This window comes from Taudactylus pleione, unplaced genomic scaffold (assembly GCF_031769625.1).
Source record: "Taudactylus pleione unplaced genomic scaffold, aTauple2 ptg000259l, whole genome shotgun sequence".
NCBI lineage: Eukaryota > Metazoa > Chordata > Amphibia > Anura > Myobatrachidae > Taudactylus > Taudactylus pleione.
This window is the reverse complement of record NW_028284661.1, coordinates 5734-294091: the sequence shown is the minus strand read 5'-3', so window position 1 is coordinate 294091 and position 288358 is coordinate 5734. Positions and strand designations below refer to the sequence as shown.

Genomic DNA, 288358 nt, shown 5'->3' with positions numbered 1-288358 from the left:
CGCAGCACCAGTGTGTGTGTGTCTTTACTGGACCTGGACTGTGGCTGGCGGTGCCCAGGGAACGAGCCCCGGCCAACCCGCCCTGGTTATGCCATTGCTTTCATGAATTCAGATGATGTTAGAGGCGTGTTCTGCAAGTTACATCACCAGCAGTTTGTTCATGCTTGTGAAAGACTTCTCTGGGGGGAGCTGGCACTGCGCGTGAGCACAGTGGGCCTGATTCAGAGACGGACGCGTTGTTTGTTTTTTTGGTGCGTCCTCCTGGACGCTTGCATAGCTGTGGGTTACCACCCACAGCTTATGCGAGCATCCATGATGATGGTCGCGATGGTCAAGACATCGCGACCATCGGGCTTGCGACGAGACCCTGTGGTAGGGTCTCGCTGCCGCAAGCCCTGGAGTGATTTTGGCTCTATCAGAGCCAAAATCACTCCCACTGACATCACTAGTGATGTCAGTGGGGCCGGACCCAGACGGTAGGCGTTCCCATGGGAACGCCTCCGTCTGGGCAGCCACGCCCCGGCACGCCCATCAAAGGGGGCGTGCTGTCACTCACCATTGACAGCACGCCCCCTTTGGTGCGAGACCCCGAGCGACGGCTTCCCCGTCGCTCGCTGGGTCTCGCGCATGCGCACGATGGAGCAGCCTCAGTCATGCGCATGCGCAATTGGGTACCATCGACCCACTTGCGAGCATCCTGCGCTCGCAAGCGGGTCTGAATGAGACCCAGTGTCAGCTTCTGCCGCCAGCCATAGCCTCCATAGGCTTAAAGCAATTTACATAATTTGCTTTTTGGAGTTTTGTACATAGGGATCATAACGCAGTCCCTATTATTAATAATGTGGCTGCCATCTGCAGTGTTAATTTGTAGAGATGTGAGGCAAACCATTTTTGCTAGTTTTGGATCTGTTTCTCCTTGATGTTTAGATCTGGATTTGGTTTTGTAAAACGCCCTTGCGTGTTTTGTTTTGGTTTTGGATCTGTCTTTTTATTTTTATTTTTTAAATGATAAAAACAGCTAAATACACATAATTTGGGCCTGTTTTTGTTCCTACAGTAATATTAACCTTAATAACAATTATGTTCAGGTATTTCCAGTCAATTTTAACCACCTCTCAGCTCACAATATTGTTTTTACAACTTTTCACCAATATAGGCCAAAGGCTGCAGCGAGCTGGCTGGCTAAAATAAGCGGCAGAGCAGCGGCACAACCGCTCGGCAGTTTAAAAAAAATATAGGACATCTATGAAGCATTACCACACAGAAAAGAGGTGCAAGATGGAATTATCCTTGGGCCCTCACACCCACTCTTATGTGAGATATTAAAAAGGACATGCACACCTTAACAAACCAAGCGCTTTAGCGCCAAGGACTGATACTTTTGTGGCTGAAGTGATTGGTTTGTTTGGGCCCCCACAAAACAATTTTTTGGAAGGACTGCCTCCAATTATTAAGGAGGAGGTTGATGATGAGGGTGTTGGCAGTGGAGATTGCATGTGCTGGTCTAAACTGCTAGTAGCTGATACTGGACTGCTTGTTATTAATTTACAAATTAATATAATTTTGTTAAATACATTTCAAATGATGTAGATGGTTAACATCCCTACCTCTACTAACTTTGGCTTCACAAATGCTACAGATGCATTCACAACTATTGTCAGGATTTGTGTTTAAATAATTCCATACCCGATACGTGGCTTTCTGGTCTTATGTTTATGCATGACAATTGCTTTATTTTTACCAGGAGCAAGAACTGCTGCCACTGGTGGCTGATTTACACAAACAACATCCTCATTAACATCCTCATTAGCATCAGATAGGACACAAATATCCCCCTCGTCCTTCTTTTGTACTTCCTCCACACTATCATCCTCAATTTCTATTATTTCACTATCTGATACTAGCACAGCCGTCATGGCGTCAGTGATCCACTGTGCAACTGGTCGATAGCTTTCATACTTGCTTCCTCTATCAAAGGACTGTTTAATAGTCAATTGTTTTTTTAAACTACTACTAGTAGTAGTCTTCGTGGTCCCTTTGTGGGATGAAGATCCATCTCCAGCAGCAGCAGGCCTAGAGCTCACTGATTTTTCTGAGGAATCCTGGATAAGGGAAGAGTCACCTAGCCTTATCCTGTATGCAGAACTACCTCAGATCATTAGTGAGGATATTGATGATGAAGGTGTTGGCAGTGGAGATTGCAGGTGCTAGGATCTAGTTGAGGAAAGGAAGCTAACTAATGCTGGACTGTCTGTTGTTATTTTTTTAGCACCAGTTTCTGATTTTCTCAAAAATCTTCCATGAACTCGCTGAAAATTACATAATAGGGAGGAGGTTCCTAGATGGTTAAGGCCCCTACCTCTACTTACTCTGGCTTTACAAAGGATACAGATGGCTTGACAATTGTGGTCCGGATTTGGGTAGAAATAATTCCACACATAAGAAGTGTATTTTTTTGTCTTATGCCCAGGCATGACAATGGGCTTTTTCTCATCATGGGCAACAACTGTTTCCACTGGTGCCTGATTTACACAAACAACATCCTCATCAACAACATCCTTATTAGTGTCAGCTACACAAATATCCTCCTCACCCTGGTGCGAAGTGCATCCTCAATTTCTATGTCAGCATGTTGACTTGTGCTGCTCATCACCACATTTGCAGAGGGTGCACAAATGGTGGAAGGAGGCTCTTCTTCAAGTACAGTATTGGAAAGGTCAGGCTCTCACATGGCACCCGCGGACACACTTAGACTCTTCTCAGGAATTTATAACGTTTTTGAGTACACAGTTGGTTCCTGTGCCTTAACGATTTTCATTTTTTTTTAAACTTCTACAGGGAGAAGGGCTTACATCATCATAGGAGGCAGAACCATCAGTCATATATAAAGACCAAGGCCTTAGCCTTTCCTTGCCACTTTGTGTGGTGAATGGCATATTGCCAATTTTATGTCTTTCTGCAGTTTTCTTTCCCTTTGATGTTTTTTTCTTTACCACTGTAAAAGATTGGTTCATTAAATTTAGATGCCCTGACTTAAGCCCTCTATGCCCTTGAGCATCGGCTATAGTAGATGATGTTGACGGACTAGTATCATCATGACTTGTGGTAGTAGCTCTAGCATGTGGTTCCTGCTCTCCTCTCAACTGATCGTTCTCTATATCAACAAACAATGTGGGGTACAGCACACACCACAATTTGTACCATTTATTTATTTTTTTTAACTTTATTTTAAACATTGTTCACAAATGACACTGCGGAGTCACACCGCTTATGTGAATGCCCTGGGGTAGAACCTACAGTGTCACAATACTTGTATGAATATTACACTGCGGTATGATGAACCTACAGTGTCACAATACTTGTATGAATTTTACATTGTGGCATGATGAACCTGCAGCGTCACAATACTTGTATGAATATTACACTGCAGTATGATGAAACTACAGCGTCACAACTTGTATGAATATTACACTGCATTTTGAACCAACAGTGTCACAATACTTGTATGAATATTACACTGCGGTATGATGAACCTACTGCGTCACAGTACTTGTATGAATATTACACTGTGGTATGATGAACCTACAGCATCACAATACTTGAATGCATATTACACTGCTGTATGATGAAACTACAGCGTCACAATACGTGTATGAATATTACACTGCGGTATGGCCAGCAGCGTCACAGTGCTTTTATGGATACACTGGGTGGGTACGGTCTACAGCGTCACAGTGCATATATGGATACACTGGGGTACAGCACAAAAAAAAATATTTTACCTTTTTTTTTTTAACGTACTATTTTTTACTATTGACTTTTTTTTTTCAGCCCGTGGACGGACAGCACACCCCTGGATGGACAGCATACCCCTGGACAGCGCACTGGATGGACAGCACAACCCTGGGCAGTACAACCCTGTGATGGACATTACAGCACACCCCTGGATTGTACAGCACAGCTCACTAACTGGAGCACAGCACACCCCTGGACAGTATAACTCTTGATGGACAGCAAAGCACACCCCTGGATTGGACAACACAGCCCCCTAGACTGAGCACAGCACACCTTTGGATGGACAATACAGCCTTCTGGACAGAGCACAGCACACCCTTGGATTGGACAACAGCCCCCTGGACACGGAGCACAGTACACCCCTGGATTGGAGAACACAGTCCGCCCTGGATGGAGCACAGCACAGCCCGGAACTCAGCAAGGAAATGGCGAGAATCACCATGGGGAAGGACATATATACAATCCAAATCCCGAGAGGATGACGTTTTGCCTCGTTTTGGATTCCGAGTCAGGTGGGAAAACCCGAGCCTGACTCGGCTCCTACTCGAATCAGTTATGTTCGGCTAAAAACTGGACCTGCTCATCTCTACTAATCAGCACTCTGGCATAGATTTCTGTGAAATCTCCTGCATTGTGCTATTAGTACATAGCAACAGTTCATAAAATTATGCAGAAACTGCAGTTTCCACATAATATTATGTAAAAGCTTGATAAATAGGCCCATTAATCATATAAAATGGTGTGCAACCATGTCAGGTAACGCACAGCCTGGTTTGTTTGCAAACGAAGCGACCACACCAGGCAGGTGGTTAATAAAGTCACCTTTTACAGTGACACTTATTTTGCTTTATGTGATAGCTTTCTTGCAACTAAGAGCTTTTCAGTCTCACTTTATTTGTCCTTTTTGCAGTAATTTGTGGCTCGTGGTTTGATCATGTCAGGGGCTGGCACACCCACAAGGAGGAATTTAATTGTCTATTTTTATCATATGAGGAGATGATCAAGGTAAGCACAGTGTATTACTGCATTAAAGTGATATAATTGGTATTGTCATTCAGAGTGATTCTTCCAAAGTATTGCATATATTTATTCTCATATGGTGCAAGATGCTGCAAGCTTCTAAATATAACGCTTGTGAGACAACCTCAGAAGCAGGTACATTTATCAATTTCACAATTACATAGGAAATCATTATCTTAATTTTATGAAAAAAAAGCTTGATAAATATGCCCCTTTATCATATAAAATGGTCTGCAACCATGTCAGGTAACGCATAGCCTGGTGTGGTCGCAAATTGTACCTAGCATGGAGGTGTTCGGGAGATTGCAGTGTTGTTTTTGTATCCATGGAAATGCCACACTTCAATGTATTGGAAAATATACACAAATCTTGAAAAGACTAGTAAAAGAACTGTCAGTTATTTGTATTTCTTTCCTTCTATGTCATGTAAGATATTGTTCTCATCTAGGCATAATTTCATTATAAGAGCCCAAAATCCTAAATCACCTCAGCGCTCGAGAACCAATTGATCAATTCAAACAAGTCCACCTGCTGCAATTCACTAATAAGGAAAAATTAGCAAAAATAATATATAACAATATACCAAGAAAAAGAATGTGAATGCGCTGGTAAACATATATCATGGGCCGCAATTGATATTCAACATTAATGCACAATATTTATTCGAAATGCAATAAAAAACATGAATCTTAGCATGTAAAAGAGAGTATCTCAATAATATCTTAATTGTATACACTGGTATATATTACTCATTCAAGTAACATTGGATACATTTAAACATATAGATACATTTATAGACACAGTTAAAAATAACAATGCATCAGTATTGCATTTAGCTTCAGCATTGTTGATATCAAAATGCACATCCAGTTGTTGTAATGTCAGTTCTCATATAGAGGAAGGTCAGTTTATAGATGGAAAAGACCATGGGCGTTATCTTCCTATTGGCCTGGATGGCCCAGGCCTTGCCAGGGGCACGGGCTGACATCACTAGCACATGATCTCCTGTCTCCTCTGCTCTTAGCACTGTCCCACAGTCAGCTGCAGCAAATATCCCTGGTCTCTTCTGCTCTTGCCAGTGTTCCCAATTGATTGCAAGTATGTATTAGCCTTCTTATATGTCCCTTTATATCAGAAACATTTAAAATTAGGGAGAGTAAATTTTTTTCCCTAAATTTTTATTCCTAATATATCTCTTCCCCCACAATACCTAACACATATCAATCACCACTCACAAATTCCAATATGTCAACTGTGCAGGAAAAGAGCGTAAGCACCACATCAATCACAAAGCTCTATTCGCAAGGTAATTTGCATATATGCAAATTATCTTGTCCACAATGCATCTTGTTTTTTATAGATGCCCTCTTTTCCTGTGTTGTTGACATATATAAATTAATAAACAGTGCTTTTCATGTAGTAAGTGTTATAACTGAAAAAGAAAATTATATATATATATATATATATAGTCTCCCTATTTCTACAGGCATGTAAATTGAACTACCCCCAGTGTAAGTTTGTTAAATTTGTATTTTCTTCATTTGGGGGAACTGGCTGTGATCTTTATAGGTTGTGGTTAACCCTGTGTTTTGGGAATCAGACACGATCCATATGGACTGTCTTCATTCTTATGTGGGATAATACAAAAGATTCATGCGAGTTATCGTCCCAGTAAATTAATGGTGGAGTGAAGGTATCAGTTGTTAAAAAGCATAATGCTGTATAGATAGCCCAATTTGAATATATGTAAATTATGTTACCCAGAATGCATTTTGCTTGTTTTTGGTTCACTGTTTTTAAGCTTTTCCTGTGTTTTTTTTGCATAAAAAAATTTATATATAGTGGTTTGCAATAGAGTAAGTTCTATAAAAGATATATATATATAAAAAAGAGAAATAAAAATTATGCTCTCCCTATTTCTTCACGTGTGTGAATTAAACTACCCCCAGTGTGGGTTTTTTTTTTAAGTAGAAGCAGTCATTGGAGGGGGGTGCCAGTCCCTTAGTTTGCCAGGGGCGCTTGGACCCCTAGATACACCCCTGGAAAAGACTACTGATTTTTTTTTTCCTCCAGTGGGTTAGATCTGTATTTATTGCAAAAACTTTTGCAATACAGAGCAGAAACCTCCCGTTTGTTGGAATAGCAGCATATAGATTTAGTTTTGTAGTCCCTCTTTCCTTGCCGTCCTACAGCCTGAATAAGCCGGCCGTAAGCTGTTAGGTACGGTACAGTGTAAGGATCCAGTGTGACTGGTAACTTTATACTCAGTCTCTTATTCTCCTGGGCGGTCCAGCAGTCTGCTCGTGAGGCGCCAATCGCCGGCTGCTGGGTGAGGCACTATTCATAATCTGGAGTGAGCAAAAGGTAGTTACTGTCCAGTTCTTAGTTGGTATGCAGGGGACACGCTCTCTCAGCCTCACCTATTAAGCCGTATTACAGGGGCTGTAGACACGGGCCAGCAAACAATGTAGTTGTAGTTACCAGTTCTTAGTTGGTCAGTGAATAACATACAGTCCAATTGCAATAGGTTACAATCCAAAGGCACACAGCAACGCATTTCGGCCAGCTCTCTGGACTTTTTCAAGCTGAATAGCCTCTCCTTTGGATCCTCACTTTATGGGGCAGATTCAAGTAGCCGCAGAATTTCCCACGCGGCTAATTGCCGCGCTGGACTTATTCAATTAGCGGGGATTCCTCGCGCGGGTCCCCACAGTTGTAATTTACCTCGCACCTCATGTAGGTGCGAGGTAAAATCCGTGTCAAAATGACCAAATCTGCATCCTGATTTTACGGCACGGGAAAAAGGCTATTTAATTGAATAGCTCTTCCCTGTACCGCGGGAATTTAGGCCGGCAATTAGTTGCGGGGCAAATCCCGCGGCTAATTGAATCTGCCCCTATATAGGGAGAACCTCATTTCCATTGGTTTTCAGATAATTGGGAATTTTTAACCCTTACTATTCCATTTTTTCCAATGCTCTGAATAGAAATGTAATAGCAGCCATTGTAGACTTATATAATTAAAATATATTAAATACATAGTTACATATACCAATATTATTACAATCATTTCTCTGAATACGGTCCAGTCACTGTTCATATAAATGTAAAAAAAAATTATGAACAAATAGATCATATTTTGAAAATGAATTATTATTAGGAAACATTTCACACATTCTAATAAAAAATATATATATATATATATATCTATACATAAATAAATGAGAGAGAGAGAGACAAAAACTATATATAATATAATACACCTTCAATTATCTCAAATTATAAACAGTCTTATATATATATATATATATATATATATATATATATATATATATTACACACACATATTAATCCTTTTAAAATGGGATGCTTTTGTTTTCTCATTGGTAGAAGCTAGTTAAAGTATCTACTATAGCATAATTTATTCCTTATTTTATTTAACACTTCAGACAATATAATGTAATATCAGATCCATATCTTTAGACACGTACATATACACATATGTCGACCATACCGATGTGCATACTTAATGAAAAACAGCTAGCATTCAGACAGTCACATGTTCGCAAATGCTAATAGACCTCCATTATAATAATTATAGGTATAATATATACCATTATGAGAGTGTAACTATATATATATATATATATATATATATATAAAGAAAAACGAGTCTGCACATTGATAATAATCCATAGAAAATAGTATATTGTTCATAAAGAAGAGGTGCATATCCATACAATGTCAAGGTAAGAGAGGGGCTTGTAAATCAAATAGCAGCAAAAAAGCATCATAGACAAGTACTCATCCCAAGCCGACCCTCTGGTGTATCCCGCCCGTCAGCCGTTTCGGTGTCAATGTAACACCTTCATCATGGTGTTGGTTCCAAAACTAGATGGCAATGTTGATGGTCTATCGCTTTCCCCCTTGCCCCCAAAGTAAGGAGGACAATGGAAGAGACCCACTTGAAGTGTATCACAATATGTTAATAGAACAGCTACTTATTACCAATGGTGTGATCATATGGTAAATAAGACCCGGTGCTATCTAAAGTAATGGACTTAACTCTCAAAGGTTGGCCTTAATATGGCATTGCTCAAAATTCAGATTTTCAGCCATGAAAGATCAACTTTCTGTCTATCAAGGAAAACTCTATTGTGTGGGTCCAGAGTGGTAATACTACCTAAACTGCAAAACAGAGTTTTAGAAAATTTACACGTGGGTCATCTGGGCACAGTGAAAAGTAAGAATCTTGCTAGAAGTTACGTATGGTGACCAGGAATCGATCGTCAAATCGAAACACTGACAAAAGGATGTGAAGGATGTCAGAGTTCAAAATTCATCACCCTTAGTTCCGTTACACCCCTGGGAACGGCCATCATCTCATTGGTACATATTGACTTTGCTGGTGCATTCATGGATTGTATGTTTCATATTGCAGTGGACGCTCATTCAACATGGCCAGAGGTATTAAAGATGAAATCTACCTCATGTGAGAAAACAATTGCTGTTCTGTGAAGCATCTTTGCCAGAAATGGTCTACAAGAGCAAGTATGCTGTGACAATGGCCCACAATTTGTGTCCACGGAAATTTAAAAAGTTCCTGCGAGACAATGGCATTAAATATTTTACATCAGCTCCACACCATTGTACAAACATTCAATAAAGCTATCAAGTTCATGCACCATGAACATCTGCCTTTGGAACACAAGATTGACAACTTTCTGCTTACATATTGTAGAACTGGGCACTCCACTACCAGTCAGCCACCTGCTGTGCTCTTTAAGCAACAGAACTTGTGGTCTTAATGGGACTTAATAAAACTATGTGAGAAGAAAGGTACATGACAAACAGTTTTAAACGGTTTATCAGAAACCTATTCGGACCTTCGAAGTGTAGTGATATGTATAACCCTCTGGGTCTGCTACAGAGATTGTTCCTGACACTGTAGAGAATCTATACCCCTCTGGGTCTGCAACAGAGACTGTTCCAAAGCCTGTTACAGAGTCACCTGAGCATGAAGTTCCCTTAGTGACAACAACTGATCCTGAACCTTCTAGTGTGAAGTTTGGTGGAGCAGCTTGTCACTCTGGGATTTAAACATAGTTACACAGACAGAGTTCGTAAGGCACCCCAAAGGCTAGATTTGTAGCCTTCTAGGGTAACATATACATTGCACAGTGCCAGGGCTGCCATCAGAAATAGTGGGGCCCGGGACTGACTTTAATAGGCAGGGCCCCCCCCCCTCCCTTCCCACATAATGCAGCCGCACACCTCTCCTTATGGCCCTATATAGCGATATGCAAAGTTGCACGCACTTTGAGATGCACATGCAGCATATGTGCCAATGATATGCCTCCAGATTTTATATATATATATATATATATACACACATACATACATAGTGATATAATGGAACAGCACTATTTTAGCATTATATAGTAATTTCTAGATTAAAAGTGACATTTAATTTTACAGAAAAGCCAGGTTGGTTGCTCCAGTGTCTGCAAATAGCAGGCTATTACATTGGGGCCCATGTATGTTCAGTAGCAAGCTGCTGAAATGTGTTTGGTGCTACAGGTATTTGTTGCTCTGGCAAGATTTGAACAAAAGTTCTGCCAGTATGTAGGAAAGCAGGGACAGACCTGTACACTAAAGTGAAAACTGAAAAGGGGTGCTGGAACTGGAAGGGGTAATAGAGGGATTGCTGCACATGAGGAACATCTGTAAAACAGGCTGTTGTTAGATAGATATTGGTTCTAATAGGTCTATGTGAGTAATAAAGTTATGTTATGTTATGTTCTGTCTCTCCATCACTCTGATGTTTCCAGCCCCCTTCTGCCTATGAATCTTCTTCTGTGCCTGACTGCTGCTCCTCAGTTCATGCCGCGGCTCCGCCTTCAGTGGCGCCCGGTGACGTCATGACGTCACGCACGCCAACTAAACTTTATTGTACATCGGCAATTCGGCAGAGGGCGAGGGGAGTCGGGGACAGTCAGCAGGGACGGAACCTGTTTGACAGCGGGCTCCTTTCACCACGAAGGCGTAGCAGTAGCGGCTCCGGCAGACGGGAGGATCCTTTAACATTAAAATAGAAGCCCCTTTCACTAGATCCTAAGTAGTGACGGCGGACGGGAGGTAGGAGCGGGCCGGGCCCCCCTTTTCTGTCGAAGTGACTGGGCCCGGGACAGTAGTCCCGACTGTCCCCCCCCTGATGGCGGCCCTGCACAGTGCTAACCTCTTTCAAGTCCGCATTTATCTAAGTTGGGAGGAGTGTGGTGTATATCGTTCCCATTGCTGTATATGTATTCCAATGTTACGGATCTTATTTTTATGTTAGTTGGTGTATGAATTTCTATTCTGTGCCTTTGTTTTCCTGCAGTTTCACAGTAAAGAAGCATGCAACACTCACTGTGTCTAGGTTACTAAGAAAATCTTTATTGAAATATAAGTCACGGACTTAACAGGGATCGGACCCATTCCAGCACCCCCTGCGGCGCGCGTGTCCTTCTGCGCATGCGCAGGACGTCATAGGGACTTCTGGGTCATAGACCCGGAAGTCCCTCACTCGCAAAGGACAGCTCTTACAGAGGGAGCTGTCCTTTGAATTTCTCTTCATGCATAATCAACACGCGAAGAGTTACGGGATGCATTGCATTGTGTCATGTATCCTGCCCAATATCTACTGTTGCTAAAAGATTAGATGTTCTTCTTTGAAATTAGGGTACTCACATGTTTATTGGAGACAATTTTAGTGAGATAAAGACTCTTTTCGGCCCTCTCCCCATCCCTGGGCTATTTCTTCTAATTATCTATTGATGGTCTATAGCAGTGCACCCCTAACAGTGCATGTTTTCCAGATCTCCTAGTTGGTGCACAGGTGTATTTATTACTGGCTGACATGTTAGAAGATCCACAGGTGGTGCTGATTGTTTAATTTGTAATACTGAGAAGAACAGACAGCACTAGTAAAATGCTATTACGGTATATTACTATCACTATTGTGGTCGCAGTGTGGGTTGGTGAGGGGGGTTTCCAGACAAAAGGCCCCCCCCCCCTGCATTTGCCTATGATCATTTAAACCCTACACCTGTTCAATTATTGCTAAACTACAAGTACTGTACTAATGATAAAACGGATAGTGTGCCACCACAAAAGTGAGTTTACATAAGAGGAACACTGACACCGTCCTCTTTCAGCATTGGACTATTGCAGCCATTGGGGACTCAGGCAGATTTGGTAAACAATCCCAGGAAGGTAATCCTGCTTTTCACTTTTGCTTTTATTTTAGGATTTGTTAGAACATGAAATGGCATTATACAATTGTACTTTTCACGTAGGGCTGCTATTTATATTTAGAAAAAAGTATTACAACAAACTAAAGATAAATTATTATTCTAGGATCTACGATCTGCAGTTCTGAAAATATGCCAATTTGTGGACATGAAGCTTGATGACCAAGCAGTGAGCAGAATTGTGGAGAAAGCAACATTTAAAAACATGAAACAAGACCCACTAGCTAATTATAAATTTCTTTCAAAGGAATTATTAGACCACAGTAAAGGAGACTTTCTCCGCAAAGGTGAAGTATAAATGAGACTAAAGACTAACGTTTTAACATATGTACAATAATTTACTTTTGGATTTAAACTTGAAGAAGTATTCATTTTTGAATGAAACATAAATGTCTGCCCATAGCCAGCATATGCAGTATATGTTACTGCGTACTGTATGCCTCTGTGTCTACATCTGCAAGTAATGTGTTTAAGTCCCCAGGCAAAATATAATAGAGTCCGGAGTTTTCTATGTGAGACAAACTCGGATCTTCAAGGCTATTACATTATGCAAGTCTGTGAGAGCTTTCTCCTATCAAAATATACAGAAGCCTTCACAGATCAGTGAAGGTTTCTGTATTTAAAAAAATAGTAAACTGTAAAAAATACAGTTTGCCTCGCATGCTGGTACTTGTGGTTTTACAAGTACCAGCATGCAGGGGAGACTTGCTGGAAACTAAAAGACAATATTATTCATCGTTTTTTCATACACAATCAACCCGTCCCCCACCCCCCCGGGCAATCGTCTTCAGTTTAAATCAGCACCTGCACAGTCACAGATTTCTTTAGTGCATACGCAGTATTCCAAAATCCGTGACACTTGTCAGCGTTGCAACTTTAGTCTGACTCAGAATCAGCCCCATTGTGGGTAAATCAATCACTAGTATATTTCTTTTCTGTTTCACAACTTTACCTAAGATTATCCTGGCTGCTTACAATAACAGCTATACAAGTCTTTATGATGCAGCTCACAAACCAGCTTTTGTCTAGATCAGGGGTGGCCAAACTCGGTCCTCGAGAGCTACCAACAGTTCACGTTTTCCAGGTCACCCAGCAGGTGCACAGGTGTAGCCATTACTCACTGACACATTTGAAAGATCCACAGGTGGAGCTAATTCTAATTCTTTCACTTGTGATTCTATGAGGAGACCTGGAAAACATGTTGGTAGCGCTCGAGGACAGAGTTTGGCCACCCCTGTTCTAGATATTAGTGGCAGTCTCTGTATCTGAGAGGTGAGTACATTTTAGATGCAAGATATTGGTGTTTGAAGCATATAACAGTGTTGGAGCTTGCTGTAATGAGGATCTCTGGGCTGCAAGCTTAAATGTTTTGATAAAAAATAAGCAAATTATGCCAATTTTCTAGATACACACAGATCTGCATTGCTGTTTGCAGGAGCCAACAACAATTATCTTTATGTCCTGTATTCATATATGATATTGATATTGGCACGCAACTGGTATGATGTATAATATGGTCATATTTCTTTTCAGTTTGTGTCCATGTCATGTATCCCATTCAATTCATTATCAAAAGCAAATCGATATCAAAAACAAAGATTAGGCTTAAAATTAGGAGAATGAAAACAATACAATTCCTACACTATGCTTTAAATATGTAACAAAGTGCAGTTTATACCAAGTCCAAGATTGTACCAGTAATGCTGCTGACCTTTGCATATCCACTCCTTAGTGCTAAATCAAGCACTGGGCAGCAACCTGCCTGTTTCCTAACTGCACAACTAATAGTTTTATCAAATGAGTGAATATACAGTATTACTATAGTAAAGCGAAACATGATAGATATGTATCTCATATTGCAGGTGTTGTTGGGGACTGGAAAAATCTAATGACTGTGGCCCAAAGTGAGAAGATGGATAAGATACTGAAAGAGAAGTTGGGAGATCTGCCAATCACATTTATCTGGGACAGCAATGAGGAAAGCCAGACACTGGCTGACAAATGAGGAGAGAAATGTGCTACTCTCACATTAATTCTAGGCGCCTGTTTATGAAGTTGGTGTGTAGAAAAGAAAATATATACAGGGGTAAATATATCTGCCTTTACAAACAGTGTTTCCACAGCAGCTATCCCAATAGAGAGATGTGGACTCTCTTTGAGCATATAACAAGGGTAAAGCAAATAGAAAAGTGCTGCAGATTCGTCTGTTAGTGTAAAGGCAGGTATACAAATAAATATACTGTATATGAAGAAAATTTATATAAAAAATACAATTTATTATATGGTATTAAAATCTATATATAATCAGATACAATATCACTTCAGCTAATCAATGAGATGTTATGTTTGTTGCGGATTCGCATCTAGTGAACCATATAGTAACAAAATATCAGAAAATGTATTATGCCGATGTCAGATTAGCAGCACCTAGGAATGATTGCTATTACACAAGACATTTGTTAGAGTTCCATAAATCCCTGCATAGACAGATGGTTATCTTGAAAAAAAATGATTAATCCAGTAAATTGGATGATTGTTAATTTTAAAAAAAAAATTAATTGTTACAGATCTATATACAATAATAAAACAATAATATATTCTCACCACTTATGGTAAAGCTCATTCTGTTTGGGACCTGGGTATATCACTCGGTTGTATTGTCCATATGAAGATGTTTGTCTGTGATTTCCAGGTTTAATGTGTGTCCTCCGTGTGTCCCAATGATTCCTCCTCTCCAGCTGTGAGTTTTTTTCCAGAAGCCTGTGTTGATTCAGTGCCGCTGCTGGAATGAGATTGTGGCGTGGCAGTGTGTCACAGAGTGCCCAGTGCTGGAAGGTTGTAGCTGAAGCCCAGGTAGAGCTCAGTCTGGTAGTGGGCTTCCTCCAGAATGTAGTGTGATCACAGAACGGGTCCTTTGCTGTCCATGCATCATGAAGTGGTGACCGGGTATCTCTGTGAGATCTGGCACAGGTCCACTGCCTTGATGTGTTTCTCCGCCTTCTGGCAGGTTCCTCAGAAAGGTGGATTGAGATAGAGTACCAACCAATCAACTGTAATTTTTTTTAAAAACAGACTTTAAAGTTACAGGAGCTGATTGGTTGGTACTTTATCTCTCTCCAAGGCTTAGTACATAGACCCCTAATTATTATGGTTGTGGCTGCTGGGTGGCATCCCATATTTATTTATTTATTAACAGTTTCTTATATAGCGCAGCATATTCCGTTGCGCTTTACAATTGGAAACATTGATAGAACAAAACAGGGTAATAACAGACAGACATAGAGGTAAGAGGGCCCTGCTTGCAAGCTTACAATCTATAGGGAAACAGGCATTGATACACAAGGATAGGTGCTATATATATTGCAATTTGGTCTGGCCAGAATGCAGAGTTTCTTGGTGGGCTGCATGATCCAGTCACACAGGAATGTCGGAAAAATGTCAGGAGTATGTGAAAGAAAGACAATATGTGAGGTTATGTGTGGACTGTGAGAGGGGATGTGATAAGACATGGAAGCTATGAAGGTTATGTGGTCGGTTCTGGAATCTGATAAGCTTGTCTGAAGAGGTGAGTTTTCAGGGAACGCTTGAAGGATTGAAGAGTAGAGGTAAGTCTTATTGTGTGTGGTAAGGCATTCCATAGAGTGGGTGCAGCCCGAAGAAAGTCCTGTAACCGTAAATGGGAGCAAGTAATGCGTGGGGATGAGAGACGCAGTTCTTGTGCTGAGCGGAGAGGTCGGGTTGGGAGATATTTTGAGATGAGTGAAGAGATGTATGTTGGTGTAATTCGGTTAATGGCCTTATGTGTAAGTAACAGTATTTTGTATTGAATACGGTAGAAAACCGGCAACCAATGGAGGGACTGACAGAGCGGGGCAGCAGACGATGAACGTTTGGCAAGGAAGATAAGCCTCGCAGCTGCATTCATAATGGATTGTAATGGCGATAGCCTGTTTTTGGGAAGACCAGTAAGGAGACTATTGCAATAGTCAATGCGGGAAATAATGAGTGCATGGATTAGAGTTTTTGCAGTGTCTTGTGTGAGATATGGTCGAATTTTGTATATGTTTTTTAGATGTATGTAACATGATTTTGAGACAGATTGAATGTGGGGAACAAAGGACAATTCAGAATCAAGGATGACACCAAGGCAGCGAGCTTGTGGGGTGGGGTGGATTGTTGAGTTATCAACAGTGATAAAGAGATCAGATTGGTAACTGTTATTGGCCGGTGGAAATATAATTAATTCTGTTTTAGAAATATTAAGTTTCAGGTAGCGAGATGACATCCAAGATGAAATGGCAGAAATACATTCAGTGACACGGACCAATACAGATGGTGATAAATCTGGAAAGGATAGGTAGATTTGAGTATCATCCGCATACAGATGGTACTGAAATCCAAAAGAGCGGATTAGTTTGCCAAGAGAGGTGGTATAGATTGAGAATAGCAAAGGACCTAAGACAGAGCCTTGCGGTACTGATAGAGGTAGCGAAGAGGAGGCAGAATCAGAAAAACGAACAGAAAAAGAGCGATCAGATAGGTAGGAAGAGAACCAAGAAAGGGCTGTGTCCTTAAGACCTAGGGATTGTAATGTTTGTACGAGAAGAGAGTGGTCAACAGTGTCAAAAGCAGCAGAGAGATCTAGAAGAATTAGAAGTGAGTAATGGCCTTTAGCCTTGGCAGTGACCAAATCATTTACTACCTTAGTCAGTGCTGCCTCTGTGGAGTGCTGGGAACGGAAGCCAGACTGAAGTGGGTCCAATAAGTTGTGGGTGTTAAGAAAGTGTGTGAGGCGGGTGTAGACAAGTCTCTCCAGTAGCTTGGAGGGGCATGGGAGCTGGGAGATAGGACGGTAATTAGAGAGAGTGTTAGGGTCAGAATTTTTGTTTTTTCAGAATGGGAGTAATCACTGCATGCTTGAACAGTGATGGAAAGATGCCAGTAGAAAGAGAGAGATTACAGATTTTAGTTAGGGTTGGGATGAGCACAGGAGACAGAGCTTTACTAATATGTGAGGATATAGGATCTAGAGGAGAGGTAATAGAGTAGGAGGATGAGAAGCGTGTAGATACTTCATCTTCATTTGTGGGGTCAAATGAAGAGAATGTGCCAGAGGGTTCAGGTAGGGAATTGAGTAGGTCACTAGCTGAGGAAGAGAATAACATTTCATTTCGGATATTATCAATCTTGTCCTTGAAATAGGAAGCAAGATCTTGTGCACAGATAGTAGCAGGTGGCTTGGGTGAGGGAGGGGTAAGAAGCAGTTTAAATGTATTAAAAAGTCGCTTGGGGTTAGAGGCTTGAGCAGAGATTGGAAATATATTTGCTTGGCAGTGTCCAGAGCAGTACGATAAGAGTTGTAGATAGACTTATATGTGAGGAAGTCACTTGGAGTGCGAGACTTTCGCCACTGACGTTCTACTTTACGTGAGAGTTTTTGTAGATGCCTTATTAAGTTAGAATGCCACGGTTGACGTCTGAGTCTACGCGGAGTGTGATGGGTAGCTGGAGCTACTTCATCGAGGGCTTTTACTAAAATCTGGTTTAGCTGTGATGCAGCAGTCTCAGGAGAAGTGAGTGCAGAAATTGGTGAGAGTTGTTGTTGTAGAGAGGTAGATAGTTGTTGAAAGTTAATCACATTAATATTTCTGCGGGTTTCAGGAGGTTTGGTTGATTTCACTGACATTGAGGTTGATGTAATGGAGGAAAGTGTGCAGGTGATAAGATTGTGATCTGAGAGAGGGAAAGGAGCATTAGTGAAATCAGAAACTGAGCATAGTCTGGTAAATACAAGATCAAGGCAGTGGCCCTCCTTATGAGTAGAGGAGTCAGTCAATTGGGAGAGGCCAAGAGAGGAGGTTAGAGAGAATAGTTTGGAGGCATGAGGAGATTGTGGACTGTCAATGGGGATATTGAAATCACCCATAATGATGGTGGAGATGTCTGAGGATAGGAAGTGAGGGAGCCAGGCTGAAAAATGTTCCAGAAATTGGTGCGGTGGCCCAGGCGGGCGATAGATAACAGCAACTCGCAGAGAGAAAGGGGTGAAAGTCCTGATAGAATGTACTTCAAATGATGTGAAGGTACCTGTGGGAGAACTGTGAATGTGAAAGATTGGGAGAGTAATATTCCTACCCCACCTCCTTTACAATTGCCAGGCCTGGAGGTGTGTGAGAAGTGTAGGTTACCATGTGAAAGTGCAGCAGGGGAGACAGTGTCTGATTGTGTTAGCCATGTTTCTGTTATTGCCAGAAGGTTGAGGTTGGTTGAAATAAAGAGGTCATGGATGGATGTTAGTTTGTTGCAGACAGAGCGTGCATTCCATAATGCACATTTTAGTGACTTGGATGGTGAAGGGAGGCATGCAATATTTATGAGGTTAGCTGGATTTATAGTTCGTTGTGGGTGTGGCATGTGGGTTGGGCCTGGATTTGGAGATATGTCACCAGCTAATAGAAGCAACAGGAGCGAGATATAAATATATTTGTGGGATTTGACTGAATGTTTGTTATGGCGAGAGGTTGTGGATGTTATTGTCAATGTGTTTAGATAAGTTAAAAGCTCATATGTGTTTGTAAGAGAAGAGGAAAGTACTGAGGCAGCAATATGTAGAAAAGGATGAGCTGCAGGGAGAGTAAAGGATGTAGTAGTCTTAGAGATGATTCCATGGAGTGAGATCATTAATAGAAGTTTCTGATACATTTTTGCAATACATTCAATAATGCACAACACACAAACTACTGGTAAGGAATGATATTGTAATTACCTTGTTGTAGATGTTGTTCCATATGCAAACGTATTGATGTTTGGCATACATGGGTGGATTTCCGCAATAGCATAAGCTAGTAAGTAGGCTGCCATGGCCATATGGTAAAAAGCGGCTGCAGATGCGTAAGCCTAAGTATCAGCCCCAAATGTTTATATTAAGATTTACATTGTTATAGCAGATAAAAAAAAACTTAATCATGAAAAAGTGGTTGAAAGAGTAAAGCAGGGGTGGCCAACCAGTCCGAGGCAAAGAGACCAAAAATATCTGCAAAGCACAGTATGTCAAAGAGCCGAGATCATATGCACGCTGAAGGCGCACATGCAAAAAGGGGAGTGACAAACTAGGCCACATCCTGGTATGATGTTTGTAGGAGCATGTAAGAGTGCATTCACACAATCACCGTAGAGGTGACTATAAAAAGGAAAGAAAAAGCCAGAATATAAAAAAAAACATTGAAAAAAAACAGATCCCCATAAAATATACTGAAACAAACCAGATGCACATAAAATACACTGAAAAAGACACATCCACAAAAAAAAAAAAAAAAAAAAAAGGACATTGAAAAAAAACAAAACACAGATTCACCTAATACAATACAACCCCCCTGGTGTCACACCAGTCCCCCTCATTTGTCACTCCAGCAGACCCTCATGTGTCACAGCAGCAGACCTTCTTGTGCCAGCCCCCTTCTCTCCCCGGGCCACTCCAGTCCAGCCACCTTCCCCCCATACTCCCTCACACTGCACGAGCCACATCAGCCCCCCACATATCACAAATAAAATGAAGAGACAAATAAAACCCCTCTCACCTCTTACTTTGTTGCGCCTGTCTGCATCACATAGGTAGGCTCCGGCATCTGCAAGTTCAGTCACAACTTGAGCTCCATCTCCTGTTTGCGCTGTGACATCACCCATACATGCCTCCAGAGCAGAGCACACTGCTGTAACAAAGGATGAGTCTCCTCTGTACCAGAGGAGGCAGTCAGTGTCAGTCAGGGGAACCGGTAGGGCAGCTGCATCAGAACAATGGAAGAGTCACAAGTTGGCCCCGACTGGAGTAAAGGGTTTTTACTTTAAACTAATAAGAACTTTTAGAGCAGTGGTTCTCAAACTCGGTCCTCAGGACGCCACACAGGTCACGTTTTCTAGGTCACCCAGTATGTGCACAGATGTATTCATTACTCATTGACACATTTTAAAAGATCGACAATTGCAGCTAACTATTTTACTAGTAATTATGTGAGGAGACCTGCAAACCATGCACTGTTTGGGGTCCTAAGGACCGAGTTTGAGAACCTGTGTTTTAGAGGAATGGAGAGAATTCATAGTTTTTAAGTTGAATCCTCTATGTGGTAATGCAGTGATTCCCAACCTCGGTCCTCCAGGTACACTAACAGTCCTGGTTTTAGTGATATCCATGATTGTGATCAGATGGTTAGATCAAAATAACTGAGGTACTAATTAAGTCACTTGTGCTCAAGTATGGCTATCCCTAAAACCTGGACTGTTCGTGTGCCTTGAGGACCGTGGTTGGAAACCCCTGTGGTAATGAGTTAAATCCTTAACATGTCTTCTTAAGATGATGTGTTCTGAATGTCGCTACCTTTTACATCCAGTCCAACATGTATGCATTGAAAGTGGGCACTCTTCTTTGAAAGTGAGGTTCTCTGTATTTGAATTGTTATACTCGAGGAAATGCTTGGAAATCAAATTAATGACTTTCCATCTTATGCTTTATATTTCTAACATGCTTTTGCATTCTTAATTTTAGACTACGTTTTCCCATGTATTTTTATTCATATGTGGACTCAAATGAATAAATCACTGAAGTGGTAGAAAATTGCTTCTCTCGGAACGTTCTAAAGTTGTAATAGTTGAATTGCTTCTGGTGTACAGATTTGCAAACTTTGCAATGACTGCATTTATAACATCCTACACATTTAAATGTAAACAACTAAAGGTCGATTTTAATCGCTTAAAAAACCCAATCTAATCTAAATAGATCAACATTGATGTTGTGTTTCAGGGGCTAAATCACACATTAACAAACTAATTCTATTTTTACTGATTTCTAAGTGTTAATTCATGTGTTTCAGGGGCTAAATCTCACATTTACTATGATTGATTTCTAATCGATTAAAATCGGCCTTTAGTAAATTTACCCCCCAGTGTTAAATTTAGAGATACTAGTATTTTTTGACTGTTAACATGCTTGGGACAAGTATAGCTTTGATGTTACACTGCATGCCTTAAATTAATGGCACTTCTGATTTTTTTTTTTTCTTTTTCTCTGACATTTTTTTTGATTGAGAAAAAGTGTATCCCTTTTACTAGTCTTCTTTTGTTTATATATTCAAAGATCTCTATTAAATTCTAGAGTTTTAGTTAAGGTTACTACAATTCTACTTAATACTGTGAAATCAAGACTATGGGACATTACTTTTCCACCTCTTGATCAATGTCCAATTTTGAAATGAAGATAACGCTAATTTAATGTATTGTTTCATGGTTATTTTATCTTTTGTTCCCATGGAAACCAAACCTAAAAATAAAATGTGGGATCTAGTAGATTATAAGTGAAACCCAGAGTGTAATTATTAGTATTGATAAAATGTAAAAAATTTCCGTATCACTACCCCCAGAAATCGATGAGGTCATCGATGTAGCATTTATACAGACTGATGCAATTTTTGTGGTATTGGACCCATGACCTCAGAGCTGTAAGACAGCAATGCTATTTACTGTGCAGCATTGCCACCTGGCAGCCAACAATGGCAATAAGAAAAAGAAATATATACTGTATCAGCATATGTAGTATTACACTGATTTCATCAGAGCATGACCATATATGTATAGGAGAAATACAATACATATTTAAAAAAAAAAAAAAAAAAAATTGTCCTGAGTAAAATGTTTAAGAGATCAGATCAAAGATTTGAGTCCCAGTTAAGGGACTCACACGCACCTGGCCATCCATATGATGTAAATGAAAATTTGATTCATGAGACCAGGCCACCTTTTTCCATTGCTCAGTTCTGACAATAACATGCCTATTGTGGGCACTTTTGTTGGTGGACAGCATTGGCAGTCTGACCATTCTGCGTCTACGCAGCAAGCTGAGATGCACTTTGTGTTCTGACACCTTGCTATCATAGCCAGCATTAACTTTTTCAGCAATTTATGCTACAGTAGCTTTTCTGGGGGATCGGACCAGGTGGGCTAACCTTTGTTCCCCACGGACATAAATGAGTCTTGGGCGCCATGACCCTGTCACCGGTTGTCCTTCCTTGGACCACTTTTGGTAGGTACTAACCACTACATACCAGGAACACCCCCACAAGACCTACTGTTTTGAAGATGCTCTGAGCCAGTCATCTAGCCACCACAATTTGGCCCTTGTCAAAATTGTAATCCTTATGCTTGCCTATTTTTCCTGCTTCCAACATATCACCCCATTGACAGGTGCCAAGGTAACAAGATAATCAATGTTATTCACTTCACCTGCCAGTGTTTTAATTTTATGGCTGATTGGTGTACAGCACACAAGCAAACAGTTGATCTTTATGCCAAGGAAAGTGTATAATGCAACACAAAGGAGATCACAAAATGCAAAAAAAAAAATGTACATAAGTCTCACATTCTCCTGAATGTCACATATTTCATTGTTAGTGCCAGCGGCAAGTATAAAATTACAATAGTGTCTCTAATCTAAAAGTGCAAATTAACAATTAAAAGCTTCTCAAGTTACAGATTTTAAATCAATTTATTTAGCTCAACTTTGAAAGTGATCAGAAGAATATTCTCCTGATAATTAAAATAGAACTTAAAAAAAAAAAAAAAAAATAATAATAATAATAGCAGTGCGTGTATGCTTATAACAGTCACAGATACTGTGACCATTTTATTACAGGACTTTTAGTCACTTTCTAGATCAATTGGGTTGAAGTCTGGATCATCTTCATCATCAAGTTCTAAATCATCCAAATCTTGGAATAGAGATTCATCCACTTCAACACTGTTTCCAGCTGTAAAGTAAAAGATAATGTAAAGCATTATTTGTTATGTGCAGATGAGCACATTTTTATCAGTGCAGTTTCCCATTTCACTGTCTTATAAAATAATTGGTATCACAGTATTATACAAAATAAAGCAAACATTTACAGTGCCAAACTCTATATGTAAACAACCAGGAAATGACAATTGCTGTATTAGGGAGATGTATCAAACATACGAGAGCGATAAAGTGGAGAAGTTGCCATAGCAATCAGCTTCTAATGCTGGGTACACACTAGACGATATGTCGTCTGTTCCCACGGATCGGACAACATATCGTCCACATCGGCCAGTGTGTACCAGCTATGTCACTGACGATGCGCGCCCCCACACAGTCAGAAACATCTATCGGGCCTGCATGCATAGTCAGCGGGTGCCCCCAGCTGTCGCGCTGTGGCTCCAGGCATCGGCAGGTGTGTATGCACCCATTGTTAACAAGGTCGATACACACTAGACATCTAGTAATGTACCGGCCTTAAAAGGTGGGTACACACTAGGATGATATCGGGACGATTTGTCACATTTGAACGACAAATAGTCTACATTGTCTAGTGTGTACCCTCTATTACGACATACAAGATAGTTTGATTGACCGTGCTGCACGGTCGATCAAATTATATTGCCTGCATTAGTGCATTTCAATGAAGGATGGAACGAGCTATCGTTACTTAGTACATTAAATAGTATAGTGTGTACCAGCAATTTGTGATTGTCAAGGGGAAGGGAAAACACCCCGACCATCTGTGCCAGAAGTAATAGAATCCCAAAACTAACAAACCATTAAGAAATATTGCACATGATCCTGGACAATTTTAATTTGAGTGTAACAAGTATGAAAATGAAAGAATGATTTAAATGTATAGAGGACAGGACTGAACAGGAAATTTTGGTAGTGGAACGAACTTTCAATACAGACTAAAGTGAACAGAAGAAGTTTTAGCTAGATTTATGTGATTTTTCAAGACAGCTCTCAAGACTCATAAGCCACCTAGTGGCTGCACCTTCCTGTTTCACAACAGAATGGAGGTGTGAATAATGATCATCCTGGTATAAATATACTATAAAATGAAATCCAAACCCCAGTAACTTAATTGCACAATATTTTGAAGGCTTGAATATATACAGTATACACTTCAATGGTAGACATAACAAATGTGGTACTCAAAAGATATAAAAAAACAATTGATGTACATTACAAGATAGGGTGAAGATCATGATGGCACAGAGGTGGATTTAGTGGCTGACAATAGATTGTATGATATATGTAAGAATTTATGTGATTATTTTGTGTGTGTACTGTGTGTGCGGGTGTATAATTTTTTAAAAATAAATGGACACAACCATAATATCATTAAAGAGTTAAGATTCTTTTACATAGTTTACTCACATTTACGGGTTCACAAAGTTGTAATTTTGTATTGAACACTGACATATTAGGAAATGACTCATATATTTGGCATACAACATATACAGTATCTAATATTAAACTGAACCAGCCATTCCTAATTAAACCCATTAACGCAGGTAATTAATTTACTTGGTGGTATTGACTTTGTACCGATCTATTCACAGTTCTGAGGCTACAGTGGCAAGGGAAAGCTTACTTTATAAAGAATGGCAATGCCTTTCGCCTCCTTATAAGCATTTTAGTCGCAAAGGAGTTGGGTACACAAAAGTTAAAAGGTGTCATTATAAAAAAGGCAAATATATAGGGGAATATCAATGGCCCTTTCCTCAGTATATCATGTTGCACTGAGGAAGGGACCATTGTTTTGCACCAAAACATTTGCCTTTTTTATGATATGTGCCTGTACAATTTGCTGCATTAATGAAAAGCTCATATAAACACTGAAAAAAAAATTATTGGCAAGCAGCCTTGCCCTTCACTTATTTTGGACAATAGGAAGTCTTGGGGAGACCAAAATTTAGAAGAGTACGATCCCACCACAAATGCGATTCAAGCAAAGTTCATACTACACCAGACCTGCTTTAGACACAAAAGCTGGCATTTACTGAATAAATGCTTAACATGAGATAAAAAGCAATATGTTATTAACTGCTGATTAATGAAAAAGAAATAAATCTAGTGTATTGTAATCAGTCAATTTTGCAAAAATACTTTTTCTAAATATGTGTTCTATGGTGCTAGATCTAAATATTATGGTACAAATAAAGCAGACAGGATAATAACCTGCTCACTACAAAGAAAGCGCCATAACAAACCTTCTTCCAGGAACTTAATGTCGGAGGTATCCAAGTTATGATCTCTTTCAAATAACTGCTTTCCTGGATAAACAAAGACAAATATTTATTAAAGATCAATTAAATCTTGTAAAGCCATCGCCTATAAAGAAAAAAAAAAGTAGCATATGTTAAATAAAAAGCCAGCAAAAATTAATGGTAGTACTTTTATACAAAATCCATGATTTTACATACCAAAGAAAATGTATACAGGTTAATAACTGTAGCATAAAGTACATCCTAGCATCATTATCATAGGATAGGCAGTTTAGGAAGAATGTTTTAAATAAAACCGCTCTAAATGGTGTTAGTTGTGCTTAAATGAAGGTACAATAAAAGGAACATAAGTTAATAACATAAAAAAAAAAAATAATAATTTTTTAGTTAACACTTGTTGCATTTTTAACAGAAGCATGGAAGGAATATGAACACATGAGTAAAGGTGCCACTAGACAATCTATGTGAGCAATAACGATATCATTCATTCATAAATAGTTTGCAAATCGCTTGTAAAAAGGTCTTAATCGACCAGCGATGCGCGTGCCCGCTGGTCGTTTAGACATCTATCATCGTGCAAACATGCTGGACAATCTGACAGTATCATCAGGTTCAGCATGTTTGCTGATAATTGATGAGCCTGCACTGAACGACTGCTTGTTCAGTACAGGCTCATCACAGACTGACAAACGACTGCACGATTACAATGTCGTAATTGTGAAGTCGTTTTCAGCTCGTCTAGTGGATGGGCACCTTTAGCGTAGTAAAGCCGCATTCAATGTGATCAATTGCACAATTTAGTGAAGGCTACATGGTTGAAAGAACTTACACAATACACTGCTGCCTACAAAATGTACCATTGAAAGCCGTGAGATAGCTCATGCCAAGTTGATAATCAAAATCGAACAGAACATCTTGCCTACTCTAGCGCAGGATGGGTATGTAATATCGGCAGTCGGGATGCCTCCTGTCAAAATATCGACAAGCTGCACCCTGATGGTCGGTATCCCGACAGGGGCAAGGAAAATATACTTACACCCCTCCCTTCTGCCCATAAGCCTTCTTTTTGTAGCCCAACCCTCCCCACCCTGCACCCTAACACTCCCAGTTAGTGCCTAAACCTAAATTTCCTCCCTTCGTGCCTAACCCTTCCAAAACCTAACGCTAGCCAAGCTATGCTGCCTAAACCCAACGCTCTCCTCCTTCCCATCCCCACCGCGAGGTTAACACCTAAGAGACCTCCGACTTACCTCATTCGGGCTGGCATCTGTCTGTATTCCCGCGTCAGGATTAAGATAGGAGTCAGTATTTCGACGCCTATCTTAAGTCACGTGTCGGGCTTTCACAGTCAGGATTCATACTGGTCTGCTAACTACTTCCCCTCTATCTCAGCACTGAAGAACAAGTGGGACCATGCTATAGTGGAATGAATAACATGCAAGCTATGAAAGACTTACCAGTTAATTTACTTTTCCCTGATTGCTCCTCTTCCTTCTGTTTTTTTTTTCTAATTTCTGCTATATCAGCTTCAAAGTTCGCTTTCCAATTCAGAAAGCTTTCTATGGACACAGGAGTTCCATGGAACACAACCTAAAAGAATTAGCAGTTAGTGATGCTGAAATATTCCTGCTAATCTGTAAGAATTGTGCACTACACTATTTATTGTACAGAAAACTGTTACATCAGTTATAAAATTATTACAACTTATAAGGTCTACTACACTCATAGCGTGCCAAAGACACCACGCATAACAGGAACATTGAGAAATATCCAACAACGTGATCACTTCTTCTTTCAGCACAAATGTGCCCACAGCTCCCATGGATGTACAGTATGCAGACTGGGTGTAAATTCTTGAGAACATGGTATATACAGACATGTACAATTGTTGCCCGTTCGATACATAAAAAAATCTTCCATAAAGAGGAGTAAAGTAAATTCACTAGAGTATTGTTTCTACCATTGGTGTTGGATCAGGCATAGAGGGACAAGGAAAAACAACTAAGTAAAAAGATATTACAGATAGAAATATCAGCAATGTTACTCCAAATAACAAGACCCGATCATATACACAAATAGTTGAAAACGCACCCATATAATAAACGGCAAACAATTCTGTTAGATCTGAATCCAAGTTAAATGAACACATACGCACGGAGCAATCTAGTACATTGACAGTCCGGTCATATGAATACATTTGGATTTTTAGAAAGCATACCAAAAGAGAATTCCCTAATTACAGCACACTACTGGGAGTATTGGATAAATTTAGGCCTTCCAGCTTTACCCATTCCCATGCAGAGTGTAACTTCAGCATAACTGAACACAAGTAGCATGCTGTACATACAGGGAATGGCTTCAGACTGCACACATTGTTTAATGTAATCTTGCATAATCTAAATCTCATTTGGATTTACAGTCCTGTTAGCAATAGGGAACTAGCTACAGCACTACCACTGTTATAAACTGTAAAGCATATCTACTTCTGGAAGAAATAATGTTACTATAACCTTTCACAATCCAGCATCATCATCTTGCAAGAGAAACACTTACCTTTTCTGCTTCCTCTGCTTCTTTTTCCTTCTTTACTTTTTCCTCTTCTATTCTAGATTTTATTTGGTCTACAATTTCATTTAGTCTGTCTTGGACTGCAGACACTAGTGTAAAAATCATCACCATTCCCAAGTTCTCCTGAGCCTAGAAAAGATTGGAACAAGCATTTAACAACCCATCACGCTGATATTTCTGGATTTAACAACACCCTTTTGGCCTGCTCATTACTACCTTAGGCATGTGTAGAAAACATATTTAGTTCAATTCCCTTATTTTTTTTTAGACATTCTTACAGAAATCTCCACATTTCATTATTGTGCTCAAGACTTGTACTTACTGGCACTTTTACATATCAGGGAAAAATGGGTACTCCATGCCATTACAGAAGACTGGACAGATTTTAAGACCCATTATATACTGTACATCAATGACAAGATTTCTAGAATGGCTGCAAAAGTAGCTTTTGGTTTCAATTCAGAGCATTATTTGTTTTGCTATGTCCTCAGTGGGGTATTGTGTTAATAGGATAGCAGTACATACAGTCAGGTCCATAAATATTGGGACATTGACAGAATTTTTGTATTTTGGCCTCTATTCACCACCACAATGGCTTTGAAAAGAAACAAACAAGATGTGCTTTAACTGCAGACTTTTAGATTTAATTTGAGGGTAATTACATCCAAATCAGGTGAACGGTGTAGGAATTACAATAGTTTCTATATATGTGCCTCCCACTTTTTAAGGGGCCAAAAGTAATGGGACTATCAACTCAAAAGCTATTTCATGGACAGGTGTGGGCTATTCCCTCATTATTTCATTATCAATTAAGCAGGTAAAAGGTCTGGAGTTGATTCTAGGTGTGACATTTGCATTTGGAATCAGTTGCTGTCGACTCTCAATATGAGATACAAAGAGCTGTCACTATCAGTGAAGCAAGCCATCATTAGGCTGGAAAATCCAAACAAACCCATCAGAGAGATAGCAGAAACATTAGGTGTGGCCAAATCAACTGTTTGGAACATTCTTAAAAAGAAAGAACGCACCGGAGAGCTCAGCAACACCAAAAGACCCAGAAGACCACGGAAAACAACGGTGGTGGATGACAAAATAATTATTTCCCTGGTGAAGAAAAACCCCTTCACAACAGTTGGCCAAATCAAGAACACTCTCCAGGAGGTAGGTGTATATGTGTCAAAGTCAACAATCAAGAGAAGACTTCATAAGAGTGAATATAGAGGGTTCACCATTGGTGAGCCACAAAAACAGGAAGACCAGATTAGAGTTTGCCAAACAACATCTAAAAAAGCCATTACAGTTCTGGAACAACATCCTATGGACAGATGAGACAAAGATCAACTTGTACCAGAGTGATGGGAAGAGAAGAGTATGGAGAAGGAAAGGAACTGCTCATGATCCAAAACATACCACCTCATCAGTGAAGCATGGTGGTGGTAGTGTCATGGTGTGGGCATGTATGGCTGCCAATGGAACTGGTTCCCTTGTATTTATTGATGATGTGACTACTGACAAAAGCGGCAGAATGAATTCTGAAGTGTTTCAGGCAATATTATATGCTCATATTCAGTCAACTGCTGCAGAACTCATTGGACGGTGCTTTACAGTGCAGATGGACAATGACCCGAAGCATACTGCAAAAGCAACCAAAGAGTTTTTTAAGGCTAAAAAGTGGAATATTATGCAATGGCCAAGTCAATCCCCTGACCTGAATAAGATTGAGCATGCATTTCACTTGATGAAGACAAAACTGAAGGGAAAATGCCCCAAGAACAAGCAGGAACTGAAGACATTTGCAGTAGAGGCCTGGCAGAGCATCACCAGGGATGAAACCCAGCATCTGGTGATGACTATGCATTCCAGACTGTACTTGCCTGCAAAGGTTTTGCAACAAAGTATTAAAAAGTGAAAGTTAGATTTAGGATTGTTTAGTTTGTTCCATTACTTTAGGCCCCTTAAAAAGTGGGAAGCACATATAGAAACCGTTGTAATTCCTACACCGTTCACCTGATTTGGATGTAATTACCCTCAAATTAAATGTGAAAGTCTGCAGTTAAAGCATATCTTGTTTGTTTCATTTCAAAGCCATTGTGGTGGTGAATAGAGGCCAAAATATGAAAATTCTGTCAATGTCCCAATATTTATGGACCTGACTGTATATTCTAAACACAGCCAAACATTAAAAAATGCAGTCACATCTGTAAACACTGGCAATTATTTAGTAATGGTGAACATCGAATAGGCTGAGCAGCAGCAACAGCTGCTGCTCAGACATCAGTACAGAGGTCTTTTCTCATTTATGCATCAGACCAAACGTTCTGCTTTTATATAGCACTATATGGTTATTATATAATGCTAAATACTATATAGCACTATACAGCTACTACATAAAGCATTATATAGCTACTATATATAGTACTAAACTACTCCTAGTTTTCCCTTTACATTTCTCCATCCGCAGACATGTCGAACAGGAGCAAGAGCTTTTAGATCTAACATAAGAATATGCAGATCTAGAAAATTGGTGAAGACCTTGTATATTCCCAATAGGCTTTCCATCAGTAGCACACAGTCTGCACAGAACATTACAGAAAAGTCTAGGACATTGCACACTGTCTTTGAAGAGGACGACATTTTCTTTCTTCACATTATCAAAAGGCTTCTAGCAGTAGTACACAGGCTTAGCAGTCCTTTAAATAAAAGTCTAGGACTTACCTGTTCCTCTAATAAGGTCAGTATACCAGATGCATCAGCATCTTCAAGGTTCTCTTGAGAAACTATTTCATAAAGAGGAGCTTGGTCTGGATACGACCCCACATAAGTAAACTTTAGTGTTACTTGTACATCTGTAAAATAACATAGCGGAAAAACATTATCATAATTTTGGTCTTAAAAAGCAGCAGTTTCACAATGATTTAGTCAGAGCGACACTGATAATTGTTCACCTTACATGCCGATAGACTTCACCTGAAATTTTGTCTTTCACAAGCAGAGAATGTAGCAGAATAATTACATGAATCTTGTATGATTGCAAATTTATTGAAAAATTACAGAAAGTTATAAAGCTACTAAAGCAAACTTACTAGTTTACACAAGTTCTACAGACTACTTTAAGTCTTAGTATTTTACTATATAAATACCATTGTGACCTTTTACTTAAACAGAAATCCAAAGCAGGTCTTCTAAATGAAAGTAATTAGTTACCTAAAGCCATTAGTTAAATACAAGCTAGAAGAGCAGAGGCCAAGCCCGCACGATTCTGGCGAGATAGAAGCCAGATTTAAAAGTATCAATTAGTTTAGAGGCAAAACCAGTTGGTTTGGCCTTTAAACTAATTCCTGCTTTAAATCTAGCGACTATAGCTGGCTCCAGCAAATTGTGGGTTATTGCGTTTGGCCACTGTACTCCAAATTTATGTTCCAAAGAAAGGTGCAATTTCAGAAAATGTGTGATAAATTTATCATGCCCCTCTTGTTTTATTGGAGTTTGGCAACATATATTACTTATTCACAAATGCATTAGTCAAAATATTCAACTAGAATAGGAAAGATCACTGCTGCTTCTTATAACCATGGTGCATCAGTACAAATTATGTCAGTAACAGATGTGTCAGCACACATTGACAAGGGACAGTGCACAAATATGTCTGTGCATTCAAGGAGCGGAATTCAATTGATTACGCGGTCCGGATCTCCCGTCTAAAGTGACAGGAGATCGCGGGCCGCCATTCAGTTGCTGCCGTTCTTCGCGCTGATCGCGCCCATAGAGGTCAGGTTTAGCCGCGTAAAGCAGCTAAACCCGACCAAAGTGCTGGGCGCGATCGCGAAAAGTGATGTTTGGGCGCCCAAACATGTCACTTTTCGCACATTACAGCTCTCATCCCCCAGGGGCTGCGAGCTGAAATGTAGCGCTTGGCAGCTGATCGCGCCCGACAGGAGCAAAAATAGAATAGCTCCTTCGGGCGCGATAGGGGATGAAAACAATTGAATTCCGCCCAAGAAACGGGTTCTACACACGTACTTTCTTCTTCTTCTGCTGCTGCTTCAGATGTCACAGTGATAGAGAAACTTGATGGAGATGTAGACAACACTGAAACAAAATAAGAAATAAGAATTGTGCATGAAAATCAGGTCATGAGCAGTTCACATCAGTGTAGCACAAAGGTTGCATACATGTTAGCAAAAGGGCAACATGGTTGATGGAAACATTTCCACACATTTTCACGGATCTCAACATGAGAGATCCCCCCCTCAAAGGCTGCAGATGCAACAGCCCGTTCTACAATACAAATTGTTATAGCTATCCCACTTAAAAGTTCACTATACCTAAAAATACCTAAATATGAGAAGAATCTTGTAATAAATGTGTAAATGTTCTCATACCAAGCAGGACATGTATGCTTCAAATTGTAGTTACCAAGTAACAGACATTTTATTGGACAGTCTGACAAACAGCAGATATCGTGGCCATACACTAAAATGTGATCAGTGTATGATCACCTGATATCCGCGTTCCTACCCTGTGAAGGAACAGGTGAAGTGTTAGTAGCACTGTCTGGGCCAGCACATACATTGCCCGATGCGACCAACTTGCAGCTCACAAATTATCGGATTTGTCGGGCCATTCGGAATGTTCGACAATATGTAGTCAGTTGCGAAAATGTTCTGTAAAATTAACTGTCCAATCCGCCAAATTGTGGTATAATGGGTCATTTTATGTCAAGAGGATCAGGAGTCCCCACCTGACCATCTCCAATTTTGAGCTGCAGCCACCCCCACTTTGAGGGCTATAGTTTTGCTACGATTGCATATTGTGAACTAAATTTTTCCCAAAGTTAGTCTGACATAGATGCCACCCGCATTGTAAAATGTTATAAAAAAAAAATGGAGATGGTCAGGTGGAGAGGATCTTCAAAATTGGTCCACTTGAAATGGAATGACCCACATGTATGCACGGCATTACTAATCTGTACACGAGTAGAGTTGGAATTTTTGTTTTCGCTGCACAGGATTCAAGAGAGTCTTGTTTGTTAGTTAATATTTAAAAAGAACAAACCTAGTCTTCATTCTAGCACCCTGCGTCTGTCACAACCCTTATAGATCTTCTTTCCTGCCTGGGGTGTTTCTCTCTGCTCTGGTGCAATAAACTGCATAGATACAGACCAGAGTGTGCACCAGAGCAGAGAGCGACACCCCAGGCAGGAAAGGGGAACTGCACGGGTAGTAACAGGTGCAGGGTGCTAGAATGAACACTAAATACCATTTAGTTAACATGTAATTCAAAAAAATATATATTACTAGTGTGAAGTTAAAATATAATATGATACAAATTAAGATTAGCAAACAGATAAAGTACTTCCTCAATCACTATTATAGTTCTGAAATATTAATTGTTAGCGTTAATCATAAATCTATATCCTTTAGTACTAGAATACCACGTCTTGTCACCCCTTGATAATGCAATTCATATGGTTCAACCAACAATCTCAACCAAATGAGCAGATGTAAGTTCTGACTCCATACATGCATTGCACATGCCAGCATACACTGATTTCTGTGATGCTCCCACTTATAGGGGTATAAGACATTAGACCCGGGAAATACACAGATCTGTCAACCTAGGAATTTCATGGGTCTTAGTCTAACTCTGGTACAGAGCAAGGTTGTGGACCCGGGACTTCGACACAAGGCTACTATTCATAGCGTTCCCGCTAGGCTGTTTTAGCGGGGCGCGGCGCCCTGCCCTCCTTCTGGAGCGCCCAAGCGCCATGCCCTTAGCGCGCAGCGCCCCGCTAAAACAGCAGTCTCCACCCGCAGGTCGCAGTGTCCTGCGCGTGGGGAAATGTGCGGTGACCCGGTCACCGCCAGTAAATAGACGCCGGGTGCATGCGCCAGGCATCTATTCTTCCTTTCAGCAGCGCTTGGGGACTGCCCAGCGTGTCCGTAAGTGCCGGGCACGCCCCCAGGAGCGACGAAAAGGGGATGCGTCTTATAGACATGCCCCCTTTTCAATGGCCACACCCCCTTTTCGGGAGTGCATGCATGCCCTCTCAAGCTCCGGCGCCCTGCCAGCCGCCGGAGCTGGAGTGAACACTACTATTCATATATAGCATAAACTGGATTAAAGCGTGTTTATGGGACGAAAAAAAAAGGTTTTGGCTGTATGTGTGAAAGGTATCAGTGGTGGATTTGAGTACACAGTGGGAAGAATGCCCAGCTTAGCTATAGATGCTGTCTAGGATAACTGCCTCCCTACAGTGCTTTGTATTCTAACTTTGTCCATGGAATAACAGCTGTGGTATGTTTTGCGCTATAAATAACTAAATTTGTGCTATAAAAGCATAGGGTGCAATTCAATTCAGTGCGATTTGAATAGCGCCAGGAAGGAGTTCCCAGAGCTATTCAATTATCCCCATCGCGCTCTGCACTTAAGTCGGGAGATGCAGTTTATTGTGCCTTAAGCCGGGTGTTTAGTCACTGTAACGTGCATTCCCCAACATAAGTTCCAGCCACGATGCTGTTAATGCATGCGCCAAGCCCAAAAACAGCATAACGGCCCTGGTTTAGTCGAATTTCTACTCACACCTCAGAAGGGTGCAAGCAGAAATCCTCTAGTCGTGGTTGACAGCACGGCCAACTGAATAGCTCCAGGAACTCATTCCAGGCACTATTCAACATCGCATGGAGCTTCCCCCATAGTGGTGGTAAAGCAAATGAAGTAATTCCAACAATGTTGAATTATTACATATGCATACTGTTCAACTAGAATCTGGATAAAGGATATTTCAGTGACATTTCATTTATTAATAGTGTTAACAGTCCAACATGTAATTAGAATAGGTGCATTCCCATGTCATAAAAAGTCTGAAGTCCGATAAAAATAAAGCACTAAGAAGCCTCAACTTTAAATGTTGGGGCTGGTTGGTTAATAGCCTGGCAGCTGCTTTTTGTACCATCTGCATGATTTGTCAGATTTTCCTTCAGATATGAATATAATTTTTAAAATCGTTATTGTGCAGATCTGAAGGAATATCTGACCGTGTGTATGCACCATAAAACGCACTGAGTGGAGCAAAAAAAAAAAAAAGTTTTGAAAACCATAACAATAAAAACAAAGGCAAATTAATACCCGAGCAAGTCCACAGATATTGGAAACAATCTGACTAGTTTACATGCCTTGTACAAGTGATAAAATAATAGCACACACGTGTAACACTAGTGACTATGAGACAAGTTTACTTTTGTTTTCTGAAGTGATATAACAATTCCTGAACAGAAATTAAATGAAGCTTAAATTACTCCACTAGATGTAGCATCAGCCTAAATGTTGTAATGAAATACGGTCAGCTGTGAGTCCCCAGGGGATTTAGTCCAAATCCCAGCAAATGGGATGCCGGCGCTTAGAATACCAAAAGGTAAGTACAGGGAGGTTTAGACACTAAGGAAGGAGGATAGGTTTAGGCAGCAGAGAGGGAGGGTTAGGATACTTACCTGCAGGTGTCGGTATCTTAACCATGTCAGGATGCCGGCATCAGGATTTTGACAGCGGGATCCCGTACCCAACCCAAGAACAAATTAAATGATTTATGCTAAAATTAGTCACTGCAATTAAGTGTGCCATACTGACTGATGATCTACTGATAATGTCCAGAAACAAATGACAAAGCATAGAATGTCCTATATTATTCTGTTCTGGTCCATCTATTTTAAGCCAATATTGAGCACTAGATACTGGTTATTTAGTTGAATCCTAACATTATCAAAACGCAGAATAATGTTCATTTTAGCACCCTGCGCCTGTCACAACCAATGCAGTTCCTCTTTGCAATCTGGGGTGTCGCTCTCTACTCTGGTGCTTCTAGCTCACTGATGCAACAAACTTCTAATATACAGACCAGTGTGTGCTAGAAGCACCAGAGCAGAGAGTGACATCCCAGGCAGGACTCATTTTCTCATTTTAAAATATCCACAGGTGGAGTAATTATGCCACTTGTAATTCTGTGAGGATACCTGGAAAACATGCACTATTGGGGTCCTGAGGACCCAGTTTTAGAACCTGTGATTTAGATGATGGGAGAACTTTTGCATATGAAAGACTAAGACAATAACAGTGATTTTTTTACTTAGTTGTTCCAGTTTTTTGTTTAAGTGCATAAATAATGCCATCAATGTGTGTAATGATGAGCTATGATGTTGCTGCACTCCTATCAATGAATGCAGAGGACTCATCGGGGAATACAGCAGCTGCCAGCTACGGTGCAAAGGGAGGAAACACGTATTATTACACGCGGCACCCGCGTTACCCTTATCCGCACTGTCGGGGTATATCAGGTGAGCAGCACAGGGGGTGACAGCCACACTATACAAAACATCAGGGTCCCAGGTCCCCGGACGCAGTGATAGATGCCGGCAGCGAGTCAGTGGCCCGAAATAGAGCGGAGGTGGCCCCACATCACACCGCTCCCTGCAGGGGAGCAGGCAGCACCGGGAACGGTGTATATGGGGAGGCAGCGGAGCTGCTCACCTGTGAAGGAGTCGGCGTAAATAGACTCCAGAGCCTCTAGCTCGTTGCGCTGTTCCTCTGCGTAGTCCGTCATGGCTGGCCGGCCATGGAGCGGGCACACGGGCTGCTGCTCGGCGTGGTGCGGCCTCCCCGGTGCCGGGTCCTGGCTGTGACTGTACAGCTGCCGGCCACGCTTAGAGAAAGGGCGACCGCTCTGTCATTGATTACTCTTGCCTAGTCCTCCGCCTCCTCACGCCCCGGCTGCACGCAGCGCCGTGTAGATCGTTACAGCTGCGAGCGTGGGCTGTGTCACACTGGCGACTGCCTGCTAACAGTACCACCACCGCTCATTACCATCCTCCTCCGTTGTACGTGATGTAGTAGACAAAAAAGTACAGGGCAGGCGTGCTATTGATTAGTTAAGTCTTAAACGGCGCTCCTGATGATGTCATAATAAAGCACCGCATCGCATGTGCTACAGCAGTGGATAGATCCCCTTCAGTTTTTGTACCCTGACGTCATCAGTTACTGCTGCCTAGTAATGGTAGTGAATATATCCCCTTCAATAGATGTACCCTGACATCATCAGTAATGGTAGCGAATATATCCCCTTCAGTATTTGTACCCTGACGTCATCAGTTACTGTACGTCATTAGTTACTATCCACCTGGCTATAGAGGAGGAATAGAGTAATAGCTAGAGTGTACAAAATGATTTCAAAACAGTGATGGTGACCACCTGATGTTATCTAGTTATGACATTGATGGCAGAGAACCAATAGTTACCCACCATTGATGGATGAGTGGGAGACAATTTTTTTTCCCTTAGCAGGATAGAGCTTAGCCCCACCCCCTGGTGGCCACTTAGGCTGCCCCCATTTTTTATTGACCCGTCGTCAGGGCCGGTGCAAAGTTTCTTGGCACCCTACGCATTTCTTCAGCCTTACGCCCCCACGCCCACCCCCACCCTCGATAGCTACACAAGCCCTTATACAGTGCCCCATTGCATAAAAGGCACTACTACTGTGAACACTGCATAAGGGGCACTACTATTGTGGGCATTTTATCAGGGGCACTACTACTGTGGGCATGGGATGAGGGGCACTACTACTGTGGGCATTACATGAGGAGCACTACTACTGCAGTCATTGCATAAGGAGCATTTCTACTGTGAGCATTATGTGTAAGGGGCACTACTACTATGGGCATTATGTGTAAGGGGCACTACTGTTGGTATTGCATAAAAGTCACTACTACAGGCATTGTATGAGGGGCACTACTACTGTGGGTATTTTGAGGGGCACTATTACTGTGGGCATTTATTAAGGGGCACTACTACTATGGGCATTGTATCAGGGGAATTACTACTGTCAGCATTGTATAAGGGGCACTACTACTGTGGGCACTGAATAAGGGAAACTACTACTTGCATGAGTGGTACTACTACTGCTGTGGGCATTGTATGAGGAGCACTACTGCTGTGGCCAGTATATGAGGGGAACTACTACTGTGGCCATTGCATAAAAGGCACTACTACTGTGGCCATTGCATAAAAGGCACTACTACTGTGAGCATTGCATAAGGGGCACTACTACTATGAGCATGCATAAGGGACACTACTACTGTGGGCATGGCATGAGGGGCACTACTACTGCGGGCATGGCATGAGGGGCACAACTACTGTGGGCATTGCAATAAAAGCACTACTACTGTGAGCTTTATGTGTAAGGGGCACTACTACTGTGGGCATTATGTGTAAGGGGCACTACTACTGTTGGCATTGCATAAAAGGCACTACTACTGTGGGCAGTATGAGGGGCACAGCAGATATTGAATAGGGGCACTGCTGTGGGCTTTTTGTTTATGGGGCACTACTGTGAGCATTATGTGTAAGGGGCATTATCACTGTGAGCATTGTATAAGGGGTACTACTACTGTGGGCTTTGTATAAGGGGAACTACCACTGTGGGCATTGTATAAGGGGTACTATTACTAAGGGCATTGCATGAGGGTATTACTACTGTGGGCATTGTATGAGGGGCACTACTACTGTGGGTATTACATAAAGGGCACAACTAATGTGTGCATTTTATCAGGAGCACTACTAATGCGGGCATTTCATGAGGGGCACTACTACTGTGGGCATTGCATAAGGGACACTACTAGCATGAAAGGCAGTACTACTGTGAGCATTGCATGTGGTGCGCCTACTACTGTGGGCATTATATGAGGGGCACTACTACTGTGGCCATTCCATAAGAGTCACTACTACTGTGAGCATTTCATAAGGGGCACTACTACTATGGGCATGCATAAGGGGCACTAGTACTGTGGGCATTTTATCAGGGGCACTACCATTGTGGGCATTATATGAGGTGCACTACTACTGTGAGCATTATGTGTAAGGGGCACTACTACTATGGACATTGCATGAGGGCAGTACTACTGTGGGCATTGTATGAAGGGCACTACTACTGTTGGTATTGCATAAAGGGCACTACTAATGTGGGCATTTTATCAGGGGCACTACTAATGTAGGCATTGCATGAGGGGCAGTACTACTGTGGGCATTGCATAAGGGACACTACTACTTGCATGAAAGGCAGTACTACTGTGAGCATTGTATGTGGTGCGCCTACTACTGTGGGCATTATATGAGGAGCACTACTACTGTGGCCATTCCATAAGAGTCACTACTACTGTGAGCATTTCATAAGGGGCACTACTACTATGGGCATGCATAAGGGGCACTAGTACTGTGGGCATTTTATCAGGGGCACTACTATTGTGGGCATTATATGAGTTGCACTGCTACTGTGGGCATTATATGAGGAGCACTACTACTGTGGGCATTGCATAAGGAGCATTACTACTGTAAGCATTATGTTTAAGGGGCACTACTAGTGTGGGCATTATGTGTAAGGGGCATGACTACTCTGGGCATTGCATGAGGGGCACTACCACTGTGGGCATTATGAGGGGCACTACTATAGCAGGAATTGAATAAGGGGATCTACTACTGTGAGGAAGACCTACCGGTCGAAAAGCATTGGTGGAGGGGATCCCTATGTATCCATTGGACAGAGAGAATTACACATGTTTCGGAGGCGAATGCGACTCACCCGGATTCACCACTCTGCCCTTCATACCTTCAAGTGTGCCTTTCTCTATAAAGGGCACTACTACTGTGGGCATTGCATAAGGGACACTACTACTGTGGGCATTATATCAGAGGCACTACTAATGTGGGTATGGCATAAGGAGCACTACTACTGTGAGCATTATGTGTAGGGGGCACTACTACTGTGGGCATGTGTTGGGGGCACTACTACTGTTGGCATTGCATAAAAGGCACTACTACTGTGGGCATTGCATGAGGGGCATTACTATTGGGGGCATTATATGAGGGGCACTACTACTGTAAACATTGCATAAGAGGCACTACTTCTGTGGGCATTGCATAAGGGGCACTACTACTGTGGGCCTTTTATCAGGGGCAATAGTACTGTGGGCATTGCATGAGAGGCACTACTACTATGGACACTACATGAGGAGCACTACTACTGCGGTCATTGCATAAGGAGCACTACTGTGAGCATTATGTGTATGGTGCACTACTACTGTGATCATTATGTGTAAAGGGCACTACTACTGTGGGCAGGCGCGCCAAGAGCAACGCGGGGTCCGAGTGAAGGGGGCATGGCCTAATCTTGGGAGGCATGGCCACGCCCCCTTAAGGGAAAAAATAATAAAAATAATATTTTTGCAGTTGCCCTGGGGAGGGGGGCGCTATGAGCTCCCTGAGCCCAGCGCATAGCCAGTGGGGGGCATGATCAGTGTCATCACTCCTCCCACAGAAATAAGAGACTGCTGCGGCAGCTACTTAGCAGCCATGAGTAGTCTGTGTGTAGCGTGTGCTGGGCTGTACACACTCCTTCCCCCCTCTCAGCACCCCTGACTGTGGGCATTGCATAAGGAGCACTACTACTGTGGGCATTGCATAAGGGGCACTACTGTGGGCATTGCATGAGGGGCACTGCTACTGCAAGGGTTGAATAAGGGGCACTACTACTGTGAGCATTGTATAAGGGGCACTACTACTGGGCATTGCATAAGGGGCATTACTACTGTAGGCATTGCATGAGAAGCAATACTACTGTGGGCATTGTATAAGGGGAAGCCACCGACACTTGGCAGAGGTGGAGAAACGTGTTTTATTGCTATTTGAAAAGACCAGCTGGCTTTATATACATGTCCTTGATAATCCCTAGTACTTTTGGTCCTTTTCCGGCAATCTAGCTGTCAAAACTCCGGAGATAGCTGCATAACAAACGGAGGACACAGAGCCGCTAATAGGGAGAAGGGAGAGAGAACCTTCTATTTTACCAGATAGAGGACGTGGTAACTATATATTCCCTTGTGGACTTAATCAATTTTATTGCAAGCATGCAAGCACTTTTTATTTTTTGAGTACTAGAGATTCGTGTTGTGGAACTTGGAGCAGTTCCTAGTTTTACTGTGTGAATATTTTTGTCCTTATTGGAATATATTCCAAAGACTGTGTGGCAATTGAATAGGGAAAACCGTGTAGACAACTTGTTGTTATAATATTATTGGAATCAGCTGGAGATTCTCTTTGCTTGTGGGGACTTAAGCTGCCCATCCTCAAGGCGTTCAAATCTAGCGATGGAGCGATAACGATGGTCGTTATCACTCCATCGCTTGGTAATCGCCCGCAAATCGGGCAGCAAAAGATGAAAAATGACCAGCGATGCGCGCGCCTGCTGGTCGTTTTTAACAGCAATCATCGCCCGAATATGACGGTCAACCTGACAACCGCCGTCAGGTGGCCATGTTCGGGGATGATTGAGCTGCATACACTGAACGTCTGAACGTTCAGTGTATGCAGTTCACCCCGCGGGAGACGACGCCATTGTAATCGTGCCGTCGTCCCCCGCATCGCTAAGTGGATGGGCAGCATTAAACTGCTGCATAAGGTTCAAATGGCTTATTTACAGTATCTAGACCGATTTAATACAGACAGCTGGATAATATCATTGTCAAAATCAACAGATCTTTGTGCTGTCGGAACAGTAATTGTTACATAAGAATTTACTACCCCAGGATATCTAAAGAACAGCTACTTTGTGCTGCTAAAATAACAATTAATGGGAAACAAGGTTGCAACGTGAACTTTTGCTATTTCCAAGATTGAAACACAGCTGTCGTTATTACTCACTTATAGGAATACAGTCTTCTTGTGGTTTTATACAAATTAGGATTTTTTAACATCTAAGTATTACTTTAAATTAATGTATATTATTAAATACAACACTTAGATTAGTAATTTTTAGATCTGTTAAATATGTATAAGTCTGGAAATTTTGGGCACAATGATGTGTGTTAAATAGCTGGTATTATCCTTTCACTAAAGAAAGGAAGGAATAAATTCTTCATTTTCTAAATATAAAGAACTGTGTGCTAGCGCTTTCTACCCCCTGTTTTTTTGTGATTGTATAAGGGGCACTACTTCTGTGGGCACTGCATAAGGGGCACTACTACTTGCATGAGGGGCACTACTACTGTGGGCATTGTATCAATGAATTTATTACCATGTGATTGTGCTATGTATTGAAAGCATCCATTGCATTTATATCAATGAAATAGCAGTGATTTTTTTTTTATATTATAAATGATCAAAGTGTTAACTGAATACAGTTAAATCAAAACTTCCAAATCTCTACAGATGTGGAAAATCCCATTAGCACAGATGGGAAAAATTGAGGATCAAACCCTTATAAAATTGACAACTTACTAAGGGTTTAAACTCAAATACTACTCTATAACTAGATTATCACTACTATTGTGGGCATTGTATGAGGGGCACTACTACTGTCAGCATTGTATAAGGAGTACTACTACTGTGGGCATTGCAGAAGGGGCACTACTACTGTGGGTATTTTATCAGTGGCACTACTGTGGGAATTGCATGAGGGGCACTGCTACTGTGGGCATTATATCAGGAGCACTACTACTGAAATCATTGTATAAGGAGCACTACTACTGTGGGTATTATGTGTAAGGGGACTACTGTGGGCATTGCATAAGGGGCACTACTACTGTGGGCATTGTATAAGAAACACTACTACTGTGGGTACTGTATGTGGAGCACTACTATTGTGGGCATTTCATAAGGGGTACTACTGTGCGAATTATGGGTAATGGGCACTACTACTGTGGGCATTGCATAAGGGGCACTAATACTCTGGGCATTGTAATAGGGGCACTACTACTGTGGGGACTGCATGAGGGGTACAACTACTGTGGACATTGCATGAGGGACACTACTACTGTGTGACATTGTTTGAGGAGCATTGTATAAGGGACACTCCTACTGTGGGTATTGCACAAGGGGCAGTACTATAGTGAGCATTTCATAAGGGGTACTACTACTGTGGGAATTATGGGTAATGGGCACTACTACTGTGGGAATTGCACAAGGCAGTGATTTTCAACCTTTTAACTCAAGGCACACTGTGCAAGATTTTAAAATTGCCTAGGCACACTATCCGGCAATACGGCATGCGCGACATATGAAAAAAACATACATATTGGCACCCACAGGAACAAAACACAATACATTGGCCTCCTCAGGATTAAAACACACTACACTGGCTTCCACGTGAACAAAACACAATACATTGTCCTCCACAGGAATAACACACACTACAGCCATGGCCAAAAGTTTTGAGAATGACACAAGTATTGGTTTTCACAAAGTTTGCTGCTTCAGTGTTTTTAGACCTTTTTGTCAGATGTTACTATGGTATACTGAAGTAAAATTACAAGCATTTCATAAGTGTCAAAGGCTTTTATTGACAATTACATTAAGTTTATGCAAAGAGTCAATATTTGCAGTGTTGACCCTTCTTTTTCAAGACCTCTCCAATTCGCCCTGGCATGCTGTCAATCAACTTCTGGGCCACATACTGACTGATGGCTGCCCATTCTTGCCTAATCAATGCTTGGAGTTTGTCAGAATTTGTGGGTTTTTGTTTGTTCATCCACCTCTTGAGGATTGACCACAAGTTCTCAATGGGATTAAGGTCTGGGGAGTTTCCTGGCCATGGACCCAAAATTTCGATGTTTTGTTCACTAAGCCACTTAGTTATCACTTTAGCCTTATGGCAATGTGCTCCATCATGCTGGAAAAGGCATTGTTCATCACCAAACTGTTCTTGGATGGTTGTGAGAAGTTGCTCTTTGTGAGTGATCCCACTCCCTTGGCTGAGAAGCAACCCCACACATGAATGGTCTCATGATGCTTTACTGTTGGCGGGGGGCATCAGATGCGGCTACACCAGGCAGGGCTTACCCTGACATGGTAGCATCTGATGCCAACATGTCAAAAATGCCCACTGGGTCCCTCCCAGTCCCTCGGCACCCTTGGATCCTCCCCTAGTGTGTCCCGATCACTGTGGCCAGCAGTGATCAGGCAGCCCGTTGACACCCCCTCCCGGTTGCTGCAGAGAGGAGCAGCTGCCGGTAAAACCAGCCCTGCCCCGATTTTATACTCCGCAGCTGCAGAGAGCAGCAGCCACGAGGAAGCATGTCCCCCTTGAAGTTAACCAGCAGATGCAGAGAGGAGCAACCATCAGTAGAACCAGCTCTGCCCCCACTATACCCGTCGGTTGCAAAGAAAAGCAGCTGCCGGGGAAGTGTCCTCATTGAAGTTAGCCGGCGGCTGCAGAGAGGAGCAGCCACCAGTAGAACCAGCATTGCCACCACTATGCTCAGCGGCTGCAAAGAGCAGCAGTCGCCGAGGGAGCCAGGGATAGGCAGCCTGTGGCACTCCAGCTGTTGTGGAACTACCTCTACCTCCCAGCATGCTCTGTCACTGTTTTGCTGTTAGGGCATGCTGGGATTTGTATTTGCACAGCAGCCTGAGTCATAAGTTGTCTACCTCTGCCTTGGAGAGAAAATAAAGTGGAGAAGTTGCCCAAAACAACCAATCAGTTTCTGTCATTTATCTAGTACAGTCTTTGAAATGACAGAAGCTGATTTGTTACTTTGGGCAACTTTTCCACTTTATATCTCAGGCTTGATACATCTCCCTGTAAGAGATTGTTGTAGAGCTGGACACAAGTCTATTGTATTTATGTAAAATGTAATTTCCTGCTGCGAATGTATATGAAAAAAGGGTAAGCATAAGTCCCTATGAAGACTCATCTTACACTTAGGGGTAAATTTACTAAAGGTCGATTTGATGGTCGATTTGAAGTGTGATTTAGCTCACCTCAAACCAACTCAAATCGAATTGTGACCACCCCGTTTTTTTTCCAGATTTACTAATGGTCGATTTTTTTATTTATTTATTTTAAGAAGACCATGGATGCCTACTGGACAAGGGGACCACTCCAGGTAATGTATGTGTGAATGTGTATGGATGGATTAAAACTTTACTGTGTACGGTGTGTGACTGTGTTTCTATCAACATTTCTTTACAGGTGAACTACAGGTCCCAGTGGGCCCTTAATGCCCCACATGCTGGTACTTGTGGTTCTCCAAATACCAGCATGCGGGGGAGGCTTGCTGGGACCTGCAGTTCTACTGTAAAGACAATGTTAAACATATTCTTCTTTTACACTACATTAACACAATCAACCTGCCACCCACCGCCCAGGGGTGGTGGGGATAACCCTGGGCTATCAGCCTAGGCTAGGGGTGCCCTGGAGAGGGGGACCCCTTTATGGGAGGGGTCCCTAACTCCCCAGGGATCCCTGGCCTGGGCTGACTAGCGGTCATGGCTGATGCTGTGGCAGGGGGGGCCGGTGATAGGGCTCCCCTGGCTGTGGCATCAGTCCCCCGCTAGAAAGAGTCCAGGGCTGGTTCTGTGAATTACAGGGAGACGCTACGCAATTTTTTCCCTGTACTTAGTCAGCCAGGACTGGGTTTGAAAAGTCCGGGGCTGGTTGTGTTTTGGGGGTGGACCTCACGTCAGTTTTTTTTTACATTTAACTCTTTATTTGCTTGTTACAGTCAGATAATGCAGGCATCTCACTGATGTCTGCATGTATCTGTGTCAATCCGACCTGCTCATGCTCAAATCGAAAGCATGAAGCAGGTCTATTCATTTGGTGATTTGAAGTTCGATTTGAAGTCCGATTTTGAGGTCGATTTCAAATCGAATGATAGTAAATAAGGGTTTTGTGTGTTGGGCTATGTAAAAGTACCAATGTTTTCCTGATGTTCGATTTGAGGTCGATTTTACTAAAATTCGATTTGAAATTCGGTTTTTCCATTCGATTTGGCCTTTAGCAAATACCCAAATACAAAATCGAATGAAAATCGCACCTCAGATCACTCAAAATGCCGAAATCGACCTTTAGTAAATTTACCCAAGCTGGGTACACACCTATACAATCATCGGGCCATTCAGAGAACGGCTGTTGGATTGTATAGGTGTGTACGCTGTCCCGATGCAGGAGCGTTAGCCGATAAACGGCTTATATCGCTCCTGGAACGGCCAGGATCTGGTGGTCGAATCTCATGTGCTGCCTAATATTCATCGGGCCGACCTCCCGATCTTATAGAGGCCCGTACACACTGTGCTATGTCTGCACAGTGTATACGCGGCTCACAGGCAGCTGACCGGGGGTAACACTGGGGACACATTGCACGGCTGATCGGCTTTATCTGATGGAATCGGTATGAAATGCCCCCATCTCTCTGGCCGGCAGTTCGAATCCCGGGCGCGACACTCTGACAGAAGCAGTGATCCCGGCAGCAGAAGCCCGACAGCGCTGGAAATCCTGATCGTCCGCAGGTAAGTAAAAACTAACCTAACCCTCCTTAGGAGTGCCTAACCCTAACCTCCCCCCCAAGTGCCTAAACCTAATCTCCCCTGTAAGTGCCTAACCCCCCCCTTCCCCGCTGCCTCAACCTATGTCCCCCGGGGGGTGCCTAACCCTAAGTCCCCCACGGGGGTGCCTAACCCTCCCTCCCCTAGCCTAACCCTCCCCAGGGGGTGCCTTACCCTAAGTCCCCCCCGGTTTCCCTAAACCTAACCCTCCCCCCCGCGGCTGTCCGCTCGCGGCGCCCGGCATCTCTTCAATCGGGATGCCGGGCGCCTGTCTCGGGTCGGGATTAAGACAGCCGGTTTCCCGATTGCATCCCTTATCTGATCTGCCGCTGATTGCATAGGTGTGTGCCCAGCTTTACTCTATGCTTAGAGAAGTAGAATGGTAGATGGAATAGTGTTTCACATCAGTTTTGTAGCATGTAGAGGTGAAAGCACCAGCAAATAGGCCTGTCAGTAGGTGCATCAGTTGGGAGTGATTGACCTCTGGTGTAAGATACATGCTTATGACCTTGTAAAAATAAATTATAATAATAATGTAAAAAAAAAAATGTGTCCACCAATTACAAGAACCACAACACATATTTGCTAATCAGAGCATGGGAAAGCCTATATGATTTGTTTGATGTAGCTAAACATTTAGCCACAAGTAAGTAAATGTATATAATGTACTTCATTCATACAATTTATGAATGAAGTATACTGTATTATAAATGACAACAGATGCAAACTATGCTGTTGTCCAGTTTTGAAGACCTACCCCCACCCAATCTTTCTGTCCTAGCCCCATGTAAGAAATGTGGAGCCTCATGCAGGGGCCTGAACCATGAGCTGAACTGAGCTGTAGTGTGCTACAGCTAACGATGCAGGGAGACTCAACCATCTACTCCTTTTCAATACAGATGCATAAAACCACACAATGCAGTTCTCTTGTAGTGAATTAGATGCAGAGCCGTAACTAGACTTTCTGGTGCCCTGTGCCAGAGAGAGCTTTGCCCCCCCAAAATCCCTCCCCCCCAGTGTTTAAATAGGGACATAACATTGTGCACCTTAATTAGGGCCATGGCCTCATGGGGAAGGGCCAGGGAAGAGATAGGGGAGGCCGGGAGATGGTGGGAATAAAAGAAGAGGAAGCTACAAGTGAGAATGATAATAAACAGGAAAATTTACAGGCCCAAACAGCGCTCCCCTGCCCTGCGGTGACCTGTGCCATGGCACTGGTCGAACTACCCTAGTTATGACCCTGATTAGAGAATACATGCTCATTCACTGTGAGCTGCAGCACAATACAGCTTTCACCTTTAGGTAAAGGGCTAGCTACAGTGTATTATTTGTGGCCACACATCAATGTTTGCAAATCTACAGACAAAGCTATAGTTTGTGTAATTTCCTGTACAGTATATGAAGAGATTACAATTAATTTGCAGTTACAGTTAGTAGATACCTGTATGTGCTAAAAAAAAAAAACAGGCATACAGTACCTTCCATTGAATAAGTGAAAAAGACACAAGCTTGCAAGCTTTTGGGATCCTGGGGCTACTTAATCAGGTATGAGCAGATGCATCAGTTTTTTATTTTTTGTTGATACAAATACAAAAATATCTAATACCTTTTATGTATTTTGTTGGCTGATCCAGGTGTTTTTAATTGTTGCACCTTTGACACTAGGGTATGAGAACATGTTATAGGATATTTGTCATTATTAATCTATTATATATTATTATAAAGCATTCACTCTAAAACTCACAATCTGAAACACACACCTAGAAACTAGTTTTCTCTGTCAGGCTCAATCACAGACCATGGGCCCGGACACACCTTAAAGCATGACTAAGTATCTCTTCTGTTTGGTAACCCACACATGGGCAGATAAAGGATCTTGGATTACATAGTTAATGTGAGAAATAGGAGGTTGTCATCAGGGGCGCAGACAGGGCGATGGGAGCCGGTATCAATTACTTTGGCCCGGGATTGTTGGGGGGGCCCGGGTCACCCGCCGCCACCTCCCCCTCCCTCTTACCTGTCAGCAGCCCAGCACACGCTGCTGTGTGTTGGGCTGCAGTGGGAGACATCTCGCAGCAGCAGTCTCCTCTCCTCTGCCTGTAGGGGGAAGCGATTGCACCGAATTGAATTTGCACTTTTTATTCTCGAAGGAGACGTAGCCACACCTCCCACAATTAGGCCACTCTCCCGGGCCAAGTCTCTATGGCCCTGGTTTTGATGCTGGTGGCTATTGTATAATTATGTAGTATTTAGTTATGTGGTAGTTTGTGTGATATAGGCCGCATGACATGCTGTTTGCTGTCATTTCTATCTCTCTAAATCATACATGCATAGACACGCGCATATTGTCACGGGATGTAGTTAATAGACCGGCGGACGCGATGCCCCTGGTCTAAATCCCGACATGTCCTGCCCGACAAAGGATTTAAGATAGGCGTCTAAATGCCGATGCCTATCTTAATCCCAACACCGTAAGTATAAGTATAACACCTGGGGATGGGGTTAGGCACCCCCATGGGGAAGGTTAGGGTTAGGCTAGGGGAAGTGGGGGGTTAGGTTAGGTTTAGGGTGCGGGGAGGGGGGGTTAGGGTTAGGCACTAAGGGGGGAGGTTATGGTTAGGCACCCCTAAGAAAGGGTTAGGGGGGGGGAGAGCTATGTTACTTACCTTTACCTGCATTACATACCGATTCCATTGTCACAGCTGGGACTAGGATGGCTTGTGTTCCCGGTCGAGGTGCTGAGTGGGAGTGGAACTACGTATAGAAAGCTGGGCAGTTTGATGAAAGTCCTGCGCATGAGCAGTGTGGAGACCTGAACAAATATTAGACTAGGACTAGGTTCACGGGTAGCTGCGGAATGGATTGGAATTTAGGAATTGGTCACAATAGTAGCTGAGGTTCAGTTACTAGTTTCTGGACTGGGTCTAGTGGTACTGGGCTGTGGTAGCAGGGGATCTGTAACTGGTCAAGGGCAGGTATTGATGGTTCTGGCCGCTGTAGGGACAGCGGTTCGGTGGCTGGACACTGGCTGGTATCGGTGGTTTTAGATGCTATAGGAGCAATGGCCCTGAGGCTGGACACCAGACTGGTACCAGTGGTTCTGGATGCTGCAGGGACAGTGGTACTGATGCTGGACACCGGGCTGGTACTGGTGATTCTGGACGCTAATGGAGCAGCAGTTCTGCAGCTGGACACTGGGCTGTAACAGTGGTTATGGATGCTGTACGAACAGCGGTACTGAGGCTGACATTGGGCTGGTACCGGTGGTTCTGAGCGCTAATGGAGCAGCGGTACTACAGTTGCACACTGGGCTGGTAACGATGGTATTGGACGCTGTAGGGACAGCGGTTCTGCAATTAGGCTCTGTGATGGAACAAGAGTTTTGGTGACTGGAATGCGGGATTTCTGGAGAAAACACAGTGTTAGGACACTGGGGAGCACAGGACTTCACCTCTGACAAGCAGCATAGAGGGACGTTGCACTGGCAGCTTGCCAGGATTACAGGAAGCCCTTTTATACTACTGGCTGGGAGGCCAGGAAATCAGAAAGGAACTTGCCATTGATGATAAAGTGGTCTGCTGTACATAGCGGCGTCCATTCACCAGAATTGGCGGGAGATCCTCCACGTGGGTCGCCGAAGCAGCCTACACAGACAGCATGCAGGCGCTGACGGGAACAAGAAGAGCTAGCGGCCCCGGCCGGAGATATCTGAAGTGGAGCCGTGATGTAGGACGGCGGCCGGTGGATCAGTGAGACACAGTGCTGACAGCCTGCCAGCACACGTAGGTCTCTAGAGCTGGTCGTGACACTTATAGTATTAAAACATATTGAAATATTGAACGGGACTGGAATGAAAGGATGAGCTTTTCCTGGAATCTGAAAAATATCCACCTGAACCTCACCAATCCTGTCGGTGACCCTATTTTCAGAAGTGGTAATGAACTGAAGAATCTGGGTTAGTGAAGGAAAAGGGTCACCCTCTAGATCTGAAGACGAGGTAGGAGAGCACAGGGCGGGCTAGTAGCTGGAGATGGGGTTGCCATAGTGCGGGAAAATCATTCCAATTTAGAAGCAGCCCCAGACGTATGGCCTGTTTTCTTCACATTCAATGATAAAGGCACAGGTGCACCTTGAAATGAAGAAAGGTACAGGGGTCAGCAGGAGCAATCCGTGGAAGCAAATAGGAAATCACCAAACTGAAGATACTGGAATGGAGACAATGACAGGAGACACCTGCCAGCCACCACAACAAGGAAGCAGGAGATGGGTCCACACCACACCAGAAGAGTGCAGAATATCTGCAGAGATCACAGGAACCACCCCAGATGGCAGCACTAATCTTTACAGGATCGAAGTGGGTACTACCAGGAAAATGCAGCTCCCTAAGACCCAGTCAGCATATCCAAGATGGTGGCCTCCCCTCAGGAGCGCATCAGGAGGACCCGGACCAGCCACGAGACCCTTGTTGGGACAGGGACCAAACAGGAAGAGGCTGTCACACCGAGGACTGCAGGAGTACATAAACCGGAGACTGTGCAGCGCAGCAAACAAGCTGCAGCTGGAGATACAGGGATCTAAAATGGCCGCCGCCACTTGGGCCCACGTTGTGGAGCAGAGTACAGAAGACAGTAGGGCAGCGGTCTGGACCCACCATGCTAATCAGAGGAGAATCCTGTGCAAGCAGCAGCCAGTAGGAATAACCCCCCAGGAGAGACGCTGGGGCCCACCGTCAGCCAAGTGAGCAGCTACGAGTAAGAACGGCCGGGACCATCGCCAGGGTTAAGCCAAACTGGTTCAGGGGGCAGCAGGGGTAGTTCACCTGCACCCTGACACTGGAAACAGACAGTGATCACCACTTTTAACAGGATAATTTGTCGGATAAGTACAGGAGAAAAGGCACCTAGCATCCTACTCCAAACTGCACCAGGACATGCCCCTCTCATTTTAATTTTTATTTAAGGTATCCATACCATTAATCACTAGATAATTCTCTCAAGATATGCAATTTGTTTCAGTGGTCTGTTAGGCATAAATATTACAGAGGCCAATGTGTGCTACTACTAAAGGGACCTGGCATATGCCTGGTCACCTCAGTCTGCTCCTGTACCTGCCCCCTCTCCATCCGCTGTGTCGCAATCCCTGCCCCATGATCCAAGTCATGAACAATCTTGCCCTATCAACACCTCAATTAACTGAAAAAACAAAGTGATATTTATGTGTTTTGTTATGTTTACTCTTTGCAGAAAAATGTATGGGTATGACATTTTAACTCCCTGAGCCATCATTTAGCATATACAGTAATTAATAGAACATAATTTACACAGATACAAGTGGAGTTACATTTACAGGGACTTGTTCTATATCTATAGGAATAAATTTTCCATCTGTTGGATCCTCATCAACCCATGCATGAAGAAGACTGTAATGACAATAATCCTGATTGACCACCTTTAACAAGTCAAGTCCAGAGATTGTCTTCCAATCCAAGCGTGATGGGATGCGGATTTCAGAAATGTTTTTGCTCCCAGGCGAGAACCCAAAAAACTTCTTGATGTTCTGCATAGCATAAACCTTTGAGTGTTGATCTGCTGCTTGCTCAAAGAGGGTCTGCTCATTATTGACATAGCTGGTCCAGTATCTCAGATGAAGGTAAGTGAGAGGAGAACAGCACCTTGCCACACACAGGACTATGAAGAATATGATGGCCACCAGTGCTATCAAAAGCCATCCACTGACCTGAAAGGAATAACATTGCAGAATTAGTAAAGTGTAATTTCCTTCTCAGTTCTATACTACTTGTAACTTGTTCTGCGTATTTATATTTAAGGCAGCAAATGATTATTTTTAAAGTTCAGAAATAAATAGAAACATACTAAACTATATCTCCTCTGTTTCTGGGCCTGATGCCGAGATGTGCACTAATACAATCGCAACTGCATTCTCTCACGGATTAAACCCTACTCTATAAAATACTAGGGGAAATATCCAGTTCAGCCACTATGCTGCTGTAGAGTCCTCCTGGTTGAAATAAACTAAAATTTCCAACTAGTATATCACAACATAAACATTTATTATAATGTAATATATTAAAATGTATAGAGTATAAAAACAGAAAAAGCCCCATAAATGTATTGATATAATTGCAATAAGGTCCAGATAAAGGAAAAGGGCGCCTCTAACATACGATACCCATCCAGTGGTAGAAATCAGGGGTCGATTCAGACCCGGACGCTAAGCTGCGCTCTTGCTGCCAAAAGGGGTCGGGTATGCAAATTCCGCGATTGCACTGTCTGGTGTAAGGACGCCCTCTATGTCTTAGAGAGTGACGGCAGAGTGAGCGCACGCCAGTATAAAGATACCCACTTTTCTTTCTTAGCACACGTCATCTCCAGGAAGTGTATGAGTAATCAGAACCAACGAGAGCCATCGGAGCTGCACGCAGCGCTTGAGGTAGACCTTACTCCACCGCAAGCACTGCGATCACTGCAGGCTGAAGTACAGCCAAGTGACGTGTACAATGATGCTTCCGTGCTAATTATGCACAACCATAAAACTACATTTTGACGCCCAGACACCCCTGCGTTCGCAATCCACTCCCCTGTTCACAAGCACCTTCCCCTGTTACCACCCACAAACGGCATTATCTGTCACTCAGTCTTTGTGTTAAGAGCACACGATTCCCGATCGCAATGACTGGTTCGCACATGCGCACTGCGATGCATATGCAGACGGGCAACAATCGCCCAATGCGTGCGTCCGCGGCTTTGCGTCCGGGTCTGAATCGGGCCCTCAGTCCCTTGTGTTCCTAATTGTCCTAGTGGTCCGCTGGTGACAAGGGTATTCCACAGGGTAAGATGTTATAATCCAACTATGGAGGGTGTATCCTGATGTTAGAGGGCCTGATTCACTACGGAACGCAAATGCAATAGCAATTAAGCACACAGTTTAACTGCAATAGTATGCTAATCAATTGCGATCACCATGCCCTCGCAGCATAATGTAAGGACTCCCACTTTACTTACCATACATCAGTAAAGTTTAGCAAGACTGCGAAACCATCGGTACAATCACAGCATCAGTCACACTTGCACAAGCCATGACCTTACTCAGAAATTGCTAACTTCAGTGCACGCTATCAGGTCTCAGGCTGCATATGCCATCGCAGTGGATAATTTATGCACACCCCTGCAACGGCGTTGAAACGCACTGGCACGCTTGCATTCGCCCGACCCCCCCCCCCGTTACCACCCACAAATGGCACTTCCTGTCAATCACTCTGCGATGGGTCTGCATAGTCATTGTGATCGCAGTCCCGATCGCAATGGCCAGTTCACGCACACGCACTGCATGTATGCACAATACGCAACAGTCAACCGATTGTGTGCGGAATCACAGTTGCTTGTGGTAGTGAATCAGGCCCAGGGTCCGCAGATAATGTATCAAAAGGACCAGTATAACATGTAACAAGTAGCAATGTTCCACGTATAATTAATGTAGCAGTTCTCTGGAGCCTCCGACACAGTGAGCTAGTTCACTAAATGGAATTATAAATCAAGGACACCTGCCATGTCCATCTAGGTATGCTGCGGGAACAGCTCCTGAGCAAGGATGTGGCTTCAATAAGCGGCTGCTGTGCTGTTGGGTTGTAGTATATGAGACCTGCAAGCCGTAGCCCCTCTGGCCGCAGTCTCCGCTAAAGGTAATGGCGCTGCTGACTGCCGCTAGTCTCACTGCACCGTGCTGCCTTCTGGAGGTGTGAGCGGTGTCAGTCGGTGTAACAATATCCAATGCGGCTAAACTGTGGGTTTGCCGTCCGGGTGAAATCGGCAATATCAGTGGGAGACACAGTAGCCAAATAAAGATATCCTTAATAGATGGACGTATATGAGAACTTAGGGCCTGATTCAGACCCACTCGCGAGCGGCTGTCCGCTCGCAAGTGGGTCGATGTTCTGCACTGAGCATGCGCACGACGGAGGGAGCTCCGTCGTGCGCATGCGCCAGACGCGACGAGCGAAGGACTTTCCTTCGCTCGTTGTGTCTGATCAAAGGGGGTGTGCTGTCGATGTTGATTGACAGCACGCCCCCTTCGGTGGGCGTGCCGGGGGCGTGCCTCCCTGATGGGGGCGTTCCTAAGGAAACGCCTACCGTCAGAAGCCGGCCCACTGACATCACTAGTGATGTCAGTGGGAGTGATTTTGGCTCTGATAGAGCCAAAATCACTCCGGGCCTTGCGGTTGAAAACCTCAACCGCAGGCCCCGGCTCGCAGTTTCGATGGTCGCGATGGTCAAGACCATCGCGGCCATCAAACTGCACGCTCGTATAGGCTATGTGTGGTGACCCACAGCTATACGAGCGTCCAGGAGGACGCTCCATAGTTATGGAGGACGGCCCTCATTCAGAGCGTGCGCTCTGCTCAGAGCGTACGGCTCTGAATGAGGGCCTTAACCTGGCTCAATTACACAGCACAGTGCAGTGAGACTAGCATCAGAGGGGCTATGGATGGCGGGTCTCATATACTACAAACCAACAGCACGGCAGCTACTTATTGAAGCCGTATACTTGGTCAGGAGCAGCATTCCTACATGGACATAGCAAGTGTCCTTGGGGCTATGATTTATATTTCCATTTAGTGAACTATCTCACTATGGGGCCCATTTATTATTGATCGCTTTTGCAATGCGATCAGGACATGCCAGTAACTGCAAAAAGCGATCTGTCCCTGCGATGTCTCCAGAGAGCGGCCGGCCACTACAGGGACTGCATATGCACATCCGCCATAGCCGGGGAGGGTTCCAGTGGATCCCTTCACCGGCTAATAGTGCGCGGTGTAGCCCATAGGCTACAGCGGCTAACGCCACCTTCAGATGGCGTTAGCTGCGGGGGTCAATATCTGGAATGCATCGCATTCCAGATATTGGTACATTTGGCAACATCACATCCTCCATAGAATCCTATGGGGGAGGCGGCTGCCAGCGATAATGGGGGGATCACAGCAGGTATCGGAGGTACCTGCTGTGGTCCCTACTTCATACATATGGTCAGGCAATACTACGTTTCTCTAACCACCCCCCTGTTACCACCCAAATCGGTGACTACATGTCACTAACTTTGCAAGTGGTTCCACTTTACAAGTGTAATCGCAATGCAATTGCTGCGCATGCAGTGCGGCTTTAGCACATGCGCAATGTTAAACAATTGCTCGATCTGCATAAATATCGACGTTGCAATAATCTCTGAATCTGACCCTCTGATCGCATATTTTGAAGTCCAGAACTAAGTGAACCCCTGCAAAATAGCAATGAATCAATGAAATGCTCAGTGGATCATGAGTTATGTCTAAATCTTGAAATGTTGGCTCAGGCATGTTTTTAATCTACAAGATTTCTGCATTTACCACTTGATATAAGGTTTACTTAATTGAACACCACTTCTGGACAGAAAACTATTTTTCCCGATCTAAAGACACCCTAACAGTCCAGGTTTTAAGGCTATCCATGGTTGAGCACTTATGGTTAAATTACATTGACTGAGGTACTACTTAAGTCACCTATGCCCAAGCATGGATATCCTTAAAACCTTGACTATCAGGGTACTTTGAGGACTCAGGGCCTCATTCAGCAGCGTATGCAATTGCGATCGCAGCTACAATTTTGTACGGAATGCAGCTTCGAAAATATGCTAATGCTTGGCAAAGCACAGCCGGAATAGAGTATCTGTCCAACCTCGCTTTTCTGCGTAAACATCGCTACTATCGACGCACATCGGCCTGTCACGCAGCATTTACAGCAGGTCTGGCCAGCTGCAGAAACTGCAAGACTCGTTGCACACAGTGGGTACTCATGCTGCGTATGCAATCGCAGTGGCTAATTTATGTATGTCCATAAAACGGCGTTCAAACGGACAGGCACGCCTGCATTTTTCTGACCACTCCCCCTTCACCACCCGCAAATGCTGACAGCCTGTCACTCACTCAGCGATGGATTCTTTTGTGCGTCCATGATCGCAATGTGATTGCTGTAGATGCGCAGTGCGGCTTGTACGCATGCGCAATGGCAAATAATCGTTCAACTGCGTTCGATACGCCTATTGCGTACGCTGCTGAATCAGGCCCTGAGTTTAGGAATCTCTGCTGTAGGCGATTACGGAAGCCATTTGTTACATTCCAACGGAACATATATGTTGATTGTTAGAATGGCTTTTTTCTATTTTCTATAAAACACACTCACATTACTACAGTTAAGGTTTTTGTAAGCAACACTTTTTGCTTTTAGTTGGAACCTAAAGCAAAGGTCGGTCGCTGTGTACAACTTTTTTTTTTGGCACCCTATGTAATAAGAGCATTGATGTTATTATAGTTTTTTGTAGTTTAACAAATTATGTGCTGATAATCAGAAATGATGGAAAGATTTTAATGTTGGGGGTATTTTTTTATTATTATTTATTAGGATTATTATATGAAAGAACAGAAATGTCACTGCAGCAAAATACATAAACTATAATACCAAGGTTCTGAAGCAAAGCATGCTGCTATTTCAAACCAGCTTACTAACTACTTTGACTTTACTCCCACAAGCCACAGAAAGTCAGCTTTAGTTGCTGAAACCACTGCTGCTATGCAGCCGCTGAGACGTCACTACCTGCCCTGAATATCCTCCCATTATTTACCTTGCTACACTTTCTGCTCAGGGAAGGAAATATCTCTTACCCCACTCTGAACTTCATTAAATGATGGTGTCCTAGAATGACAGCTTGTATACATGGCATTCTGTGGCTCAAATATCTTTCAATGTTGGTGGTCACATATCAGAGAGTTCATAAGTTTCCCTCCCGATTACAGAGCTTTCTGTAATCTCCTCTGATCCCTGTGTACAGGGAGATGGCAGAGGGAAGAAACTCCTTGGAAAAACACTTCTGGTAGCACCCTCACAGCTGAGGAAGCCTCTTAAAACTGCTATCCCGCTATCCCGGTAGTCACGTCCATGACTACAATGTACATAAGACTGTTACGCTGTATACAAAGCTAAATGTGGTGGACTGAAGTCTGAATCAGCCACTATGTTTCTGCTCTGCATGCTGAGATAGGTCTTCCGTACCCAAAATGTTGAACATTACCGCTCTGCATTCACACATTTGAAATATTTAATAGAAAGAAATATTACAATTATAACCTCACCAAATGTAAATATTCCTTTTCAGTGGGACACTATTAATGTAGTTTATGGTGTGCAAATACTATGGGAATCTTAAGAAGTAGCCATAAGTTAAGAAAGCTGTCTGTGTTTGTTGCACTTCATGTTAGTCACATTACTCAGCGAAAGTAATTTCTCTTTAGTCTATTCATAGGGGGCAATTCAATTTAGCGCGCTGTTGATAGCATCATGATGGGGCTCCAGGAGCTATTCAATTCAGCGCGCTGTTAGGGCAACTAGATGATTTCTTCTCGCACCCTCTTGAGGGTGTAAGGAGAAATCCGACTAAAGAGTCGGACGCAAGGCTGTTTTCCAGGATTAGCGCGGCGCCAACAACCTCACGGCTGGCACTTTTGTCGGAAAGTGCGGTTCTCCCGATTAAACACCCTGCTTTAGTCGCGAAAACCCGGCATTCTCCGACTTAAGTGATTATAGTCGGACTACAATTCAATAGCTCCGGTACCAACATCAACAACAGAAGTAACCTCGACCACTGCATATCATCTCGCCAAATCTCTCGACCTCAGTTAAGTGAGTATGGGATTAGTGGACCCAATAGGGTCTATCCACAGGCCCAGCCAAAACTCCTGACCTCAGATGCAAGTGAGTATGGGACTAATGGTCCCAATAGGATCTATCCATTGGCCCAGCCAAATCTGGTGAACTCATATGCAAGTGAGTATGTGACTAATGGTCCCAATAGGATCTATCCATTGGCCCAGCCAAATCTGGTGAACTCAGACGTACGTGAGTTTGGGATTAGTGGACCCAACTGGGTCTATCCCCGGGTTGGGCCCAGACTTGTTTAAATGCTTGAAGTAGAAATAAAGAATTCTAGTAAAAGCACAATATTTAATGCCAGTAGAAAAAGGACATTAATTGGTACAAAGATAAAACAGAGGTCAGGACTATTAAATCTGTTGTAATATACAGAACAAAGTAAAGATTTTAAACCATTCTCAATTAGGCTCACAACAGAAATAGCTTTCAGCATTGTTATTTAACAAGGAAAAACAACTGTAATCAAATGTATACGGCAGACTTGGCCGATAAAACATATTTCATTTAAATAAACTGGCAAACATCCCAGATAAGGTTAGACAGTGAACAAGAATCACACGCTCTATAAACTTGAACTTTTGATGTGTGGTTATGACCAGAAGGATTACCACTTACTTTTAAAAGGAGTTATAGCCATGTAAATAACTTATTATTTTCCATTAAAGTTCTTCAAAGTTGAAATCAAATATATTTACTACATATATACGAGAAAGCATGTTCCTAGTTAATTTATTACCATGTTGTTTGACAAACACCTACATACCAATGCCTACATCGTGGTCAGTTTAAAACTGTGAGAACAAAGTATTACTAGTTATTAATTATTTCAGTGGATGTTTTATTTAGACCAACAAGTTTTGGACAACAGTTTTTTCTTGTTCAAAATATTATCAAATGTGCTGTTCTATTCCTGTTCTACTCCTGTTGAAAGCTGCAGCCCCAGTTTGAAAAAAATAGTTTTGCACTATGAAGCCATTATTCTATGGCAACTTTAGTAAGTGACGCGTTATAAAAAGTGACATTTGGGGGTAAATTTACTAAGCGTTGCTTTATAATGGGTTTTGAAACGCCTGCACATTGCCGGGAAATTGAAGCACCAAAGCAGTGTACTTATTATTCAGCGGTTATTGTAAACCACCGTTGATGTGCATCTGTTTTATGTCGGTTTTGTGGGGTGTATATAATGGGAGTACGACCAAACCGACATAAAATCGCCATAAAACCGATGTTAAAGCAACGTATAACTGATGCATCTATATGGCCAATCAGAGGGAGAGGAATCACCATAATCAAGGCAATTATATATTGCAAAAGAAGTATGAAACTATTAGTGATATTTCTTTTATGAGGGAAATACTATTTTATTAATATTTGTAGAAAAATGATTGTTTCATTTTATTAATAGAATAATATTATTTTTTACTTATATTAAAGGGACAATAATAAGTAATTATTAATTGGTGTTTAAAAACGTATTTTAATGATGGGGGAAGCATTTATTATTTAATGGCTATATAAATGGTATCCACATCATTAAATGGGTTGTGTATGAAATGCCGACGGCTTAAAAGCCGCCGGTTCAAATCCCGACCTTGGAAGCCCTACAGCATAAAATCCCCACGCCGGCTGGCTCCCCTCTCCCCATGCCGGGCTTTCAGTGTCGTGATTCCGGCGGTCGGCATTACGGCCGCCAGCATCCTGACTACATCCCCATTAGAAACATAATGCTTCCCCCATCATTAAAAGCATTTTTTAACACCAATTAATAATGATTTAATACTGCCCCTTTAATATAATTAATAAATAATACTGCTGCAATAGTTTCTGACTTCTTTTGCAATATATAATAACTGTCTTCAAAAAGTGTATGGTTTTCCTCTCCTTCTCACTGGCAAAATAGCACAAACAGAAATTGCAAGTAATACCACAGTACGGTTGAGACAAAAGCGCGCTGCAGTGCATATGTATGCGCAGTGTGCAACAATCAGCCGATCTTTTTTGAGTACTTTTTTGAGTATATATGCAGTTGCAATTGCGATCCATGCTGAATCAGGCCCAACATGCGCTTTTGAAGCCATCTTGCCTGTCAAAATCACTTCTTTTATTAGGGCGGGTTTGTTGGTGGTTCCTTGTTGGTTTCTAGAGACAACACTTACTAAATACAGGGTTTCTATACTTGCAATGTTAAAAACATGAATTGTGTGCCAATGTTCTATTCTATTCTAAAGTGTGTTTTTTTGTCGGTTTCCCGTCTGTTTGACCATTAGCAATTAGTATTGCAGGTCTGCAGGAAACCCCATGCTGAAGCAGTAGAGTACCATCTGTTACAATCCCCTCACTAAATAAGCCTCAAAAATACTCAGTACCATTTCTCCTGCCCACCTTCCTTATTAATAACAAACTACTAATGTTAACCTTGTTTTGTATACTGTATTCCCAAAACAAGTACAGGTCGAGTCTCCCATATCCAAATATTCCGAAATACAGAATATTCTGAAATACAGAATTTTTTTAGCATGACTGAAATAGTGAAACCTTTGATTTTTGATGATTCAAAGTACACAAACTTTATATAAGGCACAAAATCATTAAAAATATTGTATAAAATTACCTTCAGGCTGTGTGTATAAGGTGTATATCAAGGCTCGACAAATCCCGGGGGCCAGGTCGCCATGGCTACCAGATTTTGCTGCCTGGCTACTAGATTTTGCAGTGAGGGAGGAAGCAGATCCTCATCAGAGATTCGTGCCTATAGTATTGCGGTGTTCATATCATGCTGTGCCTCTGTCCGGTCTGCACAAACGACTCCTCTCCATCCTGGCCTGATCTGATCCCTGCTGTCTGTCCCAGTCTACACTGATCCTCCTGTACATCCAGCTGTCTACTGTCTCCTATCTCTGGCTGCATAGAGCCCTCTGGTAATAGGGTCTATGCGTGGCTAGGGATTGCAGAGCGGCTTCAGAGGGATAGTGGTGTGACCACGAAGGGAGTGGGGTTTTGTTGTACTTTCTGCACCATTATTTTAGTGAAATGTGGTCCGTTATTACTGGAGGGTGGGGGGTGGAGCAGGGGAGCTGTGCAGAGCAGTGAGGGGGCCTCCATTTTACTGTATCCATTCTACTGTGACCATTTTGTGGACTAGTATAGTGTGTATAACAGTTGCATAACACACAGAGCTGTGCTCCTCACTCACTCCTGTAATTTTTTTGGGGGGACAGTGGTCTGGCTCCTATACTTTCATCCTGGCTCCTAGATTTTAGAAAAATTTGTCAAGCCCTGGTGTATATGAAACGCATGTATATGAAATGCATTCTGGACCTGATTCAGACCCACTCGATTGGATGCGTTCGCTCGTAGCTGGCCGATTTTTGCATTGTGTGCATGCATACGCATCGCAGTGCGCGCACCAGTGCGAAAGATCGGGAAGCATTCACTCACTGTGCATACACAGCCCAGCAGAGTGAGTGACAGGAGAAGCCGTTTGTGGGTGGTAACAGGGGCTGGCCATTTAAAAATGGGGGAGTGGAGGTGCGAACGCAGGCGTGCCTAAGCGTCTCAATGCCATTTCAGAGGCGTGCATAATTAAGAGGCAGCATCATAGTACACGTCACCTGGCTGCGATGGCATCCGATGGTACCCGATGTACCGATGGTTGCATACACTTCCTGGAGATGACGTGTGCAAGTGGGTGTCTTAAGTGGGCATTTGCATACACAAAGTGATCACACGCCAAGACACAGTGGGCGTGCTAATGCCATGCTGTGCGATCGCCTGCCTTCTGAAATTTGCATACGCATCGAGAGAGCGAACGCATCTAGCGAGCGGGTCTGAATCAGATCCTCTGTGTTTATATTTTGGTCCCATTCCCATGATATCTCATTATGGTATGCAAATATTCCAAAATACGGGATATTCCGATATCCAAAATGCCCCTGATCCCAAGCATTTTGGATATGGAAGACTCAACCTGTATAGTTAAAGACTGAACATATTTTTGGAACATACTGTTATAAACTGTATATTGATGATGATGATTATTATTACATGCAGTATCAATAAATGCTGCTGGACATTTTATTGCTCATATAAGGGCTAATTCTGAGTGGAACACAGCGACTTTTGCCGATCGCATATTTGCAACTTTATGCGAACACTGCTGCAAGCCCTTCTCTGGTGTACATCCATATGGCCTCCTATATAAATGGCCTCCTATATAAATGATTCTGCGTCTGTGTATGCAGCCACTATCAGCGACACACCTGCGACACGCCCATGAGATGGACCATCTCCGTGCGTCGCTTATGCACCTCCATCACCGTCCACGGAAGGAAGTAGTCGGTATCCCGACAGTCAGAATCCTGATGCACACTAAACATTTCTGAGACTGTGCATCACTAGTGCCCCTCAATTGAAACTGCGACTCTTCACGCACTGACTCTGCACACATGCACAGCGCAACTTAGACGCATGCACAGAGGGAAATAATTTCTCCACTGCATCCGACTCGGAATTAGTCTCACATTGCAAATTCACATGAGCAAAATGTAAAACAATCAAGGTTCTTCCTTTTTTTTTTTTTTTAGTGCCACATGCATTAATTCATGATTGTGCACCCAGACTAAAGTGCATTGGTTTGCAGAGAGCGAGGCACATGCTATAAATGTAGAAGTCTGTACTGGCTAAGGCAAGACGTTGGACTATGTGAGAAAGTAAGATGTCAGTGCACTACTGTGTTTAGGGCCTGATTAAGCTTGGATTGCAATTTTATCTGCGAATCCTGACGGAACGCAGCTGCTAATATATGCAGACGCAGCCACACCTTATCCGTGCATAGAGACGCCACTGCTGCCTTCTCTTTTGCGAGCACACACGCAGACCCGTGTACACATCGGCCACCATTGAATTCTTGCAGCTACTCTAACCTGTCTCTGATTCTGCGAGCCTCTGCAAACGGTGATCGCACTGGCGAAATTATAGACGCCCATTAAACTGTGGGCCTGATTCAGAGCTGCTCGTAAGCGGCCGCTCGTTCGCTCCGAGCGATGTTCGCACATCTGCACATGCGTATGGGTTATGCGCCAACCAGTCAGTGCAGTCGGAAATCGTGTGCTCGCAAAATAGCGAATGCCTGCTAATTTGAGTGACAGAATGAGGCGTTTGTGGGTGGTAACAGGGGAAGGTGCTTGAAAACGGGGAGTGGAGATCCGAACGCAGGCGTGCCAACCGGTCAAAACGGGCGTTTTAAGGGTGTGCATAATTAACAAAGCAGCGTCATCGACCACGTCACTTGGTTGTTTCTTAGCCTGAACTGCTCACATGATTGCGGTAGGAAAATGCTACCACAAGAATAGCGAGCAGTTCATATGCCTTTCGATGTACTCGATTAATCTAATAAATAGCGGAGATGACGTATGATGCGAGCGGCCAAGGGGTGGGTTTACAAAATAGCGAGCGCATGTTTCGTTCGCTCGTTCAGACATAGAGGCGTCAACAGACCGCAAAGAGCGAGCGCTCAATTTAAATAGCCAGCCCCTTTTTCTGAACGAGCGTCCGCAAATAGCGTCCGGCTCTGAATCAGGCACTGTGTCCAAATGGTAAGACACTGTCCTGATGTTTGCAATTGCGATCCAAGCTGAATCAGGCCCTTAGTACTGCAGAGCAGTGCAATGATTAGCTTTTATTTTTCACAGCAAAAGTATTCAAATTAAACATGCAGGTGAAGTTTTAAAAAATCTCACATCAATGGTGATTCCCACAGGCGCAAGATTTATGATAATCAATTGGGTGTGTGATTTTTATTTTTTCACACGGTGCTCAATTTTTTTTGAGCACCTTAGCAAGTCCAATTCCAATTTTTCCTAAAATCTTTATTGAAAGGAAAAACTGTCGGAACTTGCTTCAGAACCCCGTGGACACTCCCCCTAAGTTTCCAATTAACTTAATTAGTCCATAATACTCACCTCGTGGCAGTGCTTTCTTCCTCCTCCCATTCCCTGACATGCAGGTCATATTCCACCGTCTACTAGAGCACCCCTGTCAGAGTGTGAGACCCCGTCATGGTGTTAGACCCCTGTCATGGTGTGTGTCCCCTGTGTGTGTGAGACCCCTCACGTCAGTTTGAGCATACGACAGCCGGGCACAGTAGAGAGAGGGGCAGCCGCAACACTGAAAAACGTTTGGCAACAAAAACTTTGCAACCATTTTTGTTTATTGAATTCCACAGGAATCAGAGCGCATACTCGCGGTAATTCAAGACTGGTTGCTATGCCCGTGTAATTTTTTGTGGCCAAAATTACGAGGGTAATTGAATATGGCCCATTGTGTTGATAAGGTGTATTTTTAAGGGTATATTTTACAGCAAAGCAAATGGCAGAGATCAGGTCTCATTGAGTGCTTTTAATTGAATGCACCTTGCACACTCTGGTTGCACTTTGGCAAAGAAACATATCTGTAGATCAGTGGTCTCCAACCAGTAGCTCGCGGCCATAATTTGGGTAGCTTGCCTAGGTGCATTACTGCTGAGTCAACTAGAAGGAAGTGACCTCTGACAAAGCCATGGGTGGAGCGACGGGGAAGCGCGTCAGGTGATTGCCGTAGGGGGGCACAATACGTGAAGGACACCATCTGGACATCACAGGAGTCGACTGCATTTGGGGCGAGGGACTCTCGCCTAGCCCTGCCGAAAAATCACACAGCAGCCCTGCTTATGTCTTTTGCTCCTCTACTGTACTTACATCTTTGGAGCCGATAATTAAAAGTGAAATGTGCAACAATATCACTGTATTAATGAAATGCATTGTTGTTATCAATTAAATATTTTTTTCATCTTCATTAAATTATCTTTAATTTTTCGGTTGTTAATCAGAAATTTTTTTTTCAAAAATGTTACTAGCTCTCAGGAGGTTTCATTTTTCTCGAGTAGCTCACACCCCAATTAAGGTTGGCGACCACTGCTGTAGATGAAATGTGCCCAGTATACAAACACAAAAGCATCAAACACACAAAAGTGTTAAATGTAATTAACAATTCTAATAAGAGCTAGATTTAGAGAGGGGGGATCACAGAGGGTACAGAGACTGGTCCTGGTCTACCAATGGCCAGTCTCATCAGTTGTCTGCACCCTGGTGGCTAGCCCCTCCCCATGTACCAACCACCATACTACAGCTAGTAGTCAGCAGCAGCAGGGGCTTCTCAGAGGACACAGCATGGAAACTGCTCACAGGGGCAGGGAGCTGTGATGCTCCCTTCCTCTCAAAGCAGGAAGTGCAGAGTGATCCCAGCTGCATGGAACACAGCTGGAGAAGGCCTGCACTTCCTGCTCAGAGAGGAAGGGAGCAAGGTTTATGCAGGACCATAACTGGGAAATTAGCGCCCTGGTCACTCTCATATCTGTCTGCATGGTGGCACCCACACTGACATCCCTCTTCCCACTGATTTGAGCAAGGCCTATCTTCCCATACTAGATGACGCCACTTTCACAATATTTTGTTTTTAGCTACTGCATATTTCAATGCTATGTGTTTTAATGTTTCACTATTACCGTAATAAACAAGGGCACATTTCTATATTCTCATGCAGCACAGGTCATTGTGGCATAGGAATTAAATTTAGACCAAATGATCCCACTATATGTTTCAGTAGTTCCCACCCGCTGATGATTTCGCGATATATCGCTCGTTAATCGAATGGAACGATTATTAACAAGTATATATACGCATTTGGCTCTATGCATATCTGAGGTGTGCGTAGGAGTAATGGAAACCTGTTTCTGACCGATCTCATGCACCTAGGAAGTGTTGATACTAAAGCTGGGTACACACTAAACGACGTGACGCAATGCGAGTGATAATCCCCTCTGCGCCTACGAGTTGACATATCAGATAGCCGGTACCCATTAGACGATTCAGTACCCGACATGTTGGCCGCATCCTGCTGCATGGGGTCGTTGAACGCATCGTCATGGTTGAGTTACATGTAGGACCGACCTGACGATGCGGCTGATGACCCCACGGAAGCGCGCACCACTCAACACAGTGGGTTATCACTGCGCGATTTGTCATTCCTATCCGTCGGAACCGGGCAAATTGTTCAAAATATCGCTGTGTTCCCAACTTAAGATGATGGTTGCAATGGCTGGTGTAAAATCAGTGGGCGTCGCTGTTTTGCTTGCAGGCGCACTAACCCCCGCATTACCACTACAGAATCTTGCATTACCATAAGGTAGACAGGGATCTATGTACTAAGCCTTGGAGAGAGATAAGGTGGTCAGAAATAAAGTACCAACCAATCAGCTCCTGTCATTTTTCAAACACAGTCTGTAAAGTGACACGAGCTGATTGGTTAGTACTTTATCCCCAAGGCTTAGTACATAGGCCCCTAAATCCGGTTTCCACAGCTGCCCGCAACTACAGCTACTTTGTGCGCGACTCAGAATCAGGTCCTACGGATTCAGGTCCTGTACATCTCTAGCTTGCAGAGGCGTTTCCAAAGATCAGATAATAGACTTGCACTTTGAAGTGAGCTAGGCAGATGATATGGAGCATTGGTGCAAAACCAAATGATTTGCAATGCTCCTACAGAACGCATCATAAATTAGTCTCACTATGTACAAAAGCTTTTAAAGAAAAACAATACATAACTAATGTTTTCCTGAAGTGTACACAACTATATAATTCTCAAACTGCAAAACAAACCGTCTTCCTATTTGTGGAAGTGTCCTAACTTCTGCATCATTATGTAATCCTTACGTAGTGCCTACTGGTGTCCATGCCACTTCATCTGTTTCCTTTATTGCACTTTTTTTTAATTCCCTGCAGTTATTTATACTATATTAATTAGAGACATTTGCATTTCAAGCTGCATTAACTATATTTGTATTTCATAAAGTTAAATAATAAACTCAGTTATTAAGGGCTGCCACAGGTAGGGAAAAAAATCACATTGTTGTAATTTAAACTGAGCATTTGGTAGACTCCAAATAATCTGTAAAATGCTAGCTATTCCTTTCATGTACCTGAGACTGGTATTTGAGCTCCAGGACCACTTCATCCTTCACCCTGGTAAGATTATTTGGAACCAGCTGGGGACAGGGGAACTGAGCCAGAGTGCGCCTCCTGACATCAGCACTCAGGTTCCTGAGTACATCATAGTGCTCCACACTGGCATACTCAATGACAGCGCACGTATAGTAGGTGCCATTCAGCAGGGTGACCGCCAGCCATGTGATGGGGGCCACAAGGGCTCTGCCAATGATGTTCCCAAGCACAAAGCAGATGAGCTTATACCTCATGAGGATGTTCTGTGTGCTCCTCTCCTGGATGGAGCCGTACGTGGAGCCTGTGAACAGCCTCCATGTATTGTCATTGAACACGAACCCCACGATGAGCAGGATCAAGGCAGGTACTCCCAGAAAAGCGAGTCCGTACCTCAGGTTCTCCGTGGGGCTACATGGGCAGCTGAAAGCAAAAAAAGAAAATAGTTGCTGTCCTCCCACAGTCAGTAATGCTATTACCGCATTGAAAATTATAGATTCCTTGCTTTTGAGGAAAGAAATCAGAGCAGCTAAGGACATTTTAGCTGTGTTTCCCTGCACCCTGCTCCTGTGTGTCTTCCTCCTTAAAGTTTCCTTAATGAAATAACAGTGTCCCTACTCCCTATGTGTACTGTAGTAATACTCCCACTGTCTGTCTCTGTCTGATGTGGTCTTTCTGGTTTTACTGGGTGTGCCCGAATATACGCCCTGCCTCCCACACCACGCCCCATTCCTGTACCCCTCGTCCTGTGTGAGGTCTGGGAGCAGCATCAGACAGCATATAGCATATATCCTGCCATCCTCAGTAATTCTACATACACTTTCATGTGACTGCTCCGCTTATGCTATGTGTTCTGGTGAGGGTCATTCTAAAGATACCTACACTGAATAAAGAGAAGTGCTTTTTACACTGGCTGACTACAAATATTTTCAAGCATGTTATATATTCTCCCTCACAATTTTGTTTAGAACTGATTAGTATTTAGTTTTCTGAAGTGCTAATGTCTTGTTATCTTGTTATCATGAACCTGTGAAAATGATGGTTTCTTATCTATTTGAATTCATTTACATTCCTGAGCTGCAAATTTCATAGATAATCATGAAAGAATATACAATATTTATTTTATCTAATATATAATTTGCTTATTCCCTTTGTCCGGAACACTCTATTAATCTGAATACCTGAAAGACTAATTGAGATATTCATTTGATTCTTTGGCGACGGATTTCAATCAGCAATATATTGCAGAATTTCGAATAAAACTGTATAAAATTTGATGTAAATAAAAAAATTGCCAAAAACCATAATAAATGCTTTAGTTTAGCTAACCTCAAAATGTGAAGAAAACTACACAGAGCCGGCACTCTGACCCTGGGGAAGCGTCATAGGGGTCACCGCCGCTGGTTGCTGTTAACCCGCACTACTGGTGGTCTGTGCTCTCACATGGACCTGACGCTCTAGCAATGTGCGGACACTGTTTACATTCTGCCCAGTACGGCTCCTCATTGACCGCCTGGCTGCGTGACGTAGCTATTACATAATGAAGGAGGGCACACGGCCAGCACAACATGTGAGACTGCTACCGTATGGGGCGCTCTGCCCTGATCTACTTTCTTCAACACATGGACTCCAGGCTCGCAACTCCCAGCCAATCAGCACCGGGTTGGTGCCTCGAAAGCAGAACCTCTTTTCTCTGCTTTTCACGACAGCTGCCGGCAGCCACTGATTGGCGGGAGGCTGGGAGACAGAGTGTGGTGTGTACTGTGCGCACATGTGTTACACAGCCTTGTGCCTGGTGGGGGTGCCACTGAGCTGACTGATCAGATGTGACACATGGCTCTTATTATTACTGTTGGGAGTAGTTGTGTAAGGAACTGTCACAGTAGGGGACGCTCTTCCCTGACCTACTTTCTCCAACAGGTCGATTCCAGGCTCGCAACTCCCAGCCAATCAGCGTTGGGTTTGCGCCTCAAAAGCAACTGTACTTTTCTCTGCTTTCCACGAGAGCCGCTGGCAGCCGCTGATTGGTGGGAGGCTGGGAGACGATGAGGCGGAGTAACAGTGCATTATCATTTGCATCTATAGGGTTTCAGCTTGCAATACCCCCAGGAAAAGGTCCATTTTGCTTCAGAGTCCATGGCCAAATATATCATCGCACGTACAAATTGGCGAAATGTTACAATAAAAAAATCCCCCAAAATGATAAAAGGGTGTGGCTTAGCCGGTTATGTTTCACACACATCTTTTATTACCTGATTCCGTCGTATTAATATATGATCTAGCCATTATCTATCAAAGCATTTTCCGTACGTATGTTCTGGGTTCAAATTAGCGAAATGTTCGCCACGGGCATACTAGTTAAGGAATTATAAGCAAAAAATTAAGGTTGCATTGTGTAAATCAGTTGGTATTTGTACAGTGCCTGCTTAACCATTAGGCTGATTAGATTGCAGGCTAGGGCAGTTGGTGAAGTATGTCTGTTCATTGGTGGTCTCCATACCAATTAAAAGTGTGATAGGAGGGGAAACCAGAGGCAGATAAGGGGCATTTTTCTACGCTAGACACGGTCATAACATGCTACTTCTATTATGCTGTCACACGCCCTGTTCCAAAGTGTTCACCGCCAATATTGGGAGGGAAGGGTGTGTCACAGAGGGGTTGTGTCATTAGGGGGCTGCCCCTTATCCCCTTCCAATTGTCCTCCTATCTCCCTTTAGTGTACAAAAATGCCTTTAGAATTGCATGGCAATCAGGACAACACAATCCCGATCTAGAAGCAGAACAGAGCCCTCAAATCGGTACCGTGACAAGGCTCCGGGCACCCTGTGTTAGCCTTACCTAATCACATGACGTTATTACGTCGCACCAAGGGGGCCGGGCTGCCAACACTGTTCAGTGCAGCACTTCTCAGAGCGTCCTGAGGATGGGCCAAGAGGCTGTACAGATGGCAGGGTGCTTTTCCGGAACGTCCATGTCGGCCACATGCTGATTTTGTGTTGGCGATGTCTTCAGCTCCCTATAGGGACAGATGGGCGGTACTTGCTCTGGTTTATATCTGAGATCATGTAGCCCCTGACATCATGGGGCGGGAAATTCTGTCCTATGCATAATAACCAAATCCATGGGCGTAACTACCATAGGTGCAAGGAGTGTAGCTGAGGGGCCCATCTTACTTGTCAAAGTTACATGTATTATATACATTTTCGACCATTGGGTGGTACATAGAGGACCTTACTAGCTTTTGCTATGGGGCCTTCAAATACCTAGTTATGCCCTTACCCAAATCCTAGTATGATATACTAATCCAATCTCATTGTCACCACTCAGCCTCTTCAGGACACTGAGGCTTAGAGGCTAGCGCAAGTCTGCGTTAATAATTAATATATCTCTAAAGTCAATAATTATTACAGCCATACAGATATAAGATTTCAAATAGCATGTATGGTCTATTTCTCCTCAGCGACTACAGTTTTTGGAGTGATTAGAACAGGGTAATTGGAGAAAAAAGGCCAAGAGAAAATTCTAGCAGCACTATGACAGTCAGAAAAAGTTATGGATGGTAAAGTATATGTAATCCAATTTTAATACATAAGCTACAGTAATACAATAAAAAAAGGCAATTAATTCCCCCAAAGACTATAAAAAAAAACACTGTACAGACGAAGACAATAGTAATCAAAAAATAGTTTATTATTATATATCCATAGTCATATTGTCTCTCGAACCTGGAAAAATAAAACAATATTTTAAGATAGAAGCAACAAATATCACTTTTCAAACTGTACTTTTCAATAAGATAAAATAACTACAGTTCGTTACAGGAAAACTGACAATAAAAATGTTACACAAGATTTACATAAACATATATAAAAATTATCAAAATAATGAATTTGTTTTAGAAAACTTAAATAATCACCTTATGTCTGAAGGAATTAATTTTGTTACTTTGGGGTTAGCATAGAAAGATGTGGACAATGCCAGTCGGACTGGACCCCATTTAGGCTGGGTACACACCTGAGCTATATCTGCATGATATTTGTCAATTCCAGGCAAATTGTAAAATCATATCGTGTGGATCGCACAGTGAGTAGCTACAATTGCGCGCTCCTGCGGGTTGTCTGCAGCACAGCCAATCAGAAGATATTGTGTACAATGCCATGCTGCTAAATCCAGCAAGTTATTGTATATTGCACCATCATACCATTGCATCATGCAGTGTGTACGCACGGTGCTATGTGTCGGCTGGCGCATCGGCCAGGAACAGATCATTGTGATGTGTACCCGGCCTTAGGCAAGTGAGTAGAAATTTGTATTCCTCTTCTCCCCTCCTTTGACCTCTAGCCCCATGACCGCAGCAGGAGCTGTGAACTCTTGTGGATCAAAAGAAAACCTTTCATTTTCCTCTGATACCTACCAAAGACATTGAGTATTAGTTTCTGCACATTTTTGTACCTTTATGCTTTTTTTGCTTTGAAATCTAACCTGGCCACTAATTTCCTCAAATCCTGAAATACGAAGGAAACATTCATAGCTGAATACAATGACTGCAATTTGTGTTAAACTGGGCCACAAGCACTTTCACATTCTATCATTGCAGACTAGGGACAAATTGCTTTGAAATGCACAGGCCTGGGACTGTATGGTTAGTTGTCAAATTAGGCTAAAATGATCACTTGTTCCTCTTTTGAAATGCCTAGTGAAGTACAGGACAAGAGGACAACATGCTCTGTGATCTCATGTTGATTGTTAGTTACACTCGGTTTCCTACCACTACAGAGGAGTTTTGGAGATTAATTAGCACTACCGTTTTTCTGGGTTTGGTGGAAGACAGCTCAAGAACAGCTACGTGGGGAATATTTAATCGACATGCCTACATGCTAGGAAGGAATTATTTAATACTGGTTATATTTTTAATATGAATTTCTTAATTGAACTACTTGTCACAACATATATAATAAAGGAATCATTCTGGCGACTTAAAAAATAGACTGCTGTTGTTTTTCTACCACAAATATCAAGGGGCCCTTGTACTAATAATATCGTAACTGCCACGATTATTAAATATCCATATCACAAGGGATATTTTCATTTTTAAGTGAAAGACTTCTCCTGTGGAAGCTGACACAGCGCATGCGCACAGTGTCAGCCTCTGGACCCGGCCAGAGGCTGCTGGTGAAATATCGAAAAGATCTCTCTCCTGCACCTGGAGCCTCCATAGGCTTAAAGCAATTTACACCATCTGAAGACATTGTAAACTACCGGGACCAAACTCAGGAAAGCTTCTCTTTTTGGAGTTTGGTACAAACTTCCTGACTTTATGGCTGGTCCCTCCGATATTACAGGCACTATAAAGTGCGCAAGGGGGCTACGATGACAGTTCAGCACTAAATCACGTCTTTCGGCTCTCCCCAGACTGCCCACTTTTGCTCAGTAAGTGGCGGCCACGGGAGGGGTGCAGGCATCTACGAAGGGGGGTGGGTGTTGCGGGCATCTACGGGGAAGTGCGGGAAGGTGAGCAACCCCTGATATTCAGGAGCCTCCTGACCATTTCCGGGTCAGTAGGCAAGTATGGTTTGGTACATATGGGTCAGATCGTAGTCCCCATTGATAATAATGGGGACTGCAATCTGCAGTACTAATTAGCACTTTGGGAAAGATTTCTGGACCGCAGAACCTGAATGGGAGGTGCTACTTGATGAGACTTATTGCAGGCACAGAAACAGACAAATCTCAGGTGCACAACTCCAAATTATTTATAATATATAAATGCAATAAAATTTTGCAATCAATAGAGGTTTTTAGCATAATCATGGCCAAGGTTATGGGCCTACCCACCATATCCAGATAACCTCTTTAGGGTATGTCCCTAACATACTAGGGTTCAAATCCAGAGCACAGGACCCCACAAAACTGGCCCAACCAAGCTGTCCCAGGGCACCACCATAGTAAGAAAAAAAAAGCAAAAATTTTATTGCATTTATATATATTATTAATAATTTGGAGTTGTGCACCTGAGATTTGTCTGTTTCTGTGCCTGCAATTAGTCTCATCAGGTAGCACCTCCCATTATATATATAGTCAGGTTGTGCAGTCCAGAAATCTTTCCCATATACTCCATTTAATGTGTTTTATTGCACTTCTGAGGGAAAGGAACCGCCCCCAGTCTGGATTAGCACCCTTCCTTATTGGTTTAAAAGCACGGAGTATGGTAATGTATATGCACACTGGTATTAGGCACAATTTTAGGTAAGTCCTACAAATTATATACTGTAGTGCAACTTTGGTTCATTTTTGGGGCATGGGTACCCCTGGATTGCATTGGTTGATCTGTTTCAGGGCACTGCATTATAACACATTTTCCTTTATAACACATTTTAACCCTTCACTGTGTGTTTAATATATATGTACTTCACTTTTTTATTTTCATTCTTTATATGCAGCTGTAGCTGCTCTTAGCTATCTTTTTACACTGCACTTTTCTTACTATGGTGGTGCCCTGGGGCAGCTTGGCTGGGCCAGGTTTGTGAGGTCCTGTGCTCTGGATTTGAACCCTAGTATGTTAGGGATCTACCCTAATGAGGTTACCTGGATATGGTGGGTAGGCCCATAACCTTGGCCATGATTATGCTAAAAACCTCGAATGATTGCAAAATTTTATTGCATTTATATATTATTAATGATTTGGAGTTGTGCACCTGCTAATTAGCACTTTGCCTGAGATTTCTGTGAAATCTCCTGCATTGTGCCATTAGTACATAGCTACAATACATACAATTATACAGTAACTATAGTTTCTACATAATTGTTTGTACAAAACAGCTTGATACATAGGACCCCAATACCTGAATACACATGGCTGGTGAAATATGCCCCTAAATCTGCAGTGCTGTCACCTATAGATGTGTTTATTTAAGAATAATGAACCCCTGCTATAGTGTGTAGAAGCCACCTAATAGTTTGAATATGCTGTGCAACCCTTATGCTATGGGGCAGATTGAATAAAGCACTAGGCTCTGTTGGAACCAAGGGCCTGATTCAGAGCCGAATGCTCTGACCAGAGCGCTCGCTCTGAATCAGGGCCCTCCTCCATGAAAATGGAGTGGCCTCCTAGCCGCTGGCATAGCTGTGGGTGACCACCCACAGCTTATGCGAGCATCCATGATGATGGTCGCGATGGTCTTGACCATCGTGACCATCGGGCTTGCGACGGAGACCCTGCGGTAGGGTCTCGCTGCCGCAAGCCCAGGAGTGATTTTGGCTCTATCAGAGCCAAAATCATTCCCACTGACATCACTAGTGATGTCAGTGGGGCCGGCTTCAGACGGTAGGCGTTCCCATGGGAACGCCTCCGTCTGGCAGGAACGCCCCCGGCACGCCCACCAAAGGGGGCGTGCTGTCAATCAACATCGACAGCACGTCCCCTTTGGTGCGAGACCCGGAGCGATTGAGAGCCCGTCGCTCGCCGGGTCTCGCGCATGCGCACGACGGAGCTCCCTCCATCGTGCGCATGCGCAGTGGGGGAACATCGACTCGCTTGCGAGCGTCCTGCGCTCGCGAGCGAGTCTGAATGACCCCCCAGGTGTGATGTGCAATTGCTCAAATTGCAGCTAAATACAAGGGAAAACCTTGCTCATATCTCCTCGCACCTCTATGGGATGCAAGCTAAAAAAGGAACAAGGTTATCCTACCCAAATACACATTATAGTAGCGCAAGAGGTTTAGTTGATAGCAAAGAAAAGTAATTTGTCAGCCTCCAGCATTTTTTCCCCCTCTGTATAATTGTTTAAAGTACCAGAGGTTCTTCCATGCACATTTCTCAGCACAAACAGTCACTGTGGGGTCTATGTACTAATAATTGCGGAACTGCAGCGATTATTATCCATATCGCAGGGGATATTTTCTTTTTTAATGAAAATATCCCCGTTGCCATGTACGAAGGGGAATTCGCAGGGACAGCGGTTGCGATAACCTCTGTCACTGCTAGTTATATCCCCAGGAAATTGTAGCAGTTTTTCATGTTTGTGAAAGACTTATCCTGTGGAAGGTAACACTGCTCATGCACACAGTGTCAGCTTCCAGAGCCATCCGGAGGCTGTGGGAGAGAGATCGAAAAATCCTTAATAGGCTTAAAGCAGTTTACATCATCTGAAGATCTTATAAGCTACTGGGGCCAAACTCTGAAAATCTTTGCTTTTTGGAGTTTGGTATATAGGGTCAGATCGTAGTCCCCATTGATAATAATGGCGACTGCAGTCTGCAGTGCTAATTAGCACTCTGCTGGAGATTTCTGTGAAATCTCTTGCATTGTGCCATTAGTACATAGCTACTGTACAACAGATAAAATTATGCAGAAACTGCAGTTTCTACTAATTTTATGTAAAAAAAAAAACAGCTTGATACATAGGCCCCTGACTTTTATTCTGCTTTGCTGTCTCACTTGAAAATTAAGAGTAAAGGTGCATACACACACAACGATTTTTTGAACGATTATCATTAAACGATATAGTTTAATGATAATCATTTGAAAAAATTGTTCACTTTCTGAGTCAAACGATGAACGATTATTGTTCATGCGTGTTCACGTTTGTAGTTTGTAGTTCAGTCAGACTTGTCAACTCAACGATTTTCATTAAGTTAATATGCAAAAATCGTTTGTAGTTCATAAAAATCGTTCATTACATTTAAATGAACATAGTAAATGAACAACTTTAGTAAACGATTTTAGTTAATTTTTTCAAGGTAGAAAATCGTTTACTAAAATCGTTCATTAACTCAATCGTTGTGTGTGTATGCAGCTTTATACTGACTTTATTAGATTCACTTTCTATTATTGGTATTTCAGAGAGCTCATTCAAATTACTTATTGCTGATGAACATTCACTGAATCCTGCCACTTCATCAAAGTTTCTATGTATACCCTGCCTAGTCACAATTTACTCTTGCATCTGCTAAGATTATATGTACATAATCCTAGGGGAGGTATATAATGTCTCAGTCCTTGAGTCTATCCCATTCAAGTTGAGTTTCTGCTTACTCTGGGCCCTGTACATTATGAAGAAAGGACTCTCATGGTTGGCCAACACAGGCTCGCAGTGCTGTATAAGGATGAAACCTACTGTATGTAGTCATTGATTGCAAAACTAAGGCTGCATTTTCCTTAATAAATTCTTGAGTCCACAATAAGTAGTGTTTTATCACCAATGACAGCACTAACATGCATCGTTCAGTCGTTCAATTTATCTGCTAATGGATAGGCCCTGAACGATGACAGATGCACACTCCCGCGGCCGATAAAATGTGTCTTTCGTCTCTGCAACATGTTGGTCAGTTATCGCTTGTCGCTGCCAGATATTAGAAATATCTGGCAGTTTATAAGCGGTAAACGATGAACGAAGAACGACGACCGATATTTTGAATGAAAATTCATAGAAACATTAAAAAAAATCCACTCCCTGAATGATGTCATGCAATATCGTTCGTCGTTTACAAAAATCTGTCATGTACACAGGGGCGCCGAGAGGGGGGGGAGCGGGTACAGATTACCTGGGCTCGGGGCATGGCAGGGGGCCCGGGCCCGGGGCATGGCTGGGGGCTTAGGGGGGGGGTTGTCCAGTCATAATCATAACGCATACTGTGTGTCACTGCTGCTTTCACGCTGCAGCCGCGCCGCTGTGGAGCACTCGCGAGTTGATGACGTCATCATCTCGCGAGGCTCTCATCACCAGAAGGCAGCGCGGCTCCGTGCCGCAGCGGTGGGCGGGGTCTGTGGGGATTACGCAACCATAAGAGGTGACCGTGGGGCGCGGTGCAGCCGGGGCCGGGCATCCATGTTTGTGTGGTGCAGGGAGGCAGCTGACAAGGGAGAGGGACGGGTGACTGGTGTGATTGACAGTGACTCCGTGTTAGACTGCCTGGCTGCACTGAAGGGAGTTATATATATATATATATGTGTGTATTTATATATATATATATATATATATATGTACACACACACATATATATATATATATATATATATATAATGTGTGTGTACATATATATATGTGCATTTATATATATATATATATAAACTTTGACACCCTGATGACAAGGCCTGATTGGTATTGAAACAATGGTTATTAAAGTCGTTCTTCTCACTTACCAAGTCTGTGGAGTGCCGCCTGCTGCTGTTTTTTACAGCCTTCGCATAGCAACATTATTCTAAGGAGGGCACTCCGGCATTACTATTAAGGAATTGTGAGTGCCCCTCTACATGGCGTATATATATATATATATATATATATATATAAATTAAATATATATATTTTACACACATATTACATATATACTTATATAAATATATATACGAGTATATATATAATAAGTATAATTGATATATCACATATACATATCTAGAATATATCACTTCTATATAATAAGTATTTATCTAAACGTGTGTAAAATATGTGTATAATATATATTACACATATATATATATATATATATATAGATATATATATATATATAGATATATATGTGTGCAAGGTCCAGTGCATGCTGCTGAAATAGTTAAATACAGTGGGATGGCGGCACAGATTAATACTGCTGTTTCTCATAAAGACGCAATAAAGGCCTAAACATATCTTGTAATGTTGCAATGAGTCTATTTCTAATCTGGAGTGCCGCCATCTTACTGTATTGATATATATGTGGGTGGGTGCTTCTAACATGCTAGACACCCCCTCAAAGATGTGCAGCCCTGCCCCTAACATGATGTGACCACACCCCCTCCAAGGGGGGGCTGTGAAGTTACTGTACCGAGGCCCAGGATTTCTCTTGGCAGCCTAATGTACATGACAGATATCAGTCACCGCAGCCCCAGGGATTTTCAAGGGATAATCTTTTGTCTTTCATCGTTAGAGAAAGATCTGCTAATGGATAGGCCCCTCTAACCAGTGCCAGCATCCCACACTTTTTTGGAATACTCTATGATCATAAGACAATGGACCACTGGAGGTAGGATGCAAGCTTTAACCTTTATTTGACACAATTCTGGTATTTTGTTCAACGTCTTCCATGATTACTTATAAGTAGGAAGGCATAACCAAACATTCATTAAACGTGTTACTGGTAATTCATATGCTGCTATTGTGTCATATATGCTTGGTTCCATAGTAAGCCCTCACTACTACCACAACTACCTTTTATCACCCTCTGTACTTGGTCACCCTCTGCTGGAATGAGACCAGCTTATTATTGTGACCTAGGCCTAGCCATGCAGGTACTTCTTACAGAAATACCACTTTGGATGGAGAGAATTGCATTACTTACAGCTCTGGACCCGTGGTGTGTTGCACTATAAATATCTTTATTAATTCCACACAAGCACTGATACCACTTGTGATAGTATTCTATATTTTAGTTCTATAATATAACCTATTATATCATTGTAAAAGTGCTAGTTTACAAAGTGCAGTTGAAATAAACATACTCTGGAACAACATTTTGGAGCACATTAATATAATAATAAGACAATTTTTATTTATTTCAGGATCCATTAGGCTCCTTTTGGGTTTACAACAATATATCATAAAATAACTACAGGAAACTGGATGCACAGAGGTAATTTAGACATTGTTTTCTATCCATTTGGCTAAATGGAACAACCACATTATTTAATCTGAGTCAGGTTATTGTGCTTTCAAACTGTGCTGCTGGCAATCAATTTGCTTTCCAATGCTAAATGCATGCACATCATAGGAGGAGCAGCAAAGTGTACAGCATCGCAGAGACAAGACGAAAGAGAGGATCAATGGATTGAACTACGAACAAGCTAAGGAGAAAGACAAACAAAATATAGCTGAAAGGAGCTATCACCGTTTATTTATCTGATTCTAAGATCATTGACATGGCAAGGTCATCAAACCGAAAGCAAGAGATCTTCAAAATAGTAAGATCATTTACTGCTAACATTTTGTTACTGAATATTGTGACTATATGTGCTATAAATAAATTGTGTAATGGGAAGATGGAGAAATGCTTTTATTATTAACGGTAACTATCCTGGACATGCTACAAAGAAAGAGAGTTACAGCAGTCTGCTTACATGACATAAAGACACCTTTCTATATTAATGGAAGCTATTTATAACAAATTGCTAGTGTATGTTTTGCTGATGAATATTATACCTTAAAAACAAACTTTACTTGTTGTAGCTGTTAGATGATCTTTAGAAAAAAAAAATATTGTAGTGCTGCTGTGACCTTTTTATATTGCCCACTACATAACATGGGAATCAGTATGTAATACCGCCATCCGCATGGCTGTGTTATATTCTTTTAGCTTTCTAAATAAGAATTTTATCCAACAACATTTATTTTTCCAGTACCCCTAGCTAAGAAAGCTGTGGTGGTACCCTGCATCAGACATCACATTGTTTGGTAAATTGACCACGGGGTACCACTCAGATCCGAGACATAGGGACCCCATTATTCTGCTAGTTGAGGGAAATTAGTTTAATGTTGAAATATAAAGTTTGTATTGTATTATTTAAGATTGTGTTATTACATTATAGTTTGCTCATGCACTGTATATCATATACTTTGAGGTACCCAACTGTAATTTCAAAGCTTTGTACGTGTTTGTTTGTTTTTGTGTTTGTGCAGACTTTACACCATAGTGGTATAAACATTGGCTTTACTTAAACAGCACTATACTGGACTTTATTTAAATTGTAACTATATTGTTTGCACTGGGATGTTTCAGCAGAAAATTCAAGCATGACCTCCTGCTACCTGGTAGTGTTAAAGCTGCACAGGTTGTAAATGTGTCGCTTATGTAACTCTTAGCTTTTTTTATTGCTTGCATAAAATGTGTATTAATTTTAAAATAGCAATGTTAATTTGCACATTTTACCTTATATTGCAAAACACAAGCAATTTCTACAGCACCACTGGCTTTGTAAAGAATGCTGAAAACGTGGTGCAAAACTATGAGTGCCTCTAGGTGGCAGCACTAAGCCCTAAAGTGCAGTATTCTTGCTGTCCTCCTGTTACTAATATCACCTCCTATTATTATTATCCTTTATTTATATGGTGCCTAAAGTACATAAACAGTGTTAATACAACAAGAAACCAAATACTTACTGGTTGTTTACCTACTGGTTTTTCTTATTTTGCTTTAAATCCGGTCTTAGGGGTCAATTCAGTTACGTGTTGGGTCCTGCGATCCGTTCTCATTGTGAGCTTGCACTGCCAATTGCATTTGGTATTTAATTCTAAACTGAGGAAATTAGCATTTTGTTTGTGCACATCCCCTAGAGCTGGTGAAACGCTAGGAAAAATCTTTATACTAAGGTAGAAATGTCAGAACATAGTGCAGAACGTCTGGTACATCCCTCCTAATGAGGGGTTGATATAGCAAAATCTGGCCAATAAAGTTTTCAGATGAATATCTCTAAAAACCTCATTAAAGGGTTAAACGATGTGGGACAGGTATGTGGAAGTGTAAATGATGTGTGACTGGTACGTGGAGGTGTAAATGATGTGGGACTGGTACGTGGAGGTGTAAATTATGTGGGACAGGTATGTGGAGGTGTAAATGATGTGGGGTAGGTATGTGGAGGTGTAAATGATGTAGGACAGGTATGTGGAGGTGTAAATGATGTGGGGTAGGTATGTGGAGGTGTAAATGATGTGGAACAGGTGTGGAGCTGTTGTATTGATGGGAGAGGGATTTTTGAACCTGCAGTTGAGAGGTAAAAGCATTTATTCCGATTTCTTACAAACCTGTTTAAAACACTGCAAAATCACTGAAGCATTTTCCTGTACCATAAAATTATGGAACGAATGTAATTGGATGAAAAACACTTGCTAGCTATCATTATTCAACCATTAATAAAAAGTGCCAAATAAACAGATATTTCACACCTTTTAGTGTTCCTTATGGCCACTAACATTCTTCTATATGGTCCTGAAACCAGGATGATGTCCCCCTTTTTCATGCTTTTTTCCCCAGTTAGCTTTTTCAGGGCTGGAGTAACAATGGGACGGATGGTGCTGCAGCTCCAGGCCACCCATCAAAATAAGTCCACAGGATCTGCTGTGCTGCTGCAAACAGGAAATTTTACTTCGTGCTAAAGCAGCCTGCTAGCAGTCGTCTGTCCGAGGCTCCACCCACAGACACCCTGGCGGATCACCCCCGACCGCCCATGGTTTAAACACTGGGCCTACTGTTACCAATTCCTCTGATGGACTACCCATCATAGGCAAAGTGCAATATTACATATCAGGAGAGAACATAGAGCGTGGGTGAGTTGGTTTCAATACCAGCACCGGAGCAGGACCTTGGGTAGGTCACCCTGCTTATATTTACAGTTTTTTGCCAGACTTTTTTTTTTTTTTTTTTTGCTGAAAACATTGATGTGTTTTACTGCTGCAGGAAGCTCAGATCTGGGCTCTCATTTTCAATAAATGATGTGGGTCTAAGATCTGGGTCTAATTTTAAACCATGGGAATGTTAGATAGGGGTTTTGATGATTGAGTTTGGGGGGGGGAGATTTGGGTTCTTATTTTCAATGATTGGGGAGGTCAGATCTAGGATCTGAATTTATTACAGTTACAGATATTTTGCATATGGGGAATTGTTTGTTGGGCGGCAATAATTAATGGGCGTCCGATGGAACAATAAAAATTTTTTGGAGTGCCCATTAATTATTGCGCTTGTCATGCCCAAAAGACCATGTTTAGAGTGCCCAAACTGTGGTGTTTATGCACATGTCTGCTTGTCACCTCAGGAGGCTGCAAGCAGAAATGACAGTGCTGGCAGCTCTTGTGCCTGAACACAGTGGCGTCAGAAGGGGGGTGCGGGGGGAGCGGCCCGCATCGGGTGTCACCCTTCAAGGGGGTGACACCAAAAACAGCAGCATACAGACCCGCGGGCCGCACCTGCTGCCAGCACACCCCCTTCCTCCGAGGTCCTGCACTCTGCCGCCGCCGGGAGTGACTTTGTTCTCTCTCCGCGGCCGGCGTCCAGAGCCACAGACAGGCACAGAGCATTTCTATGTGCCTGTGTGTGGCTCTGGACGCCGGCGCGGTGACGTCATCACTTGCGCGGCATGAGGAAGAAGGAGGTGCGCGCCCGGAACCCTCCTGGTGGAAGCCAGCCTGGAGTGGACATCCTGAAGATAGGTAAGTAAGTATTGCACAGGGGAGGGGGCACAGCATAAGGGGCATTACTGGGGGTGTTCTGGGGGCACTACTGGGGGTACTGTATAGGGGGCACAGTATAAGGGCATTATGGAAGGCACAGCATATGGGGCACTACTGTCTGGGGGCACTGCATAAGGGGAGCTCCTGCAGGGTACTGTATAAGGGCACTACTGGGGTACTGTATAAGGGCACTATAGGGGCACTGTATAAGGGGTGCTACTGGGGTACTGTATAAGGGCACTATAGGGGCACTGTATAAGGGGTGCTACTGGGGGTACTGTGTAAGGGCACTACTGGGGTACTGTATAAGGGCACTATAGGGGGCACTGTATAAGGGGTGCTACTGGGGTACTGTATAAGGGCACTATAGGGGGCACTGTATAAGGGGCGCTACTGGGGGTACTGTATAAGGGCACTACTGGGGTACTGTATAAGGGCACTATAGGGGGCACTGCATAAGGGGAGCTACTGGGGGCACAGCATCAGGGGCTCTAATACAGGAAGCATTGCATAATGGGCTTTACTATAGGAGGCATTGCATAATGGGTTCTAATACAGGAAGCACTGCATATTGGGCACAACTACAGGGGGAATTGCATAAAGGGGTATTACTAAAGGGGAAACTGCATAATGGACACTATTACTGGGGGCATTGAATAAGGGGCACTACTACTGTGGGCATTGTGTATAAGTGTCAATAACGTGGTCATTGTGTGAAATGGGCACTCCTGTGTGTCAGAACATAAATAAGGGACACTACTTTATGGTGTAATGTGAATCTCTAGCACTATGTGCGGTGTAATGTGGATAAGATTGTGCTACTGTGTGGCGTAATTTGAATTAGGGATAGTATTGTATGGCCATGTCCCTTTCTTTCAAGATCACGCCCCTTTTTGCGCTACATGCCTTAGGCGCACGCTGTCCTTTTATTGATAAATCGCCGGGGGGAGGGGGGGGTCGTTCCACCACATCTCTAGGACCACTTTAAGCATTGCTACCCAGAATATCGGGCGTGGCATCGACACGCCTGCCGGGTGCGCCTGGCATTCCGTGAGGAGCACAGTGTGACTGCTGGACTGGTAAGGGGGAAGAGTTTGTGGAGCTGCGCTCCATGGTCCCGATTTTTTTTTTGTGGGGGGGGGGTGTCACCATGCATTACAGTACCGGGTGACACCGACCCTAGTGACGCCTCTGCCCGAACAGAGCAACAATTGAATTGCTCCGTCTGATGCCCACTAGTAACAGCCGCCAGGGAATACAATTTAATCACCCCCATAGAGTAAGACTTTACCAAGTACATTTATTAAGAATACGTTTTATGACATATCGGGCCAAATGTAATAGGGTAAGAGTTTAGAAAATGTGAGTTTTCTCACACTTTTTAAACTCGGCCAATGTAATAGAGTCCGAGAACAAAGTAACAGAGCAAACTCGTATGTTTTGTCAAAGCTGGATAATTGGCTGAGACAAGATCAGTTTAAAATTGAAGCGTGCGCGACGCCATCTTGCAAATGGCAGCTAGACTCCATTTTAGAAACAAGAATCAGCAAGACGCCATTTTGCGACCAGCATCACTTTAAGTTACAACTCACGAGCTAAGAACAGATGGCAATGTTTTTGATAATCTAAATAGAATAGACAATGCACCAGAAACTGTGAGTGATTTACATACAAATTGGGAATCCCTGTTGGCAATTGTAATATAATCCAGGCATTGATCTACACAATTGGATTTGTCTGAATCCAAACAGGTTTTAGTTTCATACCCAGACAGGGTGGTTTAGTTTCACAGTGAAACTGTGAGTGAGGAATGATGTGTGTGTGCATGTGTATATATATATATATTAGGGATGTGCAGGCTCGGTTCTACTCGGTTCCGTTCGGATTTTTTTCCCGAATCTTATTGGGTAGAACCGAGCCTGCACATCCCTAATATATATATATATATATATATATATATACATATATATATATATATATATATATATTGTTGAATTGTAAATAAACCTTTAATACATTCCTGCCTATAAACCTCTAAGATTCACCTGCCTAGAACCTCTAAGACAAAACCTGCCTATACCTCCTAAAACCACAAGATGTCGCTAATTAGCGCTGTGTTTAATTATACCATTAATGAAACTCTAAGACAGTTGAATAGCGGTCCAACACGCTAAAGATTATTATTCAGGTAAAAGTACAGATGTTACCACGCTATGATCTAACAATGAGCGCAAAAATAAATTGTACAAACATTAGGTCATAAGGTACAGTCAATACATACGCGTGTGCTCTGGGACCAGATACCAGCATCAATAATGAGACCTCCGTCGAACAGCATAACAGGAACACCGCAGACTGGCATCTTGTTTCAGAGCACTCACAAATATACACGTACTGGGATAAGCAATACAATAGAATACGTTGGCAGGTTCTCATTGGTTCCTCTTCTTGCTTCTTCCGTTACGGTACAGTTCATAGGTCAGTGCAAAGACACAACCCAGCCTCTAACAGTCTGATTGTGTTCACCTTCCCGCTGCATAATAAATCTAATCTAACTATGGCATACAACATTTCAAGAAGTCATTCTCTCTAACATTCATATTTCATAGCCGCATGTTCTGATCTTCTCACCGATGCCACCGGAACGCTGTGGGAACAGAGTAGATCAGTACGGCACCAAACACGGTCCCATTGTCATTTACTAAGCCATAGTTACAGAAAACATTCATTTCTTTATATGATGACATTGCGATTAAACCAAGTAATAATCATTCCTTTTGCGCTGTGGGACCATTGCTTTTAAATGTGTATGCGGGGAGAAATGACACTAAATTGCATTGTGCGTTTGAGGGTCTGTGGGGCACTTAGCGACCAGCACTAAGTTGGAAAGGCTTCTGTGTATGTGTGTGAGCATGCCAGTATGGGTTTGGGAAAGGTCACTAAAAAGCTGGCTCTGCGTCTAAATCGCTATTTTGCGTTGTCCTATTTTTAACATGAAGTGCAGGGAAAACACCACTAATTTGCTACTTTTTGCTACATCGCGTTTGTGTTAATGTGAATGCAGGGAAAACACCACTACTTTGCTACTGCTCAAATATAAGTCTGTGGTGATTTTAATGTTTTGGAAAGTTATTTTATGTCTGCTAAACACCGTCGGTAGGTGTCAGGGGAAGATTGTTAAAAAGCTGTTCGTGCTACTTTTTAGCAACTTTGCATTGTGAGTAGCAAAATTGCTACTTTTATCAATTTTGCACTATGGATTGTGTACTATGTATTTTTTGACAAAATGGTGCTTGTGTAAGCTTTCTTTTCTAAAATGGAGTCTTGCTGCCATTCACAAGATGGCGTCGTGCAGGTTTTCCTGATTGCCAAACAGATTCTGTCTTACCCAATTATTCGGTTTCGACAATATAGATATGGATATGTTAAGTCCATCATAGACGGAATCTCATGCATAAACACCGCACATTACGCACAATTGAGCTGCTAACATGATGCCCAGTAGCGAATGCACAATTATTAGCATCATGCGATTGCATCTTTCACCATTTTACATACACACATTGGACCTTATTCAGTTTCTGAGCGACCGCTTGCATCCACCGACCGCCTCTGAATGAGGCCCATTATAGAGAAACAAATGTGAAAAAATGCGCTCTATACCCCTTACAGAGTACAGGGTACGTATGAATGAATATGGTGCATCCAAAAATGACCCAAATGACTAAAAATATTTACTGAAAGAAAAACATACATAAATAAATGAGCAAACAATATTAGCAAAGTAATGTGATAGATGGTGCATGAATCACCAGGATATACACATGCAGGTATATATGCAGTGTACAGCTGTATGAGGCAAGTCTCAAGGTACGTGCCTCTCTGTAAGAGAATCAGTCCCCCACTGTGGGAGAGTGGGATAATGATATGACAAAACACCACACTGTTGGAATCTGGAGATAATTCGGCTGGGAAGAGTTAATGAGTGAGGGGGGAATAGGTTGGTGCGGCGTCCCGCACAGCAAAGTCAGTGGACAGCGACGTGTATGAAGAGTATAGATGCCCGGGGTGATGTTCTGGGGTAAGCAGTACGGGTGAAAACCTGGATAGCAGTGGGAGGCGTAAGACACTAGCACCGAGTCTGACCCGTGGACCTCGCCGGAGAGCAACGGGCTGACCCCGTGACCACCGGCGCGTCTCGTCGGGCAGGACTGTGTGGTGTAGCAGAGACGGATGAACGGAGACGGCTCTATTGGGAACAGTCCCCGTTCTCCAGACCCGCTAAGGAACTCACCTCCTCCTGCCTCGACAGGACTCCGCTCTTACCCCTGCCGGCTCGATGATCTCTGGGATCCTCCTCTCTGGTCTGGTGTCCCTTGTTACGTGTCCTAGCGGTTCGTGTCAATTGACACTGTGGAAATGGTGTTTTGCCCATTATGCTTAAGACCCCAAATGAAAATACCATTTAGTAGAAAAATGCGCACGCACCTGTCCCCAGTTAACTAACGTCTTTATATCAAACCCCGAATACTCACACATTACATATTCACACATAAGGTTTAATAAGCTTTAAAGTGTATGATTTAAGTTGGTTCAGTTCGTTTAAATGCTAAAAAATAAAGATATTTGATAACTAAGGTATTATACATGCTAAACAAGTCGTGTTTGGTTTTGTACTGATGCGTACTCTTTTTACAGTATTCCGGTGTTATCGGTGGGGAGATCGCATCATGCATTCTCGAGTTATGGATCGCAGAGCCTACAAGCAACAAAATGTATATTTCATGAACAACTGTTAGGATGTTGCAGGGGGCGGGAAGGGAAAGATCCCCAGCTGTTAGAGGCAGGGAGAGTCTATTTGAACCAGCCTGTTAAATGCTTTGTAACAGATGCTTCTCCCCTGGGAACCAATGACATCAGCAGCCAACTAATCTATTGTCCTGTCTATTCTGGGGAGGTATAAATATGTGTGCTCCAATGCTGGGTTCTTAGTCTTCGTGCTGAATTCTGTATGATGAGGGGTCTCTTGCTGATGCCTATCTTCGGGTCCGGAAGCGCTGCGTATGTGTACTTGGGTCCGTATAATTTTCTTTTGCGCCTAAATTGTGTCTGGATCAATTGCGTGTAACTTTCTGAACTTTTACTTGAATAACACTTGTGCTTTGGAACCACAGATTCCAGGTCTAAGTCTTTATTTACTATATGACTGCGTACGCAAATTAGCATCATCCTTAGAGGTTTATATGAAGGATTTTAGAAGGTGCAGGCAGGGGTATATAGAGGTTCATTTTAATATCGTCAGATGGGGGCTCATCGAGTGAAGTCACTTACCTACTCACACGGCACATACGGCTATCGATGTCTCAGCAAAGGGTGGAGTGGCCACATGCAGGGTTTTCCTGCAACTGCTTTGTGCTGAAAAATCGCTATCTGTTTTCGTGTGAGCAAAGGAAGCTGACTAGAATCCAGGGACAAGAAAGGAAAAAGTTTGTTTTCCTTTGTTGATAGAACCTAGCGTTTAAAGGGGTGCCGCAGTATTGAGTATGCGGCTGATTCGCAGTTTTGCGCACAGAAAAGATGCACTTTTGCATACGCAGTTAAAAAGTCATTATACGGTTGTGTGGTAGTCGCATTATTGTTTTTATGTGGCTGGTCGCACAATAGCGTATACGTACTTCCGGTTGTGCTGCCATGGTGTTTAAACAAAGCCGTTGAGGTTTACATGTTTTAATTATTACCAATATCTGGGTTAACGTGTATTTTTCTGCACAGGAAAAAGTGTGTAACAGTGAGTATTTGTTGGACAGTTAAGGGTATCGTATGATCCTTAAGGGCTAGGTGCACGAGTTAGTCTAGCCACTCGGTAAGTAGCTTTACCGTTCTATACACAGTAGCAGGTGTACATGTTGTCTTTGTTGTAGAGAGGTGTGTGAGAGTAGCCGACATATAAACTCTCATAGGTGTGGAAGTTGCCTTACTAAATCTTATCCGGGTGTGGAAGTTGCCTTTCTCAAATCTTATCCAGGTGTGGAAGTTGCCTTACTAAATCTTATCCAGGTGTGTGGGCACCGCCGACTTAAATCGTCCACAGGTAAGTGAAAGTATCTTGATTGTCTTTCACCAGTTTAAATCTTTATTGAAAAGCGTAGGAGTTGTCTCAGAATGGGAGCCACGCAAACAGTAGAGATGTTAGACAATGATGTGCTGCTAATGGAGGCGCCGATCGGATCGGCCCGTCGTATCATGCATACTAAGTACGGTACTTATGCAATAAGGTATTGTGATTTATGGTTTAATATGACGAGGAACAGTGTTAGACCGTTTCCCAGAATTGGTAGTTTTGATAGCATCGTGAGCACTTTGCCAGAAAATACATCCGCGGCGCTAAATTGCAATACAGACGAGCTGCAAAATGGCGCACTCGTGCAGCAAGGTAGCATTGTGGAGAGTATTGCCAGCAGTTCACGCTCACCTCCCTCACCTTATGTGGATGGAGGTGCAAGTACAGTTACCAAAAATACCCATAAAAATGTAACAAGCAACTTGTACCCTCTCTTAAGCAACTATAAAGAACATGTTCATGATGTGGATGATGAGCCTATTGTAATGTCTGCCATTTCTCATGCTGTACAAATGATAGATGCGGCATCACCACAATCACGAGTGGTGCCGCCATCTCCATCGGTAACAGCAAGGGAAGTGTTAATGCCCTCTGCACCCGTAGAGGAAGTTGTTTATACCATATGCAGCAGCAGCAGATTAAACCCCCAGCCAGGTAACCAGGTCAAATGTAGCAGCGCTACCGGTCTGCATCCCATTCGGACAATAACTGTTCCAAATGGAAATGCAGATGCAAACGGTATAGTGCCCACGAGGGAAGTAGTAATGCATTGTCCTTGGACAAGAGCAGAACTAAATTCCATCATAAATGATTTCCCCGATCCCAAAAAGGAATTAGCCAAATGTCAAAGATTTTTGAGAAATTTGGGTAGTTCACATGAACCCACTAATAAAGATTGGCGTGTGGTGTTAAGGGCCTGTCTACCACGCAATACCGACGTGTTTATCACGGATTATGTATTGGATAGTGACGTTCCCTTAACAGACCAAGTAAACCAAGGTAACATTTCCCGCATTGTAACTCAATTGGGTATATATTTTTCAGTAGTAGTTAACTGGAACAAAATTTTCACCATTAAGCAGAAGGAGAGTGAAACTGCAGAAGATTATTGCGATCGGGCTCTGCAGGCTATCACCCAGTACACTGGGATAGAGGATATTAAAGATAGCACTCACCACAGGGGAATGATAGTCACGATACTCGTGGACGGTCTGAAGGAGAGTTTAAAAATCCCGGGTTCAGACCTCACAGCCTGGCTGGCGGGGACTCACAATAGATACCCTCATAGAAACCGCCATTGAACATGATAAAAACATCTCCAAGAATAGAGCGAGAGACCCAGAGTGAAAAACTAATGGCTGTCAGTATCCAAGCTCTGGAAGGAATGACAATAACATCACAGCCAACCTACACACCTGCACCCACACACACACCTGCACCTGAACAGTTACACGTCCTCACCAATCCCACACCACAGCAAACACATCCTTACCCCACATATCATACACAACCACAGGCCTCATACTACCTACAAACTTCATACCTCCCACCATACCCTTATCCTCCATATCCTTACCCATACCCACCACCTTTTCCTCTTGCTCAACTCTCACAACAATGCTTTCATCCAACCTGTTCAAAAACATGTTTTAACTGCAACCAAGCGGGACACATAAGTAAATACTGCAAAGTAAAGAACACCACACATGAACACGGGTTTCCCATGGGTTCATAGGCAACCCCAGTATCTTCTCCCAGGCCTTATATGACTGTTTACAATCTTTTCAACCTATCAATGGATCTGTTCTAATGTAAAATGTGGATGATTTATTGTTGTATTTAGGGCATGTTTAAATGATATTAAACTGTTGTGCTTTGTCTCCCACTCACAGGACACAAGGTTGATAAGGATAAATGGCAGCCATGCCAAGCTAAGGTCAACTACTCGGAATATTATCCAACCCAGTTGCCCAGGCATTATTTAGAGCAGTAGCTATTAATAACAAAATGTAATTGCAGGAACCTGTATGCAGATACTATGGCCCTCATTCAGAGCCGCTCGTTAGCGGCAGTACGCTCGTTCCGAGCGATGTTCGCACATCTGCGCATGCGTACGGTTTTTAGTACGCATGCGCGAACCAGTCAGTGCGGCCGAAAATCGTTTGTACGCTATATAGCGAGTGCCTGCTATTTTGAGTGACAGAATGAGGCGTATGTGGGTGGTAACAGGGGAAGGTGCTTGAAAACTGGGGAGTGGAATTCGAATGCAGGCGTGCTTAAAGGTCAAAACGGGCGTTTTAAGGGTGTGCATAATTAATCCAGCAGCGTCATTGACCACGTCACTTGGTTTTTTTAAACTCAGAACTGCTCGCAAAATAGCGGTTGAAAAAACCAACCACAAGAATAGCGAGCAGTTCATACGCTGTACGATGTACTCGATTAATCAAATAAATAGCGGACATGACGTATGGTGCGAGCGGCCAGGGGGCGTTTTTATCAAATAAACGAGCGTATGTTTTGCTCGCTCGTTCAGACTTAGAGGTGTGAACAGACTGCAATTTTCGAACGGATCATTTGAATAGCCACCCCTTGTTTTTGAACGAACGACCGCAAATAGCGAACGGCTCTGAATGAGGGCCTATATCCCTAGAATTATTAAAAATGATAGGGGGACTTATTTTACAGGTGACGTTTCCAAGAACATGTGTAAGGTGATGGGTAACAACACTAAGATTATCCCAGACTGTCTTTTCCTTTATTTGCCCCACTTTGAGATACTGTTCAAACAGGCAGCCTCATGTGAACATATGATAATGAGGTTACTGTAAAGGGTTTCACGAAGATGAATGCGAATAACAGAAATTGAAAGTGTTATTAACTAACATATTTAATGCAAACTGTCATGATGTGAAATTTGGAGAATTTGTTATGATCCAAATTTTTTTAGCTCAGGTTGTTTGACTGATCAGTGGAAAGGTCCGTATCTGATGATACTACATCCACATAGGGTGGCCGAGGAAGATATGTGGGTCCATTCCACTCACTATAGGGAGGTTAACCAACCGGTGGAGATACAAGGCAGAGACAAGGCCGATAACGTGGACCTGTCGATTGCGAGCTTGTGTCGGAAGGATTAAAAAGGTGACGGTGTGATATCTGAGCTAAAGAAATGTTTAGATCAGTGCTTCCAGCAATGGAGTGGTCTGCTGTGGTCATCCTAGTTCTTTTTTTTCCCAGAGTTTTTGTCATGATGATCTGTTTGGGGATACTCAGTGTCTGTGATGGAGGACCGATAAAGGAAATGTGAGCTGATGGCAGAGCTGATGGAGTGGAGTCAGGAGGAGGAGTGCAATGCCAATCAGGGGAGTGTCTGACCAATCTTAGTACTGTTATTGTTAATAGAGCTGTCATTCCGGATACTCAGGGAAGGTGTGAAGGTTTATCGTCTGAAGATTCCTGTATTTGTGAGCTTTGTGGGTCCCTAGTTGATGAGAACTGTATCCAATGGTGCCAACCTAAATATAATCCGTACTGGGGTGGGTATCCTCTAGAGGATTATCATAGCATGGTAGGCAAACTGTTAAATCTAACTGATTGCTGGGTGTGTTCACATGTGCCACAGGGACAGCATAACGTAGGGTTGGTGCCATTTCCGCTGAATATCACGGAAATTTTAGAATTACAAAAAGGGAAAACATTGGATGGAAAATTCCTCTCATCCAAACCACCTCATTTCAAACTCTATCAATTCCAAGTAGATAGATCACTTTTGTGTTTAAACATAACCAACCCCAATAAACTCGGGAGTTGGGAAGTGACGGGGAATAATCAGACGATGACCTTCTCACAAAGAGCTGATAATGAGTCCATAAAGCATGATCTGCTGCGCTCCATTAAGTCTGGTGGGAAACATTTTAGGTATCGGTATACATTGAGTTCCACCAAAGAAATTATTGGTAAGGTGCCAAATGGTTATTGTGCTAAAATAATACAGCCAGAAACTTGCATGTACCAGATGGAAGAACCAGAAATAGGATTGTTTGCAAGGGAAATGTGCTTAATGATAATGATGCATACCATTCCTTATGTTCTCCCTGATAATGTATATTTCACCTGTGGAAGAAAAGCGTATAAATGGCTCTCCCCGAGTTCCGAAGGTTTGTGTTACCTGGGAAGAGTAGTCCCAGAAGTTATGACCCTCACACATGTTGAAATGCTGGGTATACATAAAAACACACTGTCACCATATCTTCACACACAATATGAACACAGAGGCAAAAGAAATATGATACCTGGTGATGTACATAAAGCCACTCAGTTAATCAGTGAGACAACTGGCTTTCAAGTTCTAGTCGCATTGGACCCCAACAGGATCGCTCGGGGTCCATTCAATTTTAGATATATCCAGGATCTTGCCAAATTGATAGATAATATCACCGAGATGTACGATGACACATTCAGGTATACAGGGAGAGAATTGCAAGCGTACAAGAAAGAACTGGTGCAACACAGGCTAGTGTTGAATTATTTAACTGCTGTTACTGGAGGGTATTGCGTAACATTGGCCACCCAATTTGGAGTAAAATGTTGCACCTATGTCACCAATGATACCAGCGACCCTAAGGAGGTGATAGACCGGAAGATGGATGAAATTCTGCAGCTAAAATGGGAATTTCGTAAGAACCATAATGCTTCAGTGGCTGAAGTAGGGGAAAAGATAGAAGGATGGGTGTCATGGCTGAACCCAGTGAAATGGTTCTCAGGTCTAGGGGAATGGGTCCAGGAAGTGATCGCCAGCATAGACAAATTCTTAATCCTTATACTAATTGTCATCATAATAATTGGCATATGTGTCCGGTGTGTTCCTATTGTGTTGAAGTGTGGAAAATGTAAAAATAGAGTAAAACGAAAGAATGAAATCATGATGGTGGCCAGTATGAATACTGAGGTAAATACAGAACTGCATTACAACCCTGAGCTAGGAAACACCATTATTTAATGTATTATATTTAGACATGCATAGAATGTATTATTGAAATGTTATTTATAAGAACACCTCAGATAATGTAAAGTCTCAATTCCCCTTCAAGACTGCTTTTATAAGACTGGTGCATTCCCACACCTTTCACATGATCTTCCAAGATCCGCGGTGTGCGTATAATAGTAGTTTTATGTCCCCACCCAGAGACACATTATTGATGAATTAAGAACCACCTTGTGCCATCCCATAATAACACTAAATAATATGTAAATGTAAGCCTAAATTAAATTCTAATAGCAGATTGTGATAGCATGTTGTTCGCTATCAAAGGGTGGACTGTCAAAGCTGGATAATTGGCTGAGACAAGATCAGTTTAAAATTGAAGCATGCGCGACGCCATCTTGCGAATGGCAGCTAGACTCCATTTTAGAAACAAGAATCTGCAAGACGCCATTTTGCGACCAGCGTCACTTTAAGTTACAACTCACGAGCTAAGAACAGATGGCAATGTTTTTGATAATCTAAACAGAATAGACAATGCACCAGAAACTGTGAGTGATTTACGTACAAATTGGGAATCCCTGTTGGTAATTGTAATATAATCCAGGCATTGATCTACACAATTGGATTTGTCTGAATCCAAACAGGTTTTAGTTTCATACCCAGACAGGATGGTTTAGTTTCACAGTGAAACTGTGAGTGAGGCATGATGTGTGTATGTATGTGTGTATATATATAGAGAGAGAGAGAGAGAGAGATAGATATGTTAAGTCCATCATAGATGGAATCTCATGCATAAACACCGCACATTACGCACAATTGAGCTGCTAACATGACGCCCAGTAGCGAATGCACAATTATTAGCATCATGCGATTGCATCTTTCACCATTTTACATACACACATTATGCTTAAGACCCCGAATGAAAATACCATTTAGTAGCTAAATGCGCACGCATCTGTCCCCAGTTAACTAACGTCTTTATATCAAACCCCGAATACTCACACATTACATATTCACACATAAGGTTTAATAAGCTTTAAAGTGTATGATTTAAGTTGGTTCAGTTAGTTTAAATGCTGAAAAATAAAGATATTTGATAACTAAGGTATTATACATGCTAAACAAGTCGTGTTTGGTTTTGTACTGATGCGTACTCTTTTTACAGTATTCCGGTGTTATCGGTGGGGAGATCACATCATGCATTCTCGAGTTATGGATCGCAGAGCCTACAAGCAACAAAATGTATATTTCATGAACAACTATTAGGATGTTGCAGGGGGTGGGAAGGGAAAGATCCCCAGCTGTTAGAGGCAGGGAGAGTCTATTTGAACCAGCCTGTTAAATGCTTTGTAACAGATGCTTCTCCCCTGGGAACCAAGGACATCAGCAGCAAACTTCTCTATTGTCCTGTCTATTCTGAGGGGGTATAAATATTTGTGCTCCCACGCTGGGTTCTTAGTCTTTGTGCTGAATGCTGTATGACGAGGGGTCTCTTGCTGATGCCTATCTTCGGGTCCGGAAGCGCTGCGTATGTATACTGTACTTGGGTCCGTATAATTTTCTTTTGCGCCTAAATTGTGTCTGGATCAATTGCGTGTAACTGTCTGAACTTTTACTTGAATAACACTTGTGCTTTGGAACCACAGATTCCAGGTCTAAGTCTTTATTTACTGTATGACTGCGTACGCAAATTAGCGTCATCCTTAGAGGTTTTTAGGAAGGATTTTAGAAGGTACAGGCAGGGGTATATAGAGGTTAATTTTAATATCGTCAGTTTACCAGACTCATAAGACTCTCACGATTTAATATCTCATCCAGATGTTTTCCCATTTTGAAGATAAAATTCGACCAATGAGAGAGTTCACTGCTAAACTCCACACATTTTCTAAACGCTCACCCTATTACATTTGGCCCATCATGTCCGTTAGAATTGTCCCAGCATTGCAATATTGGTCACTAGAATGGTCCCTGTATTGTATTGGGGTCACTGCTGGGACTTTTGTCATGCCCTTTGTTCCATTGCATTTATTGTCCGCCAGAGTCATTGTAACTGCGTATACAGACGCAGTCACAGGCCCAGACTCGCCCCCCAAAACGGTTGCAAAATTCCTGTGTTTCACTTGCTTTCATCCGGTACCTCCCACAAATGCTCCCTGTCTGTCAGCTACACTGCGTCCAAGTCCTCATTGTGACCACCGTAGGTAATCTAAGTTGGCGTGTGCAAAGTGCGACTCTAATGCATGCAAATCTAAAAGAAAAACACTCAGTTCCGCAAACATTGGCATTGCCTCCACCTTTGTATCATGCCTCAAGAACCATTTTTATTTTTTGTCATATTATGGTCACATTAACAATTTCCCTTTGTTCAAAGACTTTAACATTAATATACTCCCTGCACAACACTGGTCACACCTCCCACATCACTAGTAATATCCCTATGGCACTGGTCACACCCCCTGCAGCACAAAATAGGCCCTTCATTAATTTCAGCTCTAGGCCCAAGTGGACCTTTATCTGGCACTACGCTTCTTGTACAAAATTTGCACACCCTCGTCGCAAGTAGCGTAAATTGGCATCTCTAATTGGATTGCTCATTTCTCGGGAGCGCGCATTAATGCAAAATGCGTGAGTTTCATGAAACCAACTTGCATTTGAATAGTCGCACCTTATTGGATCGAGCCCTTTGTTTATCAAAAAGCACACTACATCCCATTCAGCGGTTATATCTGCAAAAAGTATTTACGTTCAATTTTGTTAAACAAACTGATTCTATAAATACATTTTTATCTCCAATTGTTTATTTGATATATGTTTTAATTTCAGAGTATATTGAGACATTTAACTGTGTAAGTTCAATAATAAATTAACAAATATATACATGTGTATAATCATGCAAAAACAATAATACTAACTGGAGGGATCTTCATTAAATGTAATAAATTAATTAAATGTAAATTCCTAGGGAATATGAGGGTGAATACATCTGACGAGCTATATAGTCTCTTTACTGTATTACATCACTTTTTAATTAATATTTGTTTTTTTGTCTACATATACATATGTAGCAAGTTTCTCACTTGGAGCACAGTAGTGTACATGTTATATGCCAGAGGTTCCCAAACATGGTCCTCAAGGCTCCCCAACAGTTCAGGTTTTTGAGATATCTATGGTTGAACAAAGGTGACTTAGGGCCTGATTCAGCAAGGAATGCTCAGGAGAGAACGCACGCACTTGGCCGATGTTTTTGCTCTGCGCATGCATATGCATCACACTGCGCATGCACAAACTTTCCAGTGCGAATAGATTATGGTTCGCAGATTACAGGCAGTGTGTATGCAGACCCTTCCGAAAATGATTGACAGGAAGTGCCATTTGTGGGTGGTGATGGGGGGTGGTCAGGCGAACGCAGGCGTTATATCGCCGTTATAGGGGCGTGCATAATTAAGGCAGTGCGACGGCATATGCAGCCTTACTGTAAACAGGAAGTGGCCAAAATCCTGCGGCAGGTCAGGTCAAGCACTATTATGCTAATGGGCCTGATGGTTCTCGATGTTACCGATGTTTACGCTATCTTGCGTACTGATCAGGCTGTGAGTAAATGGAGATGGGCGGCTTAATATGGGACTGGGTATCTGCATCTTGTGCTGCGGTCTCCGTGCGTATGCCTTGATTAGCATATTCTCGCAGCAGACGGGTGCGTGCGTCTGCTTGCGGTGTTCCTTGTTGAATCAGGCCCTTAATTAGTACCTCAGTCAAATTGATTTAACCCATACTTGCCTACTTTTGAAAAGGCATTTCAGGGAGATTGTGAGAACAACACCCATGAGTGCGCGTTACAGTGGGCGTGTACTGCTACAACTGGGAGACGTGTCATAACATTGCCTTACATACAAATGTAAACGAGCCCAAAAGCAGTTAGTATAATCTATTTGTTGATGAAAACACACTGATCCTTTTCAGAAAATGCATTTAGCCATAGGGATCATTGTGCCTTCTAATAACCAATGCAGGGAAATTATACTAATGATCCCATTTGAATGTATATATCTCTTGTTTTTTTATATAACAGCTTCATAACGGGGGTAAGGTGCAATCAGGGCGATTGCTAGACTCTTCAGGGAGACAGGGAGATTGCTACTATTTCAGAGTTGGCAAGTATGATTTAACCACCTGTGCTCAACCATGTATACCTCTAAAGCCTGACCTGTTAGGGAGCCTTGAGGACCGCGTTTGGGAACCTCTGTTATATGCAAAAGAAAATGATTATTTCTCTGTTTGCTGACTGCCATTTACAGTATACCTGTAATTGTAACTGCTTGCCACCGTGTCCACGTCTGCAAAGACCAGGGGCCAAATGTGATAGGGGGCGAGATGCACTAACATCTCGTCATACTTACCGTCGGACACCGCCTCCATGCTGATTGCATATGCACTAACATATGCGATCAGCAGCACAAAGGACAGCTGTCCTTTGCGATCTGCCCTTGCACCGTGGACTTCCGGGTTTATGACCCGGGAGTCCATCTGCGCAGAGTGACGCAACGGCCGCGGGGCATGCTGGGAGGGATCCGATCGGATCCCTCATAACTGCACGATGTGGTAGAAGCCCATAGGTTTCTATAGGGTAACGCCAACAATCAGGGCCGCCATCAGGGGGGGACTGCTGGGTCTGGAGTCCCAGGCCCGGACACTAAGGGGGCCCGCCCGCTACTACCCTCTACTGCCACACAATAGAAGTGTGACTGCCCGCTCCTGTTACCACCGGTGCCCGCTACCTCCATAGAGAGTGACAGGCCCGGCCGAGGGCCCGCTCCTAAGAGCGAGCCGCCCACTACTATCGCCCGACGCCACACATTAGAAGTGACCCATAGTGAGTCACTTCTCACATAGCTGCCGCACTCCCTCTCCGCCTCGCTGAGACTCCTACCTGCCGCAACTTGAGTCAGCGCAGCGTGACGTCATGACGTCACCAGCGCAGCACCGCCGAATGAGAATGGAGCCGCGGTGTGAGGACAGAGGAACCGGAGGCTGCAGCCAAAACAGGGAAGTGTCTAATTAATCATCTATTATTGCAGCACGTCACTGTCAGTTGTTGCAGATGTGGGGAGTGGAACTGGCTAAGGGGCTGCTTTCTCCCAGCCAGTGGGGGGAGGGGGGCTTGAGTGGGGGCTGGGGGGGGGCCCTGCCTATTTTTGTTAGACCCGGGCCCCACACTTCCTGATGGCAGCCCTGCCAACAATAGCTGGCGTTGCCCACTGCATCGGAGACCCGGCGGCCAGCTGATTGATGCATACGGAAAATGCGGTAAACAGGGGTTTTACCGCATTTTCCGTTTAGTGCATCCCGCCCAGGGTGAGAGTTCAGAAAATGTGAGAGTTTAGCTGTAAATTCTGGCACTGTTTATACTCTGCCAATGTAATAGAGTCCGAGAACATACAAACTCGCATGTTTTTAGTCTCAAAAAACTCTCACGACTTAAACTCTCATCCAGATGTTTTCCATTTTAAAGATAAAACTCGACCAATGTGAGAGCTTACTGCTAAACTCTCACATTTTCAAACTCTCACCCTATTACATTTGGTCCCAGGACTGATTGTGTTTAGGAGTGCAAGCCAGGATACCATATAAAATAGCTGTGTTTTTCAATCTAGAGTTGATCTGCATTATTAATAAGGTAGCAGGCCTCAAGTACATTTATTTATAGCTCCTGATATATGACATTGTACATATATAGGTTCATCAATGTACCTGGTATAACTGTAATCATTGTTATACTATGCTACTATTTTACAACAACATACTACAAATAGCAAAATAAGTTGAGTAATAACTATTGTCTTCTCATTATTTTAAATACTAATGTATTACACATGTTTCTACTCTGGATTGCATAGGCCACAATTAAATAATTTCAGCTAGGACAATACAGTTTGCTGTCATTTGAATCTAATATTTTAATATGATCCTGGAGTAGAGTGCAGAGCTGCTGAAAAGGAATGAACTGTACAGAAGGTGACCATGAAAGATAGATTTCTGTATAAGGGATCTGTATACTTTTAGTGCTAACCTACTGTGATTAATGACAGATCAGCAAATAGTATTGTTAGAAAATGACCAAGTACATAAATGTATATTGATAACAGTTGTGTTTTTTATTTGGATATGTGCAAGCAGGTGAATGATAGATGGTGCATTCTATATTTATTTTTCTGCTTGTTAAATGTGAATAAGGCAGCTCTTGTCCATAATCTGTGACTAAATTACAAAATGTGTGTAGTGTGCTATATATATATTATGAAAGATTAATTTGGCTCAGTCATTGCTTGCTACTCCCACACAATCATAATTGTTGTACTGTAAGTATATATTACTTAAAGGCTCTTTTCATTTAATAATGCATATCATGCCTGATATAGACATTAATATGTGGAGATGGTACATTTACAGGTCAGCATTTTGCTATTCAGGGATTATTGCTATTATATCAGTATCAAGACATTGCGTTATTTTGGATTATACAGGTTGAGTCTGCCATATCCAAATATTCCGAAATACGGAATATTCCAAAATACAAATTTTGTTTTTAGCATGACTGAGATAATGAAACCTTTGCTTTCTGATGGTTCAATGTGCACAAACTTTGTTTAAGGCACAAAATTCTAAAAAATATTGTATAAAATTACATTCAAGCTTTGTGTATAAGGTGCTTGAAATACTGATATACTGCGCTCAAAGTATATGTACTAGTTCCATTAAAGATGGAGCTCACACACTGAGTGAAAGCCGGCAGTCCTGCATCTATCCGGCTGATGATAAGCGGTCTGCCCCAGAATACACTGCGGCCGCAAACCCGACGGAGCCGCGAGACCCCCGGCCTGTTAAGTCCGCTGCTGCATCCTCCCAATCCAGGAGGAAGCCGGACCACATGACCAGACTCGGCAGGTAGAATAGAGGGCATAGATTTTAGACTCCCACATGCTGTGGAGAAGTCTAAATCTAAAGGAACTTTATACATTGATTATGCACAAGAGCATTCACAGAGAGACCTCAGTGAATGTTGCTAAAGGACTATAAATCTCTATTATATGAAATGGACAAGGAAATCATATTATGGAATATACTTGGGACATCTGTTTCATAACAGAACTTGGGACAATAAGATCACCCCCAGCACTTCCTACTAAGGCCTGTATTCAATTTGAGGCGAAAAGCCGGAATCCGCTGAAAAATTTCACCGATGACGTCATTTCGCCAGGCGGAAAAGTATCGCCATATTCAATTTGAAAGACTTTCCGCCTCAATGCAATGTAATAGGCAGAAAAGTTTCGCCTATGAATAGCAGGCGGAAAAAAGTGCAGAATTGGCGGTTTTGGGGTGCAACGTTGCGGGAATCACAGTGCAGCCTTCAGACAGTCCCACAAAGGTAAGCTGCATCAAAAATAAAAAATAAAAACACTTAAGAACACCCCAAAATATCAATTTGAATTTGGGGGTGAAAAAAAAAATGTTGGGGGACAAAGTTAAAAACTTGCAAAATAGACTCTGGGGGGGTTTCCAAGTATGCCCCATGTGTTTTTTTCATTGCTGGGGCTTGCGGCAGGTGGATTTTTCATGATTTTTTCAACTTAACTTTAGCAACTTTAAAATACGCTGGCCCCCATTTTCAAGTACCCCAAATTTGCTGGGATAAGTTATTTTCTGCAAAAAATACTCCTGAATACTATTCTGCACCACTTATACAAAAACGCTATTTAGCAGCTATTGAGCCCATTTAAAAACTCCAAATACCTTCAGCAAGCCAAATCAGAGGTAACCATAGCTAACCCCCATGTCAGAGCATCTTTTGGGGGGTGTCAGGCTGATTTCCCCAAATCTGATAGTACTTTCCGCCTGTTCAGGTTTTGCCGGGTCCCGTGTTCGCGTACTTTTAAATTGAATACGGGGATAAGCTGGCTGCACGCGCGCAATACTTCCGCCTACAAAACAGGCGATGTAGGCGAAAAGTCAGAGAGCCGGAAAAGTATCGAGGGTCCACTCAAATTGAATACGGGTCTGGAGTGGTGAGTATACGCAGGGCCGACGAGAGCCGCACCGGGCCCAGGTGACAGGTGGCGTGACCTAGTCAAGGGAGGCGTGGCCATGCCCCCTTAGAAAAAATATGGAAAAAATATTATTTCAGTGTCGCAAAGCGGTGTGGAGCGCTGGGGACGGCGGCGCCGTGTGCCCCTCAGCCTGGCACACATCCAATAGGGGGCGCGATCAGCGTAATCGCTCCCCCCATAGGCATAGGAGACTGCTCCGGCTGCTGCTTTAGCAGCCACAAGCAGTCTCCCAGTGCAGCCCAGCACACAGCATTGTGTGCTGGGGTCCTGTGACTTAAGAGGGAGGGGGGGCGGTGCCGGACCCGGGCCACCGCCGGGCCCCTGCAGCAAGCTCGGGCCCAGGTGATTTGTACCCCCTCCCCCCCCCTCTCGGCGCCCCTGAGTATACGTGCGGGATGCCGCCTACAATAACGTATAACATACCTCTTCTCATACCCTCATATACTTCACTGAAGGCTGCACAGCAGTTTCCCATGGGAATGTATGATAGGTGCCGAAAGCATAAATCATACGGAGAGCTATCCCTGAAGGAGACGCTGACACCGCACAGTGAATTAGGGATGGGGCGACCACACTCTTTTCCCTTCCCCCCATTTTTTCACTCACTGATGGCTGTACAACAGTTTTTCCTGGGAAACATATGATAGCTGCCAAGCGCACAAATCATACGAGAGCCATCCGTAAAGGAGAAACTGACTCCCCGCAGTGAGTAGGGAAGTAGGGGCCGTTACAATTGTTTCTGCAGTATTTTGTCTACGTTAACAATAGGGGTTTAAACCATTTGATAATTTTATGAGGTAATAAATATGATTTGTTTTACACTTTAGTCTAAGAATCTCATTTCTGAATAGACCAACATTAATCCCAATCAGTTGAGCACCCTTTCCTATTTCTTTAACATTTGGTTATAAGGTGTATATGAAACATAAATGAATTTCATGTATGTACACAAACTTTGTTTGATGCACAAAATTATTGAAAATATTTGGGGACTATTCCCAAGATATTTCATTATGGCATTCAAATATTCCAAAATACGGAATATTCCTATATCCAAAATATCTCTGGTCCCAAGCATTTTGTATATGGGAGACTCATCCTGGATATGTCTTTATATTTAATTTTATTTTTAATTTTTATATCTATATCTATATATATCTATATATATATATATATCTATATATATCTATATAAATATATATATATATATATTAGGGGTGTGCACCGGCCACTTTTCGTGTTTTGTGTTTTGGTTTTGGATCTGGATCTTTCTTCGTGTTTTGGATCTGGATTGGTTTTGCCAAAACCACCCTTCCGTGTTTTGGGTTCTGGGTTTTGTGTTTTGGATCTGTATTTTTTTTTAAAAAAGCATAAAAACAGCTAAAATCACAGAATTTGTAGGTTTTTCTGCTCCTATGCTATTATTAACCTCAATAACCTTAATTTCCACTCATTTCCAGTCTATTCTGAACACCTCACACCTCACAATAGTGTTTTTATGTCCAAAACGTTGCACCGAGGTAGCTGGATGACTATGCTAAGCGACACGAGTGGGCGGCACAAACACGTGACCCATCTAGGCGTGAAACTGCAGTGGCAGACAGGATGGCAGTTTGAAAAACTAGGCCCCAAACTGTACATAATGCAAAGAAAAAAAAGAGGTGCAAGATGGAATTGTCCTTGGGCCCTCCCACCCACCCTTATGTTGTATAAACAGGACATGCACACTTTAACAAACCAATCATTTCAGCGCCAGGGTCTGCCACACAACTGTGGCTGAAATGATTGGTTCGTTTGGGCCCCCACAAAACAAGCTGGCAATTAATGTGTCCCTGCACAAACTGGCTCTATGGAGGCAAGATGTCATCCTCATCCTCCTCATCCACCGATTCCTCACCCTCTTCAGTGTGTACATCCTCATCCTCACAAAGTATTAACTCGTCCCCACTTGAATCCACCACCACAGGTCCCTCTGTACCTTCTGGAGGCTGGTCTCCCTGGAAGAGCTGATAATTCATTTTGATGAACATCATCTTCTCCACATTCTGTGGAAGCAACCTCCTACGCCTTTCGCTGACAAGGTTCCCGGCTGCACTAAACACTCTTTCGGAGTACACACTGGAGGGGGGGCAACTCAGGTAAAATAGAGCCAGTTTGTACAGGGGCCTCCAAATTGCCTCTTTTTCCTGCCAGTACAGGTATGGACTGTCTGCCATGCCTACTTGGATGCTGTCACCGATGTAATCCTCCACCATTCTGTCAATGGTGACAGTATCATATGCAGTGACAGTAGACATGTCAGAAATTGTTGCCAGGTCCTTCAGTCCGGACCAGATGTCCAAACTTGGTCCTGCCTGTCCTGCATCACCGCCAGCGGGTTGCTTAGGATACCTAAGTTTTTTCCTGGCAGCCCCAGTTGCAGGAGAAAATGAAGAAGGAGCTGTTGACGTGTCACGTTCCGCTTCAGCTGACAGTGTGTTCACCAGCAGGTCTTTGCACCTCTGCAGGCTTGTGTCGGCCGGAAAGAGAGACACCACATAGGCTTTAAACCTAGGATCGAGCACGGTGGCCAAAATGTAGTGGTCTGATTTCAACAGATTGACCACCCTGGAATCCTGGCAAAGCGAATGAAGGGCTTCATCCACAAGTCCCACATGCCGAGCGGAATCGCTCCGTCTTAGCTCCTCCTTCACTTTCTCCAGCTGCTTCTGCAAAAGCCTGATGAGGGGAATGACCTGACTCAAGCTGGCAGTGTCTGAACTGACTTCACGTGTGGCAAGTTCGAAGGGCTGGAGAACCTTGCACAACACGGAAATCATTCTCCACTGCGCTTGAGTCAGGTGCATACCCCCTCCTTTGCCTATGTCATAGGTGGATGTATAGGCTTGTATGGCCTTTTGCTGCTCCTCCATCCTCTGAAGCATATAGAGGGTTGAGTTCCACCGTGTCACAACCTCTTGCTTCAGGTGATGGCGGGGCAGGTTCAAGAGTGTTTGCTGGCGCTCCAGTCTTCGGCACGCAGTCGCTGAATGGCGAAAGTGGCCAGAAATTTTTCGGGCCACCCAAAGCGTCTCCTGCACGCCCCTGTCGCTTTTCAGAAAATTCTGCACCACCAAGTTTATTGTGTGAGCAAAACATGGGACGTGCTGGAATTTGCCCAGATGTAATGCCCGCACAATATTGGTGGCGTTGTCAGATATCACAAATCCCCAGGAGAGTCTAAGTGGGGTAAGCCACTGGGCGATGATTTCCCTCAGTTTCTCTAAGAGGTTGTCGGTGGTGTGCCTCTTACTGAAACCGGTGATACACAGCGTAGCCTGCCTTGTAACGAGCTGGCGTTTCTGAGATGCTGCTACTGGTGACGCTGCTGCTGTTGCTGCGTAAGGTGATACATCTACCCAGTGGGCTGTCACAGTCATATAGTCCTTAGTCTGCCCTGTTCCACTTGTCCACATGTCCGTGGTTAAGTGGACATTGTGTACAACGGCATTTTTCAGGACACTGAGGACACTTTTTCTGACGTTTCTGTACAGTCTCGGTATCGCCTGCCTAGTGAAGTGGAATCTAGACGGTATTTGGAACCGGGGACACACTACCTCCATCAATTGTCTAAATCCCACTGCACTAATGGCGGATACCGGACGCACGTCTAACACCAACATAGCAGTCAAGGCCTCAGTTATACGTTTTGCTTCAGGATGACTGCTGTCGTACTTCATCCTCCTCGCTAAGGACTGTTGGAGGGTCAATTGTTTAGTAAAAGTAGTGGTGTTCCTACTTCCTCTCTGGGATGATGAACGACTCCCAGCAGCAGCAACAGCAGCAGCGGCAGCAGTAGGCGTAGCAATGCAGGATCCTCCAGAGGAATCCCGGATAGGAGAGTCAGTCATGCCAGTGACATGGCCTGCAGGACTACTTCCGATCCTGACTAAGGAGGAAATTGACGAGGAGGGAGTTGACGGTGTGGTTTGCAGGCGCTTGGATACAACAGGACAACGGGATTTAGGTGTCCCTGGACTGCTTACGGTCTTAGCCAAAGTTTCTGAACTTGACAGTAACTTTTTATGAACGCGCTGCAGGTGCCGTATAAGGGAGGATGTTCCTAGGTGGTTGACGTCCCTACCCCTACTTATTTCACCTTTACATATGGTACATATGGCAAGACAGTTGTTGTCCGGATTTGGATAGAAATATTGCCAGACCAAAGAGGTGGAATGTTTGGTCTTCTGCCCAGGCATGACCGTGATGGGCTTTTTCATCCCACGGACAACAACTGTCTCCCCCGGAGCCTGATTTAAACAAACCACATCACCATCAGAATCCTCCTCGCCAACTTCCTCCTCAGCGCCAGCTACACCAGTATCCTCATCCTGTTGTACTTCAACAGTGACATCTTCAATTTGCATATCAGCAAGTGGACTGTGGGTGCTCCTTTCAGCACTTGCAGGGGGCATGCAAATGGTGGAAAGAGCCACCTCTTCCCGTCCAGTGCTGGGAAGGTCAGGCATCGCAACCACCACCACACTTGGACTCTCCTTGGGGATTTGTGATATCTTCTTAGAAAGCACAGTTCTTCGCTGTGCTTTTGCCAGCTTAACTCTTTTGATTTTTTTAGTGGGAGGAGGGCTTCCATCGTCATGTGAAGCTGAACCACTAGTCATGAACATACTAGGGATCGACCTTAGCCGTTCCTTGCCACTCCGTGTCGTAAATGGCATATTGGCAAGTTTACGTTTCTCTTCAGCTGATTTAAATGTCTTTTTCAAGGTCATTTTCCTGAACTTTGCCATTTGGGATTGTATGTGCCCTCTACTATGACATTGGGCATCGGCCTTGGCAGACGACGTTGATGGCATGTTATCGTCTATGTCATGACTAGTGGCAGCAGCTTCAGCACTAGGAGGAAGTGGTTCTTGATCTTTCTCTATTTTATTTTTATCGGAGAAAGTTTGGTCCTCCATTTATGTTATATCGATTTGATATATACGTGCGGCTAAACACAGAAAATAATTTTTTTTTTGGTTTGGACTGGAGTGTACTTTGTGGGTTACAGCACCCTTTAACGGTCAAGCCAGCCGGCCCTTTACTTATGACACAGGCGCACTCTTGGCACTACTTTGTTGATGCACGTGCGGCTACTGCGCACACAATTCACAAACACAGAAAATAATTTTTTTTTGGTTAGGACTGGAGTGTACTTTCGGGGGTTACAGCACCCTTTAACGGTCAAGCCAGCCGGCCCTTTACTTATGACACAGGCGCACGCTTGGCACTACTTTGTTGATGCACGTGCGGCTACTGCGCACACAATTCACAAACACAGAAAATAATTTTTTTTTTGGTTTGGACTGGAGTGTACTTTCGGGGGTTACAGCACCCTTAACGGTCAAGCCAGCCGGCCCTTTACTTATGACACAGGCGCACGCTTGGCACTACTTTGTTGATGCACGTGCGGCTACTGCGCACACAATTCACAAACACAGAAAATAATTTTTTTTTTGGTTTGGACTGGAGTGTACTTGGGGGTTACAGCACCCTTTAACGGTCAAGCCAGCCGGCCCTTTACTTATGACACAGGCGCACGCTTGGCACTACTTTGTTGATGCACGTGCGACTACTGCGCACACAATTCACAAACACAGAAAATAATATTTTTTTTGGTTTGGACTGGAGTGTACTTTCGGGGGTTACAGCACCCTTAACGGTCAAGCCAGCCGGCCCTTTACTTATGACACAGGCGCACGCTTGGCACTACTTTGTTGATGCACGTGCGGCTACTGCGCACACAATTCACAAACACAGAAAATAATTTTTTTTTGGTTTGGACTGGAGTGTACTTTCGGGGGTTACAGCACCCTTAACGGTCAAGCCAGCCGGCCCTTTACTTATGACACAGGCGCACGCTTGGCACTACTTTGTTGATGCACGTGCGGCTACTGCGCACACAATTCACAAACACAGAAAATAATTTTTTTTTTGGTTTGGACTGGAGTGTACTTTCGGGGGTTACAGCACCCTTAACGGTCAAGCCAGCCGGCCCTTTACTTATGACACAGGCGCACTCTTGGCACTACTTTGTTGATGCACGTGCGGCTACTGCGCACACAATTCACAAACACAGAAAATAATTTTTTTTTGGTTAGGACTGGAGTGTACTTTCGGGGGTTACAGCACCCTTTAACGGTCAAGCCAGCCGGCCCTTTACTTATGACACAGGCGCACGCTTGGCACTACTTTGTTGATGCACGTGCGGCTACTGCGCACACAATTCACAAACACAGAAAATAATTTTTTTTTTGGTTTGGACTGGAGTGTACTTTCGGGGGTTACAGCACCCTTAACGGTCAAGCCAGCCGGCCCTTTACTTATGACACAGGCGCACGCTTGGCACTACTTTGTTGATGCACGTGCGGCTACTGCGCACACAATTCACAAACACAGAAAATAATTTTTTTTTTGGTTTGGACTGGAGTGTACTTGGGGGTTACAGCACCCTTTAACGGTCAAGCCAGCCGGCCCTTTACTTATGACACAGGCGCACGCTTGGCACTACTTTGTTGATGCACGTGCGACTACTGCGCACACAATTCACAAACACAGAAAATAATATTTTTTTTGGTTTGGACTGGAGTGTACTTTCGGGGGTTACAGCACCCTTAACGGTCAAGCCAGCCGGCCCTTTACTTATGACACAGGCGCACGCTTGGCACTACTTTGTTGATGCACGTGCGGCTACTGCGCACACAATTCACAAACACAGAAAATAATTTTTTTTTGGTTTGGACTGGAGTGTACTTTCGGGGGTTACAGCACCCTTAACGGTCAAGCCAGCCGGCCCTTTACTTATGACACAGGCGCACGCTTGGCACTACTTTGTTGATGCACGTGCGGCTACTGCGCACACAATTCACAAACACAGAAAATAATTTTTTTTTTGGTTTGGACTGGAGTGTACTTTCGGGGGTTACAGCACCCTTAACGGTCAAGCCAGCCGGCCCTTTACTTATGACACAGGCGCACTCTTGGCACTACTTTGTTGATGCACGTGCGGCTACTGCGCACACAATTCACAAACACAGAAAATAATTTTTTTTTGGTTAGGACTGGAGTGTACTTTCGGGGGTTACAGCACCCTTTAACGGTCAAGCCAGCTGGCCCTTTACTTATGACACAGGCGCACGCTTGGCACTACTTTGTTGATGCACGTGCGGCTACTGCGCACACAATTCACAAACACAGAAAATAATTTTTTTTTTGGTTTGGACTGGAGTGTACTTTCGGGGGTTACAGCACCCTTAACGGTCAAGCCAGCCGGCCCTTTACTTATGACACAGGCGCACGCTTGGCACTACTTTGTTGATGCACGTGCGGCTACTGCGCACACAATTCACAAACACAGAAAATAATTTTTTTTTTGGTTTGGACTGGAGTGTACTTGGGGGTTACAGCACCCTTTAACGGTCAAGCCAGCCGGCCCTTTACTTATGACACAGGCGCACGCTTGGCACTACTTTGTTGATGCACGTGCGACTACTGCGCACACAATTCACAAACACAGAAAATAATATTTTTTTTGGTTTGGACTGGAGTGTACTTTCGGGGGTTACAGCACCCTTAACGGTCAAGCCAGCCGGCCCTTTACTTATGACACAGGCGCATGCTTGGCACTACTTTGTTGATGCACGTGCGGCTACTGCGCACACAATTCACAAACACAGAAAATAATTTTTTTTTTGGTTTGGACTGGAGTGTACTTTCGGGGGTTACAGCACCCTTAACGGTCAAGCCAGCCGGCCCTTTACTTATGACACAGGCGCACGCTTGGCACTACTTTGTTGATGCACGTGCGACTACTGCGCACACAATTCACAAACACAGAAAATAATATTTTTTTTGGTTTGGACTGGAGTGTACTTTCGGGGGTTACAGCACCCTTAACGGTCAAGCCAGCCGGCCCTTTACTTATGACACAGGCGCACGCTTGGCACTACTTTGTTGATGCACGTGCGGCTACTGCGCACACAATTCACAAACACAGAAAATAATTTTTTTTTTGGTTTGGACTGGAGTGTACTTTCGGGGGTTACAGCACCCTTAACGGTCAAGCCAGCCGGCCCTTTACTTATGACACAGGCGCACGCTTGGCACTACTTTGTTGATGCACGTGCGGCTACTGCGCACACAATTCACAAACACAGAAAATAATTTTTTTTTTGGTTTGGACTGGAGTGTACTTTCGGGGGTTACAGCACCCTTAACGGTCAAGCCAGCCGGCCCTTTACTTATGACACAGGCGCACGCTTGGCACTACTTTGTTGATGCACGTGCGGCTACTGCGCACACAATTCACAAACACAGAAAATATATTATTTTTTTAGCACTTGGGGGGAGCACCCCTGATGGACAGAGCACCCCCTGGACAACACTACAGCACTCCTTTAGGACTGGGACACTGCACAGGACTTTGGAGTGGACACAGCCCCTATGGAGAACTGACTGCACAACACAGTCCAGCCAGCCCCTATGGACTTTGAAGTAGTGGACACAGCCCCTATTAACAACAGCAGCACAGCACAACACAGCCAGCCCCTATGGACTTTGAAGTAGTGGACAACAGCAGCACTACACTACACTACACTACACAGCCCTAACTCCCACCCTCCCTCTTCACTGTCCACAGCCGAGTGAGAAAATGGCGCCGACGTGTGTACCTTATATAGGATCCAAAACCCGCGAGACTCGGAAGGCGGGAAGATGACGTTTTGCCTCGATTTCAGATCCGAGTCAGGCGGGAAAAGTCGAGCCTGACTCGGATCGGACTCGGATCGGGGGGGCTCGGGGGGGTTCGGATTTCAGAAATCCGAACCCGCTCACCCCTAATATATATATATATATATATATAGTCCGATGGACCCGGCACTCTATGGTAGTAGATATTAATTGCACAGGTGCCTTCCATAGGCCAACGACCTGTCCGGTGCTCTTCCTCGTTTAATGTATATGGAAGTGATAGTAGTGGAAGGCACTCAGAGACTAATAAATCATGAAATTAAGACAAAGAAACTGTCTGTTCAAATATCAACATTTCAGAGGTCCAAACTCCTTTTTCAGGAATTGGACCTCCGAAACGTTGATATCTGAACAGACAGTTTCTGTGTCGTAATTTCATGATTGATTAGTCTCTGGTGCCTTCCACTACTATCACTTCCATATACATTAAATGAGGAAGAGCACCGGACAGGGCCGGTGCTACCGTTATGCAGCTTTAGGCGGCTGCTTAGGGGCACTGGCCACTGGAGGGTGCCGCTGAGTCCACAAATAAAAAAACAAAGGATGTGTCTTTTAGTCTCGGACGGGACTACTGATGACCAAGGCTGATGCAGGTGTGCCTAGGCAATGGGGGCTTGTGTGTGTGTGTGTGTGTGTGTTAACGAGTGCACACAGACTTAGTGTGTGTGGTGGTGGTTTTATTGATTGCTGTCAGTGTTAGTGTATGTGTGTTTAATGCGTGCTGGTAAGGTGAGGTGTATATGTGTGATGCGTGAGGGTGTTAATGGGAGCTAACATATATTGGGGCATGGATGTGTGGCATAAATATTTTTGCAGCATGGATGTGTGGCATAATGTATTGGGACACAGCTGTATGGCATATAAATAATTTGGGGCACATGTGTGGCATATATATTGGGACATTGTGTAGCATACTGTAATTCATGGCTATGTGGCATACAATACATTTGGTGCACAGCTGTGTGGCATATGTATTGGGGGCACAGCTGTGTGGCATATAATGAATTTGTGGCACAGATGTATAACATATTATGACTTGGGGGCACTGTTATGAGGCACAGTATGATTTTGGGGCTCTGCTGTGTGGCATATTAGTTTGGCATATTTTATGATTTTGGGACACTGCTGTGTGGCATATTATAAATTGGCGAAACTAATGTGTGGCATAGTTTGAATTGGAGCGAGCAGGGGCAGTGGATGAAATTTTGTCTAGGGTGCCCAGATATCTTGCCCCGGCCCTGGCACCGGAGCAAGCTGCTTTATTAAGTGGAAGTACCGGACCATATAGACATTATACATCAATCGACGAAGAGCATCAGAGTAAGCTGCTTTATTATGTGGGAGTGCCGGAGCATATAGAAATGTTATATATCTGTATATCTGTGTATATATATATATATATATATATATGTTAAATACTAATTAAAACAACAATAGGCAACAGTTGCATACAAGAGTTAAAAAAAATGTTGCCATTTGGTTTAACCTGTAGTCTCATGAAAATACATTTTAGGGCTCATTTAGGCCGGGTACACACTAGAACGATATCTTCACGATTTGTCGTTGTCAGGCAAATTGGAATGACAAATTGTGAAAAATCTTCCACTGTGTACCGCAATTGCATGCTCCTGCGGGTCGTTTATGATAAATGCAACATGTCATTGTACATCGCGTCATCGTACTACAGTGTGTACGCACGGTGCGATATGTTGGCCCATTGGCCGGTAACACATCGCTCTGATGTGCACCCTGCCTTAGAATTAGAGGTAAGTCACTTTAATATTGGTATCATAAAATGGTACTGTCTTACAGTAGCCACACACAGGGCCTGATTCAGCAAGGATCACTATTGCGATCGCTGTAGCAATCGAGCACGCAGTTCTGCTGCGAAAGTATGCTAATAATTGCAATTGCAAAGTACTCTCAATGACAACATACAGACGCCCACTTCCCCTCTTGCACATCCGTAATACTTTGAAATCCATCCAAAACATTGAAGTACATCAGAGCCTCTCACACAATTACGGCAGGTCAGATCTCACTTATAAATTGCTAACTTTCCTGCATTCAGTGAGAGCCCAAGCTACTTATGCCATCGCAGTGGGTCATTTATGCATTCAAATGCCCTGGCACGCCTGAGTTTATCTGACCATCCCCAATTCACCACCCCCAAACGGTACTTCCTGTCAATCACTCTATGATGTGTCTGCGTAGTCACTGCATAGTCCCGATCGCATTGGGGCATTCGCACATGCGCACTGCGATGCATGCGCAAGTACGCAACAATTGGCCATCTGCGTACGCTTTAGCAGTTGCGATCCTTGCTGAATCAGGCCCACAGTTCCAAAATATACACAAAATATACTTAGAAAAAAAATATTGTTGAATCACATAATTTCGCAAAGGCTGAGAATCCTGTGGTTCCCCAGCCTTGGCCTCAATGTCACCATCCTTCTGTTTAGCAACCTCGACCTCTTTCTCCAAATAATGATATTATGGAAAATAGCCCAAAGACCAATAATATTGCACACAACATCCAGCCCATACATGATGGCTCCTCCAGACCTCTCAGAATACTCAGAATCTTGATTTAAGGATACCAAATGCTTGTTCAATGACCAACCTGGTGAATGAATGAGTAGCATTGTAGCTGTGTCCTTGCACCTGCAGGGCAGGTGCAATGCAGTAAGTAGATTAAGCATTGCAGGGGGGGTGCTGGGCTGGAGAGACACCCTCCCCACGCCACAGTGCCGGTCTCATGCTTGCTGACAGTCTGTTGTCAGTCAAAGCGCCTTTTCCTGTTTAACTGCAGAGGCAGCCGACTATTCACCATTCCTGCGCCTCTCAAACTGTATGACAAGCAGGCTGAGGCAGCACAGCAGCATCATGGCAATCTGCGCCAATCCTCCCTCTTCTCCAGGGGCGGGTTGTGCGGGGAACATGGGCCCTCATTCAGAGCCGTACGCTCTGAGCAGAGCGCACGCTCTGAATGAGGGCCGGCCTCCATGAAAATGGAGCGTCCTCCTGGACGCTCGTATAGCTGTGGGTCACCACCCACAGGCTATACGAGCGTGCATTTTGATGGCCGCGATGGTCGTGACCATCGCGACCATCGAAACTGCGAGCCGGAGCCTGCGGTTGAGGTTTTCAACCGCAAGCTCTGGAGTGATTTTGGCTCTATCAGAGCCAAAATCACTCCCACTGACATCACTAGTGATGTCAGTGGGCCGGCTTCTGACGGGAGGCGTTCCCGTGGGAACGCCCCCGTCAGGGAGGCACGCCCCCGGCACGCCTACCAATGGGGGCGTGCTGTCAATCAACATCGACAGCACGCCCCCTTTGATCAGACACAACGAGCGAAGGACTTTCCTTCGCTCGTCGCGTCTGGCGCATGCGCACGACGGAGCTCCCTCCGTCGTGCGCATGCTCAGTCCATAGCATCGACCCACTTGCGAGCGGACAGCCGCTCGCGAGTGGGTCTGAATCAGGCCCATGGTTCCATGTTCCCCCAGGCCGAACCATAACTTTGTGTCCTGGGCCACCTCCTTAGCAGTAAGAGTCTTGGTGGTCCAGTGGTTGTTGCGACCGCCATCTGACTGTCACTGTCGGCATTTGTGGCCATGTTATCACACTCAATCACTGGCCTACAGATACTTTATGTTCTACAGGGCTACGGAAGGTCCAAACTTAGTGACAGTCCAGGCTGTGATACAGCTGTGCATAGGCAGCCGTATACCAGTGGAGAAAGAGAGACTGCTTGCGTGCTGTGCAACTGTGCGGCAGTCTCACTGACAGCCTGAGGCAATGCACAGCCACAACAATCAGGAGGGGGCCAGCAGTGACTGTGAATATTTTAGCGTCACGGCCAGACTGTAGCTAGAAGACGTCACCTGGGAAGCTTCTCAGCGATTTCCAGAGCCAACAATGCCCCCACCCCCAAGCCAACCCACAGATAAAATAATAAAAATGCAATAAATGGGAGCCTCAGTATTAATAGGAGGCTCCCATATTTATTAATATTAAAATATATTAAAATTGAATTGACTCCTATAAGTCTATGACCCTATATGGGAGCCTCTGTCAATATTAGGGATGGCCATCGACCATCAATGATATAAAATCATCAATGGTTTACGGTTGATTATGATTATTTTTACCATCGATAGCGGAGAACCAGATGGTTTCTAGCCATCAATGGTAGCAGTATGCCAAATGGTTGTTTTTTTTCCCTGTCGTTATCAGGGCTGCTGCTGCTGCACAGTACAGCACAGCCAGGCTCAGCAGCAGGTCAGGCGCAGCCACGCAGCGCAGAGGGGAGATGGGGGGGGACGACCCGGCCATGGGAAAACAAGAGCAGCGGTGCCGCCTGCGGAAGGAAGGGGGGAATCCGGTCAGGGGGAACGAGCTGCGGTGCCGCCGATGGTGGTAAGGAGCTGCTCACTGAGCCTGCCTGTCATTCAACAGCAAGTAAGGCTCAGCACAGCAGGGAGGAGCAGAAATCACAGGAGCTATGTCCTGGCTATATGGAGGGTGGTCCAGTTCTGACCCATTAATTTCAGTCAGTGCTGCCAATGCAACAGCAGCAATATGTGGTCGGGCATTGTCATGGAGCAAAACCCACTGTTTCTTCAGCAGATGTGGTCTTTTCTTCCTTATGGCTCCATGCAAATAAGTTTTCAGGACGTTTGCATAATAGTTACCATTAATTGTCTGTCCACAGGGAATCGAGTGCAGTAGGATCACACTGTGCGCATCAAAGAACAGCAGAAGCATGACTTTACATGCAGAAGAAGTCACACAATTTTTTGTGCGGAGGCAAATTCGCGTGTTTTCATACACTGGACTGTTGTTTGGATTCCTGATCATAATGACAAATCCACAATTCATCACATGACACAATCGATGTGGATATCTTCTCCGACTATCGAACGGTGTTCTTGCACGATTCAACTCGTTGTCGCATCTGCTCTTCTGTGAGATTTTTGGGCACACAAGTGATTGCATTTTCAGTTCCTTTGTCACAATATGCTGAATCCGTTAGAATGAGATGCCAAGTGAAGCTGAAAGTTAGTGTAAAGTTAACCTTCTGTCAGATTGCAACATCTCCGCAGCTTTGGCAATGTTGACATTTGTAACTGCGGTGGATGGTCTCCCAGAACGCGCTTCGTCAGTCAGTCACGTATCACCCTCTTTGAAGTGTTTCCACCACCGAAATACTGCAGTACAGCTAATTGTTTCTCCACCATATGCTTGCCGTTTCCACTTTTTCCAAGTTTAACACAAAATTCAATCACACAGCTCTGACATAATCTCACAGACAGGTCTTCCTCATCCGCCATGACGAAACGTACGAAGATCTTCCACTCGCTGTGACCAAACAAAGAAGACTACGGCAGTCCAACCGCAGGTTCAGACACATCGTTGTATGAGCTTCACAATAACCAGCATAGCATTGCCATGTTTACTTATGGGACAGAAAAACAGAAGCAGTCTCATTACTTTTCAATCACCCATCGTAGTTTGTAGGGGGGCGCTGAGCACCCTAGCAATTGCCCTGTATCCTAGGTCTGTGTCTTGATGTTATATAGCAAAGAGCCCAGTGCTGAAAGGGTTGGCGTGATCTCCAGGACACTAGTAAAGGAAAGAAACATGTTACAAAAATGTGTGTTTAATATTTTATAGTCAACAAAATAATTGTCAGTGACATTAAGTAAACCATTTTATGAATTCATTAAATTTGATTATCACACAGAGGGCAGGATGCATGACGCATCGCATTCGGGATGCGATGCACCTCGCCACTCTTTGCATGTATGCCGGCATTAGCAATGCCGGTATGCATGATGAACACCGCAAAGGACAGCTCTCTCGGTAAAAGCGGCCCTTTGCAATGGAGGGACTTACGGTCTATGACCCAGAAGCCCCTCTGGCATCTTCTACGCATGAGTAGAAAGATACACGCGCCGCCGGGGGTACTGGGAGGAATCCGATTGGATCCCTCTCACAGACTCTACTAATAGAAACCCATAGACTTCTATAGGTTAACTCCAATCAGGAGATGGTGTTACCCACCGCAACCAAGCCCTGGAGTGCATCGCATTCTGGGGTTTGGTGCATATGAGAAATGCGGTCAAACCTGCATTTTCGGGGTTTGACCGCATTTCTCGCTTTGCCCTTAGAGTGTGATGAGTTTGCAGTAGTCAAGGTGGGAAATGATGAGAGTGTGGATAAGAAATTTGTTAGCAACTTCTGTAAGAAAGGGCAATATTCCTAGGGTGGAGGTGACAGTATTGGAAGAGAGACTGGATGTAAGGAATGAAGTAGACAGCAAAATTATGGGTGACACCAAAACAGCACAGTTGGGAAACTGTCGTGTTGTTGACCATTAGGGAGATTTGAGGGGAGGAAGAAGAAAAATTACAAGCTCTGTTTTGAACATGTTTCTATTTAGGTAGCATTGGGATATCCTTGTGAAGATAGCAGAGAGACCATTATTTACATGAGATAATGCAGAAGGGGAGAGGCCAGAGGAGGAGATATATATTTGGATGTCAGAATAGATATAGTGCTGGAGGCTGAATAAGCAAATTAGATCTCCAAGAGAAGAAATGTACAGTCATAAAAGCAAAGGGCCAAGAACTGATCCTTTTGGCGACCTCAGCGGATAGAGTAGATAGAGGGGAGGATGTACTAGAGGTAGAGAAACTAAAGGAGTGGTTTGTTAAGTAAGATGTAAACATGGAAAGAACTATATCATGATGGCCAATAAGTGAAGGGTTTACACAAAAAAAGGTGATCAACAGTATCAAAAGCAACAGGGAGTTCTAAGAGGATGAGTATGGACAAATTACATTTACACTTTGTCACGCTTGAGGATTGATTTGGGCTGGAACAGACGTGGGAGGCTGAAGAGGAGACTTGGGTGGTGTGAATAACCCTGGGTGGCTTGAGCCACGGCTTCCTCATGTATTATTGTGAGGAGATAGTGGAGCTGCAGAGGATGATGGGCCCGAAGGTGAGAACAAGAATTTCTTTATTAAACAGCAGGTTGGAATGAGAACTGGAGATGATAATACTGAATGAATGAGCAGAATCGGATTGGGAACAATGATGCCAGATTGAGAGCTGGATCGGTTTGAGACTGATGTTGATGATTTAAAGAACTTGATGGATTTGATTCCGATGTTGAAGAACTAATAAACTTGATTGGTTTGAGACCGATGTTGAATAAGCAAAGAATTTAATTGATATGAGTCCGATGTTGATGAATTGAATAACATGATCGTTTGGGACCGGTGTTGATGAATGAAAGAACTTAATCCAATGTTGGAAGCATCGGATGAGACAAATGGTTGGATGTATCGGCTGGAACTGATGGTGGCTGTAAGAACAAGTCTCAGGGGTAAATTTACTAAGAATTGAGATTGGTCGAGTTTTGTTTTTTTTAATCTCGATTTGCATCACCCAAATCTCAGGTGATTTTCCTGTTTTTCATCTCGCAAATTTACTAAGAAGTGAGTTTAGCTGAAAGTGAGTTTTCCGATGGTGATGCAGATCGAGATCTCCACCGAGTTGCAAGTGAAGATGAGATTACTCACCCGAGATTGCAGTGTTTTCTCTCTGCAAATCTCTCCCGAGCTAGCAGCCTGCACATATCAGTGAGATATGTGAAGGCTTCTTGTGTTTTATACAGGACCTGTAAAAGAAGGGTTCAATGTAAAAAATTTTTTATCTAGGGTCCCCCACCCAAAAGGATAACCAGCCCCGGACTGGGCAGCCAGTCCTGGTTCCTTGAATTATGGGGAACAAAACGAGCAGGGTTCCAACATAATTTAGGAACCAGCACCATGCTGCAGGGCCAGTCCTGGTTTTAAATATTGGGGGGAAAAATTGCATAGGGGTCCCTCTATATTTAAAACCAGCACCAGACAAAACCGACCGGGATGTAATGCCACAGCCAGGAGACCCTATTACCGGGTCTCCAGGGCCAAAGCATTCTCACCCCAAGCCAGTCAGGCCAAGCTGGGGATCTCAGTGGGTTTCGGGAGAGGGGGGACTCCCTTTTTGGGGGGTCCCCACCTCCCCTGAGATCCCCAGTCCTGGTTTTAAATATAGGGGGGGGGAAATTGCACACATACAGTACGGTACCGCAGAATGTGAGGATGGAGAGGGAGCAGCTGTGGATGAGCATGCGCAGCTCCCCCTGACATTCTGTATGCAGCTCATGGTATTCCGTCCAAAATGGAGCTTTCAGTTTTAGGTGAAATTATCATTTTATGTCTTACAGAACTATGGGGGAGGCACTGAAAACAGGGGGCGGGACTACGATAATGCGATCCTGGCCATTCCGGGAGGGTCGGCAAGTATGTCATACACGCTAGGAACCAGTAACTGCAGCACATAACATGCACAGTTATCGGAAAAACAACTAGCACCTCCTCTTACATCTTCCCCTGAGTTTGAAAAATTACAGGAGGTGATTGGTTGATTCAATCTCTCTGTACTTTATCTCCCTACAAGTGTTGTCCCCTTAAATACTATACCTGATACAGTGTACACATATATGGCACTAAATATGTCCAGTGTACATGTGTCCTAAGAGTGTGTTAAGGTTGATATTTGACAAAGGTGCCTGAAACACAATTTGAGATGGGTAGCAATTGGGTTTGGCATAAAATCTGTTGTTACTCTGAATGACATGAAAAAACTTCAGATGTCATTTTGCACTAGATATACACTAAAGTTACTGTATTAAATAAACTTATGTGTGTGGGTTAAATGACTACTATAGAGGAAATTGCAGCAAGCTTACTGAATGGACACATTTTTGTGTAACTATAAAAATGTAATTATATGAATGTAATGAATTCCAGACAAAGGAGGCTTTGAGAAACAGATATGGACTAATTATGAACACACTGACACTTGTATAGAATTTCAAAGCATACATGGTTCAAAGTTAATGGGCATAGAAGAATAACACTAGTCATGTGAAATCTTTCTTTTACTGCGTATATATCACGCAAGCATGCATGGATAGGCATGCATCTACTGATACACTAAGCCGGGATACAGAACTAGGCACCTCACAAGTAGTTGTAGTTGTGTTCTACAGTCATCTTTAAAGCAGATATGACTTAATAAAAAAGCCTGTTAAAAGAACCCTTGACAAAGTTGTTGTTACAGCGAAACGCATGTGTCTGCGTTTCAGCAGGTCCACCGCTGCCCTCTTGTTAATGAAAGTGTTATTATTTGTACTAAGGCAGCATCGATTATGATGCATGAGGAGTGAAAGAAGTTTGAGCATCTGTTACCACAATAGACTGACTAATATAATGTCAGGTGGCACTCTCACTACCAGTCAAGTCAGGGTGGTTGTGGTTATCATATATACTGTGGACTGAGGGTTGTCAACATTGTGTGGCAACTCTGCCTGTGGTATATATACTTGCATATCTCCCACACTCTAGATCAGGCTTGTCCAACCCGCGGCCCGCGGGCCGCATGCGGCCCAGGTCAGCTCGTAATGCGGCCCGCATACCTCTCAAGTGTCCCGGATTCAGCGGGACATTCACGATATGTCCCGCTGTTCCGGGATTGCTCACTGTAGTCCCGGCGCCCCCAGACCACGCCCCCACGCTCTCCTTCATTCACTGTGCCGCCAGCGTAATCACCAGTGGCGGGCTGGGCCGGGGGGCAGGGTGTCATGTGCCCCCCGGGCCGCAGCGTCATGCGGGCCGCGGGCCGGTGCAGTCTGTGTCACTGTGACACAGACTGCACCGCGTGTGTAGCGCTGACCGGACGGAGTCCGGTCAGCGCTACACAGCACAAACACACAGCCGCCGGAGCCGGCAGCTTTGTGTTTGCTGTAATCAGCAGCCGCTGAGAGTCTGTCAGACTCTCAGCGGCTGCCGCTGCTCCCACTGCGGGAGCCATCTTCCGGTGGAAGCGTCGGGACCAGGAGCGGGAGTTTCAGGTAAGTGTTTTTTTTTTTTTTTTTTTATTAAGTCTCTCTCTACTAGGGGGGGGGATTACTATGGGGGCACTACCAAGGGGGGGGATTACTATGGGGACACTACCAAGGGGGGGGATTACTATGGGGGCACTACCAAGGGGGCGATTACTGTGGGGGCACTACCAAGGGGAGGGTTACTGTGGGGGCACTACCAAGGGGGGGATTACTATGGGGGCACTACCAAGGGGGGGGATTACTATGGGGGCACTACCAAGGGGGGGTTACTATGGGGGCACTACCAAAGGGGGGGATTACTATGGGGGAACTACCAAGGGGGGGATTACTATGGGGGCACTACCAAGGGGGGGTTTACTATGGGGGCACTACCAAGGGGGGGGATTACTATGGGGGCACTACCAAGGGGGGGGGATTACTATGGGGGCACTACCAAGGGGGGGGATTACTATGGGGGCACTACCAAGGGGGGGATTACTATGGGGGCACTACCAGGGGGGGGATTACTATGGGGGCACTACCAGGGGGGGGATTTCTATGGTGGCACTACCAGGGGGGATTACTACTGGGGGCACTACCAGGGGGGTGGATTACTATAGGGGCACTACAAGGGGGGGGACTACTACTACTGGGGGCACTACAAGGGGGGGACTACTACTACGTTACTGTTATTTTATTTTATGTGCGGCCCAAACCAAGTTTTCATCTTCTAATGTGGCCCAGGGAAGGTGAAAGGTTGGACACCCCAGCTCTAGATCATAATGTGATTAACCCATGAATCCATGAATTCACAGTATCAGGGTGTAAGGGGAAGATAATACCTAGAATATGACATTATACTAAGTAGCAGCCTTGAAGTATTACATAAACTACTGAATAAATATGACTACTGTCTAATGGAACATCATTTTCTATCATTTAATTTACATGTTCCCTGCACTTAGATCTATGCTAGGATTAATTCAATACAGGAGATTATTGTGTTTAAGATTAATACACTGGCAGTGCGATAATAGCAAAGCAGGTGTCTGAGTCAGGACACGAAACAGTGTCACTAATGTTAAATATATGGTAAGATTGGAGGGTACGTGCGCTCCTTGGTTGTGTGTGTATTGGTGGGGAGAGGGAGGAGGGAAAAAAATGGGGGGGTTGGGGGGAGCAGATGGCTGTGTGTTATGGTGGATGTGTTGTTGTAGAACAGAAATACTGGAGACTGGATGGATGGTGGAAGAAACAAATACATTTATTTGTATCTGTGTGTGCACATAGAGGGTGGTAGTTGCTCAGTAGGAGGCACAGTGCTCCTGGAAGATAAATGTCTCTTAGATGGTTCATGGCAGCACACACTGTGTTGTTGGTGATTTGGGGTGACAGGGCGTATCCACAGTGTGGGGAGTAGGGTCAACCCTTTCAGGGGGCTCCTTGACATGTGGTCCTGACTACTGTATGCTTCCCTGCTGGACCTATGGTCGACAGACTTCTGAACTGGGATGCCCTATTGGAGGTGATTAGGGGTGCTCCCACTTTGTGGCGTCCCGCACTGGTGAGGAGAATGGGTGCCGACCTTCCGGTAGGGGCCCAGGTCCGTTGGTGTGGGATCAGTTCTTCTCAAAGTCCAGTATGATGCCGCGGTGGGGGACGTGCACTGTTTCAGTGGCTCACGTCCGTGGATGCAGTGCAGGTGAAACCTGTGCTGCGTGCGGTGGTGTGATGAGCACGTGCAGCGCAGTCATTTGGCAGAGGCTGGGGCTGGTGTGAGTGGGGACCAGCGTCCGGTTAAGTGCCGCTGTTGCCGTTCAGGTGCCTGGATTGGGGCGGATGTAGATGCAGGTGGGTTCAAGATGGGTAGGTGTCTGGGGTCTCCAACGCATTTCGGCACAGGTGCCTTCTTCAAGGGGGTGTGAGATGATCAATGCTTCTGAGGTTCTTATGTAGCGCACTTCCGGGGGTGGGGGTGTGGTCAGGTGACTCAAGGGGCCAATGGTGTGTTTGAGAGGTAATGCAGTGCAGGTGTGTGCAGGGATTTAATGAATGGTGATGCGGTGCAGGTGTGTGCAAGGACTAGCTGGAGTGATAAGTGTTATCAGATTAGGCCAATGGTGTGTTTGAATGGTAATGCGGTGCAGGTGTGTGCAGGGACTTGCTGAATGGTGATGAGGTGCAGGTGTATGCAGGGGCTGATTGGAGTAATGAGTGTAATCAGATTAAACCAATGGTGTGTTTGAATGGTGATGAGGTGCAGGTGTGTGCAGGGGCTGATTGCGCGGTGGTTACTAATGTACAGGTTGGGGTTGGGTGTGTCTTGTGTATGTGATTGGGATGGGTTATAGTTGTGTGTTGTGAAGTATGATGGTTTTGTTGAGTAGCACTATGCCTCCGCCCTTGTCTGCTGGCTTGATTATAAGGTTGTGGTTTTGTTCTAGCCTTTTGAGGGCTTTCTGTTCGTTTATGGTTAGGTTTTTGATGTGGTTTTTCTATGGTGTTGGTATATCGTCCATATCAAAAATTAAATCACTAGAGAAATCACTAGAGAAACAAAATTTGGTGGGACACACACATCCTACAATGGTACCTTAATCATAACATAGGGCCTAATTCAGAGCCGCTCGTAAGTGGCCACTCGTTCGCTCCGAGCGATGTTCGCACATCTGCGCATGCGTATGGGTCGTAATGCGCATGCGCATGCGCCAACCAGTCATTGCGGTCGGAAATCATGCGCTCGCAAAAACAGCGAGGGCCTGCTAATTTAAGAGACAGAATGAGGCGTTTGTGGGTGGTAACAGGGGAAGGTGCTTGAAAACGGGGAGTGGAGATCCGAATGCAGGCGTGCCAAACGGTCAAAACGGGCGTTTAATGGGTGTGCAGAATTAACTAAGCAGCGTCATCGACCACATCACTTGGTTGTCTTTTAGCCTGAACTGCTCGCAGTGATTGCGGGAAGTAAAACCTACCATAAGCACTGCGAGCAGTTCAGATGCCTTTCGGTGTACTCGATTAATCTAATAAATAGCGGAGATGACGTATGATGCGAGCGGCCAGGGGGCGTCTTTACAAAATAGCGAGCGCATGTTTCGTTCGCTCGCTCAGACATAGAGGCGTCAACAGACCACAAAGAGCGAGCGCTCAATTTAAATAGCCGGCCCCTTTTTCTGAACGACCGTTCGCAAATAGCGTCCAGCTCTGAATCAGACCCATAATTCCCAAAGGACTCATCATACACAAATCACATTCCCACAGCAACGACAACATATCCTTCATGCAACAATGGAACTCCATTCTGCATGAGTGCTCAAAAAAAATCACAACATTCCCTTACATTTCCTGGAGAAACACCAAAGTAACCCCAAGGACATTGAATTCCTAGGTATCAAGACCATCACTCACAACTGGAGAGGGGATGACATAACCAAAAGACTCAATAAAGAGGAATTAAAATGGATATTCACTCTGGAAACTTTCACACCCCGCGGTCTCAACATAGACAATGAGATCCAGTCAATCATCTCCAAATAACGCACACCCGAACCAACCACCACCCCAAAATAAGACTGAAGGTATTGCTCCACTGCAACTCCATAGGATGACACCATACACCAAAAACCATCATACTTCACAATACACAACTATAACCCATCCCAATCACATACACAAAACACACCCAACCCCAACCTGTACATTAGTCACCACCACGCAATCAGCCCCTGCACACACCTGCACCTCATCACCATTCAGCAAGTCCCTGCCCACACCTGCACCGCATTACCATTCAAACACACCATTGGCCCAATCTGATTACACTCATCACTCCACCCAGTTCCTGCACACACCTGCACCTCATCACCATTCAGCAAGTCCCTGCACACACCTGCACTGCATTACCATTCAAACACACCATTGGCTTAATCTGATTACACTCATTATTCCAACCAGCCCCTGCACACACCTGCACCTCATCACCATTCAGCAAGTCCCTGCACACACCTGCACCGCATTACCATTCAAACACACCATTGGCCTAATCTAGTTACACTTATCACTCCAGCTAGTCCTTGCACACACCTGCACCGCATCACCATTCAGCAAATCCCTGCACACACCTGCACTGCATTACCTCTGAAACACACCATTGGCCCCTTGAGTCACCTGAACACACCCCCACCCCCGGAAGTGCACTACATAAGAACCTCAGAAGCATTGATCATCTCACACCTCCTATGAAGGCACCTATGCCGAAACGTGTTGGAGACCCCCAGACACCTACCCATCTTGAACCCACCTGCATCTACATCCGCCCCAATCCGGGCACCTGAACGACAACAGCGGCACCTAACCGGATGCTGGTCCCCACTCACACCAGCCCCAGCCTCTGCCAAATGACTGCGCTGCACGCGCTCATCACACCATCGCACGCAGCACAGGTTTCACCTGCACTGCATCCACAGACGTGAGCCACTGAAACAGTGCACGTCCCCCACCGCGGCATCATACTGGACTTTGAGAAGAACTGATCCCACACCAATGGACCTGGGCACCTACCGGTAGGTCAGCACCCATTCTCCTCACCAGTGCAGGACACCGCAAAGTGGGAGCACCCCTGATCACCTCAAACAGGGCATCCCAGTTCAGAAGTCTGTCGACCATAGGTCCAGCAGGGAAGCATGCAGTAGTCAGGACCGCATGTCAACCCTGAAAGGGTTGACCCTACTCTCCACACTATGGATACGCCCTGTCACCCCAAATCACCAACAACTGGGCAGTGTGTGCTGCCACAAACCATCTAAGAGACATTTATCTTCCAAGAGCACTGTGCCTCCTACTAAGCAACTACCACCCTCTATGTGCACACACAGATACAAATAAACGTATTTGTTTCTTCCACCATCCATCCAGCCTCCGGTATTTCTGTTCTACCACAACACATCCACCACAACACACATCTGCTCCCCCCAACCTACCCCCATTTTTTTCCCTCCTCCCTCTCCCCACCAATACACACACACACAACCAAGGAGCGCACGTACCCTCCAATCTTACCATATCTATCCAATAATAGGATCAGGTACCCCTACTGTATGGTGCAGCACCATCCACACCTGGACCCCCCCTCTCTCTCTCTCTCTCTCCCCCCCTCCCTCCTTTTTCTGTCCTCACACCTTCCCCCCTCCATCATCCAGCCCCCTATATCCCACAACACCACCACCACCCCGAAGCGCATCCCAAACCCAGTATTACCGAATGTTAAATATATCTCTGGATGGCTGCAGTGTTTATCCCTATATCTGGTAAATCAGTGGGATTTTTCTCTAATCTATTATTGCTGCATTTTTCAACCACTGTGCCGCGGCACACTAGTGTGCCGCGAGCGGTTGTCAAGTGTGCCGCGGTGGTCAGCTCAGTGCACTTGTACTATAGTGTGTTTTATTCTTGAGGAGGCCAATGTATTGTGTTTTATTCCTGTGGAGGCCAATGTGTGTGTATTTTTTTTATGTTGGAGGCAATGTGTATGTTGTTTCATTGGTCACACATGCTGCATCGCCGAATAGTGTACCTTGGCAATTTTAAAATCTTGTGTAGCATGCTTCGAGCTGAAAAAGGTTGAAAATCACTGTATTGTCAAAACTGGATTATTGGCTGAGACAAGATCAGTTTAAAATTGAATCGCAGCGACACCATCTTGCGACTGGCCGCAAGACGCCATTTTGCAAAATGGCCACCTAAGCGCCATTTTAGATAAACTCACACTTTAGTACATGTGGCGATAATACTATTAGCATCATGCGAATTCATCTGTGCCCATCGCCATAAGTTACGGCGATTCACCAGAAGCCTATTTCATGACTTTACGTATTATAAAGGATATATTTCAGAAATGGCTATACAGTATGCCAAAATTGCATTAGCTGAATAGAGCAAGTGGCCAAGTGACAACTAGCTTGTGTAGATAAGCTCCTGGACAGTGTCTGCTCTCACTACAGGTGGTCCGGCTAGAATACACACCTTACATTAGCAGGCTTCCTGCAATGACATGATTTGAAAGACTAGAGTATCATCTTAGGTCTGTCTCATGTAGCTGGGCTATTTGCATTTCACACAAGAGACTGGGAGAATAAAGAGTTTTTCTTTTGAAGCCTGGGACAGGTGGGGGGGGACTGCAGACAGAGTGGGTATGTGGAACTATCTGGCTCAGCATGTCACACTGCTAAGATGTTCACTTAGTGAGAGTTAAGTGCACCCTTCCTCATACACACATTAATACTTCTTTATATCAAACCCCGAATACTCACACATTACATATTCACACATAAGGTTTAATAAGCTTTAAAGTATATGATTTAAGTTGATTCAGTTAGTTTAAATGCTGAGAAATAAAGATATTTGATAACTAAGGTTCTATACATGTTAAGACAGCCGTGTTTGGTTTCAAACTGATGCGTACTCTTTCAACAGAATTCTGGTACTATCGGTGTGGAGATCGCATCATGCATTCCCAACTTATGGACCGCAGAGACTACAAGCAACAAAATGTATATTTTAGGAACAACTGTTAGGATGCAGCATGCGGAGGCGGAAGGGAAAAGACCCTAAGTTGTTAGAGGCTGGGCGAGTCTATTTGAACCAGCCTGTTAAATGCACTGTAACATATGCTTCTCCCCTGGGAACCAATGGCATAAGCAAGAAACTTCTCTATTGTCCTGTCTATTCTGGGGGGGTATAAACATGTGTGCTCAAACACTGGGTCTTTAGTCTTCTTGCTGAATGCTGATTGACGGAGGTTTTCTTTCTGAAGGCCGGGATCTGGTCCAGAGGCACTGCGTATGTATACTGTACTTGGGTCTGTATAATTCCTTTGCGCTAAATTGTTCACAGATCATAGCATGTAACTAACTGTACTTTTACTTGAATAATACTTTGTGCTTCGGAACCACATGTTCTGAGTCTGGAGTCTCTATTTATTGTATGACTGCGTACGCAAATTAGCGTCATCCTTAGAGGTTTATAGGAAGGATTTTAGAAGGTACAGGCTGGGGTATATAGAGGTTCATTTTAATATCGTCAGTATTATTGGATAGAACCCTGTATAAACCACCAGCAGTGGCAATAGAAGCAATATCATTGCAGCTAGTATAAATTGTCCATTGATACAGAGTAACAATAGGAGTGATACAATCTGTCTCAGTGATATTGTTGTAACAATCTGGACTCCTGGTTAACAGGAATCAGGCATTACGGAATTAATAGTACAATTTATATACAGATGAGGATCAACAATATTTGGATCCCTCAAGAAATACTATAATTACTTATCCTGATATGACTGTTTCCAGACAAGTGGACATTTTTTTTGGATCATGTATAAACTGCCTAAACTTTGCAAGATTCAATTAGACAAAACTATAGTGAATAGTCTAATTTACAACCATCTTGCCCACTATGGAACCTATAGATATATATGTATTTACCAATATATTCATTTTCATATTGAAGATTTATTTGGTTTCTTTTAGTACAGTACCAACAATACTAGGGACCCGGCTTTTTATGTAATATTTGTTCACAATCAAAAGAATTCTTTTTGTCGGACACGATTCTTGTACTTATGTTAGTTAGTTAGTTAGTTAGTTATTTTTAATCCTTATTTTTCACTACATACTCTCAAGGTGGGAGATTTTTTATTAATAATAATAAAAGTCAAGTTTTAAAATATTAAAGAAAACATTTTCTTGTGCGCCCATAACAATCTCTAGTTCTTTATCCTAAACTATAGTTCATTTTGGTTGCACAAGAGCTGCACCCCCACATCCAAACACTAGTAGTCTGATCAGTATTATGGGGTTTACGATATAATTGGAATAATTTAAGAAATCAAATTAAGAGTGTGCAGATATACTCTTCCTCTTTACTTGTCCCTGCAACTTATGCCATCTGAAGATGGCATTAGCCACTGTAGCCTATGGGATACACATCACATAAATTACCAGGAGAGGGTTTCATAGGAACCTCCACCGGTGATTGCCACTGCGCATGTGTGGTCAGTAGACTAGGCATTTGCAGGATCCCTGGCACAGGAGTGAAGAAACCGCTGAAGCGATCACTTCACTCCCTGCACATCGGGCAATTTGATACATTTGTGCGCTATGATAGCATCCTCCAATGCAATCATGGGCGCTAATATCGCTCCCAGTGATTATTAATAAATGGGCCCCATATTGGCAGACACAAGGCACTTTCCAGATATTATATTTGCAGACATGTGACTGCTTACTTCATGGCTATTGCCAAAATCAAATGGGCTTGCATATTTAAAGCTCATTCTGGCATTCATTATTTCCCAGAGTATTAGGTCATCCTGAGTTCCACCTTTCCTGTACTGTTTCCTGCTCCGGTTACATTTTGTCTGTTTGTCCAGTATTTGCTCTAGCTTGTCCTGGTTGATCCATTTTGCCTGCTGATTTTGTACATTGTCTGTGTCCTTCTGATTTGACCCTTGGCTACTCTTGACTATTCTCCTGGGAATCCCGCTACAATACCTTGCACCAGCTTCTGGATAATCTGACTATTCTTTTGCATATTACCAGGCTATTACATGAGGGTGCCGTGACCTGCTTATTGGATACAGCAAAGCCCAAACCTCTTTCACAGGGTCCCTGGCAAAAAGCAACAGTGCATTGGAATCAAATTTCTGTCACAGGCAGCATCAATGCTAGTTAATAGCACAGAATCTTATCATTATAGCAACTGTGATAGTGGCTCAGTGTGCAATATATTGCCCAGTCTCTGGTGATCAAGTGCCCAGTCGCTTATGTATCATGCACACTATGATGTGTGCTCTTTGATGGCCAAATGTGCACAATTGCTCATTACCAGAGCCAGTGTGTTAGAGTCTGTGTTTGTTGTGGACCCGGGGTGGAAACAGGAGTAAACACCTGAACAGGTTTCAACTAAAAAGTAAGTTGTTAATGTGGATGTTGGTAGAAATGAACAATAAGATAACTAACGTCCAGTAATAACAAACAAATAACTGTAGCAGGGGGAAACTGTAGTGAGTGGGAATAAATAAATGTCCAGCATGGTGACAGAGATGAATCCAGATAGACTGTAAAGGTGAAATGGAAATCTGGGTATGCAGAGTAATGGCTTGAGAGGGATATCCGGAAATGCTGTGATGTTGGCTATACAGGATTTGGTTAAGTGAGGAGACAGGTTCAGGCAGGAGTGGGTCTGGTGGAAGGTGCAGGGCGATGTCCAGCAGAGTGCAAGGCAGAGCGGTGCAGGCTGCAGGGAGCCGAAGGCAGACAAGGAGCTAGGGCAAGCACCGGAGCACAGGTCTCAGGGTCAGGAGCGCAGGAACTCTCTCACAGCTGATGCTGTGAAACACGTTGCAATGGTAACTACAGGCCGCTCTTAACACACTTAAGTACCCAGCAACAGAACGTGATAGGCCAGAGAGAGCAGGTGACCCACAGACGATTGGCCTGCTATGTCACATGGCTAAAGACAACATGGTGACACCCAGACAGCCGTGACGCGAAGACGCCACTAGTCTTACCCCTGTCAGGATGGCCCAGCACTGGCAGACCTCTGCGTACACGCAATGCCAATCTCCACACGCCAGCTCCCCTGCCAGAAGGACTGCACCACAGCGCCCTCACCGGTAAGACTCCAAACCTCCACTCCACGAAACCTGGGTCGTGACACAGTGTAATATACAGTGCCCATTTCCTGGCAGCACTGTTAACAATATATGGTCATTGAGTGCCCTATGTAGTCCAGTGTCTTGCCCAGTTCCTGGTAATTATGTGTACCCTATATTGCCCAATCCATGGTTGTCACTGCAGAATATCTTGTAAGTACAACACAGTATTAAACTAGGCGCTGGGAGGTAGTGATATCTCTGTACACCACCAAAAGCAGTTGCAAATGGGTAGCCAACCCAATATTTAATGGGTAGCCAACCCAATATTTAAAAGACAAAGAAAAGTGTATACCGGAGGTATAGCCAGCTCCATTTGCCCCTTTATTACTGCACAATATCTTACCTCGTCTCATGCAAGTTTACTATGCAGAGCTCATTCCTTGGTGGCTAGTGGTAATTACTGAGTTTCTGAACTTCATGCTGATGTGACTCAAAATACATACAAGGAAACATAAGTGTGCACACACATTTGCACACATATGAAACTCAAAATCAATTCTTAGGTATTGTACAAAAATGCTTAATGATAGTTTGGATTGCTAGATTATAATAATAAGTTATATATAAGTAATAGGATTTAATACAAATTCAATAATTTAGCATTAGATTAATTTGGAATGTACAAATAATAATATAATCTCAGGAAATGCATTCAGGTATAGAGTTATAAATAAAACAACTATCATAAATAAAAACAAGGGGTGCTGAAAATCATACTGAATGGAATCAGTATGTCATACCGCCGGACCTAAGCCCAGCGTATGAAATAGTGATGACGGAAGGCCGGGAGAAGGAGATCCCGACGGAGGTAAGTAGACCACCTAACCCTCCCCTCTCTCCCCCCTAACCCTAACCCTCCTTTAGGGGTGCCTAGCCCTAACCTCCCCCCTGGGGTGCCTAAACCACCTAACCCCCCAAATCTCCCCCCAAGGGATGTCTGACCCTAGCTCCTCCTTCCCCTAGCCTAACCCTAACCCTCCCGGAGGGGTGCCTAACCCTAAGTCTCCCCAGGGAGCCCCCTGCGCGACTATCCGCTTCCGACGTCCGGCTTACCTACGATCGGGAAGCCGGGTGTCAGGATTTCCTCGTGGGGCTGATGATAAGCATCAGGATTATCATTAGTCTCTTGCCGGGATTAAACAGTCGGGAAGCCACCGGCTTCCTAACTACATCCCATACTGAATGAGCAATACAATATTAATAATGAAAGTTCCTATCTGATGCAATATCAGAAGAAAACACCTGTAGTTTATCTTAAAAGTAAGGTAATTAAAGCAAGGAGTTAGTGAATTACGAAGCCAGCTAGTTAGGGTTCAAATAAGCTTTGTAGGTTCCACTAGAACTAGCTCCAGAATTGAATCACTATCTCACTAGGCAAGGAAACTGCAACATTAGTATTACAACCTCTGATGTGTATATTCTCATTCTGGATATAGTAGTTTCATCAGAGGGAAATAAATTGATGAATGCATACACCTACCAGATAACTCATACCTATTGCCTATTGATGAATAATAATTATGTGGTCAATTTCATGGCACCTCTGTGGTCATCTTACACTTACTGACACCAGTGATGTCAGTAGTGAGCTTCCGGCTCTATTAGAGCCGGAAGCTCACTGGGGCTTGCGTCAGACAAGATCCTACCACAAGGGTCTCGTCGCAAGCCCGATGGTCGTGATGGTCACCCACAGCTTAGGGAGCGGCCAGGAGGCCGGATTTTTTTAAAAAGCAGCTGTCCTGATTCAGAGCGAGTGCTTGCTTTTTGCGAGCGGCTCTGAATCAGGTCCTATATGTGCGCTATATAAATAACTGGTAATAAATAAGAAAAAATATATACTTAAGCTCAATGAGTTGTGATATTACAATGCTAGTAAAAGATGAGAAAGTCATATTAGCCTACTTGTATGAAATATAGTGTCAGATAGACAAAAGAGATTAGTGTATTGACAGTGTTGTTATTAAACAGGAATAATATTTTCTATAGAAAGTTTAAATAAATCCCCCCACATCTGTCATTTACAGATATATAAAATGAATGTAAGTGTTCTTTCTTGCAGTAGTCCAAATGGAAATGAGAAATAATGAATGCAAATAGATTATCACAACTTAACATAATATAGCTGCAAAGCTAATGAATGAAGGGGTGTAGTAGGTATTAACGCCGGCCGCCTGGCAAGGGTAAAGATCCTGATCATCCCTTAGGTAAATATCGCTAAACTAATTCTACCCCCTAACCCTCCCTTTGGGGTGCCTAACCCTAATCCCCCGGGGGGGGTGCCTAACCCTAACCTCCCCCCGGGGGTGCCTAACCCTACCCCCCCTTCCCCTAGCCTAAACCTAACCCTCCCGGGGGGGTGCCTAAACCTAAGTCCCCGCAGGAGCCCTAAACCTAAGCTGCTGCTATCCCCCGGCTTACCTTCTATCGGTATGCCGGGCGTTGGACAGGCATCGAGTTTTCGACACTTGTCATTAGTACCACACCGAGATTAGAGAGTCTGGGAGCCGGCGGTCAGCATTTAGACCGTCGGCTTCCAGACTACATCCCTGAATGAAGTACTATCATCTAGAGCAGGGGTCTTCAACCTTGGCCCTCCAGCTGCTGTGGAACTACACATCCCAGCATGCACTGCCACCTTTTTGATATAACAGCATGCTAAAACTATGGCAGTGCATGGTGGGATGTGTAGTTCCACAGCAGCTGGAGGGCCAAGGTTGAAGACCCCTGATCTAGAGGCTTTAATATGCAAGCAGCCGATCAGAAGCTGCATGATAGTTCTGCTGGTGTCCACATCATTTTCACATGTCAATTTATGTTTGCTTGTCTCCATTCCATCTGTAAAGTAATGGGCTTGAGTGTCAATTGCAATCAAATCCAAAAACGAATGCATTATAGTGTGTGTATAGTATGGATTTGTGTATATAAAATTCCCTAAAAGTGGCCTTATGTCCAACTGTAAATGAGGCATTAATATATTAATGGAATGAGTATTAGGTCATGTTAAGTCATTTTTTCAATTTATCTTGTGCTTCCATGATAAAATAATACAATAAGTTAACTCAATTAAGTCAACCTGATTATTCATAAACCAGGATGATAAACATTTCTGTGTAAATACAGCATGTTAATTTGCAAATATATCTTAAATGTATGAATTGATCCCCAGGACAGTTTCTCCTTGCATGTTTGTGATTACCTAAGGAACAGAACACTAAATTGCCAAACACCATTCCAATTGTGTTTATGCCCAAAATGTAAAAGGCTTTTACTAGATGTGTTTTGCTAGTAAAATTATTAACCTTTTAAATATTGGGCATAAACACAATCAGAAGTGCTGGGTTTTTTAACTCAATGCTTAGTAAATAAACCCGTCAGCCAGGCTTCTGTGCAAGCCCGGAATAACAGGGGGCACCTTTTGAAATAAGGCTTAACTCTCTCCAGCAATGACAGTAGTTCTGCCAATGTACTTGCTGCTATCAGTTTATACAGAAAATCAGTTTCTAGTTTGGGTTGATATATTTTCTGTGAGAATAATATTAATGTAATTTATCACACTTTTGTAGCCAGAGCCGTAACAGAGCACAGTTGCGTCCTGTGCCTGCCCTACCCAGTGAGCGTGCGACGTCATGATGTTACACGTCACATGATGTCATTACATCACGCATAATGGGGCGTAACCGGCTGCTCCAGTAAGTGCAGCGCTAACCGGCCGTCCACAGCTGCATATACTGTGCAGGGTGTCCACGGGTGCTGCAGGTACGTTCCATGCACTCTGCTAGCCAGGAGCAAGGGCCGTGGGGGAGATGGTGTCACCCAGGGTCATAGATAGCCAGCCCGGGGGAAGGGGAAATGACCTAATCACGTGAGGAGTGGCCACACCTCCTTAGAAAAAAAATAAAAATAAAAAATCTATGTGCCCCGCCGTGAAGCGGCACGGTGCGCTGGGGAGAGGGGCGCCGACATCCCGACGGTAAGTATTAGGGTTAGGAGGAGGGTTGGCTTAGGTTAGGGCACAGGTTCTCAAACTCGGTCCTCAGGACCCCAAACAGTGCATGTTTTGCAGGTACCCTCACAGAATCATGAGTGAAATAATTAGCTCCACCTGTGGATGTTTTAAAATGTAAATAGAAAGTTTCAAAGGTGAGTAACCCTCAGATTGCACAAGAGATACAATTCTGCAGCTCCCAACCACACAGAAGATGAAGTAATACCAACTTCAAAAGGGTACAACAAAACAGAAAAGTGTGTCTTGGATAGCGCTAATTGCATGTAATGCCTTAAATTAGGAAGGGAAATATGCATAAAATACCCATCCAATAAAATGATATCATTTATTCAGACAAAAATAGATTAAAAACAAGAACATTCATAACATAGATATAAAGAAGGAATCGGGATCCAAGATGTTAAAATCTCACCAAGTGGAGATGCTGCGGTGGGTTAATGCTAAAAATTAGCAAAGGGTCCCGGGCCAAAGTTAGCTCGGTACCACCGCAGAAAACTTTATAGTAGTCCAAATGGCAACAGGATCCCAAAATACGTTCCTCCTGATTCACAAACTTGCACCTCCTGCAACGCGTTTCGGACCTCTCAGGATCCTTCCTCAGGCAAAGGTAGTTTGTGATTAAAAGACAGATCCTATTTATCCCCTGCAATCATTTCTTATTGGTCCTCCAATTCCCGCTTTTTTCGCGGCAAACATCACGATGACGTCACTTCCGGTCTTAACAGGAAGCTGCTTGCGTTCCATCTATTACAACTTCCTGGAAAAACGGAAGTTATATGCGTTCCACAGCGTGATATTTTTTCTCTCTGTTGCTGCACCAAAGAAATGCTAGGGGGTGAATACCAGGCTCCAATCGCGGCCATCTTTGTGGGGTTTTTCAGCGAACTTGAAGTATCCATGTAAGTGTGTTCCACTGATTACAAAGCTATGCCGTACTTAGTATTCCGGCAGGGTCCATCCCTCCCTCAGTGGAACACAATTATACACCGCTCCCAGCAGTAGAGGAATCATAAATAGATAAAAGAGAAATATGATAATAAAATGAGAAAATGTTAAAAAACATTAAAAAACATTGAAATATATAAAATTAATCTAAAAACCATTTCAATTCAAAATCAAGCTTTAAGCCTTTAGGCGTAAGTGTATCCAAATTAAAAATCCACATCTATGAAAGCCTTTACTCCTTTCACTGGATTGGTTTGTTTCGGGCGAGACACTCCTAACTAATTTATCCTTAAGGGATGGAGCTCTTCTATATATATAAACTGGTTTTATGGGTAGTACTTCACCTAAAACAGGATCATTTTTAAGTACATCCCAATATTTCCCTATAATTTTCTCAATTTGTTTATGGTGGGCACCATATTGTGTGATAAAAGCCCACTCATAATTGTTTTTTTTATTAATTTTAGATTCCTTTGATTTATCTTTTAGGAGGTCTTCCCTCTTAACCTCTCCTATTTGTTGCTTAGCATTCATCAACAAGGAGTCAGAATAACCTTTTACTTTAGTGCTGCAAGAAAATGTTTGCCTATCGTGAAACCAGATTACAACATGTAAAAGATGTTTTTACTTTAGATGATAATTTTGACCCTAATGTTACTGATGAAGATTTGACATCCATTATGAATAAGTTAGAGATCTGTATGCTTAAAGAAAACCGTCTTTGGTGGGAAATCATGACTCTGGAACATTACCAGAGCAAACAGATTATACCTAAGGGGTTATTAATTAATAAGGAACCGTCTTTTGGTAAAAACAAAGAAGGTTTTACCAAGGAATGGAACTTCATTTTGACTAAATGTTCACAATCCTTAATTGATTTGATAATAAGGGAGAGACATTTAGACCAAATAGAGGTCAATAAAGAAATAGATTCATTAAAAATTCTTCTAGAACCTTTCCATGATTCAGAATATATAAGGGAGAGGGAAAACAAAATTATAGAGAAATTGGAAAAAAATACTAGAGAATTAAAAATTAAAAAAAAGAAAAAATTCCTTAGGGATACCACCAAACGGGATTTAGAAATTCAAATAGATGAGAGAGCAAACACACTTACAACTCCCAAACAGGTGCTAAAGGGAGGAAAGAGGAAAGAATTTCAATTAAATCCCCATAATAGAACCCCACTTTTCCAAAATCCAAATAATAGGATATCTGAGGATCCATATAGATGGAAAAAATTGAATAACCATAGATGGGAAGGACAAAAAAGAAATAATAGAGATTTTTCAATGAGAAATAAAAGAAATTTCCATCAGTGGAGATCAAATAATGAGATGGACTACAGGGTCCCAGTTCGTAATAGGTATGATCCTTTAAAAGGAGACCAAACTGATGGCAGATCATCTTCTTTTTTAGAGTGGGATACTTGGATACCAAGAAGAGAATAAATAATAAAGAGGGAAAAAAAACTAGTAGAGGTAAAAGAGGAGGGGTTAAAAAATGAAAAAAATTAACACCTAAAAAAATAAAAGATCAGGTTATAAGTACTATACCTGAAGAGGGGAAGGTTTTTAATTTAAGTAATCATGATCTAAATGCAACTGAAATGAAAGTCCTAAAAGAAGGATTAAAATTTGCCCCTACAGCAAAAGTTAATGATTTTGAACTTTTCATTGATTTGGAAAAATATATTAGAAAACTCAGTATAAAAAAATTTTTCCTTATGCAAAACACTGACAAGGTTAGTGGTGATAACATTTGTGCTTCAAAAACCCCTTTTAAGCCGACATCGAAGTTTTACCCAAAACATGTTAAAAGTGGAAACTTAGAGTGTTTTGCTTCATTGGTGAGCAAAGACTTTAAAGATGTTCGATCCTGTAAAAAGCTAAATTTAACCAAAAAAGAATTTTTAGCAATAGATACTTTGAGGAAAGATGACAATTTAATAATTAAACCGGCTGATAAAGGCGGAAGTGTGGTATTAATGAACAAAGAAGACTATGTAAATGAAATAAATAGACAATTAAATGATCAATCTACATATAAAAAATTAAAGGGTGATCCCACCCAGAATTTTTCTAAATCATTGTTGTTATTTACAAAAAAAGCCTTTGAAAAGGGGGTTTTGAGTAAAAATGAAATGGTTTTCATTACTATAGAAAATCCTAGTATCGCAACTATTTATATTTTGCCAAAAATCCATAAACATGTGACCAAACCACCAGGTCGACCAATAATATCGGGTACAAACAGTCTTACTTTGAATTTATCAGCATTGGTTGAATTTTATTTACAACCATTAGTTTTATTGACCAACGCATATTTAAAAGATACTGGTGACATTTTAAGAAAAATTAATCAAATTGAATGGAATAAGGATTGTTTTTTAATTTCTGCTGATGTGAGTACATTATACACCTAAATTGAAGAAGAAAAAGGACTACAGGCTGTTAAATATTTTATGGATCAAAGTACTTATAGTGAGGATCTAAAAGTGTTCATCCTAGAAGCTATCTCTTTTATTCTAAAAAACAATTATTTTTATTTCAATGGTACATTTTATTTACAAATATTGGGCACCGCGATGGGCACCAGGTTTGCCCCTAGTTATGCTAACCTCTTTATGGCATATTGTGAAACTTTAAATATAGACCCAATAAAAGGAGGAGGGGCAAACCTGGTGTCCTGGTGGCGTTTTATTGACGATGTACTTTTTATTTGGAGAGGGGAAATTACCCATCTTAATAACTTCTGTGAGATTTTAAATACGAATAGTTTTAATATCAATTTGACTTTTAATATTAGTAAAACCGAATTGTTTTTTTTAGATTTGGTCATTTATAGTGATGATGGAATGATTTGTACAAAAACCTATAAAAAAGTGACTGATTCTAATTCCTACATTGAAGCCAATAGCGATCATCAAAATAGATGGCTTGAAAATATACCATTGGGACAGTTTAAAAGATTAAAGAGAAACTGCACAAATGAAAGCACTTTAAATCTACAAATTGAAGAAATGACTGAACGATTTAAAGTAAAAGGTTATTCTGACTCCTTGTTGATGAATGCTAAGCAACAAATAGGAGAGGTTAAGAGGGAAGACCTCCTAAAAGATAAATCAAAGGAATCTAAAATTAATAAAAAAAACAATTATGAGTGGGCTTTTATCACACAATATGGTGCCCACCATAAACAAATTGAGAAAATTATTGGGAAATATTGGGATGTACTTAAAAATGATCCTATTTTAGGTGAAGTACTACCCATAAAACCAGTTTATATATATAGAAGAGCTCCATCCCTTAAGGATAAATTAGTTAGGAGTGTCTTGCCCAAAACAAACCAATCCAGTGAAAGTAGTAAACGCTTTCATAGATGTGGTAGCTGCTTGATGTGTAGAACCACCGCATCAACTAATATGAATAATAAAAAGATTACTGAGTTTACAGTAAATGGCACCACATATAAAATAAAGGATTTCATCACATGCCAGTCAAGATATGTTGTATATCTTTTAGAATGCACATGCGGTTTGTTTTATGTTGGTAGGACCACCAGGAATTTTAAATTAAGAATGTCCGAACACATCTATAATATTCGGAAGGGTTTGAATACACATTCCTTCTCGGACCATTTCTTAAAAAGTCATAATAAAAATGAAAATCATATAAAAAAAATTTTGGGTATCCAAGTAATTAAACCACATTGGCGGTCAAAGGATATGGAAAAACGTTTGGCCACCAGCGAAATGAGGTGGATTTTTAATTTGGATACACTTATGCCTAAAGGCTTAAACCTTGATTTTGAATTGAAATGGTTTTTAGATTAATTTTATATATTTCAATGTTTTTTAATGTTTTTTAACATTTTCTCATTTTATTAATTATCATATTTCTCTTTTATCTATTTATGATTCCTCTACTGCCGGGAGCGGTGTATAATTGTGTTCCACTGAGGGAGGGATGGACCCTGCCGGAATACTAAGTACGGCATAGCTTTGTAATCAGTGGAACACACTTACATGGATACTTCAAGTTCGCTGAAAAACCCCACAAAGATGGCCGCGATTGGAGCCTGGTATTCACCCCCTAGCATTTCTTTGGTGCAGCAACAGAGAGGAAAAATATCACGCTGTGGAACGCATATAACTTCCGTTTTTCCAGGAAGTTGTAATAGATGGAACGCAAGCAGCTTCCTGTTAAGACCGGAAGTGACGTCATCGTGATGTTTGCCGCGAAAAAAGCGGGAATTGGAGGACCAATAAGAAATTATTGCAGGGGATAAATAGGATCTGTCTTTTAATCACAAACTACCTTTGCCTGAGGAAGGATCCTGAGAGGTCCGAAACGCGTTGCAGGAGGTGCAAGTTTGTGAATCAGGAGGAACGTCTTTTGGGATCCTGTTGCCATTTGGACTACTATAAAGTTTTCTGCGGTGGTACCGAGCTAACTTTGGCCCGGGACCCTTTGCTAATTTTTAGCATTAACCCACCGCAGCATCTCCACTTGGTGAGATTTTAACATCTTGGATCCCGATTCCTTCTTTCTATCTATGTTATGAATGTTCTTGTTTTTAATCTATTTTTGTCTGAATAAATGATATAATTTTATTGGATGGGTATTTTATGCCTATTTCCCTTCCTAATTTAAGGCATTACATGCAATTAGCGCTATCCAAGACACACTTTTCTGTTTTGATGTTTTAAAATGTGTCAGTGAGTAATGAGTACACCTGTGCTCCTGCTGGGTAACCTGCAAAACATGACGTGTGTGGGGTCCTGAGGACCGAGTTCGAGAACCTCTGGGTTAGGGGTTAGGGATAAGGCACTAAGGGGAGGGTTAGGGTTAGGCTGCAGGGAGGATGGTTAGGCTGCGTAAGAGGAAGGTTAGGGTTAGGCTGCGGGGGAGGAAGGTTAGGGTAACGCTGCGGGAAAGGTGTGTAAGAGTTAGGGGGAGGGTTAGGACACTTACCTGATTGGGTCAGGATTCTGACTGTCAGGATGCCGCTGTTGATATTCTGACCCGGCCGCCGGGATCCCGTACCCAACCCTGCAGGAGATATCAGAGATGTTTCCTGTGCTAGGCAAACTAACTCTGAAGACTGCGGTCCCCATTATTACGAATGGGGGCCTCTGTCTAGGCCAATTCACAAAGTTTAGCTTTTCACAGCTTGGTCCTGATAGCTAGCTTGGTCCTGATAGCTAACTTCAGATATACTACAGGCTGCTATACCATAGGCTGCACTTTCACCAGACAGGGATCATCAAACCCCACTTAGACAACCTGAATTGTGCATATTTGCAAGTCAAATAGTTTATTCACCTTCTTCACCTCTGAGATAAACAAGCAGTAAAGGAGCACTGTCCACCCATGATGTCAATGGTAATGACAGGACAAAAAATTAAGGCAATTATAAATAGGTACCTAAATAATGTTAGATATATGTAACATTGTTCTATTGGATTAAAAAATTATTGAAACAAATACGGTTCTCTCTGTTATTCTGCGGTCTTTACCATCTTTATTCAAATTGACCAGACAATTAGCTATAACAGTAATATCTTTAAACCAAACATTAGCATCTAAGAATATTTGAAAAAGTCTGAAGTGTTTTAGCAGTAGTGTGCTTCAAGCATGAGTGCAAATAAATGATAATTACTGCACATTAAAAAACAGCAGGACAAATAGAGCTCCCACCACACTAAGGCCCTTCAAAAGAAAAAAACAGTTTGATGGCACCAAATTATCTTGTAGAAAAATTGGTTGTGAAACCATTCAGAAATTGTGTTAAGCTTATTTATGCCTAATACATTGGAATGCATATGCTAGATATACTTTAATGCTCCAATGTATAAGCACATTTAAGGAATTGTGGGCCTGATTCAGAGCCGGACGCTCTGACCAGAGCGCTCGCTCTGAATCAGGGCCCTCCTACCTAAACTTGGAGCGGCCTCTTGGACGCTCGCATAGCTGTGGGTTACCACCCACAGCTTATGCGAGCATCCATGATGATGGTCGTGATGGTCAAGACCATCGCGACCATCGGGCTTGTGACGAGACCCTGCAGACCCTGGAGTGATTTTGGCTCTATCAGAGCCAAAATCACTCCCACTGACATCACTAGTGATGTCAGTGGGGCCGGACCCAGACGGTAGGCGTTCCCATGGGAACGCCTCCATCTGGCAGCCACACCCACGGCACGCCCACCAAAGGGGACGTGCTATCAATCAACATCTCCAGCACGCCCCCTTTGGTACGAGACCTGGAGCGACGGCTTCCCCATCGCTCCACGGGTCTCGTGCACGAAGCTCCCTCCGTCGTGTGCATGCGCACTAGGGCATCATCGACCCGCTTGCGAGCGCTCAGCGCTCGCGAGCGGGTCTGAATCAGGCCCTGTGTCTTCTGTTTTTACTGCTCTCTGTCATAGTTGTTGGTCTCCTGACTCTGGTCATGCCGCTAATGATACAGTATCACACTCAACCCCTGCCAATGGGCCTGGGACTAATTTATTGTACTGTGACGCGATTATGCCATATGAAAATAAAGAAAGGGAAAGCAATATGGGTTCTGGATAAAGCTGCTGAATAAAAAGAATGGATTTATTAAATCCTATATATATCAAGAAAGAAGAGAAAGGGCGCTCTAATGTACAAAATATAAAATATATTAAAATACAAAATGTGTAAATAACACAAACTGAATAATTAAAAAAATCAACAATTAATGCAGCAATGAAGCTACTTCAATGATCAGTCCTAGATGTCGACACAAAGGATGAATCTCCCTTTCGTTTCACAGAGAGTAGATTTATTGAGTCCTTTGTTGGTCTTTAAATGATTTTGTAGAGGTCATAAATCCTGTTTTCAGAATTAGCAATGATTCCTTGTAATGTTGCTTAAAAATACCATCAAACACTAGTCAAAATATGATGGAGACCCAACGCATTTCGTCCCCACATGGGACTTCATCAGGGATACATCATCAAATGACTGTATTACCAGTCCTATTAATAGTCAGGAAAATGTGAACACTGATCAAACGATCCTAAGATCTATATTGCTCCTGCAAAATACTGCTGACAAGTGTTTCAGTCTGCTGCAAAAGTCTGCTGCAAGAAACACTTACCTGGGAGTATAAATCCATCCACTATATAGAGTGCGTCTACTCCAGTTTATTCTCCGCAAACAGATTTTAGGATTATTTGATCACTGTTCACATTTTCCTGACTATTAATAGGACTGATAATACAATAATTTGATGATGTATCCCTGATGAAGTCCCATGTGGGGATGAAATGCGTTGGGTCTCCATCATATTTTGACTAGTGTTTGATGGTATTTTTCAGCAACATTACAAGGAATCATTACTAACCCTGAAAACAGGATTTATAACCTCTACAAAATCATTTAAAGACCAACAAAGGACTCAATAAATCTACTCTCTGTGAAACGAAAGGGAGATTCATCCTTTGTGTCGACATCTAGTACTGATCATTGAAGTAGCTTCATTGCTGCATTAATTGTTGATTTTTTTAAATTATTCAGTTTGTGTTATTTACACATTGTGTATTATAATATATTTTATATTTTGTACATTAGAGCGCCCTTTCTCTTCTTTCTTGGTTTCCATTTCCCTCCATATCTGTCTAACAGAGATTTTAGGTGAAAGGTGCAGCTATCCACTATTAGATTTAAGTGTTGGTTACATATCAGTATCATCAATAATTTTAGCGCAAATAATAGGGTATCTTTGTGTATATATATGTATATATATATATATATATATATATATATATATTGTATAAAAAGCTTAAAACACATTGGGGAATATGTATCAAATCTTGGAGAGATATAAAGTACCAAACAATCAGCTTCTGTCATTTTCAAACACAGCCTGTGAAACGGCAGTTTGATGCGGATTGGTTGGTATTTTATCTCTCTCCATTTTGTCTCTCTCTAAAGTTTGATACATCAGCTGAACAGCTGAACATAAGGTACAGTATGTTATCTAAATCTGTGGCCACAGACAATAATGTATGGATCCAATTAGTCAATTATTGGAATAGGCAAGTTTCCAGCAGTAAAGTGGTATATGCATCTACTGGAGACAGAGTTATTTATCCTGAAAAGCATTTAGTTAGTTACAGTATGCTATATTATAAAACAGCTTTAAATAAACAATGTGTATGCAGTCAGAGATGAATTGCAGGTGGGTGTTAGTTCAGCAAAATTTATAAAATAACAACGTATGAAAATGCCACTCTCTCAGAGAGAAGTATTGTACAGATGTTTTACTAAACATCCCATTGTATATGCTGGTAACTGTATTCACCCTGTCAGGCATATATTCCTGCACTGGACAAACCGTCCTACTGCACAATGGGACCGATTCAGCCTCAGATGCAGTCCCAATTCAGTCATTTTGTACCAAAGTTCTCCGGACTGCGCTTGCGCCATAGCCGCAGTGCGCATGTGCCATGATGCTGCTGTTGCTCTGGTGTGTTTCAGAAAACTGAGGTGTATTGCCTCCATTTCTGGGGTGTGCTAAAGCCAGCAACTGTGTCGTCGGAGGCAACTTTATTGGCTTTGGCAGCTGGACAATGTGAACAACCTTATGGTCACAATGGTGATCCGTCTGTAGATGCTGGAAGTAGGAGTCATTTTACAAAGTCCCCTCTTGCTACGTTAACATAATTTCTCAGATGCACTGTAGTCGAAGATGCAGCGCTGATCACTCCAGCATCCATCTCTGAATCAGGCACTGACTCTCCACAGCAAGCAGTCATGTTATAAGACCCTGTGTAGGGCAACATCTCTATGCCGTCTTAGATGAATAGAAACCACTGTCTCAGTACCATTGGACTTGTCTCCTTACAGTATACAGTCTTATCAGCCATTTGATTTGACAGTGCCACATTTGTGGCCCAGGAAACAGTGTTTCCTTCTGCATTTATCTGATCATAGAACTCATCCTATTCACTAAAATAAATACTGAATGCCTACTATTGTATGTTCAGCATAATATTATTGAGTCCATTCAGAGTCTTTTGTTTTTATATTTTTGTATAGTATCTCCTATAAGGTAGCAATTCATTGTCTAAATTGCCCTAATCCATAGACAAGTGCTAGGCTTTATAATCTAGACAAGGACATTCAGGCCCCGGTAGACCAGGCCCTGGTCTAAGGGCTTGAAACAGAGTTGCATGCTATGCCAATGTTTTCACAGTTGCGGCTCGTAGCGGCTATTTATTCTCAGTGTGATTGACAGTCAGGAAACATTTATATATTATGTAGCTCACCAATACACAGCCATAAATATATATATTCATGTTCAATAGTGTTTTACATGTCAATTAAGTGATTTTATTTGTGTATATTTGAGTTTATTTGTGCATTCAGGTTATTATGCTCCACTAAAGAAAAAACTATTGTAGGTTTGTTGAGAGATTGCTCAGCATATCCTCCCATACCATTTTTGATAAGGAAGGAAGTGTTCATAGTAACGTGGAATTACTGTCACATGAATTTGTTGCAGCCCATGAGGACACATCGTTGAAGCGTGTTTAGCGACTGTGACTTATGCAATAGAAAGTTGTGCTTAGGGGAGCTTACTTATAAAACTCAATTTTACTAAACAAGTATATCCCGTACTTTGTAAGGTGTTGTGGATGCCTTGTAGCGCCATAGAAATAAAGGATAATAATAATACCCCTTAATAGAGCATTGAAATCATGTCTGTCTCAGTGAACTTGGGACAGTTGGGAGGTATAATTGCAGTCGGATGGCTATGAATGCAGTTGGGAGGTACTGTATGATTGCAGTCGGGATGCTATGATTGCAGTTGGGAGGTACTGTATGATTGCAGTCGGGATGCTATGATTGCAGTTGGGAGGTACTGTATGATTGCAGTTGGGAGGTACTGTATGATTGCAGTTGGGAGGTACTGTATGATTGCAGTCGGGATGCTATGATTGCAGTTGGGAGGTACTGTATGATTGCAGTCGGGATGCTATGATTGCAGTTGGGAGGTACTGTATGATTGCAGTCGGGATGCTATGATTGCAGTTGGGAGGTACTGTATGATTGCAGTTGGGAGGTACTGTATGATTGCAGTCGGGATGCTATGATTGCAGTTGGGATGGTATGATTGCAGTTGGGAGGTACTGTATTATTGCAGTTGGGAGGTACTGTACGATTGCAGTTGGGAGGTATGATTGCAGTTGGGAGGATATGATTGCAGTTGGGAGGATATGATTGCAGTTGGGATGGTATGATTGCAGTTGGGATGGTATGATTGCAGTTCGGAGGGTATGATTTCAGTTGGGGGGTATTATTGCAGTCAAGAGGGTATGATTGCAGTTGGGAGGGTATGATTGCAGTTGGGGAGTATGAAAGCAGTTGGGAGGCTATGATTGCAGTTGGGAGGTACTGTATGATTGAAGTTGGGATGTATGATTGCAGTTGGGAGGCTATGATTGCAGTTGGGAGGTACTGTATGATTGCAGTTGGGAGGCTATGATTGCAGTTGGGAGGCTATGATTGCATTTGGGAGGTACTGTATGATTGCATTTGGGAGGTATGATTGCAGTTGGGAGGTATGATTGCAGTTTGGAAGCTATGATTGCAGTTTGGAGGGTATGATTGCAGTTGGGAGGCTATGATTGCAGTTGGGAGGTACTGTATGATTGCAGTTGGGAGGTATGATTGCAGTTGGGAGGGTTTTATTGCAGTTGGGAGGGAATGATTGCAGTTGGGCGGTATGATTGCATCTTTATACATTAGAAATGGAAGCAGCATTGTCATTGTGTGACCAGCTCTGACCATGTGGGCAAATATATTGCCCATGTTTCTCTTATGTTTTAGTGCTAAAGGATGTGTTTAGATCCTATGGGGTATATTTACTAAAGTGAGAGTTTTTAGAAGTGGAGATATTCTAAAAACTAAAGATTCTAGCTATTATCTTCTAGAAGGTGCTGGATAAATGTTAAGTAAAACCTGATTGGTTGCTATGGGCAACATCTCCATTTCTAAAAACTCTCATTTTTGTAAATATACTCCTATGACCCTTTATAACCTGTGTGTGTGTAGGTTTATATGATCATGCAAGTCTTTCTAGTTCATATTAATAAAATCTAAATTGTTCTATGTTTAATGTTTCAGGATTGGAATTTACCAGCTGTTTCATCTTCTGCCTCAGCACATCACATTGTAAGTACATCACCTGCAGCCATAACACAGGCACTTCAGTATTCTAAAAGTGTATGTAACTATATGTAACATTACTACAGTGTTTCAGTTTTTTCTTCATTATAACAAAAACTTAAAGAGTTAAGGTGCCCATACACGGTGTGATATATCAGCCGATCCGATGGATTGGTACGATACCGCTGTTATATTGTACCGTGTATGGGCATGATATCGGACAGAAAGCGCTCCCGTGGGGTCGTACATCGCACCTCCATATCTTTTTGCAGGTCCATTTGATCTGCGGATGTGATGTACGATCCCATGCAGTGCTATGCCGGTGGGGTAGGTGGGTGCCGGCATATGGGGCGATCAGCCACCCGATCGCATCGTGTGTAGGGACCACCCGATATGTCGGCCGTCGGATCCCCCATCGCGTCGCAAGGTGCATATCGCACTGTGTATGGGCGACTTAAATCAGCAGAAATACAATAAGAAAAGATATTTCTCAAATAACCTGGATCTGTATCACAAATCTCATTGACCTAGAGACAGGTTTATTTTGTAGGAATAAGTCAGAGATTAGCAGGATGCAGCACAGTATTTAGAGGAACCCTAATAGGCACATGCATACTACTTACTTGCATTAATAATATTTGCACCCATGCTTATGAGATTATTATATTTACTGAGCTGCACCACCTTGTTCATGCCAGACTATTTTTCAGACTGGTTTCCTGCTGGCATTGTGTTTGCTGATGGATCCTGTGATATTTAGCAAACTGCACATGTGACACGGCCTGCATATGTACAACCATTACAGGCAATTCTGATCCTGCAGCATCTCTGCCACTTCCCAGATAAGGCTGAATGGGTGTTATTGGGTGTCAACACGGCACTTGTACACAGAAGTAATGTCCATCAGACGTGTTGTGGGTGTGCAGAGGACCTGTATCAGAGAAATACACTATGCCGATGTTTACGCTGTTGAGCGATTATGGGCTATCTGTGCTTGCGTCTAAGTCTCACTGCACAGGCATCAAGGTCCATTACTGCAGTTGCTCACAGCAACTATTTGCACGCAGTGTGATTGGCAGTCAGGCACCATTTGGGGGTGGTAACAAGGGAGTGGTAGCAATAAAGCAAGCATTTTGTGACCATATTCAGTGTCTTTCATCCTGTATGCATATAGTATGGCTCCGGCATCTCACTTCCCAAAGCCATTCTGATTATCGAAGGATCTGCAACCAAGGCTGCGTCTATGCACTCAACCACTTAGATTTGCAAAGGTGCGGGTGGGCATCACAATACAAATCACAGTGGCTGCGGCATTTGCATAATTTCGTACAGCGACTGCATACAAATTTGCAGCAGCGACATTAACATCCATCTTTGAATCAAGCCCAAAATTGGGTACTACTCATGTTGCTAGGGACTGAAGTCCTACATATACAGGAGCAGTAATAAAATACTAGCAGGTATGATAACTAAAATTACAGTAAAACTAATGTCATTTTTTGTTTCAGAGCAGAGATCTCTTTGTTCTCACACATGGTGCATTAGTAGCACAGTTGTGTAAAGATTATGACAGTGATGAGGAAGTGAACAAATATTTGGATACAATGTAAGTATATAGTAAGTATAAGAATATACTGAGAAACTGTTTTTACATTTCTGTCTTTGCTTTATGTAACAGATCCAACTTAGAGCATGTAGTAATAATAAATATTATATTCATGTATTTGTTGTGCATCTCAAATGGGAACTTGTATAACATAAAGTACATGATTCACAACAGTTTTTGACTAGTTTTAAAATATTTATTAAAAGTATAATTTAATTTATTTTAAACCAGTGGTTCCCAAACTGTGAGCATTGGCACCCTGGGGTGTCTCAAGGCACTTGCAAGGGTGCCACTGGTTGGTGGTCCAGAACTAAATCAAATTATTTATGTTCAACTCGATTGGCAAAACCAGTGATAGTGGCTGCCAATCATTAAATACATGGACAAACAGAAGCACAACCCTGTCCACCATCACATAACAGAACCTAAGGAAGACAGGTAAGCTCAATTTAGTTAAAGTAATAATTCCTTCATATTTTGTCAAACTTTTGACCTAGGGGTGCCATGAAAAGACTTCCGATACTATAGGGTGCCGTGATTCAAGAAAGTTTGGGAACAACTGATTTAAACTATGAGATTAAGGCAAAAATATCCCTATATATATAATAAGAATTTAGTTCATGATCTATTTTATTAAATGCAGTGGAAATCAGATACAAATGCTGAGGAAATCACATACAAATTTGTTTTTGTTTTGTTTTCACAAAAAAAGCTTATCAACTATTGACTCATTGTAGACTCTCGGATGAAAACATTTAGGGAAGCAACATTGTTTCAACAAAATAAGAACATTTTCAGTGGTAATAGCTGCCTGCCATGTGGTAAACAGGTAAGAGAAGAGAAAATGAGACTAGAGATGGACAACAATTTAACATTTAATAGAAATTGTTGTTTACAGCAGAAAATACATGTTCACAAAGGAGCAAAGATTCTATGATAAAATCTTTGTGTTCGGTGTTTGTTTCTTAATTCCACGGAATGCTTTTCCACATATGTGGACGCATTTTATGGACATTAAAGCTGCATTCAAAACAAAAATGAAGCTACAAAGCAATTTTGAGTAGCTCATATCTGACAAACACGCACATAATGGAATGCTCCGTGTAGATGCAGCATACAAGTAAGTTACGCTAGTAAACGTAGATGCACTCATTTTCTATAAGGCCTCTTTACACACTGGAGAGCAGGCACCATCTTCTTAAGCCCCACTGCAAAATGCAGCAATTCGCAGGTCAATCGGGAGGAGGCGGAGCCAATATGACGTGATTCCATTAGAATCGTATAATTTGGCTCCACCCCCTCCCGATTTACCCACGAATCATGGCATTTTAACGGTAGGGGGAGGGGCCTAATGACATGGTGCCAGCCTGTCAGGTCCCATCCTTATCGGGTCTACAACCCATAGCTGCTGCAAGGTAAGTGTGTGTGTGTAATGTATGTTTGACATACACATAGGGGTAAATTTACTAAGATGGGAGTTCTATTTAAGAAGTGATGTCGCCCATAGCAACCAATCATATGCTACTTCTCACTTATCTAGAACCTTCTACAAGATAATACCTGGAATCTGATTGGTTGCTGTGGGCAACATCACTTCTTAATAGAACTCCCATCTTAGTAAATTTACCCCTAAGTGTGTATGTAAGGGGTATGTGTGACAATGTGTGTGTGTGTGTGTGTATATATATATATATATATATATATATATATATATGTGTGTGTGTGTGTGTGTGTAAACCCCCTTGTAAAAATCCTGCGTTTGCCCATTTTACAGCTACAGTATCCATACATTTACATGCACTAATGAGACTAATAACTCTCATCAATCAGTAAATTAACGACAATTAAAGAAACAAGAATTTTTTTAAGTTTGAAGAGTTTTTTTATGTGAATATATGGACCTTGTTTCTACTAATGTATTCCATGACTTTCTAATTACACTAGTAAAAAGCAAATGACTCTTCATTACACTGTAATATGGAGCTAATCATAACCAACACCACTGTAATTATGTTTTGTGTGTATGTGCTAACCCTGTGTTGTGTAAATCAAAGGATATATTACATTATATGGGCCGATATATCTCAGATATAGATAGATAGATAGATAGATAGATAGATATAATTTATGTATATACTGTACATTCAGGTCTGTATCTTTACAATGTATATGTTCCCTTCAAATTAGCTGAATTTTATTCATACTTGTTTTTTTGTTTGTCTTTTAAACATAAGGAACTATAAACTATATAATCAGTAACAATTGCTAACCAAAAAACTTAATAGGTCTTCTTCAGAAGCCCTATATATTGGAAAGCATTGCCCACGATGCAGTAAAGGGCTCAGATCTCCTGTATTAAGCCTCTTTTGCCTAAACTATTAACATATAACAGAGGCATTATTGATTGTAGGCATTTGGACGTTTTGGGATCCTTTATATAGTTATGTTAGTATTAGATTGGTGAGAAAGCTACAGTATGTCTACATGATTTTTATAATGTGTTCTTTCCCAATTAGACCTTTTAATGTATTTAATGTATGGTACTAATACTCATATTAACAACAGCTATTATATTGTAAGCACTGTTTTTTATCATTCTGTGTTACTAAAAATGTATTTGTTTTGCAATTTTCAGGGGATACAACATTGGAATTAGGCTAATTGAAGACTTTTTAGCGAATTCTGGTATAAAGAAGTGTCGTAGTTATAGTGAGACAGTGGATATAATAGCAAAGGTAATGTAAATATGTTTGTTATTACTGGAAAATGTGCTCTGTATGTACAGGTTTATTACTGAAGATTGCATGCAATGTTATTATTCACACCTACATTGCAGCAGTAAAAGCAGTAAGCCAGTCAGTGGCTAATACCCTTAGTGGGGCTGGCTCAGAGTTGCATACAATTCAATTTTGAGCACGGATCTTGTGATTTTTAGCACTGCGGTTGCTGTTTTGGATGTTTTGCCAAGAGTATGCATCTAATGTATTATCAACTATGGCAATCCAGAGACATACACATCTAATGGGGCCCATACATCAAGCATCTATCGGACCAATTTCCTGTTCGGCGATGATTAGGTTGGGTGTTTGGCAAAATCCAACATGTTGGTCAATCTTGATTCACCTATTCCGACCCAAAAATTATTGAAATCGGTGAGTCAGGGATTTTTAATTTGCAGATTCCCTGAGAAATCTATTATCATTGGATTGGCTTAGTTGAATCTGGGATGCGCCCGTTAGATGTGTGGCATGCATTACACATCACTGTCGAATCTCAACCTGAGGCTGAATGGATGTAACTGGATGTTCTGAGCGCATGTCGTGAGCGTGTAGATGGAATCTCGTGATAGGCAGGTTTGTGCTTATGCAGAGATCTCTTGCACCTAGCATAGGGCTGGAGCACATGCTCACTGATAGTGATGATAGCTACTTCAACAAGATGATAGATGGGGCACTATGGCTGCATAGATGCATGCCACTCTGCATATGGGCAAATATCTGTATTTATTTCCATGCAAGCAATACATTCCGCACAACTCTGATTCAGCCCCAGTGTGTTCATTTTACAGATTTGATACGCCCTCTTAAAGTGCATTATGCGTGCGTTAAGTCTGCAGAAATAATAATGTGAATGCACTTGTACACACACCATCTGGCAATCATTCGCTTTGCATAATTGCAGAGGTTGTCTGCAGCATTCAGAAGCATTAATACTTAGCACAGTTCTATGGAAGCATTCAATAAATACATACAGTAGTACACTATGCTGCCGGGGAGCTTTAAGAAAACAAATCAGCCATTCTGGAGCAAAAATTTATTTTATTCACACTTTTAACAGGTATTAACTACTTACTGACAATTTTATTCCCAAAAAAACGGTCACAAATTGTTGTTGTATTTTTATTATTTAATAAAGTTTACAATATATTTAAATATATATATATTTTTTTAAATATACCAAGGGGGTGTTTTTCACCCCCTTTACTGTGTCCTTAGGCTTCCATTGTAAAATCACTTCCCACTTCCCACACCCCAGTAGCCTAAACAGTGGCAAAAGATCTCCAGCATTATCATTCCCCCTCCCCCCAATTGGTAATAGATCCCAGTGGCAAGGCCCAACACCCCACCCACAGTGTCAATGGGCCTCCACTGTATTAGTGCCCTCCCCTCGCCATGAGTCACTGTAAACACAATTGAACATTTTTAATATGATCCCCCCAAAAAAAATTTCTTGTGGGACATATCCATGCTTCCTTACCTAATTGCAGAGCGCAGCTGAGCATGGGGCAGGGGGACTTATCATCAGTCCCCCCTGCTGCAGCTGATCTCTGCACAAGCATAGAGCAGCATATTTGTAGTTGGAGGACATATGTGCCCCTGAGTGTTGTTTGCACAGCATTCTGGGGAACAATTTTGAGTGTGATGTCAGCAGTCACAGACTACGACACCACTGCAGTGGGTCCAGAGCAGGATATTCTTTCTGCACATTTGCAGAACAGATTTCCTCCATAACAGATGGGGGGATGCAGTGGGATGGCACGGACGTATGCCAGCTGAGGGCTAGCTGGTTGTGGTCGCATCCCATGCCAGGTAAGTGGTTAAAGCTATATGGTATGGGGAAGCTTAACCACATAGGAGATGTTTCCAGATTAATGTCAAAACACAAATCAGTGGGAGCCCCTGTTATCCTTTCCCTTAAATTGAAGCCATGCTGAATAAAAAGGATTGAAGTCTTTCATTATTCTGTTCTCCATAGCAACTGTGGCAGAAAATATTAATTCATGATGACCAGGCAGCGGTGAAATCTGAAACCACAACATTCATTATCAGAACCCTGGATATTTGTATCCAGTTTGACAATGCAGTATAGATTATGGTATAAACTGTATGTTAGTTAGAGCCAGACAGGCTAGGATTTATTTTTATGGTTTCTTTATTTCTGTGCTGTCAAATAAAACCAACTGGGGCTAGTTGTATAGTGTACCAAGGCCCTGGACTGGTGTTCTACTATATGGCTGCTGCGTACTGACGTTTACACCAGGAGATAGCACCCCGTAACCTGATGTTGCAACACACGGTGGAGAATGCAAACAGTGCACTTAAATTGCAGTGATAAAGGGCCTGATTCAGCATGGAACACTGTTCTGCTTATACTCACGCAACGCAGTTGTTAATATTAGCGGTGATATGTAAATTTTGCATTTACATTGCGTTCGCAGCCTAACATAAAGACACCCACTTCCCCTTACATCCGTATACTTTACCAGCATAGCCAAACAATCGGTAACATCGAGTAACATCGGTCACACACACACAGTTGAGGCAGGTCAGACCTCACTCAGGAATTGCTTACTTCTGCGCACACTATGAGACCTCAGGTGGCGTCTGGTATCACAGTGGCTAATTTATACAAGCCCATGCAAAGGCATTGAAACGCACTGGCACGCCTGCGTTTGCCAAATCACTACCCACAAACGGCACTTCATGTCAATCACTCTGCAATGTCTCTGTGTAGCCTTGGCTAGTTCGCGCACGTGCACTGCGATGCATACGCATGCACAGTACGCAACAATCGACTGATTGCGTGCGTATTAGCAAATGCGTTCCTTGCTGAATCAGGCCCAAAGTCATAAGTGATAGACACTAATTTTGTTTTTTGGAAAAGACTGTTTCTTTGTGAACTTCTTGGTGATGTAATTGTCAGATGTTTAGGGAAGTCAGATTCTGCTCCCCCCCTATACCAAAAGATATCATGGAAGTCATAGTTAAGGCCTTACTGCAGGCTATATCGTTGCAGCAGGAAGCCATCAGGGCTCAGCAGGAAGCAACCAGTGCTCTGTAGGAAGCCACCAGGGTGCAGCAGTTGGCCACTGAGGGGACCCAGAGGCAACAGCAATTGGAGGTTGAAGTTATCCAGATGCCCTTAAAGAGGTGATGTAGCATCTAGCAGTCCTGTCTGGAAATGCTTCAGCAGATGTCAAAACTAGCTTCAGCTCCACACAGGCTAGTCATTTTATGCAAAAGTTGACAAAGAGTGATGATGGTAAAGCCTATTGATAGAACCACATAGAGGGAAAGTTGGCCTAAAGGTCTGCTGGCAAGCCTTTTGACACCCTTCCTGTCATGGGAACCGCAAAAGGCATATTTTCGACTTGATGCCTAGGTCTATTACGGACTAAAAATATACATTTTAACTAGTTTGGGTGTCAAGATGTCTATTTGAGCATGAGTTCATCGCTGGGGATACCAAGTGGATAACCATCCCCTTTCAGAAATGCATAACCCTTATCACCAAGAAGTGGCTATAGCTAGAGACTCTGACAGGACCACATATCGTAGAAAGAGTCATAATGGACCAATATCTACTGTCCATGTCTGCAGTTCTGCGCAAGTGGGTGAGCCACGGGGACCGTAAAACAGCAGACCAGCTTGAAAGTGGTGGTGAGGTATGTGGCAAGCAGAGAACTGTCCATTGTCCCCAACGACCCCTAGACCTACAACTAAAATCTCCAGTGACTTCTGATAGGACTGTTCCAGGGGAAAAAGGTGCTGGGTGATGGAACGAACTTAAACATTCAGAGACTGTAGGCTTGGAACCTGGAGATTGGCCAGCTGTGCCAGAAAGGTTCTCGACTTTTATAAGACTTGATAAAAATATGATCAGTTGTTTTAGATGTGTTGGGTTAGCCGTGTTGCTGCTAATTGTCCATATACGTCTGAACCTTTGGACTGTAATACAGCTTATGTAAATTGTAGAGTATCTTTCTTTGTTTAGCTAGCCCACACTACGAACAACAGACTGCCTGATAAACATATGTGTATAATTACTATAAAAGGCAAACAGGTAGAGGCTCTGTGGTGCATACACACGGTCAGATTTTTCTTCAGATCTGAACGATAAAATCGTTCAATCGTTCATATTTGAAGGAAAATCTGACATGTCTGAACGATGAACGATGCGCATTCCCGATGATCAGATAATGATATCTGACATCTGATGGGTTTGCAGTCAGATTCTGATGATTCCATTCATTTTAATGCAGTCAAAAATCGTTCATAGGCCCTCATTCAGAGCCGTACGCTCTGAGCAGAGCGCACGCTCTGAATGAGGGCCGCCCTCCATAATTATGGAGCGTCCTCCTGGACGCTCGTATAGCTGTGGGTCACCACCCACAGCCTATACGAGTGTGCAGTTTGATGGCCACGATGGTCTTGTGGGCCGGCTTCTGATGGTAGGCGTTCCCTTGGGAACGCCCCCGTCAGGGAGACACGCCCCCGGCACACCCACCAAAGGGGGCGTGCTGTAAATCAACATCGACAGCACGCCCCCTTTGATCAGACACAACGAGCGAAGGAAAGTCCTTCGCTCATCGCGTCTGGCGCATGCGCACGATGGAGCTCCCGCCATCGTGAGCATGCGCAGTGCACAATGGCCCTCATTCAGAGCCGTTCGCTATTTGCGGTCGTTCGTTTAAAAACAAGGGGTGGCTATTCAAATGATCCATATGCACATTGCAGTCTGTTCACACCTCTAAGTCTGAACGAACGAGCAAAACATACGCTCGTTTATTTGTTAAAAACGCCCCCTGGCCGCTCGCACCATACGTCATGTCCGCTATTTATTAGATTAATCGAGTACATCGACCAGCGTATGAACTGCTCGCTATTCTTGTGGTTGGTGTTTGCTACCACAAATTTGCGAGCAGTTCTGGCTCTAAAATAACCCAGTGACGTGGTCATTGACGCTGCTGTTTTAAATATACACACCCATAAAACGCCCGTTTTGACCTTTAAGCACGCCTGCGTTCGGATCTCCACTCCCCATTTTCAAGCACCTTCCCCTGTTACCACCCACATACGCCTCATTCTGTCACTCAAAATAGCAGGCACTCGCTATATAGCGTACAAACGATTTTCGGCCGCACTGACTGGTTCGCGCATGCGTACTAAAAAGCGTACGCATGCGCAGATGTGCAAACATCGCTCGGAACGAGCGTACTGCCGCTAACGAGCGGCTCTGAATGAGGGCCAATGAGCGGACAGCCGCTTGCGAGTGGGTCTGAATCAGGCCCATAGTTCAAATTGTTGGTCAAATCATTCATCAAATCGTTCAGATCGTTCAATCGTTCAATTGTTCAATTGTTCATCTGACACATCTCACAAATCTGACCATGTGTATGCTCCAATAGATTCTGGTAGCCTGGTTAGACTTGTAAAAGCTGAGTTGATAAATCCTTTAAAATGTCAGGGGTAAACGGTTGGTGTAACCTGTATACATGGGGATACTAGAAATTACAATACTGCTGAAGTGAACATAGAAACACAGGGCCTTATTCAGACCCGCTCGCAAGCGCTGAGCGCTCGTAAGCGGGTCGATGTTGAAGCCCTGCGCACACGCAGCGGCCACACTGCGCATGTGCAAGCCCCAGAGCGAGAGAGAAATTCTCTCGCTCTGGGGCTCACTACAAAAGGGGTGGCTGTCGATGGTGATCGACAGCTCGCACTGTTTTGTAGGCTGGCCAAACGGCAGGCATTCCCGAAGGAATGCCTGCCGTTTGGGGGCGGCCCCACTGACATCACTCGCGATGTCAGTGGTGAACTTCTGGCTCTATTAGAGCCGAAAGCTCACTGGGGCTTGCGGCAGACGAGACCCTACCACAAGGGTCTCGTCGCAAGCCCCGATGGTCGCTATGGTCTTGACCATCGCGACCATCAACCTGGCCGCTTGCTAAAGCTGTGGGTGGTCACCCACAGCTTAGCGAGAAGCCAGGAAGCCGGATTTTAAAAAGGAAGCGGCCGCCCTCATTCAGAGCGAGCGCTCGCATTTTGCGAGTGGCTCTGAATGAGGTCCACAGTGTGGTCTCACTGTAGTCAGTGTGGTATTAGGTCCTTATTTGATGCTTGATGCTATATTGGTGAGAGATTTTTCACACTTCTGAAAGCTGTGGGAAACCCAATTTATTACAGAAGTAAATAGCCCAGACCCGTTTGATAATGTCACTGATACAGTTGGAGTATTCCGTGAGTCTGAAGCATTCCTTTTTCAAAGTTGTGCTGCCTGTTTAAGGTGCGTACACATGGTACGATAAAAACGCACAATACTATATGAATGATAACGATATCGTTCATATTGTTATCATTCAAATCGTTCATTTTTAGGTGCCACCCAACCCTCAAACGACCTGCGATGCGCGGGCCCATATGGACGATAACGATATCGTCCATCCACCATGCATGCAGGCCAACCTGGTTGATATCAACCAGGTTACATACGGACCCGCGATCATTGATCGTGGGTCGCTGGCCCGTCGGTGGTTTGGTGGTGTGCTGGATGAACGATAACGATTATCCAGCACATCGGGAAGGTGCAGGACGATCAGTCAGCGATATCATTATCACCATTACTCATTATTATTACCATTAGCACCATTGCTCATCTAAGGATCTCTGGGCCTGATTCAGACTCGGTCGCAAGCGCTGAGCGCTCGCAACTGGGTAGATGGTGGCCCGGAGCGCATGCGCACGACGGAGCCGGCTCCATCATGCGCATGCGCGAGTCCCAGATAGCGACGGACAATCCGTTGCTCTGGGCCTCGCTCCAAAGGGGGCGTGCTGTCAATGTTGAGTGAGCGGTGGGCGGGCCGGGGGGTTGACTGCCCAGACGGAGGCGTTCCCATGAGAACGCCTACCATCTGGGGGCGGCCCCACTGACAAGTGATGTCAGTGGAAGAGCTTTCGGCACTGTTTGAGCCGAAAGCTCTCTGGGGCTTGCGGCCATGAGACCCTACCACAAGGGTCTCGTCGGAAGTCTAAAGGTTGCGATGGTCTTGACCATCGCGACCATCATCCTGGCCGCTCGCATTAGCTGTGGGTGGCAACCCACAGCAATGCGAGTGGCCAGGAGGCCGCTCCATAAGAAAAGACAAAGACGCCTTGATTCAGAGCGAGCGCTCTCTCAGAGCGTCCGGCTCTGGATCAGGGCCTCTGTGTATCACCGTCAGACTGATGGTTTAGTGGAGACATTTAACAAAACTATAAAGAATATGTTAAAGAAAGTGGTGAATAAAGATGGGAAAGATTGGGATTATTTGTTTCCCTATTATTGCTGGCCATTAGAGAGGTTCCACAATCTTCCACAGGATTATAGCCTTTTGATTTGCTATGTAGGAGACACTCAAGGGGATTGCTTGATATTGCAAAGGGACATGGGAGGGGCAACCCAGTACTTATAAAACTGTTATTGAGCCTGTTTCTCAGATGCAGAAAAGAATAGCTGCAGTGGTACCAATAGTGAGAGAGCACTTGGAACAGACCCAACAGGCAGAACAAAGGGTGTAAGTCAGGATGCGGCCTGGGATCAGCCGCTACTCACCTCTGCGCCGGTGTCCTTGGGCTTAGCTGTTCAGTCGCTGGGAGTGGAGGTGAGTGGTGGCTGAGTATTCTCCCCAGGGTCTGCTAGGGCTTCCGTGTGTGCGCCCTGGTTCCGGTGGTGGTGGGCATGTTGGTCCATATCACCTGACTAGTCTCTCCCAATGGCAGTTCAGTGGTCACTCAGATGACCTCCTGATCCAATGACCAACTCCCTAGGGGTATTTAAGTCTGACTCCAGGAACAGGAAGCTGCTGTTCAGATTTGTTTCCCTAGTGACTGTGATACCTTTGTTTGTTCTTGGTTCAAGTTATATTTGCTACCAGACTGTGTACTCTTATCAGTGCTACTTTGAACAAGCCTGCGGCTGGTTTCCAGGTCTACTCTGGCGTAATATGTCCGGACGTCCAGCCTCATCATTCCATGTTTGCCCGTATCTGGGACTCCAGCGTCCTATGATTATATTTCTGTGGCTGGACCCTCAGCTGCAGCATTATCTAGACATCTTCTAGAGTGCTCCAAGTCTGGATACCCGTGTGTGCTATTATCTTTTTCTCGAGTTTGTTTTAGTTCTACTACCAGTTACCTCCGCTTGTGTTCTCCCTGTAACAGCATAAATTTCCGCCCTCAGTACTTCGTTCAGTACAAGCTTCCAGTGTCTTTGGCCCATGCTCTCCGTGCGGTAGGATGCAGTGCACTCAGGAAACTAAATTGCGTCTGGAATCACAGTGCACTCAGTACCCTAAATTGTGTCTGGGATCACAGTAGCAAAGATGCATGCAATCGGTCGATTAATTTGCATGACGCATACGTATGCATTGCAGTGCGCGTGTGTGAACTAGCAGTTGCAATCTGAACTGCGTTTGCAGATGCTATGCAGACCCAGAGCACATTGATGTACTCCATTGGCTACTACCATGGAGCATTGACTGCATATATGCACATGCCCAGTCTGGACTATTCATTTTTCATTTTCCCTCTATTCCCCCTATTTATCCTATTAATCTTTTTTCGACAACGGAGAAGATTACCTGCAGGATGTGTATAACCAATTATGGATATTATTGTGATTTAATGAGTAGTCTGCTGCTAATGTACATAAAGTGAATGTGAATTATCCCACTACACCAACTTTAGATATTTTGATATATGTATATTTTTCACCCAGATTTTAGGCCGTTTACTATTTACACAGTGACACTTTCTCTAATGATTGATAAACTGTATCCTACTGTCTGACTTACTATCTGTACTCTCATCAGCCTCACATTTTGAGGCTGACAGCAGATGCAGGAAAACTTTTATATCACATGCATTGGAATCAGGGACTCTAATTATTCTCTGCCGACGGGCAATTGATTAAAACAGATCCTTACTCCAGCCATATGCATGTGCTTTTCAACACTGTCTTCTAACACCTTCACAAACATTCACCATATCATATGTACCATTATGAAAGGTGCAACTAATGTATATTGACCAGTAATCATTGAAATGTCTTTAAAACTGCCGCTGTGCAGTGTGTCATACTGAAATGTCAATGTTTATTTGATTGGATATGTTTAAAACTGCCACCGTTCAGTATGTCATACTGTGATGTCAATATTTGTTTGATATGTTAGATATGTACATACCATGAATGGTGAAATCAAAATATATTAAACAGTGAACAATCCCCAACCCTGGAGGCACAGAAACTTTATGCTAACGAAGCCACAGCATTCCATATTCTGAGACATTTACAGGTGTTCTGAGGTATTGTCACAACAGATGAGGATCTTTTTACAGGCAAAAAACAGGCTTATCAGCATATGAGTGGATGTGTTTCAAACGGGATGTAGCTTTGCCGCCTGTCTCAATACCGACATCCAATTCCAGACACAGGACTTAAGATAGGCGTCAAAATACCGACCCCTATCTTCAGAGCCGTAACCAGACTTTTTGGTGTCCTGTGCCAGAAAGAGCATTGGCGCCCTCATTTTTCAAAGGGACATAAGGCACCCAAAAAAGGGGAATGGCCTCATGGGGAAGAGCAAGGGAAGAGATAGGGGAGGCCAGGAAATGCTGGGGATGAAATAAGAGGAAGCTACAAGTGAGAATGATAATAAACAGAAATTTGACAGGCCCAAACAGCATCCCCTGCCCTGCGGTGCCCTGTGCCATGGCACCGGCCGCACTACCCTAGCTACGGCCCTGCCTATCTTAATCCCGATGCCGGAATGCCGAAGGACGCCAAACTGAACTAGGTAAGTCTGGAGCGCCCTTAGCGTTAGGCGTGGGGGGAGGGGCTTAGGTATAGGGAGCATAGTGGGGTTAGGGTTTGGTTTTTTGGGGGGAGGTTAGCATTAGGCACCCCTAGGGGGCAGTGTTAGGGTTAGGCACCCACGGGGGGAGGTTAGGGTTAGGCACTCCTGGGAGGGTTAAGTTTAGGGTGCAGTAAGGGGGGGTTAGGGTTAGACACCCCCGGTGGGGAGGTTAGGGTTAGGCACTAGGAGGGGGGGTTAGGGTTAGGCACCACTATGGGAGGGTTAGGGTTAGGGGGCAAGAGGGGTAGGGATAGGCTACTTACCTGCCCTGTCAGGATCTTCTCCCTTCGGGCTGCCGGCATCAGGATATGAACTGCTGGGACTTCATACCCATTCCGTTTCAAACTGCTGTTGTTCAGTGTGCCTTGCAGAATGCTAATGTCTATCGATATGTGATATATATACAGAACTTTATTAACAACCATTCATAATAGAGTGTCACTGATCTGAAGACAATCTATCTCAGTTATATATTTGGTACAAAGTGATAGACAGACATATGAATACAATCAGGGGCATTTCTGGAGAGGAGGGGGCCCGTGTGCAGTCTCCGACACGGGCCCCCTCCTCTCCGCCTGGCGGCCAGCAGTGCACTGAGTGTGCGTGGCCAGCGCCGGAGTTATAGACTCTGGGCACTAGAGTGTGCCAGGAGTCTATAATGAATGCACAGGTCACTGGGAAAATGGCCGCAGCGGCCATTTTCCCTGTACTGCGCATGCGCAAACGGGAAAATGTTCCAGTCATTTTACAGCGCCGGACCCCCTCGCCGAGGTGGGACTCCAGAGAGGTAAGTAATATTATGAGTGCAGGGTGTGCGATGCGGGGCCCCCCTGGACCGAGGGGCCCATGTTCCCCACACACCCTGCACCCATTATAGATATGACCATGAATACAAGTGTGTAGTCGACAAGTATTGGCTATATACCAGTCAATATATAAGATTTATTGCAGAACCGAAGTGTCACTAGGAGATTATTATTGTTTAATACATTTTTAATTGCTTTGTTTACATATATATATATAAAAAGTAACTCTTAGCTGATAAACAGATTGAATAAAAGTTAAGTTTTAACAATATTTTGAGTGCCCCCCAAAAAAGTCTTCTTTTCTTCCTTTTTTCTATACCTGGTAAAACAACAGTCATTAACCATGACATAATCGCTGAACCAGTGGTTAATGTTGACCTAAAGAATACCAGAATCGTTGTCTAAAGAAATGTAAAAAATGTTGGAGTTAGATATAATTGAAGAGTCATATAGTGAGTGGTCAAGTGCTATTGTTCTCTGTCTGAAACCCAACGGGAGTTTACACTTCTGCAATGATTTCTGTAAACTGAATAGCATGTTTAAGCTTGATGCCTACTCAATGCTCCGTGTGGATGAATTTATAATAAGGCTGGGAACACTTGGTACTTAATAAATTTGTCCCTGACCCGTAGATAAGAAGCAGGTGAGAACTTTCCTAGGATTCATAGGGTATTATAGAAAATTTATACCCAATTTTGCTACTATTGCTGACTTTTTACTGACTTTACCAAGGGCAAACAGAAAGTTATGGATACAGGAAAAGAATAAAATACAACTTAATGGCGCTGGACCTCAAAGCCACAAAGGTTGTGAACAAGTCACAAACTCATAATAATACATTCAGAAAAAACAACCTCACTTGCGCTTATGAGTTGTAACAATAGTTCATACAGTGTAATGTCCAAATTGCTCCAGTAAGGATGATCCACAGTACATGGAAGAAACAATAAAAAGTACAATAGTGTAATACAGTCACTTCATAGGCACACACCACCACAGGCATGTGTAATACAGTCACTTCATAGGCACACACCACCACAGGCATGTGTAATACGATTGGAGGAATGTGAGAGGGGATCCACTCCCAGCTTCAGATTCTACTCCCTTGATGGAATTTCACACAAATGTGAGGAGAAAGGGTATATGATGAACTTCTTACATGTATGCTTACTTCTAGCAACGTAGTACTTGGATATAAAGGTATCTTTAGTGATCACTGGCGTGGAATCCTCACATAGGATAAGGTCTCGCCAACAAATGTGGATTAAAGATAAAAAACAAAGCAGTCACCCAGTTTTATATATAACCCACATTAAAAACACATTCAAATACAAATCACTAAATAATACAGTAGGAACTTGTTATTGTTCCAACCAGCCAGATTGGACAGATAATCTGAGAGTGTGTACCTAGCTTTACACTTGATAACACCCATATATGCAGCATAGATAACTGTTTGGGTAGGCTTCAATGTCTAGATTTAAAGTGGAGCAGAGGAGGAGGCTAAGGGAAGTTGTGAAGTAATAAGTATAGGATTCCTTAGTGACACCCACTGATATACTGATGAACTCATGCTGAATATGAATATTGAGGGAATAGAATTGTTGAAGTTATGTGACTATCTTAATCAGGACTCGGTAACTGCCCCAGGATGAGAAGTGGATCACAAACGTTTTTCATATTTTTTGTTTACAGCAGCATTTCTTGACCACCACTTTATGACCCAGGGGGAGATTTATCAAATCTTGAAGAGATAAAGTGGAGAGAGATAATGAGCCTGATTCAGAGGTGGACGCTAATCCCGTGGCTGCTGCCACTTTGTACGCAATGGTACAGAGAATTAATGCTGATGCAGCAGATGCTGTAATTTTTACAGACACACCCATCTGTTGTGTCACTATTCTGCCGCTTGCATACAAAGACACACCATCGGTAGTACCATCAGACTGCTGAGTAACACTATGGCTGCTCAGAATGTATGCTGGAACTAAGCTACCGGGGACAGTAAAACTGTACAAAGACGCAGTCTCTGACTGCTACACACCCACATAATGGTCGCAACACACCATCGTTTGACGAGCCACCCCCATCTACCTCCCATAAATGCACACTGACTGTCAATCACTCTGCATCCAAATAGTTACTACAACTGCCGTTGGTAACCCATCGCAACACATTGGCCAACTGTGCAAACCGGCATAGCATCCACCTCTGGATCAGGCCCAATGTACCAACCAACCAGCTTCTAACTCATTTTTCTAGCACAGCCTATTAAGTGACAGTTAAAAACTGATTGGTTGGTCATTTATCTCTCTCCACTTTATCGCTCTCCAAGATTTGGTTAATCTCCCCTGTGTTTGTTGTCTGCAACACTGCTAAGATGACTATTCAATTGCATTTGTGAGTAATTCAAATATATCTGTAATTACACCATACAATTTAAATACCACAAAATGAAATGTGCAAACCCTTTCTAGCTAAAAAGATTTTTATTTGACTCCAGACATGACTGTGTGCAGGTACAAGAAATGGTTTCCGATCACGTCTTTTCAACAGACTGGGAGCCGATTAACATCATTTCCCTCCAGACATTGCTAAGTACAAGCCAATAGAAAAAACTAGAGGATTATCATACTTTTATTAACATTATGCCTGTTTATCATACTTTGTAGTGGTTTTACCACAGGTCCCATGTAAAGTCATTCATTTATATTAGTTGCATATTGTTTCACACCTACAATCCAGAATGTATATATATATTTACCATTTGAAATGGAGAAAGATGTGTATGAATGTGAATTTTTTTTTATAACTCAATACATTTTTATTGATAAATATAACAATATAACAATTTGGACAGAGACAACAGCATGTTAACATTTTTGTATATAATATTGAACACAGTTACTGTAAGGAAAATCCTGACATGCTAGTCACCTGGTACTGTGTCACATGGTATGTTTTTGAATTTTTTCCAAAAGCACTTGGATAATTCCTTAATTCAACTGTATAAAAAATTTTTTCCAATAATAAAATAGCCATCACCTCTCATGATTACCAGAACAATAGCTACTTCATACTTGTGCATCTACAAAGTCCATCATAGCTTCTTTTTCCTTGAAAATGTTTCCATGTTCAACATATCTGTGAAGAGTGCTATAGTACTGGTGATCTGGATTGAAAGTATATAATGAGGAGACTTCCTCCCAAGCCTTGTTACTGGGCATTTCAAACTCCGTTGGTTCTTTGTTCTCAAAGAAGCTTCTCAGGTTTCTTTCGGCAAGTTTGGTGGCAAACTCCTCTGCCAATTCACCAAACTTCTCTCTTTCTTTGTCAATATAGATTCTCCAGAATGACAATTGTACGGAACTTACTTTTGACTGACAACTAAACCAACAGTTGCAGAGAAGAGATACTAAGGCCATCACTGCTATGAGACACCAGCCTATGACCTGAGAATGACAAAGAACAACATAGTGAAAAGGCCATAGATACACATTATACTTCATAGATAATTTATAGGGGCCTATGTATCAAAGGCCTTATCATTTTCCACATCTTTTTATGTATGAACAAGTAAATGAGGGAGATATGCAAATATTCCACCAGTCCCCTAATAAATTTCTACACAATTGGGGTGCGAGCCCCATGAGCCACGATTCTCCCTTTTGGAGGAGGGACTGGATCGTGAAGTTTGTATGGGTGTGAGCACAAGGTCTCTCATGTGCAGTAAATCTCCCGGGACTGTAATCAGCTGTGTAAAACTGGATTCTTTTGCAAATTTGAAGGATTGCACCCAAACCCAAATGTCCCATCTATTCTTAACTGGGGCAGTGTGTTCTCAAAAGTACTGTTTGCTAGAACTGTTTGATACACAGCAACAAAAAGTAAGTAATCAACGTTAAATTACACATAGGGGCATATTCAATTGGGGGCGAGAAAAACTAAAATCCCGCACTTGTGAGGTTTTCCTGCAGGTGCGGGATTTTTGCTATTCAATTAGGTGCGTGTTTTTTTCTATTTTGAGCCCTGGTAGGTTTTTAATTCTCGCACCTCCAGAGTAAGTGTGATTTTTACAATATATGTTAATTTTAGGAAAAATCAGTGGGACTTGCTCTGGGACCCCAGCAGCACCATGCCCCCCCCCTCCCCGAAGACTAATTGAGCAATTGGAAGTTTTTAATAGGATACCGCGGGTATCGGGAGCGCACATACCCGCGGTATTCCAAAATTGGGCGCAAGGTTTTTTACCTCGCTAAACCTCGTGCCCAATTGAATATGCCCCATAGAGGAGGATAGATAAAAGTGCAGATTTACCACGAGTATTGATACATAGAACCATATTCTTTAATAAATTCACATTGACAAGACTGTTATTAAAACCATGTAAAGTACTTGTCTGATTGTAACCTATATTAGCTTTATAGCAAGTTATTGTTACTCATAGGGGAATATTTACCAAAGTGCAGGTTTTTAGAATTGGAGATGTTGCCCATAGCAACCAATCAGATTATAGCTAGTATCTTCTAGAAGGTGCTAGATAAATGTTACGTAGAATCTAATTGGTTGCTATGGGCAGCATCTCCACTTCTGAAAACCCACACCTTAGTAAATATACCCCTTGAAGTTTACTTCTAATGGCAAATTTTAGTTCAAAGAAATCTATATGGATCTGGCCATGGTAGCAGATTTTATTATTATTATATTTTTATTCATATAGTGCCACAAGGGGTCTGCAGCGACATACAAAATATGTAAAAAGAAAACAGTCAAAATACCCACAACAGCAGCACAGGGTGAGCCCAAAGGTCCTGTGCAGCTGTTGGTGTGCCTCCCCTATTTGAATTTTGGACTGTGCTGCAGCCCCACCTCAGTTTGACAATTCCAATTTCAGATGATTGTCCTACAGTACCACAATCCAGCCATTTGTACTGACTCGAGGGTGGTTGGGTGGCAGTTTTATACAGTAAAACCACCATAAAGATTGTGTTTGTATGCTACTATGACATGGTCACTCCGCCGCCCTGCCATAGCCATGTCCCCCATCCCTTGTTAGCCTTGACTTATGTTGGGAGATATGCAGGTATAAATCAAAAAGGTTTATTGTTTTTTTATATTAATATATACTTACATGCATTTAACCTGTTCTATGTGTGGGCTGCTTAATAATTGTGAAGCGTAAAGCTGACTTTTAAACTTGAGTCGACCCCCCCTTTAAAAAATAAGTGAATGACACTTGTAAGTGGTCATGTTTCTTTTCACTAGTGATGGGGGAGCCAGTGTGTGGGGGGTGGAGTTTTGTAAGTATTATCAGGGAGTAATAGATTGCATTCTTCATCTTGTCTTCTCCCTCCCTCCCTATTATGAATTTTTGTTGTGTTCTGCTGTTGTTTGTTGGTGGCGCAAAGAACGTATTTTTATTTGTGAATAGAGTAATTTTATATTAGCTGAGTACACTCTACCACGAATGATGATGTATTAGGCCTTTATTGTCTGGACCAGAACATTGGACTCCGCCCATCCGGGCGTGCTTTTCTGTATTGGGAGAGAGCTGAACACCAATGACTGAGTTGTTGAATGTCTATGGGGGAGATGTACTAAGCTCTAGAAAGGGATACATTGGAGAGAGATAAACTACCAGCTACTCAGCTCCTAACTGTCATGTTAGAGGCTATGATTGAAAAATTACAAGAACTGATTGGCTGGTAGTTTATCACGATCCAATTTATCACTTTCCAGAGCTTAGTGCATCTGCCCCATTGTCTTGTTTGTTTTCATTCTTTTATCCACCACCATACTAACATTTTTATAATTCAGTTCGATATAAAAAGTAAATTTGATAAATGTAAACACCATCTCCAGCTGCCATTACCCCCCCCTACACCTATCAATCTCCACAGCTACAACAATTTTTGTTTTTTGTCTACTGCCATCTATACATTGGGCTGCCCTTGGAGCTCTGACTGGTATGAGGTATGAGCTCCTGTGCACGCGCGGCAACTACTCGTACTATGCATGGAAATGGCCGAGGCCAGGGGAGCTGCTGTGACTGGCATGCGCAGCAGATCCTCCCAGCTCCCATGGCCCTTTGCATTGAATAGTGACTCAAGTTCTGTGACAGCATGTAAGACCCCGTACACCCTGCCAGCCCAAAAGTCCCTCTCCCCCAAAAATTCCTACATTGTTATTCAGTTCATCACATATTTGCTCATTCCTGCACTGTTACTTGATTCCTGCTTTCTACACTATATTATCTGCTATTGTCCTACTTCATCATTCTCATTACCCACACCCCTCACCTGTATCCAACATTCCGCTTCTCCTCCACCATCCTTTATTCATTCTAACTTCCTCTTTCCACCTTCCAATAACTCTGGTCTGCCTTGCTTCCTGTTTCCCCTCATTTTAACATCTTAAGCTGCATACACACGTAAAGATTTTCTGTCCAACCATCCAACTAGTTGATTGGTTGGAATGAAAATCTGGTAACGTATGGGAGTAACTGATGATCAGCAATTTGCTCCTAAATGCCAGAAAACAGATGAAAATGGACGTTCAGACAAGTTTGTTAAATGTTTGAGCTAAACAATTTGTTCAAACAACAGTTTTTGTCCATTTTCCTGCATTTGGGAGCAAATTTCTGATTGTCATTTGCTTTCATACCTTACCAGATTTTCATTCCAACCAATCAACTAGTTGGATGGTTGGACAGAAAATCTTTACGTGTGTATATACAGCTTTAGTCATACACTTTGCTTTCAAATGCTCTGTTCCCTGCATTTGCATTACTGCCCCACCTATGCTCTATATCTAAGTCTATCCCATCACCCACATATCAACTAAACTTATTTTCTTTCTCACCCACCTACTCGTCCTGGTTGCTAGACACATCAGCCCCAACCCCATTATCTGTTCATGCTCCTACCTCTTCAACCTCATTCTTATCCCTCCTCTTAGTCACGTTAGTTCATGACCTTTTCCTCTCTCACTCCTTTAGTCTCCTAGTTCTTGCTAAAACCAAGATCTCTCTCTCTGACACTGCATTCCCTGCTGCTCTTTCCAATTAAGCTTTCTCCTCCCACACTCCTTGTTCTAGTGACCACCGAGGCAGTGGATTAGGCATCCTACTGTCTCCTGGTGACAACTACAGTGTCATTGCTTCTGAACCTGTCCTCTCCTCCTCATTCCACATGGCTCTTCTCTCCACTCCTTCTCCGCATCGCTATCTGCTGCCCCCAGACCCTAATACCTTGACAGCTTTGCCATCTAGCTTTCCAGATATCTTTTCACTGACCTTTCAAGTAATACAAGCATTCAAGTAATACAGTATAAATGTAGGGTTGGGCAATATCTCACCTAGAAGGAGGCTGACATTTCAAGAACACTGAGTGTAATTATATCAAGACCTCTTACAGCAGGGGAGATGCAGAGTAGTATAGTTGCAAGGTCCAGATCCCTTATCTGCCCCACATGTCATGCACACTTTGTGTTTGGGTGCACTTAACCCTTACTCATCTCTGGGCACATATGTGTTTGCAAAACTAAATAATTACTGGCAGAGCCGTAACTAGGCTTTTTGGTGCCCTGTGCCAGAAAGAGCATTGGCGCCCCCCTCATTTTTCAAAGGGACATAATGCACCCAAAATGGATTCATGGGGAAGGGCCAGGGAAGAGATACAAGAGGGCAGGAGATGCTGGGGATGAAATAAGAGGAAGCTATAAGCAAGAATGATAATAAACAGAAATTTGACAGGCCCAAACAGCGCCCCCTGACCTGTGGTGCCCTGTGCGATGGCACCCCCATTTTTCAGTGGACCGGCGTGCCCGCAGCAGAGGTTACCATTGAGAGGTACAAACCATCAATGGTTCACTATAGATGGTTTGTGTGCCATCGATGGTAACCATCAATGGCCTTCCCACCGATGGCCATCACTACTCAGCATGCAGCTGCTGCTGTCAGCCATCACAGCTCCTCACCTCAGAGACTGTCTTATCTAGGGAGCAGAGCTAGACTGTGACTGGCTGGGACTCGAGTGAGGGAAGAAAGACAGCCTGGACAGAACAGCACATGAGGCTAGCTCAGAGAGCAGGGGAAAGCAGTGACAGCACCTGCTAGCACCCGCAGTTGCTGCCAGCAGCATGTAGATGAATGATGTCTCAATCGGAGACATCCTTCAGGCTTCTGGTAAGCTGACTCAGAGCCACCCTCTAGTGGTTAGCGCCCCTAGGCAGCTGCTTAAAGCTGCCTAATGCCAGCGCCAGCCCTGCCTAGGCACTGACATTCTCAGGTATTTAAAGATGCCCACCAACATCCCCACCTGTACTACTGCCTCCAATCTACTCACGCTCACCTACTTATATGTCCTCTCCCAATGGATGCTCAGAATGTCCATTGCAAAAAAGCAACCAGAGCCTTTATCAATGCATACGAATTCAGATACAGAGGATGAGACTACCCCAAAATGGTCTCAACACACCTGTGTTTGCATCGAAAGATTAGTTTGAATACAGCACTTTGTCCACTGTACTGTAAGTATTGATACATCTGGACAAGCAGAATATTGGACACTAAGGGGTATATTTACTACATTGTTGTTTTTTTAAAATTTATTTTTATTATTATTATTTGACACAAATTCACAGTATTACATTGTTACAGAATTCCTTTTTAACAAAATGAAATTATTACATAACAAAAACAATTTTTTTCTCTTCTCTCCTTCCCGTTCTGACGTTTAATATACCATTGTACAATCTTGGGACACATTGGTTGACTGTTAAATTATGAATAAATTACTCCAACTGTCATCTGGAGTTATAGTGTCTTGTTTAACCTTTATGTTAATTATTGGCTTTATTTGTAAATAATTTCCTCGTAAATATACCAAAGAGAGAAAGAATAAGAACAAAAAGCATACAAATTGTTAAAACATTAACATTAACACTTGTTTTGTCCTACACATTAAAAAGGTGTTTGACCTTCCATAACTGCTAAACTATACCAGGTTGTCCATTGAAAACTGCGCTTAAGAGCCGCCTTCAGTTCAGGCGATAATGTAGGAATGAGAGGGAGCCATATTGAAAAAAATTTCCCTGACAATTTTTCTTTGTCAATAGATGTAGAGGACCAATCCATGTTAAACAGATAGACTATTCTTGGCAACATCAGGTTAATAGAGGGTACATTGGGTTCAACCCAACAGGATAAAATAGTTTTTTTGGCTGTAGCTGCTATTTTAGTTAAAAGACATTTCTCTGATTTAGTCAGTGTATGTGTTGAGGATAATTCATATCTATTCCAAAAGGCCCATTCCGGGGTCATCACAAAATCTATATGTAATGTATTTTTAATATACCAATAAACCTGTTCCCAAAATTGTTGAAAATATGTGCATGACTACAGACAGTGATATATATCAGCGTCTGGAGCTTTACACTTAAAACAATTGGCGTTTGCAGATTTCCCAGTTAAATATTGTAATCTAGGGGTATAATATGCCCTGTGTAGGATTTTATAATTCATTTCTGCATAAGAAATGGATATCAATTCTTTGTTTAATCGTGTGGTGGCTTGAGTTAAAAAGGATAAATCTAGCTCTGGAAAATCCTTTTTCCATTTGGCAAGACCTCCTGTTATTTTAGATAAATCTATTGTGGGTCTTATATATGAGTATATATCGGAAGAAGAAAAGGGATCACCAAGTTTTAAACGAAGTGCGTCATCTAGTTTAAACTGATTATCTGTCTCCATAAACCCTCTCTTTGTTCTTTGTAAATAGCTAGATACTTGTAAATAAGGAAAAATAGGAATAGATAAATTAGGAAATCGCTGTTGAAGTTGACTATGTGAGTAAGGCTGTTGAGTATCAACATCTATCATATGGCATAAGTAACGTAAACCATGAAGGGACCAGGTTTTTGTGTAGGTGGATGTCCATCCACCAGGGAAAAGAGGGTTATCTGATAATGGAAGAAAAAATGTGTGAGACCAAGACATCTTTAAAATTGAGCGAGTTTGTCTCCAGGCCGTACATGTGATAGATAAAAGTATATTCTCTTTGATATCTGACGGAAGAGAGGATGGGGGCATATGTAATAAAGTTACCAAATGAGTTCAAGGACTAAATGCTTGTTCAATGCCATAATTACTATAATGACTATGACCTCCTATCCAGTCCATGGCGATTCTATAATTAGCTGCCAGGGAATAGGTTTTAATGCATGGTAAGTTCACCCCACCTAGATCAGTAGTTTGCTGGAGTTTAAAAAGAGAGATTCTGGGTCTCTTTCCAGCCCAGATAAATTTCCTCATCTCCTTGTTCAAAAGATTGAGATCTTTTTTCTTGATTAATAAGGGCAGCATCTGGATTATATATAAAATGCGTGGCAAGCTCACCATTTTAATAACGTGACAACGTCCAATGTACGATAGAGGTAGATTGGACCATAACTTGAAGTCATTCAGCATTTGAGTGACTGCTCCCCCATAGTTAGCTTTATATAACTGGGAAGGATGTGTAGGTATATTAATACCTAAATAACGTATCTATGAGGAAGCCCATTTAAAGGGGAAAGTATTACCCCAGTTACTACGTGCTTCTGGATGAAAGGCTAAAGCCTCCGTATTAACTATGTTGATTTGGAAACCCGCTATGTCCTCAAATGTAGTAAATATATTCTGGAGCAGAGGGATTGCCTGTCTGGGGTTTTGGATGTACAATACTAAATCATCCGCGAATGCTGAGACTTTGATCTCTTGATTAGCTATTTTAATACCCTTCCATCCCGTCTGAAGTACAAAATGTCTTATTAATGGGTCGATTGCTAGGTTAAACAGCAAGGGAGATAGCGGGCAACCCTGACGAGTACCTCTGTGTAATGTTCAAATTGTTTATTGTTAAAAAAGCCGATGGGGAGTTATAAAGAGTTTGAAAAATGTGTAGAAAGTGTGGGCCAAAGTCCTGTAATTGGAAAATTCTCATCAAGTGAGACCAATAGACCTTGTCAAATGCCTTATCGGCATCGCAGCTGACAATGATGTTAGAGAATTCTCTAGCCTGATGTGTATGTGTCATTGCCGCAATCAGGGTTCTTATATTGTGTACAGAGTGTCTCCCCTTTATAAAGCCCGTTTGGGATGGATGAACAATTCTAGAAAGAATGGGTTGTAATCTTTGTGCTATTAATTTAGAGAATATTTTGAGGTCTTGATTTAATAACGAAATGGGGCGGTAGGACGAAGTTAGAGTAGGATCTCGATTAGGCTTATGGAGGACAATTATACGAGCCACATTAAATTGCGGTGAGGCTGCGTTACCATTCAATATGGAATTAAATAAATCTTTAAGATAGGGGGTAATGTGCGGTAGCAGCATCTTGTAATATTCTGAACTCAATCCGTCGGGACCTGGGGTTTTACCTCCTGATAAAGATTTGATAATAGATTTGATTTCCTCTTCAGTTATTGGCTCATTTAAGCTAGAGCGTTCCTCCTTATTGAGTCTAGGTAACCCTGCTTGATATAAGAATTCTATTCCCAGTTTTTGGTCAGTTGTTGGGGCTTTATAAAGTTGTTGATAATATTGAAGAAATTCTTCCGCTATTTTATTGGGATCTATAAGGGTCTCTGAAGTAGTAGAGCAAATTGTAGTAATGTGTTTGGGAGACGTGCGTTGTTTAAGCATACTAGCTAGCAATTTGCCAGATCTATTACCCCATTTGAAGTACCTATGTTTTTGGAATGTGACATTGTCACGACCCTGTCTCGTTGTCACCTTTTTGCCTTGAGACTTACCCCTGTCAGCTGTCCCATGGATCTGTGTTTGTAGTTCTCCTGGGGGATCTGCTCTGACTTCTCTATGCATTCCTGTCACAGTAATTACTGCACCTGGTCTCTCCTGTCTGTGAGCACTGCTAGCCCTGATTGGAGTCGCAGGTGTGGTTCTGATTCTCAGAGCTGCAGAGATGAATACTCCCTCTGCATGTTGTGCCTTCCACCACTCAGAATGCTACTGCCAGACCACCTGTCCATATCCACCAATTGCTGCCAGACCCAGGGTATATGTTTCCTCCCCTGATAGCATTCTGGGCCTGAACATCTCGTCTTCCCATGGTGTATGGTTCATGCTGTTTCTGCATTTCAAGTGTATCCCTGAAACCTGCTACAGCAACCCCCGGTGCTTCCAGAAAACCTGCTACAATAATACCTGGCATCCAGTCATCCTGTTACAGCAATACCTGGCCTGTGCTCTGCTGCTAGTCCTACTCCTGGTTGGTCCCTGGCACTCTGTAAACCTGCATCGTGTCACCCTGCCTTGCTTCCTGCTGTGGATCAAGTCCTGCTCCTTTTACCTACCTACTCCCTCCCTGAACCTAAAATTCCCAAACCTACCCATTCCTTCCTGAAACCTGTTATTCCCAATTATCCTATCCAGCCTACACCTGAGTTCCAATCTTGTCACAGCATTTCCGGATCACCCTGTTTAACCCTCGTCTCAGCATTACCTGATTTCCCTTCAGCCATTGTCACGTTATTCCAGTCCAGAGTCAAGTTCCAAGCTCATCAGTTCTATCCACGTAGCCACCCAGCTACCAGCGTCTACCCACGGCTATCCAGCCGCTCCATGTAGCTACCCAGCTACCAGCATCTACCCACGGCTATCCAGCCGCTCCACGTAGCCACCCAGCTACCAGCGTCTACCCACGGCTAACCGGCCGCTCCACGTAGCCACCCAGATACCAGCATCTACCCACGGCTTCCCAAGCCACAACAAGTAGTTTCCACGCTACCATCCATCTGCAATCCCATCTACTATTAACCCCGTCCAGCTCAGTCAGTCTACCTGCCGGTCCCAATCCGGTCCCTCTAAGTTTCTTCTGGTCACATTCCAACGTCTCAAGTTTCCAGTTCCAGTCACTCATCACCAAAGGCAGTTCTCACTGCTACCCACTTCTGATAATAAAAGAGCTATTCATCTACATCATCTGTGGTCCCAGTCATGCCGGCCTCCGTTGAAACCCGATCACCACCTGAGACAGGTAACTCGCAGACACCAATCATGACAGACATCTAATAAAGCTTGTTCCGCACATGTATTGTCATAGAGCAATTTGGCCTCTTTATATCTATTTTTGTTGTCTTCCGTGGGGTGTCGTAAGAAGCAGGAGTATGTTACTGATAGTGTCTGGCTGAGTTCCCTTAACCTAGCAAACAGGTTTCTTCGATGGTGAGTGACATATCCAATAATGTGGCCTCTCATCACAGGTTTCGAGGCGCTCCAGAACAGATTAATATCAGGAATGTGTTGTGAATTATCTGTAGCATAATTTGTAAAATTATGTTCTAATATTTTTTTGAAGTCTTTAGAATTTGCAAGATAAGCAGGGAATCTCCAGTTGTAAGAGCTGGAGACTGATTTATTTAATTTAAGAGTGAACCAAATGGGGGCATGATCTGAGATCATAATGTCATATATGCCAGTGTCTATCACTCTGTGAAGTAAGGAAGGGGATAGCAACCAGAAATCTATTCTAGATAGTGTGTCGTGGGGGTGGGAATAGAAGGTGTATTCCTTAGCAGTTGGGTTTTGATATCTCCAAGGGTCTATTAATTGCAATGATTCCTGCATATATGCCAGAGAGGGAGGTATGGTTACCCCTGACCTATCTGAGACTCCAGATCTGTCTAAAGATGGGGATAATACCGTATTAAAATCGCCTCCTAGGATTAACGTTCCTTCCATCCAACCCTGTAAACTAGTGAAAATTTCGGAGAAAAAGGGAGTACGTGAATCATTTGGACCATAAATGTTGGCAATTGTAATTTTTTCCCCATCTATGTGTAGTTTCATGAATAGATAACGTCCTTGAGAATCTATAAGCGTATCAATGATCTCATATTGTATAGATTTGCTATAGGATAATCACACCTCTCGTTTTTGTGGAATATGAGGCTGCAGTAAAAATTTTAATCCAATTTGCCCTAATTACGTTATTATCTGTGTTTTTCCAATGTGACTCTTGAAGTTGCACAACGTCTGGTTTAAACCTTTTCAGTTGTTGCACAATTTTTTTTCTTTTTATCGGCGTGTTGAGTCCCTCTACATTCCAAGATACAAATTTAACTGTTTGTTTAACCCTGACTGACGTTAAAGTTGCATCTATTTGTTGTGACATCTAACCAATCCCTGTTTTAAGCCAAAGCAGCATATATTTGAATGTGTTGTCATACCATGGTATGTCCCAGCCATCACACCATGATTTAAAATGGAACAATGAGTAATTTAGTTTCAATTCAGCAACCTTATATGTTAAGTAAATTAACAAATACTTGCTATTTCTAACTGTGTCAATTTGTGTCATTTTACGAACCCAAGTTAAGAACCAGTGCGGTCCTACTATCAACAAATATAATATATTTGATAAGAAAAATGTACATGTAACATGTACCTGTTTGCATAAATTTCTATAAAATATAGATAAATGGCCTAGCAGAAAAAGGAGTGAAGAACATAATTTCAATATTAAATTCAAACCCAAATACAGTGTAAGACTAAACATTTAAACTATAGTAAAGGATATGCGAATTTCGGGAACTGTCCATTGATTAGCTGTGAGGTGATCTACTGCCACCTGCGCCAGTAGGAGAAGACACCTGTTTAGCGGAGTTGAGAAAGTTGGACGCAGCTTTCGGGGAATCAAAGAATAGGGTTTTTCCGTTATGTAGAATGCATAGTTTGGTGGGGTATAGTAAGGCGAATCTGAAGCCATTTTCGAACAGTTCTTTACAAATTGGGGAAAATGCGCATCTGCACATAGCAACATTGTAGGAAAAGTCTTGGAAAATTAGCAGTTTTTCACCCTGGTATCTCAAATCAAGATGTTTTCGATAAGCTTCCAGGAGATGAACCCTTTCAACATAATTTAGGACTCTTAGTATGACAGGTCTTGGCCTGCGTTGATCAGGACGGTTGTCCGGACCTACTCTGTGTACACGTTCAATTAGAATAGGGTGAGTTTTTATGTCTATGCCCAGTGTTGTAGGTAGCCATTGTGACACTAAGTCCATCAGCTCTCTTGGTTTCACAGACTCAGGCAGGCCGATGATACGAAGATTATTGCGCCTGTTCCTATTCTCCAGATCTTCTAATTTATCATGAAATGCCGCCATTGCAGACTCGTGTTTTTGAACTAGAGCTTTAGACTCTGTGAGCTCATCTTCCAAAGCTGAGATTCGTTGTTCTGCCTCATTGAGGCGTTGTGAGTGTTGTAATAACTGGCTCAGAGCTGATTCTACAGATTGTTTTAGCTCAGAAAGTCCTGCCAATTTTTGATCCAGCAAAGGTGATATGATTTCTGCAATTTCTTGAGCCCTTTGAAGTGATTGTGTACTATACTGAGAATTCTCTTCAGACATGTCAGGCGTGCTTTCCTTTACTGGGGATCCCGACAGACGAGGTTGATCAGCAACGATATTTTTCTCTTTGTTTTTGGGGACAGTGCCCCCTCTTGGGCCCCACTGCTGTTTAGCCATGTACTTTTCCATGCAAATAGCCTAGTATATCACGAGTATACTACTAAGGTATGTAAGTATGAGCGCTATCAATTATCAAATTGAGTATTGGATGGAGAGTACTAACGACAGTTCTCTTGTTATCGTTTTTGTTTGTTCACTTGGTGGATGACTATAATGTGAGGATTTTTTGCCAAATATTGTGTTAATTAACAAGTGTGGTGTAAATTATTCTGTATCTCTATGCACCTGTGTTATGTGGTTGTATCATTTGGTAAGGAACACCACGTATGCTAGGTTATATAGTGTTTTCTAACTTCCGGCGTTATCTGTCCTTGGAGAGCCGGACCTGTATTGGTCTCTTGCCCAGACTTATTTGTGATTTTCCACTTGCTAAGGCAAAGGGCTTTCCCTTATAGTGGGTCGACTTTGTCTCGTATATCAAGCTAAGTGACCAAGGAGCTCAATTAATAGCGGCCGTTACTTAGGTCCGCTTGCCGAAAGTAGCTATGACTTGTTTTTTAACAAGTATACAGAACCACCTCAATCGTTATGTCTAACGTTTCCCCTCTTTTATTATATTTTTATCATAATTGCTGATTCACAAGTGGCCACCAGAGGGAGCCCGAAACCAAGTAGATAATATTGCAAAGTCTTGGGAGTCTTCAAAAGATGATAACCAGGATACTTTATCCTTTTGAGTAGATATATATCAAATTGTATGAAGCTGAGTTATGAAGCCGTATATGAGATAATTGATGTTTCACAAGAGAAAATGGAATCAAGGTCATTAGCATTAGGGTGACCTGTGCAAATGTGAGTACCTTCCTCTGCTTTCTCTCTCTGTGTTACAACTAGTCACAAATAGACAAGTGTAACAGCAGGGGTGTGGAGATCCTTTCAGCTGTGATTGGTTATGTAGGATCACAGAGAGGATTGCTGCAATTAATGATCCCAGCTGCTGGAGGTGAGAGAGGTGACTCTACTACATTGGTTTTTAGAAGTGGAGATGTTGCCCATCGCAACCAATCATATTCTACTTAACATTTATCTAGCACCTTCTAGAAGATAATAGCTATAATCTGATTGGTTGCTATGGGCAACATCTCCAATTCTACAAACCCGCACTTTAGTAAATATACCCCTAAAAGGCACTTTAGTCTTGTAAGGCACAGAAAATATGTCAGTGTTAGCACAAATGAGTAGACATGTTTCATAAAACATTTCAAAACATCTTTTAAAAAAGTGACTTTTAAAATAATAATTTAATGTTGGTCTAAAATAGGATTTTCATTGATCAAAAAGGAGAATGAAATTGCTAAGTACGAAATGTAATTTTGTACTGGGATTAGGAACAATATCTATTTTCTTGTTTCATTGTGTACATAAACAGAGGCAAACCCCTATTCCTGCCATTATGCAGATACCATGTGTGCATATGGGATCTATTTATTAATAACCACATACTCCAATACGATCTGGGCACAATATTAGCGCTCATGATTGCATTGGTGTATACAATAAGAGAGCCTAAATGTATTAATTGCAGGGACAGGGGCTCGGAAAGGAGCCCATCCCTGCGATGTGCTTGAAGTGAAGTGACTGCATTAGCGGTCTCTTCACTCCTCTGTCGAGACTACTGCTCATGCGTGGTCTACAGACCACACATGTGCAGTGGTTGCTATTGTCAGGGGAGGGTACTGGAGGAACCCTCTCCTGGTAAATGTTGCGAATTGCAGCCCATAACTGCACAATGCCATCTTCAGATTGCATAAGCTGCAGGAGTCAAACTTTGCATTACGGAATTTGGTAAATCTGACAGCTTCACAACACCAAAACCTATGGGGGTTGTGTCTGCTGTTGGAAATGGCGGGACCATTTCCCTCCATAGTACATCTGGGTAGAATACGTAATCACTGTGGATATTTCCAGGAAATGGGTGTTTTCTGGGAATATGCCACAAATATTTAATGATAAATAGGCCCCTATATAAGGGATAGAAATGCACACCAGAGAAAAAGTAAAAATACCACATCAAAGTTCGGTTTACTATTAGTTTTGGTATAGCCACATAATTGAAATGTTTTTAAAGCACATAGTTGTCAAATATAGATAAACATTCATCATCTACAAAACATGTGTTACTGGGGAAATGTCAAAACTATCCCTGTGGCCTACCCCCACTGCGCGATGCCATCATTTGCGGGGTCTGTCGTAATGCAAATCAAAACACCATCGGCAAAATTTACTAAGCGGTGGTTTGACGGCGGTTTCTATTCTATTCTAAACCCCGGCGGTTTGGTGCCGGTTTCTATTCTATTCTAAACCCCGGTGGTTTGGTGGCGGTTTTGCAGTGGTTTCTAAATGACAGCCCTGTTCTATTCTATTCTAAAATGTGTTTTGACTGCAGTTTGACGGCGGTTTTGCTATGTGCAGATTTACTAAGGCCAAAACCGCTGCAAAACTGCCATCAAAACACATTTTAGAATAGAATAGAAGAGGGCTGTCATTTAGAAACCGCTGCAAAACCGCGACCAAACCCCCGGGGTTTAGAATAGAATAGAAACCGCCACCAAACCGCCAGGGTTTAGAATAGAATATAAATCGCCACCAAACTGCCGCTTAGTAAATTTTGCCCCATGTCTTCTGCACTTGCCATCTAGATCTCCCTTCTGGGTGTAAGTCTACCTTCAAGTTGTTTTTAATGAATATGTGACATTATCTGAATATGATAAAATGATTCTCTGCAGAGTTTATGCAGTAGAATTCTTCTAGATATAGATAGATGTGAAGATTTTAAGAGTTTCAACAGTTGCCTTTTACACACCTGAGACTGGGCTTGCAGAAGCAGCACGACTTCCTGAGTGTCGGTGGAGGGTATTGATGCTTTCCCACATATCACTTTGTAGAGCTGCTTCTGGCAAAGTTCAGACTTGTTCTTACACAGATATTGTACATACTCTGGGTTCTGCCATCCACTCATAGCACATACATAATAGGATCCGTGAAGTAAGGCTACAGAAATCCACATGACAGGAACTATGAGAGCATTCAGTGTCAGCTGTAGAAAAACACAAGTACCCTGATGGAGATTCCTTTCCGGGCACATCTTCCTTGGCTTTAGACAGCAACCTGTAAAAAATTTCCAAGTCCTGGTGTTCATGAAATAACCTATGATCATAAGAACTACTGCCGGAACGAAGAGAAAAACAGACCCATACACAAAGTTCTGCTCAGAGCATGGACACTGGAAAACAACTAGAGAAAACAGCTGCTGGCCACCTGCAGTCATAAGTGTCAAAAAGCCATAACCGATAGCAGATTTCTTGTCAGCACATAGCTTTATGAATTTGTGCAAGACGTCCATGTTAGAAATATGAATACTGTTTAACTAACATCACTGTCCTCCCACAAATACATGCTTGTGTGACAAAGAAAAATTCAAAGCATAAAACCAGTTTGTCTAGCTTTCTAGTATGCAGCCGTGATGTATGCAGAGCAGTAAAGCTATCATAAAAGTGATTCTGCTGTACATCTTTTGCTTATAATCATATATATTGACTTTTATTTGGTTGTATGTATGTATTAGGCAGACCAGTAAAGCTATCATAAAAGTGATTCTACTGTACATATTTTGCTTATCATCATATATATTGACTTTTATTTGGTTGTATGTATTGTCAGGTCTTACTAAGAGTGCTATTAATAAATTCATTATATTTAATGATTGACTAATGAGATAAGTGCACAAAGAAGAAATACATGTGCACAACTCCAAATTAACTTATTATATATAAATAAATACATTTTGCAGTAAATACAATAGAGGTTTTTGGCATAATCTTGGCCAAGGTTATGGGCCTGCCCACCATTTATTTTTGGGGTGTGAGTCCCCCTAGATTGCTTTGCTGATCTGCTTCAGGGCACCGCAGTAAAACACATTTTCCTTTAACACATTTTAATACCTCACTGCCTGTTTCTTCTATATATATTTATTTCACTTTTTTTTATTCTTTATATGGGGCCAGCGGTTGCTCTTAACACTTCACTTTTCTTATTAGAGCGGTGCCTTGGGGTGGTTTAGCTGGGCTAGTTTGGGGGTGTCCTGCGCTCTGGATTTGAGCCCTAGTATGTTAGAGACCTGCCCAACAAGAGGTTACCCGGATATGGTGGGCAGGCCCATAACCTTGGCCAAGATTATGCCAAAAACCTCTATTGTATTTACTGCAAAATGTATTTATTTATATATAATCAGTTAATTTGGAGTTGTACACTTGTATTTCTTCTTTGTCTATATATCAATGGTCTCCATAGGTAGCACCTCCAATTATATATATTTATGTCGAGAGTGTGCTGTCTGAGATCCATTTTCTTTGTAAACTAATTAGTGCATTGATTTGCACACCTGGGAAGCCTGAGCCACTTCCCACTCAGACTAGCACTTCTACTACATTGGTTTAGAGCATGGAGTCTGGCAATGTAATATGCACACCAGTCAAGGCACAATATAGGTAAGTCCTGCTAATATTTAAACTGTGTGGTGCAGCTTTGGTTCATTTTTAGGGTTGAGGGTGGGGGGGGGCGTAAGGCTGAAGAAATGCCCAGGGTGCCAAGAAACCTTGCACCGACCCTGCCAGGACCACAACCTTGCCGCCTTTGAAAGAACCCAGCCTTCCACCCATAAGCTAGAGTTATTGGTACAAGCTGCGGGGGAGGGAAGGGACGGAGGGGGATGACAGTGCCGATAGTGTAGCACAGGATGGTACAGGGAGCTGAGAAACCATGTGTTCATATCCTTTAATGAGAAGACTTATTGAGCTAACACTATGATGTAATCAAATGATCTGACATTAGAAAGCAAGGTACTATACTGGAAATAGACAAAGGCTACAACTGTCAAAACTCCACTAGTGCACATTGATAGCCGCTTGATGATAATAATAATAATAATAATAATAATAATAATAATAATAATAATATTAATAATAATAATTGGAGAAAAACTGCAAGTTAAAAATAGGCTTCAACAAAATAACAACTTTTATGAGAATAACTGTTTTCACTTTTTGATGACACCATTTCAATAATTTTACTACAAACATATATGTAACACCCCTTTGGTACATACCTATGGAGAGGGCCATGTGCAAGATAGCAGTTAACTCCTCACAGTCTTGAATCTGTACAGGCCTCAAGGGTAATGGCCGGGTCTTCCATCCACCAGGGATTGACTCAGGAACCTCTGCCCCAACACCTCTAACCTTTTATAATCAACCAGAATAAATCACACAAGGTTTGTTGCCAAAACTGCAGCAGTATATTTATTTAGGTTAAATATTGGAAAATTCCATAATATGGGAAAGTTCTGTAATTTTGGGGAGCCCCCTGTAGCCCTGGAAGAGTATCCAGATCTCCTGCATCTTACCCACTTTCTAGTGAAGTTGGCAGGATGGTGAGATAATTGCCATGCTACTGAATCTCTATAAGGATGCAGTGTATGTATGCGTGCATAGTACATAAATGCCTATTTTATGCACGAAAAACCTTAACACACATGTAATGGTGCATACACACGGTCAGATTTGTCAGATCTGTCAGATGAACGATTTGAACGATTTGACAAAAGATTTGAACGATTGAACGATTTTTGACTACATTAAAATGAATGGTATCGTCCAAGTCTGACTGCAAACACATCAGATATCAGATATCGTTATCTGATCATCGGGAACGCGCATCGTTCATATCATTCATCTGACAGATCTGACAGATATGTCAGATTTTCCTTCAGATATGAACGATTGAACGATTTTTTAAATCGTTATCGTTCAGATCTGAAGAAAAATCTGACCGTGTGTATGCACCATCAAACTCTACTCGTAAGCGGACGCTCGTTCGCTCCGAGCGATGTTTGCACAACTGCGCATGCGTACGGATCGTTATACGCATGCGCGAACCAGTCAGTGCGGTCGAAATTCATGTGCTCGCAAAATAGCGAATGCCTGATAATTTGAGTGACAGAAAGAGGCGAATGTGGGTGGTAACAGGGGAAGGTGCTTGAAAACGGGGAGTGGAGATCCGATCGCAGGCGTGCTTTCAGGTCAAAACGGGCGTTTTATGGGTGTGCATAATTAGAACAGCAGCGTCATTCAGCACGTCACTGGGTTATTTTATAGCCAGAACTGCTCGCAAAATTGTGGTAGCAAAAACCAACCACAAGAATAGCGAGCAGCTCATACCCTGGTCGATGTACTCGATTAATCTAATAAATAGCGGACATGGCGTAGGATGCGAGCGGCCAGGGGGCATAGATTCCCAAAAACGACCGCAAGTTTTGTTCGCTCGTTCAGACCTAGAGGCGTGAACAGACCGCAAAGAGTGAACGGTTCATTTGAATAGCCACCCCTTTTTTTTGAACGAACGACCGCAAATAGCGACCGGCTCTGAATCAGGCCCATAGTTACTAAAATGTAGTATATATTTGTTTCAGTAATCATATAAATGGTATATTCCTAACTCATTTGTTAATGGCAATGTGCCAGCAATATGTATGCAGATCCAAAACTTGGAAAGTAAAACAGAAACACACATACTGTACTGATGTGTGATAAGTTTTGTGTTTTACAGATTTATTAAAATGTGCTCACCTGATAAAGGGGCATACTTACTACTCTTTGGCAATGGTCTCCGGGAGAGGGCAGCTGGGCAGATGGTACGGGGGTGTGGTGCCATGATTGTATCATTGTGACCCCACAACCGCGTTACAAAGCCGCAAATCCTGGCTTAGCAAAGTGGTGGAGGGAGGGGGGGTTTGCTGGACCACAATGAGGCTATTTACGACACATTGCGCCATACTGCCTTACGGACCACCAATTCACTCGTGAAATGGGCAGTCAAGGGACAGCAGCGGTGAATTCCGGGAAACTTGTCTGCTCTTACATGAGTCTGGGAGAGCCATCCAGAAATTGGGAGTCTCGCAAATATTCAGGAAGAGTAGACAAGTATGTACAGGGGAGGATAAAGCTTCAAATAATTTGGACTGGCAATCCTCTTCCATGTGAATTGTGCTTTTGTTAGTAATTTTACGCTGATTTTGCTCAAGCTCAATATTAGTCCCAGCGTGCATAGTTCACACAATTTGGTAAAAAAATGAGCTAGAAAATTACACTCACCTCAAACACACCTTTGTGATAGCGTGTTGGTAAAAAATATTTTATTTTCTAAATAGTTAAAAACAACCAATAGTGCAATAACATGCATCAACCAAAAATTATATAAGAAAATGTACTCAAACTTAAAAAAAAAATAAAAAAAAATAAAATGTGTTTTCATATAAGAGGAGCCCCAATAACTGTAACTACACTGTATTGAAAGACCCTCAAATAACACTACAATTCACAAAGAAACCATCTCTTGACCCAGACTGATGTTCTCCAACTTCTGCCCTATTTCTCTCCTCCCTTCTGACTCATGATCAACTGCCTAAATCCACATTACTTGTGGAACCAATTCAACTAGACAATATGGATATACAGCATGCGAACATTCATACTTATGGAAGTTTTGAACAAAAGCACCATCTATAAAATGTATCAATGAAGTACGTTGTATCTACCAACCAATTAGAGCAATTTTCTCACAGTTTGACCCAGTATAGTGTAGGTGCTCTGTATTGTTTAGTTATGATAAACCTCCTAGCTTGCTGCATCTATACAATTTTTCATTTTTATTCCACTTAAATTAAGCTCTGGAATTGGATTCCCATCTTGGATTTAGTAGATTGGTAACAGAGGATTTGGGGAAATCTTTGGCAGCTATGGAAAAGTTGATAGTTCTACAAGCGTAGGCATACCAAAACAGTTCAAAACAGTCTTCTTGGACCAGAAAAGCCAAATGTTAATTTCATACGTTTAACTTTTTATTACCCCAATATCCTCCAGGCATAGGTGTTGGGAAGAGCACATGTACTTTCAACATGTTTAATTCATTGGGAGGAGCCCACATTACTTGTGGAACCAATTCCACTAGACAATTCAGTCACATTATAACAAGGGGTCCCCACACTGCATATAGTGTGACCAAAATAGCCTGTTATATACTGCTGCTGGTTGAGGCTGTATCAGGTAAACCCAACATTATTAATCTTTTCACAATTGCGGCAACAAGCCTAAGCTAAATGTGCTGGTGGCACACTATTTTTAAAATGTACTTATTGATTTTATACTGCAAAGTTCTGTTATGATCATGAGCCTGATCTTTGCTCCAGGTGTAGAGCAACAGTTACACATACAGTACTTATAGGCTCATCTGTGGCTATATACACTCTGACATGCCCTTTCACTCCCCTGTTCTAACTAGTTTATTGGCTGAAAAGAAATCTCCTATATTATGTAATAAGTTGTAAATTGCCAATGTCTGTTTTACATACATTGTGACAAACTGAGAGGTTTGGCCATTATGGCCTGTGATACTATGGCCTATCCTACCATGACAATTGGCAATATCATGCCTTTCAATGGGGCCCATTCCTCCCTGTGCTATTTTTCCCATTCTGCCCACTTTTTCTTACATTTACTTTAACCCGTGCTAATGTATACATTGATATTAAAGACTTGTTTACATCAATGAAGGAATTCTGCATAGATATTGCTACTGGAAACTATTATGCAAAAGGATATGTTGAGCAGTGAGTAAGGCTAATAATATGGATATACAGTATGCGAACATTCATACTTATGGAAGTTTTGAACAAAAACAATTGTAGTGGTCATTTAATAAAATTGAGATAATTTGTTTGAGTTACCTTTTTTGCAAAATAAGAGAAGAGAGGGACAGCACTAATACATGCATCGCAACACGTCATTGCGGGCCAAGGGGCATATGTATCAAAGCTTGATGTGAGATAAAATTGTGAAATATATATCAACAACCAATCAGCTCCAAACTATCATTTCTTAAAGACAGTCTGTAAAATGTAAGTTAGAAGCTGGTTGGTTGGTGATGCACATCTCACAATTTTATCTCACATCTAGCTTTGATACATATGCCCCCAAATATAACAGGGTGAGAGTTTAGAAAATGTGAGAGTTTAGCAGTAAGCTCTGATACTTTTTAATCCTGGCCAATGTAATAGAGTCCGATAACAGGCAAACTCACATGTTTTTAGACTCAAAAAACACAATTTAAACTCTCATCCAGATGTTTTCCTTTTTGAAGATAAAACTCGACCAATGTGAGAGTTTACTGCTAAACTCTCACATCTTCTAAACTGTCACCCTATTACATTTGTCCCTGCATCTCCAATCTTTGGTATTTTCTAGTAGCCCTGCTTTAGTAGTTAAAATATAGGTCAGTCCTAAAAATACCCTCCTTATGCCAAACATTTTCTTACATTGTATATTATATATTTTTTTCTGAACTAAATGTATCTTTGTGTGTGTTTTAATTTTCTTTTTGATGTGAAAGTTGTGAAAATTGTCAGTTGCTAGCTAGCACAAATATTTATTCTTTTTTTGTAACCATAGGTGGCCTTCAAAATGTACCTTGGGATCACCCCTTCTACTATTGGTGGTAATGCTGGTGGAAATGGATTTTCCCTTATTCTGGATAAAAATCCTCTCGCTGAGTTTGTTGAAGAGCTTCCCACTGGGAGATCATCACTGAATTACTGTAATCTCCTCTCTGGAGTCATACGAGGAGCTCTAGAAATGGTACAGTTTTTCTGACTAAGGTCCATAAAATATTATATATGCATTGTCACTGCATTCTATACCAAACCCTGTTCATCCTATACAGTGCCTCTTACTAAACAATGAAGGCAGTGCTTTTTTGCATATTAATGGTACACCACATCTCTAATCATTTACATAGCAAGGCACTTATTTGCAAGAATAATCAGAAAGCTTTCCCAGCACTCTAGAATTCAGTAGCAGTCTTGTGTTCCGCCAAACTACAGCATATAGACCCAGACTTTACCTTTACCAGCAATCCCCATAGCTACCAGCCTATTTTGTGGGCCCCTAATCAGACTCCACTGGGCTCAGTCCAGCAGGTCTGTTCAACCATCTGTTATATTGAACAGTTGAAAAATAGAATAGTCCCCGCGTGTAGTGTACGTAATCCATATTCCTCTGTAGTGGCATGGTTCTGGGGGAAAAACCTAACCCAACCCTTAAGTACAGTTGTGAGCAACTGACTAAATTAGCTTCTATCCTATTGTAGTTTCATTCACGCCCAGGGCCCTACTTGTGAGGAGTTTGTATGTTCTCCCCATGGGTTTCCTCTGTGTGCTACACAGTCCAAAAACATTCTGGTAGGTTAATTGATTCTGACAAAATTAACCCATGGGGTAAATTTACTAAAGTGAGAGTTTTATCTTCTAGAAGGTGCTAGTTAAATGTTAAGTAGAATCTGATTGGTTGCTATGGGCAACATCTCCACTTCTAAAAAACTCTCCTTTTAGTAAATTTTAGCCCTAAGAATGCAGGGTTAATACCTGTACATATCGCTTCTCGTTTTCTCTCCCCTCAGCCTGCTAGTGCAGCGCTAAGTGTCTCATGTGTAACAAAGACACTTATTATTATTATTATTATTATTATTATTATTATTATTATCGTTTATTTATATGGCGCCACAAGTGTTCTGCAGCACCTTACAAAGTACATAAACAAATAGATTGATTTACAGTGACTTACAGTACAGTACAATACATTACAGGACATGCATAATATACATTGCTACATTCACGACCATAACACCCAGATAAGCAACAATGCAAAGCAATTAAGTGTTAGGTGCCCTGGTAGAGAGTAAAAAGTAGATGAAGGTATAGTAAGGAGATGCACAAGAGGGTAGAGGGCCCTGCTCAAAGGAGCTTACACACTAAGGGGGAGGGACAGACAAACAGGGGTGAAACAGGGTAGGCAGGGAGGAAGGAGTATGTAGCAGCAAGTTAAGATGAGAGCTGGAAGGCTTTGATGAAATAGTGGGTCTTGAGAGCCCGTTTGAAGGATTGTAGAGAGGTGGAGAGTCTGATGGGAAGCGGGAGAGAGTTCCAAAGGTGGGGAGCAGCGCGGGCAAAATCTTGGAGGCGGGAGAGGGAGGAAGTAATCAATTGGCATGAGAGGCAGCGTGCATTTGTTGAACGAAGAGGGCGGACAGGAGAGTGAAGGGAGATGAGATCAGAGATGTAAATGGGAGAGGAATGGCTGAGGGCTTTGTAAGTGAGTGTGAGAACCTTAAATTGGGTTCTAAAGGGGAAGGGGAGCCAGAGGAGGGCTTGTAGGAGAGGGGAGGCAGATGCAGAGCATTTTGAGAGGAAGATGAGCCGAGCAGCAGCATTGAGGACAGACTGGAGAGGGGAGAGAAGAGATTTGGGGAGGCCAGATAGGAGAAGGTTACAGTAGTCCAATCTGGAGATGACCAATGAGTGTATGAGGGTTTTAGTGGCATCCTGGGTGAGAAAGGGCCTAATCTTGGAAATATTTTTAAGATGAAAGCGACAAGACTGTGAGAGGTTCTGGATATGTGGTTTGAAGGAGAGGGAGGAGACAGCGCACTTTGGGGCTAGAGGAGATAGTTGTGCCATCAATTGATAAAGAAATGGTGGGAAGTGTGGTTATGTAGGGGGGAGGGAAGATGATTAGCTCAGTCTTAGACATATTAAGTTTAAGAAATCGCTGGGACATCCAGGAAGTAATGGCAGAGAGACAGTTGGAGACACGAGTGAGGAGAGAGGGAGAGAGGTCAGGGGAGGAAAGGTAGATTTGAGTATCATCAGCATAGAGATGATATTGGAGGTCAAAAGAGCTGATGCGTTCACCTAGTGAGGATGTATAGAGTGAGAAAAGGAGAGGTCCAAGAACAGAACCTTGGGGAACACCCTCTGCAAGAGGCTGTGGGGGAGAAGAGGAGTCATGAGAGGAGACAGAGAAGGATCGGTCAGAGAGGTAGGAGGATAGCCAATAGAGGGCAGTGTCACGCAGACCAAGGGAGTGAAGGGTTTGCAGATGGAGAGGGTGGTCCACAGTGTCAAAAGCAGCAGAAAGGTCAAGGAGAATGAGCAGAGAGTAGTGGCCCTTGGATTTAGCAGCAAGGAGGTCATTGCTGACTTTTGTGAGGGCAGTTTCAGTGGAGTGGAGAGAATGGAAGCCAGACTGAAAAGGGTCAAGGAGGGAATGAGAGGAAAGAAAGGTGGTAAGGCGCTTGAAAACAACACGCTCAAGGAGCTTGGAAGCAAAAGGGAGGAGAGAGGGTTGATTTTTTTAGTATGGGGGAGACAAGGGCATGTTTGAATGCAGACGGGACAGTGCCTGATAATAGGGAGAGATTAAAGAGGTGGGCAAGATGGGAGCAGGCAGAAGGAGAGAGGTAGCGGAAGAGACGTGAAGGGATAGGGTCAAGGGGGGAGGTGGAAGGGGGGGAGGACTGGATGAGGGACATGACTTCCTCTACAGATACAGGGGAGAAGAAAGTTAGAGTCTGTAAAATTGAAGGAGAGGGGTGATCTGGGAAGAGAGGAGGTGGATAGCAGGGGGACTGGTGGGATATGATGTCCTGACGTATGGAGTCAATTTTAGATGTAAAGTAGGTATCAAAATCAAGGGCAGAGAGCGTGGAGGGGAGACGAGGAGGGGGTGGGCGGAGGAGGGAGTTGAAGGTGGTGAAGAGACGTTGGGGATTTGAGGACTGAGAGGAGTTGAGGTTCTTGAAATATGACTGTTTAGAGAGGGAAAGGGCAGCACTGTATGATGATAGCATAAATTTGAAATGGAGAAAATCAGCCTTAGAGCGTGATTTTCTCCACTGTCGTTCGGCAGTTCGCGAACACTTTTGCAGGTATCTGGTGCATTTGGAATGCCAGGGTTGAGGTGTAAATCTGCGAGGGTGAATAGTGATCGCCGGAGCAACAGACTCCAGAGCAGAAGTAAGGGAGGTATTGTATAGAGAAATGGCTTGTTCAGGGCAGGAGAGAGAGAGGATAGGGGAGAGAAGTGAGTCAAGCTGGGAAGAAAAGAAACGGTGTCAATAGCGTCAATGTTACGCTTAGTGATAGTGGCCTTAGGAGGTAGAGGAAGGGAAGGAGAGAGGGATAGGTTAAAAGAGAGAAGGTGATGGTCTGAGAGGGGGAATGGGGAATTGGAGTAATCAGAAATATCACAACGGTGAGTGAAGACCAGGTCAAGTGAATGCCCACTCACATGGGAGGGTGAAGAGGTCCATTGGGAGAGACCAAATGAAGACATGAGGGTGAGGAGTTTGGAGGCAGAGGCTTCTGTGGGGATATCAATAGGAATATTGAAGTCACCTAGGATAATAGAGGGAAGGTCAGAGGAGAGAAAGTGAGGAAGCCAGGAAGCGAAGTTGTCAATGAATTTGGAAGGAGGGCCAGGGGGACGGTAAATGAAAGCTACTCTAAGGTGAACTGGTTGGAAGAGGCGTATAGCATGAACCTCAAATGTAGAGAAAGTAAGAGATGGTTCAGAGGGTAGGAGTTGGTAGAAGTAACCGGGAGATAGAAGGACCCCTACCCCACCACCATGGCGACCCCCAGGCCGAGGGGTATGAGAGAAGATGAGGCCCCCAGAGGAGAGAGCAGCAGGGGAAGTGGTGTCAGAGGGTGAAATCCAGGTTTCAGTAATGGCTAGGAGATGCAAGTTTTTAGAGATGAAAAGGTCATGTGTGGGTACGAGTTTGTTACATACTGAACTGGCATTCCAGAGGGCACAGGATAGAGGGACAGTGTTTGTGGGAGAGATGTGAATTAGATTATTTGGGTTGCTGTAGCGAGAAGGTGAGTTTAATATGGGTGGCCGAGATGAATGTAGTGGAGAGATTATGCGGGGGCCAGTGCTGGGAAGGGAACCTGTAGGTGGTTGGCAGGGAGTTTAATATGATGGGGGTGGTATGGGGTGACATGGAGAGGAGGTTTGGAGGAAGGATTATCAGTGGGGTAGTAGGACATAGGAGGGGTAGAAGAGAATGAAAGTGTATTAGTGGGAGAGGAGAGGGAGGACGGCAGACAGAGGAGGGGAGATAAAGGAAGGAGGAGGTGGAGGAGACAAGGGGGAAATGATATAGGTGGAAAAAGGGGGTAGAGCAGAGTATTAGGTAAATAGTGAGTGGAGGGGGAGGTACACATGATAATGGTGTGGAAAAGTTGGGTAGGGGGAGGAAAACTAGATGTGGGAATAAAGTATGAGTGCAGAGAAGCGAGTAACAGTACAATGGAGGAAAATGTGCCTGCAAAATTTCCAAACTATTATTGAGCAGAGGAAAAGAGGAGAAATGGAATATTATAGTAAACTGAATTAGAAGACAGTTGACAGGCTAGGAAAAGAAGAGAGGTGGGAAGATATTATTTCTAAGACATATACTAAAATTGGCACTGAATACAGTAAGCTATGAGTTGTTTGTGAAACGAGCGAGTCAGTACAAATAATAGCAGGTGTAAGTTCTTATAGTGAGCAAACAGAGGCCAGTGAAGATTGTCCAGGTGATGAAGACAGCAGTTGCTTGTAGTGTAGATATTGTGAACTTACATTTCTTGATTATACTTTGTCCATATGTTCTTGTTAAAGAATAGTTTCAGGTTAGAGTGGTCTCCTTCAGTTTAATTTCGGTTTAATGCCGGTATAATGCCGAATTTGGCACTTAGCGCTGTCGTCTTCTTCGGTGCTTAGCACAGTCAGCTGTCATCTTCTTCGGTGCTGGCTTTGTCACCTCTAGCTGCCGTTATCTGCCTCCTCCTCACAGTAGAAGTAACTCCTCTTTGGACCTGATTTAGAGAAGTACGCTAATGCCATCACAGCTGCAATCCTGTATACAGCTGTTGTGTGAAAATACGTAAATGATGCAGACACTGAATAATGTATTGAGATGCACACTGGTGTCATCACAAATCCAAGCAACTGTGTACATACACACAGCTGCCATCACTTTCAGTTATTCGATAATCGACCATCTGAGTAGCCCTATTGTCACGCAGAACCACCTTATCTGCGTACGGGACGACACTGGCCCCGATATGCCCCCAAAACCGCCGGGACACGCCTGCATTATTTTTCACTACTTCCCCCATTGGGATGTAGTCAGGAAGCCGGCGGTCGAAATGCCGACCACGGCTTCCCGACAGTGAAATCTCAGCATGGGACTAATGATAGGTGTCTAAATACTGACGCCTATCATTAGCCGCATGCCAAAATCCTGATGCCTGGCATACCGAACGTAGGTGAGCTGGGTGTTGGGAGCTGATAGCCGTGGGGGGGAGGGTTAGGTTGGGGACTTAGGGTCAGACACCCCCCCCGCACCAGGAGGGTTAGGGTAGGGGAAGGGGGGTTAGTGTCAGGCACCACCAGGGGGAGGTTAGGTGTAGGCACCCCCCTGGGAGGGTTAGGTTTAGGGTGCGCTGAGGGGGGGTTAGGTTTAGGCACCCCTGGGGGGAGGTTAGGCTTAGGCATACCTCCCAACATGACCCTCTCCAGGAGGGACATAATGCTCTGGTCCTGGACTTCCCTGGTATTTTATGATTGGTGGCGGCTCCAGAGGTGGGGCTGCAGTACAGTCCAAAATTCAAATAGGGGAGTCACACCAACTGCCAGTGAGTCCCAGCCAGTGATGTTTGGCAGTGTGTGAAATGACAGTTGGTGTGGCTCCCCTATTTGAATTTTGAACTGCGCTGCAGCCCCACCTCTTACCAGGGAAGTCCAGGACCAGAGCATTGTGTCCCTCCTGGAGAGGGTCATGTTGGGAGGTATGGGCTTAGGCACTAGGGGGGTGGTTAGGGTTAGGCACCCCTAAGGGAGGGTTAGGAGGGGGAGAGAGGAGGGTTAGGGGTCTTACTTACATCAATCGGGATCTTCATGTGCCGGTCTTCCGGCGTCGGTATTTCACCCGCCGGGCTAAGGTCCGGCAGTAATTCATACCGATTCCCTTCCCATTACCTCCCCCAAACAACCCCTAACTGTCAATCACTTTGCAAATGAGGACTCACTGCAACTACGGTTATGTACTTTGATGCATGCACAAAACTTGACCCTTTGGTCGCATGTCAATAAAGTTTTGACAAAGAAATAATCTTCTCAGCTGCAAGTGACAGGAGACTGGAGGTGAGTCAGCAGGAAATGTGTCTGTGCAGTCACTGCTGAGGGGCGATTCTTAGTAACAATCGCGATAGCCACCTCCTGATTCACAGCGTTAGTAGGCGAAGCAGGAGCGTCTTTTTCTCCATGACAAGTGGAGTTTTAGTACATGGACCTCATAGTTTTATACGGTAGTCACCAATCTGGGATTTTTCTTTACACATCTCTTGTACACCAGCCACATAAAATAGGCCCCTCATTGCCCAATTGTCACCAAAATTAACTTTGGGTTTGTAAGTTTCAAGGATATATCATTCTTTATGCAAAATTCAAATACTCTAGTATTATAAATAAAACAGTCTTTATAGTCACAGATACAAGTAGGAAGACAGGTTACAAAAAGTGTAGAGCATACTGTATGTTATAGCAAGGCTCACATATTACAATAAAGTATCATACGGGCCTTAAGTACAAATATACACAGGATGTAGGATCTTATTGTTGACTAATCATTTTTAATCAAAGATAATCCAATTGAGAGAGAATCCCAAAAATTCCTAATACACATTGCCATCTAGTGGTAGCAAGATATATAGCAATATTAAACTAGGTCATAATTATTATTATTATTTTTATTATCCTTTATTTATATGGCGCCACAAGGGTTCCGCAGCACCTAACAAAGTACAGAAACAAATGAGCACGCAATACAACAGTTATTAACAGTACAGACAGTGCAGGACAAGTACATGATTTATAAACAAGGCTGCATAACACCTAAATAAGCAGCAGGGTGTCCGTAACCAAGTTTTAGGTGCCATTGTAAATGAAAGTAAAAGTAAGGCAAAAAGAAGCATGTGAGGGAAGAGAGCCCTGCTCACAAGAGCTTACATTCTAAAGGGGAGGGTCAGACAAACAGGGGTGACACAGTTGGGCTAGATAGTGAGGAAGGAGCATAGAGTAGTGGGTTAGGATGAGCACTGGAAAGCATTGAGGAAGAAATGGGTCTTGAGAGCCCATTGGAAGATTAAGAGCCAGGAAGCCAAGTGATGGAGGAATTTTGAGTGAAGGCCAGGGAGATGAAAAAAGGCAGCTACTTGAAGAAGTTGGAAGAGGCAAATGTCATGAGTGTCGAATGGAAAGAATGAGATGGAGGATTCAGAAGGTAAGAGTTGGTAGGAGTGACCCAAGGATAGAAGGACCCCAAGACCACCACCATGGAAACCTCCAGGCCAGGGTGTGTGAGAGAATGTGAGGCCCCCAAAGGAGAGCTGCAGGAGCAGTGCTGTCAGATGGGTAAATCCAGGGTTTGGTGATGGCAAGGAGAATCAAGGCATTGCAGTTGAAGCGCTCATAAACAGGGACCAGTTTATTATAGACAGAACTGGCTTTCCAGAGGGAACAGGAGAGAGGGACAAATGTAAGAGTTGGGAGGAGAATGAGAATATTAGGGTTGATGTAGTGTGGAGGTGATATTGATCTAGAGCAGGGGGATAAGGAGTGTGGGAGTATGTGACTGGCTTCTGAATGAGGAAGGGTGACAGCAGGTGGTTTGTAAGGTGGAGGTTTAGTGTGGTGTGGGGGGGGGGAGGACAGGTAACTTGGAGAAAAGAGAGGGTGCAGGGTTTAGTGGTGGTGCAGCAGGACCATAGTGGAAGAGAAGTGAATAATACTGGAGTTGTGGGAGATGCAGTGGAGAGACTTATATGTGATGAAGAGAGACAGAGGAGGGGAAGGAGAGGAAGAAGGTAGAGGGGACTATGGATGGAGAAAAGAGGTGAAAACTGGTGGTAGAGGAGAAAATAATGTAGCTGCTGAGTGAGGGAGGAGTAGAAGAAAAGAGACATAGGATCTCATTCAGACCCAGTCACAAGTGCTGAGCGCTAGCAACTGGGTCGATGTTAAGGCCCTGCACACGTGCAGCGACCACACTGCATGTGTGCAAGCCCCGGAGTGAGAGAGAAATTCTCTAGCTCCAGAGCTCACTACAAAAGGAGCAGCTATCGATGTTGATCGTCAGCTCACCCCAATTTGTAGGCGGGGCAGGTGGCTACACAAACGGAGGTGTTCCTGACGGAACGCCTGCCATTTTGGGCCGGCCGCACTGACATCAGCAGTGATGTCAGTGGGGAGCTTCCTGCTCGATCAGAGCAGGAAGCTCCCTTGCGGTTGCCGAGATCCAACCTTAGGGTCTCGTCGCAAGCCCCGATGGTGTTGACCATTGCAACCATCGCCCTGGTCAGTCGATGAAGCTGTGGGTGGTAACCCACAGCTTAGCTAGTGACCAGGAGGCCGCACCTAAAAAGGTAAGCAGCCGTCCTCATTCAGAGCGAGTGATCGCTTCTTGCAACTGCCTCTGAATGAGGGCCATAGTGTAGATAAGGCAGTTGGGGGGGGGGTGGGGGGAGTCAGTAGTAGTAATGAGTGTGAGATACAGGAGCAATACAGTTCAAATATCACAATCAGATTAAAGGTAGAACAGTGCTGGAAGATGTAAAGGCACAACTACAATAGTATATTATAAACAAAAGGAGTTTAGAGCTGTTAAAGTTGCAGGACTGTAGAATTAGTATAAAGTATGATTATAAAAAAAAGGTATAGGTGTAGATACTACAATGGTAGATACTACAGTGGTATAGAGATAAATTGACAGTGGTACTGGAATGATTTAAACAGTGTAGAGTAGAAACACAAACATACAAGAATTAAATGTTCAGCAAGCAGGTAGTTGCTTGCAATGCTGAAGCAGGGTGTTGGCAAAAGGTGTCTCCAGGTTATAATGAAAGCTGGTGGCTGAGTTGCAGAGTATCCAGAAGCTCAGAAGATCCTTTGTAATTTTTTCCAAGTTATAGAGCACAGGTTCTCAAACTCGGTCCTCAGGACCCCAAACAGTGCATGTTTTCCATGTCTCCACACTGAATCAAGTGAAATAATTAGCTCCACCTGTGGACCTTTTAAAATGTGTCAGTGAGTAATGATTACACCTGTGCACCTGCTGGGTGACCAGCAAAACATGAACTGTGTGGGGTCCTGAGGACCGAGTTTGAGAATCACTGTTATAGAGAGTTCCTCTAAAATGTTGTCCTCCTGTCTTCCTCCTGTTTAACTCCTGTCTAACTCTTTAAGTTATGCAGTACATGTAGTCCCACTTGGAAAAAAAAACCACTTTGAAATAAAAACCTATGCAGCCTTGTAACCTACTGAGTATATAGTAAAGCATATCACTGATTGCACCCACCCCAATAACCTCATCCACACAAGATACAAGTCATAAAATTCTAATGCTAACAAACAGAGCCTAAACAACATCCTATGAATCTAGGAGATAATATATAATTATATAGTAAGATATTAAGTCACTCTGGAGTTTATAGATATTAAGTAAAGACAATATACCTAGAAAATCAGTGTATTACAGACAGCATTGGTATTTCTATAATAGATGCCTGGTGCAAATAGATGTTTACCTAGAAAATCAGTGTATTCCAGACAGCATTGGTATTTCTATAATAGATGCCTGGTGCAAATAGATGTTTACCTAGAAAATCAGTGTATTCCAGACAGCATTGGTATTTCTATAATAGATGCCTGGTGCAAATCGATGTTTACCTAGAAAATCAATGTAGTCCAGACAGCATTGGTATTTCTATAATAGATGCCTGGTGCAAATAGATGTTTACCTGTAATGAAAGAATAGGAAGATCATCCCTCACTGATTGCAGAGGATATAGGGAGTCATTCAGACCCAGTCGCAAGCACCGATGTGCTCTCAACCGGGTCGATGGGTAGCCCTGCGCATGCGCAGTGGCCGCAGTGCGCGTGCGCAAGCCCCTGAGCTAGAGAGAAACTCTCTCGCTCCGGAGCTCACTACAAAAGGGGGGGGCTGTCGATCGACAGCTCACCCCTTTTTGTAGGCGGGCCGGGGGGTGGTTTCCAAAACGGAGGCATTCCTTAACGAACGCCTACCATTTTGTGGGCGGCCGCACTGACATCAGCAGGGATGTCAGTGGGGAGCTTCCTGCTCAATCAGAGCAGAAAGCTCCCTGGGGCTTGCGAATGCCCAGACCCAACCTTACGGTCAGGTCGCAAGCCCCGATGGTCGCGATGGTGATCACCATCGCGACCATCACCCTGGTCGCTAGCTAAACTGTGGGTGGTAATCCACAGCTTAGCTTGCGACCAGGAGGCCGCACCAAAAAACAAGTAGCGCCCGCCCTCATTCAGAGAGAGCGATCGCTTCTTGCGACCGCCTCTGAATGAGGTCCAAAGCTAGTAAGAACTCTTTAAGTTATGCTGTACATGTAGTGCTACTTAGAAGGAAAAAAAAAACCTTTGAAATAAAAACCTATGCAGCCTTGTAACCTACTGAGTATAATTCTACTTTATGTATAGTATTCATCAGAAAAACTGCTTTGCATACTAGTCAAGAGCATTAATTAGCTCAGGTTTGCATAGCTGTGACTAGAGTTGTCTCTATTGTAGTCACTTGAATGAGGGGTGGAGAAGGTAGCAGTCCCCAAGATTTCTAAAGGATATCCTTGGGGTAGACACTGATGTGTTTGCATAGCACCCTCTGGATTGTACAGTACTATTGAATATATTATTAGTGAAAGTTACAGATTGTCATATTGTATCTTTTCAGATTCATTTACCAGCTGATGTCACTTTTGTCCAAGACAGACTAAAAGGGGATGATGTCACTGAAATAGGAATAACTTTCCTGAGAAAGACTGATGAGAAAAAAGCAAAGAAATTTAAGTGAACAAGCACCTTTGAGACATCAGGAGAAACTTTATCTAATCTGTAAAGTATATAGCAACATCTATATAGGATGTCAGGAAATTATTATTATTATTATTATTATTATTATTTATTTCTAATGTAAACCTTATTTAAAATTAAATGTTCAAAGTCTGTTATTTCACTGTGCTAGTTATTATGTCTTATGCTGGTAAACAATTATGACAATATTATAATGATAAAGGGTAATACACATTAAAAAAAAACAAAAACAAAAAAAACAGTTGTCCACTAGTAATTCCAGTTGCTTTCACAAGAACATATTTTTGTTTTGCCTTCTCTGTTGTGTTTGAACTATTTACAAATACAGCAAAAAGTATCAAATACAGTGCAAGCTCTTTATAACATCGGCTCAATATAAAATTGACACTATGGGGCAAATTCATTAGTGTGCGAGAATAGCAAAAAAACCCGCACCTGCAAAGTTTTTCCTGCAGGTGCGGGTTTTTGCTATTCCATTAGGTGCGTGTTTTTTTAAAAGACACGCACCTGGAGGTTTTTTTTCACGCACCTCCTGAGCAAGGGTGATTTTTCCTAAAATCAATGATTTACGGAAAAAGCATCGGGACTTGCTCTGACAACCCCGCGGTACCCCCCCTGAGGACTAATTAAACAATTGGAAGTAACCAATTAGCTTAATTAGTCCTTACTTACTCACCTTCCTCAGCGCTGTCTTCTGCATCTTCTTCTGCATCCAGCTTCGGGAGCCAGCTCTTCTGCAGCAGCGGTGAGTATGTCAGTGTATGTGCTGTATGTAAGTGTGTTTGAGTGAGTGTGTTTGTGACCCCCAGTGCGGTGTGTGTGGCCCCCCCTGGAATGGGCACTGGGAGAACTACATCTCCCAGGAGCCCTTGCTCCTCCCATCAGCTCCCAGGACTCCCAGCAGCCCCCTCTTCAGTAAGAAGAGAGAGGGGAAGCCACTGGGAGCCACGGAGACCCGGGCAGGTAAGTGATTTAAAAAAAAAAAAATTTTCAACTTATGCGGCGCGGGGTTTTCATTGATGAAAACCCCCCGTCCACTGTTTTTTTAATTGAATCCTGAAGGTATCGGGAGCGCGCATACCCGTGGGATTTCGAAATTGGCCGCGAGGGGCGCAAGGTTTTAGCCTCGCTAAACCTCGTGCCCAATTGAATATACCCCTATAAAAGGGAGCTCTATAAATATGGTTTGAAACAATGCAGAAAGGATGAGTGTCTAATAGGGAAGGGGAGTGAGTTATAAGGTTAGGGAGCAACACAAGTGAAATCCTGGAGGTGGAAGTTGGAAAAGATTAAGGGTAGTGTAGTGCAGAGTGGTGAGGCAGAGTGGTTGGAGACACAGATGAGCCAACCAGCAGCATTAAGAAAGGATTTGAGGAGGTTGCAATAGTCTAGGTGGGAAATGACCAGTAAATGGATGAGGGTCTAATATTGGATATTTTTTGAAGGTGGAGGAGACAAGACAGGGGAAAGGGCCTGAAAATGGGGATTGAAGTAGAGGGTGGAGTAACAACTCCTAGACAGTGGACTTGTGGGTCAGAGGAGATTGGGATGTTACAAATGAATAGTGAAAAGTGACGTGACTTGATAGGGAGGGAAGACAATAAGCTAAGTCTTAGATGTAGAAAGTACAAGGCGCTCAAGAGGAAATAGCAGAGAGACTGCTGTAAACAAATGATAATAGTCAGGGAGAGGTTAGAGGGGGATAGATGGATCTGAGTATCTTGAGCATAAAAATGACATTGGAGGCCAAAACAGCTGATGAACTCACCAAGGGAAGAAGTATAAAGGGAGAAAATAAGATGGCCAAGAATAGAGACTCAATAGGTACTGGGAGAGCTCATTAGGTGAATTCACAAGAAAAGATGGAGAAAGAGCAGTCAGAGGGGTAGGAGGACATCTAGAATAGGAGAGTGCAACATAGACCAAGGGAGTGAAGGGTTTGCAGAAGAAGAGGATGGTCCACAATGTCAAAGGCAGTGGAGAGGACAAGGAAGATAAGTAAAAAATTATGGCATTTAGATTTAGCAGATGGTCATTAGTGACTTTAATGTAACACTCCATTGCTTTTTGTGATCAGCAATGATGGGCTAATGTACATGCAACTGCTATGTGGTGATTTCAAGGGAGGTTGCAATGGCAACTGATAAGGTACTATATATAGCTGTGAGACAAGCAGAGTGACATATAGTCTGAGGTAGGCTTAAAGAGGATATAGTGAGTGTCCAGAGAGAGGGAACTGCCCACTGCGGACATGTCACTCCACAGGTTAGAAAAAGAGCCCACTGATACTGTTGTCTTCCCCAGTTAGAAGGAGTGGAAGGCAGATATTGATAAAAGCTGTCAAGGCAACTACAATTTGTGCTTCTGAGTGGTCAGTGACTGCAGATGCTGAACAAACCTAAAGAATACAGCGTAATCAGGACTGTAATCGTAAATCCCACAATTCTTCATGCATTTTTAGCTAATAGTATTTTTTGAAAGATTGTGTGAACCCTTGGAAAATGTTCTGAATATCCTGTTAAGGGTAGTGTATTGTGTCCAAGGGCATAGGATGGGCTAAGCTACAGGGTGCTCCCCCCACAAACAGTGGTGGAGGGCGCCGTCTGGGTGGTCTGAGTAGACCACACACATTGACAGTTGTCAGTGTATATTTTTTACTCAAGTGTCACGCAACTCATGCCACGGTGAACCCGGCAGGTGGTGTCAGACACTCTGACACCACCCATCAGGATCACCATCACATGACTTTTGTGTGACAAATACTGACAACAGTCAGTGTGAGGCTTACTGGGGCTCATCGGTGCCACTCATCAGATCCATCACACAGCACTGCAGGCAGGGGCAGGGTAGCTACTAATGATGGTCAGTGTGTCCTTCCCCCTGGGTGGAAATTTAGGAGTTTGGCTGGCATCAATTACTGTGCCCTTTGTGGAGAGGGGTGGGGTAAAGATGTCACGGGGTGGAGAGGGAGGGGTAAGGGCAGCACAGAGTGGATATGGGTGGATGAAGATGGCACAGAGTGGAGAGGGGCCCCTAATAATCAAGATCATTCCTGCTCGTCATGGCTGTGAACCCACCACTGCAGTCTGAGCTGTTTAACCTCAACCCCTCTAGTAACATAAAAACAGAGGAGTCAGGTTGCCTGCTGTGACTCTTGGCAAATAAATAAATTTGGTTCTCTATAATTACATTGTTTTCTGCCTCTCTGGTTTTATAAGCACCCCTTGTTCTTACAGCCCTCCATTTTAGCTGAGTGTGTATATTGAATACTGTCACAAACTGGATTGCTTTTATAATTATTAAGACAAATTGCTGCTTTATGTTTTCCCTCAGTGACCAGTGCTGGGGTTAGAATGTGGGGTGGGTACTTTAGCACATAGGGGCTGAATCTGTGTTACACGCCGCTGAGTCCACCTTTCGGAGTGGCTGCGGCTTTGTACTTCCTCAAATCTGTAGCCATCTATGTGCCTCAGAAGTCAATGAGACTCTGTAGACCATTAATGATTTAGCCTCTGAATCAGTATCTCGACGCCAGCGTCCAAATCTCGATGCCGGCAGACCGGCAGCAGTGAAGATCCAGATGGGATTTAGGTAAGTATAGCTAACCCTACCCCCCCCTGACCCTCACTTAGGGGTGCCTATTCCTAACCTCCTCCCTAGTGCCTAACTCTAACCCCCCCTAATTGCCTAAACCTAACCCCCCCATCCACGCAGCTTCAACCTAAGTCTCCTAGGGGGTGCCTAACCCTAACCTCCCCCCTAGTGCCCAACTCTAACCCCCTCCCTAAGTGCCTAAACCTGACCCTGCCCCCAACCCCCGCAGCCTAAACCTAAGTTTCCCAGGGGGGGTGCCTAACCCTAAACTCCCCCCGGGGGTGCCTAACCCTCCCTTCCCCTAGCCTAACCCTAACCCTCCCGGGGGGTGGGTGCCTATCCCTATGTCCCCCCCGGGAGCCCCTAACCTAATCATCCCCCCCGCAGCTGTCCTTGCCCGCCGCCTGGCTTACCTTCGTTTGGTATGCCGGTGTAGGTATAATGACAGGCGTCGGGATTTCGACGCCTGTCATTAGTACCCTGCCGGGATTTGACAGTCAGGAAGCCGGCGGTCGTCATTTTGACTGTCAGTTTCCTGACTGCATCCCTTAGCCTCACTTACTGGCCAAACCAACTTTTGAAAAATTCAGAATGGGTGGGGGTGCTGTAGAGTAGGCATAACAAGAGCTTCGGGCTCCATGGCTCCACGCTATGCCTCTGATTGTGTCACACATACAGCTAATAATATGTTCATTAAGCATTTAAGTAACCATTTGCTCTGGAGCAAGTGTTTCCTTTATATTTTTGTATTCATGTATACTGGAGTCTTCAGATATGTCTTAAATGGGTTACAGTATCCCGTCGCAGGGGATGCCAGCGCTTAGAATACTGGAGCCAGAATCTCGAAAGCTGTCAGAATCCCGGTGCCTGCATCTTCATCCACGGCATCCCGAAGGTAAGTAGCGGGGTTGGGGGGAGCATCCCCTGTCATACTCCCTCCCCTATCATGCGCTCTGTCATGCTCCAGAATGTTGATATAAAAACTGTATTTTTATACGTGTACCTCCCCAGCCATTGACCTCACCGACATCACTGCTAGTGGGGGAGGGTTAGGTTTAGGGTGCAGGAACGAGAGGTTAGGTTTAGGCACTAGGGAGGGAGGTTAGGTTCAGGCACCGGGGAGGAATGGTTAGGTAGGGAGAGGGGGAGTGTTAGGATACTGACCATTAGCATCGGGATTTTGTCTGCCGGGATCCCGATCGCCGGCATCCCATACCCATCCCTTCCTACATGTGGAAAGAGAAAGTTATGTGTTAAATCAAATTGCTTTTTAAATCCAAATATTCCAAAGATTAACTCAATTGACATATAGCTAGCTATAATTTACCTGGTTTACTCTAGAAAATGGCACAGAAACAGACAAATCACAGGTGCACAACTCCAAATGACTGATTATATATAAATACATAATGCAATAAAATTTAGCAATCAATAGAGGTTTTTAGCATAATCATGGCCAAGGTTATGGACCTACCCAACATATCCAGGTAACCTCTGTAGGGTAGGTCCCTAACATACTAGGGTTCAAATCCAGAGCGCAGGACACCCCTAAATTAGCACAGCCGAGCCACCCCAGGACATCGCCATAACGAGAAAAGTGAAATGTGAAGTAAGAAAGATAAGAGCAGCTATGGTTGCATAGAAAGGTGAAAATACAAATATAATAAAAACAAACAGTAAAGTGTTAAAATTGTGCAAAAAAGAAAGAATGTATTATAATAATGCGATGCCCTGAAGTAGACCAACCAAAGCAATCCAGGGGACCCACGCCCCAAAAATCAACCCAAAGTTGCACTACAGTATTTAACTTGTAGGACTTAGCTAAAATTGTGCATATTACTAGTGTGCATATACAATACCACACTCCATGCTTTTAAACCAATAGGGGGGGGGGTGCTAGTCCAGGCTGAAGGCGTTTCCTTTCCTTCAGGTGTGCAATAAAGCACATTAAATGGAGTATATAGGAAAGATTCCTGGACTGCACACCCTGAATATATATAATGGGAGGTGCTACCTGTTGAGACTTATTGCAGGCACAGATATATATAAATACATAACGCAATTAAATTTTGCGTTTTTAGCATAATCATGGCCAAGGTTATGGGCCTACCCACCATATCCAGGTAACCTCTGTAGGGTAGGTCCCTAACATACTAGGGCAGGACACCCCTAAATCGGCACAGCCGAGCCACCCTAGGGCATTGCTTTGGTTGGTCTGCTTCAGGGCATCGCATTATAATACATTCTTTCTTTTTTGCACAATTTTAACACTTTACTGTTTGTTTTTATTATGTTTGTGTTTTCACCTTTCTGTGCAGCCATAGCTGCTCTTACCTTTCTTACTTCACATTTCACTTTTCTGATTATGGCGATGCCCTGGGGTGGCATGGCTGTGTCGATTTAGGGGTGCCCTGCGCTCTGGATTTGAACCCTAGTATGTTAGGGACCTACCCTACAGAGGTTACCTGGATATGTTGGGTAGGTCCATAACCTTGGCCATGATTATGCTAATAACCTCTATTGATTGCAAAATTTTATTGCATTATGTATTTATATATAATCAGTAATTTGGAGTTGTGCACCTGTGATTTGTCTGTTTCTGTGTCTGCAATAAGTCTAAACAGGTAGCACCTCCCATTATATATATTCAGTATGTGCAGTTCAGGAATCTTTCCTATTTACTCTAGAAAATGCTAGCTAAAATTTGTAGCGGCTTACGGTTAATATCTGTTGATGATTGTTAAGGAGGAATTGGAGGTGAGGTTGGTAACGTAGATGCGAATTCTGGTATTATTTTCATTTTGGATAATATCTGATGTGCTTTATTCAAGTCAAAAGGTATAAAGAGGTTACAATTCTGATTTTTTTTTTTCTGGCCACAATTTCTATTTTTTTTTATTTCCTCATCATTTTTAATTCATTTTGGTAAATAGATGTGAACATAGGAATTTCTAGTTCTCATCATGTTCTCTCACCTTGTTATTATGTTCTGTGATTGTTGTATGATATTATAGCATACTGGTACAATCTGGTAACAGTATTAAGACATTGTTTAGTTGTTAAATACTCATCATTCTTGTGTAGGCTACAGAACGTTCTCAATCATCCACTAGGAGGCAGTAAAGTCATAGCTAAATGAAGCTCTTTGTTGTATAACAGTCATTTTTACACAAATTGTAAAAGTAGAATATTATGTGATAGCAGAGAACGTAGTTTGTTCTGTTAAATGGTCACTCGGCCCGGGATGCCTTATTTGGTTTCTTATTAGATAGAAGGCATTTGACTAGAAATTGCTCTATAATAATTACTATCTACAAGTTGTGTTTATAAATTAATCCCTTACCTTTCACATATTCTTGATCTAAAATGGATGGTTACCAGCTGTGAGAAGACCATGGACAGGCAGGTCACATCTTCATTGGGATAAAATTTGTAGCTGCGCTATTTCAAAAGGAGATTACTGTGTGTGGTGCTTGCTGCTGACACAGACTTATGTGGTACCTTGCCTGACCACTTGTGTATGTTAGAAAGTGGGAAAAGAAGTCTTATTGGGCTCAAGCAAGATCAGTGTGAAATATCTGTCAGACTATTGTGTTTTTAATGCAGAAAGTGGCAAAAAATAGAGTATTGTCTTTTGTAAATATAAAAATTTTCTTGAATTGTAAAAAGAGGTTAAAAGTAAAATACAGTATATAAATTTCAAAAGTTTGTAAAAGTCATACATTACATTAATCTGCCAATCATAATATAATGTAGAAGATATCAGATATTTTTATATAGCAAATAAGTATATTGAGATTGTGGATTGTAAAACAGTGTCATTTTGAAAGTGTTAAGCTTTCACAGAACATTGCCATATGTAGCAAAAGGAGAAATACTCTTTATATGGCAGATCCAAAACAGACTGAGGGCCTGATTCAGCAAGGATCGCAACTGCGAATGCAATAGCAATTCCACACTCAGTCTCATTGTGATAGTATGCTAAACCACTGCGATCGCTATGCCGTTGCAGCACAACATAAGGACGCCCACTTACCTTACACACATCCGTAATACTTAGTAAGACTGCAAAACCATTGGTAACATTGAGTACCATCACAGCTTCACGCACACCTGCACAAGCTCTGACCTTACTCGGGAATTGCTAACTTCGTTGCATGCAGCGAGTACACAAGCTGTGTATGCCGTCACAGTGGCTAATTTTTGCATGCCCCCTGTAATGGCATTTAAACGCACTGGCACGCCTGTGTTTCTCCAACCACCACCCCCCCCCCCCCCCCTGTCACCACCCCCACATGGTACTTCCTGTCCTGTCACCACCCCCCAATGGGTCTGCATAGCCACTGCGATCGCAGTCCCGACCACAGTGGAGTGTTCGTGCATGCACACTGTGATGTGTACACATGCGCAGTACGCAACAATCATCCCATTGCATGCATAATCACAGTTGCGATCCTTGCTGAATGAGGCCCTGAGTCTTAAAGTTGTAAGCATTGTATTACACTTCTAAAGTGCAGTCTGATGGTGTAGATGGTATAACTTGATGGTGCACGCACATCCTGCCTTGTCCTGGCGGGCAGAAGTCCCGATGTCAGTGCTGGCGGGTGGCGACTTGTAGCGGGGGGGGTTTCGGTATGCTTTCTGTACTTCTCTTAGCTGTATATGTCTTCTGTTAAAAGTCCTAACTCGTCCTTGTAGGCTGGGGTCCGTAGTTCGTTGAACTGGGTCTGTCTCCGGTAGAGCTCTTGCCCTCAAGACAGACCTTCCTATTGGTGTGCTGGGTGTAGTTTCCAGACTCTGCACTTCAAGGGGCGTATACAGTACAGGTGCCAGCAGGCCTTTAATATACGAGCATGCTGGCACACCACGCCAGTCCCCCAGCCTTCCCACCCAGAAATTCAAGTACTAGACCAAGCTCAGAAGTCCAGGGCTGGTTAAGCTTTTTGGGGAGGGACCCTTTATTTAAAAAAAAAAAAACGAAACCCTTTCTTTACTTTTTAACACACCAAACCGTGCACAGATCACACTGATCTGTGCAGTGCTATTAATCTTTTGCTGACTGTCAGCGGATTCATCATTCTATGTGGCTGCAGAGTCTATCATAGAGGGGGTAATCTAACTGAAATCGCACATGGAAGAAACCGATAAGAAAAAAATAGACACTCAAAAACTTGGCTTAGTAAATTTGTGATTTTGACATTTTAAACTGCCAGTGATGTCCAGCAATTGGGTTTAGAAGTCAAACATGATTCTTAGTAAATTTACCCCTTGTTATTGCTGGCTCTTGAAACTGCAATCATTTAGCACATACAGTCTCTGTGGTCAGCTTCGTAGTTCTCGACTCTAATGCTGCTACGAAGAAGTTGTACTCTTGCGTAAGATTTTGCAGCATTACCATAGCAACCTCTTCATCTATTGTGATGCCTACTGAACTCAATTAAGAGAAGGATAACATTCTATCTATGTATTCCTTCATGTTTTTACAAGCACTCAGGTTAATTCTCCTCATTAAATCTAATGGGTATATTTACTAAAGTGCAGGTTTTTAGAAGTGGAGATGTTGCCCATAGCAACACCAGCTCACAGCACTAGCATTCAACTTACAAAGTGCGCCACAATAACTAAGTGAAGATCCCAGCAAGAGACAGACCATTACAGGAATCCGGCAATGTATTTCTGCCACCACTCGCTAATAGAGATCACCGCTCCCCAGACCCCTTGCCTCACACTGCTCAAGTCAGAATCAGCCAGTAAGTAAATACTCCCTGTGTAAACCTGTGTGCACGTCCCCCATACACTGCAGACATGGGGGCATCCCCTCCATCTCGGCAGAAGTACGGGATATCTCTGGGATTGGCCACATATACAGTACATACGGCAGGAGTCCCTGGTAGGTGCGTGCTCCAGCAGGGTGGTTGGTTTATCCGCCATACCACCATGTTCAGAGTTTAACACATCCCAGGAACCTGCACCCACTTGACTGGACCTTGACGCTTCTCTAGGGATTTGTCTAGTGCTTCTCAGTACAAGCAGTGATAGCTGGCCCTATATGGACCGCGGCTACTGCAGAGCCGTGTTGTGAAACTTAGTCACCGCATAGTATGCTTGTAGGAATACTACAAATTAATTGCTAACATACTGTATTCCTTGTATTTTTGCACATATAGGGCCTGATTCAGACCACTCGCGAGCGGCTGTCCGCTCGCAAGTGGGTCGATGGTCTGCACTGAGCATGCGCATGACGGAGGGAGCTCCGTCGTGCGCATGCGCCAGACGCGACGAGCGAAGGACTTTCCTTCGCTTGTTGTGTCTGATCAAAGGGGGCGTGCTGTCGATGTTGATTGACAGCACGCCCCCTTTGGTGGGCGTGCCTCCCTGACGGGGGCGTTCCCAAGGGAACGCCTACCGTCAGAAGCCGGCCCACTGACATCACTAGTGATGTCAGTGGGAGTGATTTTGGCTCTGATAGAGCCAAAATCACTCCGGGCCTTGCGGTTGAAAACCTCAACTGCAGGCTCCGGCTCGCAGTGGCGATGGTCGCGATGGTCCCGACCATCGCGGCCATCAAACTGCACACTCGTATAGGCTAATTATGGAGGGCGGCCCTCATTCAGAGCGTGCGCTCTGCTCAGAGCGTACGGCTCTGAATGAGGGCCATAGGCTGGACTTTACAGGATTAACATTGTTCTTACCTTGGATTTCATTATTTTTTATTGTGTTCAGCACATTTTCTTTTTTTTTAAGGACTTTACATTTCTATTTTATTTCAACTGGTTTTATACATCTCTCCTCTTAAACAGGGGAGTTTTTTTTTTTACCCTCCCCCTTTTTTTCCTTAATTATTCCTTTTTCTTTCCCCCCTATGACCTACACCCATGTGACTTTGTGTAAACCCACATGTTTTTAGCGCAGCTGTGCAACAAGATTACATACCCTTTGACATTTTTTTGTATACATCGTTATTAACATTTCCTTTAATAAATAATATTTTCTTCAACTCATGTTCAATTCATATGCTGGTTTTAAATAAGTTATTTGGCGATTAGCAATATTGTCTCTGGTATACTGGTGTATAAATACTACATTTTGATCTGTGATTGAGTGCTTATTGGCTAAGCACTGCATAGTGTTTTTTTCCCTATATAGACAAATGTTATACTTGTTATCCTCTAGAGACACAGCTAAAGGGTAGTAACATGATGTGTTACCATTCAGCAGGGGTGTATCCAGTAGTGGCTCCAGCCAAGGACAAGCCGGTCCGTCGCCCGGAGCACCATTGTATCCGGCGGGCACAGGAAACTCCCACCCTCCCTTCCGGCGGTAGAGTGAATATGTAAGCTCAGGGGGAGGGAGCAGAGGAGGGAAGGGGCAGCAACACAGGATGGCGCTGGGCACTGCAAAGCCTAGCGCCGGCCCTGGGTGTATCTAGGGGTCTGAGCACCCCATGCAAAGTAAAGGACTGGTGCCGCCCTCCCTCTATATTTCCTGAATAATTATATTCTGATTTCCCAGCCATCCCCTTTCTTTCTCCACAACCATATCTCTTCTGTGTCCCCAGCCATTACCCTTCTGTGTCCCCAGCCATTCCCCTTCTGTGTTTCCAGCCATCCCTCTTCTGTGTCCCCAGCCATTCCCCTTCTGTGTTTCCAGCCATCCCTCTTCTGTGTCCCCAGCCATCCCTCTTCTGTGTTCCCAGCCATCCCTCTTCTGTGTCCCCAGCCATCCCTCTTCTGTGTCCCCAGCCATTCCCCTTCTATGTTTCCAGCCATCCCTCTTCTGTGTCCCCAGCCATTCCCCTTCTGTGTTTCCAGCCATCCCTCTTCTGTGTCCCCAGCCATCCCTCTTCTGTGTTTCCAGCCATCCCTCTTCTGTGTCCCCAGCCATTCCTCTTCTGTGTCCCCAGCCATCCCTCTTCTGTGTCCCCAGCCATTCCTCTTCTGTGTCCCCAGCCATTCCTCTTCTGTGTCCCCAGCCATTCCCCTTCTGTGTTTCCAGCCATCCCTCTTCTGTGTCCCCAGCCATTCCCCTTCTGTGTCCAAGCCATTCCCCTTCTGTGTCCCAAGCTATCCTGCTTCTGTGTCCCGCCCACATCCAGCCCCCCACACTCAGGGCCTGATTCAGACCCGGTTGCAAGGCTGTGTTCATACGTAGCCAGCTGATGTTTGCATTCTGCACATGCATCGCAGTGCGCGTGCGTGAACTGGTCAATGCGATCAGAATTCAATCGCAGTGAACGTGCAAAGTCCTCACAGAGTGAAGGTAAAGTTTAAGTGAACTTTCCATTATGACCATGGGGCCTATTCATCATACCCAAACTTTCTCTAGAGGTAATTAGGTTTAGAACTCACATGGAGTTCTACCTAATTACTGGAGGAATTCATCATTCCTCCTCTCCATAAGTATCTATTTCAAAAAGCTGTCATTTTTGCGATGACAGCTTTTCAGGAAATAGATAGTTATCCCTCTCTACACTAATTTACCGCAGCTGGAATCTGTGCTGCGCATGCGCTGTTACATCTGTAAAACCAGCGCATGCGCAGCACTTCCTACAGCTGCGGTCATTTTGTGTGCCCCCCAACCCCCCGTCCCGCACTTACCTGCCTGCACAGCAGCCTCTGGATCCGTCTGCTATCCTGACATGTGTTCTCCCGGTAGAACACAGGGCCTGATTCAGAGACGGACGCTCTGAACGAGCGCTCGGCTCCTGGCCACTCGCTAAGCTATGGGTGACCACCCACAGCTTTAGCGAGCGGCCAAATGATGGTCGCGATGGTTCGCGACCATCTGGCTTGTGATGAGACCGTTGTGGTAGGGTCTCGTTTGTCGCAAGCCCCAGGAAAGCCTCAGGAAAGCCTCCATTTGGCCAGCCACCCCACCCCCCGGCATCATCGACAGCCGCCCCTTTTGGATGCGAGCACTGGAGCGAGTGATTTCTCGCTCGCTCGCTCTGGGGCTCGCACATGCCACGTGTGCGCATTGGCAGTCCATCGACCCGCATGTGAGCAGGTCTGAATCAGGCCCCCTATTCCCCCTATTCCTTATGGCTACATGCTTTTTCATATAAGGTTTCTCTTGAACCCCTTGTAAAACATGAACAAGCCCTGAAAAGTATCAGTGTGTTTTCATCAACAGGTAGATATTACAGTTTTGTATGTAAGTGGATGTAACTCAATTTTATGACACACCTCTCAGATGTAGCAGTACACGCCCACTTTACTGCCGCGCTCATAGGTGTTGCTTTCACAGTCTCCCTGAAATGCTTTTTCAAAAGTACGCATGTATGATATACTATAAATCATTGGTTCTCAAACTCGGCCCTCAGTTCACGTTTTCCAGGTCACCTAGCAAGAGCACAGGTGTATTCATTACTCGCTGACACATTTTAAAAGTTTCACAGGTGGATCTAATTATTGCACTTGTGATTCTGTGAGGAGACATGGAAAACATGCACTATTTGGGGTCCTGAGGGCCAAATTTGAGAACCTGTGCTGTAAATGATCTGCATGAAAATTGGCATGCAGAGATGTTAGCAACATTTATTATTTTATATGTCTATTAAATGTTTTTTTAAGGTACTCTGAGCCAATTTTGAAATAGAACAGATAAAATATAGAAGGGAATTGTAATATACACTTAAGAGGTTAGGACTGAAGTTGCGTAGTGTAATGAGGTTTATTTCAGTCAATTTGCTTGCCAATTTGTTCGGCAGTTCTGTTCGATTGCAGTAAAGCTCTAATTCTCAAAATATTGACTTACTTTTAGGTATCAAAGCAAATTTATTCTCAAATCTTCAAACAAGGCAATTGAATACAATGGAACAGTTGATAGCAACAATAAGATACAATAAAATATATAAGAGATAATTGGTCCCTAGTGTTAGATCAACGTTGCCCGGGTTGGTCAATAGTTCATTAAAGGCAGGGATTAAAGCTGGCCACACACTAGACCAATTTACATCCAACCAGCCAACTTGTTGATTGGTTGGAATGAAAATCTGGTAAGGAATGAAAGCAAATAACAATCAGCAATATGCTCCCAAACGCCTGAAAATTAACAAAAACTGTTGTTTGAACAAATTGTTTAGATCAAACATTTAACAAACTTGTCTGACGACCATTTTCATCTGTTTTCTGGCATTTAGGAGCAAATTGCTGATCATCATTTACTCCCATTCTTTACCAGATTTTCATTTCAACCAATCAACAAGTTGGCTGGTTGGATGTAAGTTGGTCTAGTGTGTGGCCAGCTTTAGTAGTCCTGGTGCAATACAAAGTCGTGCATGGCTTTTTAGGTAAGAACAATTAGAAAGCTGTCTGGCTACCGTATTTGTAGTATAACACTTTCCCTTTCAGAAACAGCTGGGGGTCAATTGATGAAAGTCACTGAAGCGTAATTGCAGCAATCACTCCTGGCTACTCTCTCTGTATCCTGGCGGATGATATGGCTGTTCTTTTTACTCACTCTGCCCTTCACAATTCCTCTCAGCTGCCAAATTAGTACTGCAAACGGTATGCCCTTTTTAGAAGATGGAGCTGTATAGCTAGAAATTAGCAATTCTACTGAACTTAGTTTATTCTGAGGTAAAAGGGCTGTCACTGCAGGGAGCACTGCCTTCCACTGTACTTAGGTTATTCTGAGGTAAAAGGGCTGTCACTGCAGGGAGCACTGCCTTCCACTGTACTTAGGTTATTCTGAGGTAAAAGGGCTGTCACTGCAGGGAGCACTGCCTTCCACTGTACTTAGGTTATTCTGAGGTACAAGGGCTGTCACTGCAGGGAGCACTGCCTTCCACTGTACTTAGGTTATTCTGAGGTAAAAGGGCTGTCACTGCAGGGAGCACTGCCTTCCACTGTACTTAGGTTATTCTGAGGTAAAAGGGCTGTCACTGCAGGGAGCACTGCCTTCCACTGTACTTAGGTTATTCTGAGGTAAAAGGGCTGTCACTGCAGGGAGCACTGCCTTCCACTGTACTTAGGTTATTCTGAGGTAAAAGGGCTGTCACTGCAGGGAGCACTGCCTTCCACTGTACTTAGGTTATTCTGAGGTAAAAGGGCTGTCACTGCAGGGAGCACTGCCTTCCACTGTACTTAGGTTATTCTGAGGTACAAGGGCTGTCACTGCAGGGAGCACTGCCTTCCACTGTACTTAGGTTATTCTGAGGTAAAAGGGCTGTCACTGCAGGGAGCACTGCCTTCCACTGTACTTAGGTTATTCTGAGGTAAAAGGGCTGTCACTGCAGGGAGCACTGCCTTCCACTGTACTTAGGTTATTCTGAGGTAAAAGGGCTGTCACTGCAGGGAGCACTGCCTTCCACTGTACTTAGGTTATTCTGAGGTAAAAGGGCTGTCACTGCAGGGAGCACTGCCTTCCACTGTACTTAGGTTATTCTGAGGTAAAAGGGCTGTCACTGCAGGGAGCACTGCCTTCCACTGTACTTAGGTTATTCTGAGGTAAAAGGGCTGTCACTGCAGGGAGCACTGCCTTCCACTGTACTTAGGTTATTCTGAGGTAAAAGGGCTGTCACTGCAGGGAGCACTGCCTTCCACTGTACTTAGGTTATTCTGAGGTAAAAGGGCTGTCACTGCAGGAAGCACTGCCTTCTACTGTACTTAGGTTATTCTGAGGTAAAAGGGCTGTCACTGCAGGGAGCACTGCCTTCCACTGTACTTAGGTTATTCTGAGGTACAAGGGCTGTCACTGCATTGAGCACTGCCTTCCACTGTACTTAGGTTATTCTGAGGTAAAAGGGCTGTCACTGCAGGGAGCACTGCCTTCCACTGTACTTAGGTTATTCTGAGGTAAAAGGGCTGTCACTGCAGGGAGCACTGCCTTCCACTGTACTTAGGTTATTCTGAGGTAAAAGGGCTGTCACTGCAGGGAGCACTGCCTTCCACTGTACTTAGGTTATTCTGAGGTAAAAGGGCTGTTGCTGCAGGGAGCACTGCCTTCCACAGAGTGGGAGTCTATAGTTCAGGTTATAATAGCTGATACTGCAAAGTTTAGAGTATAGCCTGCTTAAATGTCACAAGAAATAAGTATCTTTTGAATCTAACTCTCTCCTGAGAGAACAGAGCAAGGTCTATCTAAAGTTTAGCTGGCACTGCACTATGGAGCATATACTAAGCAGTACAGATAGTGTAGAAGTGCCAATGTGTAAATATCTCACAGACCTGTTCCGTTTGCTTCACTCCACGACAGGGATAGCTCTCCCTCCTCCTCTCCAGCCCCCGGCTGTCAGTCACTGTGAATGGGGGAGGAAGCCAGGCGGTTCCACTACTGAGGCCGCTTCCTTCTATCACTGCCCCCAAAGCAGCCACTCAGCCCCGGCTGTCACTCACTGTGCAGGGCAGGCTTAGAGGTGGCGCCCGCCTGACGTGATCTCCTCCGGCCGGACTCTCCTGGCTCCCGCAGTTGTCTGCAGCTCTGTCTCTCCCCTGCCAACTGCAGGGAGACTCCACAGCTTGTCCGGTGAGTTCAGCTCACACCACACGGCCCCCTCCTCTCCGGTAAGTGCAGTGTTTGCTTCTCACGCTGGCTTACCACAGGCACTGACTACCCTGCAGTCCACGCGGGTGTCTCTTATATACTAGTGGTCGCGTGCGGGGCTTCTTCCCTTCGACCGCACGCGCCGCTCTGTTTACAGGCCACCTATATAGTTCTAAAGGGGGGGAAATGATTCCCCTCTGTAGTGGCTGGAATGTCCTGTAGCTGGCCGCGTGCCCCTTAGTTGAACTTGCCCTGTACAGGGGCCCACTCCACTGTTCCCCGGGGAGGGGGAGGTTAACACATAAAACGAGTAGCTCCCCTTTTTATCATTTTTACATACATCCGCTAGCAGAACATTAAAATAACATGCATTTGTTATATTTTAATTCAGTGTATATATAATATATGAGGTATTATTTAACTATTTATATATTGGCAGCTTTCCAACTTCCTTACTGTGTAAATACATTAATTAACTTGACCTTAAAGGGCAATGCATCTTACATCATTTATTTACTGTGTACATATATGATCTTGGGTCATAAACACTTTAGGGGTATCACAGAATTTTTAATGATTTTTTTTTCTGATTGGAAAGTAACTACCTAAGGCTAAAAACTGGAACAAATGTTATCCTTTAAATAGGACCCTCTCCCAGTCATAACAATAGGATTTTTGTAATGACCCTCCCTCCTACTGCTGTGAATAAGTAGCAAATTTCGCAGCTGTGGATATACGAAGATATGCTAGCACAACAGCGGTCGGGACTTGTATTGAGACGTCCACCTGAGCCATTGCAGCTGTCAGCAACTGTCTACACATATGCAGCATTGTACGCAGATCATGCTAACATCGACTTCTTGAGTGAGTCAATGGTCACTCAGAATGGCCACCATAATAGAGATGCTGGAGTAAGGGATTGCAGGCACAGGAAGTGACACTCCCCCGAAATGGTCCAAACACGCCTGCACTTTTTGCCGACACTCTCCTTTGCTACCACCAAATGCTCCCTGACTATCAATCACAAGTCCCGACTGCTGCTGCAACATACGACTACGGCAATGCACCTTGACGCATGTGCAGTGGCAAAGAAATCACTCCATTTGCGAAAAATATCAGCATAGTGTACAACTCTAAATCAAGCTCTATGACTCTACAGGTGTGTATATGTGCACAACAATGTTCAGATACAGCGTCCCATACTGATAGTCTTACCAGTAATTGTTGAAAACACTCAACCGTTTTCAGGGAAGAAGAGCCGGCTCCGACAGTGCTTGTTCATCTGCAGCTGCATTGTCTCTTTTTAGCGGGCTCTGGGCCTGATATAGAGATTTAATGTTAATGTGACCGCAGCTGCGTATTCATACACAACAAAGCTGCGAAAATATGCTAATGTCTGCAAAGATCATCTGAGCATAAATTTGCCCACTGCTGCCTTCTTACCTGCGTGCGATGACGCATATCTGCGTAAATATTGGTACCATCGATGCAAATTGGGGCCATCTTGCCCTTTGCGGCAGGTCTGACCAGCCGCAGACTCGGGAGCTCGCAGTGGCTAATTTATGCACGCCCATGTAACAGCTTTTAAACGGACAGACACGCCTGCATTTTTCTGCCACATCCCCATCGCCACCCCTAAATGCTGACAACCTGTGCGATGTATTCCAAGGTGTGTCCATAATCACAAGGTGAAGGCAGTGTGCGCGCAGTGCGGCTTATACACATTCACAATGGTAAATAAAGACTCGATCTGCATATATGTAATTGCCATTATGTTCATCTCTGTATCAGGCCCTCTGGTGTTTGTAGATTTATGATCCCGGTGGTTTCGGTGTTTGCGGTGCAGGTGCTCATCTCTCCGGCCGGAGAGTCTTATCCTGTCCAGTGTGAAAGTGAGGATGGGGTTGGTGGGTCATGTTCTCTGTTATTCTGTTATCACACCCAAAGCGTTTTGGCGGTAGCCTTTATCAAGTATTGGGGTGTCAATGCGGTCACTGTTTAAATGGAAGGGACCACTTCCTGTATTGTGGTCCTGTCTCTGTGGTTGGCGCCTGTAATTACTGTTTAGAGCTGTCTGTTAACTTGAGGTGGAAAATATGTAATGGGGGAGGGGTAAGTGTGCAGGTAGGAGGTAAAGAAGGCTCTGTTGAGTTCTAGCCTGCAACAGTGAAGAGGCATGAGAGGTGCAAGATAAGTGGGAGGCCCCCCCCCACTTGGGCTATGACATACCGCTGGTGAAATACCACTACACTTATTGCTTTTTCACTTACCCGGTGAAGTGCAGGGTCAAGCCCTGAGTGGGATCTCGCTTCTGGATCAAATCACCCAGCCAATGCATGACCTGCTTCAAGAACATTGGCAGGTGGGGAGTTTGACTGGGGTGGTACACCTGTAAAAACAACACAGGGCCTAATTCAGACCCGCTCGCGAGCGCTGAGCGCTCACAAGTGGGTGGATGTTGGCCCAGTGTGCATGCGCACGACAGAGGCGGCTCCATCGTGCGCATGCGTGAGACCCGGATAGCGACGGGCAAGCTGTCGCTATAAGTCTTGCTACAAAGGGGGCGTGCTGTCGATGGTGAGTGACAGCATGCCCCCTTTGGTGAGCATGCTGGGGGCGTGGCTGGCCAGACGGAGGCGTTCCCATGGGAACTCCTACCATCTGGGGCCGGCCCCACTGACATCACAAGTGATGTCAGTGGGAGTGCTTTTGGCTCTGATAGAGCCAAAAGAACTCCAGGGCTTGCGGCAATGAGACCCTACCACAAGGGTCTCGTCGCAAGCCTGATGGTCACGATGGTCTTGACCATCGCGACCATCTTCCTCGCCGCTCGCTATAGCTGTGGGTGATCACCCACAGCTATACAAGCGGCCAGGAGGCTGCTCTAAAAAATCAGAAGGACGGCCCTGATTCAGAGCGAGCGCTCTGTCAGAGCGTCCGGCTCTGAATCAGGGCCACAGTGTCATAAGGATTGCTCAGAGAGGAAAGAAATCTTTCATGGATAGAAGGGCAAAAGCTTGCTTGATCTTGATTTTCATTATAAATACAGAACGTGAAAGTGGGGCCTCACAAGCCTTCTAACATTTTGGGTTTTCAGCAGGAGATGTCAGAAAGTTGCCACAGGGGTAACTGGCTTCTGGCGGGCAAGTGTTCATAGCAACATTGCTTTCTGATCCTTTGATGTCAGCACTTCGTATAATAGTGAAGCAGAATTCACCAACTATTGGATTATTCACCCATTAATAGGCAACAAGAGTTGAGTTTAGACTGCCATTTGATAGGGATGGTTTACCCTACTGAAACATCCTTCTCAGTAGAGATGTGCACTGAACCTCGTGTTTTGGTTTTGGATCTGGATCTCCCCTGGTTTTGCATCTGGATTGGTTTTGCCAAAACGTCACCTCCGTGTTTTGTTTTTCGGTTTTGGTTTTGGATCTGGATTTTTTCTTAAAAAATCATAAAACAGCTAAAATCTCATAAAATGGGCCTTTTTTGTTCCTACAGTATTATTAACCTCAATAACATTTATTTCCACTTATTTCCAGTCAATTTTGACCATCTCACGATATTGATTTTTTTCATCTAGTTTAGGCCCAAAATTTGCACCAAGATAGCTGGCTGACTGCAGCAGTGGGCGGCACAAACACATGGCCATTTAACTTCAAACATGGCACATCAGGAAACACTTTTATAATTCAAGAGAGGCCTGAGGGAGTTGGAGTATGTATGTAGTTGAAGGCAGGGCAGGGACAGGGATGGTTGATTGGTAGTAAATTTAATTTTGTTTTTTGATTCCAAAGAAAATTTATGAAGGAGAAGGGGAGGGGAGGAGGCATTTACAAACAAATGTGATACATTCACATCAGTCCTTGCTACAGAAGAATCCTTGAGCATGGCTGCTGCTCCTGAGAGTTGATTTTCTCATCCCAGAAATGGACCAAGAAGAGTGCTTTCCAAAAACAAACAATTGACTTAAATAATCCTTTGCAAACCTTCTATAAAGGCATTTCCCAACCTGTACAGGGACATAAAAAAAACATAGTTAGTTAGTGGCCTAGAAAGTGCCACTTAAGATCAATGATTTAAGGCAGGGGTAGCCAACCCTGGTACTCGAGAGCTACCAACAGTGCATGTTTTCCAGGTCTCCTCACAGAATCACAACTATAATAATTAACTCCACCTGTGGATCTTTCTAAATGTTTTGGTGAGTAATGAATACACCTGTGCACCAGCTAGGTCATCTGGAAAACGTCAGCTCTCGAGGACCGAGGTTGGCTACCCCTGATTTAAGGCCTTACATTGTGTCTTTCTTGAGAATCCTGCGCCTGCTTCTGCGGCTAGGAGTGGATTTTCATTCCAGAAGGGGACCATGAAGAGTGCTTCCAAAAAACAATTGACTTAAATAATCCTTTGCAAGCCTTCTGTAAAGGCATTTTCCAACCTGTACAGGGACATTAAAAAAAAGAGTTAGTTAATGGCCTTCAAACTGCCGTTGTTCCCACTGTCCACTTAACCATATCAGATATGTGAACAGGCGGAACAGAGCATTAAAGGCAACATTTCAGATTTAAGGTTTAAGTCTTATGTTGTGTCTTTCTTGGGAATTCTTTCTTGAGTGCCATGCCTGCTTGCTGGGAGTGGATTTTTTTTTATGCCAGAAGGGGGCCAGGAACAGGAAGTGTGCTTTCCAAAAATAGATAAACAATTGCCTTAAATAATCATTTGCAAACCTTCTGTTCTGTAAAGGAATTTCCAAACCTGTACAGGGACATTAAAAAAAACTGAGTTTTGCCGTTGTTTCCACTGTCCACTTAACCATATTACTTAGATATGTGAACAAGCGGAAGAGAGCATTAAATGCAACATTTCCGTTTACGGTTTTAGTTTTACGTTGTGTCTGGAGATCATTTGGAAAGCAGAAAAAGAGCTCCACCACAAGTGTCAGATGACTAAACTCACACACATAGGTTTAATAGAAATAGATACAACACCAGATAAGATGTTTACCCTGGAGGATCTATCTGATTCATCATGGTGCCCCCTAGACCAAGATTGTGTAAATTCTGCCAAAAGAGAGACTGACACCACGGCTAAACATAAGAGTCACCTTCTGAATGTGAATTGTCTCATTTGTATGAGGAATCCCAACCCTCACAGTGGCAAATGCAGGATTTCTAGAGGGGAGTTTCCAAATGCTTGATTTTAGAGTGAGTGTGGCCAGTCCATGAAGAGGGTAGAATTAGTACTTAACCAGCTTTATTATGCATCATACAAAGTTTATTGTGTGTCATAATTCCAGCATATAGAGGACCAGTGATCACAGTAAGCCCTTAGATGTGGCAGTAGTGCCATCCTGCCTTAGCTGAATGTATATATTTTAGATGTGGGCTCCATTCCAGAGTATTAGAGCAAGTCCAGGAATCTGGGGGAGCAGCAGAATAACCTAGCACTGCCCTGTACATATATGTACATATTGGGCTCTACAGCAGTACAGCCCTTACAGTGCATGTTTTCCAGATCTCCTAGTTGGTGCACAGGTTATTTATTACTGACTGATAGATGTTAAAAGATCCACAGGTAGTGATAATTATTTCATTTGTGATACTGAGAAGAACATGCAGCACTAGTAAAATTCTATTATATTACTATTGTGGTCATGGTGTGGGCTGGGGAGGGGGTTTTCCAGGCAGACGGAAACCCCCCCCTGCGTTTGCCTATGCCTCAGATGAGATGGATCTCAGCCAGTGGACAACATTGAAATCACCATTAAATAGTCACAATGGAAGACTACAGTGTGGAGAATGTTTCTTCACAGTTAGGAGAGGCCTCAGAGAACATGAAAAAAGATGCTCTAGGTGCTGAACTTCAAAGGCTTTCTCCATCATGTTCTGCAGTGTGGAAAGGTTTCATTCACATGTTTCTATAAAGCAATTCAAAGTTACAGCCTTCAGAGTATCTGGCTATAACACCCACCTTTGCCAGGAATTACCAAAGATTACCACAAGCAAATGATTCATCTGTCCAGAATCTATTTGGGAATTAACGGATCATATCTGGCCTGAATGCACTAAGACATCCAGTGATTCTGTGTTCTGTAGCCGACTTTATTCCTACCAGAATTGCAAAATGAAATACGGAATAGTGAGCACAGACAACATGGAGGCCTTTGTTATTCCGCTGCCTGCATGCCAACCAATACCTCCCAGACTACACCCACTGGGGGGATCATGTCTTGATAATGACTGTTCCCATCTGTTGCTAGACCTTCTTCCAAACCTTCCAAAAAGAGTGAGCAGGGTACAGAAAGAGGAGCTAAATATCCCCGATTATATATTTTTTCATCTATAATAGATGATGTGGAGAGAGAAGAGCTTCAGATGTTGGAACATGGGCTCCCACCTCTTTGGCTTCCCTCAAGAGAGCAGAGCTCTGTTCCTCAGGACGTGTCTATGCCTGAGCTGATAGGTAGTCTCTGTCTGTTGGTAAACACCCTTCAGGAGATGGCAACCCAGAATAACAACAACTATAATAATGTGTCCACTGATAACCAGCCTGACCCCTTAACAGCAACATACCCCATATGGCCAACTCATAACATGACACCCAGTTTGCAGCCTCCTCTTCCTTATGACACTAATCCAGTCGCCATGGTTGACCAATCAGCCATGTGTAGTCCACCCAATTTTTGGCTTCTACATTCTAACATCATAATAACACACTATAACACACTAGACTTAAAATCTTTGCTTGTGTTTATGTTTTTGAACAGAACTGTTTTAGAATTTAGGATGTCCACTCTGTATAGGTTTGTAAATATAGGCTTTAGTTTTTTAGAGCATATAACTTTATAAGCTGTTAGGATAACATTTCTGCTATGTTTAAGATAAAAAAAACTACTTTTTGTAAACCAATAATTAAAAAAAAAGTTTTCATTGCAATATTCATGTTTGATTTTTTTTATTACTGGTTTTGTTTACAAAATGCAATAAAATTATTTATCAAAATTAAAAAATAAAAATAAAAAAAAATTGTTTTTATTTTTTCACTGATGGCGTGGCTAACACACACACAGAAAAAAATTGATTGTTTTTTCACACTGGGGGTGAACCCCTGAAAGAGGCAGCAGCCCCTCGACAGACAGCAGCACAGCATCCCTGCGCACCTACACCGATGACAGTGATAGCCAGGTGTGGCTGCCACCGTGACATGCACACGAAAAAAATTGTTTATTTATTTTTTGGGCAGCAGCCCCTCGACAGACAGGAGGACAGCACCCCTGCGCACCTACGCTGATGACAGGTGTGGCTAACACGCCACACAAAAAAAAATAGTTTACTCTATTGTTTTAACACTGGGGTGAACCCCTGAAAAGAGGCAGCAGCCCCTTAACAGACAGCAGCACAGCACCCCTGCTCTGATGAGATGACAAGTGTGGCTAACACTAATTATTAAAAAAAAATTTCACACTGGGGGTGGGTGAAGAGCACCCCTGAAGGACAGAACCCCCCCTGGACAACACAGTACTACAGCCAGCCAGCCCCTATGGACAGGACAAGTACAACAGGCAGCCCCTATGGACAGCACAATGACAGCCAGCCAGCCCCTATGGACAGGACAACAACAGCCAGCCAGCCCCTATGGACAGAACAACAACAGACAGGCAGCCCCTATGGACAAGACAATGACAGCCAGGCCTTATGGACAACAGTAGCCAGCCCCTATGCACAGCGTCAGCATGCAATTAACAATAACACAACACAACAGCACAGCTCAGCTCCCAGATCCCTCTCTCTACACTCTCCACAGCCGGAATGAAAAATGGCGGTGAATCGCAGGACCTTAATAGAATCCAAAACCAGCGAGAATCCGATAGCGGGATGTTGACGTTTTGCCTCGTTTTCAGATCTGAGTCAGGCGGGAAAACCCAAAAGCCGACTCGTACCTGCCTCGGATCCCCGTAATTCGTGTGGGTTCAGTTCTCAGGGAACCGAACCCGCTCATCTCTAGTAGTCATTATCCAAAGTCACGTAAATAAAGCAAGAAATACTTACTGTAGAGAGAATTAATGTAGGAGAAAATGTCACTGCAAAACATACCTGCCTCCTTTTAAAAATTATTTCAGGGAGATTGTGAAGGCAACACCTACTGTATAAGCGCGGCGGTAAAGTGGACGTGTACTGCTACATCTGAGAGGTGTGTCATAAAATTAACTTTCATCCTAATGTAAATGAGTGCCAAAGCAGTTAGCAAGATCTATTTTTTGATTAAAATACACTAATACCTTTCAGAAAATGCATGTAGCCATAGAGATCACTGGGGGAGATGTATGAACTGCCGAAGCGGCATCAGCGCACGCTATGTGCGCTGATACCGCTTCTCCCCCATGTATGATTTGGGGGCTGGGCGGAAAATGCGCCCCTGTCATTATTGGCGCTATCTACAAGAGAAGCGCCAATAGGCAGGGCTATGTATGAACGGTCAGTACACCTGACTATTCCGCCCACTGCAGCTGGCACTATCGACAGCTACAGCCTGGCGATGCCCTATCCACACAGCAGGGACAGTGCCTTCTCAACTGGATGTGCTGGGACTTGTAGTGCCATCGCAGCTAGAGAGGCCTTGAAAAACGATGTGCATATTATATTATATCTATATATATATATATATATATATTATATATATATATATACACAGTAATATATATATATATATTTATTTATTTATTAGAGGTGAGCTGTCCGGATTCTGTGGAATCCGGACCTCTCCGAACATGGGGGATCCGAGCCCACCCGAATGCAAGTTGGGGTGTTCCCGCCAACTCGGATCCCCTGGCGAGTCCGAACGTCATGCGAATGACGTTGGATTCTCGGGAGACTTGTTTTTCTATACAAGGCGCCGAGTCCTGTTTGCGGTGCCTTGTATAAAAAAACACAGAAGTCACACGCACGCTGCGCACCGCTCTGCTAAGGGGACACGTTGCGCTATACTATTCTGATGGCTATGTATATGGGCACTGACAGCACGCTGCGCTATACTCTGCTGATGGTGGCTATGTATAGGGGCACCGTGACAGCACGCTGCGCTATACTCTGCTGATGGTGGCTATGTATAGGGGCACCGTGACAGCACGCTGCGCTATACTCTGCTCATGGTGGCTATGTATAGGGGCACTGAGACAGCACGCTGCGCTATATTCTGCTGATGATGGCTATGTATAGGGGCACTGTGACAGCATGCTGCGCTATACTCTGCTGATGGTGGCTATGTATAGGGGCACTGACAGCATGCTGCACTATACTCTGCTGATGGTGGCTTTGTATAGGGGCACTGTGACAGCACGCTGCGCTATACTCTGCTGATGATGGCTATGTATAGGGGCACTGTGACAGCACACTGCGCTATAGTCTGCTGATGATGGCTATGTATAGGGGCACTGTGACAGCACACTGCGCTATACTCTGCTGATGATGGCTATGTATAGGGGCACTGTGACAGCACGCTGCACTATACTCTGCTGATGATGGCTATGTATAGGGGCACTGTGACAGCACACTGCGCTATACTCTGCTGATGGTGGCTATGTATAGGGGCACTGTGACAGCACGCTGCGCTATATTCTGCTGATGATGGCTATGTATAGGGGCACTGTGACAGCACGCTGCGCTATACTCTGCTGATGATGGCTATGTATAGGGGCACTGTGACAGCACGCTGCACTATACCAGCACACTGCGCTATACTCTGCTGATGGTGGCTATGTATAGGGGCACTGTGACAGCACGCTGCGCTATATTCTGCTGATGATGGCTATGTATAGGGGCACTGTGACAGCATGCTGCGCTATACTCTGCTGCTGATGGCTATGTATAGGGGCACTGTGACAGCACACTGCGCTATAGTCTGCTGATGATGGCTATGTATAGGGGCACTGTGACAGCACACTGCGCTATACTCTGCTGATGGTGGCTATGTATAGGGGCACTGTGACAGCACGCTGCGCTATACTCTGCTGATGGTGGCTATGTATAGGAGCACTGTGACAGCACGCTGCACTATACTCTGCTGATGATGGCTATGTATAGGGGCACTGTGACAGCACACTGCGCTATACTCTGCTGATGGTGGCTATGTATAGGGGCACTGTGACAGCATGCTGCGCTATACTCTGCTGATGGTGGCTATGTATAGGGGCACTGACAGCATGCTGCACTATACTCTGCTGATGGTAGCTTTGTATAGGGGCACTGTGACAGCACGCTGCGCTATACTCTGCTGATGATGGCTATGTATATAGGGGCACTGTGACAGCATGCTGCGCTATACTCTGCTGATGGAGGCTATGTATAGGGGCACTGTGACAGCATGCTGTGCTATACTATGCTGATGGCTATGTATAGGGGCACTGTGACAGCACACTGCGCTATACTCTGCTGATGGTGGCTATGTATAGGGGCACTGTGACAGCACACTGCGCTATAGTCTGCTGATGGTGGCTATGTATAGGGGCACTGTGACAGCACACTGCGCTATAGTCTGCTGATGGTGGCTATGTATAGGGGCACTGTGACAGCACGCTGCACTATACTCTGCTGATGGTGGATATGTATAGGGGCACTGTGACAGCACACTGCGCTATAGTCTGCTGATGATGGCTATGTATAGGGGCACTGTAACAGCACACTGCGTTATAATCTGCTGATGATGGCTATGTATAGGGGCACTGTGACAGCACGCTGCGCTATACTCTGCTGATGATGGCTTTGTATAGGGGCACTGTGACAGCATGCTGCGCTATACTCTGCTGATGATGGCTATGTATAGGGGCACTGTGACAGCACACTGCGCTATAGTCTGCTGATGATGGCTATGTATAGGGGCACTGTGACAGCACACTGCGCTATACTCTGCTGATGGTGGCTATGTATTGGGGCACTGTGACAGCACACTGCGCTATAGTCTGCTGATGATGGCTATGTATAGGGGCACTGTGACAGCATGCTGCGCTATACTCTGCTGCTGATGGCTATGTATAGGGGCACTGTGACAGCACACTGCGCTATACTCTGCTGATGGTGGCTATGTATAGGGGCACTGTGACAGCACGCTGTGTTATACTCTGCTGATTATGGCTATGTATAGGGGCACTGTGACAGCACACTGCGCTATACTCTGCTGATGGAGGCTATGTATAGGGGCACTGTGACAGCATGCTGTGCTATACTATGCTGATGGCTATGTATAGGGGCACTGTGACAGCACACTGCGCTATAGTCTGCTGATGATGGCTATGTATAGGGGCACTGTGACAGCACACTGCGCTATACTCTGCTGATGGTGGCTATGTATAGGGGCACTGTGACAGCACACTGCGCTATAGTCTGCTGATGGTGGCTATGTATAGGGGCACTGTGACAGCACACTGCGCTATACTCTGCTGATGATGGCTATGTATAGGGGCACTGTGACAGCATGCTGCGCTATACTCTGCTGATGGAGGCTATGTATAGGGGCACTGTGACAGCATGCTGTGCTATACTCTGCTGATGGTGGCTATGTATAGGGGCACTGTGACAGCACACTGCGCTATACTCTGCTGATGGTGGCTATGTATAGGGGCACTGTGACAGCACACTGCGCTATAGTCTGCTGATGGTGGCTATGTATAGGGGCACTGTGACAGCACACTGCGCTATACTCTGCTGATGATGGCTATGTATAGGGGCACTGTGACAGCATGCTGCGCTATACTCTGCTGATGGAGGCTATGTATAGGGGCACTGTGACAGCATGCTGTGCTATACTCTGCTGATGGTGGCTATGTATAGGGGCACTGTGACAGCACACTGCGCTATAGTCTGCTGATGGTGGCTATGTATAGGGGCACTGTGACAGCACGCTGCACTATACTCTGCTGATGATGGCTATGTATAGGGGCACTGTGACAGCACACTGCGCTATACTCTGCTGATGATGGCTATGTATAGGCGCACTGTGACAGCATGCTGCGCTATACTCTGCTGATGGAGGCTATGTATAGGGGCACTGTGACAGCATGCTGTGCTATACTATGCTGATGGCTATGTATAGGGGCACTGTGACAGCACACTGCGCTATACTCTGCTGATGGTGGCTATGTATAGGGGCACTGTGACAGCACACTGCGCTATAGTCTGCTGATGGTGGCTATGTATAGGGGCACTGTGACAGCATGCTGCACTATACTCTGCTGATGGTGGCTATGTATAGGGGCACTGTGACAGCACACTGCGCTATAGTCTGCTGATGGTGGCTATGTATATGGGCACTGTGACAGCACGCCGCGCTATACTCTGCTGATGGTGGCTATGTATAGGGGCACTGTGACAGCATGCTGCGCTATACTCTGCTGATGATGGCTATGTATAGGGGCACTGTGACAGCACACTGCGCTATAGTCTGCTGATGATGGCTATGTATAGGGGCACTGTGACAGCACACTGCGCTATAGTCTGCTGATGGTGGCTATGTATAGGGGCTCTGTGACAGCACACTGCGCTATAGTCTGCTGATGATGGCTATGTATAGGGGCACTGTGACAGCACACTGCGCTATACTCTGCTGATGGTGGCTATGTATAGGGGCACTGTGACAGCACGCTGCGTTATACTCTGCTGATGATGGCTATGTATAGGGGCACTGTGACAGCACGCTGCGCTATACTCTGCTGATGATGGCTATGTATAGGGGCACTGTGACAGCACACTGCGCTATAGTCTGCTGATGATGGCTATGTATAGGGGCACTGTGACAGCACACTGCGCTATACTCTGCTGATGGTGGCTATGTATTGGGGCACTGTGACAGCACACTGCGCTATAGTCTGCTGATGATGGCTATGTATAGGGGCACTGTGACAGCATGCTGCGCTATACTCTGCTGCTGATGGCTATGTATAGGGGCACTGTGACAGCACACTGCGCTATACTCTGCTGATGGTGGCTATGTATAGGGGCACTGTGACAGCACGCTGTGTTATACTCTGCTGATTATGGCTATGTATAGGGGCACTGTGACAGCACACTGCGCTATACTCTGCTGATGGAGGCTATGTATAGGGGCACTGTGACAGCATGCTGTGCTATACTATGCTGATGGCTATGTATAGGGGCACTGTGACAGCACACTGCGCTATAGTCTGCTGATGATGGCTATGTATAGGGGCACTGTGACAGCACACTGCGCTATACTCTGCTGATGGTGGCTATGTATAGGGGCACTGTGACAGCACACTGCGCTATAGTCTGCTGATGGTGGCTATGTATAGGGGCACTGTGACAGCACACTGCGCTATACTCTGCTGATGATGGCTATGTATAGGGGCACTGTGACAGCATGCTGCGCTATACTCTGCTGATGGAGGCTATGTATAGGGGCACTGTGACAGCATGCTGTGCTATACTCTGCTGATGGTGGCTATGTATAGGGGCACTGTGACAGCACACTGCGCTATACTCTGCTGATGGTGGCTATGTATAGGGGCACTGTGACAGCACACTGCGCTATAGTCTGCTGATGGTGGCTATGTATAGGGGCACTGTGACAGCACACTGCGCTATACTCTGCTGATGATGGCTATGTATAGGGGCACTGTGACAGCATGCTGCGCTATACTCTGCTGATGGAGGCTATGTATAGGGGCACTGTGACAGCATGCTGTGCTATACTCTGCTGATGGTGGCTATGTATAGGGGCACTGTGACAGCACACTGCGCTATAGTCTGCTGATGGTGGCTATGTATAGGGGCACTGTGACAGCACGCTGCACTATACTCTGCTGATGATGGCTATGTATAGGGGCACTGTGACAGCACACTGCGCTATACTCTGCTGATGATGGCTATGTATAGGCGCACTGTGACAGCATGCTGCGCTATACTCTGCTGATGGAGGCTATGTATAGGGGCACTGTGACAGCATGCTGTGCTATACTATGCTGATGGCTATGTATAGGGGCACTGTGACAGCACACTGCGCTATACTCTGCTGATGGTGGCTATGTATAGGGGCACTGTGACAGCACACTGCGCTATAGTCTGCTGATGGTGGCTATGTATAGGGGCACTGTGACAGCATGCTGCACTATACTCTGCTGATGGTGGCTATGTATAGGGGCACTGTGACAGCACACTGCGCTATAGTCTGCTGATGGTGGCTATGTATATGGGCACTGTGACAGCACGCCGCGCTATACTCTGCTGATGGTGGCTATGTATAGGGGCACTGTGACAGCATGCTGCGCTATACTCTGCTGATGATGGCTATGTATAGGGGCACTGTGACAGCACACTGCGCTATAGTCTGCTGATGATGGCTATGTATAGGGGCACTGTGACAGCACACTGCGCTATAGTCTGCTGATGGTGGCTATGTATAGGGGCTCTGTGACAGCACACTGCGCTATAGTCTGCTGATGATGGCTATGTATAGGGGCACTGTGACAGCACACTGCGCTATACTCTGCTGATGGTGGCTATGTATAGGGGCACTGTGACAGCACGCTGCGTTATACTCTGCTGATGATGGCTATGTATAGGGGCACTGTGACAGCACGCTGCGCTATACTCTGCTGATGATGGCTATGTATAGGGGCACTGTGACAGCACGCTGCGCTATACTCTGCTGATGATGGCTATGTATAGGGGCACTGTGACAGCACGCTGCGCTATACTCTGCTGATGATGGCTATGTATAGGGGCACTGTGACAGCATGCTGCGCTATACTCTGCTGATGGTGGCTATGTATAGGGGCACTGTGACAGCATGCTGCGCTATACTCTGCTGATAGCTATGTATAGGGGCACTGAGCACTCTGATGTATGCTGCGCTATACTCTGCTGATTAATTGGTTATGTCCAAAGACTCCAGACTTACAAGTGGCTGTGTGTACAAAAAAAATTTTTAAATAAAAAGTAAAAAAATTGTAAAAATTCTTTCAAGAAAGTTAAAAGTTTAAAAAAATTATAATTTTTTTTTTGGTGCTGTACCCCACGTGTATACATTACAAGCACCATGACTCCTTGGGCATACAAGCATTGTGACTGCTTGGGCATAAGGCCACTGTGTATACAAGCACCGTGACTGCTTGGGGCATAAGACCACTGTGTATACAAGCACCGTGACTGCTTGGGCATAAGCCCACTGTGTATACAAGCACCGTAACCATCTTGCACTACCTTTCAATTCTGCCACTGCTGTGTGGCAATGCTTCATAGATGTGCTTTAAAAAACTGTGGTGTCTGTGCCGCTGCTCTGTCGCTTAGTATCCAGCCAGCTCACTGCAGCCTTTGGCCAATAATGGTGAAAACAATATTGTGAGCTGTGAGGTGGTCTAAAATGACTGTAAATGACTGGAAATTAATGTTATTAAGGTTAATAATACTCTAGTTCCAGGAAGCTTGAGACTGGTTCACATCTGTTTGCTCTCACAGAAGGGAATACCCTGGTCCATAGCGGCTCTTGATAAATTTTGAGGTGCTTCAGACAGTTACTGCTGACTCACTAAACGTTATAAATCTATTTGAGTTTAACTCTGATCGTTACTATGAACCCATTAGGAGTAGATATTTGATTGTCAAACTTGGATCATATTTGAGCCCGATTGGGTTGTGATTAATCAGCTGAAGTACAGCGTTACCCACCTACTATCAATTACTACCTGTAAATCATACCCCTATAGGTTATCAATAAAAACATTTTTTTATACCTACCCCTGATAAAGTCGAAACGCATAGGGTTTACCAGTTATGGTTCCATTGACCAGTTGTGTGAAGATTCCCTCCCTATTGAGCTCACACCTGTTTAAAGGACCCCTCATGGTCTCTAATGTCATACAGTCTAAAAGCAGAATACCCAATTTAAATATTTAGAGGAAGGACTTTCACATTCAAGCAACCTGCTAACTCAAACTTAAATTTGATTGCACATAGCGCACTTAGGAATTTTTTTATATGTATATAGAAGTATATATATATATATATATATATATATATGCGTACCATTGATACACATGTCGGTTAAGCGTATAAAGCAAGTCTTTAGCAGTCAGCTTCAGGGTTTCCCACCAGTTAGAAAGCTCTCCTTCCACTTAGAAATCTGTTCAACACCAATTGGTATCACAGCAACCTTATTTAAGCAAAATAAATTGCCTCCATAGTATGGTATTATTTAACAATTTAATTGAAGTTATTCACAAAATTCTTCACATAAGTAAAAACAAAGTGGTGCTTATCTTAGTTGTGGTAGATTCCAGTGGAGATGCGTTGTAAGACATGCAAATAAGTCCAAACAGGAACATAAAGGGTGACCAAATGGCAGAGGTTAAGTAAGGATTAAAGGTGTTTCACCAGTTCTCTGGCTTCCTCAGGTGATAGGGGCACATTTACCACCCAGCCCCTAAATCATACACGGGGTGGAAGTGGTGTACACATATATATATATATATATAGGAATGTGTGCCACCCTAGGACAATTATATATATATATATATATATATATATATATATATATATACATATATACACATACATACATACATACATACATACATAAATACACAGTGTGTATATATATATCTATATACAGTCAGGACCATAAATGTTGGGACATTGACAGAATTTTCAGATTTTGGCCTCTATTCACCACCACAATGGTTTTGAAATGAAACAAACAAGATGTGTGTTAACTGCAGACTTTCAGATTTAATTTGAGGGTAATTACATCCAAATCAGGTGAACGGTGTAGGAATTACAACAGTTTCAATATGTGCCTCCCACTTTTTAAGGGGCCAAAAGTAATGGGACTATCAACTCAAAAGCTATTTCATGGACAGGTGTGGGCTATTCCCTCATTATTTCATTATCAATTAAGCAGGTAAAAGGTCTGGAGTTGATTCTAGGTGTGACATTTGCATTTGGAATCAGTTGCTGTCAACTCTCAATATGAGATCCAAAGAGCTGTCACCATCAGTGAAGCAAGTCATCTTGGCTGAAAAATCAAAACAAACCCATCAGAGAGATAGCAAAAACATTAGGTGTGGCCAAACCAACTGTTTGGAACATTCTTAAAAAGAAAGAACGCACTGGAGAGCTCAGCAACACCAAAAGACCCGGAAGACCACGGAAAATAACTGTGGTGGATGACAGAAGAAATATTTCCCTGGTGAAGTAAAACCCCTTCACAACAGTTGGCCAAATCAAGAACACTCTCCAGAAGGTAGATGTATATGTGTCAAAGTCAACAATCAAGAGAAGACTTCACAAGAGTGAATATAGAGGGTTCACCACAAGATGCAAACCATTGGTGAGCCACAAAAACAGGAAGACCAGATTAGAGTTTGCCAAACAACATCTAAAAAAGCCATTACAGTTCTGGAACAACATCCTATGGACAGATGAGACAAAGATCAACTTGTACCAGAGTGATGGGAAGAGAAGGAAAGGAACTGCTCATGATCCAAAACATACCACCTCATCAGTGAAGCATGGTGGTGGTAGTGTCGTGGCGTGGGCATGTATGGCTGCCAATGGAACTGGTTCCCTTGTATTTATTGATGATGTGACTGCTGACAAAAGCAGCAGAATGAATTCTGAAGTGTTTCAGGCAATATTATATGCTCATATTCAGTCAAATGCTTCAGAACTCCGTGGACGGCGCTTCACAGTGCAGATGGACAATGACCCGAAGCATACTGCAAAAGCAACCAAAGAGTTTTTTAAGGCTAAAAAGTGGAATGTTATGCAATGGCCAAGTCAATCCCCTGACCTGAATCCGATTGAGCATGCATTTCACTTGATGAAGACAAAACTGAAGGGAAAATACCCCATGAACAAGCAGGAACTGAAGACATTTGCAGTAGAGGCCTGGCAGAGCATCACCAGGGATGAAACCCAGCGTCTGGTGATGTCTATGCGTTCCAGACTTCAGGCTGTAATTGCCTGCAAAGGATTTGCAACAATGTATTAAAAAGTGAAAGTTAGATTTAGGATTGTTTAGTTTGTCCCATTACTTTTGGCCCCTTAAAAAGTGGGAGGCACATATAGAAACCGTTGTAATTCCTACACCGTTCACCTGATTTGGATGTAATTACCCTCAAATTAAATCTGAAAGTCTGCAGTTAAATCACATCTTGTTTGTTTCATTTCAAAGCCATTGTGGTGGTGAATAGAGGACAAAATATGAAAATTCTGTCAATGTCCCAATATTTATGGACCTGACTGTATATACACACACACCTCCAGAGAGGACCACACTCACGTTTTGATAATCCAGTTTGCTGGGGTGGCTACCCATATAGGACGCTCAAAAGGGTCCTTGCAAAGATAAAATAAAAATAACAGGAGTGCTGTCACCAGTCTTCATAGAAACATAATTTTTTATTTCATACAAAAGTGCAATTTACAGCAGCAATGACAAAGCGTGAGTGCACCCGTTTTTTTTAATTTTATGTATATATATATATATATATATATATATATACACTCTATCATATACACACATACATTCCCCTCAGTGTCCCTGCCCTCACCTCCATGCAAGCCGCCCCCCGCGCCCCCACCGCTGTTACTGCTGCCACTGATGGGACTCTGCGCATGCCCAAAGACACAGAAGAATAGAGAAGACCGGACCGCCAACCGTGGATATACCACTCTGCTTCACAAGAAAGGTATGTGTACATGAAATACTACTTATCAAAACTAAAGATCACATCGAAGTGTTGTTTAATGCAAATCTTAATGAATAGACCCCTCTATCACTCATGCTAAGCAGCACACCCTCACCCTGGACCTAACAATAAGCACCACACAATTACCCAAAATTTCACTGTCACACACTAACCCTGGCCCTAACGCGAGTGCTGAGCATACACTATACAATTATTGGAGCGATCCACCTGATATCAGCGGATTGCCCCAATAATTGTACTGTGTGTACGGGCAACCAAGAGTAAAATACTGATCGGTCGGCCATGCCAGATCATCCAGCATGTCTGTCCAATGATATTTTGTAGGCCGCCTCAGGCAGTGTATGCCCAGTCATGGCCGACTGACAGACATTTCCCCTGTTCCTTCCTACTGCAGAAATCGGGGCCAATACACTGTGAGATGTCTTACAGTGTATGCCCGCGATATCTGCTGGGTGTCAGGCTGCCAGATAAAAGGTCTATCGGTCTGACTGGCATTTTATCTGGCAGTGCATGCCCAGCAAAAGTAACACACTGTAAAATCACCCTCAATGTTCTCCATCACGCAAAATGAGCAGGAAAGAGGGGCAGGATGGAAACAAAGACAGATATAGAGGGGCACAACAGAAACAAAGACAGACATACCTGGGCAGGAGAGCAAGAGGGGAAAAAGACCAAGATGGGATTGAAGAGAGAGAGATAAAGTAGTGGGATTGGAGAAAAAGAAATGAGAGAGAAGAGAGATAGGGAAAAGAGACAAAGTGGGAAGTGAAAGATGGAATAAGAAGGGAAAAGTTGGGAGGAGAAACAGGGGTAGGAGAGACAGAGAAGAAAGTGAGAGAGTTTTAAAAAATTAAAAAGAAAGCCAGGCAACGCCTGTCATTAAATCTAATGTGTGTATATACACAGTGTATATATACTGTATGTGCAGTATGTTTTTAAATGTTAATTCTTGTGTGGATATTTTTTTGCTGTAATGTTGTGTTTTGGGAAGGGGTAATAGCCAAATCCATCCTAAGTATACTGAAGGCAGATTCTGTCATTTTACAGGCTGTGTTTGAAAAGTGACAGGAGCTGCTTGGTTGGTACTTTATCTTTAATCACTTTAACTCTCTACAGGGCTTAGTACTGTGTATTGTGATTTGCAGTGACACAGGGGCCTATTCATGATGTTAATTATCGGGGTCCGAACATACTCAGATAATTAACATTGACTCGCCGCGGCTACCGGAACGATTCATCATTGCTCCGGCGTGGCGACAGCTGATGTGATATCAGCTGTCGACGTGAGATGCTTCACTGCTCCTTTTCGGAGCAGTGACGGGACTGCGCATGCGTGAACCTACAGGTCACACATGCGCACAAAAGAGCCCGACGTCCAGCGGAAGGAGCTGGACAGGGGCGGAGGGATCCAAAAGGATCCATAATCGCAACCTGGATCTCCTTTCCATAGGGAAGGAGCAGGTTGCGATGCCGGAACAGGAGCATTCGCCATCTGAAGATGGCGAATGCTCCAGCAGTCAAGCTCTGATCATATTATATTTTCAGAGCTTGATGTATTCTGTCCCCATAGTAGTGTATGGGGACTGCGGGCCATTCCGCAAAGGGAAGGTAAGCAGGAGATATCTGTGATATCTCCTGCATTACCTCTTTGATAAATGGCCCGATAACTTAATTTTTACAATTGCAGGTGAAAATGTGCATTTTCACCTGCTTTGTGAAAATTAAGTGATGATGAATAGGCCCCTCAGTCATTGAAGCTGCTGTGCCGATGCTGCCCGTGGCTGAGGGCAAGTGGAAAACTGGGAGCTCCTCTCTCTATCCCGCTGTTCAGCACCTGCAAGTTGAAGTGGCGGCAACTAGTAGTTCTGCTGTGTGAGTCTGACTGGTAAGGTCAGACTTTTGTAGGACGGCATGGGCAATGAATATGTGTTTTATTTTTTTTCCTGTGAGGGCCATTGCATTTGACTTGTTTTTCCTGTGACGGCTATTGTGTTTTACCTGCAACCTCTAGTTGGGGTTAACAACACCAGGGTCACTTGCTTGTGTTGCCCCCTAGGCTGATAGTTGCCAGCCAGCCCCTGAGGGTGTGTGACCAATGCCACGGCGTGTGACTAGCGAAGTTGAGGGGGTATATAAAAGTATTATATATAGATAAATACTAGCAGTTTGGACCTGGCAGATGCCGAACCCCAAACTCTGACTTATTGGCATATCCATTCTCTCCACACTACCATTCCTGATTCCATGACACTACCAGGAAGACAAGGATAGTAAACAGAGACAACGATTTGAAGTGCTAGTGAGTTTGTGATTGTTGTTCCCGGAGCCTGGCAGAGCCAGGGAACACAAGATTTTTATAAGGTAGAAGGGACATTGACTAGGGCACTGGTCAGGTAGGTATTGGTAGGTGACTAGCCCAGAGGATCTATAAAGGAGCTGGAGTTTATGGCAATGCCCAGAAGCTAAGGAAGGTTGTGCAGAGAGAATGTGCCAGGAAGCCATGATAAAATGTTACTTAGTGCCATGGAAATGGATGGTTAGGATTTGATATAGAACCTGGTGAGTAAAGGAAATTTATATAAAATCAACATCTATTCAATGTACTTACAGAGGCCTATCGTCTAGGTATTGTCCTCTTTACCCATCAAGGTTTTGCATTGTATTCTCCCTCCTTATGTTTTGTGTAGTGTCCTCTAACCTCCTCCCCCATAATTTGTATTCCCCTCTCCCATCCCTCATGATTTGTAATGTCCCCTGCCACTCTTCCTATATTTTCCTCCCCGTAGCCTAACCCTAACTGAGTGGTGCCTAACCCTAATGCCTAACCCCCGTGGCTTAGACCTAACAAGCCTCGCTTACCTTCGTTTGGGATGCCGGCTGACAGGATTTCCACGGTAATATAACTACATTCCGTTTACACATAGGGGCATGTTCAATTGGGCATGAGGTTTAGAGAGGTAAAAAACCTCGTGCCCAATTTTGGAATACGGCGGGTATGCACACCAATACCTGTGGTACCCATTTAAAGAAAAGTGACTGCGGGGCGCCACGCAAAAAATAAAATATATATATATATATTCTGCACTTACCTTCCCGGGGGTCTCAGCGGATCCCGGTGGCCCCCCTCTATCTTCTTACTGGAGAGGGGGCTGCTGGGAGATCTAGTTCTCCTAGCGCTCATTCAGGGGGAGCACACAAACACTGGGGGGCCACATACACACACACACTTACAAACACACTGACATATGCACCCTACAGCAGAGGACCCGGCTTCTGATGCCGGATGCAGAAGAAGATGCAGAAGCGCTACCGAACATAAGTAATTAAGGACTAAATTAAGCAAGTGGGAAACTTCAAATTGCACAATTAGTTCTCTCGGGGTCCCGCCGGGGTCCCTGAGCAAATCCCAGTGATTTTCCCTAAAAATATCGATTTTGAGAAAAATCACACTTGCTCAGGAGGTGCGTGAAAAAAATCCTCCCAGGCTCTAAATTGAAAAAAACACGCACCTAATTGAACAGCAAAAATCCCGCAACTGCAGGAAAAACCACACTGGTGCGAGATTTTTGCTATTCACGCACCCAATTGAATATGCCCCATGTCGTGTAAAAATAAAAATGTTCACACTAATAAGGCAAAAAGCAATGTACAGTATATCATAATCTTGAAATATATCTAGTTGTCTTGAAATACGACATTTCTGAAAATTCCTGGCAATGAAATGGTTAAAAAGTAAGGCGCACCTATTCCTATAATTATCATAGAAAAACCAGTGGAAATGTTGCATAGACTTTACCTACATTACATTGCAGGTTATCTCAAACATGATGAACTTACTCTAAGGCAAAAGTGAGAGTTTTTAGAAGTGGAAATGTTTCCCATAGCAACCCACCAGATTCTAGCTAGTTTGCTTTTTATAATTTTTCTAAAAAGCACAAATCAGCCATTTGACACCATTTAAAAACCTTCAGTACTTCCCTTATGCCCACAAACAGCCTTCTATACGGTCCTGCTAACTCCTCACTGTTCATGCACATCTCTCACATCGCATTTGGTAGTCAATTCGCAAACCTCTGCTGCGAGTACCACGAATAGGCAATTTTAATTGGATTGGAGAATTCTCAGGTGCGCGCATTTGTGTGAAGTCTGCAGGTTTCATGAAACAAACTCGCAATTCGTACCTAACTGGATTGACCCCTAATTGTTGTGTACTCATTATCAATTGTCAATGGCTGTCTAATATGTATTCCTGAAAGAGGAATTGTACATTGGGCCTGATTCAGAGCTGTACGCAAAGGCAATTACACATACAGATCGAGCAATTGTTTGCTATTGCGCATGCATATAAGCCGCACTGTGCATGGGCAGTAATCGCATTACGACTATGGACGCACAGAGGAATCCATCGCCGAGTGAGTGACAGGTTGTCAGCGTTTGGGGGGTGGTGATGGGGGGTGATCTGTAAAACGCAGACGTGTCTGTCCGTTTGAACGTGGTTTCATGGGTGTGCATAAATTAGCCACTGCGATTGCAGATGTAGCTCTACCTGTCAGAAGAGCATCCAAGGCTGCAGCAGGTCAGACCTGCCAAAAGGGCAAGATGGCTGATCGATGTGCGTCGATATTACCGATATTTACGCAGATAAGCAACGTTGTACGCATACGAGAAGGCAGCAGTGGGTGTCCTTATGCTCGGGTAAGCTTTGCAACCATTAGCATATTTTTGCAGCTGCAATGCGCATGAAATCAAACCTGCAATCGCATTAGCATCAGTCTCTGAATCAGAAACATTGTCGTAATGAGAGTGCTGGAGTCACATACTTTGGGAAGAATGTTGTCATACAGTATGCCAAACTAACTACCTTGTGCAACAGTAATGCCAAGAATGTGAATTGTTTAGGCCAATACAGTATAAGAAAAACAAGTGGGACATTTGTACCTGCTTTCACAAAATAAATAAGCAAATTCCAATAAAATTTGCTTATTTATTTTGTGAAAACTGGCAAAAATGTCCCACTTGTTTTACTTTTAAACTATTTTCTGTTAACTTATGACAGAGGTTCTCAAACACTTTTATTAATAGGGAAATTGTCAAGGCAGTTTTTCATAAAATTACAGTATGAAGAAACTATTCTCTGCATAATTTTATGGATCACGTCTATGGACTAATAGCCTAATGCAGGAAATTTCATAGAAATCTGCAAAATGCTAACTATTGGTGCAGATCGCAGTCCCCATCAGTGGCGGAATTTACCTAGGGGCTGCAGGACTGCCTAACAGTGGCGGTGACTTCTCATTGGAAGCGCTCCCTGCTGATCACAGCCAGACTGGCAGTCCCAGGGAAAAATGTTTTCCACCTGGGACTGCCAGTCCATACTGCAATAGCAGAGAGAATTCCTCCCTCAGGAAGCCACTCCCCTATTACAGCAGCCCTATCTGGCTATTAAGGGTTGCAGATGATACAGTCCCTAGAAGCCAGCCTGTTTGCTAGCAGTACTGGACTTTAGCTTGTGACATCAACTGTCAAGCAATGGGATGGCAAGAAGGAGAGGGCATACCCAACCCCCCCCCCCCCCCCCACCAGACCAGTAAGGAGCTGCAGCTGGTCGCCATTATTATCAACGGGGACTACGGTCTGATCTCCATGCACCAAACTCCAAAAAGCTAAGCTTTTTGACTTTTGGCCCTATTGGTTTACACATCCTCAGATGATGTAAACAGATTTATGCCTGTGGAGGCATTCTTCCTAGAGAGGGATATCTCTCCCGCAGCCTCCATCCGGTTCCGGAATGCAACAACGTGTGCATGCGCAGTGTCAGATTCCCCCAGTGGAGTCTTTCAAAAATATAAAAGACTCCTTCAATATGCCAGGGATGTATTGCAGGGACATTGGTTATTGCTACTGCTATCTCTGCAAGTTAACTTTAGTACATAGCAGGGATATTTTAATTCAAAATTACAAAATATTGCAATATTTAATACATTGACCCTACAGTGTTGGACTGACCCACAGGGGAAATCCTACTTGCTCTAATGTCAGGTTTCAAACTGTGCACTTGAATTATACATTGTTACTCTACTATAGGGTCAATTACATGTTCTATAATGTCTGTCCAAGCCTCTGTGGGGGCTGGCCTCATCCCCCTGTGGTAACTGACCACACCACAAAGCATGGGCCCCTACCACTGCATTCTCCTGGTGGGCCCTTCAAGCTCCAGTCCGGACCCCTAGATTTCCTTGCTTACACGCTACACTTCTTGCTGAATGCCATGGCGCATTCCCTTGCTGAGTAGCCTGCATTGCCACAGACACACACATTTTCCATTCAATTAAATGGAGTTTGTATTTTTTTTTTTATGTAAACAACATAAGTGTACTGTAAGTCAGTACTTGTCATACATTGTTATACTTAAATGTCCAATGTGTGCTGAGAGAGGTGTGCACAAACACCATGGTATTATTTTATATGTAAGATTATTCTGCTACCTCTTTGAAGTATGTTTTAAATGTATAAGTGCAATACATCAAATTGCAAAGAATATAGTGGCTCTGAATGCAAACATGTAATTGATATGTAGTATGTGTTGTAATAGGACAAAATCATTTTTATGAAACACTGTAGTTGATGAGTGCATTGCGGTTTACACATGCACTCCGTAAAGGCTGCCGGTGAAGAGACACATGGGGGCGAAGCAGGCGGCAGATGTGACCTCAGGTCATGTCAGTCTAATACGGGGGCTTCTCTCCCAGCAGCGTTCCACACACTGGGAAGGATGCATCAGCCCAAAATGCAGTTGAAACCCCTGAAAACGGTTTGAACGCATTCCCCTTATGCACCAAGCTCCGGAAAGCAAAAAACTTTCTGGATCTTGAAACCCATAGACAACACCATCTATGCTTAGGTAGGGGATGGGTCCCTCAGGTACCAGGGTCCACTGGGGATATCCCCAACTCCCCGCTGGGCCAGTCCGACCCTGGTGAATGAATGATGCCACCACCCAGGGACAAGAAGGTAGCACTGTCGCTGACACCCTACCAGGCCCCCTTCTCTCTCTCTCTCCACCCCTGATTACAAGAGATTTAGAATCACTTGGCTCTTTCTATTCCCAAATCTGAATCAGTCCCTTAGTGCAATGGTCTCCAACTCTGTAATTTAGCACCATGCAAGAATATACCCTCTTTAATGTGTAGTGGCATAAGCCACTAATTAGATCTCAAGCGATTCTGGATAGGAAGATTTTTTTTTCTCTAGTATGTGATTAATCTCTTTATTATGATGATTTTTATTATATAATATTACACAGCACTTTATAGAGAATGTTTAATAAGTCAAGCCAGCCCTGTTCCAGTGGACCTTAAAGGCTACATTTCCTACCAAATAAATGCATACAGACTAGCATTAACCTAACAGTACATTTTTGAACTGCAGAAGGAAACGAGAATCTGGAAGAAACCAACGTAAACAAACTGGATATAAATAACCTTCTTTGGTGCCAGGAGACTTTGTTATGGGCCTGTCCGCAAGTAACCAATGAGGGTGGCTTTGCTCTAAATGGCTACAGTGTGAAAAAGCTGCTCTTGCTGGCTAGCTGACAAAACTAAGGGCCTGATTCAGACCCGGTCCCTCGGACAGAGCGCTCGCTCTGAATCAGGGCCGGGCTTCTTTTTTTTTTTTTTTGTTGCGGCCTCTTGGCCACTCGCATAGCTGTGGGTGACCACCCACAGCTATAGCGAGCGGCCATGATGATGGTCAAGACCATCACGACCATCAGGTTTCCGACGAGACCCTTGAGGTAGGGTCTCATTCATCGCAAGCCCCAGAGAGCTTTCGGCTCTAACAGAGCCGGAAGCTCTCCACTGACATCGCTCGTGATGTCAGTGGGGCCTCCCCCAAACGGCAAGCGTTCCCTCGGGAACGCCTCTGTTTGGGCAGCCACCCCCTCGGCCCGCCCACCAAAGGGGGCGAGCTGTCACTCAACATCGACAGCACGCCCCCTTTGGTGCGAGACCCGTAGCGACGGATTGCCAGTCGCTAACCAGGACTCGCGCATGCGCACGTCGGAGCCAGCTCCGTCGTGCGCATGCGCTGTGGGCCACCATCGACCCGGTTGCGAGCGTTCAGCGCTTGCGACCAGGTCTGAATCAGGCCATAAGTTCATTCATTAAATCTGTCAATGAGCAAGAACAGGCTGCAATAATGAAACTTTTTCCCAAATTGATGTTAGTCAAGGCCACATTTACGAATAATGCTACATCTCCAGGGGGGTAAATTTAGTAAAGTTTTATTTGGTATTCGATCTTATGAATCTATAAAATAGACTGAAATCGCATTTACATCGAACTGCAAAATCCCTTAACAAATCCCTCACTTACGAATATTCGAATTTGCATTCGATTTTCAACTCAAATTCGATTTTAAGGGACTGTGTGTTCAGTTTATGAAATACTTTTCAAAATCAAACCTCAAATCCCCATTAAAATCAAACTCAACTTCCTCATTACTTCTTATTGGGCCAAATGTATCACATTAATTAACAGGGGAAAAAAGAAACACTTGTGCACACTCTAGAACAGCGATTTATATTTTCTTCATAAATATAAGCTCATCTTAAATATAAATACATATATATCTATTTATATGGATATACTGTGTATAAACATATAATATTTTTACAAACATTTTTTTGTTTTGTTTGTCTGGCTATGTCGGCTGAACCCCACCATGGGGGAGGAGAGGGCCTGAGTGTACCTTTGCTATGGAGCTCGTTACGCACAGCATAGCCTTAAGCAGCCATTATTCCTGCAGCCAGACTGCCCCATGCTTTGGGGAACTTTTAAGAAGGCATCACAATCAATTTCCAGGCAAAAGAATGGTGTTTAGAAGCTCAAATCGAGTGAATACTTCTTATGAATGCTGTCATTTTTCTATCTGCAAATGTACTTTGCAAAATGCATCCCATTAAACAAATAGAATGATAATCCAGTATTTTTTGCAGGGAGACAAACACTCTACACAGTCCCGCAAAAACAGTGACAGTACCCAAGTGTCGTCTTTTTTGCATTATCTTCTTTTAAATAATCCACTTCCATAAAGTCTTATTTTTGCATGTGGGTGCTAAAGACATTGCCGTTATGCACCTTATCTGTGCACTTTCCTTTCTCCACTAGCAGAAGTTCGGGTGAATTAGATCTGGGAGATATCTATGGTCCGATTGACATAATTAGAATATAATTTGCCATCATATTAAATTTTTTCAATTGTATGATTTGTACTGTATGTAAATGTTTGTATTGGTTTTTTTGCAAATATTTGATCAGTAAAGCTTATATATTTTACAGTATATTGACATTTGAGTCAAATCATTACACCATTATAAATATTCTTTCCTCTTTGGGACCTATAGCCATCTCCTAATTAGAGCAGCTGTTGAGTCAAGATAATAAGATAATTATACATATTTATATTTTTATGATCTCTAACTGTTCTACAATTTGCACTTGAGATGTAGCTTAAGGTGCTTAAGGTGCAAAAATTCTGTTGGTAGTCTTACGTGAATTGTTATCTTGTTGCAGACAGTGCATATATTGTATACACTTCAATAAAGATATACAGATTGAGACAAAGGAACTTGGATAGGCTCAGGGTCAAGCTATGCCTTTCCAGTGGCGTAAGTTCATCCCAGACGCCTGGAGGCAAGTTATCATTTAGTGCCCCCTATCCCCCATATTTACAGCCCTAAATGGGGTGAATATATTGTGGGTGAAGGTGGTGCCCCTTCAATGCTGGTGCCTCCATTGTCTCCCATACTTCTTCCCCTGTGCCTTTCACAGGTCAGTGCACGAGTGCCTCAGTCTTTACTTCATATAAGCCAATGGCTGTAAGAGTTGGTTAACCAGTAAAAATGTATACCCTTAGTCCAATTCCTTCCCCTATTAGCACCCATTTAATTGTAAGCACATAATTAGTGCATGAAGATCGTTAACACTTCAAAAGTGCAAAACTTGGTCTTTCTATGGCATGTGGAAATTACATTAGCGGTGCTCTCGATAACTGCAGGCGGACCACAGTAATACACTTTGTATCATATCCAAACAAAAATTTCCTGCTTTAGAACAAAATGTTTTAAGAATATTCTACTGGAGATAATTCTTTCATGGTTTAAAGTGATTTGAACTTTTGAGTTCTGCAAGTCTTATTTTAGATGCATCAGCCAAATACTTTTAATGGAATAGCTTTTGCACCATCTAAGTGCGCTTGATGGGTCTGATACAGAGATGAATGCAAGCCAGTTTTGTGGCTGGATCTTTCGCATTTCCTCTATGGGCATGCTCTGTAGCAGAGTGTAGCGATCTAGGGAGATGTACTTAACTCCGTTATATCTCCACTTGTGGCTGAAGTGGCATAACTGGGTATCTGCATATAACCAAAGTTTAGCGAGGGCGTGACAAGGCAACTGAATTCAGACAAATCTCTTGCACCAAAGATAGTGCTGGAATGTGTGTGCACTGACCATGTATAAATACAACTTGCACCGTGGCAACAGTATGTTACAGTGGAGTGGTGAAGATTTAAAATGTACAGATTGGATGTTGGCAGTGCTCTAGCTCAGATTTAACTTGCAGTGTTAAACAGCTGCCTAGTATTTGTGTGCTACATGCATAGGCAGAGAATTTTCCCCTCTATAAAGAGCAAAAAAAAAATGATAAAATTGCAGTTGCATTGCATCATGGTTTGTCCAGGTTCATATCTGCAACATTTGTTCCTTAACCCTGCGTCAGGCGCAGCTGGCCTGACAGGTATTATAAAGCTGTTCTCGCTCACCTCTCCACCGCAAGGGGACGCAGGGGCCTGCCCCTCCTAGTACCTTCCTGTCTCTAGGTGCTGTTTGAATCCCCCCTAGTCAGTTTGCCCGCCGCCTGTGAGGAGTGCAGTAGTGACCTTCCTGGCCTCTCAGGTTCATTGCGCCCGAATTCTTCCGACTTTTGAAGGTACGAATTTCCTTTTAGTTTCTCACAATTGTGTGTATTTTGCTCATTTTATGATTGAAAATTACAAAGGTTGTGGGTATTGTGCAGAAATATGTTGTGGTTGTTTTTTCAGAAATATGTAGGTTTGTCCAGGGTGGCGTCTTAGGCACACTGCGCCTCTTAAAATTTAGTAATTTATGTTTTACTTGCTTAAAGGTTAATAAATGTGGTTTTGTGAATCAGATTTCCACATATTCTCTCTTTGTACATCCTAATGAAGGTCACTGATCACTTTAAGAACGTTAGAATTGAGTTAATTAGGTGTTAATGATAATTTTATAACAGGCACCTGTCAGACGCACTGCGCCTGAACCTGGTAGTCCCAGAGGTGCCCCTGACGCAGGGTTAAATTACTAAAATAACAAAGCTTACCAGCATGTTTAAAGTTATAAGACCCATATAACTAAGATGCTCTAAGTAGTATTACATCGGCATCAGGATCCTGGCAACCAGCATTATCATGTAGACCTAGTGACTGTCAACATAACCTACCCAACACTCACCAAATGTAAAAAAAAAAAAAAAAAATTTCATAAAAAAGTCTCACTTATCCACACTTAGGAGGAAGAACCTCTAAGTCGAACTCCTCCCAGTAAAGTACATTTTTTTCTTATTCTGCATATGCATCTTCTCATGAGGTGTATCTTTTTTTTTTCCATACAACTTGCATCTGTAGCTCCCTATAAAAAGGGGGCTGGGATGGGGTTAGACGCAGCCAGTAAGGGCATGTTCTGTGCTGACGTGACTGCAGTCAAAATGGGCACTGAAAAAGTACAAATGCGCCTGTTTGGAGTGACATGAGTTGTGGGTACTGAGACCCTGATGCAAGCTTCTGTGCTGATGAATGTAGTCTGCGTCAGATTTATCCAATGCGTCTAGGACACAGCCACTGATTCAAATGAAGTTAACTGTAGCTTATGTGAGTTATATGCATGACTACGGTGTACTGTGCACTCATTTTTCACAAATAAAATACTTCGGAAGGGGAATGCCCTCTTTTCACAACAGGCTGTAATTATGCCATAAGAGAATACTTTTCACCAACTATCCTCTTTTCACAATTCAGAAAAGTTTTTGCATAAATCAGTCTAAAAACAGATTGGTTATAAGAAATAAAAAAAACAAAACTCTTCCTACAGTACATCACCAAGAAACCTGTATCCAACATATCTACATTATTTGTCTGTTAGAGAGCAAGCTACATTAAAGTTACACATAAAAAAATACAAATTATTGTGAAAGTATGGGCACATTTACATCTATATTTGTATAGAATTTCCATACATTGAAGAAATTTGAAACAAAAAACTTTATTTAAAATTTCTGCAAGGGTGATTTCCAATGGGTGATTTCCAGTCTGAATGTACACATTTACATGAAAGTCTCTATATTTTAGTGCTTTTCCTTTTACAGAACATATAAAAATACAGGCCTACTGGATGTGGAGAGGACAGTACATTACAAGATTCCATCAAGTGTGCAGTGCCCCAGTTTTGTGCATAGATTAAGAGTCTTGCAGGAGGCAGGTGACTGCTGGCTCTAACATTGTGTTTTATAGCATGAAGTGTACAAATACATTAAAATGCAACAATCAATAGAAAGAATGGCATAAAGACCTCTCTTTCTATGTATACTTTTAGTCTTTAGAAATCGTGATAATTGTAATGCTAAGAGAACGATAAAGATGGCAATGTTTAGGATTAGAAAAAGTCGAATGTAGGAAGCTGAAATGGATGCAGCCCCATTGTGGTGTGTTGTGAACATATGCTGGGAAACATGTCTGTCAGGAGAGCTATATGTCTGCCTCACTAATGGTTCATCTACAAAGTCCAGGAGGTCTTTCATTTCTTCATCCTCATTGATTGGGATTTCACTCTGAGCCAACGCCATGGCTTTCTGTCTGGTCTGCTTTTCATTTACCTCTATTTGTGCAAATAAGTCCGGAACGGCATTGATAAAGGTTCGGGCTCCTTTCTTTGTTCTTTTGGCCATGCCGGTTTGCTTCTGCTGTTGAGATACGGCAAATATCTTTTCAATTGCCTCTTCTGTATTTCTTTTATCTGTAAATCTAAGTAGCCTTTCAGCGGTCTTCCTAAAACTGGCAGTATTCTTTACATGGGACAGTATTTGCTTCTCAAGTTGCTGGAAAACTGGTTTGAAGTGCTGGAGATTCTGCTCCACAATAATGACATAATCCTTAACCTCAGTAGGTGAATAGTCTCTGATGGACGAGCTTTTGTCAAACACTATTTTCTGCCTGTCTGCAACTACCGTGGCATAGATTGACTGGCTTGGCGTTTCTCCAGTAAAGAGGTAGACTGCATATGCATGGTCACTAGTAGCAAGGAACACATCAACTTGCTGATAGTCTCCGTGAACACTGAAGCTTTCAACATCGATAGAAGGTCCAATGAAAAGGTATATTGATCTTGTGATTGGTTTCCTGAGACGGGTTGTAACATTCACATAATTGGTTCCATTGTATGGGTAACCCTGTGGGTAGCTTATTGATGTAATGACAGCTTTCTCACTCAAGCCAGTGTCATCCATCCAGTACATTTTATAAAGGTCCTCTCTGTGCCTAAGTATTGCTCCATGAACACCATCAATAGATGTTCCCTCAAAGGGTATGTCTATATTGTGGAAAAAACTAGTTGTTGCTTCTAAACTGCTACTATGGTCCAGGTGAATATGGTCAACAACAAGTAGCAGTTGTGGATGAAGTAAAACAAGATTTCTTTGAACACTTTTTAATTTCAATTTAGGACTGTAGGCTGAAACGCCTTCACCCCTGATGAAAACAACTCCATTTTTTTCCATTGATGCCACTACCCTTCCATGAGAGTCTGCAGCCTCACTCTGCTTGTATTTTAGCCACTTTGAAGTACAATCTTCAGTCACTTGTCCTTCCCATGGAGTAAAGCAGCTATCAGACACAGATGGGGAAAACATTAGAACATTATTTAAAAAACTATATTTTGGTCCATACAATGCTTCGGTTATGAAGGGAAATCCATTAGGAGCAAACGTGAAGGAATTCTGGTCTGGATGTTCATGTCCAGCATTAAAATTCCTCCATCCTTTGACCCATTCTTTGTATTTGTTTTTGTGAACAATGTCAAATATTGCACGACCTCCAAGCTTTCCAGACTTGAATGAGATAAATGACCTGTTTATTTCAGCAGGTAGAGAACTCCCATAGGTCACCACTCCCCAGTCTTCAAAAATATGCAGTCGAGGAGTTCCAAAGTCTGGTGGGGGTGTACGCAGTAATGATGCATCATACCTGTCAAAAAACAGACCTATTACTATATTTCACTTAGTCTATATTAATAACCAAAACGTTAATGATTGTATAAACTTGACTTGAATATGTTGTAAAACTTTTTACAGTGTGAAAGCAAAATATCTGAGCATATATAATGTGCATATAACATTATAGAGCTATTGGTGATTTATTTTTTTAAACTACTCTATTACCACAGCCTTCAAGTCTCACTAATAAACAATTATAATACTAGTAGACAAAAATGAGGAGTGAAAGATGTGTTAAATTTCACACCTAATCTTAATAGGATAAGGTAAGATGTATGCAACAATGTTATTTACATATTTGAAGAATGATTACATCCCACAATGCATGTTCCCAGAAATGTGAGCTACTGGCAGCCAAATAACTGGTCTGAAATTGCAATGTTCTAAAACACAAAGACTGCCAAGCCTGATCAAAATCTGATGGGCAGCCATAGGATGAGTGTCAAGAAACGAAAAAAAAAAAAAAGGCCCTATAGTTTTCTTTGACTGATCTAAAGCTTTATATGCTTATCAACAAATCTCTAAAAGAGACATCGCGGGTACACACTAGACCATGTACCCAATATGTCGCTCTGATTCGTCGGATCGGACGACATATCGTCTAGTGTGCACCCAGCATTAGATTTGTTTGCTTAACCAGTTAACTGGCGGCATTGCCAGCAGTGCTTCAGCTGGCAACGTCACATCAGAAGCGACCGCTCCTCCCCGCTGTTTCCCCCAGCTTTTACAGAGATCCATTCTACACAAGTGCAGAACGAATCTCCTCCAACTCCCCGGAAGTGGTTACTACTAGTTGGGCGTTGGGGGGAAGGGGGGATTATTATTATTAGAATTTATGACCCCTGGGTGGGGGGGGGGAGGTCTATTGCCTATATGCGGTGGGATGTGTGCCTAGGAAGAGGCCTGTGGTCATGGGGTATGGGGGGGGATTGTAGAACACCCTCTAGATATATATATTTTTTTAAATAAAATATTTTACTATATTATTAAAGTTCATTTTTCAACTGTTAAATTAAACAATATAAAAAAAGAAATTCTGAGCAGTTTACAGGGGAAAAAAAATATTCAGTTAAGTGGTTAAATCAGTGGTTCCCAAACTGGGTGCTGTGGCTCCCTGCGGTGCCTCAGGGCACTTGTAGGAGGTGCCTTGGGTTGGTGGTCCAGTACCAGATAAAATTATATTTAGTCAGTGTGATTGGCAGTCATTAGCACTGGTTTTATCTATAAAATAAAATAAAAAAGTGGACAAAGAACCACAGCCTTGTCAACCACCACATAAATGAACCTAAGGGTGACATAAGAATTTCAGCAACAATGAAATGTACTAAATTGTGCTTAAGAAACTTTTGGCCCAGGGGTGTCGTGGAAAAAATGCTGATACTCAAGGGCGCAGTGATTCTAAAAAATTTGGAAACCACTGGGTTCAATGCTTTCTGCTGTTCCCTGGTTAAATTGCATCTAAATTAGCATTTGTTGCAAAGAAACCACACTGCTGTAAAAATAAATGTAATTTAGTTAAGGTCATAAAATAGTTGGCCAAATATTGGGAGATGAATGGGATAAAAAAAAAGTTGAAAAGGAATAAAATAAACACTATACAAAACAAAACAAAAAAGTATCATTTCCTATAGAACTAGGTAGAAGTACTAAAAGTATAACTATATGTTAGAGTTAGTAGAAAATAAGCTGAGAATATACTGGCTCTATGGAAATAGCAAAAAAGGCAGAATACTGGTTAAGGGCATTTTCTTGTGTAACCTATATAGAACACCGACATACCCAACTGTCCCCTCTCCTTACCAAAGAAACTCTGTGTGTAGAGTGCACCAACGTTGTCCTTTCGCAGGAGTCCCAGGTCCTTCCTGTACTCTATTTATTTGGATCTGTTCTGCCAGCCAATTGCCACTTCCATTTCTCATAACAAACTTGTCTAAAAAAAACAATTGACTCTCAGGACCATAGAACCAATTGTAGTTCGAATCTGCTATAGCAACAGATCTCTGAAATCCTATAACAAAAAGAACACAACATATAAAGTGCAATATAAGTTAACACCACCATGACCACCAAATGATGCTCAACAGAATAGATAAAGCAAGTTGTAAAGGAGTAGACTAGTCTTACCAGATACAAAACATCATTTGGGCCTAGATATAATGTTAACTTATCCCTTAGCATTTATGCAAAACACAATGAAATTAAAAGTTAGTTAGTTTAGTACTGCACTAAATGCAATAGTACTTTGATGTGGATCCCTCCTTTGGGCCCTAAACAATTTGCTTTATTTAGCCCTAGTACTCACCTACAGCCAGGACCTCTAATTAGAGCTGAGATGTCAGACTTACCCAGCTTTGGAGAGACAAACATAGTTTAAATGCGATCAGCAGAGATCCCAACTACATTTGAGCTCATGGTAAGGGGGTTCAAGAGAAGGGCCTCCACCAAAGTACTATTATTGGGATGGTAGTGCATTATCATCATCATCATTTATTTATATAGCGCCACAAGTGTTCTGCAGCGCCTTACAAAGTACATAAACAAAATAGGTGACCATTGACTTACAGAACAATACAATACAATACAATACAATACAGGACAAGGACATGGATAGTATACATAGCTACATTAGCAACCACAACACCCACATAAGCAGCCGAGCATAAGCAACCAAGTGTTAGGTGCCCTAGTGGTGAGAAAGAAGTAGATGAAAGTAAAGTAGGGAGAAGCACAAGAGGGTAGAGGGCCCTGCTTGTAAGAGCTTACATTCTAAAAGGATACCCACAAAAATGAATTGTCACTTAAATATATGAAGGGGGGGGGAGCACGGCATAAATCAAAGATACCTGCTGCGGTCCCTTTGTTTTCATTTGCAAAAGCAGCCGCCATTGGTTTCTACTAAAATATGAAATGTACCAAGCGGAGCTTGGCCCCAGCAACTAATACCATCTTTAGGTGGCATTAGCAAATTTAGCGGGAGGAGAGAGGAGATAAAAGAGTTTAATGCTCACACAAAAATACAGTGAGGCATGAAATTCAGTTAAGTCTGTATTCAATTTATAGCACTGTATGATAATACAATACCTCTCATGAGGACACTACCACCCAAATAACAGCTCCGCCCTGGATTTCAGTTCAGAAAACCCGGTGTGGAGCGCTCATTGGCTGAGAGGCGAGCCTTCCGCATCTCGGCCAATGAGCTATTCTCACCATTGACTTCAATGGTGAGAACCAAGCATGCCCTTTTAAAGAATGGCGCCTCAGCACCATTTTTTTAATTCAAAGATGGCCGCCGCAAGCCAATCATGGCTCGAGACGTCATCGCCCCGACCCCTCGGCTGGCTTAAATACAACCAGCGTGAGGCTCCCTCCACTCAGTCGTCGGCCGGAGAGAAGACCAGCTGAAGAAAGCCGCCACCGCGGAAGCCCTGGATGGCGGTGGCCGTGAAAAAGAGCTTAAAGGCCGTCGCGCTCCAGGTGAAGATGCCGTAGAAGTCCTGGGTGAACATCAGCCATGAAAAAGAGCTTAAAGGCTGCCATCCCCAGGTGAAGGTGCGCCTAAATAAAATATTTTTAAAAACCGTGTCCGTTTGGTTTATTTTAATGTTTCTTTTACAGGGGTACTATAGGTACCAGCAGTCCCTTAATGCCCCGCCTGCTAGTACTTGTAGTTCTCCAAGTGCCAGTATACGGGGATGCCTTCTGGGACCTGTCGTACTACTGCAAAAGACAAAATTTATATTTTCATATGCACCACACAACATAATCAACCCAGCACCCATCACCCAGGGATGCTGGGGATAGCCCCGGGCTATCAGTCTGGGGTGCCCTGGAGAGGGGGACCCCTTTATTGGGGGCGTCCCCAGCTCCCCTGGGATCCCTGGCCTGGGCTGACTAGCAGTCAGGGGTGATGCTTCGGCTGGGGGGCCTGGTGAGAGGGATCCCCTGGCTGTGGCATCACCCTCCCACTAGAAAGGGTCCGGTGCTGGTTCTGGTATATACAGGGGGAGCCTACTAATATTTTTCCCCTGTATTTCCAGAACCAGGGCTGGCTCAGAGCCCAGTGCTGTTTGCGCTAAAAATACAGGGGGCCCCTACGTCATTTGTCCCCCGTATTTTGGCAACCAGGACTGGTTCTGAAAAACCTGGTGCTGGTTGTGCTTCATACAGGTGTGACCCCTGCATCATTTGTCCCCTGTATTTAGCACAACCAGTACTGGCTTTCCAAAGCCTGGTGCTGCTTGTTTTTGGGGAGGGGGTCATGCCATTTTCTTGCACAGGTTTTTTTTTTTTTAATTAAACAGAAGCACAGACAGGTCTCACTGACCCGTCCCTGCTTCTGTGTTTATTTAAAATACAGGTATCACGGATCGTTCAGATCAGAGCCTGCATCAGTCTGCTGCTACCTCCCCCTCGTCCTGCCTTAGTAAAAATCCCCCATAGAGAACAGCAGAAAATCGGTCCTAATTGAGTGGCAGAAAATACTGACAGTTGGAAATTTTAATTATTCCCAAGTCCTCATTTTTTATGTTTTTGCCCTGAAACTTGGCATAGAGCACCGAGCAACAGTTCTACCAGCCCATGCCAAATTTCAGCACCGTACCTCCAATAGCTTTTGAGGTGTAGCCCCTTAAGCACCATGTCCCCTCGGGATTTCTCTATGGAAAAAATTCAGTAGTTTTCGAGAGGAACCCTACGTCGCTCATCCCCTGTATTTTGGCAACCAAGACTGGCTCTGATTAGCCTGGTGCTGGTTCTGCGTAATACAGGGAACCTCTACGTCATTTGTCCCCTGTGTTTAGAACAACCAGCACTGGGGCTCCAAAGCCAGATGCCGGTTGTGCTGTGGAGGCACGTAATTTTTTTTTTTAAATTACACATTCATTTTTTTAAAACCATACATGGATGGATCTCACCGATACGTCCATGCATCTTTGTTTTATTGATTTGATTTTCTCAGGTCCCTTTGTCGCCCGCTAATGCTTCTGTGCACGCCCGTTGCTGCCACTGCCCCACACACCTGCAGCATGCCACCGCAGCCATCTCTCCCACTGCACCCTTAAAACACCCCCTGTGTGCTGTCTGCTCCTCCACCCATGTTAGTGTACCTATTTGTTGTCGTTCTGCCCTGCAGGTGGCCCAGTTTGCTCGTCAAAACCCTTAGAGTTAATAAATTATAAAAAAGCAATGAAATTCCACAGACAAATAACCTTCCGGTTGTACATGTCCCATTAAAGCAAACCACAGGGTGTGATGGCATACCATATCTGTATTGTGCAAGGAAAACGTCCATTAAGGCTTCGGCCTTAATGATCGTTTTTTCATTGCTGTTTTTTTAGTTTGAGTGGCACAAATTCAGTAGATTTTGTGAAATTTCAGATCATGTCCAAGAAGCCTTAATGGGACATGTAAACCCGTAAGGTTTTTTTGTCTATGGTATATAAATATATATATTAGATAGAAATCACAGGGGCTCTGCACTCACCATAATAACTAAAAATAATAATAAACATAAACAGTGGGGTTTTGGTTTAGGAGTTGATCAATGCATTTAAGCTTGCAGCCCCCGTGACGGAGGGAATGAGGGTTGATAGGTCATCAATTAGAATAGCACTTACCAAAGGTTCCAGCGACCAACCTGTGGCCCGTCATTTCATCGAAGCTGGACATAATCTTGCCTGCCTTTGGTACAGGATGATTGATCATGTGTACCCACTTAGGAGAGGGGGAGATTGATTCACGTTTTAATAAAATCATGTTTCTTTCTGGATTCACTTCCTTGTTTTTATTGCACCCAAGAGCCTGAATGAGGTTTTACCTCTAGCATATCTTACCGGATTCCATTTAGTCTATATTATGATTGAGTATACCTTTGATCTATACCTGTTATATTGTGATGTACAGGCGATTTTATGCATCGTAAGTTGTGTGTTATATCATTATTATATCCTTTCATCCATGTATATTTCATTGTCTAGGGTGATTTGTTATATATCTTGTCTCCATGGTGATAGTTTTTCTTGTCACTGATGTACACAGCACGGATGTGCGGCTGACATCACTGTGCGTTCCCACCCTTCAAGTTGAGCCGGGACTCTCAGATTTACACATGCTGGATGAGAAAGTATAAGGTAAGGTGTACTTTTAACTTTTGTATACTTCCTGACGAAAATCATAAAGCGATTGAAACGTTAAAACAACTTGCTGTGTTGGAGTTTTCTATCCATTTGAATAGCCCTGAGTGCTGTGTGTGTAAAAAAAATAATAGTGCCTTTTCAGAATATGGTTTTTCAGTCTAAACTAACCAGTCACAGCTTGGAATTTTTACATTGTTTTATGTTTCGAGCTGTAACAGCAAATGCAGCTTTGTAAACAAGTCAATGAGCAGTTATAACTTCTGACTTTTTTGCTGGCCAGAGGAATGGAATTTATTAAGCAAAGCCAGACACAGCTGTGCACTTCCCTGATCACACATCTATAAAATATGGCTTTCCTTAAGGCCCCCATACATCAGCAATTGATTGCAGCAATCGTGCAATTTGCAATCGATTATGTATAAAAATCTTTCCCTCTTTCAAATCGATTGCAGAACTGCACGGCCCTGATTCTGGAAATACAGGGGTAAAAAAATGCATAGGGCCCCCCTGTAGTTACCAGAACCAGCACCTCACTCTTTGTAGCGCCGCCGCTAATGCCCGTTACAGTACGCGGGTCCTGGCCACAGCTTGTGCTCCCCCCCCAGATAACGCCGGCTCTCTTCTTCCTGGCACCCGCTTTTGAGGTGTAGCCCCTTAAACTCCCTGCCCCCCCATTCGAATTCTCTATGGAGATTTCCGTTTTTTTCTATTCAGTCTTAATATCAGGGCACAACCGTGACCTTATAATAATATACTATATATATTAACAACAAATGTATGTATATAAGTGTTGTGCGACAGCAAGTGTAATGGTGCTGCAGACAGTATATAATATATATTAAAAAACAAATGTATATGTTGTCTGTGGCACTAGTTAAATATATACCAGTAGCGGGATGCAGTCATGTGAAATATTGACGCCTATTATAATCCCGACGCGGGACCAAACGAGGAAAGTACGATCCGCGCGTCCTCATAGCCGCAGGGAGGAAGGGTTAGGTTTAGGGCACCCTGGGGGGGATTTCGGGTTAGGCTAGGGGAAGGGGGGGGTTAGGGTTAGGCACCCCTAAAGGAGGGTTGGGGAGGGTTAGACAGTTTACTCACCTCCATCGGTATCCCCGCTGTTTGGCCTGCTGGCGTCGGGATTTCGACCGCCGGGCTTTTGTCCGGCGGTCATTCATACCGATCCCACCAGTAGCAGTGGAGTATGCTACAGGGTAGAACATAAATAATCTAAAAAATTGGCAGTAGGCAGGTGGTTTGCCTAGGGTGCGGAGCAACCTTGCACCGTCCCTGACACTACTAGTTACAGAAAGTACCAAATATAAATGGTAAAATAGGTTTTAAAAATGTAAATGTAAAAATAGGTTTTATGTATTAGCAGTCATAAGGTGTTTGTAGATTCATATGAGGTAGACATAAAAACAAATACAGGTACAGTAAGCAGCATAAATACAACACACACAGTAAACTATTGTAAAGTACAAAACTACATACACAGCAGAAAAAGCATAGACTTGGATAGATAGGAAAGGCAACTAGCTGTAGGTAGAATCAGCAGGCAGTGGTGAATCGCAGAGGAAAGGCACAACAGCTCTCAATGATCTTGTACCCATTGTATGGGTGAGCAGACAGTGCCAGTGCACAGCGGTCCACGTTAGTACATCTAACATAAGACTAATGTCTTCTAAGCTCTGAAAAGTGATAAACTGGAGAGTGATAAGGTACCAGCCACTCAGCTCTCAACTGTCATGTTACAGGCTGTGTTTGAAAAATGACAGTTGAGAGATGATTGGCTGGTGGTTTATCACTCTCCAGTTTATCAGTTTTCAGAGCTTAGTACATCTGGCCCCTAGGAGAGGCCCAGAAAGATAGATACTGAGGTGACAGAAATGAAGGGACAACACTAACATCTTCAGACCATCCGATCCACGCTGCACTACTTCAGCGTGTAAACAACTAACAAGGGTTAGTAGGGTCACTTCATGACGCCTCCAAGCAGCTGTACATGGCTTGAATTTATAATGAAGAGTACATTCTTACTATTTGTTCCAATAATAACTAAGCAGCTGGTGAAAAATGCTAAAGTGTAAATAGATAAAGAGGGTTAGAGAGACTCAATAGGTGGATAGAGATGCTGCAATAAGGAATGGAAGAGAATAATTGGAAGAGAAAGTAGCATAAAGAGACAGGCACAAGGTAGAGAGCAGAGATTTAGACATTAAGGGAAAAAAAAAAAAAAACCACAATACTAGAGATAGAGATAAAGAAAGATATACAGGCTGAGTCTCCCCTATCTAAATTTTCCGAAATACAGAATATTTTTAGCATGACTGAGATAGTGACCCCTTTGGTTTTTGATGGTTCAATGTACACAAACTTTGTTTAAGGCACAAAATTATTGAAAATATTGTATAGAATTAGCTGCAGGCTGTGTGTATAAGGTGCATATAACACATAAATGCATTCTGTGTTTAGGTTTGGGTCCCATTCCCAAGATATCTCATTATGGTAAGCAAATATTCCAAAATACGGAATATTCTGATATCCAAAATACCCCTGGTCCCAAGCATAATGGATATGGGAGACTCAACCTGTACTGTACACAGATTAGAGGTAAAGGGGTCTATTTACTAAGCAGTGTTAGGAGACAGAGTGAAAGTGATAAGGTGCCAGCCAATCAGCTCCCAACTGCCATTTTTCAAACACAGCCTGTGAGATTAAAGTTGGGAGCTGATTGGCTGGCACCTTATCACTTTCACTCTGTCTCCTAACACTTAGTAAATAGACCCCTTAATGAGGTAGCAATATCATCTGCCACCAGTGGACTGGTTATCATGGGGTCTATCTAATAAACCTTCGAGAGAGATAAAGTGGACGGAGAAAGTACAAACCAATCAACTGCTAACTGTCATTTTTCAAACACAGCCTGTAAAGGGACAGTTAGCAGCCGATTGGTTAGTTCTTTATAATGGCATAGTTAATTTGGTGTAAACTTGCCGAAAATGTTGGTTGGTGTAAATGGGACTAAAATGTTCGTTTAGACAAAATGTCTTAACTGAAGTCTTACGGTCTCTCCTGTATAGGGACAGTTTTTGTTAAACACCATTTAGTCAAATTTATGGTGCATGGAATTATGCACCCATTATTTATGCATGTACACAATTTATACCTATTCAGGTCATACTGTAATTAAAAAATACAGTAAATCTAAATTCCAAGTGAAAAACTAAATAAAACCTCCCCAAATATGCAATGCTAGTAGGTCCATGAACTCAGTGAATAATGAACACCATAATATAAAAGCAGATTTCAGTTTCCATCTGGAAAACGAATATCCTGTTTGGAAAAATCAAATAATTCATCTAAAGTCTCTTACCTGGCAGGATAGTTCTGTACATAAAAGCAAAGTGCTCTTTCAGCCAAGGATGGTTGAAGTGATTGATATCGAAATGTCTTTGGACAAGAAACATATACTGAAAAAGTGATCTGGTGGTGTAGCTGCCATAAGCCACTCCTTCATAAAGTGACCCATCCGTCACATCATTCAACAGGACTATTGACTTCTCCATAATGGTGAGAACTTGCTTTGTCCAAAAGTAAGCTTCTTGCAAGTATCCTAAAAAAAATTTAAATATAAAACAACTTCAATAAAATTTAGAACAGTACAGTCTACTACTGTACAACTAAAATATAAGTTGCATTTGAAATTGAAAGTGATCTTCAAACTCATTTAACATTTAAATTTTATAGAAATAATCCCTGAACAAACATAGGTGCCCTTAAGCATTTTGCAGCTCAAAGAGCCAAAAGTCACGGTTCAAGAAACACATTTTCCCCTTCAATCACCTCCTCAATTTTCTATTCATAAATACTCCACATGATATTTGTCCAGCAGTCCCCAAAAGCAGAATGGTGTTACCATTCTTCTAATTAGGGCCTGCCCGAAGGAGTTTGATCAGAACGGCCATTATTCATTACATGTTGAGAAACTGGGTACCCGTTACACCATCAATGGACATATGCTAATCACAGCATTGATGTATATGTGTGTTTAGTATACACACAAGCATATGTACTTTGAAAACATTACAAGGGAGTTACCATTTTTCTAGCGTGTACATAATCACATGTGTGTTATATTAGGGTCTATATGGAGTTAATAATAACTTGAGAATGAAAACACTAATATAAGAAATTCCAAGTTCTCTCTTATAAGTAGCAGTGCGCTATATATTTGTTACACCTGGGCGCTAACATTATATGAGATTAAACACGTGGGGTACATCAAAAAGTATTGTGGACTGGATAATTGAAAATATAATATTAAAATATAAAAATAAAACAGAGAATTGGACATACTTTTTCTAGATAAATTAACCTAATAGCATATTGTGGATAATACCCGTGTATATACAAACATAATTGAAATGAACGCTAGATTATAAAGGTGTATTTACAGCCTGTTACTATGTATATTAACTGTGGACCAGAGCAACAGTAAAGCAATAATTAGCTCACATTGTTGCAGTTGCTCTTTTCAAAACTAAGAATAGATCATTTCTTGTTATATGAGACATCTACTGTGTTGACATAACACATAATTGTTTAATTGAATATTATAAGTATACCTCAATATAAACAGGTGAATATAGAGGATCACATATGTATTTAAATGGCTCAACAAGTTATCATATAATAAATATAAGAGCCAGCAATATTTTTTTACTGTGACTCAGTGAAATGAACCAACCAATTTTAAACACTTTTTCCTACTATTAACACTTCTTGTCTCTTTTATTTTAATAGAAACAGCAAAATACAAATGCCAATTAAGGTGTTGTTTTAAATGTGAAATAAAAGTTATGTTTTATTAGTTTGGTTATTTTCCAATTTTGTACGTCTTAGTGTGCACCTTAATAGTCTCACACTGTCTTTTCTATTGATGTAATATTATACCCGTTACACCAGCCTAGTCTCTCTATATGCTCCTGACTCGAGACTGGGTCATTTTCTACATAAGGCTCACCAATAAATTCCTGAAGTTAGTAAAGGAGCCCTACTCGTGATGTGATTTTTTGCCCCTAATTGGCAGGGTCTAATACTGCTAGCAAACATGCCCTTGCTTCAACCCGAAGTATTTCCGTTGCCTTTGACCATGATGTATGGTGGATTGAACTCCCCACTGATAAATATTATAATGAGAGATATGGTAAGAACTTACCCTTGTTATCTCTCTTTCTTCGAAGTCCATAGAGTCCACAGGGTTGACCTTGGGGTATAGGTTGGGAACCAAATCCGGGCACCACACAGTTAAAGCTTTTAGCTCCCAGGATGCACTGGGTCCACTCTCCCTATAACCCCGGCCCCAAGCCAGATGCACCTCAGTTTGTAAGTAGCCAAAGGCTGGAGGAGGAAAGAAAGAGAGAGAAGACTGGACCATACTTCACGGAGAAGGAGATGGGAAACCGGTGACCAGTAACACAGCCCATATGAAGCCAGATGCATCAGGGCGGATGCCCTGTGGGCCCTATGAACTTCGAAGAAAGACAGATAACAGTAAGTTCTTACCATATCTCATTTTCTTCTTCAAGGTCCATAGAGGGTCCACAGGGTTGACCTTGGGAATGTCCCAAAGCAGTCCTTATAAGGGTGGGGACGCTCCTGTGATGAGAGGAGAATCCGTTGCCAAAAGAAAGCATCCTGAGAGGCAAAGGAATTCAATGCATAGATCCTTAGAAAGGTGTGGACCGAAGACCACGTGGCCACCTTGCAAGGCAGAACAGCCGAAGTGCCACAGCAAGCCGCCCACGAGGGGCTCACAGCCTGAGTAGAATAAGCATCAACAGAAAGGCCTTCCAATGTGTAGGCCCCTGAGATAGACATACAAAGCCATCTAGCCAATGTCTGTTTATCGGCCGGCCCTCCTTTCCTGTGAAATCCATAGACTACAAATAAGGAGTCTGATGTCCTGAAGAAAATTGAACAGACCACGAAAATTCAGAGGCCGGACCACAGTCAGTCAATGAGGCCACCCCAGCCGAGTGAACTGGAGACTGAAAGGTTGGTACAATAAGTTCCTGAATAATATGGAACTTAAAAAACCCTTTAGGAAGAACCACAGGGTAAATGTGACTTACAACCCCATCTTTGTGAAATATCCAGAAGAGGGAGCCACATGAGAACGCTCCCAATTCCGCCACTCTCCTGGCAGATGTAAACGCCATAAGAAAGAGAGTCTAAGCCATAAACCACGTAAGGGCTATCAAAACTAGTGGTTCAAATGGAAGCCACAGGATGACATGAAGAACCACTGCCTAGTCCCAAGGAGCCCCTAGGGATGATAAAGGGAGGTAGAATTTAGAAAACACCTTGAAGGAGGGTATGGATACCAGAGAGTGGAGCAATTCCACATTCGAACTATACTGACAGTGCAGAGACCCACACTTTCAGGAAGGCCAGGCGGAGGGAGAGACCCAAGCCAGCTGAAAGGAATGCCAGAACTTTTGGAAATCCTAAACACCTGAGGATCGTAACTACAGGTACAATACCATAAGAATTATGAATACGACATTCTGTGGTAGAGCCCAGCAAAAGCTGGCCTACACGCTCTAAACATCCAGATGATGACAGAGCCAGAGAAGCCTTAGGACCGCAGTAGGGATGCAGTCAAAGACAAACGATCCAGGTCCAGAGAAAGGCAAGGACTCCTAGAAAACAGGTCCGGATATTGAAGCAGCAGGAACGGAGTGTCAAGGGGGAAATTCCGAAAATCTAAATACCAGTGACATCTGGGGCAATCTGGAGCCACCAGCAGGAAAGTACCTCCGTCTCAAATTAAACTCCCGAAGACCTCGAGAAAGAAGGGAGATCGGAAGAAACCGGTATAAAAGTGGAAGGTCCCCTTTACCGACAACGCGTCACCGAAGGTTGCTTCAGTACCTCTAGTACTGGATCCTAACACCGGCAGTGTGTTAGAGTCAGTAGGCCATGAGGACCACCTCTGGGAGGCCCCCTCTGCTCACTAGGAGTTGAAACCTCTCTTGGAGAAGAGACCAGTCCCCGGAATGCACATTGTGACGGCTGAGGAAGTCCACTTCCCAATGGAGAACTCCCGGAATGAACACTGCAGAGAAGGCCGGGAGGAGACCCTTGGACTATGTCAGAATGTGTGACATTCCTGTCATTGCTGCCCAACTACGAGTGTCTACTAGATGTAAGGCACCATTGTGACATTATCAGACTTAACCTTTACAGGTTTACCGTAAAGTATGCGTTAGGCCAGAACAAGGGCCCAAGACAGCTTCAAGTTCCAATAAAGTTGGTTGGCAGGGCGGAATCGCCAGACGTCCAACTGCCCCGAAAGGAGTGCGGACCAGTCACTGCGCCCCAGAGACTGGAGTCTGTTGTAAGAATTACCCTAGGTGAGATGGCCATAACCACCCACATAGAGACAGACGCACCTCCGGAGAGAGCATCATCGTCTGAACCGTGATCCGATGGAGAAACCCGTTCCATCTGGAGAGGATCAGTTTGTGCAAAGGCCTGGAATGGAACTGAGCATATTCCACCCTTCCGAAGGTAGACACCCTGGATTCCAGAACCCGCATTACAGAGTGTAAGGACACTTGTCGAATGTGGAGACATCCGCGCACTCGTAGAAGAAGAGGGGAGATCTCGTCTGACGTCAGAAGGATTCTCTGATTTTGAGAATCCAGCAGGGCTCCCAGATGAATCATACCCTGTGAGGGATGCAGGGAGGACTTTTTCCCTGTTTATTAACCATTTGTGCTCGTGAAGGAAAGCAATTGTTAACTTGAAATGGCTTCAAAGTACCTCGGTGATCCTGCTAAGAGCAGGAAGTCGTCCAGATACTGGAGCAGTCGGATACACTGAACAGGTGGGCTATCATAAAATCCATAAATCTGGTAAACCCCGATGGGGATGAGGACAGTCCAAAAGGGCAGAAAATTGTAAGTGTTGCTGTGGCACAGCAAACCTGAGCCAACGCTGATGACAGGGCTCTATAGGTACCCGTAGGTACGCGTCCTGAATATTCAGCGATACCATAAAGTCCCCAGGTTCCAAATCTCAGATGATGGAGCATAGAGGTTTCCTCCTGAGCCCAGGCACCTTTAGGAACTGGTTCAGGGATATGAGACAGAGAATAGGCCAATGAGGACCATTCGGCCACTGCACCAGAAAAAGTAGAATAACCAGTCCCTCGCTGAGATAGTGGGATTGGCATAAATAGCTCTGCTTACTGCAAGGACTGTATAGCTTTCTGGATTTGTAAGGCCCTGTTCGGGTCTGAAGAAGGGCCTGTGTAACAACACATGTGAGGAGGCCGCCTGAGCAATGAGAGGGTGTACCCGTGAGAGACTACAACTCCTACCCAAGCATCCGTGGTGACTTGACACCAGCACTGGACAAACTGAAAAAGTCGGTATCTCACTCTGGAATCCCCCAGATGTAGACCTGTCCCATCAGGCTGAAGGATTATCCTTAGGTTTAGAAGCAGGGCGTCTGGATGTATAGGTCTGCTCGGTACCAGGTATGGCAGCCGTTGTGGAGGCCGACAGCCTAGGAAGAAAAAAAAAAAAAAAAAGAAGAAGAGGCCTTTAGGCTGACCCTGAGGACAAAAAGACTTAACAGATTTAGTCCGGAGGCCTTGTAGTGGGAGTAGCTGATGGCGGAAATCTTGCCATAAGCGATACTGCCAATGTTGCTACAATCTTGTCAAGGTCAGGACCAAACAAGTTCTTCCCAATATATGGTATCTGCACCTCTGCTTTCCAAGAGCACAGCCACTGGGTATGGCGGCAGATACAGTCGCAGCCGAAACACTGAAGGTTAGGAAACTGGCATCCAATGTAGTTACTCCCACATATGAAAACTGCATATTTTATGTGAGTGACAAAAGACATTTGATCCCTAGAAGTTTTGGAGGGAAAAAGCTTTACAAATGCATCAGCCCAGTATGCAACCATGGTAGGACGGTCAACAGCCCCTGAAAGAGTATATTAATTTCAGGCAAAGTTAGCACCTACGGATCCGTAGAATCCGTCCGGGCAGGAATGGGAGGCGTAGTAACGCTCGTAAATCAGACGAGTAATATGAAAATCCACCCCAGAAGGTGATTTCGCTTACTTGTGATGACCCTCAGGGAATGGGAAACATGAGGCCCAACGCTTTTGTGATACCTCTTATCTGGCGATAACCAGACTCCCGCCATGAGATCCACCCACTGGTCAGAGACAGGGAGCACAGCCAAAGACACCTTAATGCTTAAACTGAGGGTGTTTAAATTTAGATGCAGGTTCGAAATTCTCTATAACTAGGATGGACGTGACTGCCAGCACCAAAGCAGGGATAATAATACTGGATTTAGGCTCCCCCTTGTGTGAGAGGGAAGGAGCCCGATAAATCATCCAGTTCACCCTATATTAGACGGCAGAGAAAACTGGGAAGTAACTACAGGGCATTTATTACGCCATTTTGTGTTTCGCAGAAACGACATCCACCCAGGGCGACTGTCGTGGTAATCCCTGCAAGGGGAATGACAGACTGTGGTGGTACCAGAGGGAATTTCATGTATTGTAAAAAATCCCCAATAGGGAGCGATAGTCTGTCACAGGAGTAAACCGGAAGAAACTGCGAGATACCCTGAGATGAAAGGGCAGTATGTTGAAGTAACCCCAAGTGAGTTACAACAATGGGGGCTGCCAGGCAATCCGCAATGGAGGCCAGGATCCTGAGAAACAAACCACCCAAGGGGGTCGTGTAAGGGGCCCGGCACCAGATGGCGCCGCATACATAACCCTTTCTGAGTCAAATCCTCCATACGAATACCTGCAGTCCATGACTTTCAGGATAGCAAAAATGGGTGCAGTATCCTGCTCCATCTCCGGGTCAGACCTACCTGAACCACTATATTCGCGGAAATATTAAGCAGCGTTAATACTGGTCCTGACTGACGCTAACATTAACTGCAGGGATCCATTGTCAGCGTATGGAACACACAGTTCCACCTAAAATATGGTGACGTGCAGCACGCAACAGTATGTGACAAACCTCACAAATATTGACAAGTATATACAGTCAGGTGCATAAATATTGGGACATTGACAGAATTTTCATATTTTGGCCTCTATTCACCACCACAATCAGAGAGAGCAAAAACATTAGGTGTGGCCAAATCAACTGTTTGGAACATTCTTAAAAGAAAGAACGCACAGGAGAGCTCAGCAACACCAAAAGACCTGGAAGACCACGGAAAACAACTGTGGTGGATGACAGAAGAATTATTTCCCTGGTGAAGAAAAACCCCTTCACAACAGTTGGTCAAATCAAGAACACTCTCCAAGAGATAGGTGTATATGTGTCAAAGTCAACAATCAAGAGAAGACTTCACAAGAGTGATATAGAGGGTTCACCACAAGATGTACACCATTGGTGAGCCACAAAAACAGGAAGACCAGATTAGAGTTTGCCAAACAACATCTAAAAAGCCATTACAGTTCTGGAACAACATCCTATGGACAGATGAGACAAAGATCAACTTGTACCAGAGTGATGGGAAGAGAAGAGTATGGAGAAGGAAAGGAACTGCTCATGATCCAAAACATACCACCTCATCAGTGAAGCATGGTGGTGGTAGTGTCAGGGCGTGGGCATGTATGGCTGCCAATGGAACTTCTTCCCTTGTATTTATTGATGATGTGACTGCTGACAAAAGCAGCAGAATGAATTCTGAAGTGTTTCGGGCAATATTATATGCTCCTATTCAGTCAAATGCTTCAGAATTCATTGGACAGCGCTTCACAGTGCAGATGGACAATGACCCGAAGCATACTGCAAAAGCAACCAAAAAGTTTTTTACGGCTAAAAAGTGGAATGTTATGCAATGGCCAAGTCAATCACCTGACCTGAATCCGATTGAGCATGCATTTCAGTTGATGAAGACAAAATTGAAGGGAAAATGCCCCAAGAACAAGCAGGAACTGAAGACATTTGCAGTAGAGGCCTGGCAGAGCATCACCAAGGATGAAACCCAGCGTCTGGTGATGTCTATGCGTTCCAGACTTCAGGCTGTAATTGCCTGCAAAGGATTTGCAACAAAGTATTAAAAAGTGAAAGTTAGATTTAGGATTGTTTAGTTTGTCCCACTACTTTTGACCCCTTAAAAAGTGGGAGGCACATATAGAAACCGTTGTAATTCCTACACCGTTCACCTGATTTGGATGTAATTACCCTAAAATTAAATCTGAAAGTCTGCAGTTAAAGCACATCTTGTTTGTTTCATTTCAAAGCCATTGTGGTGGTGAACAGAGGCCAAAATATGAAAATTCTGTCAATGTCCCAATATTTATGCACCTGACTGTATATGTGAGGTCTCAGAACCACCCTAAATACACCTGTATTAGGGCAGATTGTAAAGAAAAAGGATGGCTATACACAGACAGGTGAGAGAGAAAGCACAGACAGTCAGCACTAGCTTAAGTCACATACAATGCAGAATATATACATACACACACACACATACATACACATTACATATAATATACTGCAAATGGCACTACAATCAACTGCCCAGATTCAGTGTCTGGGGAGGCTATAGCGCTGTGTACACTCACCCAAACGTTGAGGTACGCAGGGGGACTGGACCAACTGCTGTCCTAGGAGTTCTTTGCTGCACCATAGAAATAAAATGGCCGCCTGGAGACCTCAGAGGAAGCGTGGCCCGCGGAGGAAGCAGCTCAGCGACGCCAGACTATAGCACTGAAAGGCGCACTGAGCTGAGGGGAGGAGCAGCTACAACCGGGAAGGCTGCCTCCCCTGGTTGGCTATTAACCGCCGGGAAGCCAGCTCCCTGTGCAGAATGTGAAGTCCCTGGTGGTCTAGTGGACACGCGGGGTATGGGGGGGGGGGGGTCCGCCGCCACTGCCAGAGCCTCCGGTCTGTCCCCAGAGACCGGAGGCATCAGAGAGCATTTTAAATCCTGTCCCCGTCGATCCGGCACCAGTCCTGGGCGCCTGCAAAGTCCGGCTAGTACAGACTCTGGGGTCCCGCCGAGATCCCCAGATCTGTGCTGGTGTCTCAGCGCCGGCGGGGTGACGGAGCGGCAGCTTGGACGTCCTATGGACAGTCCGACGCTGCCGCTCTGAAGAGTCTAAAAGTAAATAACAAAACCTTTAACTCATAAAATAAAGCTTAGGGGCTGCTAATCAGCCCCCCTGTGATAACGGTGACCCGACTCCGGCCAGGCACAAACTTAAAACTGAGGTATCTCTGGTTTGGGGGCGGGGTTATAGGGAGAGTGGACCCAGTGCATCCTGGGAGCTAAAAGCTTTAACTGCGTGGTGCCTGGATTTGGTTCCCAACCTATACCCCAACCTATACCCCTATGGACCTTGAAGAAGAAAATTGATATTCCCATGTTCAAATCATACTTCACAGAAAATCAATTAGCAGCAGGAGGCAATCGTAAATGTCGCCCATCACTCACTGGTGGTTGGGAGAAAGAGAGAGACCAGGGCAAGGCTGGGCTGCTGCAGTGCAATCAGCAGCCCAGGCTGGAGGGCGATCCTATTAGGAGCGCCTGTAGCCAGGGGGATAGAAGGGCAGTTGTGGATGGGCGATTCTGTACACAGTCTGGGGGCGACTGCCACGGCAACCAAGGTGCTGGCTGGGTGGACGGAGCCCAGAAACTGCTGGAAGATTAGCTTCCAGCAGCTGCTGGCAGGCTTCTCTGACATGGTGCATCAGATGCGAGTGTCAGGGAAAGCCCAGCCTGGCGAGATCCCTCGACTCCCACATAATGCAAAGAACTTTGCAGTGACTCATTTATTACAAAGAACTTTGCAGTGCCGGTCATCTATTACAGAAAACTTTGCAGTGACTCATTGATTACAAAGAACTTTGCAGTAACTACCATATAAAGCATCCATAATGAATACACCCCCCTCCACACGGACACACATTAATACACTCCTCACACACAAATCCACACATTAATACATCACCCCCAACACAGACAGTATTAAAAGACAAAGGGCCTGATTCAGAGCCGCTCGTAAGCGGCCGCTCGTTCGTTCCTAGCGATGTTTGCCCAACTGCACATGCGTACGGATCGTAATACATATGCGCGAACCAGTCAGTGCGGCCAAAAATCGTTTGTTCGCTAAATAGCGAATGCCTGCTAATATGAGTGACAGGAGGAGGCGTATGTGGGTGGTAACAGGGGAAGGTGCTTGAAAACGGGGAGTGGAGATCAGAACGCAGGCGTGCTTAAAGGTCAAAACGGGCGTTTTATGGGTGTGCATAATTAATACAGCAGCGTCACTGATCACGTCACTGGGTTATTTTATAGTCAGAACTGCTCGCAAGATTGTGGTAGCAAAAACCAACCACAAGAATAGCGAGCAGTTCATACGCTGGTCGATGTACTCGATTAATCTAATAAATAGCGGACATGACGTAGGATACGAGTGGCCAAGGGGGGTTTTTATTAAAAAAAACGACCGCGTGTTTTGTTCGCTCGTTCAGACAGAGGCGGCAACAGACTGCAAAGAGCGAACGGTTCATTTGAATAGCCACCCCCTTTTTCTGAACGAGCGAGCGCTAATAGCGACCGGCTCTGAATCAGGGCCAAAGCCCCCAGAAGAAGAAAAAAAAAACCTCTCCCTATTGCATATATATACCACCGTGTAGATAACATTAAAAATTCTCACCTCTGCTGGTACTTAGGAGGGATTTTCTTGTCTGCTCCCTGTGAAACTCTGGCATGTACTGCAATGCTTTGTGCAGAAAGGAATAGAGTGGCACGCTAGACTCAGAGGAAGGGGCGGTGACTTGATAAAGTGGAGAGAGATAAAGTACCAACCAATTAGCTCCTGTCACTTTACAGGCTGGGGTTGAAAAAATGACAGAAGCTGATTGGTTGGTACTTCATCTCTCATAAAGCTTTGATAAAAGGTCCTCCTCAGAGTGAGGGGGCAGGGTCCCGGGCAGGGATAGGAGAGAGTTGCAAAATGGAGTCTAAAGGAAGATTTTAAAAATAGGATGGGGACGTAGAATCCGGGTCTCAGACAGAGACGGGAGACAATACTTGGCCATCTGCAGCGCACTAGCTGGTTCAGAGTAGGATGTAACCAGCTACTGCTAATCAGTTCACCAGCTGGGCCAACTCTCCTGGTTGGCACACACCCACCCACCATCACCCATGACATGTGCCCCTCAACCATGCAAAGCTTATTCAAAATATTCATAGAATATGTTACACCAGAAAAGCTGCATTAAATGTACCCAGCAGTGTTTCAGTTTTGTTTGAGAAACTATGGCGAGAATGGTGGTTTAAAACACAGGCTATGAGGTTGCTTTGTTATTCAACAATTATGGAAAGAAGTTTTCGATCTAATTGAACAGGTTGTGGGCATAAATCTCTTAACTTGACCCCCTGATTTGGCATTTCTCTACCTGCATTCCATTAAAAGTCCAACTATACAGAAAAAGAATATGTGAGCGCGAGTCCAAGACAGGGGGTGTATAAAAAATTAATAATAAAATGTATTTTCATAAGCAGTATCACTTTAGAAGATTTAAAAAAAAAAAAAAAGAAATAGGCATAATACAGCAATAGATATTTCTAAAGCCAGACAAACAATATAAAAAGTATCAATGTTGTCCTTAAATTATACACTGAGCTGCATGTGTCCAGTTTATATTACAGGTCTTAAAGCCGTAACCGGCAGGCTCGGACCGTGATCCCTGTGGCCAGCTCAAAGAGTTTACAAACAGGTCTCACTTGGAGCATACCCGGTACATCGTAAAGGACCCGTGGTCCACAAATACAGGAGGATTTCCAGAGGTCCCCAGTATGCTACCTGTGAGTACCACCTCCGGTTATGGATTAAATGGTATCCTTTACTGCAACCTAAAGCATTATTTAAAAACAACGAACTGATACCTTTATACCCGAGCGGTTACGGCTTTAAGACCTGTAATATAAACTGGACATATGCATCTTAGTGTATCATTTATGGACAAAGTGGTAAGTAACCTATTTACTATCATTAATCTAACACTCTGTACGCAGCTTGACTCTGCTTATTAATTAAGAACCACATGGTGTCAGCTTATTATAATAAAAAAAACGATACAACATTGATACTTTTTACATTATTTGTCTGGCTTTAGAAATATCTATTGCTGTATTATGCCTATTTCTCTTTTTTTTTTTTTTTTTAAATCTTCTAAAGTGATACTGCATATGAATATACATTTCATTGGTAATTTTTTATACACCTCGTCTTGGACTAGCACTCACATATTCTTTTTCTGTATATTTGGACTTTTAGAGGCACAGAAGGGTCTGCATGCAACTACGCAGGGCCCATTCTGTACACTCGCAGAATGGGTCCTGTGCAGTTTCTCGATAATCAGGAATCTGCGATCAGTAGAGCACTTGCGTGCACTGCTAAATCAGGCCCTTTGTTTGGAACCACTGCAAACAGCACCCTTTGACTTTTGGTACAGGTAATCTTCTATTCATTAGGTCATGTACACTGAACATTTATATTGTTTACTAAAAGTATACTGTATGTAAAATTCTATATGATTCTCTTACCTCTTCGCACTTTTTTACACATTCAGTTCTACCTTTTACTTTATTTACCAGGTGTCTTTTACACATAACTATAAATAAATATAGAAGGGGGCTGACATGAGCTGCTGCCCCTCTTTTTTCCTATGTCTTTTATACATACTACACTAGCAGGCACCTGCTCTTGCTTAGTTCTTACACATTTTATGCACATTGCATAAACTTAATGTAATTGAATAAATGTGTAAAGAGTCAATATTTGCAGTGTTGACCCTTCTTTTTCAAGACCTCTGCAATTCGCCCTGGAATGCTGTCAATAAACTTCTGGCCCGCATACTGACTGATGGCCGCCCATTCTTGCCTAATCAATGCTTGGAGATTGTCAGACTTTGTGGGTTTTTGTTTGTCCACCAGCCTCTTGAGGTATGATCAAAAGTTCTCAATGGGATTAAGGTCTGGGGAGTTTCCTTGCCATGGACCCAAAATGTCAATGTTTTGTTCCCCGAGCCACTTAGTTATCACTTTTGCCTTATATCAAGGTGCTCCATCATGCTGGAAAAGGCATTGTTCGTCACCAAACTGTTCATGGATGGTTGGGAGAAGTTGCTCTTGGAAGATGTTTTAGTACCATTCTTTAATCATGGCTGTGTTCTTAGGTAAAATTGTGTGTGAGCCCACTCCCTTGGCTGAGAAGCAACCCCACACAAATTGTCTCAGAATGCTTTAGTGTTGGCATGACACAGGACTGATGGTCAGAGCCGTAACTAGACTTTTTGGTGCCCTGTGCCAGAAAAAGCATTGGCCCCCACTCATTTTTCAAAGGGACATAATGCACCCAAAAAAGGGCCATGGCTTCATGGGGAAGGGCCAGGGAAGATATAGGAGAGGCCAGGAGATGCTGGGGATGAAATAAGAGGAAGCTATAAGCAAGAATGATAATAAACAGAAATTTGACAGGCCCAAACAGCGCCCCCTGACCTGTGGTGCCCTGTGCGATGGCACCGGCCGCACTACCCTAGCTACGGCCCTGCTGATGGTAGCGCTCACCTTTCCTTCTCCGGACAAGCAATTTTCCAGATGCCCCAAACAATCTGAAAGGGGATTCATCAGAGAAAATAACTTTACCCCAGTCCTCAGCAGTCCAATCCCTGTACATTTTGTGACTATCAATCTGTCTCTGATATTTTTCCTGGAGAGAAGTGGCTTCTTTGCTGCGCTTCTTGACACCAGGCCATCCTCCAAAAGTCTTTAAACGTAGAAAATGACCTTACAAATCCGCGCTAATGAGATGTTCAGGAAAATGAACCTTTTCCACAGATTCCAAATGTATCTCAATGAGTCCATATGTAGATAAAAAAAAAAAAAAGAAGAAAAACAATGTTTCTTTTGTCAGACAATCAATGTTATTAGAGATGTATTACACCTCAGGTGTCAGAAATGGATGAGGAGGTGATATAGGTCCGAACCCAGGACAGCAATGAATCTTGACAGAATATCCAAAACGTCCATAAAGATACACCAACAACGTGATGAGACCAAATAGTGCTTACATGTAAGCTTACATATAAAATGCAGGATACAAGTGCGTAGCGGTTTCTTTAATCGGTCCTCTTTCACAAACACAGATCCACTGCTTTTTCACATGGATCAAATCCACAGGGCCCAAAAAAATATAATAAAGGGCCCAAAAAGTCACAACAAGTAACTAAAATAATATGGTTTATTAAAGTATAAAAACATCAAAATGAACATACCCTATGTACAACACTTAGACCTAACAGCGGAAGATGGATCCCGGGAATAACGCTGAATAGGTAAGGTGGGACACACAGGGTAGTAAAACAGACACTAGTAGGACGCGTTACATACTATATCTCTGACTTGGCAAGTTTTCCCATTAATGATTTTATCACTTGTCATACTAATTATGTAATTTATGCGTTAACATGTACATGCAATCTAACATATATTGGTAAGACCAAACGCCAGCTTAAAATAAGATGGTCTGAACATGTTTATAATATCATTAGAGGTTGTGAAAATCATCCACTGTCAATGCATTTTAAAGAAAAACATAATAGTTCAATCATGGGTTTAAAATACTGTTGTGGCATAGTCTGGGTTAAGGACAATTGGCGAGTTAAGGATAGAGATATCAGACTTGCCAAGTCAGAGATGCGGTATATATATGAACTCCAGACACTTAAACCCACAGGATTGAACTCCGATTTTGAAATTAAATGGTTTTTATAAAGTTTGATTTTATCAATATTCTATTATTATTTTATACTATTCATTTATTGCATATTAATTATGTACAAGATGGATTCTGGTTAGAACGTTTGATTTATTATTTTATGTGTATTTGTTTACTTTTTGGCTCCTTGTAGCCCATTGGTTGATGGGGTATACTAGATCATCTTTGCAGTATGGGATGTGTAGTCCCCCTTTACAATATGGTGACTGTGCGGTATCATAGTGTTATAGCCATATGGGTAGGTAAGTCTTTGGATGATTTACTTGTTATATATAGTTTTATTGTATTTTGCGGTTGTTGAGGCGCCGCGGACCACGTGACTAGCCTTTTGTCACGTGATGTGTCCTATTCCATCGAGCTGCCCCATGGTAGTTGTAGTTTTTTCTAGCAGGGAGTGAGCCTGTTATACCATGCAGCCAGCGTTTAAGTAATATGCGCGCCATATCTTGATGACGACGCCGAATGAAGATACAGCTTTTTGCTGTATGTGGGGTCAAAGTATAGGTTAGGCAACGTGGTAAACCACGCTGCCGGCGCCATTGAAGTACACGCGGCGAGTAGAGATGACGTCACTGATTTAGCGGTCATGTGATATCATTTAGTATGTATATATACGTGGAGTGATTGATGGGAAATGTAGTCCCCTTAATCAAGATGGCGGCTGCACGAGTATTCAAGTTCATTGTTTGGTAAGATATATCCTATTTTCCTGCTCATTCATGTTATATATTTTGGATCTTAATTGGGAGTTTTTATTTATGCAGACACTAAAGTTGATAAAGACGCCGCAGAGCGTCGAAACGCGTCCTACTAGTGTCTGTTTTACTACCCTGTGTGTCCCACCTTACCTATTCAGCGTTATTCCCGGGATCCATCTTCCGCTGTTAGGTCTAAGTGTTGTACATAGGGTATGTTCATTTTGATGTTTTTATACTTTAATAAACCATATTATTTTAGTTACTTGTTGTGACTTTTTGGGCCCTTTATTATATTTTTTTGGGCCCTGTGGATTTGATCCATGTGAAAAAGCAGTGGATCTGTGTTTGTGAAAGAGGACCGATTAAAGAAACCGCTACGCACTTGTATCCTGCATTTTATATGTAAGCTTACATGTAAGCACTATTTGGTCTCATCACGTTGTTGGTGTATCTTTATGGACGTTTTGGATATTCTGTCAAGATTCATTGCTGTCCTGGGTTCGGACCTATATCACCTCCTCATCCATTTCTGACACCTGAGGTGTAATACATCTCTAATAACATTGATTGTCTGACAAAAGAAACACTTTGTTTTTCTTCTTTTTTTTTTTTATCTACATATGGACTCATTGAGATACATTTGGAATCTGTGGAAAAGGTTCATTTTCCTGAACATCTCATTAGCGCGAATTTGTAAGGTCATTTTCTACGTTTCATGTCTGTATTTGTAAGTTGGTGAATTATATATTGACCTTTTCTGCTGCTATATGAGGCAGCGCCTTATGTTGTGATATTTTTTCATTTTTGTATACTCCAAAAGTCTTTGCCTCACTGTGTTTGAAGATGCACTCATACCTGCCTGATACTACTCCTGAGCAAGCTCTGCACTGGTGGTGCCCTGATCCCATAGCTGAATCAAAGTTAGGAAACGGTCCTGGTGCTTCCTGGACGTTCTTGGGCGCCCTGAAGCCTTCTTCACAACTATTGAACCTCTCTCCTTGAACTTCTTGATGATCCGATAAATGGTTGATTTAGGTGCAATCTTACTAGAGGCAATATCCTTGCCTGTGAAGCCATTTTTGTGCAAAGCAATGATGACTGCACGTGTTTCCTTGCATGTAACTATGGTTAACAGAGGAAGAACAATGATTTCAAGCTCCACCCTCCTTTCAAATCTTCCAGTCTGTTATTCTAACTCAATCAGCATGACAGAGTGATCTCCAGCCTTGTCCTCGTCAACACTCACCTGTGTTAACGAGAGAATCACTGACATGATGTCAGCTGGTCATTTTGTGGCAGGACTGAAATGCAGTGGAAATGTTTTTTGGGATTAAGTTCATTGTCATGGCAAATTCATCTGATCACTATACATGACATTCTGGATATATGCAAATTGCCATCATAAAAACTGAAGCAGCAGACTGTGAAAATCAATACTTGTGTCACTCTCAAAACTTTTGGCTATGGATGTACCTTATGAAGCCCTCCTTACCAGCTAAAGTGCATCTATATACAATGGGCCAGATGTATGAAGCTCTGGGAAGTGATAAAGTGCAGAGTGATAAGCGACCAACCAATCAGCTCCCAACTGTCATTTTTTAAACACAGCCTGTAACATGACAGCTGGGAGCGGATTGGTTGGTCGTTTATCACTTTCCAGAGATTCATACATCTGCCCCAATGTCTCATGAGCAAAAGATTTAGTTATCACATGCTCTAAAACGAAGGGCAGTGTGTGGAAAGCCTATTTGAGTTTTACTATAGGGGCTCTATCTCCTTTAGAGAAACTCCAGAAACCACATCACCAAGATCTTCAGGGGAAGTGAAAGTCAATGCACAGTACAGACAGTTCTATACAGAGTACTGTGTAGTTGCCATCTAAAAGATGTAGCTTCAATCCCGGCTGTCGGGATTCCGGCGCCAAGAATGCCGGAAACTAGTCAAAATCCACGGAAACCCGACGGTAAGTAGTGAAGTTTGGGGGAGGGTTAGGGTTAGGCACTAAGGGTAGGGCTAGGATTAGGTTTAGGCACTGGGGGGGAGGAAAGAGGGTTAAGGTTTGGATACTTATCAACAAGTGTCGGTATCCTAACCCTGCGGGATGCAAGGATCGGGATTCTGACCGCTGGCATCCCGTACCCAACCCCTATCTAATGGCAGGGAACGGTGTGTGTAACATATCCAAAGTGGTGCACAGGCAGAGGCACGGTTTAGGTGGTGCCTTGTACAGCATGCTGCTCAGACTTATCCAGCACGTTCATGTACATCTAGTACAGAGCACTAGAGCAGACTGGCATATGCTGTCCAGCAAGCTTTTCATATTTGTTTATGTTCATTTAAACATCACATTGCTCATCAAACTGTTCAATCCCTTGGCTTTTGGTGAAGCACAGAACATTAGAAATGAAAATTAACCACTGCCAGATTTCGGCTATACCAAAACCATGAACTAAATGGTTTTGATGCATCTTTGCAATATTAAAAACCTAGTGCAAATGTTACCCCCAGTAAAATTAGACAGCCTAGTGACAGACAGCCTGGTGAGAGTGGTTTCCCATTGGAAGCACTTCCTGCTAATCACAGCCGGACATGCAGTCCCACGGGGAGGTGTTTTCTCCCCCTGGGACTGCCAATTCGGACAGCAATTAGCAATGAGAGCATCCAATGGAAAGCCACTCCCCTGCTATAACTGCTGCCCTATCTGGCTTGTAAGGGCTGCACCTGATGCAGTCCCTAGAAGCTTGGGCTGCTTGTCAATTTATGCGCATGTGCGGGATCCTGCGTATGCACACAAGCTGGCTGCACAGACGAGCAAGTAGTCCACACCTCCTGAGGTAACAGATGTTGATATTATTACAACAAATTAAGACTTAAGTCCGTATTCAATTAGAGGCCGAAAAGTCGGACAAGTTTAGCCTGTCCGACTTTCCGCCTCCTTCGCCTGTTTTACAGGTGAAAACTTTTCACCCCATTCAATTTCTAAACACGCGAAAAAACGGAAAGCGGCGAATGCGGATCAGGCGGAAAGTATTGTCAGAAGTGGGGAGATCAGTCTGTACCCCAAAAAAGATGCACTAACATAGGGAAACAATGTAGATGTGTACTAATAGCCCTAATAAGAGTGTTTGGGGTACTTAAGTTGTTTAAATTGCTTCTTATTAGAGTCTTTGCATAAGTGGTGAAGAATGGCATAAAGCAGTATTTTTTGGTGAAAACAAGCATCTAGTCAAATTTGGAGTACTTGAAAATGGGTGCTAGCATATTTTTAGGTCTCCAAAGTGAACTTTTAAAGAACGTCAAAAACGCACCTGCAATCCTAAAAACACCTGACCCTCAGGAAGTCTATTTCACTAGTTTTTATGCTTGTCCCCCCACTTTTAACTTTTCGCCCGAAAAAATAAAGTACTTTTTTGGGGTGTTCTTAGGTTGTTTTTTTTGCTATTTTTGCAAGATTTGTCCTTTGGGGGACTGAATCAAGGGTTCTGGGTCATTTCTCCATGTTTACACCCCAAAATAAAGATTTTGCACTTCTTTTCACCTGCTATTCTTAGGAGATACTTTTTCGCCTATTACATTGCATTGACTTTCCGCTTAGGCAAATTCCGTCTGGAATTGAATTTGTGGATTAGTTCCAAACAGGCGAAAAACGTCAATAGACTAAACTTTTTTTTTGCAGATTACGGCTTTTCGCCTCTAATTGAACACGACCCTAAATGTTGTTTGAATGTTTACACTGGAAGGACAGCAGGTAGGAGATGCTGCTGAACAAAACTATATGCAATGTTGCCCAACATATTAAGAAGACAAAATAAGACAGATCATAGTTACTACCTATTAGAAAAAAAACAACTTTGGAATTTAGCATGAATACTGGCATTTATTTCCACGTACCTTGATTCATCATGACCAAGCTTCCAGTTAGCAATGCTACACAGTTGGTAGGTTGATGGTTATGGATATACTGAAACCCCCATCCTCTCCTGTACGATGCTTCATACATTTGTCCTGAAGCATTTGCAATAACTTCTAGGAACTTCTCCTTTTGGTGTTTAGTAAAAGAGTAATACAGGAAGTCATAGGCAGTGGCAAAGCCCACAAGAGAGTGTGCCAGGGGAACCTCGTCCCAGGGAGCATCTTTCACTAGCCTGCAGAGAGAGTAAACAATAGGTCATGCATATTGCTTAGATTTTAACAAGATGACATACATAATAACTGTGGTATAAAAGGAAATGTATTGAAAGAAATTTGTGTATTATATATATATATTATAAACACACACACACACACACACAGTGAAAAAAATGCTGCAAAGTAAGAATGCTTGCAAAAATAAAGAAGGTTTAATAGTATTTTTTTTTATATCAATTAACAAAATGCAAAGTGAATGAACAGAGGAGAAATCTAAGTTAAAATCAATTCTTGGTTTGACCAGCCTTTATCTTCAAAGCAGCATCAATTCTTCAAGGTACACTTGCAAAAGGTCAGGAATTTTGTAGGATTATAGTCAGGTGTATGATTACTCAGTCATACCAAACGGAGGATAATGATCATCATTTTCATGTAGGCTGAAAGAGTCATAAACTGAAAACAGAGATCGCTGTGTAGGAGGCTTAAAAAGGATGAGGAACAGCCAACTCTGCTACAAAGGTGAGGTTGCGGAAGACAGTTTCATGTCACAGGGCATACACCATGGCAACAACAGGTCAGCTGCACTGACCTGCTGGATATGAGTCTGCTACCTCCTGCATTGAATGTGGATGTGATTTGAGCCAGTGTCACTTTTCTGTTACCATGGGCAACTCTGGCCAGACGCAGCTGGTCACAATCATTAAGCACCCATTTGCCACGGTGTGTGGTAAAGCCTTCCATGAGGTATTCCTGGTACACATGACACTGTAGATCGAGAAATGTTGAATGTCCGCACAACTTTGGAAATGGAATGTCCCATCTGTCGGGCACCCACTCTCCTGCCCCTTTGGAGCTGATATTTCACGTCGCCTTGCCATGAGCAGCCTAGCCAGCTTTTTTTTTTAACTGACTCATGAGAGGTCAGCTTACTAATACCCCTTTTACAACAGAGCAAAAACCTGGGTCTACCCAGGTCACCGCTCAGTGTAAAAGGGTCCCTGAAAGATAACCTGGGTCCAGCGATCCAGCAATCCAACCCAGGTAGCTACCAGGGTCGGACCCAGGATGGACCTGGGTAATGGTGCAGTGTAAATGGCGCAACCCGGGTTATCAGACCTGGGTCATGCCTAAAATGAGCCGATTGGTGGTTGTGGATCAGTCACCTCCCACTTTTTATGACCTCACAAGTTTAGCAGGGCAGACCCAGGTTCAGTGTGAACTGGGCTGACCTGAGAATAACCCAGATCAATGGTGCTGTTTAAACCGTGTCTGACCTGAGTTGGACCCATGTCAGAAAACCCAGGTCCGACCAGGGATTTTGGTGGAAAAAGAGGTATAACTAATACAGATCTGGGCATTTCCAAGATGTCACAGTACAGTGGCACCACCTTCCATTACCTTTACATACTACAATCCCATGACTTTTGGCACTTCAGTATTATATATAGATATGATGGGGTAGATAAGATAGGGATAGTTGGAAACTAGCTGATTTACCCAGTTTCATATGGGTAGCACTTAGGTATTTACGGTTTCCATCTCACCACTCCAGTAACACATTAGTACTTCACCTCTATAGTACTGTAATGCATCAGTGCTATAGCAAGACATTCCACTCCCTCACCTGTGTAGAAATACATTCATTCCCTCACACCTGCAGAACCACATGCCACTCCTTCACCTCTGTAGTAACACCCCCACCACCTCTGTAGTAACACATTACCCCCCTCACCTGTGTAGTAACATTCTCCTATCACCACTGTAGTAACACATTCCCCTCCCTCACCCATGTTGTAACATTCAGCATTCTCCCTCACCAGTGTAGAAACACAATCCCTCCCTCACCACTGTAATAACACATTCCCCTTCCTCACCATTGTAATAACACATTCCCCTCCCTCACTTCTACTGTATACAGTAGTAACACATTTCCTTCCCACACTATTCAAATAGGGGAGCCACACCAACTGCCAGTGATGTGTGGCAGCACTTGGGATGACAGTTTGTGTTTGAATATGAATAGTGCTACAGTCACGATGAGACAGTCAGTCAGGACATTGCACACAGGGAGAAAACATTTTAATCTTTCACCCCCTTAGGATTCCAATTTCAAAAAATCCCTTCTTAGTGTTCACCTACACATCATGAAAGGAATATACTCCCCAATTTTCAAGTTTCTAGGTCCAGGGTTTTGGTCTGGATGTTGGTGAGACAGTCAGGACATTTCAATTTATATTTACTTGGTTTCACCCGGGTAGACCTTAGATATTTACGGTTTCCATTTCCAGCTCACCACTCCAGTAACACGTTAACCCTTCACCTCTGTATAATTAACACTTTACATATCATTGTATGCCTACCATATTTTGCGTATATGTAATTGATTTGTAATATTGATTCACTTTCTCTCAGCTATATGTAAATTAATTTAGATTACTGTGGATATTATTTTTGATACCACATTTGTGCATCCTTCCCACGTCATTACTCTGCACCACCATCGCAGAAATTAGTCTACACACTATTTCATCTGTACTCATTAACACTATAAATGGTCTCTTTAAGACACATTTTGGGCTAACAGCAGCTACAGTTACTTTATACACATACTGACTTGCCATAAAGCACATTCATTTAGCCGTTCACTGTCTTTTGGCACAAGGTGGAACAGTACAAATCTAGCACGCAATTTGTGTATCTTTTCTTTCTATGCTAACCTTGTGTTACTATAAACAATTGATATATTATCTGTTTCAAGTCATCAGACACTTATGGTGTAAACATATATGGGATTCTGCTTGATGATGAAGTGCTTTCTGAGCAAAATATGTATCTCAGGTGTTGTGTGAATTATAATTTCTGGCAATTAAGTAATATAACAGCATACTCCATTTCTTAGATTTACAGAAAGTTTTTTAAAATAATGTTGCTATTGGCACATACTGTATAGTACCTTTGAATGTATTGTGAGTGTATAGCTATTATATAGTTACATTAACACATTTTATAAAAGTGCCTCAGAAAATGTATTTTCTCTCAGGCCAATTATGTTTAGAATGTCAACATACCACATGCTGACACCTACATAACGTCGTCATTGTGAATGGGAACAGCCAATTTTAGGGTAAGGCTGCAATTAGGGTTATGGTTAGATTAGGGTTAGGGTGCATTTAGGGTTAGGTTTACATTGAAGCGGATTTATAAAGTATAAGGTATGCAAGAGAATATCCCACATGTCCCACAATGAGGTTATTACAGTAAGTGAAAAATTATAGTGTAAGGTTTAAATCAATTCTCTCTTATATGTCAAATCAGCATAGGATTAATAGATCAATACTTTGTAGGCTACAATGTAAAATTTACCACTGAGCAGCTAATTAATGTATCATTACTTATCGTAGTGGATGATTGCAATATAAAAATTACAATGCACTGGTGGAAAGTGAAAGCATATATGTAGTTCTTTAGGTCTCAGTATATCAAAGAAGAAAAAAGAAAAACCTCTCATACTGTAGCATATATAACAAGAGATATGGTAAGAACTTACCTTTGTTGTTATCTCTGTTTCTACGAAGTCCATAGGGTCCACAGGGTTGACCTTGGGGTATAGGTTGGGAACCAAATCCGGGCACCACGCAGTTAAAGCTTTTAGCTCCCAGGATGCACTTGGGTCCACTCTCCCTATAACCCCACCCCCAGCCAGAGGCACCTCAGTTTGTAAGTAGCCAAAGGCCAGAGGAGGAGAGAAAAAGAGAGAAAACTGGAACACTCGATAACCATACTCACAGAAATGGGAGACGGAAAACCGGTGACCAGTCACACAGCCCATTTGAAGCCAGGTGTGTCAGGGCGGGCGCCCTGTGGACCCTATGGACTTCGTAGAAACAGAGATAACAAAGGTAAGTTCTTACCATATCTCTTGTTTTCTACTTCAGGGTCCATAGGGAGTCCACAGGGTTGACCTTGGGGATGTCCCAAAGCAGTTCAACCAAGGGAGGGGACGCTCCTGTGCTGAGAGGAGAATCCGCCGCCCAAAAAGGAAGCATCCTGAGAGGCAAAGGAAAACAATGCCTAGAACCTTAAAAAAGTGTGGACAGAAGACCACGTGGCCACCTAGCAAGGCAAACCAGCCAAGGCGCCACAGCGAGCCACCCACGAAGGTTACATGGCCGGAGAAAAAACAAGCAGCAACAACAGAAAGGCCTACCCATGGGTAGGCCCCTGAAGAAGACATACGAGGCCGTCCAGCCAACATATGGCCATAGGCCGGCCATCCTTTCCTGTTAAAACCAGAAATCTCAGACCACCAATAAGGAGTCCGATTTCCGTCAGGAACTTGAATGGATCACATAAATCCACAGAGGCCGGACCACAGTCAATGAGGCCACACCAGCCGAGAGGACTGGGGACTGAATGGCCGCACCATAAGTTCCAGAATAATATGGAACCTGAAAATCACTAAGAAGAAACACAGGGTGAGAGCAACTCACACCCTGACAAGATGCCCTCCAGAAGAGGGAGCCACCTGAGAACGCTCCCAATTCCGACACTCATCTGGTTGATATAAACTCCCTGATAGAAAGAGAGAAAGCCAAAGCAATAGACCATGTAATGGCTATCACAACCAGCGGTTCCATTAACCTTCCCCGGAGTTAACGAAGAACCACTACTAACTCCCAAGGAGTCTCTAGGGAGGACAAATGGAGGCATAATCCAGAAAACACTCCAAAGGATGAACTGGATATCAGAGCGGAGCAATTCCATATCCTAATCATACTGACAGTGTAGAGATCTGCCCTGTCAGGAAGGCCAGGCCGAGGGTGAAACCCAAGCCAGCCGGAAGGAATGCCAGAATATCTGGAAATCCTGGACACCAGAGGATCGTATCGATAGGTATAATACCATAAGAATTATGGCTGCCACAGTTTGTGGTAGGTCCCAGCAAAAGCTGATCCATGTGCTCTAATCATTCCAACGATGACAAAGCCAGGGAAGCCGTAAGACCACTGTAGGGACGCAGTCAAAGACAAACAACCCAGGTCCAAGGCAAACCCCAGGACCCTGAGACAACAGGTCTGGGCAGTGAAGCATCAGGAATGGAGTATCGATGGAGAGACTCCGAAAAACCAAGTACCCCTGACATCTGGGGCAATCAGGAGCCACCAGCAGGAAAGCATCTGTGTCTCGATTGAAACACTTCCCTCGAGGAAGAATGGAGACTGGAGAACACAGGTACGCAAATTGGAAGAACCACTTCACCGACAAAGAGTCACTGAAGGTTGCTTCAGAATACCCAGCGTTGGACTGTAACACCATAGTGTGATAGAGTCAGAAGGCCATGAGTGTCACCTCAGAAGGGCCCCCCCCCCTGCTCACCAGGAGATGAAACCTCTCTTGGGGAAGAGACTAGTCCCCGGGATGCACGTCGTGGCGGCTGAGGACTCCCGCTTCCCAATGGAGAGCACCTGAAATGAACACTGTCGAGATGGTCGGGAGGAGACCCTCAGACAATGTCCGAATGTATGACATACCTGACATTGCCACCCAACGAACAGTATTGCTAAAAAGGAAGCCACTGTTCTGACCCTGTCGGACTGAACTTTTTCAGGTTCACCGGGAAACATGGGCTATGCCAGAGTGAAGGCCCAAGACAGGCTAAAGTTCCAACAAGTTAATTGACAGGGTGGAATCGACAGACATCCAATTGCACTGAAATGGATGCGAACCAGATACTGTCCTTAGCAAAGAATACCCTGGACGAGATGGTCATAGTCACCCGAAAAGGGACCGACTTGCCTCCGGGGAGAGCAGCATCGTTTGAACAGTGATCAGACAGAAAAAAACTTGTTCCATCTGGAGATAAGCCAATTATGGAAAGGCCTGGAATGGAACTAAGCCCATTCCACCCTTCCAAAGGCAGACACTGAATAGTGAACCATGCATCCCAGAGTGCAAAGACATATGTCGACTGCGCAGACATCCATGTACTCCTAATGGAAGAGTGGAGATGCCGTCTTAGGCCAGAAGAATTCTCAGCTTCTGAGAATCCAGCAGGGCTCCTAGGTGAAGAATACCCAGAGAGGGATGCAGGGAGGACTTTTTCCCCATTGATTAAACGTCTGCACCCTGAAGAAGCCACAGTCAACCTGACCCGGCTGTAAAGTACCCCAGCGATCCTGCTAAGAGCAGGCGGCCATCCAGGTACAGGAGCATTGGGATATACTGAACAGAAGAACTGTCAGAAAATCCAAAACGCTGGTAAACCCCCGAGGGGCTGAGAACAGTCCCAACAGGCAGAGCCCGAAAAACCGTAAGTGCTGTGATACAGCAAACCTCAGTCCATGCTGAGGCAAGGTCTCTGTAAGTACCCGTAGGCACGCATCCTGTATATCCAGTGATACCATAAAGTCCCCAGGTTCCAAACATAGTATGATGGAGCATAGGGATTGCCTCCTGAGCCCAGGTAGCTTTAGGAACTGGTTCAGGGAATAGAGACTAAAGAGGACCATTCAGCCACCGCACCAGAAAGAAAGCAGAACAACCAGTCCCTCGCTGAGAAAGTGGGGATGGCCCAATTAGCTCTGCTTACCCCAACAACTGTATAGCTTTCTGGATTCGTAAGGCCCTGTTCGGGTCCGAATAAGGGCCTGCGCACCATCACATGGAAATAGGCCGCCTGAGCAAAGAGAGGGCGTACCCTCCTACCCACGTAGCCGCGGCAACTAGACACTAGTACCGGGCGAACTGAGAAAATGGCCATCTCCCAGTGGTAGGCCTGTCTCGTCATGCTGACGATATATCCGTAGGTTCAGAAGCAGGATCGGCTGGCAGTCCAGGCCTGCTCGGTTGAAGAAACAGACCTTTAGGCTGACCCAGAGGACAAAAAGACTTAACAGACTTAGTCTGAAGCCCTGTAGTGGACATAGCTGAAGGCGGGAAATTTGTACTGCCACTGTCAAGGTCAGGACCCAACCAGATCTACCCTATAGATGGTATCTGCACCTCTGCATTCCCAGAGCGCAGCCATAGGGTATTACGGAGGATACAGTCGCAGCCGGAACTCTGAAAGTTAGGAGACTGGTATCCAATATAGGCATGTCCACCTATGACAACTGCATATATTACGTGAGCGACTAACTACATTTGAACCCCAGACGTGTTGGTGGGGAAAAAACATTACAAATGCATCAGCTCAGTATGCAATAGTATTAACCAACCATGCTATAGCCATGGTAGGATGGGTAACAACCCCTGAAAGCGAGTATACTGATTTCAGGCAGAGTTACCACCTACGGATCAGAAGAATCCGACCACGCAGGAATGGGATGCGTAGTAACGTCTGTAATCCGACGAGTAACACGCCCATCCACCCCATGAGGGGCTCGTGATGACCCTCAGGGAATTTGGGACAGGAGGCCAAACACTGTTGTAATACCTCATAACTGACAACAGCCAGAGTCCCGCCATGCGATCCCCCCGCTAGTCAGCAACAGGGAACCAGAAGGCACGCAATACTGATGGTGTATGATACAGGTGCAGGTCAACATTCACTCTAACCAGAATGGACCTGCCACCAGCCCTAAAGCAGGGATAATAATACTTGAAATAGGCTTCCCCCGTGTAAGAGGGAAAGAGCCCAAAACAGTATCCAGTTCACGCAGAGCCAACTGGGAAGTAACCACAGGGTGTCAACCACGCCAATTTGCGTTTCGTAGAAAACGACACCACCCAGGGTGGCTGTGGTAATCCCTGCAAAGGGGAATGACAGACTATTGTGGCACCAGGGGGAATTCATATACTGCGAAAAAACCCTGCAGGGAGCGGTAGCCTGTGTCACAGGGGAAGAGTGCAAGAAACTGCGAGATACCCTGAGATGAAAAGGGCAGTATGGTGAAGTAACCCCCAGGTGAGGTACAACAATGGGGCCCACCCGGCGATCCGCAATTGAGAGGATCCCGAGAAAACAAACCGCCCAAGGGGGTCGTGAAAGGGGCCGGCACCAGATGACGCCACACACAGAACCCTTTATGAGTTAAATCCTCCGCACTAACACCTGCAGCACATGACTTGCAGGATAGCAAAAATGGGGGCCGTATAACGCACTCTCTCCTGGTCAGACATATCTGACCAATTTTGGCGGAAATATCAAGCAGTGCTATACTGGTCCTGACTGATGCTAAAATTAGCCGCAGGGACCCATTTTCAGCGTATGCAACACACAGTTCCAACGAAAATGTGGCAACGTGCAGCACGCAACAGTATGTGACAAACCTCACAAATATCAACGAGTATATAAATGTGAGGTCTCAGAACCACCCTAAGTACAGCTGTATTAGGGCAGATAAGGAAAAGGGATAGATATACACTGACAGGTGAGAGAATTAAATACAGACAGTCAGCACTAGCATAAGTCACATACCATGCAGATATATACATATATACATAAACATGTCATAATATACTGCACTATTACACTGCATTCAACTTACCCAGATTCAGTGTCTGGGAAGGCTACAGCGCTGTGTACACTGACCTGATGGTGAGGTACGCAGGGGGACTGGACTCACTGCCATCTCCAGAGCTCTGCCGCTGCACCACAAGAAAATGGCCGCTGGAGACCTCAGAAGAAGCGTGGCCCGCGGAGGAAGCAGCTCAGCGACGCCAGACTATACATACTGAAAGGCGCGCTGAGCTGAGGGGAGGAGCCGCTGTAACAGGGAAAGCTTCCTCCCCTGGCCGGCTATTAACCTCCCGGGACGCCGGCTCCCAGCGCCGATCAGTAAGTCCCTGGTGGTCTAGTGGACACACGGGGTATGGGGGGCCCGCCGCCACTGCCGGCGCCTCCGGTCTGTCCCCGGAGACCGGAGGCACAGGACTGCATATTAAATGCGCAGATCACCGCAAGCGGTGATCCGCGACCTTACCTGCTCCCCGTAGATCCGGCAGCAGTCCTGGGCGCCCGCAGAGTCCGGCTAGTACAGACTCTGGGGTCCCGCTGAGATCCCCAGATCTGTACTGGCGTCTCAGCGCCGGCGGGGCGACGGAGCGGCAGCTTAGACGTCCTATGGACAGTCCGACGCTGCCGCTCTGAAAGTCCAAAGTAAAAATAAAAAACTCTGTACTTAGAAAAAAATATATAGCTTAGGGGCTGCTAATCAGCTCCCCACTGCACTAAACGGTGACCCGACTCCGGCCGGGCACAACTTAAACTGAGGTGCCTCTGGCTGGGGGTGGGGTTATAGGGAGAGTGGACCCAAGTGCATCCTGGGAGCTAAAAGCTTTAACTGCGTGGTGCCCGGATTTGGTTCCCAACCTATACCCCAAGGTCAACCCTGTGGACCCCCTATGGACCCTGAAGTAGAAACAGTATATATATTGGATTGAATTTACCACTAATAAAGTGGAGTAGATCATTCATTACTTTTGAGGACACTTAAATTGAGGAAAACATCATCACATCCTGTATAACCACAATGTCAATAAGATCACACACAATGGCAGAGAGAGGCAAGCCTTAAGCTGGGTACACACAAAGATTTTCTGTCCAACCATCCAACTAGTTGATTGGTTGGAATGAAAATCTGGTAACGTATGGGAGTAACTGATGATCAGCAATTTGCTCCTAAATGCCAGAAAACAAATGAAAATGGTCGTCAGACAAATTTGTTAAATGTTTGATCTAAACAATTTGTTCAAACAACAGTTTTTGTCCATTTTCCGGCGTTTGGGAGCAAATTGCCAATTGTCATTGGCTTTCATACCTTACCAGATTTTCATTCCAACCAATCAACTAGTTGGATGGTTGGACTGAAAAGCTTTACGTGTGGACCCAGCTTTACGCCTCTTAGCGGTTCCCACCATTGAAGTCAATGGTGAGAACCGCTAAAGTTTTCTTAGTGGTTCTCACCATTGACTTCAATGGTGGGAACCGCTCGTTGGCTAAGAGGCGTAAGGCTTGCCTCTCAGCACCGGGATTTCTAAAGTGAAATCCAGCGGCTGAGCAGTCATTCAGTAAGTACTGTCCTTGGAGGACAGTACCTGTTAGTTGGTCCGGGTCAATTTGTTTGTTTTTTATATTGCGTAGATCATGGATAGAAGAGGACGTGATCCATGCGAGAAAAAGGCGAGTATGGATTATTTTTTTTATTTACAGGTATCAGTGGACGTGAATGGCTACAGGGAGACTAGGAGAGTAGGTGTGACAGTAAGTGTGAATGTCAGTGTGCATGTATGTGTTAATAAAACTGTACATTCATGGTGTGTGTACTGTCTTTTGTTACATTTCTTTTGCAGGTGTACTACAGGTACCAGCAGGCCCGTAATGCCCTGCATGCTGGTACTTGTGGTTCTCCAGGTACCAGCATGTGGGGGAGGCTTGCTGGGACCTGTAGTTCTACTGCAAAAGTCAATATTTTTACTTCTTTTATTTGCACTATCAACCCGGCACCCAACGCTCCAGGGTGCCGGGTATAGCCCTGGTCCATCAGCCCAGGGGTGCCCTGGAGAGGGGGACCCCTTTTGGGGGGGGTCCCCACCTCCCCAGGGATCACCGGCCTGGGCTGACCAGAGGTTTGGGGTAATGCATTGGCCGGGGGATCCGGCGAAAGGGTTCTCCTGACTATGGCATTACTCCCCCCGCTAGAAAGAACCCGGTACTGGTTCTGGAAAATACAGGGGACCCCTACTGTTTTTGTCCCCTGTATTTCCAAAACCAGGACCTGCTTAGCTGAGCCTAGTGCTGGTTGTGCTAAATACAGGGGACCCCTAAGTCTTTTTTACCCTGTATTTTCACAGCCAGGACCGGCTCTGATAACCCCGGGACTGGTTGTGCTTTAGTGCCACGTCATTTAAAATAAAAATATATATTTTTTTACCTTAAACACAGATGCATGGACCTCATTGATCCGTTAATGCATCTGTGTCAAAAATGACGTCGGCATAGTGCGGGTCCTTACGACATATTGTTCAGGCATAAACCATGGATTGCGTACGAGATTGACAGATCTTACCTGCTGTAGGCAAGATCTGAAGATAGAACGGCTGACCCGAGGTTCGTCTGGTGTGTAGGCACCTTTAGTCAGTGACCTCACTACTAATATTATATCAAAATATGGACAATTGCTTGTTTTTGTACAACAACTAAAACTATAAAGTGAATTAAAATATAAATTAAAAAAAAAAAAATATACCAACTAGGCTGAGCTGCCATTCTTTCCATATACTCTCTTGCCAAGCCAAGTGCTTCAGTGTGGTCAGGATTCAAGACACAGAACATTGCCAGTGCTCCCAAGTTGTTGCCATAAATTTCATTCCATCTGGCTGAAAAATCCTTTGGATCCCAGGGTGGAAGGTACTCCGTGGGGTTGGTCAGCATAATGTGAACTGCCTCATTAATGTGTGATGCAATATGTCGATGGCTGCCCTCTGCTTGTGCACGCAGCTCCTCCACCTCGCCTTTTGAGAAGTATAGCATAGGATAGCCGTCATATTTTGCATTGAGGAATGGGATTTGTGCTTTGGTACTCTCTCCTGTGCCATGAACGACAATGCAACAAAGGAGGTATATGAAAAACACGGTGGGAGCTCCCCGTGTATGTGTCCTCATTGTAAAATTAGATATCCAAACCGCACACTCTGCCAGACCATCTTTGATACAGCCTAACGGAAAGAAAAGAAGCAGACAGATAAGTATATTGCAAATGGATTTTGTTGCTGCAAATTCACAAAAAGTCACAAAATATTGAGTGCTATGTCAAATCCTGGGAAGAGTATAAGACTATTGTGCAAAGGAAAGACTATCCTACATTCCTCAGAGCACAGTAAAGGTCCAGAAGTGGAAGTAGTATAAAAATGTATTCACATTGCCACTAAATGTATCTGACTGACTAATACCCATTTCACACAGAACAGCAAATTCCTGGGTCAAGCATTTGGACCTGGTAATTTGCGGATCAACATGGGTCCTCTTTCTGTGTGAAAGGGTCAACCCGGGTTGAAGTCCCAGGAATTGCGACCTGGGTTGACCATTTCACACAGAACAAATACCCGGGCTGATCCACAAATTATCGGGTCCAAATGTTTGATCTGGGAATATGCTTTTCTGTGTAAAAGGGGGTACAGAGTGGGACCGGCAAAAAGACCTGTGCTTCAAATGTCGGGTAAAAGATGGGGCTTTTTGTATTTTCTGTGTGAAAGAGGTATTACTGTAACACTGAGCAAGCTACGGAAGACAGGGTAATGATGCAAGACACAGTAATGTACATATGTCAACAGTTTTGAAGTCATTCCCCAAAAGGAGTTTTGTAAAAAGCTCTCAAGGAAGAAGACCTGGCTGAATTAAAATCCATCTCCTTGCCCAAGGCCAGATTGGGGCTAAAAATTGTCCGTGACATTTAAAGCACACAGGCACACCTCAGAGTCTGGCTCCGGAGATCCTCCTCTTGGCTACTCACCTAGTATGCGCAACATAATGACATAATGTCACATCGTGCCTTACATCCATTCCTTTGAGCAGCGCTAGTAGGCGGAGCTACACGACTAGGACTCCGAATGGCTCAGCCTCTAACTGTTGACCTGGGGAGGATCTAGACTTTTTAATTTGGAGGGGCGTTTTAACAATTAATATAGACTACTGTCCATTCTATTGCTGACTCTTCCTACTTCTTAGTCTATACTCTTATAATACAAATATAAAGTAAAACAATATAAAGCCCATCAGAACCTCGGCCCTTCTGGCATTTGCCAAAACTGCCAGTCTGGCCCTGTCCTTTCCCACGTTGGGAAGAAAGTCTGCTCTGAAAAGACGGACGTGAAACTTTATAGCCTGAATGCGAAGGTGTAAATCAAGCACTGTACACCAGGTGGTAGCATCATGTTACGGAGATGCTTTTCGGTGGTAAGAACTGGAAAATTAGAAAGTATTCATGGAATAAATGGCGCACATAATAGACAAATATCTATTATTCTTTACCAAGAGAATAAACGTATAACTGCCACTGCAGTTCCTTAACATCTATGGGGCTGCAATGTGCTGGCGTTGCCTTTTGG

The 288358-nt window shown here is 43.5% G+C and overlaps 6 protein-coding genes across 7 annotated transcripts in view; 2 read left to right on the top strand and 4 right to left on the bottom strand.

Moving 5' to 3' along the window:
- LOC148514735 (amine sulfotransferase-like) overlaps positions 1-14114 on the top strand; it is a 57035-nt gene extending 42921 nt beyond the window's left edge. Inside the window, exons 4-6 of the mRNA XM_088480990.1 lie at positions 4706-4800; positions 12216-12396; positions 13972-14114. Coding sequence (XP_088337116.1) covers positions 4706-4800; positions 12216-12396; positions 13972-14114 — 419 coding nt within the window. The remainder of the gene's footprint in view (positions 1-4705; positions 4801-12215; positions 12397-13971) is intronic.
- An 8323-nt stretch (positions 14115-22437) lies between these two features.
- Positions 22438-36709, bottom strand: RWDD1 (RWD domain containing 1). Its single transcript, XM_088480994.1, has 7 exons — positions 36260-36709; positions 31757-31825; positions 30452-30582; positions 27722-27865; positions 26626-26758; positions 25154-25216; positions 22438-22902 (listed from the first exon to the last, which is right to left on the bottom strand). Exons 1-7 carry the CDS (start codon positions 36330-36332, stop codon positions 22793-22795), a joined length of 723 nt encoding a protein of 240 aa, XP_088337120.1. The 5' UTR covers positions 36333-36709; the 3' UTR covers positions 22438-22792.
- Positions 36710-51323: 14614 nt separating this feature from the next.
- Positions 51324-67517, bottom strand: CALHM4 (calcium homeostasis modulator family member 4). Its single transcript, XM_088480993.1, has 2 exons — positions 66866-67517; positions 51324-51835 (listed from the first exon to the last, which is right to left on the bottom strand). The coding sequence occupies exons 1-2, from the start codon at positions 67421-67423 to the stop codon at positions 51416-51418; spliced, it is 978 nt and encodes a 325-aa protein (XP_088337119.1). The 5' UTR covers positions 67424-67517; the 3' UTR covers positions 51324-51415.
- An 11116-nt stretch (positions 67518-78633) lies between these two features.
- Positions 78634-197525, top strand: TRAPPC3L (trafficking protein particle complex subunit 3L). Its single transcript, XM_088480992.1, has 6 exons — positions 78634-78813; positions 145849-145896; positions 147399-147496; positions 150132-150231; positions 186011-186196; positions 197208-197525. The coding sequence occupies exons 1-6, from the start codon at positions 78772-78774 to the stop codon at positions 197325-197327; spliced, it is 594 nt and encodes a 197-aa protein (XP_088337118.1). The 5' UTR covers positions 78634-78771; the 3' UTR covers positions 197328-197525.
- Positions 163446-179853, bottom strand: CALHM5 (calcium homeostasis modulator family member 5). The gene is made up of 2 exons (XM_088480991.1): positions 179314-179853; positions 163446-164427 (listed from the first exon to the last, which is right to left on the bottom strand). The coding sequence occupies exons 1-2, from the start codon at positions 179851-179853 to the stop codon at positions 164050-164052; spliced, it is 918 nt and encodes a 305-aa protein (XP_088337117.1). The 3' UTR covers positions 163446-164049.
- A 46940-nt stretch (positions 197526-244465) lies between the features above and the next one.
- On the bottom strand, positions 244466-286986 carry DSE (dermatan sulfate epimerase). 2 transcript variants are annotated; one of them, XM_088480957.1, is made up of 5 exons: positions 286501-286986; positions 275075-275328; positions 256004-256243; positions 248291-248498; positions 244466-246461 (listed from the first exon to the last, which is right to left on the bottom strand). In XM_088480957.1, exons 1-5 carry the CDS (start codon positions 286914-286916, stop codon positions 244715-244717), a joined length of 2865 nt encoding a protein of 954 aa, XP_088337083.1. In that variant the 5' UTR covers positions 286917-286986; the 3' UTR covers positions 244466-244714. The 2 variants fall into 2 exon arrangements, with proteins under 2 accessions (XP_088337083.1, XP_088337084.1); XM_088480958.1 differs by having other exon boundaries at positions 286505-286591.
- Between the last annotated feature and the right edge of the window lie 1372 nt (positions 286987-288358).

What these genes read in the sequence shown, in the direction of transcription:
- CALHM5 (XM_088480991.1), bottom strand. Translation starts at nt 179,853, where the DNA reads ATGGACGTCTTGCACAAATTCATAAAGCTATGTGCTGACAAGAAATCT. An exon ending in TTCTGCAAGCCCAGTCTCAG is followed by an intron (nt 164,428 to 179,313) that starts GTGTGTAAAAGG and finishes TGTCATTCTCAG; the next exon opens with GTCATAGGCTGGTGTCTCAT.
- CALHM4 (XM_088480993.1), bottom strand. Translation starts at nt 67,423, where the DNA reads ATGTCCTTAGCTGCTCTGATTTCTTTCCTCAAAAGCAAGGAATCTATA. An exon ending in AGCTCAAATACCAGTCTCAG is followed by an intron (nt 51,836 to 66,865) that starts GTACATGAAAGG and finishes TATTCCTTTCAG; the next exon opens with GTCAGTGGATGGCTTTTGAT.
- RWDD1 (XM_088480994.1), bottom strand. Translation starts at nt 36,332, where the DNA reads ATGACGGACTACGCAGAGGAACAGCGCAACGAGCTAGAGGCTCTGGAG. An exon ending in AGCAGCAGAAGAAGAAGAAA is followed by an intron (nt 30,583 to 31,756) that starts GTACGTGTGTAG and finishes GTTATTTTACAG; the next exon opens with ATGTACAAGTAACACTAAAG. An exon ending in AAGCAGAGGAAGCAGAAAAG is followed by an intron (nt 26,759 to 27,721) that starts GTAAGTGTTTCT and finishes TAATTCTTTTAG; the next exon opens with GTTGTGTTCCATGGAACTCC.
- TRAPPC3L (XM_088480992.1), top strand. Translation starts at nt 78,772, where the DNA reads ATGGCAAGGTCATCAAACCGAAAGCAAGAGATCTTCAAAATA. An exon ending in CTGCCTCAGCACATCACATT is followed by an intron (nt 145,897 to 147,398) that starts GTAAGTACATCA and finishes TTTTTGTTTCAG; the next exon opens with AGCAGAGATCTCTTTGTTCT. An exon ending in TACGAGGAGCTCTAGAAATG is followed by an intron (nt 186,197 to 197,207) that starts GTACAGTTTTTC and finishes GTATCTTTTCAG; the next exon opens with ATTCATTTACCAGCTGATGT.
- DSE (XM_088480957.1), bottom strand. Translation starts at nt 286,916, where the DNA reads ATGAGGACACATACACGGGGAGCTCCCACCGTGTTTTTCATATACCTC. An exon ending in ATGGCAGCTCAGCCTAGTTG is followed by an intron (nt 275,329 to 286,500) that starts GTATATTTTTTT and finishes CTCTCTCTGCAG; the next exon opens with GCTAGTGAAAGATGCTCCCT. An exon ending in CTACACACAGAGTTTCTTTG is followed by an intron (nt 246,462 to 248,290) that starts GTAAGGAGAGGG and finishes GTTTTTTGACAG; the next exon opens with GTATGATGCATCATTACTGC.